Source organism: Oncorhynchus masou, chromosome 27, assembly GCF_036934945.1.
Source record: "Oncorhynchus masou masou isolate Uvic2021 chromosome 27, UVic_Omas_1.1, whole genome shotgun sequence".
Lineage (NCBI taxonomy): Eukaryota > Metazoa > Chordata > Actinopteri > Salmoniformes > Salmonidae > Oncorhynchus > Oncorhynchus masou.
Genome location: NC_088238.1, coordinates 14,744,687 through 15,032,070, shown reverse-complemented (window position 1 = coordinate 15,032,070; position 287,384 = coordinate 14,744,687). Strand labels below are relative to the sequence as shown.

Genomic DNA, 287,384 nt, shown 5'->3' with positions numbered 1-287,384 from the left:
GACATCTGTAAGTTGCCCCTCCAGACCCTGAGGTCTCGTCTGTCCATCATCCTCCAGGACCCGGTGTTGTTCAGCGGATCCATCCGGTACGTCGGCTACGTGTAGAACCTTAGAATGTTAGAACCCTTACCAGGACACTGTACGTGCAGTGAAGAACCAGGTGTGTGTCTGTGTGAGAGCCAGTCAGTGTGTGTGTGAGCCGGTGTGTACTTGCAGAAGGTTAGAACCACGATATTGGGTCAGGACCACGTGCTCTGGCTGTTGACAATCACAGACATGCACACAGGAACGTGCCCAGAAGCTGACATAAGAGACACATTATAATAAACAGTAACTTCGTCATGTCTCTCAGTGGAGAAATAGATCAGTAGATTATAATCAATGTATAATCATTAACACCTTTGTTTCCACACAGCGACTGCCATGAGGACTAGAGTGTTGTGGTTTAGGAAGTTGAACAGATAACCGTCTGCCTACGAGAAAACTACTTTAGTGTACTATGATATATTGTTCAGAAGACAATAACAGAACAGTAACAGTGGGCCTAATTCAGTTGACTTTATGAAGTAAAAATGAAGCTAAACAAATGTTTGTTTGGTTAAAATATGAAACTCCTCAGCAGACGTCATGAAAGTTCATCCCGCTCCCAGGACATTGGATAGTCTCTCTCTCTCTCTCTCTCTCTCTCTCTCTCTCTCTCTCTCTCTCTCTCTCTCTCTCTCTCTCTCTCTCTCTCTCTCTCTCTCTCTCTCTCTCTCTCTCTCTCTCTCTCTCTCTCTCTTCTCTCTCTCTCTCTCTCTCTCTCTCTCTCTCTCTCTCTCTCTCTCTCTCTCTCTCTCTCTCTCTCTCTGTAGTACCACAGCTTGAAGATGTTTGGAGTATTAGCAGATAACTGAGCTGCTGTGTTTGTTATAAAACACAAAGAGCATGTGGTGTTTATTTAGAAAGACATTCTCGTCCCGATAAGAAATAACGACCCATCCAATGTGGCAGTAAGTGAGAGGACTGTGCGTTGAGCCAGCCCGTTGTCATGGTGATGTTTACATGAACAGAGGCCTTGGGTGATTGGTCCTACAATAACACTGTGCCGATGGCAGTTAGAGAGAGTCAGCCAGAGCTACTATAGATGCCTCACCATGGTTAAGCATTGCCACATCATTAGACCCAGTGGAACAGTTGTAGTACGAGATAGTGTGGTAGTGAGTGAGGATCCCCTCTGGCTGTGTGCTGCGGGAGTTTTAGCTAAGTGGATGGGCCCCAGTCCAAACACTGGGCCATTGCCTGTTATGGTCATCCACAGACAGTAGTGGGTTCTCTCTCTCCTGCCTGGTCTCTCCCTGTCTGTTTGTCTCTCTCTGTCCCTCTCTCTGTCCCTCTCTCTGTCTCTCTGTATTTCAGATAGTACCTGTACTGATGTCATGTCTCCCTGGCAGGTTTAACCTGGACCTGATGTCAGTCTCCCTGGCAGGTTTACCTGGACCCAGTACCTGTACTGATGTCATGTCTCCCTGGCAGGTTTAACCTGGACCCAGAGCGTACCTGTACTGATGTCATGTCTCCCTGGCAGGTTTAACCTGGACCCAGAGCGTACCTGTACTGATGTCATGTCTCCCTGGCAGTTTAACCTTAACCTGGACAGGTTTAACCAGAGCGTACCTGTACTGATGTCATGTCTCCCTGGCAGGTTTAACCTGGACCCAGAGCGTACCTGTACTGATGTCATGTCTCCCTGGCAGGTTTAACCTGGACCCAGACCCAGACTGATGTATGTCCTGTAACAGATGTCATGAACTGGCAGGTTTAACCTGGACCCAGAGCGACCTGTACTGATGTCATGTCTCCCTGGCAGGTTTAACCTGGACCCAGAGCGTACCTGTACTGATGTCATGTCTCCCTGGCAGGTTTAACCTGGAAGGCAGTACCTGTACCTGATGTCATGTCTCCCTGGCAGGTTTAACCTGGACCCAGAGCGTACCTGTACTGATGTCATGTCTCCCTGGCAGGTTTAACCTGGACCCAGAGCGTACCTGTACTGATGTCATGTCTCCCTGGCAGGTTTAACCTGGACCCAGAGCGTACCTGTACTGATGTCATGTCTCCCTGGCAGGTTTAACCTGGACCCAGAGCGTACCTGTACTGATGTCATGTCTCCCTGGCAGGTTTAACCTGGACCCAGAGCGTACCTGTACTGATGTCATGTCTCCCTGGCAGGTTTAACCTGGACCCAGAGCTAGGTTTAACCTGGACCCAGAGTACCTGTACTGATGTCATGTCTCCCTGGCAGGTTTAACCTGGACCCAGAGCGTACCTGTACTGATGTCATGTCTCCCTGGCAGGTTTAACCTGGACCCAGAGCGTACCTGTACTGATGTCATGTCTCCCTGGCAGGTTTAACCTGGACCCAGAGCGTACCTGTACTGATGTCATGTCTCCCTGGCAGGTTTAACCTGGACCCAGAGCGTACCTGTACTGATGTCATGTCTCCCTGGCAGGTTTAACCTGGACCCAGAGCGTACCTGTACTGATGTCATGTCTCCCTGGCAGGTTTAACCTGGACCCAGACCCTGTACTGATGTCATGTCTCCCTGGCAGGTTTAACCTGGACCCAGAGCGTACCTGTACTGATGTCATGTCTCCCTGGCAGGTTTAACCTGGACCCAGAGCGTACCTGTACTGATGTCATGTCTCCCTGGCAGGTTTAACCTGGACCCAGAGCGTACCTGTACTGATGTCATGTCTCCCTGGTTATAATGTCTCCCTGGCAGGTTTAACCTGGACCCACCCAGAGCTGGCAGGTTTATACTGTACTGATGTCATGTCTCCCTGGCAGGTTTAACCTGGACCCAGAGCGACCTGTACTGATGTCATGTCTCCCTGGCAGGTTTAACCTGGACCCAGAGCGTACCTGTACTGATGTCATGTCTCCCTGGCAGGTTTAACCTGGACCCAGAGCGTACCTGTACTGATGTCATGTCTCCCTGGCAGGTTTAACCTGGACCCAGAGCCTGTACTGATGTCATGTCTCCCTGGCAGGTTTAACCTGGACCCAGAGCGTACCTGTACTGATGTCATGTCTCCCTGGCAGGTTTAACCTGGACCCAGAGCGTACCTGTACTGATGTCAGGTTTAACCTGGACCCAGAGCGTACCTGTACTGATGTCATGTCTCCCTGGCAGGTTTAACCTGGACCCAGAGCGTACCTGTACTGATGTCATGTCTCCCTGGCAGGTTTAACCTGGACCCAGAACCTGTACTGATGTCATGTCTCCCTGGCAGGTTTAACCTGGACCCAGAGCGTACCTGTACTGATGTCATGTCTCCCTGGCAGGTTTAACCTGTACCTGTACTGATGTCATGTCTCCCTGGTTTAACCTGGACCCAGAGCGTACCTGTACTGATGTCTGTCCCCTGGCAGGTTTAACCTGGTATTTTACCTGTACTGATGTCATGTCTCCCTGGCAGGTTTAACCTGGACCCAGAGCGTACCTGTACTGATGTCATGTCTCCCTGGCAGGTTTAACCTGGACCCAGAGCGTACCTGTACTGATGTCATGTCTCCCTGGCAGGTTTAACCTGGACCCAGAGCGTACCTGTACTGATGTCATGTCTCCCTGGCAGGTTTAACCTGGACCCAGAGCGTACCTGTACTGATGTCATGTCTCCCTGGCAGGTTTAACCTGGACCCAGAGCGTACCTGTACTGATGACAGACTGTGGGAGGCGCTAGAAATCGCCCAGCTGAAGAACATGGTCAAAGCCCTTTCTGGGGGACTAGGTATGTGTTTGTCTGTCTGTCTGCCTGCCTGCCTGCCTGCCTGCCTGCTGTTTGGAATCTGGCAATCTGTAATCACACAATCTGGCAACCTCCAACTACACAATCTGGCCACCTACAACAACCCAATCTGGCAGCCTGCAACCACACAATCTGGCAACCTCCAACTACACAATCTAGCCACCTACAACAACCCAATCTGGCAGCCTGCAACCACACAATCTGGCCACCTCCAACCACACAATCTGGCAACACGCAACAACACAATCTGGCAGCCTGCAACCACACAATCTGGCCACCTGCAACCACACAATCTGGCAACCTCAACAACACAATCTGGCAGCCTGCAACCACACAATCTGGCCACCTCTAACCACACAATCTGGCCACCTCTAACCACACAATCTGGCCACCTCTAACCACACAGTCTGGCCACCTCCAACCACACAATCTGGCCACCTCTAACCACACAATCTGGCCACCTGCAACCACACAATCTGGCCACCTCTAACCACACAATCTGGCCACCTCTAACCACACAATCTGGCCACCTCTAACCACACAATCTTTGGGAAAGCATATTGAAAGGAAAAACTAATCGGAGAATATGCTACTAAAATGTGAGATTTCAAAAAGACGATTGCCTTAATAACAACTGTGTGTGTGTGTGCGTGTGCGTGTGTGTGTGTGTTCCAGACGCGGTGGTGACAGAGGGAGGGGAGAACTTCAGTGTGGGTCAGAGGCAGTTGTTCTGTCTGGCCAGAGCCTTCGTCAGGAAGAGCTCCATCCTCATTATGGATGAAGCCACTGCATCTATCGACATGGCAACGGTGAGCTCACACACCCTAACAGCCATGTACCCTCCATCACTAGCTCTTTAGTGGCATTATAATCATGTTTCATTTTCTGCTCTTTTCATTGTTTACAGACACATCTATGACATTACTTTCACCTCATATGGGTACAAACATAAAGCACAAGTATAATCTCAGGTACATTATAAAAACACAAACCAGCCATCTTTATATTTGTCCTCCTATTACGAGTTTATTATTTGAGTTGCCAGGGTTACATATGACGTTCATTATTGAGCCCTGTACATAGAGGTTTGGTCAATAGCAGAACACACGGCCATGCATTTCAACCAGCCACATACTCTTCATTGGGCCCCCTGTTTGGAAATGAAGCACTGATTTCCATGAAAGCCTGAATCCTTAGTTGCTATATCCATTTTTGGACTTATAAATGAATGATGTGTACCCATTGATTCTTAAAGAACATAACTGATAAATGAGCTTAGTTCAACTGTCGATACCCCATCAGAACCCCAAATATAACCCTGTTTTACTCCAATGTTTGTAAACGATGTAAATGTAAACAAACACTGTAAAGCCTCAAAACATGTTTACAACTATAATGTTGATATCATTGGTTGGTCAGTCCTTGCATCCACAGCTCTGTCTATGTTTTTGAGAGTGATTCTACTCTTCAGCCCCATCCTGAGGCTGGGAGAACACGCTGTTATTGTTTCAATTAAGGATTCTATCTTGAGGGGCCGTTAAGTTTTGTTGCGATTGTTGCGCAACAGTGAGGACCGTCACTCTCCTCCAGCCTCTCAGGTTTCAGTCCGGTGGCATGCATAGTTCATAGCTCCAATCCCTGGCAGTTTATATATAAATTACTGGCAGTTTATATATAGAGTGTGCGACTCTCTGTTTGTTTTTTGTAGGGACAAGCAGGCCAGCATCAATATGAGGACATTATGATCACAGCCGTAGCATTAACCTTTGACCCTGACAGGTACACTCTATCAAACTACCATCGCACTGATGCAGACAGCGTAGAGGGGACAGCACTCACAATGCAGTGACATTGCTGTGGAGTGTGCATGGCTGTATCTAAGACTGTGCTCCAGAAGACACACTATTCCCTATTAAGTGCACTATTCCCTGTAAAGTGCACTAAGAGCCATAGGGCCCTTGTCAAAAGTTGTGCACTATGCAAGGAATAGGGTGCCATTTGGTCCACGACCAAAAGAGCTGACCTACCTGTCATTTCTCACCCTTATAGGAGAATGTCTTACAGAAGGTGGTGATGACAGCCTTCGCCGACCGAACCGTCGTCACTATTGCAGTAAGTCTGTTGCAGCCTGTAGGTCATTAGGTGGAAAGGTCAGATCTGGAAGGTATTCTCTGTATAGATGTGGAGACTCCTCTTGGTCTGCTCTCTCTCTCTCTCTATGGATCAATCCTTGGAGAAAGCATAGAGACTAGGACTAGCTGATTTCTCCTAGCTTTTAGATTTCCTCCTCTCCTTCATCCTATCTTTCCAATGTCTCCTGTTTCATCATACTGTACCTCTGCTTCTCATATCTCCAGATGCTTCTCATATCTCCAGATGCTTCTCATATCTCCAGATGCTTCTCACGCCTCCAAATGCATTTACGGACCGATTCAGAGTTGAGATAAGGCGCAACTCGAACATTCCTGTAAATAATTGATTGATGTCAGTGGGAGATTGATGGATATTTAAGTTAAGCGTGCTGCAGATCTCAACTCTGAATCGACACGTTAGCCTCTCGAGACTCAAACAGCTTGTCTGCTGTCCTTCCTTCACCTGTCTTCTTTTCCTTGTTTTCCCTGTCTGTCTGTCCTTGCTCCTCTCCTTCTGTCTTCCCATCTATCCTTGGTTCCTTCTCTCCGTTCTGCCACCCAGCACCTGGTGTCCTCCATCTTGGAGGCTGAACAGGTGCTGGTGTTCTCCGCGGGGCAGCTAGTGGAGTGTGACTCTGCAGTCAACCTGCTAGCACAGCAGGACAGCCTCTTCAGTGTCTTAGTGAGGACTCACAAGTAGGCCCTGTCCCACCCTGCCTTCCAGGCCTCTACAGCCTCCCGGGTTGGTACTGCATGCTGTCTGAGACCACTGTCAGGGGGTTAAAGAGGGGTACTACATCTAATCTGTCTGGGGGTTAAAGAGGGGTACTACATCTAATCTGTCTGGGGGTTAAAGAGATACTATATCTAATCTGTCTGGGGGTTAAAGAGATACTATATCTAATCTGTCTGGGGGTTAAAGAGATACTATATCTAATCTGTCTGGGGTTAAAGAGATTCTACATCTAATCTGTCTGGGGATAAAGATATTCTACATCTAATCTGTCTGGGGGTTAAAGAGATTCTACATCTAATCTGTCTGGGGGTTAAAGAAATACTATATCTAATCTGTCTGGGGGTTAAAGAGATTCTACATGTAATCTGTCTGGGGGTTAAAGAGATTCTACATCTAATCTGTCTGGGGATATTCTACATCTAATCTGTCTGGGGGTTAAAGAGATTCTACATCTAATCTGTCTGGGGTTAAAGAGATTCTACATCTAATCTGTCTGGGGTTAAAGAGATTCTACATCTAATCTGTCTGGGGGTTAAAGAGATTCTACATCTAATCTGTCTGGGGGTTAAAGAGATTCTACATGTAATCTGTCTGGGGGTTAAAGAGATTCTATATCTAATCTGTCTGGGGATAAAGAGATTCTACATCTAATCTGTCTGGGGGTTAAAGAGATTCTACATGTAATCTGTCTGGGGGTTAAAGAGATTCTACATCTAATCTGTCTGGGGATGAAGAGATTCTACATGTAATCTGTCTGGGGTTAAAGAGAGGGATACTACATGTAATCTGTCTGGGGGTTAAAGAGAGGGATACTACATCTAATCTGTCTGGGGGTTAAAGAGATTCTACATGTAATCTGTCTGGGGGTTAAAGAGAGGGATACTACATCTAATCTGTCTGGGGATTAAAGAGATACTACATCTAATCTGTCTGATTCTACATGTAATCTGTCTGGGGGTTAAAGAGATTCTACATCTAATCTGTCTGGGGGTTAAAGAGATTCTACATCTAATCTGTCTGGGGGTTAAAGAGATTCTACATGTAATCTGTCTGGGGGTTAAAGAGATTCTACATCTAATCTGTCTGGGGGTTAAAGAGATTCTACATGTAATCTGTCTGGGGGTTAAAGAGATTCTACATCTAATCTGTCTGGGGATTAAAGAGATACTACATCTAATCTGTCTGGGGTTAAAGAGATTCTACATGTAATCTGTCTGGGGGTTAAAGAGATTCTACATGTAATCTGTCTGGGGTTAAAGAGATTCTACATGTAATCTGTCTGGGGGTTAAAGAGATTCTACATCTAATCTGTCTGTCTACATGTAATCTGTCTGGGGTTAAAGAGATACTACATCTAATCTGTCTGGGGTTAAAGAGATTCTACATCTAATCTGTCTGGGGTTAAAGAGATTCTACATCTAATCTGTCTGGGGGTTAAAGAGATTCTACATCTAATCTGTCTGGGGTTAAAGAGATTCTACATCTAATCTGTCTGGGGGTTAAAGAGATTCTACATCTAATCTGTCTGTTAAAGGGGGTTAAAAAGATCTGTCTGGGGGATTCTACATCTAATCTGTCTGGGGTTAAAGAGATACTACATCTAATCTGTCTGGGGTTAAAGAGATTCTACATCTAATCTGTCTGGGGGTTAAAGAGATTCTACATCTAACTGTCTGGGGGTTAAAGAGATTCTAATCTAATCTGTCTGGGGGTTAAAGAGATACTACATATAATCTGTCTGGGGGTTAAAGAGGGATACTGCATCTAATCTGTCTGGGGTGAAAGAGATACTATATCTAATCTGTCTGGGGTGAAAGAGGGGTACTACATCTAATCTGTCTGGGGGTTAAAGAGATTCTACATCTAATCTGTCTGGGGTTAAAGAGATACTATATCTAATCTGTCTGGGGTTAAAGAGATTCTACATCTAATCTGTCTGGGGGTTAAAGAGGGGTACTACATCTAATCTGTCTGGGGGTTAAAGAGGGATACTACATCTAATCTGTCTGGGGTTAAAGAGATTCTACATGTAATCTGTCTGGGGGTTAAAGAGATACTACATCTAATCTGTCTGGGGGTTAAAGAGGGATACTACATCTAATCTGTCTGGGGGTTAAAGAGAGGGATACTACATCTAATCTGTCTGGGGGTTAAAGAGAGGGATACTACATCTAATCTGTCTGGGGTTAAAGAGAGGGATACTACATCTAATCTGTCTGGGGTTAAAGATGGTTACTACATCTAATTTGTCTGGGGGTTAAAGAGAGGGGTACTACATCTAATTTGTCTGGGGGTTAAAGAGAGGGCTACAACATCTAATCTGTCTGGGGGTTAAGGAGGGCTACAACATTTAATCTGTCTGGGGGTTAAGGAGAGGGGTACTACATCTAATCTGTCTGGGGGTTAAAGAGAGGGATACTACATCTAATCTGTCTGGGGTTAAAGAGAGGGATACTACATCTAATCTGTCTGGGGTTAAAGAGAGGGATACTACATCTAATCTGTCTGGGGTTAAAGAGAGGGATACTACATCTAATTTGTCTGGGGTTAAAGAGAGGGATACTACATCTAATCTGTCTGGGGGTTAAGGAGGGGTACTACATCTAATCTGGCTGGGGGTTAAGGAGGGGTACTACATCTAATCTTAGCAGTTGGCTCTTGGAGGATGACTCTTGGGGTTGTGAGATAAGACTAAATGAAAACACATTCAGGTATGTGTTATTTTTTCTCAGCACAGTTTATCTCTGTCTGTCTGGAACCATTACAAATCAAAGCTGCATTGCATCCCTTCCTCTTTGTTTGTGTAATTAAACACTCAATCAAATGTAATGTAATGTCTGTGTGCGTGCGTCTGTGTGTTCTTCATGCAGCATCGTGTCCACACCATCCTGGAAGCTGACCTGGTGATCGTGATGAAGCGAGGGAACATCTTAGAGATCGACAAACCAGAGACCCTTCTGGAGAACGAGGACGGCATGTTCGCTTCCTTCGTCAGGGCTGACATGTAGGCTCACACACTGCAGCCAGCACACCATCAGTCTATCAATGAATCAGCCTCCTCAGTGTTTCCCACAATGCTTAGGTGGGGCGCAGAGTTCCAGATATTATTACCATTATTGACTGAAGCTCATAGTGTAGGTTTTCGACAGGGGAAATGGAGCCAGGCCAGTTGACCACCTCCACTTGGTAATGGTAGGGGAAACACTGCTTCCCAAAACACCACTGATGGCCTTCTTGTGTTGATTATTGGTAATATATTAGTTATTGAGTTATTGATTGAATGAGTGACCTATTAACTTGGTCGTGGAAGGATCACAATCGGTTGTTAAATATGATTACAATTTTACAAAGCTTTACTGAAATGTTTTATGTTTAAATTATATATTTAGTTACTTATTACTATATGATGTATGTATATATTTTACACCATTATTCATAGGTAAGCAATAAGCAGGTATACTGTAGTATTACTACATTGGTACAAACACTGTAGGGTATATCGCTGGAGCATTTTTAGCCCGGGGACCCTTTGTCTGTCTGATTAGATGCGATGCTGACTGAACCATGGGACTGTGGTCACTGACTCCTCTTTGAAAAAGGACAGCTTTCACCCAATGGGTGTTCTCTAAAGGACTGAATCTTAATGTGAGATGTGCCTAACTTCAACTCATACAGAACTTGTGTACTGTAAACCACACATCCATGTCAAGATGTATGTCAAAACTTTGAGTTACGCATGTTGGTGTTAAGTTAAGATCCAGCCCTAAATGATAAGGGAAGATTCCGCTTTCTTCTACCTGCCATAAGCCAGGCCAGCGTTAGTTTCTACCATACATGGTGCTGGCTGGTGTAATTGGTAAGGAAAGTGGTTTTATTTTCAGTATTAAACCTGGTGTCTGGGGAGCTGTGCCACTGTCCCACTGTAGTACCTGAATATTTATAGTTATTTTGCATATCGAACAATGATCATTTTATATTGACTTCTTTGTATTGTATTATAGCCTGAATGCCAAACTGATTATTGTAAGCTACACTTTGAAGAATGTCAGTATCTGTTTTTACCGATATACTGCTGTGTTGTTTTGTTTGTCAGTGTAAAGCGGTTTCTCATCTCAAGAAATTCGTTTTTTAAATCATTCTTCATTCTTATTCAATCCCAAACTCACAACCCAGAATTCCTGCCCTACTTTCCTTACACACGTGTGGTCTGTTTTCCCACTCGTGTTTTCAACTCAAGACTCCCTCTCTATAATCTAAGAATGGGTAGGCGTCTTCTAGCCTGGTTGAACAAGACTGAACCCTTGTTTCGTTTAGCTTGGATTCCAGGCTACGTATCTCCCCTCAACCTCCATACTCTCCATTGTATACATTATAAGTGAGTAGCAGCTAAGTATATTTAATGTAGCTTCTGCTGTGGCGGGGGGTCCATGTAAAGGTCAAAGGTCAACAACATGACCCCTATAGTGTGGCTGCTATCCTTCACCAGAGTTGTCTTTTTATGGGCAAGCAGCACTTTGGAGTCAGTCTGTCAGAAAGTGTGGACACACAACACTCACCCCTCTCTAGAACGATGACATCATGAGAGCAGAATGACTATAGATATAGAGCACTGATATACAGTTGAAGTCGGAAGTTTACATAAACCTTAGCCAAATACATTTAAACTCAGTTTTTCACAATTCCTGACATTTAATCCTAGTAAAAATTCACTGTTTTAGGTTAGTTAGGATCACCACTTTATTTTAAGAATGTGAAATGTCAGAACAATAGTAGAGAGAATTATTTATTTCAGCTTTAATTTCTTTCATCACATTCCTAGTGGGTCAGAAGTTTACATACACTCAATTAGTATTTGGTAGCATTGCCTTTAAATTGTTTAACTTGGGTCAAACGTTTCAGGTAGCCTTCCACAAGCTTCCCACAATAAGTTGGGTGAATTTTGGCCCATTCCTCCTGACAGAGCTGGTGTAACTGAGTCAGGTTTGTAGGCCTCCTTGCTCACACACGCTTTTTCAGGTCTGCCCACAAATTTTCTATGGGATTGAAGTCAGGGCTTTGTGATGGCCACTCCAATACCTTGACTTTGTTTTCCTTAAGCCATTTTGCCACAACTTTGGAAGTATGCTTGGGGTCATTGTCCATTTGGAAGACCCATTTGCGACCAAGCTTTAAATTCCTGACTGATGTCTTGAGATGTTGCTTCAATATATCCACATCATGTTCTTTCCTCATGATGCCATCTCTTTTGTGAAGTGCACCAGTCCCACCTGCAGCAAAGCACCACCACAACATGATGCTGCCACCCCCGTTCTTCACGGTTGGGATGGTGTTCTTCGACTTCCCCCTTTTTCCTCCAAACATAACGATGGTCATTCTGGCCAAACAGTTCTAATTTTGTTTCATCAGACCAGAGGACATTTCTCCAAAAAGTACAATCTTTGTCCCCATGTGCAGTTGCAAACCGTTGTCTGGCTTTTTTATGGCGGTTTTGGAGCAGTGGCTTCTTCCTTGATGAGCGGCCTTCCAGGTTATGTTGATATAGGACTCGTTTTACTGCGGATATAGATACTTTTGTACCTGTTTCCTCCAGCATCTTCACAAGGTTTTTTGCTGTTGTTCTGGGATTGATTTGCACTTTTCAAACCAAAATATGTTCATCTCTAGAAGACAGAATGCGTCTCCTTCCTGAACGGTATGACGGCAGGGTGGTCCCATGGTGTTTATACTTGCATACTATTGTTTGTACAGATGAATGTGGTACCTTCAGGCATTTGGAAATTGCTCTCAAGGATGAACCAGACTTGTGTAGGTCTACATTTTTTTTTCTGAGGTCTTGGCTGATTTCTTTTGATTTGCCCATGATGTTAAGCAAAGAGGCACTGAGTTTGAAGGAAGGCCTTGAAATACATCCACAGGTGCACCTCCAATTGACTCAAATGATGTCAATTTGCCTTTCAGAAGCTTCTAAAGCCATGACATCATTTTCTGAAATGTTCTAAGTTGTTTAAAGGCACAGTCAACTTAGTGTATGTAAACTTCTGACCCACTGTAAATGTGAAACAGTGAAATAATCTGTTAACAAAATTACTTTTGTCATGCATGAAGTAGATGTCCTAACCGACTTGCCAAAACTATAGTTTGTTAATTAACAAGACATTTGTGGAGTGGTTGAAAAACGAGTTTTAATGACTCCAACCTAAGTGTATGTAAACTTCTGACTTCAACTGTATAGTCTAGGAGAATGACATTGGAGATGAGTGGCAGGCTATTGTGGCTGTGGTGTGTACGGCTATGACTGTCTGTTAATCCTACACTTCTAAAGAACGGTCCCAGAAGGGTTCTTTGGCTGTTCCCATAGGAGAACCCTTTTTTTGCCTGCTAGAAGCCCAAACAGATATAATGTTTAACTAAAACATGATCATATTCAACCTTGCTTACATTTTTATACGATCACGTGTCTCTATTACAGTATATGTAATAGAGAGGAATAGATTTCTTAAATTGGGAATAGATGGGAATAGATCTATTTAAATAAATAACTTGGAGCTGATTTCCTGTTTTGCTTTGTAGGGGGGGTGCTCAGAAAGCTTGGGGGGGCAAATAAAACCACCCGCTGGCCAAATTCGGGCCTGCGGGCCGCCAGTTGGAGAATCCTGTTCTATGGGGACAGCCGAAAAAAAACTTTTTAGGTTCTAAATATAAAAACACAGCAGCATTGCAGTTCTTGACACTCAAACCGGTGCGTCTGGCACCTACTACCATACCCCATTCAAAGGCTTAAATATTCTGTCTTGCCCATTCACCCTCTGAATGGCACACACACACACACAATCCATGTCTCAGTTGTCTCAAGGCTTAAAAATCCTTATTTAACCGGGTCTCCTCCCCTTCATCTACACTGATTGATGTTTATTTAACAAGTGACATAAATAAGCAATTATAGCTTTCACCTGGATTCATCTGGTCAGTCTATATCATGGAAAGAGCCGGTACACTCTACTTATAGATATATAGATCTATGGTAATTCAGACTGCATATATCCTTGATCCATATCACAGAGATTATATCATCTTCCCTGCTTTTACTATTTATATTTTCAATCTTGGGAATGTGCACAGAAATATATGTTCAAATATTATCAATAATAATCTATATAATTCCGAGACTACAGGTTGTCTTTTTCCATTTTATTGTGGGCTTGTGTCTGTCTCATATGTACATTGTGTATAATTAACAGATGTTTTAAATATAGACATAGTTGATCATTACACTGTGTGCCTACCTTTTTTTACACTTGAACTGATAATAAAAATGTGCTTTGAGTTGAAAGTGCTTTTTGGGTTTAAAACGCTCACACACTCACTCTCATTCTCACACACAACACACCACACACCTCCTCGCTTACTAAATGGCGCCATCTCTTGGTTATCAATGGGAATCGGACTTATCCTAATAATCATCCCTATACTAATGTAATAACACAGCAATAATTTGCTTACTGTTGGGAGTCATTTTTCTATCACACTTGCCTTGTTTAAAAATAAAACATCAATGATATTTTAATTTGGACCCAGTAATGGGATGGTTTAACCATTACCTCAAATACCGGTATTGATTAATTAACCAAACATACGGTCCAACGGGCACACATATATTGTTTTGCTTTTAAATCAATAAAACAAAAACACAATTTAGTAGTTATTGGTTTTCCTCTTTGTTGAACAAAGCCAGAAGTGCATTGCATCCCGCCCATAGAGCGGAGCAGCTACGTCAAGAGAATTTGGGATGCGCCCTGGGTCTGTGACTGCCTGGAAACTCTCACCCGTCAGTACAACTTTTTGGAAGTGGCGCTGGAGCTACCAACCTTAATGTGATAGAAGTTAATTGAAATCAAATCGATGAAAAACTTTGCAAAATAATACGAATTTATCCAACTTTGAATCATGTTTTACGCAAGCTGACAGGATAATTACGCACGACTAAAAACACTTCGGTTTACTGAAACCATCCGACTTTTTCCCTCTTATTGCAAATGCAGTAAGGATGTTGGCGAGGAAAAGCATCATCCCGGAGGAGTTCTCCCTACCGGGGCTTGCTTCGAGGATCCACCGCAAACCAGTGTTCAGGGACCGGGTGAACAAAGCCCGCTTCATCGCCAAGAGCGGATCCTGCAACTTGGCGCACAAGAACATCCGAGAACAGGGAAGATTCTTGCAAGACGTCTTCACCACTCTGGTGGACCTGAAATGGCGCTTCACCCTGGTCATCTTCACCATGACTTTTCTGTGTAGTTGGCTCCTCTTCGCCATGTGCTGGTGGCTCGTGGCCTTTGCCCATGGAGACCTTGTACCCAACCGCACGTCTGGCATTGAGCAGTGCGTCACCAACGTCAAGTGAGTAGTATAGTATAGACTCTATAGATATTTTAAACTGTTGATGTTTGGAGATTTAGCTTGTATATACTTCTGTATTTTGTGTGTAAATTGCGTAATTTAAGGGCGGGATTAAATTATATGGATTTATTGGGGACTTTTAGTGAAGTAATTACTTAAACTCAGTTTCAGAATAACTGCTATTTTCTGTGATAACACTGTTACAGTTATATGATTGAGCTCCTTGCCATAGAAAAAAAGGATTTTCCTTCAAATTATAAGGAACTTAAAGGGATACTTTGGGATTTTGGCAATGAAGACAAAACTGTATGCAAGACATACAAATAGTATCCAGGAGTTCATCTGACTCTGGGGAAGTAGATAAAGGGCTTCATAGCCAAAATCCTGAAGTATCCCTTTAAAGGGCCAATCTGCAGTTGCTGCATTCATAAATTAATAACATGTACCAATGGATTCTTGAAGAATATTAGTATAATTTATAGTTCAACTCTCATACCCCAGCAGAATGCAAAATATAAGCTTGTTTTATTCCAATGTTTGTACACAAAGTCAATGTAAACAAACACTATAAAGCCTCAAAACGTGGAAGTAAAGTATGTAGCTTTGCACGAGCATTGGCATGTGTGAGCAGGAAGCATGAGGCAGCTTGATGTACAAGTACAGGACACTAGTCTATCACAAGGCCTTACCCCCAATCTCCCGAATGCTGAGTTCTCAGCAGAGATGCATCAGGTCCCATTGTTACAGTATTTGGTATAGGGCTCCCAACCTTCCATCTCAGGGTGGACACTCTAACCACAAGGCCACTGAGACATGGTTAAAACTACACTTTTGATATCATGGATGGTCAGTCCTTGCATCCATAGCTCTGTGTATGAATTGGAGAGTGGTTCCGTTTCTCAGGCCCCATCCCTCAGCTTTTACCCAAACAGGGGAGTGTAGCACGCTTTGTTATTGTTTCAACTGCTGATTGCCCCTTTAACGTCTCCAACGTTTTGCTCTCATTATTTAGTCCTCTGAGATCAGTGGTTGTAGGGGACGCAGATGAGGACAGGAAGCCATAGGAAACCACACTGCCTGTCCAGTAGCTTCCTGCTCCTCTGACCCCTGTGACCTCTCTACCCTCACCACAGATGTAAGATCAGGTCTCTATCCTCACTGCAGATGTAGGATCAGGTCTCTATCCTCACTGCAGATGTAGGATCAGGTCTCTAAACTGCTATTACAGATGTAGGATCAGGTCTCTACACCACTATTACAGATGTAGGATCAGGTCTCTAGACCACTATTACAGATGTAGGATCAGGTCTCTACACCACTATTACAGCTGTAGGATCAGGCCTCTACCCTCCCCACAGATGTAGGATTAGGTCTCTACACCGCTATTACAGATGTAGGATCAGGTCTCTACACCACTATTACAGATGTAGGATCAGGCCTCTACCCTCCCCACAGATGTAGGATCAGGTCTCTACCCTCCCCACAGATGTAGGATCAGGTCTCTACCCTCCCCACAGATGTAGGATCAGGTCTCTACACCGCTATTACAGATGTTTTTATAAGGTCTCTACATAGCTATTATAGATGTAGGATCAGGCCTCTACACCACTATTACAGATGTAGGATCAGGCCTCTACCCTCCCCACAGATGTAGGATCAGGCCTCTACCCTCTCCACAGATGTAGGATCAGGTCTCTACCCTCCCCACAGATGTAGGATCAGGTCTCTACACCGCTATTACAGATGTAGGATAAGGTCTCTACACCACTATTACAGATGTAGGATAAGGTCTCTACACCACTATTACAGATGTAGGATCAGGTCTCTACACCACTATTACAGATGTAGGATAAGGTCTCTACACCACTATTACAGATGTAGGATCAGGTCTCTACACCGCTATTACAGCTGTAGGATCAGGCCTCTACCCTCCCCACAGATGTAGGATCAGGTCTCTACACCTCTATTACAAATGTAGGATCAGGTCTCTACATCGCTATTACAAATGTAGGATCAGGTCTCTACATCGCTATTACAGATGTAGGATCAGGTCTCTACACCTCTATTACAAATGTAGGATCAGATGTCTACAACAAACATCTGACCCGTGACCAATATTTACGTCCAACGTCTCCCTCCTCTTTAACTTTAATTTCCTCTGACCCCTGACCTTTGACCCTCTCTCTCTGCTCTACAGGTCATTCACCTCAGCCTTCCTGTTCTCCATCGAGGTCCAGGTGACCATCGGCTTTGGCCACCGTATGATCACAGAGCAGTGCCCCACGGCCATCGCCGTCCTCATCTTCCAGAACATCGCTGGCCTCATCATCAATGCCATTATGCTGGGGTGCATCTTCATGAAGACAGCCCAGTCGCACCGCCGCGCCGAGACGCTCATCTTCAGGTAGGATGGTAGCCTACAGGTCAGATTAGGTTGGAGAGGTGGGCCAGCAACAGTGTAGGGTGAAGGTGCCCCTAGATGCTGATCTTGGGTCAGTTTAGCATTTACCCCACTAATGGTAAAGGTTAGGATTGGGGGAGCAGAAGCTGATCCTAGTTCTGTACCTAGGACAAACTTCACCCTGGAGAGGTAGAGGATAAAGAGAGATGGGCCAGCATCCGAAGGGTTGCCGCTTCGAATCCGAAGTCCCAACTGGAAAAATCTGGTGCATGGTATGGCTGCACAATTAATCGAATTTGCATCAAAATCGCAATATCCATATCACAAGAGATCCATATTTCATGCAATATATGAGATGCCACTAAACCCTGTGTAAAGCCTGTTTTTATAGTTTACTTTGTTTGCAGTCTCTCCCTCTCCTCTTGTGGCTGTTTCCCACAGACACTTAGCCCCACCCCTTGTCAATCACAGCGCAGTTCCTCCTCCACGCTGTTTGATTCTCTATAAGGTTGCATGCTAGATTAGATTGTTAGATTATTTGCTCATATCACACAGACCTTGTATATCCATATAACACAGCCCTAGTATATCCATATAACACAGACCTAGTATATCCATATCATACAGACCTAGTATATCCATATAACACAGACCTAGTATATCCATATAACACAGACCTAGTATATCCATATCATACAGACCTAGTATATCCATATCACACAGACCTAGTATATCCATATCATGCAGACCTAGTATATCCATATCACACAGACCTAGTATGTCCATATCATACAGACCTAGTATATCCATATCATACAGACCTAGTATATCCATATCATACAGACTTAGTATATCCATATCATACGTACCTAGTATATCCATATAACACAGACCTAGTATATCCATATAACACAGACCTAGTATATCCATATCACACAGACCTAGTATATCCATATAACACAGACCTAGTATATCCATATCACACAGACCTAGTATATCCATATCACACAGACCTAGTATATCCATATAACACAGACCTAGTATATCCATATCATACAGACCTAGTATATCCATATCACACAGACCTAGTATATCCATATCACACAGACCTAGTATATCCATATCACACAGACCTAGTATATCCATATCACACAGACCTAGTATATCCATATCACACAGACCTAGTATATCCATATCACACAGACCTAGTATATCCATATCACACAGACCTAGTATATCCATATCACACAGACCTAGTATATCCATATCATACAGACCTAGTATATCCATATAACACAGACCTAGTATATCCATATAACACAGACCTAGTATATCCATATCATGCAGACCTAGTATATCCATATCACACAGACCTAGTATATCCATATAACACAGACCTAGTATATCCATATCATGCAGACCTAGTATATCCATATAACACAGACCTAGTATATCCATATCACACAGACCTAGTATATCCATATCATACAGACCTAGTATATCCATATCACAGACCTAGTATATCCATATCATACAGACCTAGTATATCCATATCACACAGACCTAGTATATCCATATAACACAGACCTAGTATATCCATATAACACAGACCTAGTATATCCATATCATGCAGACCTAGTATATCCATATAACACAGACCTAGTATATCCATATCACATAGACCTAGTATATCCATATAACTCACACAGACCTAGTATATCCATATAACACAGACCTAGTATATCCATATCATACAGACCTAGTATATCCATATAACACACAGACCTAGTATATCCATATCATGCAGACCTAGTATATCCATATAACACAGACCTAGTATATCCATATAACACAGACCTAGTATATCCATATCATACAGACCAAGTATATCCATATAACACAGACCTAGTATATCCATATAACACAGACCTAGTATATCCATATCATACAGACCTAGTATATCCATATAACACAGACCTAGTATATCCATATCACACAGACCTAGTATATCCATATCATACAGACCTAGTATATCCATATAACACAGACCTAGTATATCCATATCATGCAGACCTAGTATATCCATATAACACAGACCTAGTATATCCATATCACACAGACCTAGTATATCCATATAACATGCAGACCTAGTATATCCATATCACACAGACCTAGTATATCCATATCATGCAGACCTAGTATATCCATATAACACAGACCTAGTATATCCATATCACACAGACCTAGTATATCCATATAACACAGACCTAGTATATCCATATCACACAGACCTAGTATATCCATATCACACAGACCTAGTATATCCATATAACACAGACCTAGTATATCCATATCATGCAGACCTAGTATATCCATATAACACAGACCTAGTATATCCATATCATGCAGACCTAGTATATCCATATAACACAGACCTAGTATATCCATATAACTAACACAGACCTAGTATATCCATATCATACAGACCGAGTATATCCATATAACACAGACCTAGTATATCCATATCACACAGACCTAGTATATCCATATAACACAGACCTAGTATATCCATATCACAGACCTAGTATATCCATATAACACAGACCTAGTATATCCATATAACTAACACAGACCTAGTATATCCATATCATGCAGACCTAGTATATCCATATAACACAGACCTAGTATATCCATATAACACAGACCTAGTATATCCATATAACACAGACCTAGTATATCCATATAACTAACACAGACCTAGTATATCCATATCATGCAGACCTTGTATATCCATATAACACAGACCTAGTATATCCATATCATACAGACCTAGTATATCCATATCATACAGACCTAGTATATCCATATAACACAGACCTAGTATATCCATATAACACAGACCTAGTATATCCATATAACACAGACCTAGTATATCCATATCACACAGACCTAGTATATCCATATCATGCAGACCTAGTATATCCATATAACACAGACCTAGTATATCCATATCATACAGACCTAGTATATCCATATCATACAGACCTAGTATATCCATATAACACAGACCTAGTATATCCATATCATACAGACCTAGTATATCCATATAACACAGACCTAGTATATCCATATCATGCAGACCTAGTATATCCATATCATACAGACCTAGTATATCCATATAACACAGACCTAGTATATCCATATCATACAGCCCTAGTATATCCATATCATTATCCTAGATACTGAAAAAGAGTTGTAAAGTTTGTGTCTCTATGCCCCAGATTCAGAGAGCGGGTTTTGAATGGTCAATGTTTGAGGGTTTTGTACACATGCCATCTCCAGCTGTTGTGCCCTTGAGCAAGCCCTCAGATCTGATCCAGGGGGTACACTCTGGCTGACAAATCTGATCCAGGGGGTACACTCTGGCTGATAAATCTGATCCAGGGGGTACACTCTGGCTGACAAATCTGATCCAGGGGGGGGTACATCTGATCTGGCTGACAAATCTGATCCAGGGGGTACACTCTGGCTGACAAATCTGATCCAGGGGGTACACTCTGGCTGACAAATCTGATCCAGGGGGTGACAAATCTGATCCTCTGGCTGACAAATCTGATCCAGGGGGTACACTCTGGCTGACAAATCTGATCCAGGGGGTACACTCTGGCTGATAAATCTGATCCAGGGGGTACACTCTGGCTGACAAATCTGATCCAGGGGGTACACTCTGGCTGACAAATCTGATCCAGGGGGTACACTCTGGCTGACAGATAAATCTGTAAAGAAAATGTGATCGGTAAAGAAAATGGACAATAAAGTTATCTTTTCTTGTCATATCTTATTTTCAGCCGCAATGCCGTCATCGCCGTGCGCAACAACCGCCTCTGCTTCATGACCCGTGTGGGCGACCTCCGCAAGTCCATGATCATTGGCGCTGCCGTCCGCCTCCAGGTGGTACGCAAGACCACCACCCCCGAAGGCGAGGTCATCCCTATCCACCAGATCGACGTGCAAACGGAGAGCGCCGCGGCGAGTAACTCCATCTTCCTCTTGGCGCCACTCATTATCTGTCATACCATCAATAAGGACAGTCCGCTGTACGACCTGTCGGCCATGGAGCTGCAGTGCAGCGACCTGGAGGTGATTGTGATCTTGGAGGGTGTGGTGGAGACCACGGGCATCACCACCCAGGCCCGGACCTCCTACGTCACCGAGGAGATCCAGTGGGGTCACCGCTTCGTGCCCATCGTGACCGAGGAGGACGGGGTGTACTCGGTGGACTACTCCAAGTTTGGGAACACGGTCAAGGTGGCGACGCCGAGGTGTTCGGCCCGCGAGCTGGACGAGAAGCCCTCCATACTCATCCAGACGCTGCAGAAGAGCGAACTGAGCCACCAGAACTCACTGAGGAAGAGGAACTCAATGAGGCGGAACAACTCCATGAGGAACGGTGGCGGGAGCTCCGGCACCATGCGGAGGAACAACTCGGCCCTCACCGTGCCCAAAGTGCAGTTCCTCACCCCTGAGGCGGTGGGCCAGAACATGGCCGTCACATGACACGAGGCCTGTCTCCCATTGGCTGTCCTGCTCTTCCTGGGTGGGACCTCCCATGTTTATCCTCTGGCTCAGTTAGAGCTGACTCTGGTCCTGTTCCCCACACTCTGCCACATATACAGTAGTCAATGCTATACCTGACACACACAATGCCCTGTTATAACTATTGTTGTGAGGATGGATTTAACCGGTTTTAGTTACTGATTAGTGTCTCATTTTCAGTCTGGTTCTTTCCAAGTGCCTTTGCCTTTGTCTGGTTCTAAGCTGTAATAGGCATCCACAAGTTGTACTTTATGATGTAAATGCCTTTAAACATGTAATAACTCTTTATATTGCTTTGTATTGAATTCTGTACTCATCACTGAATCCATGTGATGATTTAATTTGCTCTTTAAATGTTACCGTGACCAAAGAACATATTATTACAGATGATAATGGCCAACTCTTTTCTAATAGTAGACGAAAATGATGTTTTGATATCAGCTGCAACGTATTACACACCAACCGGGTTCCTCATTCTTATCAGAACCTTTAATAAAGCATTTACTTCAGTACTGTATGAACATTGTGCTGTTTCTGGAAACTGTCACAGTAAATAGATCCCCTATAAAACTGATTGTTTTGGGTTCGTTTGGAACATTTTCCCCTCAAATTGCATCTAAATTATTGGACAAATGTGTATTTTCTCTGTGATGATTCGATAGCACTTGGAAATCAAAGTGTGGGAAATCTGTATAAATGTATTCTGTTCACAAGCAATTGGTCTCTTGATGAAATATTTTTTTAAAGTGACAATCAAGTTAATTAATCAAATAATAATTTGGATCACAGGTTATATAAAAAAAGCTAAGTGTAGCTGTTTTGTGGTTGCGTCATCGCATTAACAATCGAGCGGGCGTCATTGTTACCAGGGCCACAAAGTCATAAACACCACCTTTCTACAATTTCGCTTCTTAAATGTTGATTTTATAAGTAACCTTATGCATTGGCTTAAATTACGTTCATTAAATTAAGCTCATTTTTGCTTTAAGGAAGTTTTACAATAAAGCCAATTTTGACTTTGTGACTGTGGTAACTAGTGGAAACCTAAAACGTGCAACAAAGTTCCGACTAGTTGCGGACAGGTTTAGAAACTGATGTACAGTAACGTTACTCTCTGCTTGTTGTGGGTGGAGACAAAGATGGTGGACCAGAAATAATTAGGGAGTGGGATATCTCGCCTTCTTTACTGTCTACGGGGGACATTCTACAACACTTGATTTTGCAGAGATTGGAGTGATGCATGCTAAATGTGTGGTTAGCGTATACATATAAAACCTGCAATATATCATAATTGAAAACGTGAGCTGAGAAGCCCCAGCCGATTCCAGGTGTGTATTGCGCAAAAATAAAAATTTAAAAAATATTTCTTCAGTTTCGTAACATCAGTTAGCTAGCCAGACAGTGACTAGAAGAGTGCGCGACAAAATGAAGTGGCCGAAGCCCAGAGAAAATCTTTGGCCTGTCCTACACTTGCCTGGAAACCCGACATACAATTCTGGGTCGGGCAGAAATGTGAGATGCAGAGGAAACTTTCCTGATTCAAACGCTACTTTCTGGTTTCCAGGCAAGTCCGAAGGCAATATAGGCAACACCTGAGGGCTGCAAGAATAATGTGTTCATCGGAAATACTTTATTTTAAAGATGCACTATGTACACTGAACAAAAATATAAATGCAACATGCAACAATTTCAAAGATTTTACTGAGTTACAGTTCATCTAAGGAAATCAGTCAATTAAAATAAATTCATTCGGCCCTAATCTATGGATTTCATATGACTGGGAATACAGATTTGCATCTGTTGGTCCCAGATACCTTAACAAAAAAAGTTGGGATGTGAATCAGTCAGTATCTGGTGTGACCACTATTTGCTCTTGCAGCTCAACAAATCTCCTTCGCATAGAGTTGATCAGGCTAGGCTGTTGATTGTGGCCTGTGGAATGTTGTCCCGCTGTGGGAAGTTGCTTGATATTGGCTGGAACTGTAATCGATGTGTGCGCTGTCGTACACATCGACCCAGAGCATCCCAAACATGCTCAATGTGTGGCATGTCTGGTGAGTATGCAGGCCATGGAAGAACTGGGACATTTTCAGCTTCCAGGAATTGTGTACAGATCCTTGCGACATGGGGCCGTGCATTATCATGCTGAAACATGAGGTGATGGCGGCGGATAAATGGTACGACAATGGGCCTCAGGATCTCATCACGGTATCTCTGTGTATTTAAATTACCATCAATAAAATGCAGTTTCTCGACCGTGTAAATTGGGGCCATGTCTTTGCAGATGTAAGTTGTAACGGCAGCTGTTACCTCCTTCCATCGTCGTGATTATTTGCCATATGCTGTGCCGCGGGCAAAAGCCTCTTGCAACGTCTGAGTCAGGGGTTTGTTTTGAGCATCCGACTTTTTGGGGTCTCATCCGTAGACTCTCTCCATACTGTTCCACATGATTATTGTGTAGGTGGTAAGAGGTTAGGGGTGTTTGAGCCTGTTGTCTGGACCGGCCTGTTTCACATGATTATTGTGTAGGTGGTAAGAGGTTAGGGGTGTTTGAGCCTGTTGTCTGGACCGGCCTGTTCCACATGATTATTGTGTAGGTGGTAAGAGGTTAGGGGTGTCTGAGCCTGTTGTCTGGACCGGCCTGTTTCACATGATTATTGTGTAGGTGGTAAGAGGTTAGGGGTGTTTGAGCCTGTTGTCTGGACCGGCCTGTTTCACATGATTATTGTGTAGGTGGTAAGAGGTTAGGGGTGTTTGAGCCTGTTGTCTGGACCGGCCTGTTTCACATGATTATTGTGTAGGTGGTGTAGGTGTCTGAGCCTGGTAAGAGAGGTTAGGGGTAGGGGTGTCTGAGCCTGTTGTCTGGACCGGCCTGTTCCACATGATTATTGTGTAGGTGGTAAGAGAGTTAGGGGTGTTGTCTGGACCGGCCTGTTCCACATGATTATTGTGTAGGTGGTAAGAGAGGTTAGGGGTGTCTGAGCCTGTTGTCTGGACCGGCCTGTTCCACATGATTATTGTGTAGGTGGTAAGAGGTTAGGGGTGTTTGAGCCTGTTGTCTGGACCGACCTGTTCCACATGATTATTGTGTAGGTGGTAAGAGGTTAGTGGTGTTTGAGCCTGTTGTCTGGACCGGCCTGTTCCACATGATTATTGTGTAGGTGGTAAGAGGTTAGGGGTGTTTGAGCCTGTTGTCTGGACCGGCCTGTTCCACATGATTATTGTGTAGGTGGTAAGAGGTTAGGGGTGTTTGGTGTTCTGAGCCTGTTGTCTGTTTGAGCCTGTTGTCTGGACCGGCCTGTTTCACATGATTATTGTGTAGGTGGTAAGAGGTTAGGGGTGTTTGAGCCTGTTGTCTGGACCGGCCTGTTTCACATGATTATTGTGTAGGTGGTAAGAGGTCCAGGGGTGTTTGAGCCTGTTGTCTGGACCGGCCTCAGACTTGTCATCCAGTTTCCTGGTCCGTGTCATGCTTGTCATACCCAAACCACGTCCATATGACAGAAGTAGCCCTCTTGTAGGTACGAGCTCCGTGTCAGACTTGACATACCCAAACCACGTCCATGTGACAGAAGTAGTGTCAGACTTGTCATACCCAAACCACGTCCATCTGACAGAAGTAGCCCTCTTGTAGGTACGAGCTCCGTGTCATGCTTGTCATACCCAAACCACGTCCATCTGACAGAAGTAGCCCTCTTGTAGGTACGAGCTCCGTGTCAGACTTGAAGTAGCCCCTCTTGTAGGTACGAGCTCCGTGTCATACTTGTCATACCCAAACCACGTCCATGTGACAGAAGCAGCCCCTCACAGCTCCGTGTCTTGTACCCAAACCACGTCCATGTGACAGAAGTAGCCCCTCTTGTAGGTACGAGCTCCGTGTCAGACTTGTCATACCCAAACCACGTCCATGTGACAGAAGTAGCCCCTCTTGTAGGTACGAGCTCCGTGTCATGCTTGTCATACCCAAACCACGTCCATGTGACAGAAGTAGCCCCTCTTGTAGGTACGAGCTCCGTGTCTCCGTGCTCTGGGCCACGTTCACTCCATGTTTGTGGAGCAAATTTTGCAAAGTGTTGTCCAATTGACAAAATATTGGCGTAAGGAGTGTGATTTGCGACACAACGAAATAAACAGAGCATAATATGAAACGATAGACATTTTCTATCGTCACACAATATATATCGTCATATTGCCCAGCCCTATTTGCAACTACAGTTGAAGTGTTTTCTATTTACCTTTTAAGATTTTATCCATTCATATTTTGTTACATGCTTAATTGAACATTCTAAATAAAAGGAGAAATTATCAAATATGAGTAGTACATTTTATTTGTTGAGTATAATTTAAAATGTAATAAGAAATAGGCCTTCACGTGGTCATTTTATATAAACTATTTATTCATTGAATTTACAGAAAATTTGCTATATCGGGACATGTATCGTTATCTGGATATGAAATGACCTATATTGGGATATGAGATTTTGGCCATATCGCCCAGCCCTAGTCTGGGTTTGTGAGGTTGGTTGGATGTACTGCCAAATTCTCTAAAATGACATTGGATGCGGCTTATGGTAGAGAAATTACATTAAATTCTCTGGCAATAGATCTGGTGGACATTTCTGCAGTAGGCATGCCAATTTAATTGCATGCTTGTGTTGTGTGACAATACTGCACATTATAGAGTGGCCTTTTATTGCCACCGGCACAAGGTGTGCCTGTGTAAAGATCACACTGTTTCATCAGCTTGTTGATATGCAACACCGGCAGGTGGATGATCTTGGCAAAGTGTAGCGGCAGTGTAGCCTAGTGGTTAGAGCATTGGACTAGTAACCGAAAGGTTGCAAGTTCAAATCCCCGAGCTGACAAGGTACAAAATCTGTCGTTCTACCCCTGAACAGGCACTTAACCCACTGTTCCTAGGCCGTCATTGAAAATAAGAATTTGTTCTTAACTGACTTGCCTAGTAAAATAAAGGTAAAAAAAAAGGAGAAATGCTCACTAACAGGGATGTAAACAAATTTGTGCACAACATGTTTCAGAAATATGCTTTTTGTGCGTATGGAAAATGTATTGGATCCTTTATTTCAGCACATGAAACATGGGGCCAACACTTTACATGTTGCATTCATATTTTTGTTCAGTATAGAAATTTCTCCGCCATTTCCTGGTTGCCAAAATTCTAACAGTTTATGTGACAAAACAAGCAAGTATAGTGTAGAAAATCATTTTACCATCTAAACCGCTGTGAAATATATTTTCCATAACCCTAAATATTGTATTTTCAGCTGTTTGAAGCTGTTGTACAAAACAAAGTGAAAGACACCAAATGAAATGTAGGCGTGGGTAGCATAGAAATAGTGCACATAGAACAGATATACCGCTTCTTAGACTTGCTTTCAATGATGTATCTATAACTCACATTTCTATGTGAATTTGGTTGGGTCACCCAAAAGTTACATATTGCAGCTTTAATGCATTTATCCTGATTAACTAACATGTTTTCTTACCTATGCTGCTAAATAGCTAGCTAGCTAGGTTTGTTTGCCAATTTGAGGTTTAAGTTAGCCTAGCTAGCTAACTAGTAAAAATGGGACCCTGAAGACTATTCCCAAGTTATCTCAACAAAATAATAGGCAGAGAAAACCCTTGGTAGCTATTAGTACTACACTTTACATGGTTCTTAATGAATTATCTTCATATACAACAGTGTCCTTGTGTCTTTACCACCGAATGACAACTGTATTAGACTAGTTTTTTTATCTCAAACAGCTCACAGTCTCACTGTCAGAATTAGACGTCCATGTTTCTGCAACGTCACATTTCTAAGTTGTTCCAAACGTCACATTTCAAAGTGTTTAAGGTTAAGCTTAGACATTAACTCTGAATGGTAACGGTTTGGAATAGGCTTCAAACAAAAATATCAAAAACAATTTGCAACCTTTGGCTCTTTGGAATCAGAGAATGATGCTTAAGCCCATCTGCCATCCCCGTCCACAATGCCCAAGCAAAACCAAAACCTACGTGAAGGTAACAGTGCTCACTGTTGCCTCTAGTGGCCGGGTACCACGTCATCTCCCGACATCAGACCTGGACGGTTGAACTGGTAGATTTTACTACAGTGGGCCTAATGCCTAATGAACATTCAAGGCAAATGCCTCCATCTGGTGGTGCAAAGTGACACATCTCCCTGGTCCATACAGCTCCCCGGTACAGATATTGGTATGTGTAGTAAGGCTGTGTAGAAATTTAAAATATTCCTATGGAATAATGGCACTAATCTCTGACTGCAAATATTCAAAAGTTGGAATATTGTCATCGTACTGTTGTCATCGTACTGATATCTGATTTTGCCATCGTACATATACAATTATCTACGACTGTTCAAAACATTTCCACATCTTGTTAGGATCCGTCCGGACGGGATACTGCCTGCAGATCAGTGCAATCCTATATTTACATAAGAATTGGTCAGTTCTATCCACAATCCTTGGGACGTCCCTACCTTCAACGTCTAACCCTTAACCCGTTTAAATTTCAACTTCAATGGGGCAGGGACGTCCTAAGGATCTGAGAAGCACGAACCCGTGAGAATTGTATGTTTCACATCCCATCGTGCATTGCGGTGTCATGTGCGACATTATTATTTTTAAAATACAAACTATGCACACCTCGGGTTATCGAAACGTTTTGAACACATTTCAATCATAATATATTACTATTGCACACAAATTAGCACCACACTGTACCGCGGCGTTATTATAAACCGTCTCCGTGAATTGTATCTTCTGTGGTGGCTACCTTGCCTTTTTCAAGATTTGAATCAGCTTTGCGCAGTGGCAGTATCGTAGCCTATGAGGTCTATCCGAGGCGCGATTATTGCTAGTTGAAAACTTTACCCAATACCCCGCCGTGACGACTTGAAATATAGTCGGCATTGGCAATTTTTGACGGTCTCTAAGGAGACTGATATTCTTGTTGAAAGTGAAGAAGTTAGGAGTTCTCGCAGTAGTGGTAATCTCTGTCTGGAGTTTATTGAATGTGCCGTTATTTGCAGATGTATTAATAAGTGCGTATTTGCAAAATGAGATTAGTGTTATCTCTGTACTTCCATGAAAATACGAATTGAACGTTTGAATTATATGCAGCGTGTAGGTCTAGCGTCCCAGTTATGCTACATACATCAGAGTGATTTCTATCTAGTGGGATATTGTTCATATTGTCTGTTTTTCCCCCGCTGTTTACCGGTAGTTGGTTTTATGTTGCTACTACTGAGTGAGAGCAGGAAAAATAAAATTACCCCAATAGAAAATGACTCAAGTAAAGTGAAAGTCACCCACTAAAATACTACTTGAGTAAAAGTATTTGGTTTTTAAAAAATACATGCCATTTTCTAAAATATACTTAAGTATCAAAAGTACAACTACAAATAATTTCAAATTACTTATATTATGCAAACATTTTCTGTATTTACGGAAAGCCAGGTGCAAATTCCCAACGCTCAGACATTTTACAAACGAAGCATGTGTGTTTAGGGAGTCCGCCAGATCAGAGGCAATAGGGATGACCAGGGATGTTCTCTTTAATAAGCATGTGAATTCGACAATTTTCCTGTCCTGCTAAGCGTTCAAAATGTAACGAGTACTTTTGGGTGTTAAGGAATATATATGTATGGAGTAAAAAGCACAATATTTTCTTATGGAATGTAGTAAAGTAAAAGTAGCCAAAAATATAAATAGTAAAGTACAGACCCCCCAAAACTACTAGTACTTTAAAGTTTTTTGAATGTATTCTACAGTGGTAGATTAAAATCTGTAGAATAATGAACCAGATATTTCACCGGATGTATAAAATTTAATGTGAAGTATCCGTTTGGCGTTTCCACTCACTACCAAATATGGTGATGCGAGGAAGCCCAGTGCCCCGCAGTGGGTGTAGAAATATTTTTGCAGAAATTCTGCACATTTACTAATCGATGAAGCTCGTGATGGGGAAACGAAGCTTCCTGAAGCATTCAGCATTTCCATACAATTGTGTCGAACATAGGTTAATTACACGAGGCTTTAATCAACATAGTGTACACTAGTGGCACCTGCTGATCAAAATAAGCCTTTTCATATTCTACTGAAACGAATACCAAACCAATCAGGTGGTTTTATTCGACAAACTTGAAAATAAAAGAGCCGCACACTCTAGGAGCTCAGACGCAAACATTTAATTACCAACGTTTCGACAGTGGTTATTCGACAAAACACATCTTTGGAGGTCATTGATAACGTGTTTCCGATAAAGCGATACAAATATCGGCACACTGCTTAACGATTTCGATGCATGACTCCGAGCTCCCGGTATCAGACGTATCATCTTATCGCCATACATTTTTATGTTTCCAAAACTACAATCAGTAAAATAGTAGACTTTACCCTTTGCCAACGTTTCTAAAAATTATAAAAAAGTTATTGCACACGCGCACTGCACAGAGTCGTTCCAGCTTGAAGTAGTAAATACTTTACCGTAAGTACTGCTGTTTGGTTGGCTAGCGCAATTGAATTGTTGTCTATGATGAGTACATTTACATTATTTTGTGCAATATTGAAACCTGGAGTTCTGTGATTGAGAAAATAGACATTGGACATGCGTCTACCATTTTGCACCGTAGGTATCCTCGTGTCGATAATATTGATCGCCATCATAGTTTTTAACGCATTGACCTCAATCATTACGGTACAATTCTATGGCGACGTTCTTTCTGATTTCGTAGCCACAATGAAATATCATAATACGCCACTTTTTCTGTTTATAAATGTAGTATTTGTAGGATTAATAGGCCGTCCTTCAGTGTATACTACTGACAGTGTAGTCAGTAGTATATATTGTAACCTAAATACCTAGCTAGCTACAGTGAACTAGAACACAAGACGTAGCTAGCAAGATTCATCAGCCGACTGCTACACATAGCTACCGCTAACGTTATTGGTTAGTTAGTTAGCTAGCTAAGTTACAGTGATACCGCCACGTCTTCTTAACCTCCCACTGGGCTACCGAGTGACCCTTTACAATGGCCGCTGCAAGAAAACGAACGCGATCCGGCATCGGAGATGTGAGAGACAGAAAAGCAAAGGTTATCAAAGACAGCGGTGAGAAGAGACACATCGCAGCCCTGATCCTGGCGAGGGGAGGCAGTAAGGGGATCCCCCTGAAGAATATCAAAATGCTCGCCGGTGTCCCCCTCATCGGATGGGTTCTGAGAGCTGCAGTGGACTCCAAACAGTTTGACAGGTAATTCAGTTCAATCTCATAGTCAAATGTCTTTCAATCTAACTACTGTATACGGAGTTGCTTTGATAGAAGCTTGGCTAGCTACATGACAACCCACATAAAACATGCTAGTATACTATGATATTAATACTATAATATTCACTGTAGTGTTTTTGCGGACTTTACTGTATTATTCACTGTAGTGTAGTGTATTATTTACAGTTAACTATAGTATACATATTGTAGTAAAATAACTAGTATATACTATAGTATCATGTAGTGTTTTGCGGACTGTAGTATTTACTATAGTGTTTTTGTTTTTATATCTTTGACATAGAAGTGGAGGCTTTTTCTCCTTACTAGATACATAGTAAAAGAGCTAATTTTCCATAACCTGTAGGTAGATAGGACTGGGGTGTGAACAGATAGGTCAGCACTTTACTCTTCGAACTGTAGGGAACACAATACGTGGGCTATACTTGGCATGTGGGTTTCTCACTTATGGGGTTATGGAGGAGGAGAATGGGCAGGGTATATGCAAATTACTGTAGTATTTACTATAGTTAAAATGGGTAGTGTTTTTGGGCACATTACTGTAGCATTTACTAGTGTTTTTTGCAGATACTACTGTAGTATTTACTATAGTATACTACAGCATTCTCTACTAAGTACTACACATGAGCAAGGGATATACTACAGTTTATTACAGAATTCTATTTTAAGTACTGTAGTATTCTATACTAAACTAGTATTTTTAAATTTGAGAAAGCATGTTGACATTCTTGTTTTGGGTGCATGGATAATATTGTTATTTGAAAGTTAGTGTACAGTCTCTGAATGAACCCCCTGGTTTGGGCTTGGCCACACAAGACTGGATTGCACTGATGCAGCCTACTTGTTACAAAGCCTGAGGAATCAACTTGTTCCGTTCTTTCTCCCAGTGTGTGGGTATCAACTGACCATGATGACATTGAGAAGGTAGCCAAGGCATGGGGAGCTCAGGTTCACCGCAGGAGCCCAGAGGTGTCCAAAGACTCCTCCAGCTCTCTTGACACCATCCAGGAATTCGCCCGATTAAACCCAGGTAGGGGGTGAATGTCAATTGTATTTCCTTGATTCCTTGTGTCCTCTCTCCTTGTCTCCTTTTCAAAACTCATTTGTGGAGGAGATCTGAGTGGAGGATCTGAGGTTCCTCCACTTAGATCTAATGCGTATTGAGATCAGATCTTCTGCTCCAATGTGCTGTGAGAAGGAGACAAGGAGGGAGGCGTGAGGAAGATTCTCTGTGGCAACAGTGTCAACGTTGGTTACATTTTATTGTGACAGAACCACACCCTTTGTGACACTTCAACTATCTTTGTAATTACTGTTTGGCAGCGCTTTGTTATAGATGTCAGCTGATAATGTAATATATGCAGAACTTGTTTAGCCACTAGCTTGACTAAGGCTCTGGGACGGCATGTATCAAGTATCTCAGAGTAGGAATACTGATCTAGGATCAGGTCCCCCCGTCCATGTAGTCTTATTCATTGTGATCTATGAGGCAACATTTGGGTTTATCCCAATAAAGTGGGACCCACTCCATAGCTTCAATTGACAACAGTGGCAGCATATACAAGATTATTCAAATCTCATACTGTTTCTCATAGTCTTCTGGTATCTCATAGTCTGCTGTGTGTTGTCCACCTCCAGTGGTGGATGTGATCTGTCACATCCAGGCCACGTCTCCCTGCCTGCACCCCTTCCACCTGAAGGAGGCCCTGGAGATGATCACCAAGCAGGGCTTCACGTCCGTCTTCTCCGTGGTCCGACGACACCACTTCCGCTGGCAGGAGGTGAAGAAAGGAGGTACAGGACAGCCATGTGTTATGTTTAGGACCTTACACTTAGGCATGGTTTCCAGGATACAGATTAACCCTAATGCTGGATTAAAAAGCAAGATCAATGGAGAATCTCCATAGAAAATGATTTGTTGTCCAGGATTAGGCTTAATCTCTGTGGGGGGAAAACACCCCTAAGCTACTTTATAATTCCATCCCTCTAGAGTTGTGTGTATAAGGTAGTTGTTGTGGAATTGTTAGATTACTTGTTAGATATTACTGCACTGTCAGAACTAGAAGCACAAGCATTTCGCTACACTCGCATTAACATCTGCTAACCATGTGTATGTGACCAATACAATGTGATTTGAAGTAGGGTCAGGAGTTTTTCCTGTCCACGTGACTGTATCACAATAGAGAGATGTGGGTGTGATTAAACAAGTGAGTTTGTCTCCTGACCAGGTTATAACCAGAAACCAGACTATTTCCTATCAAGTCATAATGATGATGTGTTCTCTCTCCTGTTCAGGTAGTGTAGCCACCCAGCCTCTCAACCTGGATCCATCCAACAGGCCCCGGAGACAGGACTGGGATGGAGAGCTGTGTGAGAACGGATCTTTCTATTTTTCCACCAGAGCCCTTATAGAGGAAGGTGTTTTGCAGGTAATTTTCACCACGCCCCTAAAGGGACCCATATTCACAAAGCGCCTCAGGAAGGAGTGCTGGTCCAGGATCAGTTTTCCCTTTTCGATTGAAAGAATAGTGAGGAGACCATCTGAACTTCAACTTCTTTAATACCATGATGTACGCAGGACAATACACACAGGGATGATAATGAGAGAATTATAAACCTGTTGATTTAATATAATAACTTATGCCATTTAGCAGATATGTCATTTGTATCCACAGCGACGTAGTCATGCTTGCAGACATAAGTATGGTGGTCCCAGGAGTAGAACCCACTACCCTGTAGTGGACCGCAGGAGAGTTCCTCCTTTAATTGTCACACAAGACTGCTACTTGATTGGTTAATATACACTGTGGGGAGGCTGTATGTAAAATATAAGTGACGTTTGTACATACAGGAGAAGATGAATCATATCAAGAAAAGGTATTATAGAAACAGTGGTCTGGTAATAGGCAGAGTAAACCATGGGGTTTGTCGAATAAGACCCAAACTAGTGTTCAGCTGCTTGATGAGGAACGAGTGTTCTACATGATCTTCAACACCAGTCTGTAGACTCTGGAAGTATATGTGAAGTAATTGGTCGTCAGGTTTATATTGCAGTCTGGCCAGTCCAGCCAGCCAGCTCTTCTGTCTCGACATACATGTTGTTTTGGCCAATAAGGGTTTTCACTATTCTGCTGTTTTTAAAGTTTAAACAAGGATCGGTTCTGAAGGCCTCATCAGCCTGGTTATTAGTTGGTCACAGTCAATAGTTACTCAATTCATTTTTGCATGTTCAGCATAGGAGAGCCTGTAGTGTGTGTGTGTGTCTAGTCCATCCAACCTTAATCCTTGTGTGTGTGTGTGTGAGAGAGAAATTCCTCTTCATTAGTTTATTAGTAACATTCCCCAACAATAACACTCTGTATGCTGTAGTGGCTATGAGATGAACAAATATCCACTTCTAACACAACCACAATGACTAAGATGATGTGGACAGGGAGGACCTGATCCTAGATACAGGCCCAGATGTTTATCTCTGCTGCTGCTGGTGACAAAGCAGATTTCCTTATTTCCATATTTCCAACATACACACTGAGAGATGGACTGATCTGTGATACTACTAGATATTCGAAACAACTGGTGTTGTTTTGAATACTAATAGAAATGCCCTTTGTGTTGTTGTCTTTCTCAGGGGGGGAAGTGGGCTTACTATGAGATGCTGCCAGAGTACAGTGTGGATATTGATGTGGATATCGACTGGCCCGTGGCAGAACAGAGAGTACTGAGGTAGTCTGAAATCACTGACCTAGAATTTCAAGTTCACTCTCTGTTGAAGTCATTCACTCCGAACCACCTCTGTCTCACTGTCTGTCTCTGTGTCTCTGTCTGTCTCTCTCTCTGTCTCTGTCTCTGTCTGTCTCTCTCTCTCTCTCTGTCTCTCTCTGTCTCTCTCTCTGTCTCTCTCTCTCTGTCTCTCTCTCTGTCTGTCTCTCTGTCTCTGTCTGTCTCTGTCTGTCTGTCTCTGTCTCTCTGTCTGTCTCTGTCTCTCTGTCTCTCTCTGTCTCTCTCTGTCTCTGTCTCTGTCTCTCTCTCTCTCTCACTGTCTGTCTCTCTCTCTCTCTCTCTCTCTGAAAGTGTTTATTTGAATGCACTTTAAATATAATTAGATTTTGTGGTAAAGCAACACAATGAACAATGCTGTAACACAGGGGAGTGGTTGTCCAAATGTATTTCTCTATGTGTGTTGTTCCTGTCCAGGTTTGGTTACTTTGGCCTGGACAAGCCTGAGGTGGTGCGTCTGCTGCTGTGTAACGTCTCCGGCTGTCTGACTGACGGCCGCGTCCTCATCTCTGTCTCTGGAGAGGAGATGGTCTCAGTCAACACCAGAGATACTATGGGTATCCGCATGCTGCAGAGAGAGGGGGTGGAGGTACAGATACTGTATATATAGAACACACACACTGCAGAGAGAGGGGGTGGAGGGATATAGAACACACACACTGGAGGGGGTCCAGATACAGAACATATAGAACACACACACTGCAGAGAGAGGGGGTGGAGGTACAGATACTGTAGATATAGAACACACACACTGCAGAGAGAGGGGTGGAGGTACAGATATAGAACACACACACTGCAGAGAGAGGGGTGGAGGTCTACTGCATATAGAACACACACACTGCAGAGAGAGGGGTGGAGGTACAGATATAGATACACTGCAGATAGGGGGTGGAACATATAGAACACACACACTGCAGAGAGAGGGGGTGGAGTACAGATACAGAACATATAGAACACACACACTGCAGAGAGAGGGGTGGAGGTACAGATACAGAACATATAGAACAAACACACACTGCAGAGAGAGGGGGTGGAGGTACAGAACATATAGAACACACACACTGCAGAGAGAGGGGTGGAGGTACAGATACAGAACATATAGAACAAACACACACTGCAGAGAGAGGGGGTGGAGGTACAGATACTGCAGATAGGGGTAGAAGATATAGAACAAACACACACTGCAGAGAGAGGGGTGGAGGTACAGATACAGAACATATAGAACAAACACACACTGCAGAGAGGGGGTGGAGGTACAGATACTGTAGATACAGAACATATAGAACACACACACTGCAGAGAGAGGGGTGGAGGTACAGATACAGAACATATAGAACAAACACACACTGCAGAGAGAGGGGTGGAGGTACAGATACAGAACATATAGAACACACACACTGCAGAGAGGGGGTGGAGGTACAGATACAGAACATATAGAACAAACACACACTGCAGAGAGGGTGGGGTGGAGATACAGAACAGATACTGTAGATATAGAACATATAGAACACACACACTGCAGAGAGAGGGGTGGAGGTACAGATACTGTAGATATAGAACATATAGAACACACACACTGCAGAGAGAGGGGGTGGAGGTACAGATACAGAACATATAGAACAAACACACACTGCAGAGAGAGGGGGTGGAGGTACAGATACAGAACATATAGAACAAACACACACTGCAGAGAGAGGGGGTGGAGGTACAGATACAGAACATATAGAACACACACACTGCAGAGAGAGGGAGTGGAGGTACAGATACAGAACATATAGAACAAACACACACTGCAGAGAGAGGGGGTGGAGGTACAGATACTGTAGATATAGAACATATAGAACAAACACACACTGCAGAGAGAGGGGGTGGAGGTACAGATACTGTAGATATAGAACATATAGAACAAACACACACTGCAGAGAGAGGGGGTGGAGGTACAGATACTGTAGATATAGAACATATAGAACACACACACTGCAGAGACAGGGGGTGGAGGTACAGATACAGAACATATAGAACAAACACACACTGCAGAGAGAGGGGGTGGAGGTACAGATACAGAACATGTAGAGCACACACACTGCAGAGAGGGGGGGTGGAGGTACAGATACAGAACATATAGAACAAACACACACTGCAGAGAGAGGGGGTGGAGGTACAGATACTGTAGATATAGAACATATAGAACAAACACACACTGCAGAGAGAGGGGGTGGAGGTACAGATACTGTAGATATAGAACATATAGAACACACACACTGCAGAGAGGGGGTGGAGGTACAGATACTGTAGATACAGAACATATAGAACAAACACACACTGCAGAGAGAGGGGGTGGAGGTACAGATACTGTAGATATAGAACATATAGAACACACACACTGCAGAGAGAGGGGGTGGAGGTACAGATATAGAACAAACACACACTGCAGAGAGAGGGGGTGGAGGTACAGATACAGAACATATAGAACACACACACTGCAGAGAGGGGGTGGAGGTACAGATACAGAACATATAGAACAAACACACACACCAGAGAGAGGGGGTGGAGGTACAGATATAGAACAAACACACACTGCAGAGAGCGGGGGTGGAGGTTCAGATATAGAACATATAGAACAAACACACACACCAGAGAGAGGGGGTGGAGGTACAGATATAGAACACACACACTGCAGAGAGCGGGGGTGGAGGTTCAGATATAGAACATATAGAACAAACACACACACCAGAGAGAGGGGGTGGAGGTACAGATATAGAACACACACACACACCAGAGAGATGTTTAATTTAATCAATTTGAGAAAAAGGCTGTAACATAACAACATGTGGGAGAAGGGAAGGGACTGAATGCTTTCTGAATGCCTGGAAATCCACTCCACCTTCTGCTGTTTTAATAACCAAAAGAAAAACAATCTACCTCAAGGTGTCTTGTCATAGCTGACACCATTCTTTCTGGGCAGTGACAGTTAACCTCTCTTAACATGTTCAACTTGAAGCAACATTAAGCTACTATAAAATAAACAAAAAACAATCCTATCATTTTACATTTTAGTCATTTAGCTGACAATCAGCCAGAGCGACTTACATGAGCAAGTAGGGTTAAGTGCCTTGGTCAAGGGCACATTGACAGCCTTTTCACCTAGTAATCATCGGGTTGGGTTACTGGCCCAACGCTGTAACCCGCTAGGCTACCCGGTGTCCCTTGTTTGGCTTTGTGGCCAATATTAAAGATACAGGAAGTTAGGTAGAACCAGTTCGGTTTGCTTTGCTAAGCTCTTACCAGAACAGGATGTTTCACACCGGCTGCTCCTAGATTTAGGCCACAGTTTATGACTGAAACCACCGCCCATTAAACACACACATAGGATACTATTTACTCCGTCATGTGACTTTATTAGTTTGAGTTTCATCATACCCTCTAAGAGAACACTTCTCAAATGACATCCTTCTACACATTATTGGCCCAACCGTGCTGTGCTGGCCAGGCTGTTTTCTTCTCTCACTGTCCTTTCCAACAGGCTTCCAGAAACCATGGTGGATGTCGAACCAGGCCATCCCAGAACAGATCGGTTTGTCTCAGTATGAAAATGTTTTCTACTATTATTGTCTTTCTTCCAGGTGATCTTGATCTCGTCCGGTGAGGACCCTGTGACCAAGGCCCTGGCTGACAATCTATCCCAGAGGACAGGCTGCGAGGTCAGGCAGCTGGGCAAGGACATCCAGGGTGAGGTCAAAGCCATGATGGACGACAAGGATCTGGACTGGAAGGAGGTTGCCTATATGGGTAAACTCACTGTTATTTTCAATTAACAATTTACTGCTACTACTGCTGCTACTACTACTACTACTACTGCTACTACGACTACTACTAGTAGTTAGTTATATAGCACAGTTTGAATGTGACCGTAGCAGCGGTGTTTGATAACCACGTATCAATGAAACTATCAGACAGTAAATGTCAACAGTAAAGTTTGAACCAGTTGAACTTGATTGTGATTGTCATGGTGACCACACTATACCCTGTTATGGAACAGTATCTCCTCATTCCCTGTTTCACTCCTCCTTATCTCTCTCTTTATCTTCTCAACCCTTCATCTCTCTCCTCTCATCCCTCTGTTCTCTCTTGCCAGGAAGTGATTGTAAGTTCTTCACTCATAAATAACTTGTCTGATTAAATAGAGTATCTATTAGTAAGGGGAGACAGGGGGAAACTGTCTGATTAAATAGCTCCTCTATTAGTAAGGAGAGACAGGGGGAAGCTGTCTGATTAAATAGCTCCTCTATTAGTAAGGAGAGACAGGGGGAAGCTGTCTGATTTAAAAAGAGTATCTATTGGTAAGGGGAGACGGGGGGAAACTGTCTGATTAAATAGAGTATCTATTAGTAAGGGGAGACAGGGGGAAACTGTCTGATTAAATAGCTCCTCTATTAGTAAGGGGAGACAGGGGGAAACTGTCTGATTAAATAGCTCCTCTATTGGTAAGGGGAGACAGGGGGAAACTGTCTGATTAAATAGAGTATCTATTGGTAAGGGGAGACAGGGGGAAACTGTCTGATTAAATAGAGTATCTATTAGTAAGGGGAGACAGGGGGAAACTGTCTGATTAAATAGAGTATCTATTAGTAAGGAGAGACAGGGGGAAGCTGTCTGATTTAAAAAGAGTATCTGTTGGTAAGGGGAGATGGGGGGAAACTGTCTGATTAAATAGAGTATCTATTAGTAAGGGGAGACAGGGAAACTGGATTAAAAACTGTCTGATTAAATAGAGTATCTATTAGTAAGGAGAGACAGGGGGAAGCTGTCTGATTTAAAAAGAGTATCTGTTGGTAAGGGGAGATGGGGGGGAAACTGTCTGATTAAATAGAGTATCTATTAGTAAGGGGAGACAGGGGGAAACTGTCTGATTAAATAGCTCCTCTATTAGTAAGGGGAGACGGGGGGAAACTGTCTGATTAAATAGAGTATCTATTAGTAAGGGGAGACAGGGGGAAACTGTCTGATTAAATAGAGTATCTATTGGTAAGGGGAGACGGGGGGAAACTGTCTGATTAAATAGAGTATCTATTAGTAAGGGGAGACAGGGGGAAACTGTCTGATTAAATAGAGTATCTATTAGTAAGGGGAGACAGGGGGAAGCTGTCTGATTAAATAGAGTATCTATTAGTAAGGGGAGACAGGGGGAAACTGTCTGATTAAATAGAGTATCTATTAGTAAGGGGAGACAGGGGGAAACTGTCTGATTAAATAGAGTATCTATTAGTAAGGGGAGACAGGGGGAAACTGTCTGATTAAATAGAGTATTAGTAAGGGGAGACAGGGGGAAACTGTCTGATTAAATAGAGTATCTATTAGTAAGGGGACACGGGGGGAAACTGATTAAATAGAGTATCTATTAGTAAGGGGAGACGGGGGGGAAACTGTCTGATTAAATAGAGTATCTATTAGTAAGGGGAGACAGGGGGAAACTGTCTGATTAAATAGAGTATCTATTAGTAAGGGGAGACGGGGGGGAAACTATTTAGTATATTTGATTCAGAGTCCAGTTTTGGTTCAGTGATCATGTGTATTTCCCCTCTGCGTGTATGCTAGACTACCACTGCAGAAAACTTCATTTGCATGCCACTGCCAGTCACTGAATATTTACAACCAAGGTGAGAAGGGAGGTGCCAGCAGTCAAATCTTGGAGAATTTGGGATTCAATTTCAATTGAATCAAATTTAGTTGATTTCTGTAATTCAAATTCTATGATATCCCTAAGCCCAAAATCAGAAACTATATCAAAATAAATATGATTATCTTAAATCATGTCATATTTTTGCATGTTTTTGTTATGTTTTTGCAACATACTAATTAATCATCCTAAGAATACTTCAAGAACCACCTTATGGACACTTTTAATAGAAACATTTCATCCCTCCATCTCTCCCTCCTACAGGTAATGATGCACCAGATGTTGACTGTCTGAACCTGGCTGGGCTGAGTGCAGTACCCCGGGACGCCCCAGTGGTGGCGATCAACGCTGCTAAATACTCCTGCCACAGTGCTGCAGGCCTGGGGGCTGTGAGGGAGTTTTCTGAACACATCCTGCTGCTCAAGAAGAAGGCCAAGTCTCAGATGGAACAGGACCGCATCCACAGAAATACATTCTAAACTCTAGAATGTGTTCTAAAGTCACAGAAATACATTCTGAACTCTAGAATGTGTTCTAAAGTCACAGAGATCCATTCTAAACTCTAGAATGTGTTCTAAAGTCACAGAGATCCATTCTAAACTCTAGAATGTGTTCTAAAGTAGGGATAGGCATTAGAAATAATATCATGACATTTTATCTCGATAGTTTTAATCATGGACACTTGTTTGCTGCGCAGCCTGCAGGACTCGGGGGATACTGTGGGGACAGGGACCAGGGGTGTGAGACAAAGGAGGGAGAGAAAAAGTAGCCACTGACTCGCGCTAGTTAGACACTTGTAAATGCCATAGGTTATCTAGCATCCAATATGGCAGTGCATGTCTTTACTGTCCTGATCCACAACAACCCTGTTCAGATTAAACAGCCTATACTGAAGGTTGCTCATTGTAGGCTACTCCTCATTTAGTTTACTTAATTCTGTCATTTTAATTCAACTTTTCTTTCATTGCTTAGAGATCTCCCACTTCACGTTGCTACACATGGAGCCTCTGGCTGTAGTGTCAACAACAGCAAGCTAAGTGAAACCTGTGTAGGCTAATACCGTATGTATTTTTTTAACTATATTCACATTTGTGACGTTTTATTAAATGAAGAATTCCAAATGTCATGAGTGTAGAAATGTCCCATAGATCATTTTATTCCGTTAAGATGAAGCCTTGATTTTGTTGAAATAGGCCTGTGATTTAATTGTGTTAATACTCTCGCAAGTATACGAATACTAATGTCTGTTTGAATAACTGTGCCCATTGCTAGTTTTTACAGGTTGTCAGATCACGGTAGTTTGGGTTTTATATCGCTACAGGTTGTGTTGACAAAAATGAATGTCTTTATTTTAAATTAAGTAGTATACAGGAGGCCTTTCATTTACTTGAGATTGATTGATTGTTTTTCTCTACACTTTTTAAGGTTATGACTTAATTTTGGGGGGAAAGTATTAGGACATTAACATGGAGTTGCACTGAGATTCTTGTTGTTTGGGGTGTTTACTTTTGTATTTTGCCTGCAATTTGTTTGTCAAATTATATATGATCATAAACGTAAGAAACACTTTCTTATTCCCCTGCTTTAATCTGAACTATTCTAGAAATGACTTTAGCCTTACACCTTCAAGATTGTGGTATGGAGTTATATCTGATGGGGTGGTTCACATACATCTTGCCACCAGATGGCAGTGTAGTGCCTCATCAAACTTCAGTTGGGGGAAAGAACAGGATGACAACATTAACCTTGTACAACCATCAAGAAGTTTCACATGCTTTCCTGTTCAGGCTTTCACTCAGTTGTAGCAAGATCCAACCAAATACTTGTAAAACAACACACGTGATCATACAGTATAAGAGATCTTCATTTATAGCATTGTGTGGCGATTTCCATCTATCCATGTTGCAGAGATCAGGACAACCAGCAAACGTGTGGCGAGTTGGCATTTGTCCAAGAACTATTGATTTGGTTACATAGATTAGTGAGAGAATTGACAGGGCTACTCAGTGCTTGGAGAGGAAACATCCAAGTGGATGAGAGGGCATATGAAACATGGCTTCAGTTCATCAGAAGAGTTGACACTGGTAGTGGAGTGGTCATCCCCTCTTAATCAGGGAACAGGAGGGGACTTGGCTGTAAATACAAATAGCAGATACATTCCATTACAGCAGCTCCATCATAGGTTTGGGAAACAAGTTTCTCCATGAAGTTAAACTCGGACATCTCAGAATTCACAACGTGAAACACGGGCTGCGCATCTCACCCACTTGACTCATCAAAGTAGACCATGAAACATTCCTGAATAAAGCCCTGATCATCAATGTACCTGACAATAACTAACAACTGCGAGTCACAGTTTGTCTGTGGTTTCATCCATTTACCATGCAAAACAATGTGGCGTATCAACCTATTTTAATGGATGATGCGATGGACGCTATGAAATCATTCTGAATGGCTCTGCAAGTAAAGCATCGTACAGTGTAATTACCTCTGCTAGCTCAATGAAACTCACTGGATGTATAAATATGAAGCTTGGTATTTAAACTCACTACCAAATATGGTAGTGAGAGAAGATGGAACGAGGTGGATTTTGGCCTACATTCTGAAAAATGTCTCATCGATTAAACATTTTCTCAATACAGTTTTATGTTCCCAAAACTAGAATCTGTTACGAACAGAGTGGAATAAGTTTGGTAGACTTTAGCCTTTGCCAAAGTTTTTTTATATTGCGTTTCTTTAGAAGAAGTGCAGATATGCAGATGTATGCTAGAACGGGCCAATAGGATCTCGCTTGCTCGTGCTTGGCTCTGCCCACCTCCTTGCCTGTTTTGCCCACTATGACTAATCTGTTCCCATTAGACCACAGCTTGTCATTTCCATCTTAGTTTAGTTATTAACAATGTTTGCTGGTACTGTAGGTAGCTAGCTACTTGCTAACCCAACGGAAAAATAATTTTCTAAAAGCAAGTAAACAATATATAATCTACCTCTGTGTCCCGTAGTTTGAAAAAACACATTTCAGTTGAATAATATGAGCTCTCACTATTCACAATCTATCCAACAATGTCACCAACACATCAAGCTTCTAAGTGAAACATGCATAGTACTAGGTTCATTCTCTAATCTTTTGATGGGATGGACAACAGGTCAGCTCATACTGCAAAAGCTTTGATTGGTTGGAGGACATCCTCTGGAAGTTGTCATAATTACCATGTAGATCTATGGAAGGGGGTGAGGAGCACGAGCCTACTAGATTTTGTATTGAAGTCAATGTAGCCAGAGGAGGACACAAAATAACTGTCTCCTGGCTACACTGTGGTGCTATCCTAGTGGGTTATGTACTATTGTAGTCTAATCTACTAATGTAGACCATTGCAAAACAGTGCATTTTAATCAGGTATTTGGTGACATTTGAATACATGTAAGTACAGTTTTATCTAAAAATACTAACTTTTTTGTTTGATTTGTATTATTTATCTGAAATTCACTGAGTAGGATGGTCCTCCTCTTCCTCATCTGATAATCATCCACTTCTTATGAAGGGGAATATCAACTAAGAGTTTTTAGTTGTGATGGTTGTTTAGCAACAAAACCGATGTGTGTGCAATTATGGGGCAAAACAGACAGGTACATTTAGATTGTTGACAACATGTAAACTATATTTAGTCTCGAATATTTATTGAAAACATAAATACATTTGCAAAACGAGGACTTGTCTCTCAAATACATTGTTACAGTTGTGGGTTGGTTAGCTAGGTTGCGAATTTGAGCCATATTAGCATAATTGTATTTTGCTTTTGGAAAGGTTTTTATTATTGCATTTCCTTTAAAAGCAGGTCATACATATTTTTGTACATCATGTTATACACATAAGAACGGCATAAAACACAGAATTTGAATATTACATTTAAATTAGTTGAAAAGTACATATTGGTAAAAACAATATAAACAACCACGAATAAAAGTACTTTTTCTTGTGAAACATCCAATCCGTAAAAAACATTTAAAACGTGTATAAATTATTTAACAAAAGTAAAACATTTTTAAGACATGAAAACATGTTTAAAAAAGTCACTATGTTAAAAAGCTGTCTTCTTTGTACTGGAACGTCGTGAGTCCTTGTCAAACTCGTCTCCTCCTGCTCTTCCGAATCAATAACCATCATGTCTTTCGGGGCCCAGAGGAGATCCCTCCCCGAGGAACATCGCCCTCGGCGCCGCAGCGCTGTCAATGAGCCAGATATTTCACGGCATGTATAAACATTTGATCCCAATAATGGTTTTATGTTCCCAAAACGAATATATGTTATGAACAGAGTGGACTACGTTTTGTAGATGTTACCCTTTGCCAAAGTTGTACAACACTGCGTTGTTTAGGAGTGCATGGGCGAACTGAGTTATTGCACACCTCAGAGTAGGCGTTCTCTAAAGGAAATATGCAAATGTGGGCTAGAATGCGCCAATAGGCTCTCGCTAGCTCGTGCTTGACTCAGCCCCCCTTCTTACCTGTTTTGCCTACTGTGACTCATTTGTTTCCATTAGAAAGGACAGGCTGTGGTCTATCTTGGGTTAGTTATACAAATCTTTGATAATTAAGACCCTGCGATACTTCCACCGAACCAGCAATGCTGCCAGCTTCAAAGCGAAGTGGAATCCCATGTGTTATTTTTTAGTGTGCACAATTTCACACAAAATAATGGAGAGGCGTGCCTAATAAAATGCCACGTGGATTTGTTTGTCGGATTTAGAGACTTGACACATGTAAAAGATGACCTCCTAAATTAAATGGTTAACTGTTATTTAGGATTATATATTGTAAAACGACAGGGGAAATTTGTTCTTTAGAATTTCATGCTCGTTTTACTTTTTCAAATTGGAACATGAATTGACTCATTGAAGTAATGAGTGTGCCCCAAAATGGATGGGTTTATAGAGCCCCATAGTGTGGCGGCAGGTAGCCTAGTGCTTAGAGCGTTGGGCCAGTAACCGAAAAGTTGCTAGATTGAATCCCTGAGCTAACAAAGTAAACTTTTGCCGTTCTGACCCTGAACAAGGCAGTTAACCCACTGTTCCTAAGCCATCATTGAAAATAAGCATTTGTTCTTAACTGACTTGCCTAGTTAAATAAAATTCATACACCCATAAAACCTAGCGGTCAAACAGGGACATTTCCCACCATTCATTTTTCTCATAGAGCATTTTTGAAAGACTTAAAATAAGCGCTGTGTTTCGTGTAGGCTTACCCTGGCATGACGTTTGGTTGATAACCATGCAAATCTCTCTCGGTCAAGGTGACTTTGGTCAATATATTTGTCTCTTTTTACTCTCTGATTCAGAAATGATCATTAGCATCAAAGTAGACATGATGCAAGACTACAAATCCCTGCAGTATTGTTTCAATTTAAAAATTGCACAAGACAGTTGTTAGAGTTGCGTAAATTCAAATCTGGTATCAGGATAAATATAACAATGAGTCACCGATTTTATACTATGCATTTTTTATTAGCTAAGTAATAAATGGCAAATGCAACTTTCGTATATACGGGCTCTCTGTAATACCACGCAGGGCAGAACAGAGAACTGACAAGACGTATGTAAAACAGTATTCTTTATACTGTGATAGACTGTTCCAACCCGTCTGTTGGCCTATCACAGTATAGACTGGGCGTGGTTTAAACTTGTCCAGTCTATTGCAGGCGCTCAGGCGGGCCCCGCCTCTTGGCGCTTCTGTTGATAGATGTGAAGAACATCCAGGCTCTCATGCTCCATACCGTTATCTCGCACCTGGCTCCTGTTATCTAACAAAAGACCGCTTGTTCTCGCAACACCCCGCTCTGAATGTGCCCCCCTCCCAACTCATTGAACAGTTCCTGTCTTCATGCTTCTCTGTATTTTTCCATCATGAGAAAGTCCCATGGCCCTGATACTTTTAACAATGTTTCAAGTCAGCTATGTTGCATAACTCATACATACATCCACACATCCACACAAGCCAACAGCAGATAATATTCAATCATATATATGGTAATGGCTATAATGTAAAATACAGGATCCAACACAGTTCACAGCAGGACCGTCACCAGAGTTTCATAAAATTCGGGGCTGAGGGGTTTGTGGGTCCGAGAAAAAACTAGCCTTTTCTAAAATCCTTTCCTGCATTTTTACATGACTGGAGACATTACAATACAATATTTCTTTATACCACACAAATGATCGAAATGACAAACTACTCTGACATTTACAGACTGAGATCCACAAAACGAACGACCCATGCAACCAATAGCATAGGCCAATGAAAAGAGTGACAGATTTTACAACTATAATATGAGTAGGAAATTATAGTCCACCAACGTTCCAGTGGCACTCACCTATTCAAACAGATTTTTCCCGCGATTGTATTTTGAAATATTGCGAAATACCTTCTAGCTGCTGCATGCTGTTCATTAACAGCCACAACTCAACTATCAGCTGTTTTATATTTTCCGAGCGAGATGCCCAATTGCAGGATTCCTGACTGTAGACTCGGCCTATGCGCTCATAATGTGACAAACAAAACACAATCTAAAGCAATAAGCTTTTGATCCTCTGTGGCTAAATTATGATGGTGCAGTATTTGCAATGATTGAAATTATTTATAGAGGAGTAATTATTTAATTTGGCAAATGTATTTCAATTTATCTGCAGCACTTCCAGCATCCCTTCCTGCAGCGCTATGTTTTCTTCCAGCCTTTCTTCCAAGGCCAAATAAATTAATCAACACTTCTTATTATTCATTCAATCGATTGTGGTCAGTAACCCTATATGAGATTATTGTGTGTTAGGCCTACTGTTAAAATAATATTTACGATAATAATCTATCAACAAGTAGCCTACAATTACGATAATAAATTCAGTAAGTCAATGAAGCCAATAGCTATATTGTTATTGAAACGATGTAGGCCGTATGAGCTTTTAAAACAATAAAAACATACGTCAAATGACTCGAATAGCCTATGGGAAAAGTGTACAAATGTCTATTCTCATCAGTAGCCTAAGTGACTGAAATGCATCAGGAAAGTTGAGGAAAACATAAGGGAAGCTTATCAGGTATGCTATGGGCCTAATGTGTGTGTAGAGAAGATCGGCATTGCTTTAAATTGCGAGACTAATGATCATGAGCACTCACATCAACTTAGCTAACCTTTCCAAGCCTAATTATAACCACATATCCAAACGGAGATTCAGTGGACACTCAAATCTGACATTGATTGATTTATCAAGATGAGTTCCCATGCTTGTCTCAAAGCAGCGAAATGACTGTCCCAATCAAAACGGTGCTGGAACGATCAGTTGACCACACTTCTTGACATTTATTATAACCAGAGGTGTCGTGGTGTTTTGTTAGGCCCCCTATTATCTATGAATGAAAGTTTGTACCGAAATTAAGCCTATTGGTTAATAAGAATATGCATACAATGCATCATCCAAATTGCATGATTGTCTATGCCTACACATACTGTATGTGGCGAAAGGAACATTTGATATATTTTCAATCCTAAAACACTAAATTAGGCCTAACCTATCATAAATTAGGCCATCATCAGTGTCAATCGTGAATCATAATTCTTCACATTTTACAGGTGAAACGGCCATGCTGCATGCAGCCAACCATTTGATCCCAATCAGTTTAATGGGTATATGCATTTAGAATTTCTGAATGATGTAAGGGTGGCTAACCTGCCTAACTAATTGAATTTTAGAGCAGATGGAGTTAAACACAACCACAGCATCAGAAAAAAAAAACATTTCAGCACAATCATCCTACATTGTCATATGACATTATCCTGCTATTATATTCGGTTTGTTATGTAAAATACTAATTAATCATTAAGTGATCTTGGAGACATAGTACCATTTTGAAAAACATGCGCACCAGCGCCCCTGATTATAATGGTTGGATGACTTTGGAAGCTTCACCTAATCAAAGCTCTATGAACTAAGTGGTACAATTTATTTTACACCTTTGCAGCAGCAGAGCAAAGTATTTGGGACTGACCCAAAATCATTCTGGGCTAAAGGTCCTGGTGATGTCCATGGTTCACAGAATTGTCAATTTAAAGATATTTAGCCAATTTATTCATCACTACATTTAGCTAACATTAGATAGTTAATTGATTTGGCAGTCTCGTCCAGATCATCATGGTATTTGTACACATTCCCAGCTAGTATTACCATTTCATTTTGGGGAGGTAAATACAGGTGAATATATTGATCAAAGTCACCTTGTCCTAGAGAGATTTACACGTTATCAAAATGTCATGCCAGGGTAAGCCTACATGAAACACAGGCCTTATTTTAAGTGTTTCTTAAATCCCCTATGGGAAAGATGAATGGGAGAAAAACCATTGGAACCGTTTCCTTGTTTGACCGCTAGGTTTTATAGGTATTATTACTCATACTGTGGTACTCTATTGATCCCCGAGTCACTCTCTGGGAGTTTAGTCAGCAACACGTGACAGTGGAGTGCCCACTGAGAGAGTTGGTCGGGGGAGGGCATGGTTTGGGATTCAAATGCACATCAAAGGCATGTCAACAAGGTAGCATGATGCATCTTCCAGAAACATACATCTCTTTTCCATAAAATATATGTTCCAATTTTCGAACCAGTTTTCATTGGGAAGGCAGATAAAGCATTTTTCAAATGTATTTTTAATAAAAAAGCAATGACTTTTTGCATGTGAAAACACAGAATCCTCCTCATTCCCCCACGTGCTTTATCTAGCCTGTCACTGGTTTTGAGCGGATTTTGCCGCATTCACATACTAATCGGAACAAGGAAACTCTGACATTTCCGACTTGCTACTGGTTGTAGTTTTACACCTGCCACGTTCAACCATTTTGCAAGTCGGACATTTCAGAGTTTCATAGTTCCGACTGGCACATGAACACGGCATTTGAACCTGGCTCACGCCCGGGAGGTAGCCCGGTTCCAAAATGAATGCAATCACGTTTTACCCGCTATAACTCCTCCGACCCGGGATACCCGGATCAGATAATCGAATCCCCTCATTGAAGCGCGATCATCGTTTTCTTGACTTTGCCAGTTAACCCGTTACCAGAGTAAATTCAGTAAATAGTTCAACTGAAATTGTTACTATGGCATCAAAATGAATCGTTGTTGAAATTACCTCCGAGTAAAGCTAGCAGGTCTACGCCTTTTTTTTTTACTGTGCACATGTAACATTTGTAGGATTTCCTTCACACAGTTTAAGCCGTAGTAGGTCATGTAAACTAAGTACGTAGCTAGCTAGTTACAGTGAGTTAGAAAGCAAGGTGCTAGATACTTCAGACGACTGCTATCCATCGCTACCGCTACAAGACTATTGCCTGCCCACCCGGCTATTGATCCTTTCAATGGCTGCTGCAAACAAACGTACGCTGTCAGGCATCGAAGATGTGAGAGACAGAAAAGCAAAGGTTATTAAAGACAGCGGTGAGAAGAGACACATCGCAGCCCTGATCCTGGCGAGGGGAGGCAGTAAGGGGATCCCCCTGAAGAACATCAAAGTTCTCTCCGGTGTCCCCCTCATCGGATGGGTTCTGAGAGCTGCAGTGGACTCCAAACAGTTTGACAGGTAACGTTAATTCAGTTAACATTTTGGTCAAATGTATTTCTAATCTGGCTACTGTATATGGACTTGCTCTGACTCCTTTGTTAATAGTAACGTTAGTTAGCTGCACCAAATGCATGTAAATATGGTTTATTAGTGATAGTCGATGCTGCCTATGATGCACCTGTCATAACCAGGGGAGAAAGTACACTAAGACTTGCCAAATGTCAATACACTTGTTGGTGTTTGGTGTAACAGATGTCTCTCTTTCCATTCACCACTGTTTGGAGGATGGAAATATGTTGCGGGTGGATGAACGTGCGCAGGTAGCCTTGTAAAGGAGTCATTTGAATATAATTGTTTGACAATCAGATGAAAACATCATGACTGGTTGTGTTTATGCCACAATAAAAGGTAATACATTTTAAAAGTCAAATGACAAATCTTTTTGACTAGGCCCACAGAGATGTTATTGAATTAATAGGGATTCTAAGTAGAACTATATGATTAGGACCCACAGCGGGTGTTGTGCCGAAAATCTCCCCCTGTCAGGATCCCCCCACCCCTCTAATGTCATTACTTTTGTGGCTGGAGTCAAATACTTTCTGTGGTACACATCAGAGTCAAATACTTTCTGTGGTACACATCAGAGTCAAATACTTTCTGTGGTACACATCAGAGTCAAATACTTTCTGTGGTACACATCAGAGTCAAATACTTTCTGTGGTACACATCAGAGTCAAATACTTTCTGTGGTACACATCAGAGTCAAATACTTTCTGTGGTACACATCAGAGTCAAATACTTTCTGTGGTACACATCAGAGTCAAATACTTTCTGTGGTACACATCAGAGTCAAATACTTTCTGTGGTACACATCAGAGTCAAATACTTTCTGTGGTACACATCAGAGTCAAATACATTCTGTGGTACACATCAGAGTCAAATACTTTCTGTGGTACACATCAGAGTCAAATACTTTCTGTGGTACACATCAGAGTCAAATACTTTCTGTGGTACACATCAGAGTCAAATACTTTCTGTGGTACACATCAGAGTCAAATACTTTCTGTGGTACACATCAGAGTCAAATACATTCTGTGGTACACATCAGAGTCAAATACATTCTGTGGTACACATCAGAGTCAAATACATTCTGTGGTACACATCAGAGTCAAATACATTCTGTGGTACACATCAGAGTCAAATACATTCTGTGGTACACATCAGAGTCAAATACATTCTGTGGTACACATCAGAGTCAAATACATTCTGTGGTACACATCAGAGTCAAATACATTCTGTGGTACACATCAGAGTCAAATACATTCTGTGGTACACATCAGAGTCAAATACTTTCTGTGGTACACATCAGAGTCAAATACATTCTGTGGTACACATCAGAGTCAAATACATTCTGTGGTACACATCAGAGTCAAATACATTCTGTGGTACACATCAGAGTCAAATACTTTCTGTGGCACACATCAGAGTCAAATACATTCTGTGGTACACATCAGAGTCAAATACATTCTGTGGTACACATCAGAGTCAAATACATTCTGTGGTACACATCAGAGTCAAATACATTCTGTGGTACACATCAGAGTCAAATACATTCTGTGGTACACATCAGAGTCAAATACATTCTGTGGTACACATCAGAGTCAAATACATTCTGTGGTACACATCAGAGTCAAATACATTCTGTGGTACACATCAGAGTCAAATACATTCTGTGGTACACATCAGAGTCAAATACATTCTGTGGTACACATCAGAGTCAAATACATTCTGTGGTACACATCAGAGTCAAATACATTCTGTGGTACACATCAGAGTCAAATACATTCTGTGGTACACATCAGAGTCAAATACTTTCTGTGGTACACATCAGAGTCAAATACTTTCTGTGGTACACAGAGTCAAATACTTTCTGTGGTACACAGAGTCAAATACTTTCTGTGGTACACATCAGAGTCAAATACTTTCTGTGGTACACATCAGAGTCAAATACTTTCTGTGGTACACATCAGAGTCAAATACTTTCTATAGAATAAACTTCAAATCAGGATAGGCAAACACAATTAATAATGAATGTATGTGTGTTATATTAAACATAGAGAGAGTAAAATGTTGGCAAGCAATAAACATTTCAGAACAACTATGGCTGAATTATTATCCTTACACTTGAAAAAATACTAGTAGAATAAGACATGGGAGAGATGACGAATTTTGACAAAGAGATTTATTTATAGACTAATACAAAATAAACTGCAGACAAATGATTTCTGCTACTAAAGTCAGTGAAATGTAGGCTAAACTGACAACGGGGTGAAGAGCAAAAATCTCAACTAGCAAGTAGGTCGCAGGGGGGGAGAATTCTGTCAGAGGGGAGATTTTCGGTACAACACCGGCACACCTAGAGCGGTGTTTTGACCAGGACGGCATTTCCCGAACTAAACTGACCAAGACGCACATCCAACAAAACCTAACACCTCACATTATTCTGCCCCAAAACAATGATACTTGGCTAATCTATCCCTATTAATTGAGCTTTTCACTTTCTGAAAATAGTATATGTTTAAACCCAGGCAGCTTTTAGGGAAGCAATTATGTTGTTGAGTTAAGCAACGGATGAGTAGCCAGCAGTTAAAGGGTACATTTTTCTACTTCGTCGAGCCTCTGTCTGGGTGGAAAGGTAACTTTTGAAACTACCATGCTTAGATTCATAATGTCTAATATTTAATGATTTGCAAACAGTAACCGTTTCGTTGCACACATTACACTCTGGTTTGATATAGGAGAAATATGGTAAGAAAACCTATTCCTCTGTCCATTCTTCCCTGACACCTCCATTTGCATTTCCACCTTTCTTTTGAAACTTTTTCTGAGTGACATTTTGTCTTGATTGCAAGCTGTTTTACCCCAATCAAGGCACAAAGGAAAATAACCAAATAATTTAATAGAGACATTAGTGATTTTAGCAGTGTAATCAGATTGAAAATATTAGGATATGTTATTGACATTATATAGCCTAGTAACCAGATGTGTTAAAATGTGTTTAATTTGTAGTTTAATTATGAATGGGACCTCTATAATGTTCTGTTCTACAACTATTAGCTGAGAAAAAAACTGGCCTAAGGCCAAACCTATTGCCAACCCCTGCATTACACTATTCTAGGTTAGGGGGATAGTGGCCATTGTTTTTGTCTTGCCAAGGGCAGCAGAACGTCCAGAACCGGTCCTGTTAGGCCCATGCATTGTTTTAGTACACGTATGTTCACACATAGTAGGTTCCATACTGGGAAGAAACCTAATTTAACTCCTGGTCATAACTATACGTTAGTAACTGTTTGTTGTATAAATATGTATGTATGTATAGCCATGTCAGATTCTTATTTTGTTTGTCTGAAAGTTAGTGTACAGTCTCTGAATGAACCCCTGGTTTGGGCTTGGCCACACAAGACTGGATTGCACTGATGCAGCCTACTTGTTACAAAGCCTGAGGAATCAACTTGTTCCGTTCTTTCTCCCAGTGTGTGGGTATCAACTGACCATGATGACATTGAGAAGGTAGCCAAGGCATGGGGAGCTCAGGTTCACCGCAGGAGCCCAGAGGTGTCCAAAGACTCCTCCAGCTCTCTTGACACCATCCAGGAATTCGCCCGATTAAACCCAGGTAGGGGGTGAATGTCAAGTGTATTTCCTTGATTCCTCATGTCCTCTCTCCTTGCCTCCTTCTCAAAATGCATTAGAGGAGGAGATCTGAGTGGAGGAAACTCAGATCTTCTGCTCCAATGTGCTTTGAGAAGGAGCCAAGTAGGGAGGCGTGAGGAATCAAGCTTGCTTGGCTAAGGCTCTGGGACGGCATGCATCAAGCATCTCAGAATAGGAATACTGACCTGGGATCAGGTCCCCCCTGTCCATGTAGTCTTATTTGTTGTGATCTATGTGCTAAATCAGCACTCCAACTCTGAGACACTTGAAACATACGACCTTCAGGGCCGCAGAGCCTGCTGCTGTTTTTCCTTCCTGATTTTTAATCAGAACCTGAGAACACCAGTCTGGGAAACCAGGTGTGTGGTCTGACTCATCCCTCTCCAGCCAATCAGTGACAGTTATTGTGCCCCCTGCACAGTTGCTCACATGATAATGCTCATATGCTGTTTTCTTTTAATTCAACTTCTAATAACATAACCCTAATCCCAACCCTAGAAAAGTGTTGCATATCAATCAATCAATCAATCAATCACATTTCTTTATAAAGCCCTTTTTTAGTCAGCAGAAGTCACAAAGTGCTTGTCCAGAAATCCAGCCTAAAACCCAAAAGACTAAGCAATGCAGATGTAGAAGCACGCCTGGTATTAAGAGTTTCAGGTGGTAGATTGTTGATAGTGTGAGAGCGGCTATAGACAACCCATGAATAGGGTGCTATCCAAATGAAGTGGGACCTACTCCATAGACACAGATGTCAACAGTAACCATGTAGATGTATTCATGTGTCATATCATAGGTGGCTACCTGATTAAATAATGGATAAATCAAATATCTGTTGTGTTGTCCTCCTCCAGAGGTGGAGGTGATCTGTCACATCCAGGCCACGTCTCCCTGCCTGCACCCCTTCCACCTGAAGGAGGCCCTGGAGATGATCACCAAGCAGGGCTTCACGTCCGTCTTCTCCGTGGTCCGACGACACCACTTCCGCTGGCAGGAGGTGAAGAAAGGAGGTACAGGACAGCCATGTGTTATGTTTAGGACCTTACACTTATTATCAGTTAACTGGAGAGGTTCCAACCAACTTAATGTTCATGTCTGTCAGGACATCTGAGGGTCAGTCCCTTCACTTGTCCTTTATACCGCGGCACAAACAAGTCTCCTCAGCACGACTAAGCAGACACAGATACAAGGAATGAGTATCAGGGTGGGAGAGTGAGGGAGGTTATTATCTTGTATCTAGGTCCTCTTCTGCTTGACTCACACCCTGTGAACAAACCATAAGCACATCGCAACTTAATAACACAAAACAACAATTCTCCTTGTCAGACAGTTTACAGAACAGACCAACCTTGAGAAAGAACACAATGTGTACAGCATATAACATTCTCCACTACACTGTGCCTGAGGAAAAACTGTCCCTCACTTTATAAGTAGGGTCAGGAGTTTGTCCTGACCATGTGACCAGAGCCAGGAAAAACTCTACTGCCCTAGATGTTTAGTGTTTGAAAACAGCTACACATCATATCTTGATGTAAGATGCTAATGCTAAATGATAATGGATTGTGTTTATAAGAGCATCTGCTAAATGACTAACATGTTGTCACGCCCTGACCTTAGAGAGCCATTTTATTTCTCTATTTGGTTAGGTCAGGGTGTAATGTGGGGTGTGCATTCAATGTTTTGTTTTCTATGTTTCTTTATTTCTATGTTTTGGCCGGGTATGGTTCTCAATCAGGGACAGCTGTCTATTGTTGTCTCTGATTGGGAATGATACTTAGGTAGCCCTTTTCCCCTCCTTTCAGTGTGGGTAGTTAACTTTGTTAGAGGCAACATAGCCCTGTAAGCGTCACAGTTGTTTTGTTGGTTGACATTTTAAATAAAAAGGAACATTTACGCGCACCACGCTGCACTTTGGTTCACCTCTTTCGACGGCCGTGACATATGTACAGTTGAAGTCGGAAGTTTACATACACTTAGGTTGGAGTCATTAAAACTCGTTTTTCAACCACTCCACAAATTTCTTGTTAATAAACTATAGTTTTGGCAAGTAATTTTTCCAACAATTGTTTACACACAGAGTGAATTAATCTATCACAATTCCACTAGGTCAGAAGTTTACATACACTAAGTTGACTGTGCCTTTAAACAGCTTGTAAAACTCCAGAAAATGATGTCATGGCTTTAGAAGCTTCTGCTAATTGACATCATTTGAGTCAGTTGGAGATGTACCTGTGGATGTATTTCAAGGCCTTCCTTCAAACTCAGTGCCTCTTTGCTTGACATCATGGGAAAATCTAAAGAAATCAGCCATGACCTCAGAAAAGAAGTTGTAGACCTCCACAAGTCTGGTTCATTCTTGGGAGCAATTTCCAAAATGCCTGAAGGTACCATGTTCATCTGTACAAACAATAGTGCGCAAGTATAAACACCATGGGACCACTCTGCCGTCATACCGCATAGGAAGGAGACGCGTTCTGTCTCCTAGAGATGAACGTACTATGGTGCGAAAAGTACAAATCAATCCCAGAACAACAGCAAAGGACCGTATGAAGATGCTGGAGGAAACAGGTACAAAAGTATCTGTATCCACAGTAAAACAAGTCCTATATTGACATAAGCTGAAAGGCTCAGAAAGGAAGAAGCCACTGCTCCAAAACCACCAAAAGCCAGACTATGGTTTGCAACTGCACATGGGGACAAAGCTCGTATTTTTTTGGAGAAATGTCCTCTGGTCTGATGAAACAAAAATAGAACTGTTTGGCCATAATGACCATCGTTATGTTTGGAGGAAAAAGGGGGAGGCTTACAAGCCGAAGAACACCATCCCAACCGTGAAGCACGGGGGTGGCAGCATCATGTTGTGGGGGTTGCTTTGCTGCAGGAGGGACTGGTGCACTTCACAAAATAGATGGCTTCATGAGGGAGGAAAATTATTTGGATATATTGAAGCAACATCTCAAGACATCATTCAGGAAGTTAAAGCTTGGCCGTAAATGGGTCTTCCAAATGGACAATGACCCCAAGCATACTTCCAAAGTTGTGGCAAAATGGCTTAAGGACAACAAAGTCAAGGTATTGGAGTGGCCACCACAAAGCCCTGACCTCAATCCCATAGAAAATTTGTGGGCAGAACTGAAAAAGCTTGTGCGAGCAAGGAGGCCTACAAACCTGACTCAGTTACACCAGCTCTGTCAGGAGGAATGGGCCAATATTCACCCAAATTATTGTGGGAAGCTTGTGGAAGGCTACCTGAAACGTTTGACCCAAGTTAAACCATTTAAAGGCAATGCTACCAGATACTAATTGAGTGTATGTAAACTTCTGTGCCACTGGGAATGTGATGAAAGAAATTAAAGCTGAAATAAATAATTCTCTCTACTATTGTTCTGACATTTCACATTCTTAAAATAAAGTGGTGATCCTAACTAACCTAAAACAGTGAATTTTTACTAGGATTAAATGTCAGGAATTGTGAAAAACTGAGTTTAAATGTATTTGGCTGAGGTTTATGTAAACTTCCGACTTCAACTGTAAGTATAGTATCTTTCACAAGCACATTACATTGAAGTAACTCCATCCATCACTAATCACTGTGTATCACAATAGGGGTGTTTAGACAAATGAGTTTTTCTCCTGACCAGGAAGTAGTCTGGTTTCTAGTTATAACATATAACATTGACTATGTGTTCTCTCTCCTGTTCAGGTAGTGTAGCCACCCAGCCTCTGAACTTAGACCCGTGTAACAGGCCCCGGAGACAGGACTGGGATGGAGAGCTGTGTGAGAACGGATCTTTCTACATTTATACCAGAGCGACGATAGAGAGAGGCCTGCAGGTAACTGGCACTATACCCCATCAGGGCCCATAGTCACAAAGCGTTTCAGGATAGGAGTGCTGGTCTAGGATCAGTTTTCTTTTTCCAATCATTATGAATACGTCTATATGGACAGGGAGGACCTGATCCTAGATCAGCAGCCCTACTCAGATGCTTTATGAATACAGGCCCTGATGTGTATGTCTGCTGCTGGTGGTGAACCCTATTCACCTCAGGGGATCAATAACGTTTATTCATTCAGTGGATGTGAGCCTGACTAGAAACAACATACACACTGAGAGATGGACTGATCTGTGATACGACTAGATATTCTATTGTTAACTGGTGTTTTGAATGCTAATAGAAATGCCCTTTGTGTTGTCTTTCTCAGGGGGGGAAGTGGGCTTACTATGAGATGCTGCCAGAGTACAGTGTGGATATTGATGTGGATATCGACTGGCCTGTGGCAGAACAGAGAGTACTGAGGTAGTCTGAAATCACTGACCTAGAATTTCAAGTTCACTCTCTGTTGAAGTCATTCACTCCGAACCACCTCTCTCTGTCTGTCTCTCTCTCTCTCTGTCTCTCTCTGTCTGTCTCTGTCTCTGTCTGTCTCTGTCTCTCTCTGTGTCTGTCTCTCTCTCTCTCTGTCTGTCTCTCTCTGTGTCTGTCTCTCTGTGTCTGTCTGTCTCTCTGTCTCTCTCTCTGTCTGTCTGTCTCTCTCTCTCTCTCTCTCTCTGTCTCTGTCTCTCTCTGTCTCTCTCTGTCTGTCTCTGTCTCTCTCTGTCTCTCTCTGTCTCGCTCTCTCTGTCTCTGTCTCTCGCTCTCTCTGTCTCTGTCTCTGTCTCTCTCTCTGTCTCTGTCTCTGTCTCTGCTCTCTCTCTGTCTCTGTCTGTCTGTCTGTCTCTCTGAAAGTGTTTATTTGAATGCACTTTAAATATAATTAGATTTTGTGGTAAAGCAACACAATGAACAATGCTGTAACACAGGGAGTGGTTGTCCAAATGTATTTCTCTGTGTGTGTTGTTCCTGTCCAGGTTTGGTTACTTTGGCCTGGACAAGCCTGAGGTGGTGCGTCTGCTGCTGTGTAACGTCTCCGGCTGTCTGACTGACGGTCCTCATCTCTGTCTCTGGAGAGGAGATGGTCTCATCTCTGTCTCTGGAGAGGAGATGGTCTCAGTCAACACCAGAGAACATAGAGAACACACACTAGGGGTGGAGGTACAGATATACAGAACATATAGAACACACACACTGCAGAGAGAGGGGGTGGAGGTACAGATACAGAACATATAGAACACACACACTGCAGAGAGAGGGAGTGGAGGTACAGATACAGAACATGTAGAACACACACACTGCAGAGAGAGGGGGTGGAGGTACAGATACAGAACATATAGAACACACACACTGCAGAGAGAGGGAGTGGAGGTACAGATACAGAACATGTAGAACACACACACTGCAGAGAGAGGGAGTGGAGGTACAGATACAGAACATATAGAACACACACACTGCAGAGAGAGGGAGTGGAGGTACAGATACAGAACATGTAGAACACACACACTGCAGAGAGAGGGGGTGGAGGTACAGATACATGTAGAACACACACACTGCAGAGAGAGGGGGTGGAGGTACAGATACAGAACATATAGAACACACACACTGCAGAGAGAGGGAGTGGAGGTACAGATACAGAACATATAGAACACACACACTGCAGAGAGAGGGGGTGGAGGTACAGATACAGAACATATAGAACACACACACTGCAGAGAGAGGGGGTGGAGGTACAGATACTGTACATATAGAACATATAGAACACACACACTGCAGAGAGAGGGAGTGGAGGTACAGATACAGAACATATAGAACACACACACTGCAGAGAGAGGGAGTGGAGGTACAGATACTGTACATATAGAACACACACACACTGCAGAGAGAGGGAGTGGAGGTACAGATACTATACATATAGAACATATAGAACACACACACTGCAGAGAGAGGGAGTGGAGGTACAGATACAGAACATATAGAACACACACACTGCAGAGAGAGGGAGTGGAGGTACAGATAGAACATATAGAACACACACACACTGCAGAGAGAGGGAGTGGAGGTACAGATACTGTACATATAGAACATATAGAACACACACACTGCAGAGAGAGGGAGTGGAGGTACAGATACTGAACATATAGAACACACACACTGCAGAGAGAGGGGGTGGAGGTACAGATACTGTACATATAGAACATATAGAACACACACTGCAGAGAGAGGGAGTGGAGGTACAGATACAGAACATATAGAACACACACACTGCAGAGAGAGGGTGGAGGTACAGATACTGTACATACTGAAATGTAATTGTTCCTTTCAAATGCTGACCTACTGTTTTCTCTCAATCACGTTTGTTACTGTTACTATGATAATTGTTGTAATGTCTATGTTGTAATGTCTATGTTGTATTGTCTATATTGTAATGTCTATGTTGTAATATGAATATCCAGGTGAACAAAAAGGAGAGCAGTCAATCAAAAATCATTCTGGTGTATTACAAGTTGCAACAGGGAGACAGACCCTTTATATACTAGTCAGACAGCACCAAATGTTCTGTAAACACCAGACTCTTGGAGACAGACCCTTTATATCCTAATCAGACAGCACCAAATGTTCTGTAAACACCAGCCTCTTGGAGACAGACCCTTTATATCCTAATCAGACAGCACCAAATGTTCTGTAAACACCAGACTCTTGGAGACAGACCCTTTATATCCTAATCAGACAGCACCAAATGTTCTGTAAACACCAGCCTCTTGGAGACAGACCCTTTATATCCTAATCAGACAGCACCAAATGTTCTGTAAACACCAGCCTCTTGGAGACAGACCCTTTATATCCTAATCAGACAGCACCAAATGTTCTGTAAACACCAGCCTCTTGGAGACAGACCCTTTATATCCTAATCAGACAGCACCAAATGTTCTGTAAACACCCCTCTTGGAGACAGGCCCTTTATATCCTAATCAGACAGCACCAAATGTTCTGTAAAACACCAGCCTCTTGGAGACAGACCCTTTATATCCTAATCAGACAGCACCAAATGTTCTGTAAACACCAGCCTCTTGGAGACAGACCCTTTATATCCTAATCAGACAGCACCAAATGTTCTGTAAACACCAGCCTCTTGGAGACAGGCCCTTTATATCCTAATCAGACAGCACCAAATGTTCTGTAAACACCAGCCTCTTGGAGACAGACCCTTTTTATATCAGACAGCACCAAATGTTCTGTAATCAGACAGCACACCAAATGTTCTGTAAACACCAGCCTCTTGGAGACAGACCCTTTATATCCTAATCAGACAGCACCAAATGTTCTGTAAACACCAGCCTCTTGGAGACAGACCCTTTATATCCTAATCAGACAGCACCAAATGTTCTGTAAACACCAGCCCAGAGGCTTGTAGGAAGACAAAACAAAAGGCCGTGACTTGTCCAGCTGCTACAGAATCAACCGAGTTCACACACAATGTCAATACAATACAACAGTGAATAATCAGTGTGTCCTCAGACCTTGTACATCCAGTCTGGTGTCAATCACTATCAACAGATAAGACAATAATCCATAACATTCACTATCAAGTCTCGTGACCATCAACCTGCACCTTCAATGTCACAAACAGAACACTGGGAATGATTTGTATTACAGAACTCTAAATACTGTATGTTAAACATTGTGTTAATCACTCTATACTGAATATGAACTGATATTTCCTCCTTACACTCAGTCTGTACAATACATAGAACAGAGCTTCCATACAGAACAGAGCTTCCATACAGAACAGAGCTTCCATACAAAACAGAGCTTCCATACAAAACAGAGCTTCCATACAAAACAGAGCTCCCATACCAAACAGAGCTCACATTCAAAACACAGAGCATAGACATTTAGTTTTTTTCTGTCTCCTCCAGGTGATCCTGATCTCATCCAGTGAGGACCTCCTGACCAAGGCCCTGGCTGACAATCTATCCCAGAGGACAGGCTGCGAGGTCAGGCAGCTGGGCAAGGACATCCAGGGTGAGGTCAAAGCCATGATGGACGACAGGGATCTGGACTGGAAGGAGGTTGCCTATATGGGTAAACTCACTGTTCTTTTCATTTAACAATTTACTGCTACTACTACTACTACTACTACTACTGCTACAACTGCTACTACTACAAATAGTACCACTATTACTAATTCATTTTAGTTTTATAGTACAGTTTGTAATATAGTGGAATCTTAACATTCTATTTTGAGTAATACTTGTGCGTTCATGTCAATCAAAACGTATGAAGGTATTTATTTGGAGCCCTTCTGAGATGGAAATCAAATCAAATGTTATTTTGTCACATGCGCTGAATACAACAGGTGTAACCTTACAGTGAAATTATTACATACAAGCCCTTAACCAACTATGCAGTTATAATAAATAAAAGTAAGAACAATAAATAAAAGTAACAAATACTTAAAGAGCAGCAGTAAAATAACAATAGCGAGGCTATATACAGGGGGTAACGGAACAGAGTCAATGTGCAGGAACACTGGTTAGTCGAGGTGATATATAGATGTAGGTAGATATTAAAGTGACTATGCATAGATAATATCAGAGAGTAGCAGCAGTGTAAAAGAGAGGGGGGCAATGCAAATAGTCTGGGTAGCCATTTGATTAGATGTTCAGGAGTCTTATGGCTTGGGGGTAGAAGCTGTTCAGAAGCCTCTTGGACCTAGAGTTGGCACTCCGGTACCGCTTGCCATGCGGTAGCAGAGAGAACAGTCTATGACTAGGGTGGCTGGGGTCTTTGACAATGTTTAGGGCCTTCCTCTGACACCACCTGGTATATTGGGGCCTAGTGGTATTGGTAGCCTAGTGGTTAGAGCGTTGGACTTGTAACTGAAAGGTTGCAAGATTGAATCCCCGAACTGACAAGGTCCAAATCTGTCGTTCTTCCCCCGAACAACCCACTGTTGCTAGGCCGTCATTGAAAATGAGAATTTGTTCTTAACTGACTTGCCTAGTTAAATAAAGGTACAATAAAAAATAGAGGTCCTGGATGGCAGGAAGCTTGGCCCCAGTGATGTACTGGGCTGTACACACTAGTAGAGCCTTGCGGTCGGAGGCCGCCAGGCACGACTCCAACACCATCATTAAGTTTGCCGATGACACAACAGTGACCCCTTTTGCAGACCAGGCTCTAGACTCCAACGGTTTATTACCAGAGGTAATAGCCTTGTTATTCCATAGGAGATGCCATTTCCAGTTACCATCTACGCCCATCTCAACCTTCCTAAAATTCTCTATTGTATTAGAAATGATCGGACCAAAATACAACATGCATTTCTTATTAGATATACCAGAGAATAACTCATCTTGCAATATAGTAGGTGAAACCAGTTCTTTCTCAATAGTTCTCCAAGAGACTGATGTAGACTGATCAAACCATGATCTAAGTGGGCGTAACTGGAGAGACTGATGTAGACTGATAAACCCATGATCTAAGTGGGCGTAACTGGAAAGACTGATGTAGACTGATCAACCCATGATCTAAGTGGGCGTAACTGGAAAGACTGATGTAGACTGATCAACCCATGATCTAAGTGGGCGTAACTGGAGAGACTGATGTAGACTGATCAACCCATGATCTAAGTGGGCGTAACTGGAGAGACTGATGTAGACTGATCAACCCATGATCTAAGTGGGCGTAACTGGAGAGACTGATGTAGACTGATCAACCCATGATCTAAGTGGGCGTAACTGGAGAGACTGATGTAGACTGATCAACCCATGATCTAAGTGGGCGTGACTGGAGAGACTGATGTAGACTGATCAACCCATGATCTAAGTGGGCGTGACTGGAGAGACTGATGTAGACTGATCAACCCATGATCTAAGTGGGCGTAACTGGAGAGACTGGTGGTAAATACAAACATTTGGTAATGCAAGTCCACCATGACACTTCTGTCATTGTTACACCTCAAACCTAATCTTTGGATGTTTGCCATTCCAATGGTATTTACGTATATGTTTATCAATCCTTCCCCAATATCCTACAGGTGGAGGGAGTGGGATCATCATGCTCAGGAAACTAATACGGAGAAACACATTCATCTTTATGGAAGCTGCCCTAGTTTGTAAAGAAGCAGATAACTTCTCCCAAACTGTTAAATCCTGTTCAACTTCCTTCCTTCCTTCTCGTTCATCTTGTCATAATTAAACTTCACCAGACCATGCAGAGATGTTTGTATACTAATACCCAAATACATGAGCTGTGTTTTCATAGGAATTGTTGAGGGAAGTGAAACTTTTTTGTCCGCTTCATTCAGTAACATTAATGCTGATTTTGTCCAATTTATTTCATACCCGGACAGCAATTTGAATTCTTCAAATGTGGATAATAAAGAGGAGATTGAATTTTTGATAGAGAATATCATCTGCATATAGTGATATGGTATGAGAGGAGGATGTAATCAGTATAGGAGAAGCCCCACCACATTCTGCCTTAGATGTTGTGCTAAAGGCTCTAGCGACTAAATGAATAACGTAGGGGATAGGCCATCTCCTTGTCTACATCCCTGAAAAATAGGGAATGGACTTGAGTGTACGCCATTAGTAGAAACCATAGCAACAGTGTTAGTATATAACACACAAACCATATCAATAAAATTCTTTCCCAAACCAAATTTCTCCAAAACAGCCAACAAGTACTGCCAATCGAGCCTGTCAAAGCCTTCTCAGCATCTAGAGACAGCACAGCACACGGCGTGTCCAGCTGTTGTGCTTCATGTATTACATGCATTCATCGTCTGACATTGTCAGCTGCAAGGAGACCTTTCACAAAACCTGACTGGTCCATGTGAATCAACTTATCCAAATACTTTTAATACTTTTCAATACAATTTTTGGTCCGAATTAATGAAATATATCGGATGATAATTTGCACAGTCTGTGTGATCGTTCCCTTTCCTTGGCAGTAGAGAGATTAATGCAGAGTTAATATGCTCATGAAAAAAAACCTGTCGATGGCCTAATGGATTTACTCCAATAATACTGGTCCTAAAATTCCTCCAAAATGTAGTAACAGTTCAGGTGGAATGCCATCCGGGACAGGTGATTTGTAGTAACAGCTCAGGTGGAATGCCATCCGGGCCAGGTGATTTGTAGTAACAGCTCAGGTGGAATGCCATCCGGGACAGGTGATTTGTAGTAACAGCTCAGGTGGAATGCCATCCGGGCCAGGTGATTTGTAGTAACAGCTCAGGTGATTTGAAGTAACAGCTCAGGTGGCCATGCCATCAGGTGGAATGCCGGGACAAGCTCAGGTGGAATGCCATCCGGGACAGGTGATTTGTAGTAAGGTGGAAGCCATCAGGTGGAATGCCATCCGGGCCAGGTGATTTGATAGTAACAGCTCAGGTGGAATGCCATCCGGGCCAGGTGATTTGAAGTAACAGCTCAGGTGGAATGCCATCCGGGACAGGTGATTTGTAGTAACAGCTCAGGTGGAATGCCATCAGGTGGGTAACAGCTCAGGTGATGCCATCGGGCCAGGTGATTTGTAGTAACAGCAGGTCAGGTGGTAACAGCTCAGGTGGAATGCCATCCAGGTGGTAACAGCTCAGGTGGAATGCCATCCGGGACAGGTGATTTGTAGTAACAGCTCAGGTGGAATGCCATCCGGGTGTTTGTAATAACAGCTCAGGTGGAATGCCATCCGGGACAGGTAATTTGTAGTAACAGCTCAGGTGGAATGCCATCTGGGCCAGGTGATTTGGAGTAACAGCTCAGGTGGAATGCCATCCGGGCCAGGTGTAGTAACAGCTCAGGTGGAATGCCATCCGGGACAGGTGATTTGTAGTAACAGCTCAGGTGGAATGCCATCCGGGTGTTTGTAATAACAGCTCAGGTGGAATGCCATCCGGGACAGGTGTGTTGTATCAACAGCTCAGGTGGAATCCCATCCAGGTGGGTAACAGCTCAGGTGGTCCGCGACAGGTGGTTTGTAGTAACAGCTCAGGTGGAATGCCATCAGGTGGTTTGTAGCTCAGGTGGAATGCCATCCGGGACAGGTGGTAATTTGTAGAATGCCACAGCTCAGGTGGAATGCCATCCGGGACAGGTAATTTGGTAACAGTAACAGCTCAGGTGAATGCCATCCGGGACAGGTGGGTTGTAGTAACAGTTCAGGTGGAATGCCATCCGGGACAGGTGTGTTGTAGTAACAGCTCAGGTGGAATGCCATCCGGGACAGGTGTATTGTAGTAACAGCTCAGGTGGAATGCCATCCGGGACAGGTGTATTGTAGTAACAGCTCAGGTGGAATGCCATCCGGGACAGGTGTATTGTAGTAACAGCTCAGGTGGAATGCCATCCGGGACAGGTGTATTGTAGTAACAGCTCAGGTGGAATGCCATCCGGGACAGGTGTATTGTAGTAACAGCTCAGGTGGAATGCCATCCGGGACAGGTGTATTGTAGTAACAGCTCAGGTGGAATGCCATCCGGGACAGGTGATTTGTAGTAACAGCTCAGGTGGAATGCCATCCGGGACAGGTGATTTGTAGTAACAGCTCAGGTGGAATGCCATCCGGGACAGGTGATTTGTAGTAACAGCTCAGGTGGAATGCCATCCGGGACATTGTACTAACAGCTCAGGTGGAATGCCATCCGGGACAGGTGTATTGTAGTAACAGCTCAGGTGGAATGCCATCCGGGACAGGTGTATTGTAGTAACAGCTCAGGTGGAATGCCATCCGGGACAGGTGTATTGTAGTAACAGCTCAGGTGGAATGCCATCCGGGACAGGTGTATTGTAGTAACAGCTCAGGTGGAATGCCATCCGGGACAGGTGATTTGTAGTAACAGCTCAGGTGGAATGCCATCCGGGACAGGTGATTTGTAGTAACAGCTCAGGTGGAATGCCATCCGGGACAGGTGTATTGTAGTAACAGCTCAGGTGGAATGCCATCCGGGACAGGTGTATTGTAGTAACAGCTCAGGTGGAATGCCATCCGGGACAGGTGTATTGTAGTAACAGCTCAGGTGGAATGCCATCCGGGACAGGTGTATTGTAGTAACAGCTCAGGTGGAATGCCATCCGGGACAGGTGTGGTGTAGTAACAGCTCAGGTGGAATGCCATCCGGGACAGGTGTATTGTAGTAACAGCTCAGGTGGAATGCCATCCGGGACAGGTGTATTGTAGTAACAGCTCAGGTGGAATGCCATCCGGGACAGGTGTGGTGTAGTAACAGCTCAGGTGGAATGCCATCCGGGACAGGTGTATTGTAGTAACAGCTCAGGTGGAATGCCATCCGGGACAGGTGTGGTGTAGTAACAGCTCAGGTGGAATGCCATCCGGGACAGGTGTATTGTAGTAACAGCTCAGGTGGAATGCCATCCGGGACAGGTGTATTGTAATAACAGCTCAGGTGATTTCCCCTTTTTAGCACCTTTCAGTGCTGACTCCAGTTCCTCTAATGAGATGGGTCGGCCCAGATCCGCAGATCGCTTCTCCTCCAATACGAGCAAATCAAGATGATCTAAAAACTGCATTTGTCTGGTTCAACCTGGATAGAAGATGTATAGAACTCCTGGTAAAAAGACTGAAATGTTGCATTCCTTTCCTGTGGGTCAGAAGGTAAGCCTTTAAACAGGTGTTACGAATCCCTTCTGGCCCGACAGTCTAGGGGGATGGTAATGAGACCCGTAACATAACTCATGCAAATTATTATTGTGACAAAGTAAGTGTGAACGAAATAACCACGACAACAGAAATCTACCGTCAAACTCCAGGTTTATTTATAAACACACGGTAATGGGGGGAGCAGGAAAAGGGGCTGAGCTGGACCCAAGGAAAGAAACAATAAGTATTGAAAAACACCCCTAAGCTAGACTAGCCTACTTTAACAACAGCTAACTAACTAACCAAAAATACAGTGGGTGGTCCGCCCAGTTCTAACTAGTGTATTTAACAAAGTTCACCTACGGGTAGTGTATGCCCATGGGCGACTTGTCTTGGTTTCCCCCTTTTCCCATCAGCAACAAACAAACACCATAACCAAAAACAATACTCACAGGTGATGACAAAGTGCTATGAGGTGCTTAAACAAAAGAGAGGTTAAGACACAAAGCGAGAGTGAAACACAGAGACCTACAGACATGGCATTTACAGAGAGATTGAGCTCTAGAACAAACAAATGATGGGGTTTTTAAACCATGGGGAAGGAACTGTGATAGGTTAGGAAATAGGAGGAGGTGTGTCTTCTGATTGATGATTGATTGTTGACTGATTGGGGGTGATGATTTTCACCTGTGAGGGGAGAAGGAGAGAAAAGAAACACACACACAGGATAACTGTATCCGTAACAACAGGGAATGAATAGATTTTATAGAAGTACAAGATTCACTTTGTTTGAATGTTAATGCTAGAAGCCTGCTTGGTTTGCTCCCTTTAAAATGATAGTTCTGCCTCACTCTATGCATGATGAACTCTGCTCTCCTCCTTAATAAACCATTCAGGTCCAGTTTAAAAACCCTCAAATCATTGCTGACATTTTTGAGTAATTCCTTTTCAGGTTTTGTTGAAGTGATTTTAAATGTTTTCTCCAATAACTTGATTCTGTGATTCCTGGCTTTATTGAGGTCAGATGTAAAGTCTGTGATAAACCCTGTAGTAGCCATCCATGTAAACCTGGGGTCCTCTAGAGTCCTTGTGTTTTTTCTAAAAATGCAAATTGAAATTCAGCCACAAACAATTAGTTTTGAAGAAGGGTCATATTAAAATGCCAACGTTTTGTTTTATTTACCTTAAAGCTCACATCCACTTGGGTAACCAGGGGATCATGATCTGAAAGCATCGCAGGCAATATGTATATTGGCATGACACACATACTTAGAGAATAGAAAACAATCAATTCTAGAGTATGATTTGTGATATGCAGAAGAACAGGTATAACCTTTGATGCCCGGATTCTGAACTCGCCACACAGAGATACTGAGATGTTCCATCATTCCATTCAACACTAGTGATGCTTTAGTCATCCACACTAATGTGTGGATCTATCAAGGTTGAGATCAAAAGCTGCATTCATATCTGCCCCTATGACCAATTCATACTCTGAAGTGATAACAATTCTTTGGTAAGCCCAGGGAAAAAGCTGTCCTCATAAACAGCGGGTGCATAGATAGACACAAATGCTACTTTCTTGCCATAGACGTGTAAATGGAAGCTAAGCGGCCTGAAGTATCCTTGCTAGTCTTTTCGATAAATAAAGTTATATTTGTTTTAATCAAAATAACAACGCCTTTGGACTTAGAGGCTCCACTAGTCGAAGCAGCAACGTTATACACCTTATCCTGTAAGCGATGAATATTCCCTACTCGCAAATGAGATTCATGGGTAAATGCAATATCAATATTTTTATGAAGTCTAAACATTGAATTCTCTTAATTTTTGCGTACATTCAGGCATAAAAGAGTTGAACTGAAAGTGGTTCAGATTTACCTTCGATAAGTACTGTCCCCCACCCGCCGACCCCCCCCCCCCCCTCTGTTACTGAGAAGCGTGACATCCACACAACGCAGCTCTGTAGGTCTCTAGAACTCAGGCCTATTCCTCCTAAATAAAATGTATTCCAATCAGGTTATCAAAAAATAAAAAGTTGAAAGTAGACAAATTAATTGCGAAATGACACTTGTGAAACAAAACCTGGCAACAGTGGTCATTTCTCTCTCTTCTCAACCCTTCATCTCTCTCCTCTCATCCCTCCGTTATCTCTTGCCAGGAAGTGATTGTAAGTTCTTCACTGATTAAATAACTTGCCTGCTCTCCCTCTCGGGCGCCAGACTGCCTTCATTTTGCACACCTGTCACCATCGTTACACACACCTGCGCTTCACCACCGGTCACCATCACACGCAGCAGCGCATCATTGGACTCACCTGGACTCCTTTCATTTGTTGATTGCCTTCCCTATTTCTGTCTACTTCCCTGTGTGTTCCCTGTATCAGTATTGATGTTGTTTGGGGTGTCAATGTAAATAGATTAATTGTTCATCAGTCTTATTGCTTTGGGGTGGAAGCTGTTAAGGAGCCTTTTGGTCCTAGACTTGGCGCTCCGGTACCACTTGCAGTGCGGTAGCAGAGAGAACAGTCTATGACTTGGGTAACTGGAGTCATTGGCAATTTTTTGGCCATTCCTCTTTCCTCTAGTATATAGGTCCTGGATGGCAGGAAGCTTGGGCCCAGTCATGTACTGGGCCGTACGCACTACCCTCTGTAGCTCTTTATGTTCAGATGCCGAGCAGGTGCCATACCAGGCGGTGATTAACCGGTCACAATGCTCTCGATGGTGCAGCTGTAGAACTTTTTGAGGATCTGGGGACCCATGCTAAATCTTCTTAATGGGGGCCTGTTTGGCCCGCCTTTTCCTGTAGTCCAAGATCAGCTCATTCTTAAAATACTTCCATAACCACCGTATGGACACTTAAATAGATTTAAAATAAAATACAAATGAATCTCACACCTCCATTTCATCCCTCCATCTCTCCCTCCTACAGGTAATGATGCACCAGATGTTGACTGTCTGAACCTGGCTGGGCTGAGTGCAGTACCCCGGGACGCCCCAGTGGTGGCGATCAACGCTGCTAAATACTCCTGCCACAGTGCTGCAGGCCTGGGGGCTGTGAGGGAGTTTTCTGAACACATCCTGCTGCTCAAGAAGAAGGCCAAGTCTCAGATGGAACAGGACCGCATCCACAGAAATACATTCTAAACTCTAGAATTTGTTCTAAAGTCACAGAGATCCATTCTAAACTCTAGAATGTGTTCTAAAGTCACAGAGATCCATTCTAAACTATAGAATGTGTTCTAAAGTCACAGAGATCCATTCTAAACTCTAGAATGTGTTCTAAAGTCACAGAAATACATTCTAAACTCTAGAATGTGTTCTAAAGTCACAGAGATCCATTCTAAACTCTAGAATGTGTTCTAAAGTCACAGATTTCCATTCTAAACTCTAGAATGTGTTCTAAAGTCACAGAGATCCATTCTGAACTGTAGAATGTGTTCTAAAGCAGGAATGGGCAAACTTTTTTGCTTGAGGGCCAAACAGATTTTTTGTGGATCGATTTGTTTGTCCAAATCAATTTCTGGGCCAGAAAAAGTGCAGATATTTTAAAGTCCATTATAATGTATATAAATATATAGGTCCATTATAATGTATATAAATATATAGAACCATTATAATGTATATAAATATATAGGTCCATTATAATGTATATAAATATATAGAACCATTATAATGTATATAAATATATAGGTCCATTATAATGTATATAAATATATAGGTCCATTATAATGTATATAAATATATAGGTCCATTATAATGTATATAAATGTATAGGTCCATTATAATGTGTATAAATATATAGGTCCATTATAATTTCTACATCCTTTCTATCTAGTTTTAGACATTCATGACCTGGAGTGTTTTTTTAATCCAGAATAATAATTTTCAGCCAAAAAACACTCATTCTAAACGTCACATGTAAACTGGAAGAGTTGCATTCTCAATTGCATACTCCTCGCACCCACTCTCCCTGTTTCCTTCTCTTCCCTCTGACCCTCTCCTTCAATGGTTTTTGAGAAGGAGACGAGGACTCGAGGAATATGCAATTGAGAACATCCCCTTGTCATTCATTGTCATGTAAAAAAAGGAGTTGACAAGAAAGCAGTAACAGACTGACACTCAGGATATTGTATTGTAAACTGCATTCTATCAATCAGACAAAGCCTCTGAACTCATGCCTGGGCCAAACATTAGGCAAAGTGACAATACAGGTTATCGACATCTCTCTACTTTCTCTGGCGTTCTAGAAAGAAGCATATTTACTCACTTTCATGCACTTAGCTCAGACTGAAATGTTTTTACAGGTTGTCAGGTCAGTGTAGTTTGGGTTTTTATATTACTACAGGTTGTGTTGACAAATACAGTCATTACTTTCTAATTGTCTTAGTTTTAATGAAATGAAGTATATACACTGAGTGTACAAAACATTATGAACACCTGCTCTCTCTTTGACATGGATCATAGCTTTCACCTGGTCAGTCTCTTATTGATGTCACTTGTTAAATCCATCAGTGTAGATGAAAGGGAAGAAATAGGTTCAAAAGTGTTTAAGCCTTGGACATGGATTGTGTGTGTGTGCCTTTCAGAGGGTGAATGGGTAAGATAAAATATTTACATGCCCTTGAACAGGCTCTGGTAGTAGCTGCCAAGAGGACTGGTTTGTATTGAGAACTGCAACGCTGCTGGGTTTTTCACACTCAACCATGTACTGTGTGTATCAAGAATGGTCCATGAACACAACTGTAGGAAGCATTAGAGTCAAACTGGGCCAGCACCCCTGTGGAACGCCTTTGACTCCTTGTAGAGTCCATGTCCTGACAAATTGAGGGTAAGGGGTTTTATATACTCAGTATATATGAGGTCTTTAAACAGATTTTGATTGTTTTTTAATGTATGTTCTTTATCTGTCTTAGAATGAAGTAGGACATTGGTTTGAGTTGCTTTGACGTTCTTGTTGGTTTTATTGTTTACTATTGTACTGTATTTTCCTGCAGTTTGTTTGTTAAATGTTATATGATCTCATAAATTAAAAGAACTAGATTAATATATTGTGTCATGGAGTCATTATCTAATGGGACAGTTGACATACACCTTTTTTTACCACCAGGGGGTAGCCTAACGTCTCAGTTGAAGGAAACCCATTGGACAGCCTAACGCCTCAGTTGAAGGAAACCCATTAGACAGCCTAACGCCTCAGTTGAAGGAAACCCATTGGACAGCCTAACGTCTCAGTTGAAGGAAACCCATTGGACAGCCTAACGTCTCAGTTGAAGGAAACCCATTAGACAGCCTAACGCCTCAGTTGAAGGAAACCCATTGGACAGCCTAACGTCTCAGTTGAAGGAAACCCATTGGACAGCCTAACGCCTCAGTTGAAGGAAACCCATTAGACAGCCTAACGCCTCAGTTGAAGAAACCCATTGGACAGCCTAACGCCTCAGTTGAAGGAAACCCATTGGACAACCTAACGCCTCAGTTGAAGGAAACCCATTGGACAGCCTAACGTCTCAGTTGAAGGAAACCCATTAGACAGCCTAACGCCTCAGTTGAAGGAAACCCATTAGACAGCCTAACGCCTCAGTTGAAGGAAACCCATTAGACAGCCTAACGTCTCAGTTGAAGGAAACCCATTAGACAGCCTAACGCCTCAGTTGAAGGAAACCCATTAGACAGCCTAACGTCTCAGTTGAAGGAAACCCATTAGACAGCCTAACGCCTCAGTTGAAGGAAACCCATTAGACAGCCTAACGTCTCAGTTGAAGGAAACCCATTAGACAGCCTAACGTCTCAGTTGAAGGAAACCCATTGGACAGCCTAACGCCTCAGTTGAAGGAAACCCATTGGACAGCCTAACGCCTCAGTTGAAGGAAACCCATTGGACAGCCTAACGTCTCAGTTGAAGGAAACCCATTGGACAGCCTAACGTCTCAGTTGAAGGAAACCCATTGGACAGCCTAACGCCTCAGTTGAAGGAAACCCATTGGACAGCCTAACGTCTCAGTTGAAGGAAACCCATTGGACAGCCTAACTCCTCAGTTGAAGGAAACCCATTGGACAGCCTAACTCCTCAGTTGAAGGAAACCCATTGGACAGCCTAACGTCTCAGTTGAAGGAAACCCATTAGACAGCCTAACGCCATAAAGATATGCTTCAGTTTGACTTTGGGGTCCTTAGCGATAATTTCCACGACATAGCCTCCCTGGCTGGCATGAAAATGGACCATGGAAAAGCGTCCTCCAGTCACTATTTAATGGAATAGTATATTTTCCCACTGTCCCTGTTTCGATACAGGTGTATGATAATGGTCCCATTCTAAATCCAAACCAATTTCACACACCATCATAGCAAAGTCCTGTGTGTGAAAGGGTGACACGGAAGGTTGCAAGTTCAAACCCCCGAGCTGACAAGGTACAAATCTGTCGTTCTGCCCCTGAACAGGCAGTTAACCCACTGTTCCTAGGCCGTCATTGAAAATAAGAATTTGTTCTTAACTGACTTGCCTAGTTAAATAAAGGTAAAATAAAATAAAGACTATACAGTCTACTGTCAATCTATATAGAACTCTTGACAGACTGTTGAATATACCACAGTACAAGAACATGTAAATAAGTATTGTTCCATCCTAGATGTATCAATTACTATCAATCTTCTGTTTCAAATCAAATCAAATTTATTTGTCACATACACATGGTTAGCAGATGTTAATGCGAGTGTAGCGAAATGCTTGTGCTTCTAGTTCCGACAATGCAGTAATAACCAACAAGTAATCTAACTAACAATTCCTAAACTACTGTCTTATACACAGTGTAAGGGGATAAAGAATATGTACATAAGGATATATGAATGAGTGATGGTACAGAGCAGCATAGGCAAGATACAGTAGATGGTATCGAGTACAGTATATACATAAGAGATGAGTATGTAAACAAAGTGGCATAGTTAAAGTGGCTAGTGATACATGTATTACATAAGGATGCAGTCGATGATATAGAGTACAGTATATACGTATGCATATGAGAAGAATAATGTAGGGTAAGTAACATTATATAAGGTAGCATTGTTTAAAGTGGCTAGTGATATATTTACATAATTTCCCATCAATTCCCATTATTAAAGTGGCTGGAGTTGAGTCAGTGTCAGTGTGTTGGCAGCAGCCACTCAATGTTAGTGGTGGCTGTTTAACAGTCTGATGGCCTTGAGATAGAAGCTGTTTTTCAGTCTCTCGGTCCCAGCTTTGATGCACCTGTACTGACCTCGCCTTCTGGATGATAGCGGGGTGAACAGGCAGTGGCTCGGGTGGTTGATGTCCTTGATGATCTTTATGGCCTTCCTGTAACATCGGGTGGTGTAGGTGTCCTGGAGGGCAGGTAGTTTGCCCCCGGTGATGCGTTGTGCAGACCTCACTACCCTCTGGAGAGCCTTACGGTTGAGGGCGGAGCAGTTGCCGTACCAGGCGGTTATACAGCCCGCCAGGATGCTCTCGATTGTGCATCTGTAGAAGTTTGTGAGTGCTTTTGGTGACAAGCCGAATTTCTTCAGCCTCCTGAGGTTGAAGAGGCGCTGCTGCCAGTCGCCATACTGATTGATATATAGAGCTGAATATGCGCTTTACCAAAACAATGCTGTGCGCAACATGGGTTGCTCCTTCCGGTATGAATCGTCAATGGCGAATGAACCTCTTTACGCCGGAGTTTACTACATGGGTTGGTCTTCCAACACATAAACATTACATATTGCCGTTTACCTCAGCTCATTGGCTATCTACCCAGCTAGATTTCAAGACGATCAGTGGTCATTGGGTTAAAATACAGTCAATCAACGAAACAGCGGGCAAATCATTGGTGCACAATGATGTCATTACTTGTTGTCTTCAAATCTGTTTCTTACAGTCAATACGTCCTGCGAAATGACCCATCAGGATTGGTTGTGTTACAAACAAACCAGTTGATTGCAATGAAACCAAACATGACTGGAAAAGTCACGTTCTGTGTGTGTATTTACCTCGAATGTGTCGTTGAAAATGGAATGAGACGGAATTCACGACACAAGCGGCTCACAAAATGTTTCGTGTTAGGCTATAAAAATGGATTTTATCAAAAATAATTAATTGTGTAACAATGAGCATTGGGATTGCAAACAGAGGAAGATTGTCAATGGTAAACTATTTATTTTATTGCAGTTTGTGATTTTGTTACGCCTGTGCTGGTTGAATTTTTTTTTTATGGGGCTCTATCCTCAGATAATCGAAACGTATTCTTTCGCAGTAAATCCTTTTTTAAATCTGACAACGCAGTTGGATTAGCAAGATTCTATGCTTTCGAAACATGTGAGACACTTATATTTTCATTCATGTTTAATATGACTATTTATGTAGTGATCACCATATGTTGTCGAATTTCAGCCCGCTACCGTGTTCCGTGCGCAGAGAGGTTAACTGTAATTTCTCTTCATATGACAAGGATTGTAAAGGATTTGCCAGTAGATTGTTGACTTGATTTATGATGATGACTGCTAGCTTGCTAGCTAAGATTTTGAAAGTTTTGAACAGTCCAATCAAAGCTACTGTAGATATAACGTGATTTGACGTAATTTTATCTGTGGCCAATGACCTTGAACCTTCTTGGATGAGCACTCTATGCAGCACCCAAGGGGCTTCAATTTTTCAAGCTCTCCCCATAGATTTTGCGGTGATTTAGTGTCCCCATGAGTGACAGAACACTGAGCCATTCACAGAATTTTGGAGCTGCCTTACTCAATATAATAATATGTGACACATATTAATGCCAAAATAACTTCCAAAACAAGTGCGCCCCACCTGCCCTGAACAACAGGTCGCCACTGGCCATTCTACAGCCAATGTTTGTCTATGGAAATTGCATGGATGTGTGCTGGATTTTAAACACCTGTCAGGAACAGGTGTGACTGAAATAGCCGAATCCACTACTTTGAAGGGGTGTCCACATACTTTTGTATATTTGGTGTACTTCTGTACATTTTCATTAAGTTCAATGCTTTTTAGATTCAGAAAGATGTTTCTTACCACCAGTGTCATAGTACTCCAGACAGTCCGGTCTCAAGACCACATGTTGAGTGTCTCGGTCTTGTCTTGGTGTCAGATACATTTTTTCTCGGTCTTGGGCAATGAGGACTCCAAATTTCTTCCTGAGACCAGTGGAGTGAAACATGTATAATTATCAGCTTATATTCAGTCACACTCCTTTCATGAAACATGGATATATTATCACCTATTGAAACCCGGGATTCCTACTTTACTCATAACATTATCGTCCTTTACATTCATTAAAAAATATATTGACTCGCTAGTAGGGAAGAGTGTGGGAAATTGTTGGAAAGTTGCCGCGCTCACTATTAGTAAAGGAGAGACGGGGGGAATTGAAACAGTCTTTAGGTATATTATAGACATGTTTGCGCAGTACAAACCTATTGGATTTAGACCTTCAGTGTGTGACAGGCTCGTGATGGTGAAAGGACAGCAACCCGTAATACCAGCACACTGATGTAGGAAAATGCACTTTTGTAAAACACAAAGGTGTCATGGAGGCTATACGCAGGTATACGCCCTATACCCACTTTCTTTCAGTGGGCATTGTCTATACTCACTTCTTAATCTCTTATGTTGTGTATCAAAATTAGTGGAGGTATACGACTTATTAATATTGTAACACAATAGAGAATTATTGCACAACGTAGCCTACACAATCGCAAAGCACGTGAAATATATTCACATACACGCAGCACACAGCCTAGTTTCAGCTATATATCATCTACAGGCGGCAGGTAAGGTAGGTAGGAAAGACGTTTCAACTCATGACATCTACCAGTAAATGTTAACTAAGGCAACAATGGGTATGCAAACCAGGTATTGAACAAGTTTGGTCCTTAGTCTTGGTTAGTAAGCTATTTGCAATGTCCAATCCAGTCATAATGCGCATTTGCATTAACATTTCTAAAGGCTTTCCCAACAGACTAAATTTAAATGTTGACTACAATGTAGGCCTACCTGACAGAATGATATATAATGTTGATTTGTATCAAGGGCATTTGTTTTACTCAATTAAAATAAAGGGCAACGACACCCTCTATTTTTCCCAGACCTGAAAAATGGTGTCCTGGTGTGGTTTAAGCATTGTTGAGGACTTAGAACATCATTTTTTTGTAGTTTTGAGAGAGGAAATCTGAAAAATCTATAGGAAAACATTTTTTTTTACACAGGGTGCCTTTCCTTCACACAGGACCCACTTCTCCACTACACCACTGCTTAGGGCCGATGGAAATACAGCAGTCCATTCACTTGGACATAATAAGCCTGTAGGTCCCAATCATAAGAATATAAAAACACAACCATTAGGCTCAGCATTCCACAATCTAAATGTACTATTTCCTATTATTTCCAATTGCAAAAAAAAAATCATTTTTTCATCATTCTGAATGTGTAAATAATCCAAATGTTTTTCTGAAATATGAACACAGTATACTGAACATTTTGAACTCTCATTATGGTGACGATTTGACAATATTACAGTCATGGTCTTGAACTGGACCTTCATTTTTCTGGTCTCGTCTTGACTCTGTCTCACAGTTAGGGTTAACTTTAGGAGTTAGGTTAAGGTTAGCGGGAAGGGTTAGCAAAAATGCTAAGTAGTTGCAAAGTAGCTAAAATGTGGTAAGTATTTGTAAGGTTGCTAGTTAGCTAAAATGCTAAAGTTGTCTGTGATGAGACTGCTAGACATCCATGTCATACGCCCACCCATCCACCCTGACCTCCAATTGTTCTGCCTTAAGTAACCTTTAGTCCCATGTAACCATATCAAACGTAACAAATCTTACTAATTTGGTTGTCCCGGATTTCCGTTTACTATGATACGTCTAGTCTATGAGACCAGGATGTCTTGCCAGGCAGTCATTGTCAATCGGAATGTGTTCTTAATTGGCCTGCGGGGTAAAATAAAGGTAAAAATAAATACAATAAAATAAAAATCAGCTGAAAAGCTAATCAGATCCCCAACATAAAGCAGTATAGCATCAACTGACTCATCAACCACACTACAAAACTACCTCTAGGGGGTCACATTTACCTTACAAAGTCCTCTGAGCTAATAGCTGCATCTAATCCTGTTGTTCACCATTTTCTATTGGTGAATACATTCTTCATGTTTGCTTTCCCTGCCCTGTAAAGTTACCATGGTGCATTTAATTTTCATAGTGAAAATATTGCCTATTAGCTTTAAATGATGCTGCTATACATTCTCATTAACATGTCATAAATCGTCAGGACATCCATTTCAAAAGCATTTTTTAAACATTTGTTTTGTATAAATTATCAATACTGAAACAAAGACTCCACTGACTGAATATGTTGCTATCGAAGATTTTAATATGATCAAGTGTCATACACATTATTTGCATGTCTGCTTCACACACCGTAACATAAAAAATGTTTTCATGTGATAACAACATGTAACAACATGTAAAGCAACATGTGATAGCATGAAACTACCCATGTGAAAACGTGATCATGTGAAGTGTTCCAAAAATAGTTGAAAAAAAAGTGAAATCGTTTTTTAATGTGAGGGACATAAGAGATTTCGGGACAGTGTCACTGTTTCCTCTGGCTCACCATGAAACGTCATATTTACAATGAATGTCAGCATTTTATTTCCTTCTCTAACAAATGTGGCTAATTCTTGTGTATTTTATCAGCAGGGCAGGAATGTAAGTCATTGGTGAGTATCTTGTTGTTTCCACTATCAACATTGACTTATTGATTACAGTAATCATGGATTCCTAGAGCACAATAATGTGGTTTTCTTACACCAAAAACATAATTTCAGATAAAAAAACAAACAAGAGCAATCAAAGTCACAATGTGAACATTTCAGGTCAAATAAGAAAACTAAGCATACATCTCAATATCTGTCAGGGGCTATATACAGTGAAAACAACAGGAATCTAGAAAAAAATCACATTCATATAACTGGAAAATTAAATGACACAAGTTTTACGAAAGAAGTTTAGTCCATTTACAATCAGTTTACACAATAAATCAATTCATAACATTTTAGATTTTTTTTTTTTTTTCATACAATGATCTTCTTTTTAAGACACAATAATCCAGTAACCTAAAACATTCATTGGTAGCACTCTCATATTTTCCATAAATCTTAAGTCATTGTGCACTTATATTGAGCATTGCTTGTTTCCCTCTGAGGTATCCACGGTATCCACTTCTGTATAGCAGTGAGCCACCCCTTCGAATCAGGGAACATTTCATCAATGCCCGGCAATCCAGAAATCTTCCCCATCAGCCCCATCACCTGATGACGGTCTGGGTCAGTGTTTCTGAACACATGGTACCTGTTCCCACAGAGCTCAACTATCTGTTTAAGATGAGGGTCTGACTGGATAAACATGTCTATGTTCATGTTTTTCAGGTCCTCTCCATGAGTAAAGAGGACAATAGTTTTATCTTTGCCTTTAATCTGAAAGGCTTTTTCCAATTCATTTAAAGTCCCTCTCTGGCCCTCTGTGAATCGGCCAATTTTAATCACCAACAAGTACACAGAAATCCCAGTCTCACAGTAATTACTGCAACGTGTCAGCTGTTCATCTTTTTTAACATATTCATCAAAGAAGTCAGGGGTATCAATGACTCTAACCTTTGCTCTTGAAAACGGCTTATTTTCTACCTGGCACTCTCTGGTGACTGGTACAGAGCTTCGACGTGATTTAAAAAGGTCTTTCCCCAGGATTGTGTTGCCACTTGCACTCTTTCCGGTGCCTGCCTGTCCCAGTAAGACAATGTTCAAAATCTTGTTGGGGCTGCTTTTACTGTTCTCTGGTCCTGGTCCTCCTACTTCTGCTCCACTACCTGGCACCTCACTATCCTGTTGACTTTGACCTGATAAAACAGTAATAGGTACAATGTACTTGGATAGAAACGGGCATTTGATGACAGTATTAACTTGAGTTATGTTAGGGGGAAAACATCTATGAAAGGCATTAACCTGACGTGTCATTTATTTTCGATAAATATGGCAATAAATTGACATTACATTGTATATGACTTAATCATTTAGAAAAAGTAATACTTACATTGTGACATGTTCCTCCTCTTCCTCCACCTTTGTAGAAAGCCTGAAAATAAAAAAGGGGCAACCTTGAGGAAAAAATTGGCCTCGGTTTCAGTTAGCAGTGACTTTTTCCGTTGGTAGTTGTATTAATAACGGTGTCAGTTCATCGAAACGTTAGTCCTCCATGCAACACATCCGATTTCTATGACGATTGCCTGGATTTCAAACGATCATGGTGACCCACAGGGAGGTCTCCAACATACGGTCGGTGCAAATCTGGAAGGAACCGTTTTGCATCTTCCTTATTGTAGAGACATGAAGCAGGTGGGAGGTTCTAAGAGAGCTTGGTGAATAAATGGTAAGACAACACTGTTTCTCCACATTCACCTTTCATTATCAAGACAATATGGGTAATTCTATGCCTGCAGGTGAGTGTTGAATGATTTCTGTTACTTTTCAGTTGAGTATGTTTTTCAAGCCTGGACATTTGTTTACTGGTTTTGAGGGATTTGATAACTTACAATGTATTATCTTTTGCAGGTCGTGACATTAGAATTGTGATGATTGGAAAAACTGGAGCGGGTAAAAGTGCCACGGGAAACACCATTCTGGGCCAACAAATGTTTACATCGATGGAAGACGCTAAATCGGTGACTGAGAGTTGTGTTAAAGAAAGAGTTCATGATAAAAGATGGATATATGTGGTGGACACACCAGGACTGTTAGACACAGGGAAGACTGAAGAACTTGTCAAAAAGGAGATAGTGAGGTGTCTTCAAAAGTCAGCCCCTGGTCCTCATGTCTTCTTGCTGGTGGTGGAGGCAACGACATGGAGAAAGGAGGATCAGAATACTGTGGATGATCTGGAGAGGCTCTTTGGACCAGAGGTCTTCAAGTTCATGATTGTGCTCTTTACTCATGGTGATAAACTTGTGGGTCAAACAATAAACAACTTCATATCTGATGGCCATGAGTGTGTTCGAGCAATTATAAAACGCTGTTTTGGCAGATTCCATGTTTTTGACAATACAAGTGGAAGTAGAGGTCAAGTTGTTGAGCTGGTCAAGAAGATTGATGAGATGGTGGCAGTAGCTGGAGGAGGGTACTTCACACATAGAAGATAAAGCTTGTGTTTTTAGACCATATCCTTAATAGTCCTTAATTATGGAGAAAGGGTCGGTGGAAAGTGCTGTGTCATGTTAGTGGAAAAGTACTGTAGAATATATTGCATATGTAGCAGGGCACGTTAACAGGAATCCTGTTCTCTAACTATGTCACTTGATTTCATGAGAAAAAGTTTCTGCAGTGAGGGTGTGTAATGAAAGTCAAGGTGTCCTTGGATGAGTGTGAAAAAGATGCATAACTAGCATTGTTAAAATAACTGTTTTAATGAAATCTGACCAGACCAGTTCAAACCCTAAAAGAAGACAATGTTCAGCTGTACAATTACAAACTGCAGTAACAACACATTTGATCAAAATGCTGCCCGAAATCAGGCTCTGTAGTATCAGTTTTATCTTTTGACCAAGTGTCCTGGTTCAATTTTCTTCTGTTTCAGTGAAAATGTAATGTCAAATTTGAGAACTACAAAATCCAAGTAAAAACCAAGGCAAACAGCAGTAAGTGAAGTTAGATCACTCTGGCTGTCTTCCACTGTGTCTGGACTGCAGTTATTGAAGTTTTCGCTGATATTCTATCAGGTTCTGAGTTCAGGCCATGCTGATTATGACACACACCTTCACACGCACCATGAGAGCCAGTGATCCAGTAATCACCACAATAAACAGGGCACAATCACTAAATGCAATAAAAGTATAAACATTGGCCATGATGAAATAGTTCTTACCTTATGGTGCACAAATGCTTAAGGGTTACTACAATACAACGTTCAGAACATGAAAATATAACTACAGTGCATTCGGAAAGTATTCAGTATTGTTCCAAAATTGATAAAATAAATGTTTTCCCTCGTTAGTCTACACACAATACTCCATATATGAAAAAGCAAAAACAAGTTTTTAGACATATTTACAAACGTATAAAAAAACAAAACAGATACCTTATTTACCTTATTTAGTATTCTGACCCTTTGCTATGAGACTCGAAATTGAGCTCAGGTGCATCCTGTTTCCATTGATCATCCTTGAGATGTTTCTACAACTTGATTGGACATGATTTGGAAAGGCAAACACATGTCTATATAAGGTCCCACAGTTAACAGTGCATGTCAGAGCAAAAACCAATCCATGAGATAGAAGGAATTGTCTGTAGAGCTCCGAGACATGATTTTGTCGAGGCACAGATCTGGGGAAAAGTACCAAAACATTTCTGCAGCATTGAAGTAACCCAAAAACACAATGGCCTCCATCATTCTTAAATGGAAGAAGTTTGGAACCATCAAGACTCTTCCTAGAGCTGGCCGCCCAGCCAAACAGAGCAATCGGGGGAGAAGAGCCTTGGTCAGGGAGGTGACCAAGAACCCGATAGTCAATCTGACAGAGCTCCAGTGTTCCTCTGTGGAGATGGGAGAACCTTCCAGAAGGACAACCATCTCTGCAGCACTCCACCAATCAGGCCTTTATGGTAGTGTGGTCAGACAGAAGCCACTACTCAGTAAATGGCATATGACAGCTTGCTTGGAGTTTGTCTCGCAGACCATGAGAAACAAGATTTTCTGTTCTGATGAAATCAAGATTGAACTCTTTGATCTGAATGCCAAGCGTCATGTCTGAAAAAAACCTGGCACCATCCCTACGGTGAAGCATGGTGATGGCAGCATCATGCTGTGGGGATGTTTTTTAGTGGCAGGGACTGGAAGACTAGTCAGGATCGAGGGAAAGATGAACAGAGCAAAGTACTGAGAGATCCTTGATGAAAACCTGCTCCAAAGCGCTCAGGACCTCAGACAGGGGCAAAGGTTCACCTTCAAACAGGACAATGACCCTAAGCACACAGCCAAGTGTCGTGACGTTGTATTAGTTAATGTGTTGACTGTTGCTCATCGAATGATTAAAGGTTTCTCATTGCGTGATTAACTGAATCAAGCAATTATTAACTCATCAATCTGGGGCACCATGGGAAAATTAGTTTTATTGAGTTTCTATTTCCCAAATGAACTCAAATAATATGAGAATATCGATTTTACAACAGCCGCAAATTAATCAGTTACCTCTAGTCTTGTTCTGAACGTCGCATAATCCGTGAATCTGCACGGACCCGGGTCTCACCAATGAGTTCGCACCACACCAATCTTAGTTGAGTATGTATTTACTAGAAAGCTAAAATGATGATAAAAGATACACATATACAAAAACACATTATAGGCTATTGATTAGAACTTAGTATGACGGGCCAACACACTATGTTGCGCGTTACCCAAAATGGGGATTTAAAAGAGAGAGAAAAAGAGAAAGTACACGAGAGAAATATTCATTTGGGTGAATTTGTCAGCTATGCTTATTCTAACTCTAGCCTTGCCCCAAACTGCTGCTCTTATTGGTCAGAATATAATGATGTAATTACGTGGGGAAGGTCTCCTTGGATGCTCCGCGTGGACTGTTCAGGCTGCTCAATGACGCACTTCCAAGTTAAGGGCAAGGTCTAGATTTTAATCATATCCAGTTTTAGACAACGAACTTCACATTTCATCTTTACCAAAACATTCTCTTTGATTTGGACATTTTCCATACAACGTACAATGTATAAACATCAAACATATACTAGGTAAACTGTTGACGTTACAATGTTTTTGTAATAACATCATCTATTAACCTTTAATAACAAAACAAAAATGACATACATTTTCATAAACCATCTATCGTCATGACCACCATTGTGGCTGACGGAAACCATTGTTCCAAAGTCCCTTTATTTAATGTTTAATGTTCTGAGGCTGGTTCTCCATAGTGACAGGACAAAAGGAATTTGTCTGTGGCCTAAGATTTTCCATTGGCGTGAGGGGTCATAAAACCCCCACATCTTCAGACCCCTAGATCTCTCCTCCTCTGTTGGGGTTGAGAGATAATCTGTAGGGTTGTGGTCTCCTGTAACCTGACCTGATCAGGACAGTCATGACACAAGACAACGCAGCAGTGGCTTGGGGACAAGTCTGTGAATGTTCTTGAGTGGCCCAGCCAGAGCCCAGACTTGAACCCAATCGAACATCTATGGAGAGACCTGAAAATAGCTGTGCAGAGACACTCCCCATCCAACCTGACAGAGCTTGAGAGGAAATGCAAAGAAGAATGTGAGAAACTCCCCAAATACAGGTGTGCCAAGCTTGTAGCGTAATACCCCAAAAGACTTGAGTCTGTAATCGCTGCTAAAGGTGCTTCAACAAAGTACTGAGTAAAGGGTCTGAATACTTATGTAAATGTGATATTTTCTGTTTTTTAATATATATATATACATTTGATTTGTCATTATGGGATATTGTGTTATGGGATATTGTGTATTGATGAGGGAAAAATATAATTTAATACATTTTAGAATAAGGCTGTTGTCACGCCTTGGTCTTAGTATTTTGTGTTTAGTTGTTTAGTTGGTCAGGCCAGGGTGTGACATGGGTTTATTGTTTGTTGTAATTCTTAGTGGCGTTTTTTAGTTATTGGGATTGTAGCTGATTAGGGGGGTGTGTTACATAGGTTTGGCTGCCTGAGGCGGTTCTCAATCAGAGTCAGGTGATTCTCGTTGTCTCTGATTGGGAACCGTATTTAGGTAGCCTGGGTTTCACTTTGTATTTCGTGGGTGATTGTTCCTGTCTCTGTGTAGTGTTCACCAGATAGGCTGTAATAGGTTTCACATTCCGTTTTGTTGTTTTGTATTTATTAGTTATTTCATGTATAGTTCCGTTATTTGTTTCATTAATAAACATGAGTAACCAACACGCTGCATTTCGGTCCGAATCTCTTTCGACAAACGAAGAACGTCGTTACAGCTGTAATGTAACAAAATGTGAAAAAAGTCAAGGGGTCTGAATAAGTTCCGAATGCCCTGTATGTTGGACTCACAAGTATTATTATTATTAATAACAATATTAGTATTGTTTTCACCTTCTTAACATACCATACTTAAAATAGGACATTTGTGGTTGACGAGAGCCCATTTAAGTCTGGCCAAGACTATATATTTTTCTCTATGAATTGCATAGAGACATAGTCACTGACCAATAGCCTTCATTAAGGAATGACCACTACGGAGAAAATATCTAGAAAATCAGTACAACAGGGTTTATAACAATGTACAGAACTAAACAGATTAAACCCATTAGTGTCCCCAATTTTCCAAAAGTTGTCAAGACAGGACAATTATTACACCCATGACTTTAATATCAAAGTTCCTCTTCCTTCAGTAAGGTCAAGAACAAGCCTTATTTCTCCTGTTTTTAGGTTCCTAGCCATGATAAAGTATTACTTTATTTATTTATCAATCAATGTTTCACACTTGATATCTCGTCTTGATCTTCTATTCTATGTCTCTGTGCTGCCACAACATTAACAGTGGATCTGATTGTCAAGAAGTACTGCTATTACATCTCTTAAAAGTTTTTTTTTTGTTAAGTGTAAAAAACTTTTAAACCTTAAACCTGAAACCTGCAGAAATGTCCACCAGAGCTGTTGCCAGGGAATTTAATGTACATTTCTCTACCATAAGCCGCCTCCAACATTGTTTTAGAGAATTTGACAGTACATCCAACCGGCCTCACAATCGCAGACTACGTGTATGGCGTTGTGTGGGTGAGCGGTTTGTTGATGTCAACGTTGTGAACAGAGTGGCGGTGGGGTTATGGTATGGGCAGGCGTAAGCTACGGACAACGAAAATGATTGCATTTATGTGACGAGATCCTGAGGCCCATTGTGAGGCCTATTTTTTTAATAGTATCTTTGACAAACAGATGCATATCTGTATTCCCAGTCATGTGAAATCCATAGATTAGGACCTAATGAACTCAATTGACTGATTTCTTCATATATTTATTACATATATTTTTTATTTATTTAACTAGGCAAGTCAGTTAAGAACAAATTCTTATTTTCAATGACGGCCTAGGAACAGTGGGTTAACTGCCTGTTCAGGGGCAGAACGACAGATTAGTACCTTGTCAGCTCAGGGGTTGGAACTTGCAACCTTCCAGTTCCTAGTCCAACTCTCTAACCACTAGGCTACCCTAGCCTAATCTCCATATAACTGTTTCTCTTAATATGATGGACCCAATTGTCGAAAATGTACTGTGGCTTGTATTCGAAAGTACACTACTGTATTATAGACTGAGTGTACATTATGAACACCTGCTCTTTCCATGACATAGACTGACTAGGTGAATCTAGGTGAATGCTATGATCCCTTATTGATGTCCCTTGTTAAATTAACTTCAATCAGTGTAGATCAGTGGTTGTGAAGTACTTAAGTAAAAATAGTTTAAAGTACTACGTAAGTAGTTATTTGGAGTATCTGTACTTTACTTTACTATTTATATATTTGACAACTATTACTTTTACTCCAATACATTCCTAAAGAAAAAAAATGTACTTTTTACACCATACATTTTCCCTGGAACCTAAAATACTCATTACATTTAGAATGATCAACCGGGACAGAATTATGGCACCTATCAATATAACACTTTGTCATCCCTACTGCCTCTGATCTGGCGGACTCACGAAAACAAATACTGTGTTTGCAAAATTCTGTCTGAGTGTTGGAGTTTGCCCCTGTCTATCCGTAATTAAAAATAATAAGAAAATTGTGCTGTCTGGTTTGCTTAATGTAAGGAATTTGATGTATAGCATTTATTCTTACTTTGTACTTTTACTCAAGTATGATGATTGAGTACTTTTTCTACGACTGTCCTTAAATACATTTAAAAACAGATACTTTTAAACTTTTACTCAAGTAGCATTTTACTGGGTAACTTTTACGTGAGTCATTTTCTGTTAAGGTATCTTTACTTTTATTCAAGTATGACATTTGAGTACATTTTCCATCATGAGCAAATGGGCTCCCTCATTTTTCAGCATGTTTTAATAAAAAGTTAGATTTAGAGTTAGATAAACTTAGATTTTTCTGCAAGGACATATACAGGATACTACCCTCCACAACATAACCTTCACTCCAAATCAAAATTCCAAACCTACAACCTGATGTTGGACAAAATTACCTGGAAGGATTAATACTACCAAAGATTATTATTTCCAAACGCTCCAAATGCTCTGGCAAACCATTGACCAGCAAAAGAAGCACAAGAAACCTGAAAACACCATCCAACCTGGAACTGAGTGAGTAATGTTGGTCTGAAGCTACTTTTAAAGCCAAGAAGAAAAATACATTACAAAGCTATATTTTACTTTATAAGGACTGAATGCTAATTTAAGGCTACCAAGCTTGCTAGGACAGCACAGAACTTTCTGCAACTTCAATTAGCACGGAGGTGTGAATTGAGAGGCGTCAAAGCCCTTGAGCCCTACAATGGCAGGAGTTTCACAGCCTACCCAAATCAAATCAGAGGCCTTTGAATGCAAAAAAAAAATCAACACTGCAGAGCTCTCCCTGTCCTCTGCCGTCCCCTGATTGTATTACTGCTGATGATATCTGGAAATGTGCATGTACACCCTGGCCCATCTACTGTTGTTAACCCTAATTCTGACTTGTGCTTTGATATTTGCTTCACTGATTTCTGCTCTCATAAAAGCCTGGTTTTTTTGCATGTTAACACTAGAAGCTTATTAACTAAAATACAGATGTATGGTTCATTACTGAGACGTGGTTGAGAAAGAGTGTTTTGAACACTGATGTTAACCTTTCTGGTTATAACCTTTGTCGGCAAGACAGACCTTCCGAAGGTGGTGGAGTGGCAATCTTTACCAAGGAACACCTCCAGTACTCGGTTGTCTCCACCAAGTCTGTCCCCAAACAATTTGATTTGCTGGTTTTAAGCATTAAACTTTACAATAGCTCTTTGTTGACTATTGCTGGGTGTTACCGTCCACCATCAGCACCATCCCGTATACTAAATGCCCTAAGTTCTCTCCTGGCCCCTTACACCAAATCTGAATTTGTCCTGTTCGATGACCTAAACTGGGACATGCTTAAACCACCAAACCACAAAGCAACGGGATTCCCTAAATCTTTCTCAGATTATTACCAATCCCACAAGGTATGACTCCAAACACACAGAAAAGGCTACTCTCCTTGATGTTATCCTCACAAATAATCCTGAGAAGTATGAGTCTGGTGTTTTCTGTAATGACCTTAGTGATCACTGTTTTACATCCTGGGTTCGTAATGGCTGCTCAGTGAAACAACCTGTCCTGATTTGTCATAGATGCTTGCTAAAAAACTTTAATGAGCAAGCCTTCCTTCATGACCTGGCCTCTGTAAATTGGTATAGAATCAGCTTGATCCCCTCTGTCGAAGACGCTTGGACCTTCTTTTTTAAATAATTGTTGCGGTATTGCTAACAAACACACCCCCATTACAGGAAATGAGAATTAATCTGGCTGTGATCTGGCAGAGTTACTCCACCTCTAGAATTGCATTTGGCGAAAGGCTTGGCACACGCATACTCAGGCTGACTGGCTCTCATTCAGGCAAATGAGAAATAAGTGCACTCAGGCTATCCAGAAGGCCAAAGTTAGTTACTTTAAGGAGCAGTTCTCTCTCTGTGGGTCTAATGCCAAGAAGTTCTGGAAAAGGTTAAAGACCTGGAGAATAAACCCTCCTCCTCACAGCTGCCCATGTCCCTTAATGTTGATGATGTGGTTGTTACTGACAAGAAGCACATGGCTGAGCTTTTTAATCACCACATCATTAAGTCAGGATTGCTATTTGACTCAGCCATGCCTCCTTGCCCATCCAACATCTCCCTCTCTTTTCCCCCTGCCCAGCTACAAATTTCTCCCTCCAGGCGGTCACTGAGTCTGAGGTGCCAAAGAAGCTCCTTAAAGTTGACCCCAATAAACCATCTGGGTCAGATGGTTCAGACCCTTTATTCTTTAAGGTTGCTCCCCCTATCATCGCCAAGCCTATTTCTGACCTTTTTAACCTCTCTCCTCTCTGGGGAGGTTCCCTTTGCTTTGAAGGCAGCCACGATGCAATCTTTATTTAAAGGGGAGTTCAAGCTGACACTAACTGTTATAGGCCAATTTCTATTTTGCCCTGTTTATCAAAAGTGTTAGAGAAACTTGTCAATAATCAACTGACTGGCTTTCTTGATGTCTATAGTATTCTCTCTGGTATGCAATCTGGTTTCCCCTCAGGTTATGGATGTGTCACTGCAACTTTAAAGGTCCTAAATGATGTCACCATTGCCCTTGATTCTACACAATGTTGTGCTGCTATTTTTATTGACTTAGCCAAAGCTTTTGATACGGTAGACCATTCCATTCTTGTGGGCTGGCTAAGGAGTATTGGTGTCTTTGGCCTGGTTTGCTAACTACGTCTCTCAAAGAGTGCAGTGTATAAAGTCAAAACATCTGTTGTCCCACTGCCTGTCACCAAGGGAGTACCCCAAGGCTCAATCCTAGGCCCCATGCTCTTCCCAATTTACTTCAACAACATAGCTCAGGCAGTAGGAAGCTCTCTCATCCATTTATATGCAGTTGATACAGTCTTATACTCAGCTGGCCCCTCCCCGGGTTTTGTGCTAAATGCTCTTCAACAAAGCTTTCTTAGTGTCCAACAAGCTTTCTGTACCCATAACCTTGTTCTGAACACCTCCAAACAAAGGTCATGTGGTTTGGTAAGAAGAATCCTCCTCTCCCCACCGGTGTGATTACTATCTCTGAGAGTTTAGAGCTTGAGGTAGTCACCGGATAGAAGTACTTGGGAGTATGGCTAGACGGTGCATTGTCCTTCTCTTAGCACATATAAAAGCTGCAGGCTTAGGTTAAATCTAGACTTGGTTTCCTCTATCGTAATCGCTCCTCTTTTACCCCAGCTGCCAAACTAACCCTGATTGAGATGGCCATCCTACCCATGCTAGATTACGGAGATGTAATTTATAGATCGGCAGGTCAGGGTGCTCTCGAGCGGTTAGATGTTCTTTGCCATTCGGCCATCAGACTTGCCACCAATGCTCCTTATAGGACACATCACTGCACTCTATACTCCTCTGTAAACTGGTCATCTTTGTATCCCTGTCGCAAGACTCACTGGTTAATGCTTATTGATAAAACCCTCTTAGGCCGCACTCCCCCCTGTCTGAGAAACCTACTGCAGCCCGCATCCTCCACATACAACACCCGTTCTGCCAGTCACATACTGTTTAAGGTCCCCAAAGCATCCATGGGTCGCTCCTTTTTTCAGTTTGCTGCAGCTAGAGACTGGAACGAGCTGCAAAAAACCCTCAAACTGGACAGTTTTATCTCTATCTCTTCATGCAAAGACTCAATCATGTACACTTACTGACAGTTGTGGGTGCTTCACGTGATGTATTGTTGTCTCTACTTTCCTGCCCTTTATGCTGTTGTCTGTGCCCAATAATGTTTGTACCATGTTTTGTGCTGCTCCCATGATGTGCTGCTGCCATGTTGTGTTGCTACCATGTTGTTGTCATGTGTTGCTGCCATGTTATGTGGTTGTCTTAGGTCTCTATTTATGTAGTTCTATCGTGTTGTGTGTTTTGTTCTATATTTTCTTATATTATTTATTTATTTTTAATCCCATGCCCCCGTTCCTGCAGGAGGCCTTTTGCCTTTTGGTAGGCCGTCATTGTAAATAAGAATTGGTCTTAACTAACCTGCACAGTTAAATAAAGGTTAAATAAAATACAATAAAAAGTGGAGAGAGGTTAAAGAAAGATATGGGCGAGGGGACGGTTTAAAATTATACTGTTACATATGCAACTCAGTGGGTGAATGACCAAGACAAAATATTGAAGTGCCTTTGAACAGGGTATGGTGGTAGATGCCAGGAGAACCGGTTTGTGTCGAGAACTGCAACGCTGCTGGGGTTTTCATGCTCAACAGTTCCCTGTGTGCATCAAGAATGGTCCACGACCCAAAAGACATCCAGCCAACTTGACACAACTGCGGAAAGCATGTAGGTCTAGGGTTGTCAACATCACACCCCAGCCTTCCTTGTTCCTCTAAAGGTCATCACCCTCTCTCAACCCCAGCCCCCATTTATCTTCTCTGCCTCAGTGGCCAGCTGCCTGTCTCTGGCTCTCTGCCTTACACAACGTCATCCAGCCCTGACCTGCTGCACCTCATTGATGCTCCTATTTACAGTGCATGTACTAGATTTCTACCACCCTGTGCCACCACTGTCAATCGACAATAATAGTAATAGCTTAATACGGACACAGGGTGGAGCTATAATGTCAGAATTAATCGTCATCATCATTATGAGGGCTTTCAAAAGAATTGTATGAAAATTGTATGAAGGATGTAATAATGACAATTTCCATTTACATGACCTTTAAACATACACACTTGTCCTACTACATATGGGCTTTGCATGAGCTATTCTTACATTTTTTCATCAACTTTTTAAATGAATTGTCTAATAAATATAATGTAGCGGTAGTATGAACACGCCCATTAAAATACAGAACAAAGGCATAGCAGTAGGTAGTCGTTTGAGATGTAATAAGTGATTAGGAAAGCACTATCTGAGTTTTATTTTGAAAAACAAGAAAACCCGGAAACTGATGGAAACAACTTCCGTTTATCACTGCCTGAATGGTATGTGGAGAGAACGGCAACTCAAGACCGGGAAGTGGGGCATCGAAATCAAATCTAGCTAGCTAACTTTTTTCAAGTATACCTTAGCTTCCTGTTGACTATTGTATGAGGCCGAGATGCAAAGTCAGGATCCATGCGAAAATTGTAAGTTAACGATAGAAATTGTTAACAAATTTGATAACGTAGCTAACGTGAGCTAGGTTTGGTGTGCGTTCGATGTTCAACATGGCGTATGCCGTATCTTGCCCTATGATCCCGCCCTGCCTGAAATGTAGTCCAGGCTAGCTGAAATGGTGGCACTGGCAAGTCCACGTATCTGCAATATCGATATGTCTGGACCGTTTCGAAATCGTCCATGACTTTATTTCACGCTATATCGTCAAATCAGCAGTTGCTTCATCCATTGTTGTACTTATTAATGATATGTACCCATTGTTTCTTGAAAAATACAACTTGTATGCCTCATGAGCTAAGTTCTACTGTCGTACACAATGATGTATATAAACCATTGGTCGTACTCTTATAACCCAAAATATAAGCCTGCTTTATTACAATGTTTGTCAACAATGTAATTGTAAACAAACACTACATAGCCTCAAAACATGACTAAAACTATAATTTTGATATCATGGATAGCTATTTCTATTTGAGTGGTTACATTTTTCCAGCCCCGTCCCTTAACTTTCTACCTTAACATGGGTGGAGAGTCGGGACTCCGCTTTTCATGGTTTCTACTGCTGGTGGTTACGTTAAATATCCCATTAACATAACATGTATTTTTACTAACGTTGGTCTAAAGTGTATTCACTTTTTAGCTAGAGCTTGCTAACTTGGTCCTATGAGTGCGTGCGCCTAGTCAGGGTAACCATGTGTCGGTTAACAACTTATTTTACGAATTTTAGGTCCCCCTCTTCTTCTTCCCTCTCTGCGTCTCTTCATTCCACCACTGCGGCTTGTCTCTGCAGCCATGTGGCAAGTGGTTCAACGAGGAGACGTTCAAGATTATGGGATGCTGGAGGAGTTTGTCACCATGGTTACAGAGATTGTGCCAGAGCTTTTGAGTTGCAGTCAGAGGGCCCAACTCATTCTGGGACTGAGAGCAAGGGTAAGAGATTGAGTGCAGAATGGGGAAAATAAACATGCGACAAGATGATGATGGTAGTCCTAGCCTTTAGCCCAAACATACACCTAGAACTCCTACATAGGCCTACATAGACCTAGAACTCCATACATAGACCTAGAACTACATAGACCTAGAATTCCTACACAGACCTAGTATTCCTACATAGACCAAGAACTCCTACATAGATCTAGAACTCCTAGCTATCTATTTGAGGTCTGAGCAGAACTTCTTCCATGTACAGTATGAATTTATATGCCTATCTATAATCAGAAGGCAGTTATTTTGCATCCTTTAGATCACTGAGCAGTCTACAAGAGCATGTTTCCTCCACCTTTAGATGCAGATATTTATAGTTATCATAGTAAACACCACAACGCACCCTGGGGCTACCCTAGCCTTTAGCTCTGACAAAACAGTGTAGACAGTTGACTCTGGCCTTAGACAACAGTCTGGTAATGGTAATTGACTGAGATGAAGACCCCGAAGCTGATTATCTCAATTGAATACTGACATTGGGCCTTATCTAGGCTATCTTTCATTTTCTCAAAATGTGTCCCAATGAGAACAGAGCAGTGCCTAGGAAGTGTGGGGTTGACCTTTGACCGACTACTGACTGGCCATTTGTCATTTCAGCTGGTTCTGGAGTTATGTCGCACTGAGCAGACATTAGACCTCACGAATATTCAAAAACACCTGGACAGGATCCGATCCCTCACATCCACTGAGGAAGCAGAGGTGAGTATCTTTCAAAGAGGGATTGGAGGTGAAGAATACATGCCTATGTCAGTGGGCACACTCACTGATGGGTAAATCCATTTGAATTCAATCACCTTTTGACAGAACCCCTTTTAATTTGAACAAAACCTTCCATACATATTTGTCCATTGTAGAAGTGCTCAGAAAGTGACTTTTTGGACCTGAATGCCAAAACATTCAAGAGATAAAGGTGCTTAAAGTTGACCTATTTTACATACTCGACCATACCATCATGTCTTCATCACTAAAAAAGATAACCAGTTGAGATTGATATAATTGAAAAACTTGCAAACAGGTTATTACTATTTTATAGTTACTTTAAAAAAAAGTTTTTTAATAATCATTGGCATTTTTTAACCATAAATGTAAATGATCTAAAAACACTTAAACTCAGATTCTTTTCATATTCACATATGTTGTAGGTCAGACCCTATTTTTACATCAACTGAAGTGTTTGTGTTAACCCCGCAATCGGTTGAGACATAACGTACTCTTAAATACAGGGTGCCATGTTGTGGCTGATAAATGTACTAAAATGGGAATCAAATTGAAATGTCTACTTTCAAATGGTACCACAAAAATTGTTGGAGGTCCACACATCAGAGAATGTTGACTGGATCGGAATATCTGTTGTTTTAAATGATGCTATCAATCCTCCATAGGAAACCTATTGTAATCATAGAAATATGGAAAATAGACATGGCCATTTTAAGTTGACATTTGACGGTGGGTGGTCCGGCGGTCATCTTTGTGGTAGAAAATTAAAGTAAACATTTCCATTCAATTAAAATAATTGAATGGAGGGGGGTGATTGGTACATTCAATACATTCTATTTCTATGATTGAAATGACACACACAAGAGCATGTTGTGTCTCAACCGATGGCGGGCTCAACACAAAAACCTCAGATGATGTCGTGACGGCAGGTAGCCTAGTGGTTAAAGGGTTGGGCCAGTAACTGAAAGGTTGCTAGACCGAATACCCGAGCTGACAAGGTAAAAATCTGTCGTTCTGCCCCTGAACAAGCAACCTAAGCCGTCATTGTAAATAAGAATTTGTTCTCAACTGACTTGCCATGTTAAATAAAAAATGTAAAGGTTTAAGCTACAACATAATTTGTTTATATATATATATATATATATATATATATATATTAATTTAAAAAATGTAAATATTTTTTTTTTTAAATTGACAACCTTTCTTGTAAGCTTTTAAATTATATCAAACTCAACCGTTTATCTTTTCCAGTGATGAAGACATGGATGGGGTATGCAAAATGGGTCAACTTTAAGCACCTTTACCTCCTGAATGTTTTGGCATTCAGGTACAATAAGTAACTTTCTGACCACTTCTTCCATATGTTAATATGTATGGATTTTTTTTATTTAAATCAAAACAGATGCTGTCAAAAAGTAATTGAATTCAAAAGGATTTAACCTGATGTCTGACTGGCTGGAGAGTCATTTTTAGGACCAATGGAAAATGATCTATAATGTGCTAACTCCACCCACCCGTGTCACCAGGCGATACCAAACCAATAGGCCCAACCAGACAGTATTGTGTGATTGAGTTGTCAGCTTCAGTGATGTAGTAGTTGTGCATGTTTTGTTGCAGTCAAGTGATGCAAGTGATGCATTTTTCATTGGTCCTCCATGTAGGTGGAATTATCTGAATCAAAGTTTGTGGAGCTGGTTAAATCTCTGCTGAAAGACCCAAGTGAAAGGGAGAACTTCTACCAGGTTTGTTTCTCCATTTACAGTTGAAGTCGGATGTTTACAAACACTTACATTGGAGTCATTAAACCAATTTTTCAACCACTCCACACATTTCTAGTTAAGAAAATATAGTTTTGGCAAGTCGGTTAGGACATCTACTTTGTGCACGACACAACTAATGTTTCCAACAATTGTTTACAGAAAGATTATTTCACTCAGAATTCACTGTATCACAATTCCAGTGGGTCAGAAGTTTACATACACTAAATTGACTGTGCCTTTAAACAGCTTGTAAAATTCCAGAAAATGATGTCATGGCTTTAGAAGCTTCTGACAGGCTAATTGACATCATTTGAGTCAATTGGAGGTGTACCTTAGGCCTTGAAATACATCCAATCTTCAAACTCAGTGCATCTTTGCTTGACATCGTGGTAAAATCTAAATAAATCAGCCAAGACCTCAGGTTCATCCTTGGGAGCAATTTCCAAACGCCTGAAGGTACCATGTTCATCTGTACAAACAATAGTATGCAAGTATAAACACCACGGGACCACGCAGCCGTCATACCGCTCAGGAAGGAGATGCGTTCTGTCTCCTAGAGATGAAAGTACTTTGGTGTGAAAAGTGCAAATCAATCCCAGAACAACAGCATAAGACCTTGTGAAGATGCTGGAGGAAACATGTACAAAAGTATCTATATCCACAGGAAAACGAGTCCTATATCTACATAACCTGAAAGGCCGCTCAGCAAGGAAGTAGCCACTGCTCCAAAACCGTCATATAAAAGCCAGACTATGGTTTGCAACTGCACATGGGGACAAAGATCATACTTTTTGGAGAAATGTCCTCTGGTCTAATGAAACAAAACTAGAACTGTTTGGCCATAACGACCATCGTAATGTTTGGAGGAAAATGGGGGAGGCTTGCAAGTCTCGAACACCATCCCAACCCTGAAGCACAGGGGTGGCAGCATCATGTTGCAGGGCTGCTTTTCTGCAGGAGGGACTGGTGCACTTCACAAAATAGATGGCATCATGAGGATGGGAAATGATCTGGATTTATTGAAGCAACATCTCAAGACATCAGTCAGGAAGTTAAAGCTTGGTCGCAAATGGGTCTTCAAAATGGACAATGACCCCAAGCATACTTTCAAAGTTGTTGCAAAATGGCTTAAGGACAACAAAGTCAAGATATTGGAGTAGCCATCACAAAGCCTTGACCTCAATCCCATAGAAATTTTGTGGGCAGAACTGAAAAAGAGTGCACGAGAAAGGAGGCCTACAAACCTGACTCAGTTACACCAGCTCTGTCAGGAGCAATGGGCGAAAATTCACCCAACTTATTGTGGGAAGCTTGTGGAAGGCTACCCAACATTTTGGACCCAGGTTCAACTATTTAAAGGCAATGCTACCAGATACTAATTGAGTGTATGTCAACTTCTGACCCACTGGGAATGTGATGAAAGAAATAAAAGCTGAAATAGATAATTCTCTCTACTATTATTCTGACTTTTCACATTCTTCAAATAAAGTGGTGATCTAACTCACTTAAGACAAGGATTTTTTACTATATTTAAATGTCAGGAATTGTGAAAAACTGAGTTTAAATGTATTTGGCTTCCGACTTCAATTGCAGTCTTTGCTCCATTTAGCCTTCACTACAGTTAGAACGTAGCCTGGTAGCAGATCTGCTTGTGATTTTACCTACTCCATTGTCAATGTTTGGCCTCACAATTCCATAAGGATTTGGCAAGAAAGCAGAAACAGACTGGCACCCAGCCTAGTTAGAACTCTGAGGGGCTGAGTTTTTATATTCTGAATGTTACATCCATGTACAGGACTGCATCTCCAATAACTGAAAGTACAATATTTAAATGTTCGAGTCCTTCTCATTCATACGTGCTGTATCTCCACCTCCAGGTGTTTGGTTTAGTTATGATTTCTTTGTTGATCAAACAAAAGGCTAAAACCTTCTGCTTTAGGATGTTGAAGTGGCTGTATGATGCTCTAAGACCAAAGGTAATATCAGTACACATTTTAGCCTAATTATTGACGTTAATTATTACATTAATTTATTCTCTCCTAGGACGTGTTCCCTGTGGAATTTGGGCCCAAGTATGACACTGCAATACAGATGCTGATGTTAGAATTCCTTTCCAGACTGGAGAAGTTACTTCCCATCCCAGACCTTGAACAGGTAATAAGAATGAATAACACCTTTATCTATTTAGCTTGGGGAATTAGAAGTCAAGAATACCAATCAGTAATCAATCATATTTTCATGTTTAAAAAACTGTGTTGGACATGAGCATGTAGTTGTTAATGCTTTTAAACCATGTTCCTCTTTCTCAAGACTGCCAACTTGTTAAATGCTGTCCCCTCTGCCCTGGAGAAATGTGTACAGTTTGTACCTGACCCCAAACAATTGAGGACCCTGCTCCAGTACCACAGAAAATGTGGACATTTGGACTCCATCCGTAAGTATCATACATATTTATAGAGGATCCATGGCTTGGATTGGTTCTGCAAAAAATGTCAAATGATGAGTGTCAGGTAGAGTAATTATGTATAGGAAATATATTATTGGTTATGTTTGTCTGGTAACAGTTTATATTTGAGACATTGATATAATTATCATATATGCTGTTCAATTTAACCTTCATTTTTTTCATTGTCCCCCTCTTTTGCATAAAAAGGAACTCCATCGTCCTTTGGTGACTTCATCCTCTCCTCTCTGTCTCTTCCTCCATATGTGCGAGTGGTGACTGCCCCACATGTAGACTCAGATACACAATCAGAAGGCATGAATTTGGAGGGAATGAAAGCAAGGGAGTTGTTGGAGAATCGAACAAAGGAAATCGATGTACTAGTCCCAGCAGATGAAGTTAGAAGATACATAATTACTGAGCCAGATTACGGTATGGACATGGAGTCTGCCGTTGGGGGAAATGACAATCAAGCTGTCACTGGCTTGAATTTACTCAGACCATCACAATTAAAACGAAGCAAAAGGCTGCAGATTAAGAATATGTTTTCAAAACGACGGAAACCTCGAAAGACCGATTCTTCCGGGCGTGCAAACAGACAGCCATCATCCTCCAAGGGTCGGCCCTCCCCAAAGAAGTCATGCAGAAGAGGCCCATTCAGTAAGACATGTGAAGTGTGTGGGAAGACTTTCACTCGAGTCACAGCCATGAAAAGGCATCAGCTAACCCACACTGGAGATCTCAAGTTTAAGTGCCTCATGTGTGAAAAAAGCTTCAGGGATGGTCATAATCTGAAGAGACACCAGAGGCGAGTTTGTGAAAAGGAGACAAACATGTTGGATGAAGATAAAAATGAGGAAGAGATCCCACAACCCTCAACTAGCAAACCTCAGATCCCATCACTCCTCAAGACTCCCTGTCCACCAGGGCCATCTCATCAAGGAACTCTGGACACTATCACAGCCACAAACACATGCTCTGTGTGTGGGCGGTATTTTGCTCGTACTTCCAGCTTGGTGAGGCACATGAGCTCCCACTCAAAAGAGCGTCCATTTGGGTGTGTCAATTGTGATAAGAGATTCAAGTATTCGTACGATTTGAAAAAACACCAGAGAGAATTGTGTCAGAAAGTGACCCAGGGAGATTTGTGTCAGGATGTTGATCAGAACATGGCACAACAAAAGAGTGGCCTGCAACCAGAGAAGGTTTTTCTTGCCACTGCAGAGAATCGAACCCAGGTAGATTCCAAAACCTGTTATGTCTGTGGTAAGATTTTGACTTGTACCTCACAGATGGAAAGGCACTTGAAATCTCACTCAAAGGCACGTCCCTTTAATTGTGCTATTTGTGAGAGAAGTTTTAAGTACAAAGATACCTTGAAGAAACATCAGGAAATCCTTGGCCACGAGGGCATCCTAGAAGACTTGGGTCAGAGTGTGGACCAGCAAGAAGTGGAAGTTAACACAGAGAGTTGCAGCAGTCCTCTCACTACCAAGGAAAACAACACTGAGCCCCTCATCACGGCTGCTACTTCAGTGCCGACTCTCAAAGAACCCAAACCATGCACTGTGTGTGGGAAGATTTTTAACCGTGCTTCAGTTATGGCTATTCATATGAGGTCCCATTCAGATGAGCGTCCTTATCAATGTGGCAATTGTGAACAGCGCTTTAAGTACATGCACAATCTGAATCAACACCAGAGATATATCTGTAAGGTGAACCGAGAAGAGTCCTCTCAGATGGTAGACCAGCACCAAGAGGAGGAGTCTAGTGAACTGGTGGCTGTTAATGCTGATACCCCAGAGACATCTACCAGTCGACTACAACTGGTTCACTGGTGTAAAAAATGTGGAAAGTGTTTCGATGACATCTGTAATTTGAAGCAACACCAGGAAAGTTCATGCAAAGAGGAAAAAATAAAGGTGGTCTTCCAATGTGAAAAAAGAAAGGTGGTCTTCAAATGTGATGATTGTGGGAAGGACTTCAAAGGTTCATCATCCCTAAGGACACACAAGCGAATTCACAACCCATTCTATTGCTCTGATTGTGGAAGGGTCCTCCCAAACTCCATTGCCTTTGACAGACACAAGTTGATGCAGCACAAGGAAATCCAGTGTACCATGTGTGAGAAGACCTTTACCCTGTTGGGGCGTCTGAGAGATCACTATCTGCATCAACATAAATTCACAGGCCCATACCCCTGCTCTCAATGTGAGAAAACTTTTACCCAGTTAAGATACCTTGTTGAACATGAGAGGGTTCATTCAGGAGAGTACCCTTACCAGTGCTCTGTTTGTCATGCAAAGTTCAATAAAGCTAATTCTTTAACAATACACAGTAGGAAGCACACAGGAGAAAAGCCGTTCCTGTGCTGGCAGTGTGGAAAGAGTTACAAGGATCGTGGAAACCTGTCAATGCATATGGGGACTCACTCAGAGGAGAGACCATTTTCTTGTTCGCAGTGTGACATGACTTATCGGACAAAGATTCAGCTGAATACACACATTGAACAAGTTCACGAGGGGGTGAGATACACCTGTGCAGTCTGTGGAAAGCAGTTTTTGAAAGCTGTGTCATTGATAAGACATGAACTCACTCACACAGGAGAAAGACCATGGCCATGCTCCTATTGCACAAAAACCTTCATCACTGCCAATGAAAGGAGATTGCATGAAAGATACCATACTGGTGAGAGACCATACAAATGCCAAGACTGTGGAAAGTCCTTCGTACAGTTATGTTTTCTGAAAGCACACCAACGACTTCACACAGGAGAGAAGCCATTTGCATGCAGTGTTTGTGACAAACGTTTCAGATTAAATTACCATAGGCAAAGACACGAGCAAACCCATACAGGAAAACAGAAGCCACATGTTTGTGCGGAATGTGGGTTGGCTTTCGCTCAAAGAAAGCGCTTGACTGAACACCAATGCACTCACTCCTTGAATTAAATTGTTCTTTTTTTTAAAGTCTAATGTTCCTTTGCATTGTTATTCATTTTAAGACTGTACAGTGGGGAAAGAAGTGAGGGAGACAAATTAGGGGCACAGACAGAAAGAAGGGCAGAGAAGGGTCTTGAACCCTCGTCACCAAGCATTACCACTCCGTTAGACTCTGGCATTTGAGTTCTTGTTGTGTACTATAAATAAAAAACAGGTTTAACACCTCAGGTTTGAATTAATATTCTATTTTTCAGCTTTGTTTTATCATTCCGTCGATAATTTCAATTGCTAATTTGTAGTATGTACAGAAAAGGATGAAACGTGTAAACTGTTGTTCTCAAATAACCACAACATTGCATTTTATGATCATGGCAATAATAAAGGAGGACATGAACATATCCATGTGTGTGTTTTCACATTTGTAACTTTTGAAAATATACACTTCATAGAGAAGTCAACCAATGCTTGCAAAAATATCTCTTTTATTAGGATCATTCAGGATCCTTACCGGTTAAACTGGAACAAAATGATTAATGACGTTTGATTTTTACTGCAAATTAGGCTATGGAATTAGGCTTCCCATCCATGGAAAGGATGGGAAGGGTATTCGGCATAAAGGCTATTGACATTTTTATTTTACAGTTTCGTTATATTTACTCCACGGTGGGTTATCTTAATTGTAATAATTATCGAAGGGTATGGCAAACCTATAGTAAGAGTTCTAATATGGCAAACCAAGTCAGTAACTGAATTTGCTGGAAAATATGTATTTCTAATAATGTACAACTTCACGGGGATTTGTTATTCAGAAATTTGTGGGCGGTAAACGCAACCGGAAATTGAACGGACTAAATTCACGGTCACACTGCTATTGAAGATAAGGTTTCAAACTTGCAAGCCTTTTAACGTAGAAATCATAGCTGTCACACTTAGCAACATTTCATGTTTTTGGGGTGAATATGGTATGAGGACGAGATGGACGAGAATCCTGACGAAAATGGTATTGTGAATTTTGTTAACTAGGCTTGGTGTGCTTGATGTTCAACATGGCGTATCCTTGCTAAATTTGCATTTGTCGTTCTTTTAGCATGGGAGGACTAGTATTTCAGAATCATCCACTGTTATGTTTTGTAAGGGATAGCCTGTTTAATAATAATTGATTGGATTTATGTAGTTATTCAGCGCGCTTTGCATTGTAGGAGAACATATAGGCCTAACGTTAACTTGACAAGAATGCATTGTTTTTACCACCCCAAAATAGTATTTTTAAACATATTCGAAATCGGGTGCGCGTTGTTGGCTTGTGCATGCAGTTCGCACGTTTGGGGCATCACCATAGGTTTCTTTGTTATTTGAAATCTGCTAAATTTTTAGTAAATATTTTAAATATGTATTTGAAGCAGCACTGTTTTATGTTAAATTCAACTTTGAATCTGTTCAGTATTCAATCAGGGTTGCGGCTCATATCAATTTCTTTAGCCCCGCACTGTATGTAGATGCTGAGATTGGGCTCCTTGGGACGTCCTTACCCTTACTTTATTACGTTTCAATTTAAATGGGGTGACGTCAGAGTTGGACGTCCAAAGGGATAATCTGTCCCCATTACAGGTGAGGCATATCAAGAAGCTGATTAAACAGCATGATCATTACACAGGTGCCCCTTGTGCTGAGGACAATAAAAGGCCACTCCAAAATGTTCAGTTTTGTCACACAACACAATGCCACAGATGTCTCAAGTTGAGAGGGAGTGTGCAATTGACATGCTGACTCCAGGGATGTCCACCAGAGCTGTTGCCAGACAATTGAATGTTCATATCTCTACCATAAGCCACCGCCAAAGACATCTGATGATGTCCCTGGAGGGGATGGCTGATGTCTTATCAGGTCTTAACCAACCATGCAAAAACATTTTTTTTGCATTCTTCATAACTTGTTTTGTACATAATATTGCTGCTACTGTCTCTTATGACCGAAAAGAGCTTCTGGACATCAGAACTGTGATTACTCACCTCAGATTAGACAGAGTTTTTCTAAAATGAGTCAGATTAGAGGGATATACTACAGACACCAGACCTAGATCCCCGCCACTCTCTGGAAAATATCAGGGTGTATTGTGAGGATCAGGCGACAAGTGGCTAATTTGCCTTTGCCTTCCGTCCTGCGAGCTAACGTTCAATTGCTGGAAAATAAATGGGAAGAACTGAAAGCGCGTATATCCTGCCAACGGGACATTAAAAACTGTAATATCTTATGTTTCACTGACTCGTGGCTGAATGACGACATTAAGAACATACAGCTGGTGGGTTATGCACTCTATTGGCAGGTTAGAACAGCAGCCTCTGGTAAGACACGGGGCGGGGCCAATGCATATATGTAAACAGCTGATGCATGATATCTGACCTGCTCACCTGAGGAAGAGTATCTCATGATAAGCTGTAGACCACACTATCTACCTAGAGAGTTTTTATCTGTATTTTTGTAGCTGTCTACGTACCACCATAGACGCTGGCACTAACAGCACACTCAATGAGCTGTATACCGCCATAAGCAAACAGGAAAATGCTCATCCAGATGCGGTGCTCCTATTGGCCGGGGGCTTTAATGCAGGGAAAGAAATTAGGTAAAACTGATTTGTTTCCCTACAGCACGTTAAATGTGCAACCAGAGGGGGGGACCACCTTTACTCCACACACAGAGATTTGTACAAACCTCTCCCTCGCCCTCCATTTGACAAATATGACCATAATTCTATCCTCCTGATTCCTGATTACCAGCAAAAATTAAAGCAGGAAGCACCAGTGACTTGGTCTATAAAACAGTGGTCAGGTGAAGCAGATGCCAAGCTACAGGACTGTTTTGCTAACACAGACTGGAATATGTTCTGGTATTCTTCTGATGACATTGAGGAGTACACCACATCCATCACTGGCTTTATCAATAAGTGAATCGAGGATGTCGTACCCACAGTGATTGCACGTACATACCCCAACCAGAAGCCATGGATTACAGGCAACATACGGCACTGAGATAAAGGGTAGAGCTGCCTCTTTCAAGGAGCGAGACTCTAACCCGGAAGCTTATGAGAAATCCCGCTATGCCCTCCGAACCATCAAACAGGCAAAGCTTCAATACAGGACTAAGATCAAATTGTACTACACCAGCTCCGACGCTCGTCGGATGTGTCAGGGCTTGCCAACTATTACAGACTACAAAGGGAAGCACAGCCGAGAGCAGCCAGATGAGCTAAATAACTTCTATGCTCGCTTCGAGGCAAGTAACACTGAAACATGCATGAGCGCATCAGCTGTTCTGGATGACTGTGTGATCACGCTCTCCGCAGCCGATGTAATACCTTTAAACAGGTTAACATTCACAAGGCCGCAGGGCCAGACGGATTATCAGGACGTGTACTCCGAGCATGCGTTGACCAACTGGCAAGTGTCTTCACTGACATTTTTCAACCTCTCAAGCAGACCACCATAGTCCCTGTGCCCAAGATCACTAAGGTAAACTGCCTAAATGACTACCAACCCGTAGCACTCATGTCTGTAGCCATGAAATGCTTTGAAAGGCTGGTCATGGCTCAATTCAAAACCATAATCCAAGAAATCCTAGACCTATTCCAATTTGCATACCGCACCAATATATCCACAGATGATGCAATCTCTATTGCACGCCACGCTGCCCGTTCACACCTAGATAAAAGGAACACCTATGTGAGAGTGCTATTCATTGACGACAGCTCAGCGTTCAACACCATAGTGCCTTCCAAGGTCATCACTAAACTAAGGACCCTGGGACTAAACACCTCCCTCTGCAACTGGATCCTGGACTTCCTTACGCCCCCCCCCAGGTGGTATGGGTAGGTAACAACACATCCGCCACGCTGATCCTCAACACGGGGGCCCCTCAGGGGTGCGTGCTCAGTCCCCTCCTGTACTCCCTGTTCACTCTTGACTGCATGGCTAGGCACAACTCCAACGCTGTCATTATGATTGCTGATGACACAACAGTGGTAGGCCTGATTACCGACAAAGATCAGACAGCCTATGGAGAGGAGGTCAGTGACCTGACCGTATGGCGCAAAGACAACAACCTCTCCCTCAACATGATCAAGACAAAAGAGATGATTGTGGACTACAGGAAAAGGAGGACCAAGCACGCCTCCATTCTCAGCGACAGGGTTGTAGTGGAGCAGGTTAGGCGCTTCAAGTTTCTTGGAATCCACGTAACCAACTCACTAACATGGTCCAAGCACATCAAGACAGTCGTGAAGAGGGCACGACAAAACCTATTCCCCCTCAGGAGACTGAAAAGATTTGGCATGGGTCCTCACATCCTCAATGTTTTACAGCGGCACCACCGAGAGCATCTTGATGGGTTGAATCACTGCCTGAAATGGCAACTATTCAGCCTTCAACCGCAAGGCACTACAGAGTAGTGCGTACGGCCCAGTACATCACCGTGGGCAAAGCTTCCTGCCATCCAGGACCTATATACAAGGCGTAGTCAGAGGAAGGCCCTAAAAATTGTCAGACTCCAGCCACCCTAGTCATAAACTTTTTTTCTCTGCTACTGCACGGCTTCTTCACCTGCAGGATCGACTGAGACCAGCCACCCAGACAGCTGATGAAACAGAAGTTTTTATGTCTGTAATAAAGCCCCTTTGTGGAGAGAAACGAATTCTGTTTGGCTGGAAATGACTTCCAATTGGGTGGGCCTACGCCCACCCATGGCTGCGACCCTGCCCAGTCATGTGAAATCCATAAATTAGAACCTAATGAATTTATTTAAATCTACTAATTTTCTTAAATGAATTGTAACTCAGTGAAATCGTTGAAATGGTATGTTTTTATATTTTTGTTCAGTATAGCATTTAGACCTCCCCTTCTAACTATACCTAGGATCTATGAATGTATACATCTGGTAAAGGTGACTGTACAGTGCAGTGTGATAACTTCTTAGCTAGCAAGACATCTGGGTGGCTTTATTTACAAATTATTTTCCTTTTTTTTTTTAGGTCCCCCTCTTCTTCTTCCCTCTCTGCGTCTCTTCATTCCACCACTGCGGCTTGTCTCTGCAGCCATGTGGCAAGTGGTTCAGCGAGGAGACGTTCAAGATTATGGGATGCTGGAGGAGTTTGTCACCACTTTGACCGACATTGTGCCAGAGCTTTTGAGTTGCAGTCAGAGGGCCCAACTCATTCTGGGGCTTCGAGCAAGGGTAAGAGATTGGGTTCAGAATGGGGAAAATAAACATGCAACACGATCATTGAGGTTAGTCTCTGACAACAATATTGTTGACTCTAGCATAAACCACCCAGCTGTTAAACATTGGCTGAGATGAAGACCCTGACACTGGTTTCTCAAATACTGCCGTTGGCCCTTAGCTAGGCTAGCTAACATTTTCTCCAAATGTGTCCCAATGAGAGCAGAGCAATGCCTACGAAGCGTGTGGTTGACCTTTGCTCTACTCCTGACTGGTCATCTGTAATTTTAGATGGTTCTGGAGTTGTGTCGCACTGAGCAGACAGCAGACCAAGACATTCAGCAACACCTGGACAGGATCCGAAGCCTCATATCCACTGGAGAAGCAGAGGTGAGTCTTTCTGGGAGGGAGCAGAGGCCTATGTCACTCTAAATGTTGTGTCATTGAGTTGTTAAATGTGATTATTTAATTGTTGTATGTGTTTTGTTGCAGTCAAGTGATGCAGAGGTGGAATTCTCTGAATCAAACTTTGTAGAGCTGGTTGAATCTCTGCTGAAAGACCCAAGTGAAAGGGAGAACTTCTACCAGGTTTGTGTTGCTCTTATACGGTGGGAAAGTATAAAAGCTTTGCTGGTCTAGGTTTTAGTGGCCTAGTTTTATATTGTTTCAAACCAATATAAATATAGGTATTATTGGCATTTTAGGTTCATTTATTCTCTCCTAGGATGTGTTCCCTGTGGAATTTGGGCCCAAGTATGACACTGCAATACAGATGCTGATGTTAGAATTCCTTTCCAGACTGGAGAAGTTACTTCCCATACCAGACCTTGAACAGGTAATAAGAATGAATAACACCTTTATCTATTTAGCTTGGGGAATTAGAAGTCAAGAATACCAAGTAATAATCAATAATATTTTCATGTTTAATAAACTGTGAGTCGGACATGAGTTTGTAGTGGGTTAATGATTTCAAACATGCTCCTCTCTCTCAAGACTGCCTCCTTGTTAAGTGCTGTCCCCTCTGCCCTGGAGAAATGTGTACAGTTTGTACCTGACCCCATACAATTGAGGACCCTGCTCCAGTACCACAGAAAACTTGGACATTTGGACTCCATCCGTAAGTATCATACAGTGTTCTAGATTGGTTGTGCCAAAATTGCAATTATAAATGGGGTAGTTTGGGTCTTGGATGCTGATTGGTTGATACCGAATTTCAGCCATGTGTATATCAAACAATTTGCCACAGGTATGATGTATAAATACTTGTTTACTGCTCTAATTACGTTGGTAACCAGTTTATATTAGCAATAAGGCACCTTTTTTGGGGTGTATGGCCAATATACTACTGCTAAGGGCTGTATACAGGCACTCCACATTGCGTCGTGCTTAGGGACAGCCCTTAGCCGTGGTATATTGGCCATATACCACACCCCCTCGGCCTTATGCTTAAATGTACCACACGCCCTCGGCCTTATTACTTGAATGATGTGTCAAGTAGAACAAATGTGACTTTTATCGGTAAAAGTTTATATTTGAGGCATTTACATAATTTGCATGTATGATGTTAGTCAACTACTGTTGCAAAAAAAGTGAATTCACAGTGGAACTTTTTTGTCATTGTCTCCCTCTTTTGCATAAAAAGGAACTCCATCGTCCTTTGGTGACTTCATCCTCTCCTCTCTGTCTCTTCCTCCATATGTGCGAGTGGTGACTGCCCCAGATGTAGATTCAGATACACAATCAGAAGGCATGAATTTGGAGGGAATGGAAGCAAGAGAGTTGTTGGAGAATCGGACAAAGGAAATCGATGTCCCAGCAGATGAAGTTAGAAGATACATAATTACTGAGCCAGATTACGGTATGGACATGGAGTCTGCCGTTGGGGGAAATGACAATCAAGCTGTCACTGGCTTGAATTTACTCAGACCATCACAATTAAAACGAAGCAAAAGGCTGCAGATTAAGGAAATGTGTTCAAAAGGGAGAAAACCTAAAAAAACTGGGCTTGCAAACGGACAGCCATCATCCTCCAAGGTGTGTCCTTCCCCAAAGAATTCATGCAGAAGAGGCCCATTCAATAAGGCATGTGAAGTATGTGGAAAGACATTCACTCGGGTTGCAGCCATGAAAAGGCATCAGCTAACCCACACTGAAAATCTCAAGTTTAAGTGCCACATATGTGAAAAATTCTTCTCGGATGGTCAAAGTCTGAAGAGACACCAGAGGCGAGTTTGTGAAAAGGAGCTAAACATGTTGGATGAAGATAAAAATGAGGAAGAGATCCCACAACCCTCAACTAGCAAATCTCAGATCCCATCACTCCTCAAGACTCCCTGTCCACCAGGGCCATCTCATCAAGGAACTCTGGACACTATCACAGCCACGAACACATGCTCTGTGTGTGGGAGGTTTTTTACTCGTACATCAAGCTTGGTGAGGCACATGAGCTCCCACTCAAAAGAGCGTCCATTTAGGTGTGTCAATTGTGGTAAGAGATTCAAGTATTCATACGATTTTAGAAAACATCAGGGAGAATTGTGTCAGAAAGTGACCCAGGGAGATTTGTGTCAGGATGTTGATCAGAACATGGCACAACAAAAGAGTGGCCTGCAACCAGAGAAGGTTTTTCTTGCCACTGCAGAGAATCGAACCCAGGTAGATTCCAAAACCTGTTGTGTCTGTGGTAAGATTTTGACTTGTACCTCACAGATGGAAAGGCACTTGAAATCTCACTCAAAGGCACGTCCCTTTCATTGTGCTATTTGTGAGAGAAGCTTTAAGTACAAAGACTCTTTGAAGAAACATCAGGAAATCCTTGGACACGAGGGCATCCTAGAAGACTTTGATCTGAGTGTGGACCATCAACAAGTGGAAGTTAACACAGAGAGTTGCAGCAGCCCTCTCACTACCAAGGAAAACGACACTGAGCTCCTTATCAAGGCTTTTACTCCAGCACCAACTGCCAAAGAACACGCATGCACTGTGTGTGGGAAGATTTTGGACTGTGCTTCTCATTTAGCTACTCATATGAGATCCCATTCAGAAGAGCGTCCTTACCAATGTGTCAACTGTGAGCAGCGTTTTAAGTACAAGCAAAGTTTGAATCAACACCAGAGATATATTTGTAAGGTGAACCGAGAAGAGTCCTCTCAGATGGTAGACCAGCACCAAGAGGAGGAGTCTAGTGAACTGGTGGCTGTTAATGCTGATACCCCAGAGACATCTACCAGTCGACTACAACTGGTTCACTGGTGTAAAAAATGTGGAAAGTGTTTCGATGACATCTGTAATTTGAAGCAACACCAGGAAAGTTCATGCAAAGAGGAAAAAATAAAGGTGGTCTTCCAATGTGAAAAAAGAAAGGTGGTCTTCAAATGTGATGATTGTGGGAAGGACTTCAAAGGTTCATCATCCCTAAGGACACACAAGCGAATTCACAACCCATTCTATTGCTCTGATTGTGGAAGGGTCCTCCCAAACTCCATTGCCCTTGACAGACACAAGCTGATGCAGCATAAGGAATTCCAGTGTACCATGTGTGAGAAGACCTTTACCCTGTTGGGTCGTCTGAGAGATCACTATCTGCATCAACATAAATTCACAGGCCCATACCCCTGCTCTCAATGTGAGAAAACCTTCACTCAGTTATCATACCTTGTCATCCACGAGAGGGTTCATTCAGGAGAGTACCTGTACCAGTGCTCTGTTTGTCATGCAAAGTTTAATTCAGCAAATTCTCTAACTATACACAGTAGGAAGCACACAGGAGAAAAGCCGTTCCTGTGCTGGCAGTGTGGAAAGAGCTTCAAGGCTGCTGGAGAACTGTCGGTGCATATGGGGACCCACTCAGAGGAGAGACCATTTTCCTGTTCGCAGTGTGACATGTCCTACAGAACAAAACTTCAGATGAATTCACACATTGAACAAGTTCATGAGGGGGTGAGATACCCTTGTACAATCTGTGGAAAGCAGTTTTACAAAGCAGTGTCATTAAAAAGACACGAACTCACTCACACAGGAGAAAGACCATTTCCATGCTCCTATTGCACAAAAACCTTCATCACTGCCAATGAAAAAAGGCTGCATGAAAGATACCATACTGGTGAGAGACCATACAAATGTCAAGACTGTGGAAAGTCTTTCATTCAGTCAGGTTACCTGAAATCTCACCGACGTCTTCACACAGGAGAGAAGCCATTTGCATGTAGCTTTTGTGATAAAAGTTTCAGATTGTCTTATCATAGGTTAAAACACGAGCGAACCCATACAAGAAAAAATAAGCCACATGTGTGTGGAGAATGTGGGTTAGCTTTCGCTCAAAAAAAGCGCCTGACTGAACACCTATGCACTCACCCTGGGAATTAAAATAGATTTATTTATTTTTTGAACTCTGATGTTCCTTTTTATTGTTATTAATTTTAAGACGGTACAGCAGGGAAAGTAGTGAGGTAGAAGGAAAGTAGGGGCACAGACAGAAGGGCAGAGAAGGAGTTTGAACCCTCGTCACCAGGTATATGTGGACCGGAGTCAAAAGCATTACCACTCTGGCATTTCAGTTCTTGTTGTGTACTGTAATATATATATATATATAAAACACTGGTTTAACACCTTTTGCTTTTAATAGTTTTTTTGTTTGTTGTTCATTTAATCTTTTTTTCATAATTCCCTATATAATTTCAATAGCTAAATTGTAATGTAAACTGTTATTCTCAAATAACTACAACATTGCATTTTCTGACAATAGCAATAATAAAGGAGGACATGAACATATCTGATTTAAAAACGTGTGTATTCACATTCATATCTTGCACAGATTCACTTCATACATTTCTGCAAGCGTTGGTTGAATTTTGTATCAGTCATATTTGTATCATTCAGGTCAGCATCGCTGGTCCTCAAATGTCCCAGTGACACTGGAACAAAAGTATGAATGACTTTTGATTTAACTGAAAGGAAGGCTAATCCATAGAAAGGTCCTTTTGGAAGAAGGGTATTTTTTTCGGGCATATTGGCTTTTTTACATTTTTATCCAAAAGGGTAATGGAGAAATAATTCATCCAAGTTTGGAATATTTGTGACCTGTTGGCCTTACTCAGGCCTTCTTTAAACCACTAAAACTGTCTCCGCATGGCAATTATTTTGGGCACGTGAGTCAGCAACATGACAGCATACACGAACAGCACAAATTATATACTCATAACCAAGTGCAACACCATGGATGCTCGAGTGGATCACGTTTGTTAAATCAGTGACCAACCTTTCAAACTTGCATTGTGGGGATAAACATGTTCCGACATGCGTCTACATGTGGACTGCATGAACTTTACAACAACATGTGATCAAAAGTCACGAAGTTTTGACTGCAGTCGACTTCCAATGTTCTGCAGTTGCTCCTCACCAGCTCCTCATCGCCTGCGTTGTGGGAGGCACTCATTTCCTTAAATGTACTATCAGTTTTTCCCCCCACCAGTACCACGATATTTTCCTGCCAAAAAACGTGATAAAAAAATGTACTAGCTACCATGGTACAAAAATGAACAATGGTAATACAATTTTAAAAATACCATTGGTTTTGTACTAGTAGCATGTTGTAAAACAAAAGCATGGTTGTTGTTTACAGTGAATTATGATGGTCTGTGCCCCACCGTTTTCCGGGTAATATGACCAAAATCGAAGTAATTTATGATACTCGCATAATGCAACATTGACTACTATAGTAGCTCTGAAATGGCTAAGCGTAAACCTAGTACCCTCTTAAACCCCTTTAGCTCATAGTGAAAAACCACAACACACATGGTCTAGTAGTGTACCCTCTAAAACCTTGGGAGCTGGATAGAGCATGTTGAGAAGAATGACAGGAGTCGGAAACCGTAAACTAATTTATCTCTTCAATGCATTTTTCAGTTTGCTCTCATTCAACTGAATTGGCTAGTCTTATACTATTCTAAATAGCCAACATAATAAAAAAAACATGTTTTTAAAAGGTATTAATTATCATATTATTTAATAGATTCTCAACATATCCCTAAAACAGCCATTTACAATGTATCATTTTGTTACTCCGCAAGAACGTTCGTTGATCCTGTCGCCATGACTACGACAGGCTAGCTGGACTGGAGCGAACTTTAGCCGAATTCTATGTTAACGGGCTTTTATAAATGTATTAAACTATCAAAAAATAAAATAACAACAGTTATATCACTACACTCCGTTTAACTTGTGGTTTCCTATCCTATGGTTTACAACTTGCTCACCGTGATGATAACGTTAAAAATATTTAGTTTATCTGGTGCCTCATCAGTTTTAACTAGTCATGCCAGCGCGGAGAGCCTCTGTGGGAGAGCGCGTGAAGCAACCAGTAGAGCGAGCGGCTCCCTCTGCGGGCTGAAACAAGCACAACGCCCATTGCAAAATGCCCAGCTATCATATATCTCACTTTCTCCCACATTTCAGAGAACCCAAACGCAAAATAGCGTATTACCCCTTTTTCCACAGCAACTATTTTCCTTTTTCTTTGATGTTTCAGAAAACTAGGACCAACATGTAACCTGCCTCTGACTTTATCAGAAACTTGCCCATACTGGTATATCAATTAATCAATTTAAAGGCCAACCAACCGCTTTTCACATTGGGGGGTTTATTTATTTGATGCGATCATTAGAGTACCATATATCATTTTTGTACCATTCATCATTTTGCATTACCATTTGACGAAGAGCCATAAATGAGGCAAACATGGAGAATATGGGAATGGTCATTGATTATGGTGTGGGCTTTTTTCCAGTTTGCTGTTTGTGGAAGGAGCATGACAGGGGTAAATCCATCTAGTAGGTTACACATGAGGAGATGGAGAAAGAGGGCAATCTTGATTTCAATGCACATAATGTGATCCACATAGTTTATGGTGTACTGTACATTGTTTCAAAGTCATCTTTTTAGGCTGTGTTTTATTGTTGCACATTGTTGACCCTCACATTTAAGGACACATTATTGAGCCATGCCAGACTCTGGGATTTACACACTTGCAGGTGAGTTTTTAAATACGTTTTATTATTATACAAGGGAATTGCTAACTATTGTAAGAATTATTTTTAGTTGGCACACCAAGTCAATAACCGTACTTGCTGACAAAGATGACTTTCTTAAAAAATCTATTCCGAATTTTAACTCAATTCACGAGGACTTTTATTCTGGGGGTGTAAACGCAACCGGAAATTGAACGGGCTACGTTCAGTGTCACAATGCTACCGACGGTTAGGTTTTAAAACTGTTGTAAGCATTTTAACTTTGGAAACCATCTTTATAACAAACACTAAACTAATTTTCAAGCTTCGTGCGTGACTACTTTTGTATGAGGACGAGATGCAATGTCAAAATCCCAGCGAAAATGGTATTGCGGATTTGTTTTCACTAGACTTGGTGTGCTTGATGTTCAACATGGCGTATCCTCGCTAAATTTCCGTATGTTTCGATCTTTTAAGTATGTTAGAAGCGGGAGGACTAATACTTCTGAATCATCCACTGTTATATTTTTTAAGGGATAGCCTATTTAGATGTACAATTACCTTGGCAAGCATGTTATATTTTTTTTCCCTTTAACCAAATGAGTTGCTAGATAGGGACCTCAATATTTGGAACTAATCTGGTGCGCTTGATTAGTTCGTATGAATGCAGTTTCCACGTTTGGGGCAATTCCATTGGTTTCATTTTGTCTTACAAGTTAAATAATGAACATTGAGGAAATATTTGAAAGGTTTTTGAACCATCTCTAACTTTCAATATCAGTTCAGTATTATTTCAATCATTATTACGGCTCATTTCCTTATTTTTAGGTCCCCCTCTTCTTCTTCCCTCTCTGCGTCTCTTCATTCCACCACTGCGGCTTGTCTCTGCAGCCATGTGGCAAGTGGTTCAGCGAGGAGACGTTCAAGATTATGGGATGCTGGAGGAGTTTGTCACCACGGTGACAGAGATTGTGCCAGAGCTTTTGAGTTGCAGTCAGAGGGCCCAACTCATTCTGGGGCTTCGAGCAAGGGTAAGAGATTGGGTTCAGAATGGGGAAAAAGAAACATGCAACAAGATCATGTGAGGTTACTCTCTGACAACAGTATTGTTGACTCTAGCCTAAAACAGCCAGCTGTTAAACATTGATTGAGATAAAGACCCTGGTTTCTCAAACACTGCCCTTGGCCCTTATCTTCAAATTTTAGATGGTTCTGGAGTTGTGTCGCACTGAGCAGACAGCAGACCAAGACATTCAGCAACACCTGGACAGGATCCAAAGCCTCATATCCACTGGGGAAGCAAAGGTGAGTATCTTTCTGGGAGGGAGCAAAGACCTGTGCCACTCTAAATGTTCTGTCATTTTTTAAATGTATTTTACCCTTATTTAACTATGCAAGTCAGTTAAGAACAAATTCTTATTTTCAATGACAACCTAGGAACAGTGTGTTAACTGCCTGTTCAGGGGCAGAACAACTGATTTTTACCTTGTCAGGATGGGGATTTGAACTTGCAACCTTTCAGTTACTAGTCCAACGCTCTAACCACTAGGCTATCCTGCCGCCCCATTGAGTTGTAAAATGTGATTATTTAATTGTTGTGTGCGTTTTGTTGCAGTCAAGTGATGCAGAGGTGGAATTATCTGAATCAAACTTTGTGGAGCTGGTTGAATCTCTGCTGAAAGACCCAAGTGAAAGGGAGACCTTTTACCAGGTTTGTGTTGCTCTTACGTATATGGTAGGAAAGTGACCACCTCTTTCTGCTTGACTTCCCTATCCAGTTCCATGATTATTTTGGATAAAAAAATAACTCCAGGCTACATTTTAACACATAAAACCAAATAAAAAGTATGTAGAAATAATAATGGACCTATATAATTTCAGATAACTGCAGATAACTTGAAAAACAAAAGCTGTGTGGCCCTCGGAATTTTGAAACCCTGATGTGGTCCTTGAGCCAAAAAGTTTGCTGGTATAGGTTACAAAAGGCAAATACTAGGCTAATTATTGACATTAATTGTTAAATTAATGTATTCTCTCCTAGGATGTGTTCCCTGTGGAATTTGGGCCCAAGTATGACACTGCAATACAGATGCTGATGTTAGAATTCCTTTCCAGACTGGAGAAGTTACTTCCCATCCCAGACCTTGAACAGGTAATAAGAATGAATAACACCTTTATCTATTTAGCTTGGGGAATTAGAAGTCAAGAATACCAATCAATAATAATCAATCCTATTTTCATGTTTAATAAACTGTGAGTCGAACATGAGTTTGTAGTGGGTTAATGATTTCAAACATGCTCCTCTCTCTCAAGACTGCCTCCTTGTTAAGTGCTGTCCCCTCTGCCCTTGAGAAATGTGTACAGTTTGTACCTGACCCCATACAATTGAGGACCCTGCTCCAGTACCACAGAAAACGTGGACATTTGGACTCCATCGGTGAGTATCGTACAGACTTAGAGAATCCATAACAGGTAGCCTAGAGCGTTGGGCCAGTAACCAAGAGGTTGCTGGTTCGAATATCTGAGCCGATATGGTAAAAATCTGTCTTTGCACTTGAGCAAGGCACTCAACCCTAATTTTCTCCAGGAGTGCCGTATTACTATGGCTGACCATGTAAAACAACACATTTCACTACACCTGTCTCGTGTATGTAACAATTTTTTAATTTTTTGTTGTTGCTTGGATTGGCTGTGCCAAAATTGCTAATATTTGAAGTATAAGCCAGTTGTACATGATGCAAATATGAATTGTGCATCTAAAGTGTCAAATGTCATTTTGTTTTGTGTTGTTTTGCACAAGTGCTTGATGAATAGTGTCTTGTAAGTCATGGGTTGGGCACCAAATGGAATATGAAACTGAAATTAAATAACAATTATAGAAGATTGTGGAAATGTAATTGACATGTATGACGTTGGTCAAACACTGTTGCAGAAAATATATTAATTCAGTTTAACCTGTCTTTTGTCTCCCCCTTGCACAAAAAGAAACTCCATCGTCCTTTGGTGACTACATCCTCTCCTCTCTGTCTCTCCCTCCCCATGTACGTGTGGTGACTGCCACAGAAGTAGATTCACTATCAGAATGTTTGGCAAGAGTGGAAGGAAAAGGGTTGGTGGAGGGTACAATAGAGGAAAATGGACGACTACTTGCACCAGATGAAGATCAAAGAGACGCATTTACTGAGATGGAGCATGCTATGAATAGGAAGCCTGTAAGTGTGGAAACGGACAATCAAGCTGTCACCGGAATTCACGTTCAAACCTCAAAACAAAGCAAAAGGCTGCAGATTAGGAAAATACGGTCAAAAGTACAAAAACCATGTGAAACGGATTCTTCCGAGCAGGCAATCCAACAGCCATCCTCCTCCAAGGTGCACACCTCCCTGAGGAAGTCATGCAAAAGAGGCCCATTCAGGAAGACATGCCCCGACTGTGGGAGGACTTTTGCTCGAGCCACGTCCTTTAGAAGGCACCAGCAAAGCCACACTCAAGATCATGATCATAGGTTTAAGTGCCTCAAATGTGCAATTGGCTTCAAGGATCTTTATGATCTGAAGAGACACCAGCAAGCAGTTTGTGAAAAGAACCTCTCAACTTTCGTTGATTGGGAAAATGAAGAAGAGATCCCACAACCCTCAACTAGCAAATCTCCGAACACATCACCCCTTAAGATGCTCTCTCCATCAGGGCTAACACAGAAAAGACCTCTGGACACCAAAACATGCTCTTTGTGTAGGAGGTTTTTCACTCGTACTTCAGACATGGCAAGGCACATGAGATCCCACTCAAAAGAGCATCCATTTTGGTGTGTAAATTGTGATAAGAGATTCAAGTATTCATATGATTTGAAGAGGCACCAAAGAGATTTGTGTAAGAAAGTGAACCAGGAAGATTTAGGTCAGGTTGGTCAAAATTTGTTACAACAGAAGGGGGAACCGCAGCCAGAGAAAGATGAATCCCAATCAATGGGTAGCACTGGATCTCTTGGCACTGATGAAAACCCGCAACCATCTCACAAAGGGCTGTCTGACTCAAAAACCTGTTGTGTCTGTGGTAGGATTTTGACTCGTACCTCAGACATGGAAAGGCACTTGAAATCTCACTCAAAGGAGCGTCCCTTTCATTGTGCTATTTGTGAGAGAAGTTTTAAGTACAAAGATACCTTGAAGAAACATCAGGAAATCCTTGGCCACGAGGGCATCCTAGAAGACTTGGGTCAGAGTGTGGACCAGCAACAACCGGAAGTTAAAACCGAAGGTTGCAGCAGTCCTCTCACTACCAAGGAAAACGACACTGGGACCCTCATCACAGCTGCTACTTCAGTGCCGACTCTCAAAGAACCCAAACCATGCACTGTGTGTGGGAAGACTTTTAACCGTGCTTCAGGAATGGCTATTCATATGAGATCCCATTCAGATGAGCGTCCTTATCAATGTGGCAATTGTGAACAGCGCTTCAAGTACATGCATGGTTTAAAGAAACACCAGAGGGATATCTGTCTGAAGGTGAACCAAGAAGAAGCATCTAAGTTGGTGGACCAGCAACAAGAGGATGCTACTCCAGATGAGGCTGGTGAACTGCTAGCCACTGATGACACAAGGGCAGAATGCAAGGAGGAAGAAAGAAAGGTGGTATTCAAATGTGATGAATGCGACAAGGAATTCAAAGGCTCATCCTCCCTAAGAACACACAAACGAATTCACAATCCATTCTATTGCTCTGATTGTGGAAGGATATACCCAAACTCCATTGCCTTTGACAGACACAAGCTGATGCACAAGGAAATCCAGTGTACCATGTGTGAGAAGACCTTTACCCTGTTGGGGCGTCTGAGAGAACACTATCTGCATCAACATAAATTCACAGGCCCATACCCCTGCTCTCAATGTGAGAAAACCTTCACTCAGTTATCATACCTTGTCATCCACGAGAGGGTTCACTCGGGAGAGTACCTGTACCAGTGTTCTGTTTGTCCAGAGAAATTCAGAACAGCCAATTCTCTAACTATACACAGTAGGAAGCACACAGGAGAAAAGCCGTTCCTGTGCTGGCAGTGTGGAAAGAGTTACAGGGCCGCTTCTGAACTGTCGGTGCATATGGGGACTCACTCAGAGGAGAAACCTTTTTCTTGTTCGCAGTGTGACATGACTTATCGGACAAAGATTCAGCTGAATACACACATTGAACAAGTTCACGAGGGGGTGAGATTTACCTGTACAGTCTGTGGAAAGCAGTTTTACAAAGCAGTGTCATTGAAAAGACATGAACTTACTCACACAGGAGAAAGACCATTTCCATGCTCTTATTGCGAAAAAACCTTCATCACAGCAAATGAAAGGAGGCTGCATGAAAGATACCATACTGGTGAGCGACCATACAAATGCCAAGACTGTGGAAAGTCCTTCATCCAGTCGGGTTACCTGAAATCACACCAACGACTTCACACAGGAGAGAAGCCATTTTCATGCAGCGTTTGTGACAAACGTTTCAGATTTTCTCATCATATGAAAAGGCACCAGAAAACCCATACAGAGAAGCATGTATGTGGGGAATGTGGGGAAACCTTCACCCAAATTCGATGCCTCAAGGCTCACCAACTCACTCACTCCCTCAATGAAAATTGAGTTATTGTTGTACATTTGCATATAAGTTGTTTTTTAGATTTTTCTTTTTGATAGATTTAATAACTAGGTCCGTCAGATAGTTATGTGGATATTTTGAATAGATCATCTAAAATGTTGTGTAGAGTCGGTTGCAAGTTCTGATTGTAAGTCATTTGTAAAGAGAATCTAAATGACCAATGGGCAACTGAATTTACTTGATGGACAAATCCACCCTAAAACATATATTTTGGTATTTGTTTCATTAGTCCATTGTTGATGTACAGTGCATTTGAAAAGTATTTAGACCCCTTGACATTACAGCTTTATTAAAAAAATAATAATTCCCCCCTCAATCTAAACACAATGCCCCATAATGACAAAGCAAAGAACAGGTTTTTAGAAATGTTGTAAAATATATATTTTTTTTAAACAAAAAAAATGATATCATATTTACATAATTATTCAGACCCTGTACTCAGTACTTTGTTGAAGCACCTTTAGTAGTGATTACAGCCTCAAGTCTTCTTGGGTTTGATGCTACAAGCTTGACACGCCTGTATTTGGGGAGTTTCTCCCGTTCTTCTCTGCAGATCCTCTCAAGCTCTGTCAGGTTGGATGGGCAGCGTCGCTGCACAGCTATTTTCAGGATACTCCAAAAATGATGTATCTGGTTCAAGTCTGGGTTCTGGCTGGACCACCCAAGGACTTTCAGAAACTTATCCCGAAGCCACTCCTGCATTGTCTTGGCTGTGTGCTTAGGGTCGTTGTCCTGTTGGAAGGTGAATCTTTTCCCAGTCTGAGGTCCTGAGCAGGTTTTCATCAAGGATCTCTCTGTACTTTGCTCTAAACATATTTTTCCTTGATCCTGACTAGTCTCCCAGTCCCTGCCGCTGAAAAACATCCCAACAGCATGATGCTGCCACCATGCTTCACTGTAGGGATGGTGCTAGGTTTTTTCCAGACGTGACGCTTGGGATTCAGGCCAAAGAATTCAATCTTGGTTTCATCAGACCAGAAAATCTTGTTTCTCATGGTTTGAGAGTCCTTTAGATCGCCTGCGTCCAGCACGGACCCGCTCAATGGCGAGCTGGGATCTGGATGTGGTCTTGGCACACATCCAATTCTGCCTTTCAAACCGTTGGAGTCTGCCTACCTGAAACACCGCTCTATGAAGGAGGCTTCTTGGTAGCGATTACTACCATGAAGAGTGTGGGTGAGCTCCATGCTCTTTCAGTAAGTTCTAAGTGGTACCGGATGGACCCAGGGGGAGGAGTACATCTCTCCGCCCCAACCCTTTATTCCTCCCGAAGGTTCTGTCAGACAGGCATGTGAACATAACTTTTATCCTGTCTGCTTACGACCCCCGGCAGTGGCGGGGGATTCTGGGCCTCCATCCGGCATGTTGTGCCCTGAGGGGGTACTGGCTGCCTATGTGGAGCGGACACGGTCAGTTAGAACAACAGACCAGCTCTTTGTCTGCTTTGTCCTCATGCACTTTTTGCTAGGTACTATCAGGTAAATGTGGCACCTCCCTCTGCGGTTGGTTCAGCAGTCCTGGCCTCCCCTTCCACATTGACGGCCCCTGCGTCTCGGTCCCGCACTGGGATTTCGCCGCAGGCTGGTCAGGTATACCAATATATTGGAGTGATCCAAAATAGTAAAATATAACGAAAGTTATGTATGTAACCACCGTTATGTGAGCTATTTGGATCACTCCAATCCTCTACGGTGCTAGAGTCGCCGCAAAAATGATGTAGAGAACGCATTTCGCGGCCAAGGGTTTGAATATATATATATAAGGGGGACTCCAGCCGTGACACGGGTGTACACGGGAGTAAATCTGTTAATCCTCACCTCGGATGTATCCCTCCGCCGCGGAGTGATACCAATATATTGGAGTGATCCATATAGCTCACATAACCGTGGTTACCTGTGGAAAAAGTCAAGGGCTCTGAATACTTTCCGAATGCACTTTAAAAGTTACATATCTTAAAATCTTGATTCCTGACAAGCGAAACATCATCAATGGACTAATTTTTTTGTAATTTTCCTTTAAGCTACTTATCATAGTGGGTATATCCAGTCCAATACTTCAAGTATTGTTTTTTCTGTGATAGCTGAACTTTTCATTAAGAATGCACTCTTTATTTTTATGGTTACATTTCTTTTATTAACCTTTATTTTAATATTTTAATATTGAAACGTGCTGTATATGATTTTGTCATTTGAATTAAATTCACTTTTTTGGCAACATCAGAAGAGTTTATTGCATTATATTAGCATCTGTGAGATGATTCACTGATTACTCGAGACGATATAGCCAGAGATTTGTATAACTAAACCAAGATAGACCACAGCCTGTAGTTTCCAATGGGAACAGATGAGTTTTCGTAGGTAGAACAAGCAAGGAGGTGGGCAGAGCCAAGCACGAGAGAGCGAGATCCTATTGGCCCGTTCTAGCAAACATCTGCATATATCCGTTAGGGAATGCCCACTCTGAAATGCACGAGTGCAATAACTCAATTCGACTTTTCACTCCTAAATAACGCACTTAAAAAAACTTTGACAAAACTTAGACCACTCTATTCATAACATATTTTAGTTTTGGGAACAGAAAACGGTATTGAGATCAAATGTTTCATAAATGAGAAAATGTTCAGAATGTAGGCCAAAATCCATCTCGTTCCATCTTCTCCCATTGCTCGTCAGTGGGCTTCCGAGTGGAAAGGCCAAGCGGATGCTTCATATTTATACATCCAGTACCTGTCTCATTGTTCAATCTGTGATATAGCGTTTCCCATGATCGTAACTTTTATTCTGAAGGCGAATATAAACCGGAACTAATGTTTTTTTAAGCGACTTCCTGCAAAATGAAAAAAAATCATAATAACTTCCAGGTAAACAGATTTTTCAGCCAAATGAATCAATGATTGCTTGGGTTTAGTTTAGGACGTCTCTGTGACTGATAATAATGGATTATAGGAATTTAACGGAGCCGGTGGTGAATACGGGTAAGTTTATAGTTGTCGCAGGGAACTGATTGGAAGCTTCCACCAGACAGAAGCAGAGCAGGCAGGGGTTCCAGCTAGCAAGCCAACTTTCCAATTGTAGCCCTGTAGCTAGCTACTTATGGTGTAACTGTATGGAATCAATGCATATTTCCATTTGTGATCGCTTTTATGCGATCTGCATTCAGACATAATCTATTTAAAATACAATGCGTAGTTAGCTATAGCAAGTAGTATCAATGTTTTCCTCTTCTAGTCATAGCCTAGCAATGTGTGCTCTTGTTTAGCCCAGTCGGTTGCAGCTGCTTACTGCCTGCGATATGTTCATTCATAGGGTTATCTTTTCCTCTACCTGCCCTGCGCCTGTTCATCCCACCGCTGCGGCTGTTTTCTGCAGCGATGTGGCAAGTGGCCCAACGAGGGGATATAATGGGCTACGGGAAGCTGGAAGAGTTTGTGACATTTGTTACAGAGACGGTTCCAGAGCTGCTCAGTTTCAGACAGAGAACCCAGCTCATGTTGGGCTTACGAGCAAAGGTGAGAGAGCAAGGTGATGATTATTTGACTCTGTCGTAGCGCCCACACGCACACATTTTTCACTGTCCAAAAGGACCAGGAATGAAAACCACAAAATCTATATATCCGGATTTGTCCTGTGACTTGAAAAGAACATGGTTCATTTAGTAATGAGTTGCAAGGAATTTATTTTATTCATGAAACAACAGGTAATGGAATATTTGAAGAGAAAGGTTAGTTCACCCAACAGTGTTCTTGTAGGATTAATCTGTTTTTTCCCCCCAGTTGGTTTTGGAGTTGTGCCGCACAGAGCAGACAGCAGGACTTCAGGGCCATCTGGACAGGATCCACGCTGCAAGATCACATCCGGAGGATCCAGACGTGAGTCTTAAGATATTCCTCAAACCTCTGTAATGATGTTCTCTCACTCGATCTTGTCAGAATTACAGTACATTTATTCAAGAGGTTATTTCCCCAGTTTTGTTGTGCAGAAGCGGAAGCCTCTAAATCAAATTTCCTTGCACTGGTACAAACTCTTATCCAAGACCCAGTTGAGAGGGAACATTTCTTCCAGGTCAGTATGTTTTTTTTTAAACACCAAAGTTTGAACATTTGTATGGTCCGTCAACATTGGTATAACAAAACAGATGAAACCAGTAGTATCTAGGCTACATTTTCAATGTTTTATGTTTTTTTGTGATAATAAACCTACCGCTTCATGGTCTTAGGCTACATTTAATCTTTGAAAGAAAAATTCTATGTGAAAAGTAGCCAGCCAAATAATTGACCCCCCTGTCTTTTTCATCTCTCCCATTAGGAAGTGTTTCCTGTAGACTATGGACCCAAGTATGACTCTGCCCTGCAAGGATTAATGTGGGAGTTTCTCTCCAGGCTGGAGCAGCTCCTTCCAGTACCAGACCTCAAACAGGTACTCAGGCAGAACCTCGTCAATAGACCACTCCTCAGACCTCCGTTATCAAGCATGAGCTTGTGAATAAAGTTGTCTTATTTGAATCTTTGCAGTGCTCCACCTCTTCACAAAACATTGCATTGGTTACTCAGTATATGTTTTAGACATGATGAGACATCTTGGAGCATTTTATTTAAGATAATGGGCATTTAGAATATTTTATTTAAGAACAACTGGACCGATTTTGATTGATTGCATATTATATTAATGTGTGCTCCCCATCTCGTAGACAGTGTCTTGGCTCAATGCTGGACCCTCTGTCTTGGAAGAGTGTGTCAACTGTCTATCTCAGCCTCTGCAGTTGAAGACTCTACTGCAACATCATAGAGAACTAGGATATTTGGACACCAATGGTAAACCACTTAAAAAAAACAAAAATCCAGAATTAGTAAAGGAGGTATGCAAATTGTTACATTTGAATGATTTCAAGGAAATGCTTTTAGGATTGTAACATTCCCCCTTTATTCATATCCCAGCAGTTTATTAAAATAAATAACATCTCACTGTTAATTGTCTCCTTTCACCTCTCAATCAGCAACTTCTTCCTCCTCTGCTGGCGACTGCATCTTCTCCTCTCTGTCTCTCACTCCGGTAGTGGTGGCGGCCACTAGAAAGACAGAAACAGAGATCCAATCAGAGTTGATGGATGGTTGTATGGACCCAGCCTTATATGGTGAAGAGATGGAAACAGAGTCTGTAGTAGTGACTGAGTATGCAGAAGTGGAGCTGGGGACCTGTACATACACCAGAGAGGAAAGGGAGTTTAGTATAGAGAAGACTGAGTCACAGAACCAAAGAGACAGTCAGGCTGAATTGAATGGGGAAGAGCGGGAGATGGTAGCCAATGCAAGCGAGGAAGAACGTCAAGAGGGAGAAGTGGAGGTTATTTGTGAGGAAGTGGGGCATCTGAACGGAGACGATGAGCTTGTTTCAGAGAAAACCAGTGCCATGAACATAGAGGAAGCCGTTTTTGCGCAGAGGTGGGGGATGTGTGTGTGGATCTGGAGTCAATGAATAGAGAGGTGGAAATTATTTATGAGGAGGTGGAGCATGTTGAACATCCGGAGTTAGTTGGGCCTATATGTGCAGAGAATACAATTGACAGACCGTCCAACCACAATGAGAACCTACATGAAGAAAAGGATTTCACAGAGGAGGGGCTTGAGAAGGATGAGCAGGAGAGAAATGAAGCTGGTTATGTCCCCCAAACTGTCACGGATCAAGGAAGTTCCCAATGTACGCCACAAGAAGTAATGAACCAGCCAGAACTGGTCCCATCCTGTCTGCACCAAAAACCCACATTAGGGTTCCAGAGACTGGACATCAGTGTCCTGCCTCTCCAAATGTCCTCCCCCTCTCAACCATTGAGAAGAAACTCAAGACTCCAGATGAAGACCGTGGAATCAAGAGTTCCCAATGGAGGGCAGCTCAAGGCATTGGAGGAGGCTAATGGGACCTGGGGTGTCCCTTTATACCTGTCTCCAGACCCAAGGTAAGAATAAGGGGTGGGAGGGGACTTAAGGTTTTAAAGCAATTTCACCATTTACTTTAAAAGGATCACAATGGAAATGCGTCATTGACTTCATTGTGTTATCCCTGTCACGTTTTAAAAGTGTTTGTACTTTCTATGGCTTTGTTAAACTGTCAAATAAAATCAATCAAGTGCAGTGTCATTGGACATCAATTGTGCTTTATCGCTATCTTTAGGGAAGACTCTGAAGACCTCAGCGCCACTTCTGACAGCTCCACAATGAATGGAAATAAAGGTTTGCAATGTTATATCAACACAAGGTTTCTATGGTACTATAGGTACACTTGGATATCGTTAGAATTCTCTGAATGTTTCATCATTTAAATTAACAGATTTGGCAATGTTGAATATGATCCAGATGCCTGGTTTAGAATAAGTTGGATTATAATTTTTGATAACTTTCTAAATATACAGTATGCTCCTTTCTCTGTTCCCTTGCAGGTGGGACGGTGGAGGCTCCCTCTCTTGTCTTCGCCTGCTCTCAGTGCTCTTTTAACCATGCCGACGAGGTGAACCTCCGGCAACACCTTAAAGCGCTTCACCCAGAGGAGTACAGAAGGATGCTTGCTGCTGGAGAAAATGAGACAGAAACCCCTCCAGGGTCTTCCAGCAGCACCCCTCTGAACCCATGTCTCTCAGACATTCCACACACACTGGGGAAGTCTGGCAGGCATACATCACACTCCAAAACATGCTCTGTGTGTGGAAAGACCTTCTCTCGAGCGACAGATATGAGGAGACACCAAAGATCCCACACTGGGGAGCGGCCTTACAGGTGCACCCAATGTAGGAAGACTTTCCAGTACTCCTTTGACTTGAAAAGACACCAGCGAAAGGGCCTCGGGTCAAGGCCGTTCCAGTGCTGCGCGTGTGGAGAGGGCTTCAATCGGGAGGAAGATCTGAAGACACACTGCAGTGTGGCTCATTTAGCAGAGTCGCCAGTCTCTGATGACTTTGGGATCAAGTTAAACCTCCCAGCAGGCCTTGAGAGTGAGCAGTGTCCCAGCGAAGAGGGTGAACACAAATGTCCAGAATGTGACATGTCTTTCAGTCAGATATCCCAAATGAAGCGACACCAGCTGATTCACTCCGGTGGTGACCCGCTGCAGTGCAACCAGTGTTTGAAGAAATGTCAAAACTCTGATGCCCTCACAAAACACATGCAAATGCACAATGGCGCGCGACCATTTCAGTGTTCAATATGCAAAATTAACTTTACGCAACTAGTTTGTCTTAGGCAACACTATTTGAATGCTCATAAGGAAGAGGGTTCATTTCTGTGTTCCCATTGTCCTAAACATTTCTCAAGGCTATCGAACTTGATCAAACACCAGAGAACTCATACAGGTGAGCGGCCTTACCAGTGCTCTCATTGTCCAAAGAGATTCACACAACTACAGATCTTGACTAGACATGAGAGAATTCACACAGGAGACAGACCATTTCTTTGCCCTGACTGTGGAAAAAGATTTCTGTCCTCTGGTGAATTGTCAAAACACCTTCAGTGTCACTCAGAGGAGAGACCCTTCCCTTGTCTGGAGTGTGGAAAGACTTTCAAGGCCAATCGGTTTTTAAAGAAACACTTGCAGACTCATACAGGGGAGCGTCCTTTCCCCTGCTCACAGTGTGGGAAGAGATTTTCCAAGTCGACTGATCTGACCAGGCATAATCGCATGCATACGGGGGAGAGGCCACATATGTGCTCTCAGTGCGGTAAAAGTTTCTTAACTTACTCCGAAGTGGTGAAACATCAACGTTACCACACTGGAGAACGACCATTCAAATGTGAGCAGTGTGGGAAAAGTTTTACCCAGTCCTGCTATCTTACAGTACATAAGCGTATACACACAGGAGAGAAGCCCTACTCCTGCAGCGTGTGTGGAAATCGCTATAACAGCACCACTCCACTGAAGAGACACATGCTCAGCCACACGGGAGAGAAGCCATACGTGTGTACTGAATGTGGGAAGGCTTACAACAGATTGCATCTTCTGCGTACACACGAGCGAACTCATGCAGCAGTTGAGGCTGTTTGTTGAGGATATTGGTGTGTCATTGCTATTCATATGTTGTTTTTTGGAATGTAAAGTAAGACAGGCCATTTGTATTAGAGGCCTGTAACAACAAGAGTTGAGCCTCATACTGTGAATTGTTAATTCTGTCACAGCTTGGAACTTGATTGTATATTTGAGATGTGTATTTTGCTGCCAGGAATCATACATCAAAGGGCATATTCTTTTATTTAGATTACTCACTTTGTTTTGACATTAAAAGAGAGAAGTATTGCACACCTTCCTTTGCAGAATGAAGAGGACAGTTGCTACCGGTACACAGGCTGGTTGTTGAGAGGCGAGTGCAGGCCTCTACTCTTATGTTCAAAAATTAGGGAAAATATGTATTCTCAAATGTAGGCTCGAGTGTTGTCTTTATGGCTATCTCGGGTCAATAGACGATACAGTATCTCCTTTTCTAATGGACACATTTTGGCTCATCAGCACCCCCAGAGGCAAAACTTCTGTATCTTTAACGGAGTATTCATTAGGTAATAAAGGTAATAAAAGTAACGTTGCTTTTTTTTGTCTTGCAGTAGGCTACAATATTTTTCAAAAGGAAATCAACTAAAATCTAACAGAGCCATGTTAGTAGTAATGTAGGCCGGCAGCTTGGAGAGCTTATTCTTTTCTATGACTTCTATTTTGGAAAAGGTACAGGCGGAACGAAAATTGAGTCCAGTCTTGGGTACCGGAAGTTTTGGAAGTAGATCGATGTTACTTCGCTCGTTGGGGAGCAGTCAAATAATTTTGTTCTCAAATTATTCTGCGCTTTTACATACGTATATTTATAGCCATGGATGCATGTGGACTATCTAAAGACGTCAATGGTGTGTAATTAAATAACTTCTAGATAACGTTACCATTCTAGCTAATATCTGCAGAACTAATATCAAAAGCCCCATGTAAAAAGTGGCATAGTTAGCTATCAGTTGATCCCCGGCTAAAATCGGTTGTTATGACTGCATTATTAAGCCAAGTGTGCTTGTAATCCTATCTAACTAGCTATCAAATTAAAGTAAAGACAATTTGAATGGTAAAGTTATTGCTTAATGCAAATTAATCCTGACAAAGGCTAATGTCTGATGCTTCTATTCTATGGAGCCCCATCCTGTAACGACGAGATGAGAAATTATTGTCCGCATCATTAGCTGACAGACATAATGATATATTACTACTGTATATATTTTGAACAGTGTTCTGACTTCTGATTGAATGTTTGTCAATTTGTACACCTCCATTTCAGATCCAGTTCTCAGTCTTTCTTCTCTGCACCTCCTGGTTCCACCCTTGCGGCTCCTGTCTGCTGCCATGTGGCAGGTGGCTCATCAAAGAGATGTGAGGCACTATGAGAAGTTGGAGGAGTTTGTGACACTGGTGACAGAGGCCATTCCAGAGCTGCTGAGCCACAGACATAGAGCTCAGCTCATTCTAGGTCTGAGAGCACGGGTGAGAGACGAGTCAGGGGGCATAGGGTTATTCAGTTGGCTGGAGAGCCCTGAAAAGCGCAAATGAAATATATTGAACAGAAGAGAGAGAATTTCCTATGATGATGAGTAGAGAATTGGGTCTGTTCTATACATTATGTAACTGTCTGCAATCCTATGAATGGGTACTCCCCACCTGAGTTGATTGAGATATGACAATGACATGGTTTCTCCAGCTACAGGTTTGTACCACAGTTAATACTTGTTTCTACTGTGTGATTCAGTTGGTTCTGGAGCTGTGCCGAGGCCCTGCCGACCCTCAAACCATCCAACCTTACCTGGACAGCATGCCCACTGTTACTCCAGGATGCACAGGAGTAAGTGGGCTATAGTTCTTTTATCCAATCAAATCAAAATCAAATCAAATTTTATTTGTCACATACACATGGTTAGCAGATGTTAATGCGAGTGTAGCGAAATGCTTGTGCTTCTAGTTCCGACAATGCAGTAATAACCAACAAGTAATCTAACTAACAATTCCAAAACTACTGTCTTATACACACAAGTGTAAGGGGATAAAGAATATGTACATAAAGATATATGAATGAGTGATGGTACAGAGCGGCATAGGCAAGATGCAGTAGATGGTATCGAGTACAGTATATACATATGAGATGAGTATGTAAACAAAGTGGCATAGTTAAAGTGGCTAGTGGTACATGTATTACATAAAGATGCAGTAGATGATATAGAGTACAGTATATACGTATACATATGAGATGAATAATGTAGGGTATGTAAACATTATATTAGGTAGCATTGTTTAAAGTGGCTAGTGATATATTTTACATAATTTCCCATCAATTCCCATTATTAAAGTGGCTGGAGTTGAGTCAGTGTGTTGGCAGCAGCCACTCAATGTTAGTGGTTGCTGTTTAACAGTCTGATGGCCTTGAGATAGAAGCAGTTTTTCAGTCTCTCGGTCCCAGCTTTGATGCACCTGTACTGACCTCGCCTTCTGGATGATAGCGGGGTGAACAGGCAGTGGCTCGGGTGGTTGTTGTCCTTGATGATCTTTATGGCCTTCCTGTAACATCGGGTGGTGTAGGTGTCCTGGAGGGCAGGTAGTTTGCCCCCGGTGATGCGTTGTGCAGACCTCACTACCCTCTGGAGAGCCTTACGGTTGTGGGCGGAGCAGTTGCCGTACCAGGCGGTGATACAGCCCGCCAGGATGCTCTCGATTGTGCATCTGTAGAAGTTTGTGAGTGCTTTTGGTGACAAGCCGAATTTCTTCAGCCTCCTGAGGTTGAAGAGGCGCTGCCTCTTAGAACAGAACTTGGTTGTTTTCCAAGTGGATTTGAGTGCACACAGCCACTATGTGATGTGATGAGATGATTGTATCTGTTTACTGTCTTGCAGTACAGAGACGCAGAGGTGGAAGCATCTGAATCAAATTTTGTGGTGCTTGTCCAATCACTGCTGAAGGACCCAATCGAGAGGGAGTGCTTCTTTCAGGTAATTTTACACTCGGTGCTGTGAGCCTCTTGCAGGACCGCGCTGCTTACACCAAGGTTTTACTGGAAACAATGGGAGTGTCACGCCCGGGAAAAGTTACAATCCATCGCCTTGCCTCCATTTAAATAATGTTCCCCCAACAGGAGGTGTTCCCGGAGCAATATGGCCGACATTATGACACAGCGGTGCAGACGTTAACATGGGAGTTCCTCTCCAGACTGGAACAACTGTTTCCAGTACCAGACCTCAAGCAGGTATTGAGCATTGTGGCATGCATAGCTTCTGGCAATTTAGCCTTTCTGATATTGGATGTAGCAGAAATCTAGCACAGGTTAGGAATAGTACATTTTGGGAAGACAAACACAATTCTTTAGGCTACGGTGATTGAATATAAAATGCATTTCTAAAATGCATTCCCTTTCAGACCGCGACATGGCTCAGCTCTGCCCCTTCAGTCCTGGAGGAGTGTATGCAATCTACCCCAGAGAATCTGAACCTCATTCTCCAGCACCATAACAGTTTTGGACATTTAAAAGAACCTTGTAAGTCTCCTGTAATGATTACCAAATCATGATGCAACGTTTTGTAGCACAGTACTGTTTAAAACTCAGGTCTTTTTACGACACAGTTCTTGTCTTCTCTCGTTCAGCTGCTCTCTCCTCCTCCATGGGCGACAGCATCCTCTCCTCTCTGTCCACCCCAAAAATGGTGGTCACCACTGAGCCGACCACTTTTGTCATCCGGTCAGAGTCGTCACATAACTCTGCAGACGTGCTGGGCCCCATGTCTTTAGAGGACACTGATGCGGTAGTAGTAACAGTTTACACTGAAGTGGAGGTTGGAACAGAGGTGGAAGAAGAGATTGTAGAGACGATGAACGAGGAATACGTACCGTCAAACGCCTCTCCACTGTTGGAGGAGGTGGTTGAGCTTAAAGCTGAGGATATGAATCTGGAGATGACAGTCGTTGAAGAATATGGCTACGTGGGGGAGGAGATGAGTGCAGCCGAGGAAGAGATGGACACAGTGAGTGTTCCGGTGGAGCAAGCAGATGAAGCCGTTAATATCAGTGAAGACATTGGAACTGGGACAGAGACTGTAGCAGTCAAAAAAGATGTCCAAGATGAGGTGGTGGCAGATCAGGACGGCCAATCAGAGACTGTGATTGTATGTGGGAACCAGGAAGGGAAGGACACGTCCCATGTGGTCCACTTTCAAACCCAACAACCTGCGACGTCAAATGTGAGGCGGTCTACACGGCTGCAGTCGAAGACGCCAAGAACTTGGAGGAGGAAAAAGAACACTGAGAACAAGTATGAGTGATGATTAGAGAATAGGAGTACTGTCATTTAAAAAGGAATCTGACATTTTGTCATGAAATTAGTAATATTTTTGTTTTTGTTTTTAATCACAGGAACAACGGTGAGGCCTCAAGCATGGTTTATGTCATCTCACCCAGGGGAAGAGAAGCCGGTAATAATGGTCTCTCCAACTATTCTGATGGTGACTATTCTGACAGTCATCAGGGAAATGGTTATATACAGTGAAGTCAGAAGTTTACACACACTTAGGTTGGAGTCATTTAAAACTCTTTTTTCAACCACTCCACAAATGTCCTGTTAGCAAACTATAGTTTTGGCAAGTCGGTTAGGACATCTACTATGTGCATGACACAAGTAATTTTTCCAACAATTGTTTACAGACAGATTATTTCACTTCTAATTCAGTGTATCACAATTCCAGTGGGTCAGAAGTTTACATACACTAAATTGACTGTGCCTTTAAACAGCTTGGAAAATTCCAGAAAATGATATCACAGCTTTTGAAGCTTCTGATAGGCTAATTGACATAATTTGAGTCAATTGGAGGTGTACCTGTGGATGTATTTCAAGGCCTACCTTCAAACGCAGTGTCTCTTTACTTGACATCATGGGAAAATCCAAAGAAATCAGCCCAGCCAAAAATTCTAGATCTCCACAAGTCTGGTTCATCCTTGGGAGAAATTTCCAAATGCCTGAAGGTACCACGTTCGTCTGTACAAATAGTACGCAAGTATAAACACCATGAGACCACGCAGCCGTCATACCGCTCAGGAAGGAGACGCGTTCTGTCTCCTTGAGATGAATTTACTTTGGTGTGAGAAGTGCAAATCAATCCCAGAACAACAGCAAAGGACCTTGTGAAGATGCTGGAGGAAACGGGTACAAAAGTATCTATATCCACAGTAAAACAAGTCCTATAACGATATAACCTGAAAGGCCGCTCAGCAAGGAAGAAGCCACTGCTCCAAAACCTCCATAAAAAAAGCCAGACTACGGTTTGAAACTACACATGGGGACAAAGATCGTACTTTTTGGAGAAATGTCCTCTGATCTGATGACACAAAAAATAGAACTGTTTGGCCATAATGACCATCGTTATGTTTGGAGGAAAAAGGGAGAGGCTGCAAGCTGAAGAACACCATCCCAACCGTGAAACACAGGGGTGGCAGCATCATGTTGTGGGGGTGCTTTGCTGCAGGAGGAACTGGTACACTTGACAAAATAGATGGCATCATGAAGTAGGACAATTGTGTGGTTATATTGAAGCAACATCTCAAGACATCAGTCAGGAATTTAAAGCTTGGTCGCAAATGGGTCTTCCAAATGGACAATGACCCCAAGCATACTTCCAAAGTTGTGGCAAAATGGCTTAAGGACAACAAATCAAGGTATTGGAGTGGCCATCACAAAGCCCTGACCTCAATCCTATAGAAAATGTGTGGGCAGAACTGAAAAGGCTTGTGCGAGCAAGGATGCCTACAAACCTGACTCAGTTACACCAGCTCTGTCAGGAGGAATGGTCCAAAATTCACCCAACTTATTGTGGAAGGCTGGCTACCCAAAATGTTTGATCCAACTTAAACAATTTTAAAGGCAATGCCTTATGTAAACTTCTGACCCACTGGGACTGTCATTCTCTACTATTATTCTGACATTTCACATTCTTAAAATGAAGTGGTGATCCTAACTGACCTAAGACAGGGAATTTTTACTCGGATTAAATGTCAGGAATTGTGAAACCTGAGTTTTAATGTATTTGGCTAAGGTGTATGTAAACTTCTGACTTCAACTGTACATATTTACAGTAGCAACAACTGAGGGACCAAAATTTGGAAAAAATATGAATGTTTGGAAGATGTATGTCTTTCATTGTGTGGTCTCAAGATATTTTTCAATGAGCATGCCCTTTATTTAATTCCCAAGCCATGCAAATAAAACATGCCTTGTCTGACTTCTGTCTCCCAGGTGGATCTGACAAGGTGACCCCCTTTACCTGCCCGAAGTGTGCCTACCACAGTCTGGAGGAAAAGAGCCTTCACCTCCACATGCAAAGCATTCACACAGAGGAGTACAACAAGCCCAATGTGTCTGGGAAAAACAGAGCAGCGGTTTCACCATGTCCTGACAACACTGGCCAGATATTCACATCAATCAAACCTCTCCTTTCTTCAAAAACTTTAACCGAAAACTCTGAGAATCAAACCGGTAATGCTGGGATTCCCACGAAAGCAAAAGGCTACCATAAGTCCCACACATGCGCCACGTGCGGTAGGCTCTTCACTCGCTCCTCCGATGTGAGGAGACACCAGCTCACCCACACGGGTGAGAGACCTTTCCACTGCTCTCAATGCGACAGGACCTTCCAGCATTCGTGGGACCTGACCAAGCATGAGAAGAAACATGGTGGGACATCCATCTCTTTCCCCTGCCAGCAGTGCGGGAGCTCCTTTGCCAACCTCCGCTCTCTGACAGCCCACCACAGAAATTCCCACCTGGGCGAGAGCGACCTGCCCCACCTCTGCTCCATCTGTGGCAAGAGCTTCCCCTCCTCCTCTGAGTTGCTGGAGCACAGGAAGAGCCACGGGACCAGCCTCCAGTACATCTGCCAGCAGTGTGGCGAAAGCTTCCACTCCCTGCTGGCTCGCTCCCAACACCGGCAGACCCACCTGGTCAAGCGGCAGTTCAAGTGCCCGCACTGCGACAAGAGCTATACACGCAAAGCTGATGTGAAGAGGCACATGTTCTCCCACAGCGGCGAGCGACCGCACCAGTGCAACCAGTGTGGGAGATGCTTTTCCTTCCTCTTCCTGCTCAAGAAACACCAAATAGTTCACACGGGCGAGAGGCCTTTCCAGTGCTCCTACTGTCCCAAGAGGTTCACATTGATATCCATCCTGAGCAGACATGAGAGAATGCACACCGGGGAGAGACCCTTCCTCTGCTCTCAGTGTGGGAAGAGCTTTCTGTCCCAGGGGGAGCTGTCCAAGCACCACCGCTCCCACACTGATGAGAGACCGTACGCTTGCAATCAGTGTGACAAGAGGTTTAAGAGCAAAAAATCCCAACAAGAACATATCATCTCCCACACCGGCGTGCGCCCTTACCCTTGCTCTTACTGTGGGAAAGGATTCACCAAACCATACGCTCTGACCAGGCACCATCTCATACACACAGGGGAAAGACCATTCCCCTGCGTCCACTGTGGGAAGACATTTCTCACCCCCGCAGAGGTACAACTACACATCCGCATTCACACCGGGGAACGCCCTTACCCCTGCCCTGATTGTCAGCTGAAGTTTAGGAGTTCGTCAGACTTGGCACGACACAAACGCTTTCATACAGGGGTGCAGACATTTGTCTGTAACCAGTGTATGAAAAACTTTCCCACCTCGTCCAAACTGAAGAAACACATGGAGAACCACTCGGGGTCAGAGGCAGTCCAGAGCTCAGACTTTGGAGAAAATTCCAACCAAGCGTGAAGTAAGGGCAGCAGCTCAATTGGCAAAAATGGCAGACACAATTAAAGTAAATTTACCTTCACAGCTATTATATTCTACAATGTCTCTGTCAAGGAAGGTCTTTCAACACCATTAGATCTCTAAAATAAGTTATCTTGTCAGTCTGGCTCGTGGCCATTGAAATATAGCTGTCAATTATTATTTTGTCTGATCAAATGGAGTTGCAACTCAATCATGTCCTGGACTTTATTTTATTGTAAAACTAAATCAGTGCTATGATCATCCAATTAGTCAATCAGTAGCTGGTCTATTAGAAGAGCTGGTAAAATAAAATGTTTGTCAATAACTTTTGAAGAATGTCAAAGATGAGTAAAATGTTCTGTTACGGTAATGAACCAGCCTTAGGTGGAAGCCAACTTGTCTCCTTGTCTTTACTGTTCCCAGCACAATACATGTATTTTGTTCCACATTGTAGCCCTCTGTCTTTCTGACACACATACCAGTAATTAAAATGAAATCAATTGGGCGGGGGGAACAGGTTAGGCCCATGTAGTGAAAACAATAGGCTTTGGGTAGCTTTGTGCAGAAGATCTGTTGGATGCCGGTTAAATAATTCCTAGATGAACTATCCGATGCATTTCCGATGACAGGTCCTTTGTGACGCGCAGTAATTCCAGGATCACTTCCGGATTGCTTGTCGTTCGTGGCTACAAGCATGTTATTAACTGGTTTACTATTAGTAAAACATTCGTAGACAAAGCAAACGTAGTGTTCACAACATTATTTGCTACAATCTGTAGCGTTCGGGAAGGAACCGATGCATTAAATCCCGTCGTCTAACGGGATCCTCCATCTAACTTTTGTAACAGTCAGCAGTTGGCCCACGCGACAAAATGGACTCGGAATTTTCGGCAGCGGACAATGCAGGTAGGTTGTATCTAATAAATGACCATGCAAATATGCCAGCAGCTGCATATACTATTTGCTACTTCAGTTATTTTGGGGTATGTTCAGCAAGACACCATGTTCACTGCCTGTTTGCAGTCAAAAATGAAGTCCACAGGACACAAGCAGTACTCACGTATTTCTACAACAATTATGAACATTTGCTCCACTGAATATGCCCCAGTACCCATAATTAAGATGCATAAGCTACATTCAATTACACAAGACTGTTGTGAAACGTTATTTAACCATTTCAGATAATGCACTAGCTATGTTGCAGATTGATTTTAAAATTGTTTACAATGTTCTTTTGAAATACTCTTTCCAAGCCAATGAAGGTACAACACATGACAAAGTTTGTGGACACCTGCTCCTCGAACATCTCATCAAACATACTCGTCGAACATTGAAAAGTCATGGATATTAATATGGGGTTGGTCCCCCTTTTTTGCTGCTATAACAGCCTCCACTAGACATCCTGAAAATTGCTGCGGGGACTGGCTTCCATTCGGCCACGAGCATTAGTGAGGTTGGGCACTGATGTTGGGCGATTAGGCCTGGCTCACAGTCGGCGTTCCAATTCGTCCCAGAGGTGTTCGTTGAGGTCAGGGCTCAGTGCAGGCTAGTCAAGTTCTTTACAGACCGATCTGGACAAACCATTTCTCTATGGATCGCGCTATGTGCACGGGGGCATTGTCATGCTGAAACAGGAAAGGTCCTTCCCCAAACTTTTGCCACAAAGTTGAAAGGACAGAATCGTCTAGAATGTCATTGTATGCTGTAGTGTTAAGATGTCCTTCACTGGAATTAAGGGGCCTAGCTTGAACCATGAAAAACAACCCCAGATCATTATTCCTCCACCACCAAACTTTATAGTTGGCACTATGCATTCGGACAGGTAGCGTTCTCCTGGCATACGCCAAACCCAGATTTGCCCATCGGACTGCCAGATGGTGAAGCGTGATTCATCATTCCAGAGAACGCTCCAGAGTCCAATGGCGGCAAGCGTTACACCACTCCAGCTGAAGCTTGGCATTGCACATGGTGACCTTAGGCTTGTGTGTGGCTGCTCGGCCATGGAAACCCATTTCACGAAGCTCCCGACAAACAGCTCTTATGCTGACATTGCTTCCAGAGGCAGTTTGGAACTCTATAGTGAGTGTTGCAACCGAGGACCGACAAATTGTACGAGCTATGCGCTTCAGCACTTGGTGATCTCGTTCTGTGAGCTTGTGTGGCCTACCACTTTGTGGCTGAGCTGTTGTTGCTCCTAGAGTTTCCACTTCACAATAACAACACTTACAGTTGACTGGGGCAGCTCTAGCAGGGCAGAAATTTGACGAACTGACTTGTTGGAATGTTGCCATCCTATGACGGTACCACGTTGATAGTCACTGAGCTCTTTAGTAAGGCTATTCTACTGAAAAAGTTTGTCTATGAAGATTGCATGGCTGTGTCCTAGGTTTTATACATCTGTCAGCAACTGGTTTAGCTGAAATACCCAAATCCACTAATTTGAAGGGGTGTCCACATACTTTTGTATATACAGTGTATACTTTTGACGTTCTGATTGCACCCTTATTATTCATTTTCCCATGCTGTTTTAGGTCTCCCTCTCCTCTCCCTCTGCCTCTTGGTTCCACCCATTCAGCTTATGTCCGCGTCCATATGGCAGGTGGTGCAACAGCGAGATGCCATGAATTATGCAATGCTGGCAGAGTTTGTCTCCCTGGTGACAGAGACGGTCCCTGAGTTGCTGATCTATAGGCACAGGGCCCAACTTATTTTGGGATTGCGAGCAAGGGTGAGTGTTACAACCCTAATGAGTGAGTGTAGAGGCATAGATCGAGCCCTTATGTATTCTTTTGAGAATCCGAGAGTGGAAGATGTAGTTTCGTGTAGACACACTCATTTCAAAACAGTCCTTTGAGAATCAGAGAGTGGAAGATGTAGTTTCGTGTAGGCACACTCATTTCAAAACAGTCCTTTTAGAGTCCAAGAGTGGAAGATGTAGTTTTGTGTAGACACACTCATTTCAAAACAGTCCTTTGAGAATCCGAGAGTGGGAGATGTAGTTTCGTGTAGGCACACTCATTTCAAAACAGTCCTTTTACAAGTCGGAATGTTGAATAAACTTCATTTAGACAAACTTTACCTGTTGTCTGCTGATTTTTATCCTTATGTCGGAGGTAATCGGTGACAACACATCCACAGGGAAGTGTTATTAGCCGACTTTCAGTACACTGCTCTGTATACTGATGCATTATGGGACGTAAACACGTGCACAATATCTAAACAATGGCCAAGCGTGACCAAACGTTGACAACTTTTCATTTGTAGTATATCACATGCGCTTCCAGCTGATTGCGAAGGGGACATGCTTCGGTTGACAACGTTTGGTTACGTTCGGCTATTGTTTGCATATTGTGCATCATCTGCAATGCGTCAGGAGATAGAAAATACAAACCGTGGAAATATTATCTTTTATTTTCTACTGCCAAAAGGACAACAGCACAGACAACAGGTAAATTGAGTGTAAGTGTAATTGAATTCAACATTCTGGCTTGTAGAGACTACTGCACATTTTGTAGGGAGACTTTTTCAGACTGAAAGGCCATGGGGTGACCATGGTAACAGTCTGACGTACTATACCTATATAACTAATGAATAACGGTGCATGGGGTATGTGTTATTGCAGCACATTCTGGAGTTGTGTCGCAGTGAGCATCCTGTAGAACCTCAGGTCATCTTAACCCAGCTGTACATGATTCAACCACTTACCCACTTCAGTAATGATGTAAGTTGATCGTCAATGAATACCTTCTTCCTGGAGGAGTAGACTGGAGTGAAATGCACTGCGAAAGATACACTGTATGTTGGACAAACGTGTCCTTATTTGATGTATCCTACAGGTAAGTGACACAGAGGTGGAGTCGTCAGAGACTCATTTTCTGGAGCTGGTCCAGACCCTGCTTAAAGACCCTGATGAGAGAGAGCATTTTTTCACAGTGAGACTTCACAGAACACATGTCCTCTTGCATTGGATTTACAGGTCAATGAAGTAAAGTGTTTTGCATTGCATTTACCTGTATATTAAATCATGTGGAGGGGTTTTCTTCCTCATCTGTGTCCCTCAGGAGATATTCCCAGTGGAGTATGGACCACAATATGACATTGAGCTGCAAACTCTACTGTGGGAGTTCCTGTCCAGATTGGTTCAACTGTTACCGACCCCTGACCTCGCACAAGTGAGGGAAAGAATACCTTCTATTCACACCTACTGTTTAATAATCATTTTGCTGTACCAGATTAATTAAACTGTGCAAGGAACCATGTGAAGTGGAATATTCAGTAGATAAATATCTATTATTTGATCTATCCCCCAGACAATGGCATGGCTCGGTACTGCCCCCTCAGTCTTGGATGATTGTGCCCATGTTATATCTCATCCAGCAGATCTGAAGAGTCTTCTCCAGCACCATAAACGTCTTGGACATTTGGAGCAACATGGTGGGTGACACATAGCAAATGTATCCGTGCAGTTTTAAAACTGAACATGGCATTCATCCAAATGGATTGACTTTAATTGTAGCATCCTCTCTTTGAACAGTACCCCCCTGCGCCATGGGCGACTGCATCCTGTCCTCTCTCTCCATCCCGCCACACAGTAGAAGCATGATCAGCACTGAGCAGACCACCTGTGACAACCAGTCAGAACCCTTGGAGGAGTTTGTGGATGACTTTGAGGTGGAAATTGTAACTCTGACCGATTATGAAGATGTTGAATTAGGTTTGAGTCAGGAGGAGGTGGAGGATGGGAACGATGATGAAGGACAGACCATGGAGGACAAGGAAGAAGAGCCTAAAGAAACGCCCGCTGAAGAAGTGGAGGAAGAGGAGAAAGTGATGGAGGACCATGAAGAGGGGGACTTGGAGAGCAACTTGCATCTAGAAGAAGCCGAGAATGAGCCAGCATCCTCCCATCACCAAACATCCTCTGGGCCCCACATCTGCTCAGTCTGTGAGAAGAGCTTCAAGTTTGCCTCTGCACTAATAGCCCATCAGGTCATCCATACAGGAGAGCGCCCGTATGTGTGTCATCTGTGCGGACGGTGTTTCTCCTTCAGGCAGTCTCTGGACAGGCACAAACAGACACATAAGGATGGGCGCGTTTATGATTGTTTAATCTGTGGGGAGACCTTTCAGTCCTTGTCAGCCCGCACAGAGCACAAGAAGAGCCATATGGAGCAAGGTGCTTACCAGTGCTCACAGTGCCACAGGAAGTTCAACTGGGCGTCGGCCATGGTGAGACACCTGAAGGCTCATACAGAGGGCACTGAGGTCAAAATGCAGGAACTTACAAAAAGCCTGAAGTCTGAGAAAGAGGATATAGGGATTAAAGAGATTGTAGGAGAGGTGGCTATTGAACCCCCTGAAACAGACCCGGTGTTGGAGGATGGAGGGAAATCCTGTCACAATCCACAGGAAGGAGCGGGTCAGTCCACTTCATCTGAGCCTGCAGTGTTGGTGCCTGGACTTCTGGACAAGGTTGTAACACTTGTCAAGGTCCGTACCAGTGGTAGGAAAACAAAACCGACCTTGAAGGTGCAGATGGTGAACCTGCAGAAGCTCAAGGGAAAGGTTGCCACCCCAAAGAGGAGGACGGATGGAAGCTTGATGAGCCCCCAGGGTTTCACACCATTGCATTTTAAGAGGTAAAGTAGATCGATGCAGACATTTGAAGGTTAAATAACAAGTTTGGTATTTTAAGTGAAAAATAAGATGTAACTCAACTGTCTTGTCATGGCATTAATGCTCTAGGCGGGCAATTCCACGGTGACAGAGTGACACTGAGACTCCAATGTTTTTACTTTAAACTGTATGTCAAACAAAAAACAAAGTCTATTAACAGACATCACAAACTGCCATTCTGTTACCAAACTACTGTTTTTCAAGTAAATGTATCCTTGTAAAATTCTCTGTGGAAATTGTTCAATGTTGTCCTTGTGCATAGTTGTATGGTTTGTTTAACTTTGCAATCATTGGTGTTTGTTTGACATACATTTTAAAGTGAAAAATCTGAGTCTGTGTCACTCTGTTACCTTGGAATTGCCCTCTACCTGTTTATCTTCAACAGTGAGGAACACTCCTATGGCTCCCCAGTGGTCTCAACAAAGGAAGGAGATACAGGTGCATGTGTTACCGTATTAGTTTTGCATAAGTGTGTAATTGTTTGGTCTGTTGAGTGGTTACCTACATACATTGCTTAAACAATTGTTTGTATCCTGCCCTTATTGAATCCATCAGGTTTTCACTTCTACTTTGTTGGTCCTTCAGGGTGGTGTCCATTCTCCTGTCCCGAGGGCTCATTCGTCAACTCAGACGAGGCGTCCGTCCAGCAGCACATTGAGACGAACCACTCGGGGGAAGCGCAGGAAGACGCTCCGTCTGCTCCGCACCAAACAGGCCAAGCTGGACACTATGATTGCCCAGACTGTAACAGCAGCTACAAGTTTCAGTCCTTACTGAAATACCATCGGCGCGTCCACACCGGCGAGCGCCCATACGTGTGCCCTCAGTGTGGACGCCGCTTCTCCTTCAAGCAGTCACTGGAGAGGCACGGACAGACGCACAAGGATGGGCGCAAGCATGACTGTCTGATCTGTGGGCAGAACTTCAAGTCCTTGTCAGCGTACACAGAGCACAAGAAGAACCACATGGAGAACGGTGTGTATCGGTGTTCGGAATGCGACCGGCGGTTCTCCTGGAAGTCTGCGCTGGTCAGACACCTCCGGACTCACACGGAGAACGCCACCGAGGCTGAGCTCTCTTACAAATGCCCAAGGTGTGACTTGGGATTCAGCAGTAGTACGTACCTTAACAGGCACCTGCTCACACACCAAGAGGAGAGGTTGCATGTCTGCAGCTGTGGCAAGAACTTTGCCTACAAGGCTGCTCTGACCGCACACCAGCGCACCCACCTGAAAGAGAGGCCACACCAGTGCAAGCAGTGTGGAAAGGGTTTCCTCTACAAGGGAGGGCTGGTAAGTCACATGAAGATCCACTCCGAAGAAATGCCTTTCATGTGCTCATTCTGTGGGAAGAGCTTCAAGAGGGAGAGGAACATGAAGAAACACGAACGCTGCCACACCAGGGAGAACGTGTTCAGCTGCTCGCAGTGCGACAAGACCTTTGTGTACAAGGCCACACTGACCAGGCACGAGCTAACCCACTCGGGGGAGAGACCGTTCCTGTGCTCCGATTGTGGCAAAGGGTTTTTCTCCCATGCGGAGCTTCTAAAGCATGAGCGTTTCCACACGGGCCACAAGCCGTTCCAGTGCTCCCACTGCGGGAAGCAGTTCACCCAGTCCTGCTACCTGACCATTCACCTGCGCTACCACACAGGGGTACGGCCTTACTCCTGCACCCATTGTGACAAGAGCTTTCTCAGCGCCAACCGTCTAAAGAGACACCTGAGAACCCACACAGGAGAGAAACCCTACCTGTGTTCAGAGTGTGGCAAAGGATTCAAACAGTCATATCACCTCAAGATGCACCAGCAGACTCATGCCACCAAGATTTACTGAGGCATGATTGTGTGTCTGTCCAGATTTCAGTCAAATGATTTGGTAGAATGTAATGGTGAGTTAGCTGTCGACTGTAGACAACCAGGAGTGTTAAAATATAAATACTGAATAATAATATAAATTCAATATGCAACAAATTCAAAGATTTTAGTGAGTTACAGTTCATATAAGGAAATCATTCAATTGAAATAAATTCATTAGGCCCCAATCTATGGATTTCACATGACTGGGCAGCGGTGCAGCTGTGGGTGGGCCTGGGAGGGCTTAGGACCACCCACTGGGGAGCGGTGCAGCTGTGGGTGGGCCTGGGAGGGCTTAGGACCACCCACTGGGGAGCCAGGACCAGCCAGTCAGAATGAGTTTATCCTCTCAAAAGGGCTTTATTACAGACAGAAATACTCCTGTTTCATTAGCTGTCTGGGTGGCTGGTCTCAAATGATCCCGCAGGTGAAGAAGCTGGATGTGGAGGTCCTGGGCTGGCGTGGTCTGTGGTTGTGAGACCGCCAACAGCTCTGCCAACAGCTCTGGTGGGCATTCCTGCAGTCAGCATACCAATTGCACGTTCCCCCAAAACTTGACGCCTCATCTGTGGCATTGTGTTGTGACAAAACTGCACATTTTAAAGTGACCTTTTATGGTCCCCAGCACCTGTGATCTCCCATCAGATCCTTGGGCTCCCGAGTGGCACAGTGGTCTAAGGCATTGCATCTCAGTGCTAGAGGCGTCACTACAGACCCTGATTCGATCCCAGGCTGTATCATAACCGGCCGTGATCGGGAGTCCCATAAGGTGGCGGACAATTGGGCCAGTGTCTTCTGGGTTAGGAGAGTTTGGCTATCATTGTAAAATAAGAATTTGGTCTTAACTGACTTGCCTAGTTAAATAATGATCTTTCACAGACCCCCAGGAAGCACAGCAGGCCTACAACCATGCCCATGCCAGGACCAGGGCCAGAGTTGAAATGATGCTGTTTAATCAGCTTCTTGATATGTCACACCTGTCAGGTGGATGTATTCTTTTGGCAAGGTAGAAATGCTCCCTAACACAGACAAACATTTTTGTGCATGAAAATTGAGCGAAATAAGCTTTTTGTGAGTATGAAACATACCTGGGATTTTTTTATTTCAGCACATGATTACACACTTATATTTTTGTTCAGTATATTAGTGATAATTCCTAATCTATAGATTCATGAAATGCTTTTGAATTCTTTCTGGCTTTCCTCAGCTGAACTACTGTCATTGTTACTCATCAAGGCACATACAGCTCTTCTGTGAGCTGAATCACTCGTGACAGAACTTTGGCCTGGATTTAATCTGTAGAGACCTGGCTGCAATTAATCCCGGACAAAATGTTGTTTTTGGTTGATTATCACAATGTAGAAGTACTAAAAGAATTGTGCCTCGTGTCTGTCTGCAAAAATGCATTTTATGTGTATAGTACATTGTATTTTCATAGTTGTAGCTCAAATGAGTTTAATGAAGAGACTTCAATGAACAATACAAAAATTGTTACTGTCTTTTGTAATGAAAACCTCAACTTAACCTAATAAAAAAAGGAAACTCAAGCATACTTAAAACTAAACTTTATTAGATGCATGGGTACATTTACCATCTATAAACTCAAGCTATGGTTTGGGATTTTATTTTTTTTTTTACAAAACAGGCATGTCTTAGAAACTTTGCTCCGGACATTGGCAGTAAGGGGTGAGATACCACTGACATTGGTCTCATATCAGCTCTGCAGAGGTTGAACCATTTGACAATCTTAATACTGGCCATCAATCTGGGTCTGAATGTTTGCATGCTAATTAATCTGTACCATGATTTAATTTATCAATATTCACTCAATGGTAATGACTTCATTACCATTATATATAATATTAATTAACAAAATAGGACTCACATTCCCTTCAAAGGAGCAATGTTTCAATGACAGACTAGCAGTTATTTAGCACCAACATCAGTTTCACATGTTTAAAGAACACAGTGCCTCAGAGGACTTGCAGGGATTATGCAGTTTGTTACCAGATGTCACTTAGGAGTGCATTGTGTGAAGCACAGTGTTGAATAGTCACTTCAAATGGGTGACAGGACAATTGTGACTACGGTAGTTTATACAATTTAAGATTTGAGGTTCAAGTAAACTCATTTGAGAATCCCAGTTTCAGTAGAAACGTGTTTCCAGGTTCTGATGTTTCACTCATGTTGAGTGTGCACACCGGCATACAGATTAGTTTCAGTAGTTGGGAATGCCATGACTTCATCTGAGGTCCGCCACCTAGGTCACATTTAACATGAGAAAACAATGCATGGCCACACTGCCAAAACTATTGAACTGGGAAACAATTGATCCAGCACTTTGGCCAGACTGATCTACACAACCATGTGTAGAGTGATGGGGCAGTGGTCACTGCCCATAGCTTGGTTGCGGATCTTGCTATCACAAAGGCCTGGCAGTAGAGCAGAGGACAGCACAAAGTAGTCCAGACGCCAGCCTACGTTCTTAGAGCGAGAGTTCATCATGTAGGTCCAGAAGGTGTACGCGTTGGCCTGCTCGGGGTACAGCTCGCGGAAGCTGTCGGTGAAGCCTGCAGCCAGCAGCTGATTGAAGCCCTCACGCTCCTCTGCTGTGAAGCCTGCGTTTTTTTTATTGCCTTTGGAGTTCTTCAGGTCGATCTCCTCATGGGCCACGTTCAGATCGCCACACAGCACCAGGGGCTTGCGCTTGTCCAGGTCGCTCAGGTAGGCCTTGAACTCCACGTCCCAGGTCTTGCGATAGTCCAGGCGCACCAGGCCTCGGCCAGAGTTGGGCACGTAGGCGGTGACCAGGAAGAAGGTGGGGAACTCAGCAGTGATAACACGGCCCTCCTTATCATGCTCCTCTTTACCTGCAGACAGATTAGGGATAGGCAGGTTAACTAGGACACCTGGAGAGAACAGTCAATGGGTAAAGATAAGACACTCACAGCCAACTCGAGTAACCAGAATCAGCCATTCACTCACCTATGCCATAGGTAACTTTGAGGGGCTCAGTCTTGCACAGCATAGCTACCCCGCTATAGCCCTCCTTCTCATCGGAGCCAGCCCAGTACTTGTGGGGGAACTCAGGCATGGAGGTGATTTCATCAGGAAGGGACTTCTCAGCGCACTTCGTCTCCTGCAGGCACAGCACATCTGGGGCCTCGTCACGCACCCACTGGGCAAGAGAGGGAAAATAACCAGTCAGCTCCTTCACATTGCACTGCCATTTATCAGTGTTTAAAAGGTGCAGCCACTGTGCAGATTAATGAACCAGACAATAGTATTTAACAGAAGTTCATAGACACTCAATGTTTAAATCTCATGCATTGCATAACTATAGTGTGTGGACTATAGCTCAACTAAACAGTGCCTCTGCACATTGACTCTACCAGTACCCCTGTATATAGTCTCGCTATTTTTTTTTTAACCTTTATTTAACCAGGCAAGTCAGTTAAGAACACATTCTTATTTTCAATGACGGCCTGGGAACAGTGGGTTAACTGCCTGTTCAGGGGCAGAACGACAGATTTGTACCTTGTCAGCTCGAGGGTTTGAACTCGCAACCTTCCGGTTACTAGTCCAACGCTCTAACCACTAGGCTACCCTGCCTGTTTTACTGCTGCTCTTTAACTACTTGTTAGTTTTATTTATTATTCTTATTCATATTTTTAAAACTGCATTGTTGGTAAGGGGCTTGTAAGTAAACATTTCACTGTAAGGTCTATACCTGTGATATTCGGCGCACGTGACAAATACAATTTGATTTTATTTATAGCTCAATGCCAAGTCGTATTGCAGCTTTGGACTCTGTGGTTCCCAAACTCACATCAAGGCCCTTCTTCTTGACCCAAGCTCTGAGCCCATCCACATTCCAGGAGGTGATCTTCATGTTAGCAGCACGACCATCTTTGCTGTTCATCTTATCAGGAGGGTCACTGTACAGAATGGGGGCCTCTGGTTCCTTGACCTTCTTTCCTTTCTTGGCAGCGGGAGCTGTAAGGTGACAGAGAAAACAGGAGGGGTAATGAGACTGGTGTAACAGTATTTGTTTGTTTTCTGTTCTGCTTCAGACATAATGTACGTGTAAGATACATATCGCAAAAAACAGGACACATCAATTGTCTCACCTGTGCCGTTGTCATGGTCACCATCTCCAGCCTCCTGCTCATTTTTCTTCGCTCTTTTCGACATACTTTCACTCGTTCTTATCCCACACACGCCCCGAAGACACACAACACGCACACACGAGTACACACGCGTCGCCGCTGGGAAAAGAAAAACAGATGATCTAGTCATTAGCTTAATTTATAGGAGCCACTTTAGCAAATACAACAGCGACGCTGAGCTCATCAGCTACTGCCACAATAGCTACTAGTTTGTACGCCAGATATGTGATAAAGATGTTTACATTACAGTATCACATATCCATTTAACAATTCTGTAACTACTTCAAAAACAGGCGAATCTTTGATAATAAGCTAGTTAGCTTGGTCATATACATAACTTTATGTGCGGCCTATGGCTCAATCCATGTCGAATGAAGATCGTGTCTGAATAAATGGGCAAAATGTGCACGAGCAATCTGGCAGAAAATGAATGCTACTACTACTGCTACTACTACTTCTTTGCAAATTAAGAATTGAACTAGAGAGAACCCAAAGTATTCTTACTTTGCGTTTTCACAATAAAGGATTCAACCGTGTCACAGTCGCACAGTCACTCCTCCAAAACAAAGCAGTGAGGTTTGAGGAACATGGTCACACACACGCATGTGGTGAAGGCTGCCCTATATTATGCCTGATGTGATTTTTACCCTGAATCCGTGAACGCACCAGGTATCAGCTTTTTGTGCATGTTATGTATTTGTTTACGTCAAACATTAAATGTCTACAATTAGCTTCCAATTGTTTTGGTTAATACAATACATTGAAAGATACAATTCTGTAAGGAAATCATCAAACGACCTCTTGTTATGGGTCCTCACAGCCTAGAGTACTGTCTGAAACCCGAAATACTCAGCAACTGGAAGGTTCGTATTCAACTTTTTGCTTTCTCATCTGAAATTATGTTTTTCATTTAAAACACGTGAAATTGGCTCTTAATGTGCCTTCGTTTTTGGCATTTGAACTGAATAATTGATTGTAGATCTAGATCGCCACCTGGTGTGCAACCCGAGTGTTAGCTAACTAATCATGCTTCTAATAGTTTTAACCAAACATGACACTGTTTTTGGTATCTATATTCTAGTGCTTATGTTCTACTTTTCGTATTGCTTTTGGAGAATAAATAAAAGAACACTTGTACTTTTTAGTCGTTGACATTGCACTGTTTATTCTTGTATGAACTGATGTATGCAACTGTTTCTGGTATTTGTAGCAATGTCATCGCACTCTGAACATATTTTTTTCAGATGCACACAAGACCAATAGCTATGACATTCTTTCAATGTGCTCAAGTTTTTATTTTATTAAAAAAAAAATATTCATTATAATTCTCCATCTCCCTCAAACTCTCTAGCTGACATGACTGTAGTGATTGGATTTGAGGGTAGTGCCAACAAGATTGGTGTGGGCATTGTGAGGGATGGGGAGGTACTCTCAAACCCCAGACGCACCTACATTACACCCCCTGGTCAAGGCAAGTTGGTTGAATTCAAAGTAGACTCAAATGACAACTGAAGGCTTGCGTTTGTCCTAATGCTCATGTGTGTAGTTGCAGTAACAGACGAACTCTCCATCCCAGGGTTCCTTCCTCGTGAGACAGCCAGACATCACCACAGTGTCATCCTAACAGTTCTGAAGGAGGCGCTGGAGGAGGCAGGGCTGAAGCCTGCTGACGTTGATTGCGTGGCATACACAAAGGGTCAGGAACTCCTATGTCACTGATTCCTACAAAGCTGAAATGGCCTTTCCTGACCTGTAGTACCATTCAGTTTTCACCAACATGATATTATTTACCCCAGGACCAGGGATGGGTGCCCCTTTGGTGACAGTGGCTCTGGTGGCTCGCACAGTGGCCCAGCTGTGGGGGAAGCCTCTCCTGGGTGTCAACCACTGTATTGGCCACATTGAGATGGGCCGCCTCATCACTCAAGCCAATAACCCCACTGTGCTCTATGTCAGTGGGGGTAACACACAGGTCAGTCACCCATACATATATACTAAGACAGACTTGGGATGTCCCGCACAACTTGAGAGTTCTTAGGGTTTTCCCTTAGTTAGCACTCATACCTGTCTCAACTGAGGTTTCTGGGTTTAGTTGTGCTCTAATGCAATGTTTCCTCATGAAGGTGATTGCATACTCCGAGCGGCGCTACAGGATATTTGGTGAGACCATCGACATTGCAGTGGGCAACTGCCTGGACAGGTTTGCCAGGGTGATAAAGGTGAGTTCTGCATGGCTCTTCAGGGGACTAAACTGAAACAAACCGGATTAAGTAATGCTCCTATAAAGGCTACATGCTGAAACATGTAGTCCACTTCCATCGTCTTACAAGAGTTGCTGAATATCATTTTCAATTTGCTCCTCTTTTCATGCATCTTGTTTTTAAAGCGAGATAGCAACATCCTTTTTTCTCCTCTTTAAGATTTATTGTGGACTCGGACTATACCTTGTATAAATTGTTTTACCATTCTCATGAATCAAAATGGTTTGTACTCAGATTTCCAATGATCCCAGCCCTGGGTACAACATTGAGCAGATGGCCAAGAAGTGAGTACATGTGTTTTCTTTGGAATTGCTGTCGGCCAGTAGATGTTTTCATATGTGTATATTTCCACCATTGATTTCCTGTTTGTTTTGTCAGGGGTACACAGTATGTGGAGCTTCCGTACACGGTGAAGGGGATGGACGTGTCATTCTCTGGGATTCTATCCTATATCGAGGTAAGATGCAGAGCCTTTAAGTGGGAATTAAGTTCTGCATTGAGTTGCATTGCATTTGGTTGCATAGCATTGTCGGGGAGAGACAGGGTTTTTGTGATAGTTAGATGGACTGTGGTTATAATAAGGGGGCGTGTTTGATGTGTTCATATTTGTCCCTTTTCTTTCAGGAAGCAGCTGGGAAGATGTTGAAATGTAATCAGTGTACAGCAGAAGACCTGTGCTTCTCCCTACAGGTCAGAACAAAAGCAATAAACTGCCCCAGTGCATTGTTGTACGGCACGGCAACACCCTTCACGGCAACACCCTTCCCTTTCAGAATGATGGCAGCTACATGGTGGCATCACTCACTGTCTGAGAGGTGTCAGAGCACACCACTGTGTAATGATCCTTCACTACTTGTGTGCCCTGTAGGAGACCCTGTTTTCCATGCTGGTGGAGATCACAGAGAGGGCCATGGCTCACTGCAGCTCCCAGGAAGTGCTCATCGTTGGAGGCGTTGGCTGTAAGTCAATTGTACTTCATTGTGGGGGTTGTGGGCTTTCCAATGTAATTAATTAAAACACATAAGATGTAATATCATGTAAATCTGTCTGATCTCATTATGGACAGGCACAACTCAAACACAGCCCTTCAGGAATGCTGATGACGGTTTTGCTCTGTAGGTAATCTGCGTCTGCAGGAGATGATGGGAGTCATGTGCAAGGAGAGGGGTGCAAAGCTCTTTGCTACAGATGAGAGGTAAGGTTCAACATACTATGTTTTCAATACAAGGGATCTGACAAGTGTATCTAAGACATTCAATGCTTACCTTTATTATTTATGAACTAATACAAGTAAACAGGCTTAAGTTGATGCTAATTTCATAATGTACTTTAACTTTGTACATCCTGTTATTAAAATGTGATATTCTGTTTCGTTGTGTCACAGCTTTTGTATCGATAATGGAGCAATGATTGCACAGGCTGGCTGGGAGATGTTCCGATCCGGTCAGACAACTGAGCTGTCAGACTCATGGATCACTCAAAGGTAATTCCACTATACCTGCAACTCAAATGATTCCCTTTCATTATATTCTATTGTACAGTGCAGTGATTCCCTTTGATCATATTCTATTATACAGTACAATGATTTATCATATTTATATTGTACAGTACAATGATTCCCTTTCATTCTATTGTACAGTGATTCCCTTTACATAAACATTTTAGCTAAAATGTTACAGGAAGTTCTTGTCTATTTCACGAACGTGTATTGAGATGTTAACTGGATATTTTTTGACAACAGGTCTACCATATTGTGCTGTCATCCAGTGACAAGATAAACATTGTTGTTGGCAGGTACAGAACAGATGAAGTGGAGGTGACCTGGAGAGATTGACAGCTCACTACCCAAAAGGCTGCAACTTGCACCCACCCACCTTCCCTTTACCTGGATTGTATGTGTTGTGTCATGATGGAGGGAAAGAATGTAGAAATATTATATGCCTCACTTCTATTGTTCTGAACTCAACACAACAGTTTTTAGCCACACTCATTAGTATTTTAGGCCTAGACTAAATCCGGACTGCAGAGAATCTGCGCTATAGTGCGATTGAAATGTAAAGGCAATGTTCCCGCATTTGGAGAAAACACCTTTATCTTTTGATCTTTTTTGTCTTTCTCTAGCGCTGGATTCAATCTGTATCGCAGAAGATCCGCATTAAAGTAATTTCTGATTGAGCCAACATATGCAGCGTTTACCGTGAATGAAGTCTCCACGAACGCAGGAACTATGCCTTTAAATTTCAATATAATGCAGATCTTCCGCGATACGGATTTAATCCAGCCCCTAGTCCACAATATAGTCACGTTTATACCTGGTGTTAACGTGTCCTGATCTTGTCAACATTCTGATTGTGCAAATATATTTAAGTGTATACGATTAAAAGTACCACCTCTGGAGATAGTCAGTGATGCATTGTAATGTAGCTAGATTTCTTACAACTGTAAACAGATCTGGATTATCAAACCATTTAAATCATTCCTTCTAAAATCATTGACAGGTGGCAATATTGGCTTAACATTAAATAAAAATTTGCTTTACACTGAAAGCTGAAATGTACCTTTTGAGGATGGGGATCAGCAAGATTAGAACCTGTGATCTTATGGTCCCTAGCCCAGTGCATTGCACCAGCAGAGTTGAGGGCACTATGCCTTTTCCCCACATATTTAAAGCTGTTCAGGCAGAAAGGTAGGTCAATTTGGAACTCAAGACCCAACAGATTTCCCCTCCACCTCCTGTAACTCTGCATTTATCCAATCAAGTCGTCCAAGGATCAATCAATTATTTTGGGGCTTTATTCAGTCCGTATCGCCATAGACATTGTGTTAGCAGCACTGCATTCACGGTAAACACTGCATGTCGGCTAAATTGGAAATAACCTTTACATTTCAATCATGCTGAACTTCAGCGACAAGGATAGTCAAGCCCTCAGTTTACTTTAAAGAAAGGTTAATACTTTAAACTTGTCCGTATTAAAGCAAATAACGCTGTGGGTTTTATGTATCATATGTAAAAATGATAAAACAATGAAGTATGAGTATTACCAGTAAGACCATGGGGCATGTCAAGTTCATTCAATTTTATTATGCAATACTGTTCACTTATCCTCCAGTGTATTTTTTATATATTTCAAATCATAAAACTGAGCAAGTGTGATCATGAGTAACATTCACCCAATCAGGGTACAAAATAAAACAGCATTAGGATCAGACAGGGGAAGGGTGCCTTCTTATTGTGCTGTCTGCACCCCTGTAAACTGGAGACATGATTACACATCTGTCCCGTGTAAAATACGGTCAAATGAAGTAGGGATAACACATTTTCAAATTTGTGAAAAAAATAAACACCTGGTAGGGTAGGCGTACCAAGGATTGGTCACAACAGATTAGAAAGTGCTTGACGGATCCCTCACAACAGAGGACAAAACAGAAAATGTCTGATAAAACTGCAGTTCCTCACAATAAAATGACAGCTCTTAAGATTGTTAAAAAAGACCAGCTCAACACGACATTAAAACGAATCATTTTGAGCCGATAGGAACTCCAGGTCCAATTCATTAAGGCAGGCCTTTGAAGGCGTTAGAACAGTCCCTAGTTGTGGATCTCATCAAGGAGTTAGTCCAAAGTGTCTCAGTGTGGCTTTGTGTAAAGACATCGACCTGAGTGCGTGTGGGGGTGTGTGTGTGGGGGTGTGTGTTGTGGCAGACAGGTCCATGCGTCACTAGGCTGGCTGGTCCAGGGAGTTCTTATACCAAACTACCTTATTGGGATCTGAAACAGAAAATAAGACAGCATTTAGTGACAGGCAGCATTGTCAAACCTCTCATACAATCCAGCCCTTGGGGGCTGCAGCAAGGACTTCTGAAACAGGAAACCCACTAGATAAAAAAAATAATAATAATCTCAAGTTGTATCCTTCTTTAGAACCATTAGGGTGCATATACAAATGTTTTTGCAGACAAGATACAGCAAGTTTAAATGATGTCACTAGCAGGATCTCACCTAGAGCCAATACAATTTGCCTACTGGTCATGCTGAATAACCACAAACGCTTAGAGCATGCAAATTGCCTAGTGAAAATTGTGTTCAGTAGCGCTTTCAACACCATCTACTTATTGAGAAGCTGGTAAACTGTAGTCAGGTGAGATTTAACCCTGCCATCTCTTCATCTAGAAAAGGTTAACAAGGGAGCCATGTGAGGTTGCGTATAATTGCCAAGTCTCTGGCCCAGCCCATGGATTCTTTAAATATGGGGACGACACTCGGCTGGTGGGATTCCTTAAAATCATATCAAGCCTCACCTGAAGGTCTTGACAGAGAAACATCCAAATTCATCCAGTGATGCCAAGACAACTTCCTTAAAAAATAAACATTAAGAAAAATGGAGATGGAAATTGCTTTAAAAAATGACCCCCCCCCGAAGAGCACCGGGAATCAGTTGATAATGATAACATAAGTACCTTGGAATTGAGAGACAACGTGAAATTCAATGATTGTGCCCTCACAAAGACAGATTGTTCTTCACTGCACTTATTCTTCTACGCGTTTAAACCAAAGATTTTTAGAATTTAAAACTTAACCAAGAGATCACAGCCAGTTGTTTCAAATTGGAACAAATGAGTCAATAGTCCAAGTGGATCCTTCACATTTATATATCAGTCTCATCGTTCCATCTGTATTTAAACCGTCTTGTATTATTGGGTGTTTTTACATATTATGGTGGGATAATAAAATATATCAACGTTTAACAAATCAAACCATTAAGGAGACCATTTAATTTTTTAAGTAACGTTTGTCCGTTTTTTCCCCCAACCTCGAAAGTAATGTCAAGATGAAACCATGTCCCACGACAGTGGTTGTGTGTATCCAGCTATACGCCACAACTCCAAATGAATGGAAAAGATGAGCACCGTTTCATTTCCTGGTTTTATTGGGCGACCGTATTTTCTATTATTTTGGGGTGGAGGCATATAGCTAAACTGAATTTACACCACTGATGTTGTGGGATGTGATTTTCTCTTGACATTAGACTACTTTAGAGGTCTGAAAACATCTTAAAATCCTTTAAAATGATGAGCCCTGCTTCAGAGATTCTAATGCCCCAGCGTGGAGAATGGAGAATCCGGTCCAAATTCTAATAATGGACCTTGCTGATGAACATCTCACCTTCTTTCTGTTTGTTGCAGGTGACATTCCATTCTAAAAATGAACAAGGTATAGTTAGGATTCATAATATGATGCATACAACTTTATGACAGATGCCACAGAAAAATAACATTTATAATACATTAATGTATTATTGAGGTCTCAATCACGTCAGCCCTTACCTATTGTGTGATAGTGCAGAGCCTCCTTTAGATGGTGACAGGTGAGAAGCAGCTTCCCATTGATCTTTGCTTCCTCTTCTCTGTACTGGTCAATGGAGATTGAGGTAGTGACAGGAACTGGGATTTCACCACTGGCCTGGACTGTGTGATGCCTCTCTTGTGTTGGGTTGGCGGTTTCACCTCCAAATGTGAGCTGAGGTGCTGCTATGGGGGCAGGAGAGGGAACTGAACCCTCTGTGGCTTGGAGGACCTCACTGATGAAACTAAGTCCCCACTGGTTCTGCAGCAGGACACCGATGGCTGGGCGGCCCTCCTCCTCCAGCACTCCACCCACCGCCCCTGACTTCACTTTTGAGGCATAGCTGATGGTTGGCTGCAGCTTGGCAGGGCTGTCCTGCACTGGAAAAGCAGGTGGGTGCTTGAGTAGGGACAGGCTGTCCTCCACCCACCTCTCCTTCTGGCTCTGCTTCGGGGGCCTATCTGCTACACGCCCTGCCCCCCTGGGCCCCTCTCTGCGAGGGCCACGGCCTTTGTGCTGGCCTCTACGATCTCTGTCTCTACGGTAAGTGAAGGCATGTACATGGGCGGGTCCGTTCAGGTTGCTCTCGAGAGCCTGGGGTGAAGCCTGGCAGGGCTGCTGGTCAACCCCAGTTGGGCAGCCTCCACCTCCTCCACCACAGTTGCCAGACCCAGGTGATAGGCGGCGGTTGCCAATGTGAGCCTCTGGGTTGGTGGAGGACACAAGGCCAGCAGGATCACACAGAGTGTCAGACTCGCACACTGTGTTGGCCTCCCATGTACCTAAAGTTAGATATAAGGCAAAGGAAGATCGTTAGAATCCCCTAATAATTTAAGAAATATAAAAAAAATGGAACAGTTTAAACTACACATTTATGTTATGGTTTATTAGTGAAATTATGAACTAGCTAACTATCAAAGTACCCATCTTAACTTGTTAGGTTTTGTTGGGGCTTTAGGTTCACTGGCTAGCTAACGTTAGCTACGCAGAGCTAGAATGCACGCCACGTTTGGCCTAGCTAGCTACCGATTAAGCTGAATCCAGAAAAAAAAATATCCAGTAGCAAATTTTATAATGACACCTAATTGACTTTACAATGTTATGCAAGTTGTATGTCATATGAGCAAAAAGCTATGTAACTAACGTTATAACCTTATCGAACTGCCTTGCCAACCAACCACTTGCTAACTAGCTAGCTAGTCTGCTAAGAAACAGAAAAGCAACGTGTATGTAACGTTAACAGTAGCCAACGTCAGCCAACCTGAAACGTAATTTATTTAAAATAGTAACTTATAACTAAGCAGGAGGTACTATAATACGTCCATACCGTTGGTCTTCAAGTATGCATTGGAACAATAAACAATTTCCTGGCTAACTAGCTAACATTACGTTAGATAAGTTTCATAACACCCCGGCTCCAACCGGGAGTGTTCATTTCAGAACGTTTTACGAACGTTGGCAAAGTAGAAAGTCAAAGTAATGTGCTAATAGCTACCGGTACCCAAAACTCACCTGTTTTGATATGCATATCTTTTTGTTTAAATGTATTTCTTCCGGAATTAAACCGTTACTGAAAGTTTGTTTACAGCGGTTGTCTTGATTGTGGCCACACGGAAACTGTCGGAGGTGGAAATGACCGTCACCGTTCAACTTTGCCGGATATTGAAGCGAGAATAGAAGGATATTAATCAAATAGTTTTCCCGCCCACAAACCCTTTGCAGAAAGGGAAAAATAACACACGTTGTCTCAGTGATTAATAATATTAATAGATTCCATTTTGTCTGAATCATGTGCCTGGATTTACCGATAACTTCTATAATCCAATTTCTGATATCTGAAATAATATTTATTTAACACACATCAATGTATTTCTTTCCTTGAGCTCTTTTCCCTCTTCAGAGGCCTCTCACCTCTCTGCCTATCCATCCTACTCTCAACATGTTTCTCAGGCACCTCTTTCTCCCTGCTCCTCCAGTCACAGCTGCTCTCTGATGGATGAGAGTCATTCCAGTTGCTGTGCTTTTGCCTAGAAAAAAGCAGCAACTGGTTTCCTCTCTGTCTAGCTCTTCTACTTCTACTCCTACCAACTCCACCCCTCTCTGTCTCTCCATTCCATTGCTCCCTGCCATTTCCCCCCTGGTCTCGCCATGTCTGGCCCACTCTGTCCTTCTCCTCTCTGTCTTTCTCCTTGTGGACTCTTTTCTCCTTTCTCCAGAAGCCTGCAACATCACCCAACACACCCGGACTTCTGTGTTTCTGTGCCTGACACCCAGGGAAATTGACTTGTCTTCCACCCTCAAGCATTTCACCCTTTGAATTGATCTCCTCTTGAAGTCCTTCCGTTCTCTTGTATGGAAGGCTATGTTGTTGCTTTCCTTTGCCCTTCAATGGAGTCTGGGAGTCTGTCATAGGCCTAGCATTGCCTTGGTTCTCCAGAACCATGATGGACATTTCATCACAGGAGGTACAGATTTTTGTAACCTCTACCTCCACTTCCTTTCTTTTACCAATCTCTCTCATTTTCACATATCCATCACTGTTTCGTATCTCCTCACGGTCTCTGGCCTTCTGATGCTCTAACATTCTTCCTGTAGGACCTTCCTCTCCATCTATGACCTCTGAAAGTACAACAAAAAAAATCAGTTCACTCATAATTCACAAACAGGACAAACATTTATATCAACATCAGTTATGGTGGCCGGTGACTTTAATGCAGGGAAACTTTAATCAGTTTTACCTCATTTCTATCAGCATGTTAAATGTGCAACCAGAGGGGAAAGAATTCTAGACCACCTTTACACCACACACAGAGACGTGTACAAAGCTCTCCCTCGCCCACCATTTGGCAAATCTGATCAGAACTCTATCCTCCTGATTCCTGCTTACAAGCAAAAATTAAAGCAGGAAGCACCAGTGACTCTGTCTATAAAACAGTGGTCAGATGAAGCAGATGCTAAACTACAGGACTGTTTTGCTGGCAGAGACTGAAATATGTTCCGGGATTCTTCCAATGGCATTGAGGAGTACACCACATCAGTTACTGGCTTTATCAATAAGTGCATCGAGGACGTTGTCCCCACAGTACATACCCCAATCAGAAACCATGGATTACAGGCAACATTCGCACCGAGCTAAAGGGCAGAGCTGCCGCTTTCAAGGAGCGGGACTCTAACCCAGAAGCTTATAAGAAATCCCGCTATGACCTCCGACGATCCATCAAACAGCCTAAGCGTCAATACAGGACGAAGATCTAATCATATTACACTGGCTCTGACGCTTGTTGGATGTGGCAGGGCTTGAAAACTATTACAGACGACAAAGGGAAGCACAACCGAGAGCTGCCCAGTGACACGAGCCTACCAGACAAGCTAAATAACTTCTATGCTCGCTTCGAGGCAAGTAACACTGACTGTGTGGTCACGCTCTCCGCAACCAATGTGAGTAAGACCTTTAAACATGTCAACATTCACAAGGCCGCAGGGCCAGATGGATTACCAGGACGTGTACTCCGAGCATGCGCTAACCAACTGGCAAGTGTCTTCACTGATATTTTCAACCTGTCCCTGACTGAGTCTGTAATACCAACATGTTTCAAGCAGACCACCCTAGTCCCTGTGCCCAAGAACACGAAGGTAACCTACCTAAATGACTACTGACCCACGTCTGTAGTCATGAAATGCTTTGAAAGGCTGGTCATGGCTCACATCAACACCATTATCCCAGAAACTGAAGACCCACTCCAATTTGCATACCGCACCAACAGATCCACAGATGATGCAATCTCTATTGCATTCCACACTGCCCTTTCCCACATGGACAAAAGGAACACCTATGTGAGAATGCTATTCGTTGACTACAGCTCAGCATTCAACACCATAGTGTCCTCAAAGCTCATCACTAAGCTATGGACCCTGGGACTAGACACCTGCAACTGGATCCTAGACTTCCTGATGGGCCGCTCCCAGGTGGTAAGGGTAGGTAACAACACATCCGCCACGCTGATCCTCAATACGGGGGCCCATCAGGGGTGCGTGCTCAGTCCCCTCCTGTACTCCCTGTTCACTCATGACTGCACGGCCAGGCACAACTCCAACACCATCATTGCTGATGACAATGTCATCACCTGATCACAACAATGTCATCACCTGATCACCGAAAATGATGAGACAGGTCAGAGACCTGACCGTGTGGTGCAAGGACAACAACCTCTCCCTCAACGTGATCAAGACAAAGGAGATGATTGTGGACTACAGGAAAAGGAGGACTGAGCACGGCCCCATTCTCAGCGACAGGGTTGTAGTGGAGCAGGTTGAGAGCTTCAAGTCCCTTGGTGTCCACATCACCAACAAACTAACATGGTCCAAGCACATCAAGACAGTCGTGAAGAGGACACATCACCAACAAACTAACATGGTTCAAGCACATCAAGACAGTCATGAAGAGGGCACGACAAAACCTATTCCCCCTCAGGAGACTGAAAAGATTTGGCATGGGTCCTCAGATCCTCAAAAGGTTTTACAGCTGCACCATCGAGAGCATCCTGACGGGTTGCATCACTGCCTGGTATGGCAACTGCTCGGCCTCCAACCGCAAGGCACTACAGAGGGTAGTGCGTATGGCCCAGTACATCACTGGGGCCAAGCTTCCTGCCATCCAGGACCTCTATATCAGGCGGTGTCAGAGGAAGGCCCTAAAAATTGCCACTCTAGTCATAGACTGTTCTCTCTGCTACCTCACGACAAGCGGTACCGGAGCGACATGTCTAGGTCCAAGAGGCTTCTAAACAGCTTTTACCCCCAAGCTATAAGACTCCTGAACAGCTAATCAAATGGCTACCTAGATTATCCCCCCCCCACTCCCCCTATGCTGCTGCTACTCTCTGTTATTATCTATGCATAGCCATTTTAATAACCCTACCTGCATGTACATAATTATCCCAATTACCATGACACCGGTGCCCCCGCATGTTGACACATTGACTCTGAACTGGTACACCCTGTATATATGTTCCTTAAATATTTGTTTTTATTATCTCTTATCTTTTTTTGTGTTGGTATTTTCTTAAAACTGCACTGTTGGTTAAGAGCTTGTAAGTAAGCATGTCACTGTAAGGTGAACACCTGTTGTGACAAATAAAATGTGATTTATGACACATTATACTTGTACATTAACTTGAATGTTATGCTCTTACCCTGGACTTTTAAGCTCTCTTGAAATGTCTTAGCATTCTCCTCTCCAGCCTCTTCTCTTTCCCATGATGCTTTGCTCATCACTCCCTCATCAGTATGTACATTTGTTCTGTTAGTCTTTTCTTTAATCTGTTTTCTATCATATTTTTCTCCCTCATTTGTCTCTACACAACAGTTGTTAGAAATATTTTCCTCAGAGATCTTCCTAATCGTCTCATCCGCTTTATGTCCATCTATTTTTTCTATGTCCATTCTTGCTAATTCGTCTGAGATCAAATCTGTTTCCTTACTACATCTTTGTCTCTCTCGTTCCTCTCTTCGCTTGTCCTTACTTCTCTGCCCTGTCCGTACTTTGGTTCTCTTCTCTTTATTCCTGTCATCTGTCTCCACAATTTCCTCCAGACCTAATTTGGCCCAGTCACTACCTTCCCCTCCTCCACTCTCTTTGCCCTTTGACCCCTTGCCCTTTGAGGCCTTCTTACTTTGCCCTGTAATGTCCATCACTGTCTCTCCGTCACCCCCATCCTCAGGCCCTCCACCTCCCTCAGTCAGTGTCAACCCCTCAGCAGCCACTTTCCGGCGTTGCAGGCACTTGATATTGTAGGCAATGCGGCTCCTTTGCAGGATCATCTCCCTAACCTCTATCGTTCTGGCGTCGGTGCGGCTGAAGCTGCTTCTGGCTAAGACTGGTTCTCTGAGCAGTGGCCGGGACGGAGGCCTGGGATGGAGTCCTATAATGGAACTTTCCATTCCGGACCGGGAGGGCATCCATGTGGTCAAATCACAGTTCCTCTCCCGCTCTCGCTCCCTCCTCCTTGCCCTCTTTCTCTCTGCCCTTCGATCTTTGGCACTGTTAAAGTTCCTCATGTCTTTCTTCTTCATCTCATCTTTAATTCTCTCGTTTTCTCTCATTAATTTATTGATCCCCTCTCTCAATGACCTCAAAAAAGCTGTGTCCTTCTTAACTTCATTGAGAGCCCTTGAGAGAGAGGAGAGGACCAGCTGATTTCCCACTCTCTCCTCGTTTAGCTGGTTGAATCCATCGTACATAACTAAGTCTCTCATGTACGGCTTGGGAAGGATTTCTTCAGTGTCTGCCTCTACTGCTCTGGCTATCCTCCACTGTCCATTATGCTCTAAAGAGCGAGAGGGAACATTTAAATCCAATCAATACATACCTGTAATCTAAATTTACACCAAGAATCACAATAATTACCTTGTAGTAACATGGAAACATAGGCTACCCTTTCCTGTGGTCAAAATATGTATAGAAATATAATCAACTACATAATTATCACAATACTCACCAATCAGAGAGTTCCTGTCACACTGTGAGGAGCACTTCTCCCATTCCTTTTCTCCATACTTCTTCTCTCCCTCCATCCTTTTGGTCACACTCTCCCCTCTCGTCAGAATGTAGTGTGGCACAGAAACCCAGGCAGACTTTAGGTCCCAGCTGTATTTGAATTTGTATTCCATCATGTTGTGGTCTTGAGCATAGGGACGGCAGTCATCAGTCTCATAAGAGGGTGACCAAGTATGTACACTGAGTTGGACTTGACCTTTGGGCCTCATGACTGACTCGCACAGATGATGGCTATGACTGGTGTGAGACAAAGGATCAACCATGTCATCCTCACTGTCTGACTCCAAAAACTGGTCATCATGACAGGTGATAACACTGCCTAAGTGCATTCTAGATATAAATATTTCAATCTCATGTGATCCTACATGGTCTGTAGCGAACGGAGTTCTGTCATCAGGGGCTGAGATAATGTTATCTTCCAGGATTTCATTGATGAGAGGTTGAATGGACTCTGACACCAAAGTGGGGTTAATTAGATTTTCAGTGGTCTGAGACTTCGCTACAGGCTGGTCAATAGGGTTATCTTTGCCTTGGTCCAACATATTGGAAAACAACAGAGCCTTATTGAAAGAGTCAATAGTGACTATTGATCCAAGAGCAGTGGCAACAAGGGACAAAGATTGGTCAGACGAGCTCACAGAATCTCTGCTAAAGTCTACTGCAGGTCGGTTATCATGGTCTTTAATGTTGAGGGAGATTTCCTTGTCAGAGTTCAAAGAGTCCTCAAACGGTACAGCATAGTGCTTCTCTGTGGTCACACAGTCTGCACAGGGCCTCTTTTGCAGCTGGTCAGTGCTTTGTAAGTCATCCTCTGCCCTCTGCTGCCCTCTGGAGTCAACAGTTGAGTCCACCACTGGCAGGTTGTCAGTGATCAGAGACACTTCACTGGAGTCAGACACAGTCAGGTCAGAGTCATTGCCAGGATTCACCAAGGTCTCCATCAGTACCAGGGCAGTGTGCCACCCAGGGTCCAGCCCTTCTACCAATGCCAGGTCACAGTCTGGAGTCAGAGAACCCACCACAGCATGGTCAGCAACATCTCCATTACCTTCAGTGCCCAGAAGCACTTCACTGGAAAGTGCCTCGGGTTGGTTAGCATAGACCACTGTGGCCTTAGTAACCACCGAGTGGATTTCAGTGTTCATAGATGCCTTGATGGTGTCAACTTGGTCAGCATGAGGTTCAGAAATCAGGGAGTCCTCACAGGATCCTGATTTCAAGCTGTCGTCACTGTCTTTGGGCAGCTGAATGGACTCCAAGGTTGATTGGGCTTTAGGTGTCTTAGACATATCAATGCATTTCAGCTCCATTATTCTTAGGCTTGAAAACTCCCCATGGCGTCCATCTGTCAGAACTGTGTGCACAGCTTCCCTAATGGCTTTCTCTGCCAGCTGGAAGGAAAAATGTATGGTTCAGTATTGACTGTGTTTTCTACACATTAACATCACCTGAATAGTTGTCAAAGAATTATTTTATTTTTTTAAATAGCATGCTGCATTGTCAGCAACTAACGTCAGTTAAGTTACGTAGCTAGATAAATTAGCAACGCAGTTGTTGTGGAAAATGTATTTCATTAAAAGAATAGCAAACTCATAACTCAAGACAATTTACCTAATTTTGTCAAAATCAATCACAGCGTCCCTCAAACAAACGACGAAACGCTAGAGTTTAATGATATCAAGCAAACATCGGGAGCTAGCAAGCTACTATTTATTTTAGCAAGCAACAAGTTGATGATTGTTTGTGTTCAAGTATTCGAAGCGTTAGTAGAAGACTTTAGCTAGCTACGTCAGATACCAAATGTCCAAATCAAAACATTTTGACGACAGCGCGTTTACGTTTTCAGCACTAGGCGCTGTCCACTGACTCATATGTACTAGGCCATACCAGGCTCCATGTGCAACAGTGTTGCAATTGCGACTTTACATTTACATTTAAGTCATTTAGCAGACGCTCTTATCCAGAGCGACTTACGACTTTGATGTTATTTCCCTGTATGTGTTTGTGTGCATACATATTGTAGCCTATTTGCTCCGCATACATGGCTTTAATGTGTGTGTGTGGGGGGGGGGGACTTTAAATACCTGTACCTGTTGATTATATACAGGGAAATATTACACATTGTGTCAGCTGAACCGGGACCTTTCAAGTGTTAGCATCTTGACATGTATCTTGACATGTATTTCATGTAATTTCGGTTCCAATGCACAGCTTACTCCCCACCATTGGTCTAAAGGAAAGGAATATGCAACTCCTGAATATTGAAAATCCCAAACCCATATTGAGAAACTCAGGCATGTAACTTCTACATCTTTTTCTTTTTTAAGGTTCATATTTTTTTATTAGACTATCTGAGCTTTCATACAGTGTTGCTTGCTATAATCAATGCTATTATTATAGAGTAGAACGCCATCTGGTGACCTGAATGTATTCTTGGATGCAGTCTTGTTAAACATTCTTTTGTTGTTGGAAAATATCATTATATCTGCACTGCCATTTCACATTCAGTACTTGACTCTATAACTGACATTCATCGTTTAACACAACGTTCTGTGTTAAATCCCTTCATAATGCTTTCATTAAAAATTAAAACAGTTGTACATTTGACTTTATTTCATGTTTTTGTTGCCGTAGAAACAAACTGCTGACTCACCTTTTAACAACATATTTGTTTAATTAATGCTTTTATGAATTGGCTTCACATGTTTGTTTTCTGCATCACCTCCATAAAAAGGGGGCATCCAGTCTACCGGGTGCAGCTTGGCAGAAGTCCATGCCTGGATAAATCCGCAACTGACCGTAGAATGGTTTCAATCACTAGAGACGTGATCTCCTCCCCTGGATTCTGCTGCCTTTCGGAGAGTCTCTGAACTCCTTCTGTTGATTGTCTTGGCTTCCTGACTTGTGAGGACCCTGAGTCAGTGGATCTGGGACTGGCTGAGCTCACCTTTGAGACAGGTGTGGGAACAGTGGATGTTGGCAAGGCATTTTGGGGGGATGCTGGTTGACTCGGCCCAGAGGAGAGATTGCTCAGTGGTCTCTGAAAGAGAGGAACTCCTCCAACTGTGAACTGACTGAAATCATTACTCGTGGCGTTTGCTGCACATTCTGCTACTTCACGTATGATCTTCACCATTTCCATGGTGAGCCCCAGTTCTTCTAAGAATGAACTGTGTGTGGGGTCCGTCCTGCAACTCTCCATAACACTATCCAACATGGTGATAATTACAGTCCCTGTCAGTCGGATAATTATCAGTTCACAGTCTTCCTCAGTGCAGTCCTGCCATCTTTTTTCCATTTTCCGATTGTCTCCATTTGAAGCTACAGGCAAGAGATTTACTGGGATCACCGCATCAGACAACACCCCCGCCCCATACAAATACTTGTTCAGGATGCTTGAGACCCCTCCGCACACTTTCTGGAGAAGGCCCTCTACAGTCTTCCCCAAGATGTTATGTAGGCCTATACCGGAAACATCTTCCTGAGAGAGAGCAGTGGTTGACTGGGCAATGTAGTCCTACAGGTAAATGCAAGATGTATGTTTAAGATGATGCAGGTTCATTAATACAAAGTCAAGGCAAATGTTTATACAGTGAAACCACATACATAGAGCAAAGGTATCGTTCACAATTGATGGCTCACCACAATTTTTCCTGCGTAACGGCGTATCGAGTCATGTGCCGTCTCATTGTTCCTGCAGATATTTGACCATATATGTATTAGTCAGCTATGTGTTAGCTGACTAAACTCCCCTCCATGGTGAAGGACATTTCTGATGAACAGGCTTTGTGGAGAACAGTCTTTGTGGAATTCAGCTCTGACAACATCGATTCGCCCAAGTTCAATTCTTCAAAAAATGTAAATAATGAAATGCTTACCTTGTACCTATGTTTGTCCTCTGTAGTTGCGTGCCTTTATTTGATGAAATCCATACCTTTTCAATAAATGTTAATCAAATACAACCACTGACTGTATGCTCATTGCTGTTGCTCTAAGATGGCAACTCAGTGAAAATGAGCATGTGCCAATTGAATCTTAAGGAAACAGCAGGTGGTTGTATTTGATTAAGGTTTTTTGAAAAAGTATGGATTTCAGCAAACAAAGAAAGGCACGCAACTACTGAGGACGAACATAGGTACAAGGTAAGCATTTCATAATATATACAGTATGTTTTTTTACAAGTATTGACTTTTGGCAAATCAATGTAGTCCTAGCTGAATTCCACAAAGACTGACTTGTCTCTGCTTCACTCTGTTGGTGGAGTTCATTAGAAACTTCCTTTACCATAGCTGGGGTTTCATGTGACATGAATGATACTATTAGATAATTCATTAGATTATTTTCTGTGGGAAAAAAATGTATATAGGCCTAAATATAGAATTACATATGATAATTAAATAGGATCTATGTGGGCCTCAATTGTCTAATGTAAATTCACCTGGCGTTCTCGATGGTTACTGGGATTGACCTCTTCTTCTAGTTCCATGTTAAAATAAACAAATACACACACACTCAAGTTAAACACCGTTTGAAACACGACTTCTACTGTAATTTATCCGGTAATAAATTATTGTTTTGTAGCCTTTAAAAATATAGTCTATCAATCGACATACCTTTCTCCCTCTCTTCGGCATTGTTGCAGTTGCTTAGATTCAAAACAAATGGAACACAGTTAACCAGGCAAATGTCGCGTCATAACATGTGGTTTCATTGTATTCCTGGGCTGCACGTTTCGTTATACAATATTGTTTTGAACATTCGTTTGATTCGACTGATGCCCAGCTGAGCATTCTATTTAATGTGGTCTTGATGAAGATATTGTATGAAGTTCATTACCGTGGCTTGGAAACACAATGACATTTTAAAAAGGAGGAAAATAATTAGTAGGACAAGCTTTTGTCATCATTGTAATGTCGCCAGATTGACTTTATATGCAGTATAACTTTAGCTAGCTACGATTGAGCATCGACATTTTAGTTCGCTTAACGTTAGCATTGCTAGCTTTTTCTGCCGAACTTTGCTAGCTCATGATGACAACACTGCCATTTCTCAAGTAAACTTGACATTATAATGATGCCAATTTTGTTTTCTAGAAATGTTGTTTACTTTAGCAATGTCATTAGCCCCAGTTCAGAAAGACTGAGCATCAGTTGGACATCAATATGATGCGGCATCTGTGCAACCCATGAATAGCTAGCTACATTATGTTTTGACAGAATCATAAAAGAAAGGGATTTTGTAGAACCTTGTTTTGTAAACTTTACAGGCGAGATGTTAATCGTCACCTGAATGTTGTCGCCAGACACGACTCGATCTCCACCAGTAGGTGTCAGTAGCTCGTTAGACTCCAGGGGTGTGTTCAGTTAGGTTAAACGTTTACGCTGCGTGACGGGTGTAGTGGACGACACGATAACCCCCCGCCGATAATAAATAATAAAATGGTCGACTTTATTAAAAAAAGTTCAGTTGTAATAAAATACTTCATAATGAACCATAGTATTTTCTCATATTAAAAGACAGATGACCTAAGCATTCTAAATAAAATGTTTAAATACATGTCCAGCCTTGATATGGTTTATTACATTACATTTAAGTCATTTAGCAGACGCTCTTATCCAGAGCGACTTACAAATGGGTGAATTCACCTTCTGACATCCAGTGGAACAGCCACTTTACAATAGTGCATCTAAATCATTAAGGGGGGGGGGTGGTGAGAAGGATTACTTATCCTATCCTAGGTATTCCTTGAAGAGGTGGGGTTTCAGGTGTCTCCGGAAGGTGGTGATTGACTCCGCTGTCCTGGCGTCGTGAGGGAGTTTGTTCCACCATTGGGGGGCCAGAGCAGCGAACAGTTTTGACTGGGCTGGGCGGGAACTGTACTTCCTCAATGGTAGGGAGGCGAGCAGGCCAGAGGTGGATGAACGCAGTGCCCTTGCTTGGGTGTAGGGCCTGATCAGAGCCTGGAGGTACTGCGGTGCCGTTCCCCTCACAGCTCCGTAGGCAAGCACCATGGTCTTGTAGCGGATGCGAGCTTCAACTGGAAGCCAGTGGAGAGAGCGGAGGAGCGGGGTGACGTGAGAGAACTTGGGAAGGTTGAACACCAGACGGGCTGCGGCGTTCTGGATGAGTTGTAGGGGTTTAATGGCACAGGCAGGGAGCCCAGCCAACAGCTAGTTGCAGTAATCCAGACGGGAGATGACAAGTGCCTGGATTAGGACCTGCGCCGCTTCCTGTGTGAGGCAGGGTTGTACTCTGCGGATGTTGTAGAGCATGAACCTACAGGAACGGGCCACCGCCATGATGTTGGTTGAGAACGACAGGGTGTTGTCCAGGATCACGCCAAGGTTCTTAGCGCTCTGGGAGGAGGACACAATGGAGTTGTCAACCGTGATGGCGAGATCATGGAACGGGCAGTCCTTCCCCGGGAGGAAGAGCAGCTCCGTCTTGCCGAGGTTCAGCTTGAGGTGGTGATCCGTCATCCACACTGATATGTCTGCCAGACATGCAGAGATGCGATTCGCCACCTGGTCATCAGAATGCCATTAACAGAAAAAGCCTTAGTATATCAGAAAGATATACACATATTTGTGTAGTTAGAATTTAATTTTGACAACTCAACCTCAAATTATAATTACCAAACCTTACCATTGTGCCCAATGATAATTTAAATCATTGGTTGCTTATTTCAACATTTCACACATGACTGTTGCTTTAACCTCAAAGGGGTATCTTTCCACTTCTAATTATTTCACACCAATCTTGCTTGGTGCAGTACTTCATAACGAAACAGAAAAGTCATCTGATCAGGGAGGGCGCACCATATTGTTTTTCAGTTGACTAGTTTATGGGCAGTGGGCTGATCGAACAGGTCTACTGTTGGAAAATGTGATTGTACAACATTTGTGTTGAAATGTTAACAGGGAAATACAAGAGATGAGCCAAGAAAAATTCCACATCAAGTGTTAAAAATGTTTAATGTGAATTCAAGGCATAATTGTATTTTTTAATAGAGCATGTTGTAAGGCTGAGTTTTAGTAAAATGCATATATTTTGTGTCCTCATACTATTCAGTAATGCAGTCCGTAAACATGATTTGGAAAATAAATTAATATACATGACAATATTTTCGAAGGTTCTTGCCATGATTACACACCTTTCCCTATGTGAGTGCGCAGGTGCCTTTTGAGACGCGTTGAGGTGGAGAAGCACTTTTTACACAACATACAGGAGTATGGGCGCTCTCCTGTGTGTGTCCGCAGATGCATGGTCAGGTCTGACGAACACCGAAACCTCCGTTCACAGACCGAGCACGGGTATGGCCGCTCCCCTGTGTGTATTCGCCTGTGGAGGAGCAGCTCCCCAGAGGTAAGGAAGGTCTTGCCACACTGAGCGCACTGATGCGGTCTCTCCCCTGTGTGCATCAGGTTGTGTCTTATGAGGGAAGTAGACTTGGCAAACTCCTTCCCACAGTGTGCGCAAGAGAACGGTCGCTCCCCTGTGTGGGTATTCATGTGTTCACTCTGTGCACGCTTGGTTTTGAAGCTCTTGGGACACTGAGAGCAAGAGAACGGTCTGAAGTCGCTGTGGCTGCGTTGGTGTCTTACCAGCTCCCCATGTGTTAAGAAGGTCTTCTGACAGACGGTGCAGAGGTATGGCCTCTCCCCTGTATGAATCCTCTCGTGTCTCGTCAGGCCCGCGAGCTGAGTAAAACTTTTCTCGCAGAAGGAGCACTGGAAAGGCCTCTGCCCGTTGTGAATCAGTTGGTGTCTGTTCAGTATCTGTAACTGGGTGAAACTCTTGCCACACTCCGGGCACGGGTACGGCCGCTCCTTGGTGTGGATTTGCCGGTGCTTGTTCAGCAGCCACACGTGAGTGAAGCCCTTGCCGCACTCTGCGCAGGGGAAGGGTCTCTCTCCGGTGTGCTTCATCTGATGTCTCCTCAGGTCAGACGGGCGGCCGTAGATCTTCTCGCACTGGGAACACTTGTAATGGCGATTCACCACGTGGGTTTGCCTATGCTTCAGCCGCTCTAGTACGGTGTCAAAGCTTGCCCCACATTTCTGACACTTGTACTGACCACTCCCTTTGTCGTTTGGCTCCTCCTGTTGCTCTGTGGACTGTAGTGGGGGATCAGCACTCTGGCCACAAGGCGTTCTGGTGAAGTGCAGGGACAGTAGGCCCAGTTGGGTGAACCCCTTGCCACATTGAGGGCAGATATATGGGCGTTCCCCGGTGTGAATCCGCTGATGCCTCGTCAGATCCCAGGAGTTTTTGAAACCCTTGTCGCACTCCTTGCAGGTGTACGGACGCTCCCCTGTGTGAATGCGCTGGTGCCTGGTCACGTCTGACGAGCGAGTGAAAGTCTTTCCACACTCGTGGCATGTGTGAGCACCGGGTTCAGAGCTTGCGTGGATGGGGAAAGGCTTGGGGAATTCAGGACGGGGGAACTTTTTCCTGGGAAGCTCTGGGTTCTCTTCAGTTTTCTGGAGCTTGCTGTACTCCTCTGGGTGATTTCGCTCAATGTGCTGGAGGAGGTAGGATTCCTGCATGTGAAAGAATGGGCACTGGGAACAGGCAAAGACCTGGGAAGACATCTCAACGGTGTGACCTGAAGGAATACAATGGGAAAAGGAGAGTAATGATGTGACAGAGGCAGCACAAGCATTAGGTGGTTGTTTTTACAGGGCATACCACAGTCTCCACATTTTATTATATGTAGTAACAGAGAAAGACATTCAATATTTCCTCCTTACTCTGAGTGCCCAAGTTCTCAAGACATGTGTGGTGTTGCAGCAGGGATTTCAGGTCCTCCGGTTGAGAGAGGGCCTGCAAACACTCTTCCAGGACAGAGGGAGCAGAACTGAGCCATGACACAGTCTATAGGAGCAGAGATGCAAACAAGTAAGTGACAATATGCTGGAAAGTTTACATGTTTTTTTTCACACCGGGGAACATTTTAAAATGCTAGGCCCATTTCAAGAAAACCAGAGAAGCCGGTGGCTAGCACCTCAGCTAACAGCGTGGCCCCAGAGTGGCTATAAGGCAGAGGTGTAGAAAGTGCAGAAAGTGACAGTACAGCTTGGATATCTTCTCCTAATAAGATGCAGAAGATATTACCCACCTATAACTTAACCAGTCTAAATGTTGCCATCATGGTCAGCACTGCAGGATTTTCCCAATACAATAACAGAAGGGGACTTGAACCTAGCTGAAAATGACCTAGTGAGGTGTTACTTTGTGCTACCTGTCCAAGGTCTGGTACTGGCAATATCTTCTCCAGTTTAGAAAGGAATTCCCACACAAGTAGTTGCATATCTGTGTCATAGCTGGCGCCGTACTCCGTCGGAAACACCTCCTGGAATCAAGATAGATGGGGATATAATTGGTGTAGGGTGAAGTTTACCCTAGATGCTAATCTTGGGTCAGTTCTGCATTTACCCCACTGATGGTCAAGGTTAGATTGGGGGTGGGGAAGCTGGTCCTACATCTGTACCTATGGAAAACTTCCCTCCGGGGCAATAATTACAAGGACTGTAAATAGTCTTTGGTAACTAAACAGAACCAGGAAGCTAGAGAGAGAGACCTTAACATATGATGGAGGCAGACTAACCTGGAAGAAGTGTTCTCTCTCCGCTGGGTCTTTCAGCAAAGTCTGGATGAGCTCCAGGAAGATGGCCTCTTCTGCATCCACCTCAGCATCTCCACTCTGTGAAATAGAACTTATCAGTGATAAGGAAACCGTAAACCACCGTCACCCACCACTGACAATAAGAGGGAGCAACACTGCAGTCCTTGATGGCCTTGACATATAGGAACAAGCACTGGACATTAGTGCAAGCTAATTGGTGCAAAGGATCTGACGGTTGCTTATTCATTTTGTCAATGTTTTAATTCTATCATATCCTAGGCAAATACGTGATTTAAATAAGCACATTTCAAATGATAGGAATGGCCATATACATCAAGCATCTCAAAGTAAGCCGATTTAGGATCAGTTAAGCATTTTATATCACAATGAAAAGGATTACAAGGACAGGGGGACCTGATCCTAGATCAGCAATCCTCCTCCGAGAAGTTTGATACATATGGCCCCATGCCAAATTGAAGTTGTCCTCCACAGAGTATCATTACTTACCCCTGTGTGTCCAGGGGGGCGAATTCTGTCCAGGTGGGGTTGGATGATCTGGATATCAGCTGTATGATCAGTGGAACACAACTCTAGTATCACCTGAAATAATAACAGTATTCAAGGAAGTAGACAACAGCACCCAACAAATGATGACCACTGACAGAACATGAGCAATCAGGACAATAGACAGAACCCAACTGATCAGGACCATGGACAACCCCCATGCAATCAGGAAAATGGACAGAACCTAACTAATCAGCAGCTACATAAACCGCAAGATAAAGAAAGACCGTTTTAATCAGAGATGGCTCTAAAGACACTGTCCAAACTACTGCCGTTAGGGGTTCCAGTTTACAAAAACAACATCCTTAACTGTATTCGGCACTAACCCTTGTTCGCAGCCGCAGAAGAAGCTTGGCCCTCTGTTTCTCATTCAACAGGTCTGGAACTGTCGCTGTCACAAGGCCGACGAACTCCTCTAGTTTCTCATAATCCATGACGTCTCTTCGTTGCGCTACTTGCCACATGGCTGCAGAGAGCAGCCTCAGAGGTGGTATCAACAGGCGCAAAGAGGATAACGGGAGGAAGATATCTACGGGCAAAAATTGGTAATTGAGTTTGGTGAGAGAGACGAGACAATCTTGGGACAATAATTATTGGTAGTGCGGGTTAGGAGGCATAACGTTACATTGCCGCATAACTTGAGTAGACGCTAGCAAATAAATATGTAACTAAAATGTGAATCAGTGGCCCAATTTTATCTATTCGATCCATCTTCTAGCAGCTAGTCTACCCCAATGGTTGGTCCACCCTAGACAGCCTGTATCTTTGCTATAACTAACAGTAGCCGCAAGTTGCTAGCCAACGTTAGCTGGGTACTTATTTTAAACGAACCTGCATTCTCCACTGGTTTTGTCGTGACACAGATTTCCATCATTATGGATAATTGAGTTGTGACTTATTTAACTTTAATGAACTAGTTTGGTTTATATTAAACCCAGAAAGACATTTGGGAGTATAATAGTTTAGCGTATCCACTATCTGGCAGGCTAGCGTCCTTCCTCTTCTTTTTTATCTTCCGGGAAAGTTTTCTTCCTCTCTGGTCCATCAATGGGAAAAGGCGCTTATACTGCCACCTACCGACCATACATTGGCACGACTCTGGTGTAAACTTCCAGCTGTCTTTATTTACTGTGCTACTACAAAAACAGATACAAAAACAAACTATATATTTGTATAAAACATGTCAAAAGTATTAGTAAATATGATTCCCCTATGCACATCTCAGAATGTGACAGAAAAAAACATGTTTATTTAGGGATTTACATAGGTTTATCTCATAGTGTACATCCCTTTTAATCCAGACAACATGGAATTACAGATCTCTGGTTTATGCCGATGTAGTTTCAGTAGGATCTTTGTTCAAGAGACCGGGAATACATCTCTTTCCCCTTATTGCCGTAATCTTGTTCCAGTCATCATCGTTAGGTGACTCAATCAAGTCACATTCTCTCAATTCTCCTATCCAAATTAGACATACACATTTTAGAGAGAGCACACTTTAATCCACTAGCTACATCATGTTAACCTGCAGTTCTTGTGACATTGCAGTCATTTAGCAGCCACTTTTATCCAGAATGAGGTGTTGTCTTGAAGTTGAGTTTCACATTTTAAATAGTCAGACTGCCACAAATCATTGTCTTGATTTCAACAACAGGCATATTCAGATGTTATGGTCTCACAATTTTGCTATTTTCTGGACATACTGGTAAATATTCCATATAATACCAAAATGTGGGCAGTTAAAAACTAATCATAGGCCTAACAAAGGAAGACATCCAATATAATTTGAACACCAATCTGGTCGAGGGGTGTAAACCTTATACCTCAGTGGCGTAAACACTCATTTTTAAAGATCGATCATTTCAGCCAACAGGGGGTCATGGTTAAAGGGGGCAGCACTTCAAGTGTAGAATTCCAAGTCACTCCTGCAAGGGATACAATTCAACAATTTATTAATAACCTTGAAAACACATGTTCAGGTGCGCAACCAGATACAAAAAGTGGTATTTGTATATATATATTTTTTATATGATAAATTAGCTAACTTTAAAATACACAGGGTGTGCCCAAACACAACTAACTTAACTGGCACTCTCACTTCCTTAGCCACCATAGCTAGCAAGTCTAATTTGTAGCTAGCTATCTGGGGTTTTGCAGTTGTACTCAAACTTACCATTTTAGCTAGGGAACTATGAAATACATAACGAGGAAAAATGCGATGTCAAACATCACAAACAGCCAAAAGTCAAACCAGTATGAGTGTTTTGGTAAAGATACCAAAGCGCCTTTCGTGTCCAAACTCTCTTCCGAGCCCATTTTCAGGAAGTGTGTGCACGAAGAGCACCGCCCCAATGCTATCGTAGCCCTGTCTATTTCTTACTCTTTGCCTCCACCTAGTGGCTTCTTCGAGGTTTAACGGCGGTTGGCATCCAATTTGTTGCATTACCGCCACCAACTAGACTGGAGTACAACTCCCTTCTACTTTGCTTGGAAAAATAAAAATGTACTAAATAGATACCCTACCATTCGAACATTACACTCACACATAAAAAAAATCTAATAAATTAACACCCCCCTACTCCACTAATTAAATGTATTTATTCCTACCTCATTCCATCATCCTGAAAGGATGGGACATCACCACTTAACACACCCTGTAACTCTTCTGATGTCAAGTCTCACACACCCACATACCTCTCTGCAGCTGCCACCCACATACCTCTCTGCTGCTGCCACCCACATACCTCTCTGCAGCTGCCACCCACATACCTCTCTGCTGCTGCCACCCACATACCTCTCTGCTGCTGCCACCCACATACCTCTCTGCAGCTGCCACCCACACACCTCTCTGCTGCTGCCACCCACATACCTCCTGCAGCTGCCACCCACAGCTGCCACCCACATACATACCTCTCTGCTGCTGCCACCCACATCCTCTCTGCAGCTGCCACCCACATACCCCCTCTGCTGCTGCACCCCACCTGCCACCCACATACCTCTCTGCAGCTGCCACCCACATACCTCTCTGCTGCCTGCAGCTGCCACCCACATACCCTCTGCAGCTGCAGCTGCCACCCACATACCTCTCTGCTGCTGCCACCCACATACCTCTCTGCAGCTGCAGCTGCCACCCACATACCTCTCTGCAGCTGCCACCCCATCCCCTAAGCAGCTGCCACCCCACATCTGCAGCTGCCACCCTGCAGCTGCCACCCACATCCCTCTAAGCAGCTGCCACCCACATACCTCTCTGCAGCTGCCACCCACATACCTCTCTGCAGCTGCCACCCACATCCCTCTAAGCAGCTGCCACCCACATACCTCTCTGCAGCTGCCACCCACATACCTCTCTGCAGCTGCCACCCACATACCTCTCTGCAGCTGCCACCCACATACAGTGCCTTGCGAAAGTATTCGGCCCCCTTGAACTTTGCGACCTTTTGCCACATTTCAGGCTTCAAACATAAAGATATAAAACTGTATTTTTTTGTGAAGAATCAACAACAAGTGGGACACAATCATGAAGTGGAACGACATTTATTGGATATTTCAAACTTTTTTAACAAATCAAAAACTGAAAAATTGGGCGTGCAAAATTATTCAGCCCCTTTACTTTCTGTGCAGCAAACTCTCTTTTTCCATAAACTTCAATCCTACTGTCACAGACTCATCTTTCTCCTGATCCTCGGTGCCTACCTCTGTCCCCGATAACTTCCCCACACCTCCCACCTCCGATACTTCACCCTCATTCACTTCCATTTCTCCTCCTGTCTTCAGCTCCCTCTGCTTACACTTTCTACCATTCTTTAACAAATCATCCCTTTTCCCCACAATTTTTATCTGACTCAAGTTCACCCTCTTCTTCCCTCTCTCTCTTAGACCTCCTCTCCCTCTCTTTTCCCCTCCATTCCTCCTACGTTTTCCAAGAATACGTCTCCTTATGATAATACTGCACTACTCCTGACAACCATCTTGTTCTTGCTTCCTCTAGGGACTCCATTTCCCCCGAGGCGTCTGCCCTCCTCCCCCTCCCCCTCCACCTAGTGGAGCTTATAGTAGTTTCTTCTTCTTCTTCTTCTTCTTCTTCTTTCTTCTTCTTTCTTCTTCTTCTTCTTCTATGATATCATGGCAGTCCGCAAACAAACGTTTAAAGTGCATGCCGCCACCTACTGTGCTGGAATGTACGATCAATCATGATCTGCCTAAGTCTGTACTACCATGAAAATAAAATTCAAAACAAAAAAATCACTCACTTCTACCACACCCTCCCCAACCCCATTAAACTTTATATCATGCTGAATCACTCCACCCTTAGGACTGTTCAGCATGTCAACAACCATTTCAACATCTATTACCCCCAATATCTCTTTTGCCGTCTCCACAATAACCTTCAACCTGGCATTTCTGCTTTCCACAACCCGAGTCGTATTGATAACCTTACCAATAAAAACTTTGAAGTCAACTTTATTCATTATCAAAGTGTCCTTTGACACCACACATTCATGAGCACAAGATTTCTGAACAAGCTTCCAAACCATCATGACTGCTCCTCCTTTCTCTGTACCTGGCATCCACCAAATGCTGCACTGTGTTCTCCCCCACAGTTACAGTACTCAACCTTCACATTGTTTTCACGGTAATCATGTGCCCCTCCACACTTGGCACATCTTTTCTTTCCTTTACAATGAGCAGCTACATGTCCCATTCTTTGGCATTTAAAACACTGCAGTGCATATGGGACAAATTCTCTGACATTGAAACTAAGGAATCGTATCTGTACTTTTCCTGGCAAGACATCATTGATAATCTTTCACTTCTTTGACCCTCTTTCCTACTGAACAACCTTTTGGCCTCAATCACTCTGCCTGCCTTCACATTGTCATCTGTGGACATAGATATTGGGACCCCAGTGATAACTCCCATAAATCGAGCATAAACATCAGGGACATGGCTTTTAATCTTATTTCCATTAAGCTTTTCCATTTCCAGTATCTTCTCTTGCTGAGCCTGACTACCACACAATATTAATAATCTACCATTTCAAATGAACTGAGCTAATTTGACTTCACCTTCCTCTTTCTCTACAGCGTTAGCTCGTCAGATAGGGTGTAAGTGAGGCCCTGTGGTCTCATCAAACACCATCACAATTTCCACTCCAACACTTCATTCCTCTTGGTTCCTACCTCGGCCCTCTTTATGCTTTCCTTACTAGACAATCCACTATTTTCTGTATCATGATCTCTCTTCTTCCTATGTCTTTCCACTACTGCCCATTCTGGTCCTTGACCCTCATCCTCCCGCTCCATAGCATCAGAACTGACACCCATATTGTCCTCATTTCAGCATAGCTGTTATTTCACCAACCTTTTCTCAATTTCCTCCATTTCGTCTGCAATACTCGCCGCCATTTCCGACCTCCAACCCTCACTCACACTCCCATTCTTCCCCAATCCTTCCAATCAATTTCCTATGAATCGTTAGATTTCCCCATGTAACTACTGGCAGTTATAACTCAAGGGTCTTTTCTCAATTGCATTCTCCCCGTGTCCTCTCTCATTGCCCCCTTCTCAAAACCCAATGGAAGAAAGGGTCAGAGGGGCGGGACCTCTGGCTTTCTCATCCAATGGGTTTTGAGGAGGCGGCAAGGAGAGAGGACGCAAGAAGGATACAATTGAGAATCAGCCATTATCAATGTTACCGCTGAATGATACTTGTGGTATTATAGCCATTACTCATCCAGTAGCTCATGACACGGACAGGTAAGCCAAAGCTGAATGATAGACAAACACTTGTGGTCAGAGTTCTGGAGTGGCTAGGGTTGGCCATTACTCATCCAGTAGCTCACTGACACGGACAGGTAAGCCAAAGCTGAATGATAGACAAACACTTGTGGTCAGAGTTCTGGAGTGGCTCACAGGGTTGGCCATTACTCATCCAGTAGCTCACTGACACGGACAGGTAAGCCAAAGCTGAATGATAGACAAACACTTGTTGGCAAAGCTCTGGAGTGGCACAGTAATCGGTTATAGTGGCATAATCTATTGGGCACAATAATGTTACCCAGCCAGCACCTTCCATCCCCAACATGATTCTCTATGAGGGAAAGGTTCATGTTAAGTTTAGACATAGTGGTAGAACTAAGTGGAAACCCTGTCCACGACTGTACTGTATGTCCAGATACAGGTGCTGGTTCTGGCAGGAACAACGTTCAATCCCAAACAAATGTATGTTTAAATAAAACTGCACAATAGCAAAGAGCGACCGTAAATAAAGGTAAGAGCAGTTGTGTGTGTTAACATTTGTTTGGGATATCTCCTAGTCTGTACCAGAGGAAAGATATGGAGGAGAACAAATGATCAGAGACATGAGATAGAACAGGACACATTGTTTGCTCATGTGACACCAAATACCATTTATTAGGGCTTTACAAAGACTACAAAATCCCTCCAGATGATTTAAATCGCTGTCTCTGTCTATTTACACGATATGTTACATACAAATGTACAAAATATAAAACATTTAAGGACAAATGTTTCAACAAAAAAAAGAAACTCTTCTCTCAAAGCAGTAAATGCAATGTTTAACTAAAAGATGTCATTGAGATTGTATGGTGTCACCATGACATAATGGTACACTGTTTGTGTTGTGAAAACGTCTGGTTAACTAGGCAACTGATTGTGTCCTAGGGGAGCAGGGAGGAGTGACTAGATGTCTGCTGTGTTGGAGGGGAGCTATGTCTTACCGACTGTGTGTGTGTGTGTGTGTCAGGCTCTATGTTTAGATGCAGGCTGATGGGGTAGACCAACAATGATGCGTGCAAAAACAAAATAAAAAATACATTTGTCACAGCCAAGTGATGACAACAAGAGCTTGTCCTGAGGTTGTGACAACATTTTCTGCAGAAAATGGAATCTGGTAGATTTAGTTGACCAGTAGCACCTGTTATTTGGAATTGTAAATAGCACAACAGCAGGAAAAGAGTACCTCAGAATGGGATGACAAAAAAATCAGATTCTACTAAAACCGAATACAAGACTGAATGAAAGTATATTCAGAAATGTTACAGTGTAATGCTTTGTGAATTTTAGCCTGTTGAATAGGGGGATGAGTCACCAAATGCTAGTTCCAGAGAATATACAAAAGGAAAATCTGTGACAATGACCAGATTTTCTTTTCTTGATAAATTGAATGGTTTGCTCCTCAAATCAGTGATTTAGTGAACATTTAATATACAGCGTTTAAAAATAATAATATCATACTGTACATCGTATGCCTCCTGCAGCAAGACAGCCAATCACCACAAGACATACACCTGTTTCTGACAGCTTGTTGGTTTTTTGCATTTCTATTTTGTATTTTTTTTGCAACGTACAATAATTCTCAGCGAGTTAAAGCGTAATATAACATCAACAGGAAAGAATGCATCTCTGATTCACTGTGCAATACTTTATTATTTACACCCCCACTTTAACTGTGCAAAACCAACCCACTCATTAATGGAGGAAGGACAATCAAAATCCAAAATGGCTTCTGTCCCTACCACACGCTGTTATGTAAAAGTAAAAGTCTCCTTCAAATGTTCCCCCCTAGAAAGCTTAAAACATGCTCCTTAGGCTATAAAATCAAAAGGGTCGGGTTGTGCTCATGACAGTTCAAGTGAACCCAGCTCAACTGGGTAAAAGCAACAACTAAAAAAATGCCCACCCCTTTGAACTTTTATACAATTGGTCAGTTCCACTTGCAAATACAGTATAACAGCCATTTTGCTTGTACAATATTACTGTCAGAAACAAAAGTGGATGGTTTTGGGCAACATACTTTTTGACGGGATTTGTGAGATATTTTGGCCTAAAAGTAGTTATAAAACTCTCCTTTACTGTACTGAAATTAAAGCACCCACTGAGACGATACGGGACCACTTTATTTGAATGGTTGTGTGTCAGGAAGTGTGTGTTCCTGTCAATCTCCTATCCACTCGGGATGGTCAGCAGGGAGCCAAAGGCTGAAGTAATACACCCCTGTCTCAGAGCTTTGCATTGAGAAAGCACCAATATCAGGCTTGTACTGTTCTTGACCTGGCCCTTGGATTGAAGGAGCCACCCCTCCCTTCAGCACCCATCTGTTGGTATAGTGCTGTCCATCTTTTAAGGAAAGGGTGAACAACTGGTCTGCTAGTGTGAAAAGCCTAAAAGGACTCTGTGGATGTGGACGGACACGTCGCAGTGCCCTTGGCAGTATATCAAACGGTAACACGGGCACTTGTCCATTGTTTCACAGTAGCAGTTGGTTGGACGACACACAGTGCTCTTTTTGTGCTTGTTGGCGAGGGGTGTACGGAGGGTCTTGGCGTTGCCTGTAAACTAGGGACAGGTTTAAGCACGGGACCAGCACCATGTGGCTCGTCTGAGGTCAGGGTTTGACGGGACGGATACGTGCCTTTTTTGTTCAGCACCTTAGTAAACAAAACCAGAATTTGGCCCTTGTAAACATCCGTAGTTAATACAACAACTGTGAATCAACATAAATAAAACTATAATGTCAATTCCAGTTGTATGGTGTAGAACCGCAGACATAATTGTCTCTCACTGTGTACGTGCAGCCTGCATTTTGGGATGCCACATCCAGTGGAGAAATGGAGGACTGTGTCTCAACCACCATACACAAAAATCTACTCCATTTTGTCAGAGGGCTTACTCCCCCCGACCCCGCTAACAGACATCTCCTGACTACACACATCTCTCTGTGTTATGTGTGGGGTGCCTGGAAGTGTTCAAGCCGCCACGTCTCGCTGACGCCACGCTGAAAAGCGCTCCGCTACGTCACTCCATCTGAGGTCTCCTCTCCGAGCTCTCGTCTAGAGCGCCGACTCCAGCGACGAGTCCAGCTGGTCGTCATGGTGACTGGCGCTGTCGCTGTCGCAGCTCTGCGCGCTGGAGTAGTTGGCCGCCTCCTGCAGCCTCATTAGCATGTTCATCTGGACAACACAGAAAACAAACAACCAATAAAAAGACTGGCAAACAAAAAGAGAGCCAACACCACATTGCTATTCAGAGTTCACTATCACAACTACAAGGTCTTAGACTGGGTATTATCATTAAGGTGAAATTGCAGTGGTCCTATATCAGAGATAGACACCAGGGGGCCCGAGTGGCAGCTGCTTTTTCCACTTGCATCGTGCTTAATTGCACACTAGTGCACACACCTGGTTCCTCAGGTCTACATCAGACGTGCTTTTAAAGGAAAGATGAAAAACCAGCCGATCCTCAAGGCCCTGAGGGACGGAGTGGCCCATTCCTACCATATATGGAAAGCACCTGGCACAGCGGTCTTCATTTTCCCTGTAATGGTCCTGTTGGGCCTATAGGGAGGCGAGCGGCCAGGGCTGGAAAGCTCTGTGCAGGCCTCCTCTGATGATTACACAGTAATGTGTTGAGGATTAAGTGGCCAACAGAGAAAGCCCATTCCTATTCAACTCCCCAGGAATCGCCTGCCACGCGGTTTATCACGCACAAAGTGGAATTAAAGTGTAGTCATCCGAATAACGAGCTGCTGACATTTCAGAGCTTAATGGGTTGTGTGTGTGTGTGTGTGTGTGTTTATCGGGGGGGGGTGGTTTTGTGTTTAAATCCCCCTTTGTCTTTTCTTCTTTCAAAAGACAAGGTCATCTGCTGTCACGTTTGTTATTGGTATCCTTGGAAACTAGCTTCCACCTTTACTCGCTGATGTGTCTTTTTGTATAGTTTATTATTTCTTATTATTATGTCCACCAACATGGACTCCTTCATGTTACTTCCCTTAGCTTCAGTAAACGTAAAACTCTCTTAGCAAACTCTTTTCATATGACTCCATTTTACATATCACTGTACAAATAAAACGGCCATTCAAATGAGCATTAGAATCGTCTATCAGAGTTAGAACATGCCTTCAGTCTTCATCATGTTTAGATTTTTTTTATTTGACCTTTATTTAACTAGGCAAGTCAGTTGAGAACAATGATGGCCTAGGAACAGTGGGTTAACTGCCATGTTCAGGGGCAGAACGACAGATTTTCACCTTATCAGCTGGGATTCGATCTAGCAACCTTTTGGTTACTGGCCCAACTCTCTAACCACTAGGCTACCTGCCTCCCTGAATCATTGTGTTGTGCTGGCTCTCTAACCACTAGGCTACCTGCCTCCCTGAATCATTGTGTTGTGCTGGCTCTCTAACCACTAGGCTACCTGCCGCCCTGAATCATTGTGTTGTGCTGGCTCTCTAACCACTAGGCTACCTGCCTCCCTGAATCATTGTGTTGTGCTGGCTCTCTAACCACTAGGCTACCTGCCTCCCTGAATCATTGTGTTGTGCTGGCTCTCTAACCACTAGGCTACCTGCCTCCCTGAATCATTGTGTTGTGCTGGCTCTCTAACCACTAGGCTACCTGCCTCCCTGAATCATTGTGTTGTGCTGGCTCTCTAACCACTAGGCTACCTGCCTCCCTGAATCATTGTGTTGTGCTGGCTCTCTAACCACTAGGCTACCTGCCTCCCTGAATCATTGTGTTGTGCTGGCTCTCTAACCACTAGGCTACCTGCCTCCCTGAATCATTGTGTTGTGCTGGCTCTTTAACCACTAGGCTACCTGCCTCCCTGAATCATTGTGTTGTGCTGGCTCTTTAACCACTAGGCTACCTGCCTCCCTGAATCATTGTGTTGTGCTGGCTCTCCAACCACTAGGCTACCTGCCTCCCTGAATCATTGTGTTGTGCTGGCTCTCTAACCACTAGGCTACCTGCCTCCCTGAATCATTGTGTTGTGCTGGCTCTCTAACCACTAGGCTACCTGCCTCCCTGAATCATTGTGTTGTGCTGGCTCTTTAACCACTAGGCTACCTGCCTCCCTGAATCATTGTGTTGTGCTGGCTCTCTAACCACTAGGCTACCTGCCTCCCTGAATCATTGTGTTGTGCTGGCTCTTTAACCACTAGGCTACCTGCCTCCCTGAATCATTGTGTTGTGCTGGCTCTCTAACACCTAGGCTACCTGCCTCCCTGAATCATTGTGTTGTGCTGGCTCTCTAACCACTAGGCTACCTGCCTCCCTGAATCATTGTGTTGTGCTGGCTCTCTAACCACTAGGCTACCTGCCTCCCTGAATCATTGTGTTGTGCTGGCTCTTTAACCACTAGGCTACCTGCCTCCCTGAATCATTGTGTTGTGCTGGCTCTTTAACCACTAGGCTACCTGCCTCCCTGAATCATTGTGTTGTGCTGGCTCTCCAACCACTAGGCTACCTGCCTCCCTGAATCATTGTGTTGTGCTGGCTCTCTAACCACTAGGCTACCTGCCTTCCTGAATCATTGTGTTGTGCTGGCTCTCTAACCACTAGGCTACCTGCCTCCCTGAATCATTGTGTTGTGCTGTCTCTTTAACCACTAGGCTACCTGCCTCCCTGAATCATTGTGTTGTGCTGGCTCTTTAACCACTAGGCTACCTGCCTCCCTGAATCATTGTGTTGTGCTGGCTCTTTAACCACTAGGCTACCTGCCTCCCTGAATCATTGTGTTGTGCTGGCTCTTTAACCACTAGGCTACCTGCCTCCCTGAATCATTGTGTTGTGCTGGCTCTCCAACCACTAGGCTACCTGCCTCCCTGAATCATTGTGTTGTGCTGGCTCTCTAACCACTAGGCTACCTGCCTCCCTGAATCATTGTGTTGTGCTGGCTCTCTAACCACTAGGCTACCTGCCTCCCTGAATCATTGTGTTGTGCTGTCTCTTTAACCACTAGGCTACCTGCCTCCCTGAATCATTGTGCTGTGCTGGCTCTTTAACCACTAGGCTACCTGCCTCCCTGAATCATTGTGTTGTGCTGGCTCTTTAACCACTAGGCTACCTGCCTCCCTGAATCATTGTGTTGTGCTGGCTCTTTAACCACTAGGCTACCTGCCTCCCTGAATCATTGTCTTGTGCTGGCTCTCTAACCACTAGGCTACCTGCCTCCCTGAATCATTGTGTTGTGCTGGCTCTTTAACCACTAGGCTACCTGCCTCCCTGAATCATTGTGTTGTGCTGGCTCTTTAACCAATAGGCTACCTGCCTCTCTGAATCATTGTGTTGTACTGGCTCTTTAACCACTAGGCTACCTGCCTCCCTGAATCATTGTGTTGTGCTGGCTCTTTAACCACTAGACTACCTGCCTCCCTGAATCATTGTGTTGTGCTGGCTCTTTAACCACTAGACTACCTGCCTCCCTGAATCATTGTGTTGTGCTGGCTCTTTAACCACTAGACTACCTGCCTCCCTGAATCATTGTGTTGTGCTGGCTCTCTAACCAATATGTCTATATTTTCTGGACCACTGAAGTGGTGCTCAGTCCTCGGACGGTAAAACTGAAGTGCTGAAAGAAGGGTTCAGGGTGGAAACTTAATTCAATAATGTTTAACGATGCTCCAAAACATATTTGAAGGAAATTAAATAATGGGACAGGAAAAGGTGCAACACTCGCTCACCATTAAAGACACATAGTTTTATTAGACAAGCTTAAAAGACTGACGTTTCGACAGTCAATGGTCTTCTTCAGAAATGAGAAATCCCCGTACTGGACCTTCTTTCAGCATTTCAGGGCTTTGTTTTAATTTGTCCTTACCAGTGGGTCTCCTTCCGTGTCACTCTGTGACACTTGTTTGGAGGAGGCGCCCTCTTTGGAGGAGCTGTAGCCGTCATAGCCCACGTCCTCTGGCCGTAACTGGAGCAGGGCCTGGCTGTCATGCTGCAAGGAGGCAGATCTCCAGGGGTAGGTGTCCTTCACCCACTTGGACGGGTCCTCCCACGCCGCCCTCTTGCCGTACAGCTGTAATGGTGGCCACAAAACGAGAAATGAGTTAAGCGAAAGGAGAAATCATTGATGCTGATGACAGGGGCAACTTCACCCTACACCAGTACCCCTCTACGTTGTGTCCTTTGACCTCCGTCTGTACCTACCTGGAGCCCTTCTCTGACGGCTTCCAGCAGGTAAGGCACCAGGGAGTAGTTCCATAGGTCAGTGAACCACACCCGCGAGCCATCTGCATCCATGGGGCAGGACAGGAAGAGCCTGGGACCTGAAGACAGAACACAACACATTCCGTGTGTTTTGTGGCGTCAGAGACAATTCATGCTTGATTGGAAAATGTGGTCGGAGGCGCAGTACGGATGGTGTGACGCAGAGGCTAAATTGATCTCTGTACCGCATCGCCGTGCGCCTCTCTAATGTTGTAATAATCCGGAGGGCTCTGTATAGGGCTCTGTATAGCTCCGCATTGACATGATTGGTCGACGGTACATGGGGACGGCAGGTCCTGCATAAACACAAACTCACTTCCTGGACAACAGCTCTGTGCTGCTCAGTGAAGAGCAAGAAGTATGAATGCCCTGACTTCTGCAGAGGCCATATCACTGTAAATGCTGCACTGCCAATGCAGACGTCTGACTGACCATGTAGCAGCTTTCAGTTTGAGCAAGGCATTACCTCACATAGCCAAAGTCACAACACCAAAATACACTTATAAGTGTCTGTTAAGGGAATTTTTATCAATGATGACTAATTATGTATACATTTCAATCAGGACTGACTAGTCCAAATGCTATTATGTACTGTACATATATTCATTTTCTCTCTTGCTTCCATTCCCAATTGTATATAATATAGTCAGGAGTTTAGAACAGTGCCTTGGTACAAATGGATGAACTATCTCTAGACTGTCTAGAATGCTATCTACACAAACTGACCTTGGCTACAGGCGAGGAGGGAAGGCTCGAGAACTATAGGGCCTCTCTACCGGTGTCATGAAGAGATAGAACATTTAGAAAACGCTGACGTCATTTTCAGTTTATAACCTGTGGAAAACGTGTATATACCCAGTACTCTCTTGAATTAAACGCTGTTACCTGACTTTTAAGACCGGGGCTCTGTCCATTCTTATAAAAATATTGGGTCTTACAAACCCTTCGAATGCATTGACAGAGTATTTAATTCTGATTGGGAAACAATACAGAGGAATTTAGAATTCCTTTAACAGTGTCATGTGTGCAATGTTCACAATATCATTAGAAATATGTGAACTCAAAGTGTGTGTGTGTGTGTGTGTGTGTGTGTGTGTGTGTGTGTGTGTGTGTGTGTGTGTGTGTGTGTGTGTGTGTGTGTGTGTGTGTGTGTGTGTGTGTGGGGGGGGGGTGCATTGTCTAACCGATGGTGACGTCTGAGGAGCTGTGGGCCTCCAGGAAGCCGTTGAGGTGCTGCCACGTCTTGGGAATCCAGTCGATGACCTTGATGAGGTCATTGCTGCGCATGTTCCTGTTGATCTCCGTCTCGATCAGCTTCCTGCGCAGAAATCGGCCCAGGAAACCCTTGACCGGCTCTGTGTGGTTGGCACACAGCACCCACCTGGAGACAGGAGAAGAGGATGACGAGACAACATGTATGACATCACACTCTATGGAGCAGCTGTGATGGAATTGGAGGCTACATGATTCCGGTAGACCTGAAATGATTGGATGTGGTGGTTATTCCAATCAGCCTATAGAAAGAAAAGATGGAGCATCAAGTTTCTTATACCTAGATCCAATTCTTTCAGATCAGTGATTAGAGAATGGCACTAGAGGTCGATTTGGAATTCAGCATTAGGGAAATTCCATGCAAGTTTGGCCCAAAGATAAGGGCCGTTTGGGGGATGGATGTTTGGCATATATTTGAAATCTGTATCCCAAATAAAGCCCCATTGGTGATGACTGCTCTGTTGTCAGTTGTCATAATAAAGATAACTGCTCTGTTGTCAGTTGTCATAATAAAGATGACTGCTCTGTTGTCAGTTGTCATAATGAAGATGACTGCTCTGTTGTCAGTTGTCATAATAAAGATGACTGCTCTGTTGTCAGTTGTCATAATAAAGATGACTGCTCTGTTGTCAGTTGTCATAATAAAGATGACTGCTCTGTTGTCAGTTGTCATAATAAAGATGACTGCTCTGTTGTCAGTTGTCATAATAAAGATGACTGCTCTGTTGTCAGTTGTCATAATAAAGATGACTGCTCTGTTGTCAGTTGTCATAATAAAGATGACTGCTCTGTTGTCAGTTGTCATAATAAAGATGACTGCTCTGTTGTCAGTTGTCATAATAAAGATGACTGCTCTGTTGTCAGTTGTCATAATAAAGATGACTGCTCTGTTGTCAGTTGTCATAATGAAGATGACTGCTCTGTTGTCAGTTGTCATAATGAAGATGACTGCTCTGTTGTCAGTTGTCATAATAAAGATGACTGCTCTGTTGTCAGTTGTCATAATAAAGATGACTGCTCTGTTGTCAGTTGTCATAATAAAGATGACTGCTCTGTTGTCAGTTGTCATAATAAAGATGACTGCTCTGTTGTCAGTTGTCATAATAAAGATGACTGCTCTGTTGTCAGTTGTCATAATAAAGATGACTGCTCTGTTGTCAGTTGTCATAATAAAGATGACTGCTCTGTTGTCAGTTGTCATAATAAAGATGACTGCTCTGTTGTCAGTTGTCATAATAAAGATGACTGCTCTGTTGTCAGTTGTCATAATAAAGATGACTGCTCTGTTGTCAGTTGTCATAATAAAGATGACTGCTCTGTTGTCAGTTGTCATAATAAAGATGACTGCTCTGTTGTCAGTTGTCATAATAAAGATGACTGCTCTGTTGTCAGTTGTCATAATAAAGATGACTGCTCTGTTGTCAGTTGTCATAATAATAAAGATAGTTGTCATAATAAAGATGACTGCTCTGTTGTCAGTTGTCATAATAAAGATGACTGCTCTGTTGTCAGTTGTCATAATAAAGATGACTGCTCTGTTGTCAGTTGTCATAATAAAGATGACTGCTCTGTTGTCAGTTGTCATAATAAAGATGACTGCTCTGTTGTCAGTTGTCATAATAAAGATGACTGCTCTGTTGTCAGTTGTCATAATAAAGATGACTGCTCTGTTGTCAGTTGTCATAATAAAGATGACTGCTCTGTTGTCAGTTGTCATAATAAAGATGACTGCTCTGTTGTCAGTTGTCATAATAAAGATGACTGCTTGTTCTGAGGCTTGCACTCTGGTTTGATCATTCCATATTGTAATTCCGTCTCATAGTCAGGAAGGCCAGTATCAGCGTGGAGGTTGTGCCACATTTGGCCTCATGGCATTTTATGAAATGCTGGGCTGTTTCCTGTACCTTCCATGGTGACAGTGTGATGAAAATGTTAATCAATGAATGTCAGTGTGATTATGCATGCACCCAATGACAAATATATTTGTCGCCACATTAGTCATGTAATTATCTTCTCAAATATGTCACGTATAAAATGAGGTCAGGTGTGTAAGGCCTAAAATGATATCAGGTAAAAAATTAGCAAAGCAAATTAGCCAAGTTTAAGATGCACTATGCATGAATCTCTCCGCCATTGCCTGTTTAGAACAATTCTAATAGTTAACCTAATTTCAGTTTATGTAACAAAACCAGCAAGTATAGTGTAGAGAATCATTGTATCATCTAAACCGCTGTGAAATATTTTCCATAACCAAAAATATTGTATTGTCAGCTGTTTGAAGCTGGTGGACAAAACCAAATTTAAAGACGCAAGAACTAAACTTAACAGGAAGCATAGAAATGGCTCATATAGAACTTACTTTCAATTAGAATGACAGATCTATTGAAATATTTAATATGTGAATTTGTCAGGTCGCCCAAAAAGTGACATATTTCAGCTTAATTACTGTGTCATGGTTTGAAAGACATCCACACAACTATTTTGTGGCAGTAGGCCTGGTGGTGGTATTATTGTTTCTACTAGTGGAAGCAGGAATGAAATGCTGATGAAATACTGTACATAATCACAATGTTCTTATTGGTAGTTTTACTATTGACTATTGATACATTTTTAATTGAGTTACAATTGTTTATATTTTTTATAGTCACCCTTTCAAAAAGACTACAGCGCATCTTATTGTTGAAAAAGGCTCCAAGCCAAACTGGGAAGAATATTCTCAGATTCTGATCCTACCTGTGTCCGATGTAAAACAGAACCAGCCACACTGTATCATATGTTTTGGGGCTGTCACAAACTGTCAGGTTTCTGGAATTAATATTTAAATGTTTCTTTGATATATATGACACTGTTAAAGATCTGTCTCCCCTTACAGCCCTGTTTGGAGTACTGCCCATAGGTACCCCCCTGTCAAGAATCCAGTCTGACACTGTTGCTTAAACAACTCTTTTAGCTAGACGGCTAATACTACAGAACTGGAAGATGGCAGCTCCCCCATCTTATAAATATTGGGTGAGAGATGTGTTGTGCTCTCTGAAAATAGAAAACATTAAATACAATACACGTGGGAACCCCAAACTGTTTAATGAGGCTTGGGCTCCATTCCGGTCTTTAAACAGTCCATCCTCTGATGGCATTCATATTATAACTAAAATAAGTCTGTATTTCACCCCCCTGTGAATTAAGGGATTGATGAGCAATTCTTTGGGGTGGTTTTGTTTGGGGGGGGGGAATTAAGGTTGATGTGCCTATTGATTCTTATTGAATGTGACCTGCATTGTTCATCTTGCCCTGTCAGATACTAAAATGTGAGTTTGTTTTGCCCTGTTTTTTAAATGTTTTATTTTGTTCACGCTTACATAAAATGATTATATATTTTTAAAGCATTGTAAACTTTATTTTTGGTCCAGTGGATGGTTGGGTGATTTCTCCTCCCTATCCCTTGTCTGTTTACAGGAACAATGGTGAGGTGTGTGTTCTGTCCCTGTACTACAGATGGCCCTTTAACCTTGATAGCCTGGTGTGTTTAACTTGTCCAAAGTACGGTATCTTTAAAGCTATTCTTCTTTTTCTTTTTTCTAGTTGAGTATGTTATTTATATTGTTTTGTGTGTGTGTAAAACTGAATAAACAGAGTTTTCAAAAAAAGAAAAAGGCCCCAAAATAATGTTAGTTAGCAAAAATCTGCTTGAATATGTTGTCTCTACAGGAAAAACAATATGTTCAAAGAAAAGAGCAAATGAAGCTTTTGAATCGTGGTTTGAGTGTTGGTGAAGGTACACATACCTGAAATTGTGGTGAAGCTCAAGGTTGGGAGAGGAAGACACTCCCTGGTTCATGGTTCCAATCACATAAGGGCTGCAGACAAGACAGAACAATTATACTGAGGACAGTGCAGTTACGTACCAGGGCCAGGCAATAGGGATATTTACCTTTCACAACAGTGATTGTGCTTATCAGGGAATAGTAGGTAAGCTGTCTTCAATAGAATACGAATTGCATTATCTTGTAATGAGTAAAGCTAGAAATGGTTGTTGGTATAGAATCCCAGTGTTCACATTAACTCTAACTGTTGCATTTGAGTTAAACACAATCATCATCATCATCCCCACCACCACCACAATCACCACCACCCCCATCATCATCACCCCCATCATCATCATAATCATCACCCCCACCACCACCATCACCACCACCCCCATCATCATCACCCCCATCATCATCATCACCACCACCACCACCTTCACCACCACCCCCATCACCACCACCCCCACCACCACCATCAACACCACCCCCATCATCATCATCACCACCATCGCCACCATCCCCATTATCAACATCACCACCACCATCACCACCACCACCATCAACACCACCTCCATCATCATCATCACCACCATCGCCACCATCCCCATTATCATCATCACCACCACCATCCTATAGCGGCTAGACTTCCTTCCTGTGCCGGTGGAGCTATACTCACCATTTGTGGTACTTGTAGTTGAGGAATCCGTTGAAGATGTCGCTGAGTGAGCCGATGTGGTGGAGGTTGTCCAGTATGACCACGGTGGGCAGCTCCGTCTCGCTCTCCTCAGTGTTGCACTGCTCTGCCAGGCTGGATAGGTACTGACGCAGGTCCTGCACAGAAACAACACACAGTGAGCTTAAAGATGTGGCCATTATTCATAAAGTGAGTGTAACTTTGTCTTTGAAATAGGACCACTGTCCTTGATACAGTACAGTGCCAAACGAGGCGATTTATAGACAAATATGCCGACTTCTTAGCGACTAGTTCCTTAATACTCTTGGCTAAGCATTTTCTTACCTTGCTGGATTTCTGGTCCACGTTGAAGCTCGCCAAGTTGCTCTCCGTGACCTTTCGACCAGACTTGGTGACAATGAACTCTGCCAGCTTGCTGGCCAGGAAGGACTTCCCGGTGCCGCTGGGCCCAGAGAGGATGATGCGGCGATGCTCCATGAGCAGGTTGAGGTATCTCTGGACGATGGGCTTGGGGATGAGGGTGTCAAATACCAGGCTGTCTATGCTGTTCTCCTTCACACCTGCAGGCAGGAGAGACGTGATTGTCTGATGATACTAGGTGCTAATCATACAGGATATTATCATGTTAACGGTATATAACAGTACATAGCCTCTCACAACCTGTGTTAGACTGAATACAATTCATGCCATTCTAAAACGAATGGAATGAATTGAGTTCATTCACTCAGGTAATAGCCCATAAAATATCATAATTAAATGCAGTGCGACTGTGCGATGGCTAACAAATGATGTTAACATAAAATAAATCATGAGAAATGGGAAGAGTTGATTATTGTTTATGGTGCAACTCTTTGGGACGTCAGGTGGCGTATGTGTCAAGCGTCTCAGAGTAGGACCGCTGATTTAGGATCAGCAGAGTAACTATAATTCAGCTTCAAGAGACTGCAGAGTAACTATAATTCAGCTTCAAGAGACTGCAGAGTAACTATAGTTCAGCTTCAAGAGACTGCAGAGCAACTATAATTCAGCTTCAAGAGACTGCAGAGTAACTATAATTCAGCTTCAATGACTGCAGAGTAACTATAATACAGCTTCAATAACTGCAGAGTAACTATAATTCAGCTTCAATAACTGCAGAGTAACTATAATTCAGCTTCAATAACTGCAGAGTAACTATAATTCAGCTTCAATAACTGCAGAGTAACTATAAATCATCTTCAAGAGACTGCAGAGTAACTATAATTCAGCTTTAATGACTGCAGAGTAACTATAATTCAGCTTCAATGACTGCAGAGTAACTATAATTCAGCTTCAATAACTGCAGAGTAACTATAATTCAGCTTCAATGACTGCAGAGTAACTATAATTCAGCTTTAATGACTGCAGAGTAACTATAATTCAGCTTCAATGACTGCAGAGTAACTATAAATCAGCTTCAAGAGACTGCAGAGTATAAGCTTTAATATAAATAAATCAGCTTCAAGAGACTGCAGAGTAACTATAATTCAGCTTTAATGACTGCAGAGTAACTATAATTCAGCTTTAATGACTGCAGAGTAACTATAAATCAGCTTCAATGACTGCAGAGTAACTATAAATCATCTTCAAGAGACTGCAGAGTAACTATAATTCAGCTTTAATGACTGCAGAGTAACTATAATTCAGCTTCAATGACTTCAGAGTAACTATAATTCAGCTTCAATGACTTCAGAGTAACTATAATTCAGCTTTAATGACTGCAGAGTAACTATAAATCAGCTTCAATGACTGCAGAGTAACTATAATTCAGCTTCAATGACTGCAGAGTAACTATAATTCAGCTTCAATGACTTCAGAGTAACTATAATTCAGCTTTAATAACTGCAGAGTAACTATAATTGACTGTTGATGGGAGCTTGGACACTACTCCTCCAGTGAAAACACAACTGTAATGCAGAGTGCTGACACAGGATTCAATGGCACCTAGTTCAGGCCTGGCCCACTACATTTTCCTGCTGATGGCCACTGTTGTGACTATGGGAGAGAAGCGGCCATTACGACCACATAGCAGCCAGCATGTGAGTGAAATAAAGGAAGTGTTGTCTACTTTTTTTTAGCTCTAGTGAATAAAAATGGAAGCCGATGTTAGTCCATTTAATTAAAACACCTCCTTTGCCCCTTCAGGAGCAGTACATTGACTGAAGTGTCCGAAGTGCTTTTCAAAGTGCATGAGAGTATTGTCATGTCAGGATTAAGAAGCTTTTGGACATTGTATTTAAACCTTCTGGGGTTCCATTTTGTCATGTTTGGAAATGTTCCATCCTATAGGTATAGGTGGGTTGTTCCTGCTCAGGTCTCATGGTCGAGACTCAAGGCCCTTCCTCTATATCTGTGCTATTTTGACTTAATAAACGTTATTATCCCACCAGAGGGAAATGTGTTTGGTCATGTCCTTAAAAGGATGTAGGACGTACAGTAATACATAAAACACACAACAATAGAAACAGTGAAATGCATCATGCCGTTAGTCTGGGCCATCCTAGTACCTTTGAGGTTGACACTGATGACGTTGTTGTCCCCCACCAGGTAGCCACAGGGCAGCATTTCAGGCAGTTCAGAGGCGTGGGCCCGCACCACATCCCCCATCCTATAGCTGACTATACTGTCTGAGTTCAGCCCCAGACTGGTCAGTGGGTCCACCCGGAACACGTACTCCTGGAGGGGAAATGGACAAATTGAATTCTAAGATAAAGACACATTCTATCTAATATCTCAGTGTTTATCCATATGTTTCCACAGCAAAGAAATAGTCTGTCAATCATACAGACGAAGATCCATATATCATGAGCTTTTTCTGACACAAAAAATGTAGTGCTTCATATTTGGTTTTTTGTCTGTCGGGTTCAGTCAGTGACTGATCCTATGGTGAGCAGGGGGAAGGAGGTTTTACCTTGAATAATCGTCTGATTACTCCATCTAGCACATCCCACTTGGTCTTTCCGCTCACGCCGATGGAACCAATGAGGTGCTCCTGGCTTTGCATACCCTGAGTGTACGATAGGGAATTAGAAAATGTAGCGTGTCACAGACATGAATGAAAATAAGTGACAAAATTGTTGTACCGAACAGTAACTTGGACTGAAATAGGTGCCAGTGTTTATTTTGGTTGCCGCTACTGTTTATATTAAGGTAAAGGAGCTCCAAAATTCTTTTGATATAATATTTTATAAGAGGAACAGAAAAACTAAGGTCCTGGTACTCGGCTCCGGTGAGCTCCTGCCCAAGTCAAGCGCTGGTACCGAAGCATCTGATTATACGACAGCATAAGATTCTCACATTGTTATTCTAGGCACCATATCTTATTAGCTTCCTTGGTCTTATTGGAGCCACTGTTGATTCTAGGCACCATATCTCATTAGCTACCTTGGTCTTATTGGAGCCACTGTTGATTCTAGGCACCATATCTCATTAGCTACATTGGTCTTATTGGAGCCACTGTTGATTCTAGGCACCATATCTCATTAGCTTCCTTGGTCTTATTGGAGCCACTGTTGATTCTAGGCACCATATCTCATTAGCTACCTTGGTCTTATTGGAGCCACTGTTGATTCTAGGCACCATATCTCATTAGCTACCTTGGTCTTATTGGAGCCACTGTTGATTCTAGGCACCATATCTCATTAGCTACATTGGTCTTATTGGAGCCACTGTTGATTCTAGGCACCATATCTCATTAGCTTCCTTGGTCTTATTGGAGCCACTGTTGATTCTAGGCACCATATCTCATTAGCTTCCTTGGTCTTATTGGAGCCACTGTTGATTCTAGGCACCATATCTCATTAGCTACCTTGGTCTTATTGGAGCCACTGTTGATTCTAGGCACCATATCTCATTAGCTACATTGGTCTTATTGGAGCCACTGTTGATTCTAGGCACCATATCTCATTAGCTTCCTTGGTCTTATTGGAGCCACTGTTGATTCTAGGCACCATATCTCATTAGCTACCTTGGTCTTATTGGAGCCACTGTTGATTCTAGGCACCATATCTTATTAGCTACCTTGGTCTTATTGGAGCCACTGTTGATTCTAGGCACCATATCTCATTAGCTACCTTGGTCTTATTGGAGCCACTGTTGATTCTAGGCACCATATCTCATTAGCTTCCTTGGTCTTATTGGAGCCACTGTTGATTCTAGGCACCATATCTCATTAGCTACCTTGGTCTTATTGGAGCCACTGTTGATTCTAGGTACCATATCTCATTAGCTACCTTGGTCTTATTGGAGCCACTGTTGATTCTAGGCACCATATCTCATTAGCTACCTTGGTCTTATTGGAGCCACTGTTGATTCTAGGCACCATATCTCATTAGCTACCTTGGTCTTATTGGAGCCACTGTTGATTCTAGGCACCATATCTTATTAGCTTCCTTGGTCTTATTGGAGCCACTGTTGATTCTAGGCACCATATCTCATTAGCTTCCTTGGTCTTATTGGAGCCACTGTTGATTCTAGGCACCATATCTTATTAGCTTCCTTGGTCTTATTGGAGCCACTGTTGATTCTAGGCACCATATCTCATTAGCTTCCTTGGTCTTATTGGAGCCACTGTTGATTCTAGGCACCATATCTCATTAGCTACCTTGGTCTTATTGGAGCCACTGTTGATTCTAGGCACCATATCTCATTAGCTACCTTGGTCTTATTGGAGCCACTGTTGATTCTAGGCACCATATCTCATTAGCTACCTTGGTCTTATTGGAGCCACTGTTGATTCTAGGCACCATATCTCATTAGCTACCTTGGTCTTATTGGAGCCACTGTTGATTCTATGCACCATATCTTATTAGCTTCCTTGGTCTTATTGGAGCCACTGTTGATTCTAGGCACCATATCTCATTAGCTTCCTTGGTCTTATTGGAGCCACTGTTGATTCTAGGCACCATATCTTATTAGCTTCCTTGGTCTTATTGGAGCCACTGTTGATTCTAGGCACCATATCTCATTAGCTTCCTTGGTCTTATTGGAGCCACTGTTGATTCTAGGCACCATATCTCATTAGCTACATTGGTCTTATTGGAGCCACTGTTGATTCTAGGCACCATATCTCATTAGCTTCCTTGGTCTTATTGGAGCCACTGTTGATTCTAGGCACCATATCTCATTAGCTACCTTGGTCTTATTGGAGCCACTGTTGATTCTAGGCACCATATCTTATTAGCTTCCTTGGTCTTATTGGAGCCACTGTTGATTCTAGGCACCATATCTCATTAGCTTCCTTGGTCTTATTGGAGCCACTGTTGATTCTAGGCACCATATCTCATTAGCTTCCTTGGTCTTATTGGAGCCACTGTTGATTCTAGGCACCATATCTCATTAGCTACCTTGGTCTTATTGGAGCCACTGTTGATTCTAGGCACCATATCTCATTAGCTTCCTTGATCTTATTGGAGCCACTGTTGATTCTAGGCACCATATCTCATTAGCTACATTGGTCTTATTGGAGCCACTGTTGATTCTAGGCACCATATCTCATTAGCTACCTTGGTCTTATTGGAGCCACTGTTGATTGTGACCACAATGCGGACACTGCGCCCCTCTTTGCGTAGATTGCCCTCATAACCATCGTCCAGGAGAATATCTGTGGGCACAAACACAACTATCTATCAAGGGAAGAAACAATCTTTGGGAAAAACAAAGCGTCTGAAAAATAGAAAAGTAAAAACAAGAGCCTAAATTGAATATAGAGCGGTCCTTCTGCCTGTTTGAAAGACACGGTTGTCAGGCTAAAAAAGTCACATTGCTAGGAGCTCCAGATATTAATTATAAACATTCTATTTTCCTCTCTCTCGGCTTTCTTTACATTGAACTGGGGAGGAAGGGGAACTACTTTGTATTCGGCTGGCTTGCTGGCACAGGCTCTGTGCAGGGGTGATAAGGGCCCTCTGCCACTCGTCTTCCCACGCGCTGCTGCTCCCAACTCACCCCCCCATCAATTAAACAGCCATAAGGTCCCCCGAGAGTGTTCTATTTTAATTACAGGACAGACGAGGAGACCAAAGGAGGACCGAACAGCACTCCACTCATCGACGAGGACAAGGCCGGATTCGGAGAAGAGGAGCATACAAGGTTTAATTAGTCTCTTACTCACATACACACACACACACACACACACACACACACACACACACACACACACACACACACACACACACACACACACACACACACACACACACGCACACACACACACACCTCTCCGAGGAGTTCTGTTCTGACGTCTGCTTGATTGATGCAGATGTTATTTCAACTTGAGGAACTCTACTTGGACAAATGTGCTGTGGTGACTCACTTTCATCCAAAAGGACTAGCACATTGTCTTCAAACTGGCCGAACAGCGTGTTGGGTAACAGTAAAGATAGGACAAAGCAGCGTGTTGGGTAACAGTAAAGATAGGACAACGCAGCGTGTTGGGTAACAGTAAAGATAGGACAACGCAGCGTGTTGGGTAACAGTAAAGATAGGACAACGCAGCGTGTTGGGTAACAGTAAAGATAGGACAACGCAGCGTGTTGGGTAACAGTAAAGATAGGACAAAGCAGCGTGTTGGGTAACAGTAAAGATAGGACAACGCAGCGTGTTGGGTAACAGTAAAGATAGGACAACGCAGCGTGTTGGGTAACAGTAAAGATAGGACAACGCAGCGTGTTGGGTAACAGTAAAGATAGGACAACGCAGCGTGTTGGGTAACAGTAAAGATAGGACAACGCAGCGTGTTGGGTAACAGTAAAGATAGGACAACGCAGCGTGTTGGGTAACAGTAAAGATAGGACAACGCAGCGTGTTGGGTAACAGTAAAGATAGGACAACGCAGCGTGTTGGGTAACAGTAAAGATAGGACAGCGCAGCGTGTTGGGTAACAGTAAAGATAGGACAACGCAGCGTGTTGGGTAACAGTAAAGATAGGACAACGCAGCGTGTTGGGTAACAGTAAAGATAGGACAACGCAGCGTGTTGGGTAACAGTAAAGATAGGACAACACGGCGTGTTGGGTAACAGTAAAGATAGGACAACGCAGCGTGTTGGGTAACAGTAAAGATAGGACAACGCAGCGTGTTGGGTAACAGTAAAGATCGGACAATGCAGCGTGTTGGGTAACAGTAAAGATAGGACAACGCAGCGTGTTGGGTAACAGTAAAACGACAGCGTGTTGGGTAACAGTAAAGATAGGACAACGCAGCGTGTTGGGTAACAGTAAAGATAGGACAGCGCAGCGTGTTGGGTAACAGTAAAGATAGGACAACGCAGCGTGTTGGGTAACAGTAAAGATAGGACAGCGCAGCATGTTGGGTAACAGTAAAGATAGGACAACGCAGCGTGTTGGGTAACAGTAAAGATAGGACAACGCAGCGTGTTGGGTAACAGTAAAGATAGGACAAAGCAGCGTGTTGGGTAACAGTAAAGATAGGACAACGCAGCGTGTTGGGTAACAGTAAAGATAGGACAACGCAGCGTGTTGGGTAACAGTAAAGATAGGACAACGCAGCGTGTTGGGTAACAGTAAAGATAGGACAACGCAGCGTGTTGGGTAACAGTAAAGATAGGACAACGCAGCGTGTTGGGTAACAGTAAAGACTTTAATACAGTGAGTGTATCAAAGCTATTGGAGCCCCCATCCACAGAGAAGCAGTCTCAAACAATCCCCTGTGTGACACACTCCAGCTCAACTCCCTAAGAACAACTCCCTATCCTAAATGACTGGTCTCAAATGACAATGTAAACTGTTCTACGAAATCATCATCCAGGAGAATATAATGTAAACTGTTCTACTAAATCATCATCCAGGAGAATATAATGTAAACTGTTCTACTAAATCATCCAGGAGAATATAATGTAAACTGTTCTACTAAATCATCCAGGAGAATATAATGTAAACTGTTCTACTAAATCATCATCCAGGAGAATATAATGTAAACTGTTCTACTAAATCATCATCCAGGAGAATATAATGTAAACTGTTCTACTAAATCATCATCCAGGAGAATATAATGTAAACTGTTCTACTAAATCATCACCCAGGAGAATATAATGTAAACTGTTCTACTAAATCATCATCCAGGAGAATATAATGTAAACTGTTCTACTAAATCATCATCCAGGAGAATATAATGTAAACTGTTCTACTGAGTTGTAGAGTCAAGGGGCTGTGGTGGATCACCTGATATGATGGTGTCTGTCATGTAGAGTCATGGGGCTGTGGTGGATCACCTGATATGATGGTGTCTGTCATGTAGAGTCATGGGGCTGTGGTGGATCACCTGATATGATGGTGTCTGTCATGTAGAGTCATGGGACTGTGGTGGATCACCTGACATGATGGTGTCTGTCATGTAGAGTCATGGGGCTGTGGTGGATCACCTGACATGATGGTGTCTGTCATGTAGAGTCATGGGACTGTGGTGGACCACCTGATATGATGGTGTCTGTCATGTAGAGTCATGGGGCTGTGGTGGATCACCTGACATGATGGTGTCTGTCATGTAGAGTCATGGGGCTGTGGTGGATCACCTGACATGATGGTGTCTGTCATGTAGAGTCATGGGGCTGTGGTGGATCACCTGACATGATGGTGTCTGTCATGTAGAGTCATGGGGCTGTGGTGGATCACCTGACATGATGGTGTCTGTCATGTAGAGTCATGGGACTGTGGTGGATCACCTGACATGATGGTGTCTGTCATGTAGAGTCATGGGACTGTGGTGGACCACCTGATATGATGGTGTCTGTCATGTAGAGTCATGGGGCTGTGGTGGATCACCTGACATGATGGTGTCTGTCATGTAGAGTCATGGGGCTGTGGTGGATCACCTGACATGATGGTGTCTGTCATGTAGAGTCATGGGGCTGTGGTGGACCACCTGACATGATGGTGTCTGTCATGTAGAGTCATGGGGCTGTGGTGGATCACCTGACATGATGGTGTCTGTCATGTTGTAGAGTCACGGGGTTATGGTGGGTTACCACAGTTGATGTTGAGGTTGTTGACGGACAGGCTCAAAACTGTGGCTCACCTGACATGATGGTGTCTGTGATATTGAGGTTGTTGAGGGACAGGCCCAGAGATTGGCGCGAGGAGGACGAGGATGTGCTGGAGGTCTCAGAGGGCGGCCGGCCCATCTTGGCTGGCGTGGCGGCAGGCGTGGTGCCTCCCGTCTTGAGCCGGTCATTTTCCGCTTTCAGCAGCTCGATCTCATTCTGCCCAATGACAGAGAATAAGCATCAGGAGGATACTCTAAATGACACGGTCGTTGTTTCCTGACAGATGCTTTTCTAAACCATAGAAACAGAATTATCAGAATGAACATTCCCATTCATGTCAATGTTCTGTGATGGGTGGACCAGCAACCGTATTGAGTGTCCTGTCTAGTAATTTATCTTTCTATGGTTATAACTCATCATGTAGGCCTATGCCACCTGTTGGGAGACAATGACGTCACCACAAATGGACGCTTTTAGAGAGCAATCCAGAAACTGAGCCCAACCCGATGTAAAATAAAGTCATTCTACTGAGAGGTAAGCCGATTAGAAGAATATGGAAATGTCCTTGCATTCAGACTGCCCATAGTTATCATTGTGGATCAGTATTAGCGTCATTGTTGGCTGTGAGAGCCCCTTTAATCTCAACAGAGCTCTTTGTACTGGGCTTTTCACAAACCTAAATTCCAGATTAAGGGCTTGGGTAGATTATCTACACATCTGAGGAGAGAGCGCTGACTTCTCCAGTTGTTGCCATTTTGTCATGGGAGGTGGCATCAACGGCCAAGCCACTGTCCCCCCCAGTCTTTGCTCTACCAGAAAGGTGATTGGGTGTATGGCACGACCAGCCCCACCGACAGATAAACCTAATTAGTGGTCTGAGTGGTTATATTGTAAGTTGACCACGGTGCCATCGCGGCTTGTTGGCTTCCCCCTGAACCCCCTGACCACCCCAGTCACTCCTGGCATGGCATCAAAGAGCCAGAACAATCCCCAAACGCTGCTTTAGCTCCCTAACTGCACAGTGTCACGGCCCACTGGCCCCTGGGAAACAGGTCTCTCTGGGTGCAACCCAATAATGTCTCCTCCTGAAGTATTCATTTTTTTACAGCATAAACAATATACATACAGATAAAACAACAGATAAGAAATTGACTGGATTAGTGTTAAACAACAATATAAGGCTATATGTACAATTAGTGATTTGATATATACGTCAGTGCTAATTCACATTGGTGGGTCCCCCATGGTTTGGGTTGTGCATTCGTTTAGCAGGCTACCTGGTTCCTCACCTGCATACGGTTCATGGCCTCTCGGATCTGGTCCAGGTGGTGTGCGGAGCTAAGAGCCTCCAGGCGGATGTCTGTCAGCTTCAGTTCCTTCTCCCTCAGCTCGTTCTTCAGCTGCAGGATGATCTCTGCCTCCGCCTCCGTGCACTCACACAGCCTGCAAGGGGTCACACAGGGGTCACAGGGCTAGAAATACTACAAACAGGGGTAGTTACACATACAGGCTAGAAATACTACAAACAGGGATAGTTACACATACAGGCTAGAAATACTACAAACTGGGATAGTTACACATACAGGCTAGAAATACTACAAACTGGGATAGTTACACATACAGGCTGGAAATACTACAAACAGGGATAGTTACACATACAGTACAGTACAGGCATGGGGAGCGTCCACCGAGGGAACCTCAACCCCCGAGGGAGAGAGCTCGGCTGAACAGTCAAAGAGGATCCATTGGAGTCAGTAGGAAACCGTTATGGCAGACGTACTTAGAAAACACACATACACAAAGGTGGTACGGGGTCACACAGGGATCAGGTGAGCATTGGGGATGAGTGAATCCTCCATCATAGGAATTGTCCATCTGGCATGCCAAGCAAAGACAAAGATGGTGTCTGTCACAGTTCCAGTGTTGCTACTACTGCTACCATGTAAGTCATTCACTACTATCAAACTCTGCAGGTCACAGCTGAGTTTACGATCTGAAATGGGGAAATTGACTTCAAAACCCACACCATGAGCATCACCCTCCGCGGCTAGGAAAGCCTGTCAGGGACCCTCCAAAGTAGTGAGGGCAAACCAACTAGCCAGCTGGCCCACACACAGCAGATGTGAATGAAACTAGCATGCTTCTGGCAAATGCATGGCCAGCCGAGGATATTAGCAAGATGGAGGAGCCTTCTGTACATGGCCAATTCACCAGCAGTATCAGCACGGAAATATAATATAATCTCCCATGACTGCTACAAGCGATTTTAATATTTGTGTACGTGGCTCACATTCTGGTGCATTATATTTTTGCGTCGTGGCCTGATTGGGGCCCTTTGTGAGAGAAAGGTTACGTCCCAAAGATCACCCTATTCCCTACATAGTGCACTATGTTTGACCAGAGCCCTATGGGTCCTAGAGTGTACAATATAGGGACTAACGTGCCATTTGGGAGCCACCCAAAGATAAAAGCAGGCTGAGTTAAGATGATGAAAGCACTTCACACCCCCAACAGCGTGCCAGCCACACACTGCCTGTTACCGAGATCTGTGCTTGTAGACCACATGACCGTTTAGCCTTCTCTTTGACATCCAAATGGGGAGGGGCTTGCTATCACAAACGCACTTGTTACTGGACAGATAGACATATGAAATGGAGAAACAAGGTGAATAAGAAGAGACATACAAAAAAGACTGGGTGAATTCAGAAGAAAAACAACATTTGCGCCAAGAAATGGACGCTGAAGTATGTGTTGTATGTCGATTGGGATGTAGCCTGTGTGTAATAATAATCATGAGGTGGGTGATTATATTTGTCCTGTTTCACACATGTACATGTGTGTATTCATACATGTGTTAATGAGAAATGTGTTTTTTGCATATCCCAACTCCCCCTGAGATATCATCGGGGGGGGTCACATCCAGGGTCACATCCAGGGTCAGCCATTATCAACAGTAACCCTGGGGCAATTAGGGTTAAGTGCCTTGCACAAGGGACAATCGACAGGTTCTTCACCTTGTCGGCTCGCGGATTCGAACTAGCGACCTTTCGGTTACTGGCCCAACGCTCTTACCGCTAGGCTATCTGCCATGTGTGTTTATTACAGTATACTCACTCTGTGGTAGAGGCTGAGGAGAGTAGTGTTGGGAAGCTGTCCTGTCTGTTAGCATGCTGTAGCTTGGGCGAGGACGGCAGCGATGAGTCCGTCATCTCTTCGATGTCGTCGTGGGGAGACTGAGGTTTGTTGCCCTTCTTCTTACTGAAGGCCTGCTTGAACGAGCTCCGCAACTGCAAGAGAAACACTAAAACGTCAACATCGCCCATCTCTCCAACTGAACGGAGATAATTTCCTGTCGGGTCAGTGCTGTTCTTAGGCAACAGTCACCATCAGAGAGAGGGAACGCAAGGCAACTCAATCAAGGGCGAGTGGGGGATCCAATCAAGGGCGACTGTATGGAGGAGAAATGAGGAATGCAGGGAGGAGCCAGACTGTATGGAGGAGGAATGAGGAATGCAGGGGAGGAGCCAGACTGGAGGAATGAGGAATGCAGGGAGGAGCCAGACTGTATGGAGGAGGAATGAGGAATGCAGGGGAGGAGCCAGACTTTTTAAGGTCCTGGAACTAGAAACAAACAGGCAGTCAAAATGGAGGAAGAGGAGAGGGGGGCTGTTTCCATGCCAAACAGTTGTAGAAGGGGAAAACGTTGAAGAACTGAGGAGGAAAGGAGAGGAGGAAGAGGAGGAGGTCACCACAGCATACGGACAGTAGACGCCTCAGTACAACTAACCTGTGCTGGGATGGAATCAGCCACCTGAGGATAGAACAATCACTACTGTTACCACAAGGACACGCCGCTCCACTGCCCCACACATCATCACTACTGTATTACCGCTAGGCACACCATTATCTTTAAAGGGGCAATCTGAGATTGGTACATCCATTTTTACACTTTCAAATGAATGATATATATATTGATGTTTGAAGAATATAGCTTATAAATACCTAATGAGCTTTGTTCAACTGTCATACCGCAAAAGACCTCCCTTGCCACTTTAAAACTCCATTTAACTGGCAACTAGTTCCTGAGGTCTGAGGCATTTGCATTGTGGCACTCAGAGCTGAGCTGCCTCATATCTCTCCCTTGTTTGGAGGAGGAGCCCAAGCACAATCACATCATTTTCAGTGGAGCCCCCCCCCCCCCCCCCCATGTCAAAGAACATCTGGAGCCACAATAGAGCCGGCAGAAGGAGACATTTTGTTTCCTGTACAAGTTAAAGAATGGATCCAGGGAGGGGAAACTGCACTTGTGTGTGTGTGTGTGTGTGTGTGTGTGCCCATGTCCCGCTCCCTGCTGTTAGTGATGCCCTCTTCAGCTAGATCACAGGCACTTCATTAACCTCTGAGCCACACACTCCCAGTGTTTCAGGACACAGTGGCACAGAGGCAGATTTTATATGAAAATTAATATGAATAGCTGCATAAATAAGAAGCAGATTTTTATTTATGAGCGTAGGTTGAGCTTTTCTCTGGCTCAGAGTCTGGGAAGGATTGGGAAAGAGAATTGAGCAGTTGTAAAGATGCTGGTAGTACTCCTTGACGAACATTTAGCCGTTCATCATGGTCTGTTTCCCAGAAGAGATAGTATGGAGGTCAGATTGTATACTCCTGAAGTGGGGTTGTCTTCTGTACTGAATCTTATTATAAGAATGTATGAGTAATTATTGAATGTAACGAAAAATTATTCAGGAGGGTCCCCCAAAATAGTAGTCATTAACCAGCAGGAAACTGTATTACCGGCAGAAAAACACAGGCTAGAGGGAGGATTTTGAATGAATACGTTTCTCAAATAGGGTGTGTAATATTTTCTCCATGGGAGGCAGAAGTGTAACTGCACACAGAAGGAGTGGGGAAAGAAGCGTAATATTACCAGGAGAGATGGACTGTAGGCTTCATCAAGTGGTACACTGACTGGGGGACTAAAGGCAACAACGTGGGACAGCACTGATTCATTCTTAGATAAGCATCTGTCCCTTTCGGGTATATGGATCACATTAGGCACTATTTGAAATAGTGAATTAAGCCTTTATTTGGTATTATTAACACATTTTATTAGGCTTTTATTTAGTGTTTTCTTCTTTACACATGAATGAGTACAGGAAACACTGAATGAAGGACTAACAACTGGCTAATACCATAGAATAAAGGTCCTATTATCTACTTATATACACAATTATACACTTAGGAGATTAGTGCCCATTATGTGATCCTTGTACAAAAGTGTTATCCCTCTTTATCCCAGTCATTCACTCTGTCATAGACATGCGAGAGGATGGGGGGTTTCATATTCACCTTGTTGCCCCTCTCTTTTCCCTGGCAGAGGGTTAGGGTTAGGGAGAGCGTGAGAAAAGGGAGTGGAATTACAAGTCACAGTTATGACAATGTATGACTTCTCAGTAGAAAGGAGTGTGAGACTGGCATGGTTTAGATGGTTCAGAGGTTAAAGTGAAGTGCACTGCATGGAGACGTCTATACGAGCCAAGAAACCCTCCTCCTCTCCTTCTCCCGTGGGATTTCTTCACTCACTAACTTACCCAGCTCTTCTTCTTCTTCTTCTTGTCCTCTAGGTCTTTGGCGCTGCCCAGGGACGAGTGACTGGCTGCACTGTTGATGCTGGACATGCTCTCCGACGAGTGTTGCCGCCTAATCCGCAGGTCTGGAAGCACAAGACAACCCGCTTTTTTACTACCTACCCAGTCTAACTCCCAAGCGCCAGGTGTTTGAGATCAACTTTCAAAGAGGGTGAACTTTCTAGAGTGGTGTATGGCTGCTCTGAACATTCTAGAGTGGTGTATGGCTGCTCGGAACATTCTAGAGGGGTGTATGGCTGCTCTGAACATTCTAGAGTGGTGTATGGCAGCTCTGAACATTCTAGAGGGTGTATGGCTGCTCTGAACATTCTAGAGTGGTGTATGGCTGCTCTGAACATTCTAGAGTGGTGTATGGCTGCTCTGAACATTCTAGAGTGGTGTATGGCTGCTCTGAACATTCTAGAGTGGTGTATGGCTGCTCTGAACATTCTAGAGTGGTGTATGGCTGCTCTGAACATTCTAGAGGGGTGTATGGCTGCTCTGAACATTCTAGAGGGGTGTATGGCTGCTCTGAACATTCTAGAGGGGTGTATGGCTACTCTAAACATTCTAGAGGGGTGTATGGCTGCTCTGAACATTCTAGAGTGGTGTATGGCTGCTCTGAACATTCTAGAGTGGTGTATGGCTGCTCTGAACATTCTAGAGGGTGTATGGCTGCTCTGAACATTCTAGAGTGGTGTATGGCTGCTCTGAACATTCTAGAGTGGTGTATGGCTGCTCTGAACATTCTAGAGGGGTGTATGGCTGCTCTGAACATTCTAGAGTGGTGTATGGCTGCTCTGAACATTGTAGAGTGGTGTATGGCTGCTCTGAACATTCTAGAGGGGTGTATGGCTGCTCTGAACATTCTAGAGTGGTGTATGGCTGCTCTGAACATTGTAGAGTGGTGTATGGCTGCTCTGAACATTCTAGAGGGGTGTATGGCTGCTCTGAACAATCTAGAGTGGTGTATGGCTGCTCTGAACATTCTAGAGTGGTGTATGGCTGCTCTGAACATTCTAGAGTGGTGTATGGCTGCTCTCATGAGTAAAGAGGGACAGAGTTTGAAATGTGTGGGTCGATCAAGAGGAAGAGGTGCGGTTCTTGCCCACACTAAAGCGCATATGGAGTGTTCTCCTCTGGCGGCGCTACCTTTGTGTAGGTGGTCGGGGCCGTTGAGGGCCACTTGGATGGCTGTCTGGGCGTCTGTGTTCTGGGCTTTCAGCGCCTCAATGGTCTCTCTCAGCTCAGCCAGCTCCGACTCCTGAGGGAAGAGAAACAGCGCCACAGATCAACCTCCACAGCACCACCACACCACAGACCATACCAACCTCCACAGCACCACCACACCACAGACCATACCAACCTCCACAGCACCACCACACCACAGACCATACCAACCTCCACAGCACCACCACACCACAGACAATACCAACCTGCACAGCACCACCACACCACAGACAATACCAACCTGCACAGCACCACCACACCACAGACAATACCAACCTGCACAGCACCACCACACCACAGACAATACCAACCTGCACAGCACCACCACACCACAGACAATACCAACCTGCACAGCACCACCACACCACAGACAATACCAACCTGCACAGCACCACCACACCACAGACAATACCAACCTGCACAGCACCACCACACCACAGACAATACCAACCTGCACAGCACCACCACACCACAGACAATACCAACCTGCACAGCACCACCACACCACAGACAATACCAACCTGCACAGCACCACCACACCACAGACAATACCAACCTGCACAGCACCACCACACCACAGACAATACCAACCTGCACAGCACCACCACACCACAGACAATACCAACCTCCACAGCACCACCACACCACAGACCATACTAATCTCCACAGCACCACAGACCATACCAATCTCCACAGCACCACCACACCACAGACCATACCAATCTCCACAGCACCACAGACCATACCAATCTCCACAGCACCACCACACCACAGACCATACCAATCTTCACAGCACCACCACACCATACCAACCTCAACAGCACCACCACACCACAGACCATACCAATCTCCACAGCACCACCACACCACAGACAATACCAAACTGCACAATTGAAAACAATTTGATAGCTTGATTATAGATATACTGCAGAAACACCATTTGGAGTCCCCCAAAAATAACAAATGTGCTTTAGGTGGATCTTGAATAGACCTTTTTGTTCACTAATCCTTTTGAAAGAGAAACATCTTGATTTCTGCCTCTAAATCTCTAACGGTCTACCCTTCATTTCGGCCAAGGGCACTATTCTCTCAATTGTCAATCCAAAACTCAATGACAGTTCGTACGATAACTCAGTCAAATATTCCTGCCTCAAAAGCACACAGAGATCGGCCATAAGCAGGTTTAAGAAGATAAGGTTTGGCAATAGAGTTTTACCCTCCGCCCCACCTGCTTGGATAAAACCTCCACGGCTCCTCTATTAAACCCACATGATTAGATATGAGGCAACAGCGCTCCAATTCCCCCTAAACCACTGTGGGCTTGTGATAGGGTTTCAGTCTTAATTCAAAGTTGGGAGGGCGCAGGTGGCTTGCTTAACAAAGACGTCCCTCTAGAATCTCTGGTTGAATTTATCCAGGATTAGGGCTGCCACAGCTCGTCACTGTTATGAGTAGGGTTTCCACGAGCGGGCGGACAGGAGGAAACGCTCACGTTTCATCACAAGGACGGCTTTACATTTACAACACATGCACCATTCTTTGACTGATCCTGGTTTTAGAGCTGGATGACGTTACCCTATCTGGGTTCTTCTCCCAGACCCTAATCCCACTCAAGCGCTGCCAATTACGAACCGTAACAAACACTTCTGTCATCTGTAATGTGGTCTGACATCTGTCTATGAGTATAGCATCATTCAGTACACGCCCCTGAAGAAATAACTCTGCAGAGGATGGAGCGAAACCAATGTCCTGGATTAGGATACATGTGTGACAAGTTACATCTTCAAGTAAGAGGGGAAAAGGTCCCACACTAAACTTAAAGGAAAACCACCCAAAAACTATCTTTTGGTATTTGTTTCATTAGTCCATTGTTGACATAGTCCCAAAATGTTTTGCTTGTCAGCAATAAAGTTGTGAGGATAGTTAACTTAAAAAATACAGAAATCATCCCCGCATCATGAGTTTTGCATCATGACAATGGACTAATGAAACAAATACCAAAAGACAGTTTTTTGGGTGGAATTGTCCTTTAACATAGCGTCTAACGTAATGAAGCCTTCAACAAGAGGTCTATACAGAAATCGGTCATAAGAAAATGTCATGCTGTATAAAGCGTGGTAAATGTGCCATGGGCACGACACAGGATGATTCTAAATGACTTAGGGTACGTTATGTAGTGCTTATGAAGACCTTATGAATGCTCTAACGCTTCTATAAGTTACTGTTATTGTAAAGTGTAAAGGACCATGGATTAACAGTGATGTGCACAAACAGGCAGACTTCTCAGAGACGATGAAACACTAAAGCCGCGACTTCATACATGAGAAGGTATCTGGTAGCGGTGGGACGCAGCAACAGAAAGAGGCACGTACCTTTTGCTCAGCTGTCATGGTGAGGCTCGTTAGGCGACAGGTCATGTTCCCCAGGCTCTTCTCAAAGGCTGCCACCAGGTGAGCCTGCCAACACAGAGGTCAGAGTTCAACATCGACAACAAAAGCACTGGACGGGTATTAAAGTAGGCATGAAGAGACAACGTTACATTTGCACATTTTCTGTCACATTTTCCTGAAGTCCTATAAATATACCATTCTCTGTAGGTGGAACAACCTTCTCACCAGGTGGATTCAAGATGATCCACAAACACACATTGAGCACACAGTGTGGAAAATCCATTGTTAGATAGCCACTTAAACATATAGGAGAAGAATCGATGCGACCTGAGGGTGTAGGCTATTTTTCTCTCTCGCCCTCTTCATGTTCCCTCGTGTTTCTCATGAGTCTCCCCTCTCCCCAGGGACCCTCAGCTCTGATAAACTGAGTCAAGTCATCCCTCTGTTGAACCACCAGCGCTGACTGACTGGCTGGACGATCATGTTTATTTCTGTATCTGAACCAACACACTAGGAACATTCCCACTAGTTACAGCTTGCACTTTACCACGGCAACGCGGAGCCTGCTGCATGCTGCCCACTCCCCCACTGGTCCAGGGTGAGAGCTTTGAAGTGGGTTATGGACTGGAAGTTAAAACATGAGGTCCAAAGAAGACATGACGTACAGAACTTGTGCTACAGAAGAAGTGGGAGCTACACCACGTCTGCTCTTCTGAAAGCTGTGAACCTTCACTTTCTCTGAAGACAACAGCAGCAGCGACAACAACATCCATGATTAGGACTGATTTTCACAGCCAACTGGTGATTTGAACATGCACAAAAACACAGCTGAACCCAGACCTAAAGCAAAGTGAAAAGTGGGCATATCTTCTTGTACACAGGTCAGGGAAGGTTTAGCATTGCTTTAACGGCGCCTGAGTTATTTTTTCACCTGAAGAAACACCGGCGACAAACTGAAGGTGCCAAATGTTTAGCAGCATGACACCATCTGCTGCACTGAGCCTGATGGAAGTAAAGCTCCATGGAAATAGGATAGCACTGTGAGGGATAGTGTGTGTGTGTGGGGGTGTGTGTGTGTGTGTGTGTGTGTGTGTGTGTGTGTGTGTGTGTGTGTGTGTGTGTGGGGTGTGTGTGTGTGTGTGTGTGTGTGTGTGTGTGTGTGTGTGTGGGGGGGGGGGGTGATAAGTCCTCACCTAGAAAATACAAGAATAGTAATTGTGTGTGTGCATGTGTGTGACAGAGAGAGAAACAGACAGAACAGTGTGAGCTCACACCCACGCAACTCCACAGCATGGAGCCTCAGACACCTGTCAGGACCAGTGAGTCACATAGAGCCAGGCAGCGTGCCCACAGATAAGAAAATCTCAGCTCAACAGGGCAGAGGAGTAGCCACACAGTAATCACAGTCCTACAACAATAAGCCAACACCACCATAATGGTCCTCTTCTCTCCTCTCTGGCTGAATTGCATATAACCTTTGCAAAATGTCATCCATCCAATCCCATCAGCCCCCTCCATCATGTGACATACACCCACCGCGGCTGCCCACCTGTCCGCCCTGTGGGTAGGGCTGTAAAGCTGTCCACGCATCCCGTGGCTGGCCTTTGGCCTTGCGACCCCTGCCCTGGGGCCTCTGTTGGGAGCCGGGGTAGTGGTTGAGGGGTGGCCAGACCAGCGAACCGGCCAGAGAGCTGCCCCTACTACTACTGCTGCTGCCCAGTGTCGACGCCATCCTCAGAGCCCTCTCTGCTCTACCCATCCACACACACACAGCAGCATGACGACTGTAGATCAAGCCAGCACAGACGGCTAGATATACTAACTCCCAAATCCCCAAAGAGAAAGGGACAAAAAGAGGTAGAGGGGAGGGGATAAGAGCGAGAGGGAGGGCAATCTAGAGGGGAGAGAAAGGAGTGAGAGAGGGAAAGGAGTGAGAGAGGGAAAGGAAACAGAGAGAGTGACGGAAGGTGAAGGAAGGAGAATTAGGGTAAGGTGGGTAGGTAAGTAGAGCGCAGAGATATAAACCCACCTCTTAAACCCACTTTAATGACAGCCAAGGCAAGGAATGGAATCTCTTCTGAGGAGAAAATAAAAACCTCACAGTACAATACCAAGACGCTTCTACAACGTTCATTTTAATCCTTTTCCAGGATGCTGGTTTCTCTCATTCGGCTTTGTTCTAATCAAAGAAAACCCAAACAAACATGAAATAGATTGACGTGGACGTGGGAGAGCTTCTCTAACCATATGTGACTACACACATACAACTGTGTGCCTGATGTGGCGGCCATTTTAGCTACAAATCAGGCCAGACTGACCTGCTAGCACCATGCTGAAGGTGACACAACAAATAGTCCTTTATTAAAAATATTCCTTATTCCAAAAAGGTCAAAATATTAATCTCCATGTTAACATTTTACAAAGGCAGTGAGCAGATACAGTAAATGAGCGTCTTATACATACAGTCCATTAGTGTCCCGTATAGCTCAGCTGCTGGAGCACAGCGCCTGCAACTCTAGGGTTGTGGGTTTGATTCCCACAGGGGACAAGTACGAAAATGTATGCACACTACTGTAGGTCGCTCTGGATAAGAGCGTCTGCTAAATGACTCACTACTGTAAGTGGCTCTGGATAAGAGCATCTGCTAAATTACTCACAACTGTAAGTGGCTCTGGATAAGAGCATCTGCTAAATGACTCACTACTGTAAGTGGCTCTGGATAAGAGCATCTGCTAAATGACTCACTACTGTAAGTGGCTCTGGATAAGAGCGTCTGCTAAATGACTCACTACTGTAAGTGGCTCTGGATAAGAGCGTCTGCTAAATGACTCACTACTGTAAGTGGCTCTGGACTCACAACTGTAAGTGGCTCTGGATAAGAGCGTCTGCTAAATGACTCACTACTGTAAGTGGCTCTGGATAGCGTCTGCTAAATGACTCACTGGCTCTGGATAAGAGCGTCTGCTAAATGACTCACTACTGTAAGTGGCTCTGGATAAGAGCGTCTGCTAAATGACTCACTACTGTAAGTGGCTCTGGATAAGAGCGTCTGCTAAATGACTCACTACTGTAAGTGGCTCTGGATAAGAGCGTCTGCTAAATGACTCACTACTGTAAGTGGCTCTGGATAAGAGTGTCTGCTAAATGATAAGAGCGTCTGCTAAATGACTCACTACTGTAAGTGGCTCTGGATAAGAGCGTCTGCTAAATGACTCACTACTGTAAGTGGCTCTGGATAAGAGTGTCTGCTAAATGACTCACTACTGTAAGTGGCTCTGGATAAGAGCGTCTGCTAAATGACTCACTACTGTAAGTGGCTCTGGATAAGAGTGTCTGCTAAATGACTTGATTGTAACTGTGATTAGGGTCAATCTGCGATGACATCAATCAGCAGACACCACACTCACAGCTCTTCTCATTCGTTCAATGACAAAACAGTGCCTCTCTCTAAGTGGGATTTATATTTAATCAGCCATTCAGGAGAACATGACTGCAAACATACAGTGTGCACCTGCTGAAGATGCAGTATCTCTCCCAGACAAATCAGATTACAGCACCTGAAACGCTGCCTTCATCAATGCTGCAGTGCATGTTTCAACCACTGGAGTCTCCGGAGAGAAATGTTGTTCCAATGCACAGCATGAGCCATGAAGCTTGGGTACCAGACAGCATCCGGTACCAGAGAGAGTGTATGGGTCTGGTGGGGATGACGCTACTGGAACAGATTGGGATCAGGAGCCCAGGAAAGGCATGAGGTAATATATATATATATATATATTCAAGGGTTCTTTATTTGTACTATTTTCTACATTGTAGAATAATAGTGAAGATGTCAAAACTATGAAATAACACATATGGAATCATGTAGTAACCAGATTCTTCAAAGTAGCCACCCTTTGTCTTGATGACAGCTTTGTACACTCTTGGCATGGGTGGGCATGGGCCTACCCACTGGGGAACCAGGCCCAGCCAATCAGAATGAGTTTTACCCCAAAAAGGGCTTTATTACAGACAGAAATACTCCTCAGTTTCATCAGCTGTCCGGGTGGCTGGTTTCAGACGATTCCGCAGGTGAATAAGCCAGATGTGGAGGTCCTGGGTTGGCATGGTTACAGGTGGTCTGCAGTTGTGAGGACAGTTGGACGTGCTGCCAAATTCTCTACAACGACGTTGGAGGCGATGTATAGTAGATAAATGAACGTTAAATGCTCTGGCAACAGCTCTGGTGGATATCCACGTTTATCATTTTAAAAGGCTAAAAAGGTTTTCAGCTATGCTAACATAACAAAGGGTTTTCTAATGATCAATTAGCCTTTTAAAATGCTAAACTTGGATTAGCTAACACAACATGCCATTGGGACAAAGGAGTGATGGTTGCTGATAATGGGCCTCTGTACGCCTATGTAGATATTCCATTAAAAATCAGCCGTTTCCAGCTACAATAGTCATTTATAACATTAACAATGTCTACACTGTATTTCTGATCAATTTGATGTTATTTTAAAATTGACAAAAAAAATGTGTTTTTCTTTCAAAAACAAGGACATTTCCAAGTGACCCCAAACTTTTGAAAGGTAGTATACGTGGCATTGTATTGTGTGACAAAACTGCTCATTTTAGAGTGGCCTTTTATTGTCCCCAGCACAAGGTGCACCTGTGTAATGATTATGCTGTTTAATCAACTTCTTGATATGCCACACCTGTCAGGTGGATGGATTATCTTGGCAAAGTAGAAATGCTCACTAACAAGAATGCAAACAGATTTGTGCAATAAATTAGAGAGAAATAAGTTATTTGTGCGTGTGGAAAATGTCTGGGATCTTTTATTTCAGCTCATGAAACATGGGACCAACACCGATGCATTTATATTTTTGTTCAGTATATATACACAAAGGCATCTAAAAAAAGCTTTCTCATATATTAAACAATGCAACTTTTCTACAAAGACATCTGGGGTCTGTATGAGTCACACAGTGAACACAAAAGCTAGTTGGAAGTTACTTGGCAGTGTGGTGCCTTAGTGCCTGGAGATGTAGAACTCCTCGATCAAAGTCAGAGACCCTGGTGAAGACCCTGCCAGCCTCACACTTGATCAGACGCTTCACGCAGGGCCCAGCACTGAGAGAGAGACAGGAACGCCCATCTCTCCACAGAGACCTGATAGGCTTGGGGTTCTCAGGGTTCTCTCTCACTCTGTATAATACACTTCCTCCCTGCCAACTGGGCCCACAAGCCCCCTCTTCCCCCCTCTCTCTGTTCTGCTGAATCTGCATGTTCTTGCTAGGCTGCTCTATATTGCTGCCCCACAGGATGAGGTCTGCTTTGCAGGACAATTCCCGGTAAACAAGCAGCATATTCCAGCCGTGTTCGAAAAAAACAACAACCCAGACTTCAAAACATTTCATCAGAAGCTTAAGAAACCTTTGAGTCAGAGAGAGAAAGGGAATTAGTGGGTGTCTAGACTGATTTACATTCAAGGGTTTGGCAAAGGCAGAGTTTCCCCCCGAACCTCTCTGAAACGCTAGGATGCAAATGAACCACGAGGCAGACGTTTTGACTGCTCAGTGTTTGTTGAAGTAAGAGGCACTTACATTGGCAGACAGCTGAGATGTGAGGGTCGCAACCTTTTCCTGGGAGGCGTCCAGCTCTCGTCGCAGCTTCCTGATTTGCTGTTTGGGTGGGGGGGAAAAATAACAGATTACCATGACGATCATGTCTCTCCTAAAAAAACAAGACTGATTGAAAATACAACAGAGCATGCCTATCTTCCGATTCCATCCCTTCAAATGCAAATCCAAAATCTGGTGTACCAGCTGCCGAGTAAACATCCATTTGAAAACATTGATTTAAAGTGTCTCATTGCCACAGTATAAAACAATGGGGTGAATGTAAGTGTGAACGTAAGTGGGGGATTACCGTGGTATTTTGGCCTGTTTGACCCTTGATTGAAAAGAGAAGAATACAATTAACCCTATGATGCATGTTTAGTCCAAACAGAAGATATGGTGGGAGAGATATCTGTGACGATGATGACAAAGCAGTTTCCTCACGGTTATCACTTTAAACCATGAGCCAATAAGGCATAAGGCAATCTCTCACACATAAACAACAGTACAGTCTTGGACAAATTAGCCAATAAAAGGGGGAAAAGTGTACAAGCATCTAAACACATTAGGTTAGTTGTCACTTTGGTAACACTTTCCTTAAACCTGACTGGTATAATGCATTTTAAAAAGACTCCATGGTTTTAACAAGTAATAAAGCATTATACCTGTGGGCTTTAACTAACGTGTTCATGTAGGGTGCAAACAGAAGCAGGAAGTCATTGTAATGAAAGAAAAGCCAGTGATAACTGAATAGGGTGTGAAGTGAAACCACAGAGAAGGATATAGAGCAGGGTGTGTTAATGATGTTTGTCCATGACTGTCAGCATGACATGTGGGAAAGATCATGTCAAAGTGCTGTTTGGTTCTATTCAAATGCCTGGTTGTGTAACAGACTGGCCAATGACAAGCAATGCACCATAGGGTCAAAGAGATTTGACTTGGACACCAAGTCCAAGGTTATATAAACAAGTTTTATGCTCAGGTCTGCCACTGATAGACCAGAACCTGATTTTGGACAAAGTGGATACATATATCACTGCTCGTGCTTTGATTGTTATTTTTCATTATGGAGATCTGACCAGACCAAACCAGACAGACCAACAGAGAGACTGACAGACCAGACAGACCAGAGAGACCAGAGAGACAGACAAGACCAGACAGACCAGAGGGACAGACTATATAGACAGACAGAGAGACTGACCAGAGCGACCAGAGAGACAGACAGACCAAACCAGACAGACCAGACCAGACCAGGCAGACCAGACCAGGCAGACAAACAGAGACTGACCAGACAGACCAGATAGACCAGAGAGATAGACAGACCAAACCAGACAGACCAGAGAGACAGACCAGAGAGACAGACTATATAGACAAACAGAGAGACTGACCAGATAGACCAGAGAGACAGACAGACCAAACCAGACAGACCAGGCAGAAAAACAGAGAGACTGACCAGAGAGACAGACAGACCAAACCAGGCAGACCAGACCAGGCAGACCAGACCAGACCAGGCAGACCAGACCAGGCAGACAAACAGAGAGACTGACCAGACAGACCAGAGAGACAGACAGACAAGACCAGACCAGATAGACAGACAGACCAGACCACCCCAGATAGACCAGACCGACCAGATAGACAGACAGACAGACCAGACCAGATAGACAGACAGACCAGACCAGACCAGGCAGAAAAACAGAGAGACTGACCAGACAGACCAGACCAGGCAGACAAACAGAGAGACTGACCAGACAGACCAGAGAGACAGACAGACAAGACCAGACAGACCAGACAGACTGACAAACAGAGAGACTGACCTGATGGACCAGACAGACAGACTGACCTGATGGACCAGACAGACAGACAGACACTGACCAGACAGACAGACACAGACAGACGAGACAGACAGACCAGAGACCAGACAGATCAGACGACCAGACAGAGATTAGATAGACCAGACAGAGACCAGTCAGACAGACAGGAGACATTTTGTCCCTCACCAAGCCAAGCCACTTACCTCAGAATGTGCCTTTTCCTCTGTCTGTTTGGGAGAGAAGACATGTCGTTAAGATGTGCAGGAATAAGCCACGTTGTATGAACAATGATTCACTTCTGACAGCGTCTTTATGGATGCAATGAATGCCCATTGTCATAATGAGTAGATCATTGGGGTTGAGCTTTTGATGGAGTATGATGCAGGAGCCAGAAGGCCATAGATGACGCCCGGAAGTGAAAGCAAATGCTAAGGCAGCTCTTGATGCATCAAATTAAATCAAATCAAATGTTATTGGTCACATACACATATTTAGCAGATGTTATTGCATGTGTTGGGAATCGTTGACTGTGGTGTCATTTCAAGTCAGGTCAGACTGTACTAAGAACTTACACAACGTTTGATTTTGGCCAATCAAGTCATATGTAATCGATGTGGCAGGGATAATTAACATAATACATTGTATGTATGTATTGCAATATATACACACTGGTAACATTGCACACAAGTAGCATTGGTTGTTTTTTTTCACACACCAACCAAAAACCTGTGTGAACATCTGCCACATTCAACCAGCAGCAGAGCATGTGGTGGGCATACAAACATGTTGTCTGTGTGGTGTGGAGAGATCAGAGCTGACAGCATCATAGTCTTTACCTTGGCCAGAAAGGAAAGAACCTGGAAGTAAGAAAACGTGGGTTCAAGCTGCTGCAATGGGAAACCATGGCAACTCAACACTTTGCACTGCCCTGAAAACAGGGTGCCAAACTTTTGTGTAAGCCAAGCATTCTCATTGGTTATCATCTATGGCCTTTTGATTGACATCTATATGTTTTGTCCATCTTTATATTGTTGGGCTGAATGATTGGTGTTGTAATGACTTTGGGAAAATGTGTCATGATACTTTTATCATAGTGTTCTTCGTAGGAGATTTTAATAAAATTGCTCTTTGTCAGTCGTGTTTTTCAGGGTCGTGCTCATTAGGGCGCATCGCAGCAAAACGCTTTGCAACGGAAAACGAAAACAAACGTTTCTCATAGGACAGGCTGAAATAGTACCACCCCGTTTCACAACGTTTTCTGCCTACTGAACACGCCCCAGGTGTTGAGTGATAACAGATGAGATTAAACAAAACTGATGACTAGATAATGCCAAAGATGAGAAGAAATGATAAAATAGCAAACAGAAAAGTATGATGAAATTCAAATCATAACTGACATAAATATTATAGTAATGTAAACAAATAAACATTAAATTACAATTAAAATATTAAAATATGAACACAACCAAACATTGACACAATGAAATGAAGAATAAACAATAACTGCTTGCTGTCTTTCTGCCCCATAGGAATACTTTCAGAACAAGTCTCTGAAATCAGTGAAAGTCTAAACTCCTTTCCAGGCCTTTCTAGAACTTTCTGCTGGGGAGGAAAAAGGTGGAGAGCGCCAGTAATTGATTATCTTCCTCAACTGATCTGTCTTCTCATTGAGTTTGACTGCTGCTGGAGTGTTGCCTGTTGCCCCCAAAAATCCACACCTTCACCAAGCTTGAATTTGCCTATATCACCCTGGATGCACTTCCTAAATATAAACATGTATGATATATTTAAGTATTAAGGTCCGAGGAGGTGTGGTATATGGCCAATATACCACGGCTAAGGACTGTTCATAGGCAAGACGACATGCGGAGTGCCTGGACACAGCCCTTAGCCGTGGTATATTGGCAATATACCACAAACCCCCGAGGTGTCTTATTGCTATTATAAACTGGTTTCCAACATAATTAGAGCAGTAAAAATTAATGTTTTGTCATACCCGTGGTATACAGTCTCATATACCACAGCTGTCAGCCAATCAGCATTCAGGGCTTGAACCACCCAGTTTATAAAGCCATTCGTACACTTGTCTATTATTGAAGAATGTAACTTATAAAGTGCAACTGTTCTACCCCATTATAACCCCAAATATGTTTCAAAATATTACTCTGATTTCATGGACTCTGTCCTTGCATCCAAAACACAATCTTTGATTTTGAGAGTGGTTAAATTTCTCCAGCCTTATAGCAAAAAAGTGTCAGGGCTGTCGCTTGCTGACCGGGATCACACACAGCACCCATGGCTGCCATAAGCATGATTGTCTAAATGTTTGTTTGTGTGTTTGGAGAAAACAATGCAACTTACCGCAGAGTACAGGGACGAGGTGCTGGAGACCAGAGACAGTGAGGATCCATGGACTAGAGAGAGACAGAGAGAAAGACAGAGAGAGAGACAGAGAGAGAGACAGAGAGAGAGACAGAAAGAGAGAGCGAGAGAGAGAACGAGTGAGAGAACGAGAGAGCACGAGAGCGAGTGAGGAAGAGGAATTAAGAGAACATAACCTGTGGTCCTATAAATAGCACCATCTCATCTGCATGTAAAAGTAACATATTCTAATGGCATGTGTGTGGCTGTGTACGAATGAAGTACTTGTTTGGATAATTCAAAGGGCCTAGTCATTGACTAGTAACATTCCTTTCAAGTGGCACCGTCACGTCACCAAAATGTTAACTGAAACACCAATCTTCACTTTAATAAGAGAAGCAGAAAACGTCAGGTTCCTAGTCCAGTGCATTTTGAGCTTCAGTCTGAGAACTCAACCCTGACTATCACTTCTTCTTGGTCTAAGTAGCGTCCCACAGACAAGTTATTAATATATATACATATACAATACATATACAGGACCCCAGTCTGGGCCTACCTTCATCGGTGCTGTCCCTGAAGGAGCCAGAGCGGCTCATGCCCCGGGGTCTGTCCTCCAGAGAGGTGGCGCTGCCCCCCAGGTGGGCTTCTCCATACAGGTCAAAGGAGTCCTGGGCAGGGATGCTGTTGGAGCGACTCATACTGCTGGGTCCTGGCAGGTTGTAGGGTGACAGGTTGGTGGGGCTCACTGGGGGAGAAAACACACATGCACAAACAGGTTGGAGTAGTTGTATTTGGAGAAGTGGTATTTGGAGGAGTGGTATTTGGAGGAGTGCTTAAGCAGGTTGGAGTAGTGGTATTTGGAGTAGTGGTATTTGGAGGAGTGGTATTTGGAGTAGTGGTATTTGGAGTAGTGGTATTTGGAGTAGTGGTATTTGGAGTAGTGGTATTTGGAGGAGGGCTTAAGCAGGTTGGAGTAGTGGTATTTGGAGTAGTGGTATTTGGAGGAGGGCTTAAGCAGGTTGGAGTAGTGGTATTTGGAGTAGTGGTATTTGGAGTAGTGGTATTTGGAGTAGTGGTATTTGGAGGAGTGGTATTTGGAGGAGTGCTTAAGCAGGTTGGAGTAGTGGTATTTGGAGTAGTGGTATTTGGAGGAGTGGTATTTGGAGTAGTGGTATTTGGAGTAGTGGTATTTGGAGTAGTGGTATTTGGAGTAGTGGTATTTGGAGGAGGGCTTAAGCAGGTTGGAGTAGTGGTATTTGGAGTAGTGGTATTTGGAGTAGTGGTATTTGGAGGAGGGCTTAAGCAGGTTGGAGTAGTGGTATTTGGAGTAGGGCTTAAGCAGGTTGGAGTAGTGGTATTTGGAGTAGTGCTTACGCAGGTTGGAGTAGTGGTATTTGGAGTAGTGCTTACGCAGGAGGGAGTAGTGGTATTTGGAGTAGTGCTTACGCAGGAGGGAGTAGTGGTATTTGGAGTAGTGCTTACGCAGGAGGGAGTAGTGGTATTTGAAGTAGGGCTTACGCAGGTTGGAGTAGTGGTATTTGGAGTAGTGCTTACGCAGGTTGGAGTAGTGGTATTTGGAGTAGTGCTTACGCAGGTTGGAGTAGTGGTATTTGGAGTAGGGCTTACGCAGGAGGGAGTAGTGGTATTTGGAGTAGGGCTTACGCAGGAGGGAGTAGTGGTATTTGAAGTAGGGCTTACGCAGGTTGGAGTAGTGGTATTTGGAGTAGGGCTTACGCAGGTTGGAGTAGTGGTATTTGGAGTAGGGCTTACGCAGGTTGGAGTAGTGGTATTTGGAGTAGGGCTTACGCAGGAGGGAGTAGTGGTATTTGAAGTAGGGCTTACGCAGGTTGGAGTAGTGGTATTTGGAGTAGGGCTTACGCAGGTTGGAGTAGTGGTATTTGGAGTAGGGCTTACGCAGGTTGGAGTAGTGGTATTTGGAGTAGGGCTTACGCAGGTTGGAGTAGTGGTATTTGGAGTAGGGCTTACGCAGGTTGGAGTAGTGGTATTTGGAGTAGGGCTTACGCAGGTTGGAGTAGTGGTATTTGGAGTAGGGCTTACGCAGGTTGGAGTAGTGGTATTTGGAGTAGGGCTTACGCAGGTTGGAGTAGTGGTATTTGGAGTAGGGCTTACGCAGGTTGGAGTAGTGGTATTTGGTATTTGGAGTAGGGCTTACGCAGGTTGGAGTAGTGGTATTTGGAGGAGGCTTAAGCAGGTTGGAGTAGTGGTATTTGGAGTAGTGCTTACGCAGGTTGGAGTAGTGGTATTTGGAGTAGTGCTTACGCAGGTTGGAGTAGTGGTATTTGGAGTAGGGCTTACGCAGGTTGGAGTAGTGGTATTTGGAGGAGTGCTTAAGCAGGTTGGAGTAGTGGTATTTGGAGGAGTGCTTAAGCAGGTTGGAGTAGTGGTATTTGAAGTAGGGCTTACGCAGGTTGGAGTAGTGGTATTTGGAGTAGTGCTTACGCAGGTTGGAGTAGTGGTATTTGGAGTAGTGCTTACGCAGGAGGGAGTAGTGGTATTTGAAGTAGGGCTTACGCAGGTTGGAGTAGTGGTATTTGGAGTAGTGCTTACGCAGGTTGGAGTAATGGTATTTGGAGTAGTGCTTACGCAGGAGGGATTAATGGTATTTGAAGTAGGGCTTAAGCAGGTTGGAGTAGTGGTATTTGGAGTAGTGCTTACGCAGGTTGGAGTAGTGGTATTTGGAGTAGTGCTTACGCAGGAGGGAGTAGTGGTATTTGAAGTAGTGTTGGAGTAGTGGTATTTGGAGTAGTGGTATTTGGAGTTGTGCTTACGCAGGTTGGAGTAGTGGTATTTGGAGTAGGGCTTACGCAGGAGGGAGTAGTGGTATTTGAAGTAGTGTTACGCAGGAGGGAGTAATGGTATTTGGAGTAGGGCTTAAGCAGGTTGGAGTAGTGGTATTTGGAGTAGTGCTTACGCAGGTTGGAGTAGTGGTATTTGGAGTAGTGCTTACGCAGGAGGGAGTAGTGGTATTTGAAGTAGTGTTACGCAGGAGGGAGTAGTGGTATTTGGAGTAGTGGTATTTGGAGTTGTGCTTACGCAGGTTGGAGTAGTGGTATTTTCCAGTGCTTGTGCATGCAACTCCAGGGGGGGAGAGAGGGGACTGACTCCCCGTGTCCTGTAACCCTCCAGTGGAGTGAGAACGCAGCCACTCCTTCCCCTCCTCATGGGACGTCTGTCTGGACGAGGGAGGGTACCTAGAGAGGACGTGGTACACGTCAACTAGTGGCACCACTGATTCAACATGGCGTCTATTGAACCATGCAACTGTATTATCTACATATCACATGACTGGAGTGTGGTGACAAATATATTCACTAACTCATGCATAGTTATATACAGTGCTTGACTTTGACTAAAATAGGTGCCGGCACTCTGCTTATATATAAGTGCCGGGACTCTGTTTATATATAGATGCAGAAACATCACACTATAATTAAGTCAATATTCTAAAAGAGGTGCTAGACCTCAAGCAGTATAACGTTGGAGGGAGGTGGAAGAGTTCTGGTGTGTTCCGGCCCAAGTCAAGCACTGTGGACAGAGACACACACACATGCATCCACCCACACACAGGCACAGCCACCCATCCCACCAATGTGCAAGCATGCACACACACACACCAGTCAAAGACACTGACAGTCTTTACTCTCCTCATCTCTAGCGGTTCCTAGCAGGGGGAAGAGTTATCTAAATGATAGATAGGCAGCCATGTTTAATCCTTAAAGGAAGATAATAGAGTTCAAGCTCATCCTTTCAACACTGAAGCTCATAACAGACTGTCTGTCATACTAATACCCCACTCTGAATTCTTTCAGACGAAGAAAGGTACTCTGACATCTAATGACAGTAAAAGGTATTGAATGATATATCATGTGCACATGGCTGCATGTTCAACTTCAAATCAAATTGCTTATTTTGCACAGAATTGTCCATTGATTTTGAATTCCACTTGGAGTTCAGAGGAGAGAATGCCTCAATCAGAGTATGTTTTGAAGTCTGCTTAATGTGCATTTAAAACTGAGCATTGGACACATGAATATGATAATCATTTAGCTATTATCTGGCTTGAAAAAAGGCAATTTGTTGCTTTGAATCCCTCTGGGCTAGAAAAAAAGCCAGGGACAAGAAATACAACCCAGTCCTAAACTGCTGAGTGGCTTCTGAGATCAATAGAAATCAACTTCTGAAGGGAAAATGCCTCCACGCCTGCTGTGAAAGTACAGTTAAAAGGGAATCCGTGTTCTTTCTGTGGCAAACATCCCCTTTGCATTACATGCAGGGAATTATAAAACGGTTGCAGAACTCCTACTCAAGGTAGAGATTCACTCTCTACTGCAGTCTAATAAAGAGAAATATCAAACCCTGGGCAGGAGCCTGGACTTGTTGCAGTGCTTTTTGCAGACAGAGGAATTGGGTAGAAAAAGCCATTTGTTGCATGGTGGTGTGATAGGGGCTGAGTTCCAAATGGAACCATATTCCATAGTGCACTTCTTTTGAGCAGAGCCCTATGGACCCAGATCAAAAGTAGGGCACTATATATAGGGAATAGGGTGCCAATAGGGTGCCACACCTTCTAGTGTTGAGGGTCTGGACACGATTTCAGTCATTAGATAGGACAGGAGTAGTGGAAACTTGATTTAAAATGGATGCCCTGCCTTGCCCTACAGTCAACGAGGAGGAGAGATAGTACAGCAAGAGCCTGGATATAACTATTCAGAATCCACTCGACTACATGGGATCATTGACTTCAGGCACCTGTAATCTGTGAGGATCTGTGGAGTGTCCAGGGGAAAACACTGACTAATAGTCTACCTCTACAAGAGAATTCTTCAACAGGATTTGTACAGCAATTGAAGCCTTTTATGAGGTGAAACTAAATTGTCACTCCCATTAATATTTTCAATTTTCAATGTGCCAAACCCTCATCGGCTAAATCTCCTGAGACAAATGTCAAGCAAAATACTAACTTCATTATGTAACACTGCTTTCATACACCAACATGATATTAGACACAACATGAGATTTTGTCAGTTAGACAGATATGTATGAATAACTTGTGAGAATGAAAAGACAAAACATGGAAACACTAAAAGGACAACGCATGAGTGGTGAGTTACCTCAGTCCCTTTTTGGGGAGTGTGTTTCTGTCAAGAGGCATGCTGTTAAGACACAGAGAACGAAAAACATTAGAATTACCTACAGGTGTAGGATCTTAATTTGATCACCATGTTGTTGTGCAGCAGGAAATGCAATATTTTAGTGTACTGTACTTGAGGTTTAAAAAGGCTTCTGATGTCTGTAATTTCCACTTTGCTGGAATATTATTTTCCTGCTGTGAGAAACTGGTCAAATTAAGATTCTACATTTAAACGATCATGATGCCATGGATTCAATTCAATCTATTGACTGATAGAACACACAGACTGTCTAAAGTGAGAATGCTAAAGGACAATCACTACAATGGGCAACGTTACCCAAGAAACAGACATATGGAAAGCACACATTAAACCGAACATTTGGGTTAGTTTGATACTCTCAATTTAGACAACAATCTGTGGATGAAGGAAATATTACAAACCGCTATGACAACAGTGAGCTATACTGAAAGGACAAGATGAGCATGACGTTGTATTCCATACATACAGTCTACAAGTCCATTTTCAAAATGTCTGTACATTGAGGGCTGTGTGTCAGAGACGGCTGGTGTGATAAGATATAGGAGGACGGGCTCATTGTAATGGCTGGAATGGAATAAACGGAGCGGAGTGAAACACGTAGCTTCCCTGTGTTTGATATCGTTCCCTTCATTCCAACCATTACAATATCTTTTCCCATCAGCCACCACTGATGTACATGTCAAACCCGCTGCTCTGAAACAAACTACCCACAGGAACCTAATGGAGTTGTTCCACATTGGGACTCACCCCTCAGAAAGCGTGGACTTGACGCTGGCCGTGCGGGTGACTTTGGGGCCGTGGTGGTGCCCCAGCAGCAGGTCAATGGACTCGGAGCTGGTGTGCAGACTGGTCATGCTCTGGCAGCTCAGTGTGTCCTTACTGCCAGAGCATGCCGAGGAGCTGCTGAGGTTGGTGGGCCAGGGGCGGGCGTTGGAGGGCAGCGAGAGGCCTGACGCCGGGCTGGAGGCAGGTGAATCAGTGCCCAGGTCAGGGGCCTTGCCATAAAGTGGGCTGCTCGCCCCGCTCTGCCCGCCCGCGCTGCCCAGGCTCCCCGTGCCCGAGGAGGGAGAGTCCAGGCTGGCCTGGCGCGCCAATGTGCCATGAGGGCTGCCCAACGCAGAGGGGCACTTGCCTGAGTCAGGTGTGCCTGGGGTACTGGCCTTGCTGCTGGCTTTGGTGCCAAACAACCTGGGAGAGAGAGAAAGAAATAGATGGTTCCATTCATTCACAGACTATGGCAATCATGATCCCCTCATAGACAGAACAAACTCAGTCTCTAGGTTCAGAACCAGGTTGTTTGATATAGAATAGTATTACATTTATTTGATTACACCAAGGAAATAGGAGATTGGGGAAAGTTTGCATTCCGCTCAACACTGCCCCTCCCCTATCTTCATCACCTTTAGCAACTATCTCATAAGCCTACCATATTCTTCTTCATAGACACTATGAAGAAGTACACCTTCCCTACTGCCTCTGTTAGAGTATGTCTGCATCCCAAATTGCACCCTATTCCCTATCTTGCACTACTTAGTACACTACTTTAGACCAGAGCCCTATGGGAATAGGGTGACAGTTGAGACGACGGAGCTCCCAGTGATTTTAATTCAGACAGCTGTGGTTCAGACAGCTGTGGTCATAGCATTGCCCCATTTTTATTCCATGCATGTAATCAGCCAATCTGGTTACTCAGAAACACATGTGTTGTTCACAGGTCCTTCCTGTCGTGTCTGACGTGGGGCTGCCATCAAACAGGCTCCCAATTAATAGGTGCCTTTTTCTAAGAGGTATACGCACAAATCCAAAATGCACTCTGCGCCTCAACAGGTTGGACAGCGCGGCCGTGTCTGGACACATCTAATCAATGAGACTCGGGTTCGCGAACAGAATAGCTTTCTCACTGTCAGTGAATCAGTTTAGCCTGACCTGAATGGCAAATCATCTACCGTTCATCCTGAGAGAAATGCCATCAGTTTCTGTGATGACATCTACCGAACAGCAGGGGGCACCCTTTGCCTCCCCGACTCTAAAGCTCAACGAACAAACTCAGACCAATGTTTCTGTGCTGGGATTTGATTTAGTGTCTTATTACCTTATTACCTAAAAAAATATATATATGAGACTTTGGAATGCTAATTCTGCGTCGCTTCAGAGAAGAAGTGAACCTCTACCTGTAATTCTGACAGCACCAATGAACACTATCTATCAGTAGCATCTTGGAGCTGAGAAACAACATTGTACCTCATAAACAACACTTCATTATTCTGTGGTGGCCTCGAGCACGCAGTCGGTGAGAGTGCCTAGGGAACAACAAGCTCCCTCCACCTTTATAATAGAGATGAAAAATGGCAGCTGCTTGGCTAGGCTACCAAGCTCTTATATGAGTGCAGGGGAAACCAAGTGAGCAGTGTTGACTGACCTGCGGAAGGTGGGTGAGGCAATGTCCGGGTACTTGGACCCTGGTTGTCTGAGGCCAGACTGGCCCGTGGAGGTGGGGCTGGACTTGGGGGAGGTGGATAAACCTGCTGGGTCCTGGTCTGACACGGCCACTTTCTCCTTGTCCGTCTGGTTGATGGTGATGGGGATGGGGCTGGAGCGCCCCGAGCCCACCTTCCCAGCGTCCCTTCGCTTGGTCCCCGTTCCTCCGGCCGACTTGCAGCTGACATTGGAATCGATGCTGCTGGAACTGGAGCGGTGGCCGCTGCGCCCCACCACCCCCCCGCTGGAGGACTTGGCCGGCCGGGGCAGAGAGCGGTACTGGAGGGGCACCTTGGAGCCTCCGCAGCCCATCAGCACCCCATCGTCCTGGGGCTGGGAGCCATCCAGGCTGGTCTTACGGCCTCCGCTGATCCCTGTCCCCTTGCCGATAGCCGAAGACTTGGGCACCTTCCCCAGTGTGGCGGAGCCACTGGCCAGGGTGGCACCACTGGACGTGATGAGGGCACCGGAGGGGGGGCTGGCCATCTTTTTATAGCCGAACGACCCAGTGGTGGGGGGGCGGGCGATGCCCGAGGGGGGTTTCTTGCCCTCGTCGCCACTGCTCTTGCCGGCGTCGGAGGGCGAGCGCTGGATGCCAGCGGTCTTGGAGGGGGCCTTGCATTTCTCTGAGGCCTTGGCATCATCAGTTTGACCTGTCGATGCAAAGGCCAGTCATTAACAAGCTGGCAAACACCTTCCCCTCTGCAAACTGCTGGGGTACTGAATAATTTAGCTAGGATCGAGGGGAGGGGAGACGGACCTTGCAGCTTATTGGTAAATAACGGGACTCATCTTTGTCATCATCTGTAAGGCTACAGGGCAGGTGTGCCAAATGACTTTACACTTCGCTAACATTTTACAACTCTTTTCACAAAGCTCAGCTAAAATAGAAAGCTATACTAATCCAAACATGAGAAGACTTGCTGAGCAAACCAAAACACGACTGAGAAAAAGATAAAGTAGAACGGAGAAACGACAAACATTACCGAAGGCCTCGAAGGGCAACGACACAGGATTCCTAATGAATAATCTGATTGGCCTAAATCTTTGACCCTGTTATATAATCAATGTTTAACTGGAACACATCAACAAATTAAATTAACTTATAAATGAAGCTAGGATGGACATTTCCTGGTCCTAATATCAACCAGACAGGCAGTTTGATTGAATGAATGACCAGTCAGAGAATAATCTACACCACCATCCATCCTCAGTTAGACATGGGCCCTGTTCAAATAGGTCAGAAATCCATCCTTCCGACCTTCCTTGAAGTAATCACAGATCTGACTTGGTGAACGTAATAGGGCGGTAACCTTGGATACATCGATACAATCACTTATACTGTCGATCTGTGCTCACCTCAAGACAACAAGAAAGGAAGGAAGTTATTTCTACAGTTTTCCAACAGGGCCATGGTAGCAAGAAATAAGCAAGGTCTGAAGAAGGTCGAAGAAGGAGGGCGGGTCCTACCAGGGGTTTTTAGGGTGGCGCTGGTTCCTTTGGTCCGGGGGGGCGTGATGCCCACCTGGGCAGTCATACCCCTCCTCCAGGAGCCAGTCTGGGACATGGGTAGGCCCGTCTTCTGCCCGGGATCCTCACCACACTGCCCCGCTGGCGAGGAGGCAGAGGAGGAGGAAGGCTTCCACTTTGAGCCAGGCTCCATGCTGACATCCAGCTCCTCGTCCACCTTCTTCAGATCTTCAGCTCCGGCCCAGCTGCTGCTGACCTCCTGCTCCACATGCTGGTGTGTGTCCGCCTGGGACGGTCAGTAACCCACACACCTTTATTTTACTATGCTTGTGGTGACCAAAACATGTATTCCATTTCAAAATCCTATTTTCCCTCACCCCTAATTATAAACCTGCACTTAAACCCTAATTATAAACCTAAACTTAACCCCTAATTATAAACCTGAACTTAACCCCTAATTATAAACCTAAACTTAACCCCTAATTATAAACCTGAACTTAACCCCTAATTATAAACCTAAACTTAACCCCTAATTATAAACCTAAACTTAACCCCTAATTATAAACCTAAACTTAACCCCTAATTATAAACCTAAACCTAATTATAAACCTAAACTTAACCCCTAATTATAAACCTAAACTTAACCCCTAATTATAAACCTGAACTTAACCCCTAATTATAAACCTAAACTTAACCCCTAATTATAAACCTAAACTTAACCCCTAATTATAAACCTAAACTTAACCCCTAATTATAAACCTAAACTTAACCCCTAATTATAAACCTAAACTTAACCCCTAATTATAAACCTAAACTTAACCCCTAATTATAAACCTAAACTTAACCCCTAATTATAAACCTAAACTTAACCCCGAACACTAAAACAGGTTTTCCCTTGTTTTACTATCCTTATGAAGACTTCTGGTCCCCACAAGGAGAGTAAAACAAAACAAAACCACACACACACACACAATACAGTATGAGTAAGCCACCTGACAGATGGTGAACCCCCCCTTACTAACCACACCAACAGTCTCTTAAGAGATCAATCTGTTGAGGTTTCCACAAGGCACACATACTTGGCTATTTTTACCATGCTCCCTTAACACTGCACAAGGAATGGGTTCCGCTGTACATTTCCTTGGCTTTCTCTCTTGAAAGCCAATTAAAACAAAGTAAATAGCTTCATTTCCAGACTACAGTGATATACCTCATTGTTACACATACACATAAAAAGTATGATAGACAAGTCCCTGTTTTAATTGAAGCAAGTGCAAAGACAGTGATGCTTCAGTATCATTACTCACAGTTAGTTCAATGTCTGGAAGCATGGATATACTCTATTCGTGTTCATTTATAAGAGAGTAAACAGGATATAGGCTCTATGGGTTGTTCAGGCTCGGACAAGCCTACTGCCTTCATTTACATTCCATGGTGTACTGTACCTGGGCTGCCTTGTTCTTGCGTGGTGACGATGTGATGGCAGGGTAGGTGGGCGTGTTCAGATCGTCTGTGCTGATGTTATCTACAGTGTCACTGAGACCGCTGCTGACCGAACTGCTGTCATCCCAACTACCAGAGAGAGAGAGAGAGAGAGAGAGAGAGAGAGAGAGAGAGAGAGAGAGAGAGAGAGAGAGAGAGAGAGAGAGATTCCATTTTGTCATCCCTCCACAAATACCAATAATCCTCTCCTTCACCCTTCCAGTAACCCTTCAGGTAAACTCAGAAACGTGCATCTCTGCACCGTGCAAAAGAGAAACCCTTTCCAACCTGCAGGTAATGCACTCTGTGTACTGTGAAGTTGCCCCTAGACACTGATCTTGAGTCAGTTTTGCATTTCCCTGACTAATGGTTAACTTAATGATTGGTGGAGGGGAAGGTGATCCTGGATCTGTACCTAGGGGAAACTTCACCCCGAGGTGCACTATGCGTTGTACCTGCATCTGGCTTCCTATCACGCTGCCTTAATGAAACCTACCCAGTCCCCAGGGAGCCAGGAGATATGCCGGAAACAAGCAATCTCTGTCGTGGGTGAGGATTCGCTCAATTTCCAATCACCTCCTCCCATCTATCACTGTTGTTGATCATTCATCCTCTCTAATTAGTACATTGAGTGGCGGTGGCCCTCTTTAAATCTTCATTAGGCTATTGACATCTGGGTATTGTGTATCCTGCGATAATTTCTCAACAAATAAAATGTAGTTATGAAGCCCTTTTTACATCAGAAGATGTCACAAAGTGCTTATGCAGAAACCCAGGCTAAAACCCCAAACAGCAAGCAATGCAGATGTAGAAGCACGGTGGCAAGGAAAAACTCCCTAGAAAGGCAGGAACCTAGTGGAGGCCACATCACTCTTCAAAATGTTCAAACATTCATAGATCACCAGCAGGGTCAAAACATGACTATATACGTGATGTATGGATCAGGACTGTATATGGGATGTATGGATCAGGACTGTATATGTGATGTATGGATCAGGACTGTATATGGGATGTATGGATCAGGACTGTATACATGATGTATGGATCAGGACTGTATACATGATGTATGGATCAGGACTGTATTTGGGATGTATGGATCAGGACTGTATTTGGGATGTATGGATCAGGACTGTATATGTGATGTATGGATCAGGACTGTATATGTGATGTATGGATCAGGACTGTATATGGGATGTATGGATCAGGACTGTATATCGGGATGTATGGATCAGGACTGTATTTGGGATGTATGGATATGATGTATGGATCAGGACTGTATCAGGATGTATTTGGGATGTATGGATGATGTATGGATCAGGACTGTATTTGGGATGTATGGATCAGGACTGTATGGGATGTATGGATCAGGACTGTATATGGGATGTATGGATCAGGACTGTATATCAGGGATGGGATGGATCAGGACTGATGTATGGATCAGGACTGGATGTATGGATCAGGACTGTATAGGATGTATGGATCAGGACTGTATATGGGATGTATGGATCAGGACTGTATACGGGATGTATGGATCAGGACTGTATATGGGATGTATGGATCAGGACTGTATATGGGATGTATGGATCAGGATACATGATGTATGGATCAGGACTGGATGTATGGATCAGGACTGTATTTGGGATGTATGGATCAGGACTGTATTTGGGATGTATGGATCAGGACTGTATTTGGGATGTATGGATCAGGACTGTATATGGGATGTATGGATCAGGACTGTATTTGGGATGTATGGAACAGGACTGTATATGTGATGTATTGATCGGGACTGTATATGGGATGTATGGAACATGTTAGCATGACATCATTGGATGGTTTTGACTTTCTTATCAGGCCTGGGTTCAAATACTATTTAAAATCTTTCCAATACTTTGAGTGTTTGTTTGAGCCTGGCTGGAGTGTGGGTGGGTGGGTTTTTCAGTTTTGAAACTATTCTATCGGTTCCATTGCATCGGGCAAGCAGAATCATCAAGCCCAGATAAAGTATTTGAAATGATTTCAAATAGTATCTGAACACTGGTCTGGTTATTATGCAAGTGATGTACCCAGAACCCCTAAACAAAGGCCATATGGTTCAACTAGTGATCATTTCTGCACATGCTGTTTAATTACCACAGCTCCAGAGATTGGGATCTCCAGAAATATGTTTCAGTCATGTCCAATTCCATTTTCTCTTATCACACCTAATAAATCCCCCTCAATAATAATGTATTAGTTCTCTCTCCGTCTCAGGCTCATGCACACACACACACACACACACACACACACACACACACACACACACACACACACACACACACACACACACACACACACACACACACACACACACACACTGGATGGTTGCCATGACAATCTGTGTGTATGTATCTCTAGCATGAATTAACATTTGGAATCTGATCACCTCACTAAAGCTAGAAATTGAGCCTCAGAGGAAAATGCAGCCAATTTGATCCAGCATAGCTACAGTCATACATACAGGGAACTAAAGAAATATGACAAATTAACCAAGAACGTGTGGGAACCTTATCGACTGTCTAAGAGGGGAGAGAGGAGAGGATTTAACCTGCTCAAGGACATGAAACAATAAACCCTGAAGTATTGTTATCTCAATTCAATCATATGTGACTGAGCAACTGTCCTCTACCACATATGGGAGATGACATACCAGAGATGACAGATCAGAGATGACTTCCAATCCCTTAGAAAAGTGAATCAGTTGTCATTGCTTAAGATAGTTTGCTAATTCCATTTTAGTCGAGTGAACATTACTTCTCCTCTGACATCTATAACTCATCCAAGACAAAGCTGAAACCCAAAGACAGGCTCAAAAGGAGAAAATAATGAGTTGTATGAAAGGCCCACAATGGGTGTTGGGAGAGGTGTGTGGGTGTTCCTCTGAAAGATATAACAGTGTGTGGACATGCACGGGTGGGTTCTCCCTGCTCACTCTTTCCTACTTTTCAAAGGGATTGAAAGCTATTCATATCAGCATTGGATAACACCAGGAATTTAAATATCAAGTTCACAGTTGGTTATACAATAATAAAATCATTCTCTTCTGCAATGCTAACAGGGTGAGCCTGTTAAGAAAACAGAGCTGGAAAGGGCATGTTTTCTAACTGTACTGTATGTAGAGTTGGAAACTATTTCAATTGGAGCAAAAGTTTGATCTGTACAAATGGAATCCTTGACAGTTAAATGGGAATTCTCAGCTCCTCCATCTTTTTGGAATATAGGTCTCTGAACATCTCAATTCCATGAAATAAATGGAAACTATAAATTGCCTGTGGCCTGTCTGGCATGGATCCCATTTCACAATAGCCAATTTCTCATTGGCCATATGTCATTTATCATTTTGCCATTTAATTTGTCCCCAAACTCTATTATTAGGAGGCAGTCTCAGTGATGACCGTGCCCAGGGTGAGTGATTGAATCATCATGTGTGAAGATGCAGATCTTCACGAGAAACATTTATTCACTTCCTCATTGTTTTAATTGATGGTGGTATTGATTGTTTGCTTCAACGGGCCTAGATGCTATTTTCATTACATATTTTCTATGATATTAAAAGCATACTATCATCAACAGTTGATTAATTGTGTCTATGTTGAGAATGTTGTAGGTGGTAATTGGCCACACCGCTCGTTAAGTCCTGATTCAGGACAGGTGCTTAGTGTTGTAGGTGGTAATTGGCCACACCCCTCATTAAGTCCTGATTCAGGACAGGTGCTTAGAGTTGTAGGTGGTAATTGGCCACACCGCTCGTTAAGTCCTGATTCAGGACAGGTGCTTAGTGTTGTAGGTGTAATTGGCCACACCGCTCGTTAAGCCCTGATTCAGGACAGGTGCTTAGTGGCATTGATTAGATGGCATCAGTTGAGCCTTTGAGCCTTTCCATTGAGTATGTTTATATGCACACTAATAATTCAATAACAAACTGATTATGGTAATAGGTCAAGTATGCCTTAAACATCTTACTCTGATTATCTTAACCAGCTTAAGGTCATATTCCAAGTAAGCAGCATACTCCGATTAAATGATTGAATGATTAGCTATTCACAATCTGGGTATTTACAATAATCATAGTATTGTGTGCATGTAAACGTACCCATTGTCTGGGAGAGACATGTATGGGGCTTCTGTGTAGCTACGCTATCAGGCTAGTTTGAATCCCATTGCTTTTACACATTAAAAGCCTGGATGTATTTACATCCAATCAATCAGAGTGGTTACTTTGTGAACAAGCCATTTCAAAGATCAACAGCTACTCTAACATCAAACGTTTAATTGTCGTTTCACCGCAAGAGCTGCACTGATCTGATCTCAAACAGAGTCAGTTGGTGCTTAAAGTGAAAGGCACTATGCATCTTTTCTCCAATAGGATTCTACAAAGACGCGGAAATCGATAGCCTCGAAAAAAGCTGGCTTGTTTGCTGTAATCACTTCCTCTTATCTTAAGTGGCCGATGGCGACGCCGCGACTTTGCCTGGAAGTTGTTACGACGAGCTTCAGCATCCAAAGCACTTGTGGTGGCTGACAGTGACTTTCCCCTCCCAGAATGGAACATGGAGAGACTCGACGATGATGGTACTCAGGATCAAGATTGCACCCAGGGCTAACGCTTGAGTTTCCATAGTGACAGCAGCTTTTGTCAGGTCACATCATCTCTCTACTTAGATGTGCCCCTCTGAAAATAAAGAAACCGGTCCTGTTCTTCCAGGGCCGGCCCCAGGATGCTAATGGGCGCCCAACCCGTTTAGAAACTCAGTCGGGGTCTCAACTTACTGTTGAGAGTTAGAATAGAAAAATACACAAGGTGCAAGTTAGAAAGTTGGTTGTGCATCAACAATTTTTTTGTTGTTATCTCAGTCACTCAATAAGCCATGTCAGCTAACAATTTTTAGACTGGTAAATTAGTCTAGCCAGCTATCTAAACTAATAATCATGGCCGAATACTGACCGGTCATGCAGGGCACGTGCCCTAAAGCCCTGACCTCCAGGGGGCCAGCATTGATTTTGTTAGTCACTCTCACTCAGATATCATTAACATGGCATAAGTCATGGCTAAATGTGTAGAACTGCAGAAAATTAGCTGTAAAACTGAATAAATCTCACGTAGGGCCCCTAAAAGTCTAGAGCCGGTCCTGTGTTCTTCACAACTACAACACCAACAGGGGGGAATGTGATGTCCCTTTCCTAAACGTCTCCAGAGACCAGGTATCCTTGGGTAACAGACAAGAAGGGGGCAGACAGAGACACGTCTAAGACTTCGTCCAAAAAACTGTTATCATAGTAGTGCAGTACAAGGGAATAGGGTGCTGTTTGGAATGGATCTATCACCGTCTCAGAGGACTGGTAGCATACTAAAATCCCCGTTTTGGGAAGGGATGAGAGACCGGCCCTTAGATGACTCGTGTCTCCTTTCTGATGATCAATACCTTTGGATTACTGCGTACTGCGTAGGCAACCGGGCCAGAATAGTAAGACAAAATAGAGCTCCTAAACTTTCAAACATTTCATTAGATACAGTACATACTATGTTACTAATAATATAATAAATACATGAGATAAATACTAAACATTTCATGAGATAACTATACTACTGTCCAGCGCCAATAGTCCTTTATGCCCAATCTTACACATCAAACTCCTGATCAATCTATAAGGTGAGTCTTCTGTGAGAGAAGACCAGACAAAAAGGAAAGAGACTCTTATCTGATATACTTTCAATTCCCCCACCAAATCCATCACTTTTGATAACATCGACGGTAGCACTGTCTATTTGGGATGATTGAGTAGAGAGGGGAGGCTAATTTCCTGTGAAGAAGGGATGGCTTTTATATACCGTATCCCAAATTGAGTCTAAATCACAAAATTACAGGGATGGTTTTCAAGGAAATGGTATGAAAATCTTGTGTGAGAGTGTCAACCTTGACTAACAGCTAACAAGTGATGACTATCTATCCATATGATACTGTTTGGATATCCAAATAGCTACCTAGCCTGTGTTATTATTGGCTGCCACACTAATGAGCAGAAGTAAAACAGATGGCTGTTTACAATCTCCACTGCCTTCAAATTCTTTTCTAAAAGTGAGTAAATTGTCTCTCGCTCTCGGCTGTGACACATTGGGTACAATTCCCTCTTCCCTCCTGCGGTGGTCTTCTTAACACAATGCTGACAATCCAAAGTAATATTAATTAGTCTATAAAGTACTGGGAAATAAGATTATAATTCTCTGCTATTTTCCACCCCAATTTGTCCCAGTTAGAACGTGTTGACTGTCACAGACTTGGGGCGATCTGGATTGTTCTTGAAAAAAATAAGCCTATAATCGTAACGCTAACTAACCCTTTTGATTTCTCTGCCATCCTCTTTTGTGGTGGTAAGTCAATTGCTTTAATTAAGTGACTGACTCTAATGTACAATTCAGAATGGTTGTATTTGGCTAGAAGAAGGAGTAGTTAGGAAGACAAATAATACTTCACAAAAAGTGACCTACAAATCAAGCATCATGTTAGAAGGGACATTTATTGATAACACATCTCAGAATAAAGGCTTCCCGGGTTTGATTACATTGTCAATACATTGTTATGAAGCACTGGAGGACAGGGGCGAATTAATGACTTAATTATATTGATGAATGAATAAACCCACCCTTCGACAACATGCACTATAGATACACAATAGCGATAACTTGATTCATTTATTTTTAGTTCACCTTGATTTAACCAGGAAGACCAGTGGAAAACAAGTTCTCATTTACAACTGTGACCTGGCCAAGATAAAGCAAAGCAGTGCGACACAAACAACACAGAGTTACACATGGAATAAACAAACTTACAGTCAATAACACAATAGAAAAATCTATATACAATGTGTGCAAAAATGTAACTAATATACAGTACAGGTAAAGTAACCCTACACTACTACCTAAAGGTATTCAACTCCTCTCCCCCCTCAGCCTAGCTTAGTGCAGCCAAGGCCAGTTTACAGGAGGACCCATGAGGGCTGTCCTGAGAGCATGCCTGTATTGGCTGAATATTTAATAGCAGTGCATCCCAAGGCACCAGCCCCTGATGGAATCATCGGTGATTTCTCTGACAGGCAGCGAGTCCCTCAGAGCTGCGGATGGGCGACACACGCTAGGGGCCTCTCCATATCTCTAGGGGCCTGGCCCCAGACAGAGCTCACAGCTATGACCAATAACCATTTCATAGCCCTGAAGCTATGTCAACACTAACAGTATAGGTGTTTGAGTCACAAGCTCTTTAATAAACAACAACGTGTAAGTCCCGCTGTGTGTCTCGATATGTTGCTAGATGTAGAGCATGTTGATTCCCCCTTCTGTATATCATGTACAGTACCAGTCAAACATTTGGACACACCTACTCATTCTGTTTTTTTTATTCATTTTTACATTGTAGAAAACTAGATAAGACATCAAAACTATCAAATAAAACATATGGAATCATGTAGTAACCAAAAAAGTGTTAAACAAATCAAAATATATTTTATATTTGAGATTCTTCAAAGCCACCCTTGCCTTGATGACAACTTTGCACACTCTTGGCATTCTAAAAAAACAGATTCATGAGGTAGTCACCTGGAATGCATTTCAATTAACAGGTGTGCCTTCTTAAAAGTTAACAATGCGTTAAATTAACTTAATGCGTTTGAGCCAATGCAGAAGATAGCCCTATTTGGTAAAAGTCCATACTATGGACTATTTGCTCCAAGTCCGTATTATGGCAAGAACAGCTTAAATAAGCAAAGATAAACGACAGTCCATCATTACTTTAAGACATGAATGTCAGTCAATACGGAAAATGTCAAGAACTTTGAAAGTTTCTTCAACTGCAATCTCAAAAACCATCAAGCGCTATGATGAAACTGGCTCTCATGAGGACCGCCACAGGAAAGGGAGACCCAGAGTTACCTCTGCTGCAGAGGATATGTTCATTAGAGTTAACTGCACCTCAGATTGCAGCCCAAATAAATGCTTCACAGAGTTCAAGTAACAAACACATCAACATCAACTGTTCAGAGGAGACTGTGTGAATCAGTCCTTCATGGTCGAATTACTGCAAAGAAACCACAACTAAAGGACACCAATAATAAGAAGAGACTTGCTTGGGCCAAGAAACACGAGCAATGGACATTAGACCAGTGGAAATGTTGATTTGTTTAACACTTTTTGGTTACTACATGATTCCATATGTGTTACTTCATAGTTCTGATGTCTTCACTATTATTCTACAATGTAGAAAATATGACAAATAAAGAAAGTGTCCAAACTACTGACTGGTACTGTATACAATATATCATATCCAGAAAATAAACTTTAGGAAAGTCACAATACACACTGAAGACTCTGTTCAACTTCCTGTAAACCCAGAAGCCTTTTCTCTTGACGTGCTAGATTTCCCTCAGGTTTAATAACAACGGCAGTGTCTAGTATTGATGCTTGTGTTTCCTACTATGCATTGTGGCACGTACTTTCCAAACATAGATTGCAATGAAATGGCTCCTCTCATCCATGCAAACAGAGTCTCATGCAATATTCAATACTGTAAGTGTTGCTCGGCGAAGGGAGAAAAAACCCAGACGATTTCAATGCTATTTGCAGCATGTAGAACGGATGACTGTAAAGACTGTAATACAGAGACGAACAGAGGAATGGAGGAAGCGATGTCTTTTCAGAAGAGAACCTTGTGGTGTTGTGTGTGTGACCGGCATCGACAGTAGGATGTGACCCTTTCTCTGAGGACTTCTTGTGTAACAGCGACCCAAACTCTCACACATCACCCAGACTCTCACACATCACCCAGACATCACCCAGACTCCCACACATCACCCAGACTCTCACACATCACCCAGACATCACCCAGACTCACACATCACCCAGACTCTCACACATCACCCAGACATCACCCAGACTCTCACACATCACCCAGACTCTCACACATCACCCAGACTCTCACACATCACCCAGACTCCCACACATCACCCAGACTCTCACACATCACCCAGACTCTCACACATCACCCAGACATCACCCAGACTCCCACACATCACCCAGACTCCCACACATCACCCAGACTCTCACACATCACCCAGACTCTCACACATCACCCAGACTCTCACACACACATCACCCAGACTCTCACATCACCCAGACTCCCACACATCACCCAGACTCCCACACATCACCCAGACTCCCACACATCACCCAGACTCCCACACATCACCCAGACTCCCACACATCACCCAGACTCCCACACATCACCCAGACTCTCACACATCACCCAGACTCCCACACATCACCCAGACTCCCACACATCACCCAGACTCTCACACATCACCCAGACTCCCACACATCACCCAGACTCTCACACATCACCCAGACTCCCACAATAAGGAGCTACAGTGATGTGTTCCCTCCGCATTTCTCAACACAATGAGAAGCACATTCATCCATACAGTTCTTTCATTTGGCGCCTTTTGTAAAGAACTGTTTGTCTTCTAAATGCAGCCACAGAGACTCTGTTGGGAGGTGGAGTACGCCCTGAGGGGTTTTCAGAAACGGTTTGTCTTTAATACTAAATTGAAAGTGACCGTATGCATTCAATCAAGGACCTCATCACTGTTTCTTCAGAAGAATCATGAAAATGTTAAGACGATAAGTCCAAAGAGATAAACAGTCATTTTCGAGATGACACCCATTCGCTTAATACCATGAAATACCATGACACTCATTCGCTTAATACCATGAAATACACTCAGGATCAATCTGTGACACCCATTCCACCTCAAAACAAAGAGAATAAAAGGCTGAACACGGTTTAGAGCAGTGTAGGGTGAAGTGAATTGTGAGACACACGTCGACGCCATAATGGGGATGCTTTCAAAGAAACTGCTTTCAAAGTGCTCTAGGCGTGTTAGTCCGTCCTGTAATCCTAGCCTAATGCTATTGAGCCCCGAGGCTCTCGCAATTACACGTCAGAAAACATGCCGTGCTAAATGACCTTAATCAATGTTTTCCCTCTCTCTTAACCAGCAGGCTCATCCAGCTTAGCCAAAGCCAAACTGTAAACTGTCCCATCAGTATAAGTCATTCCCTACTGATCTGAGAGAGCACACCAAACAAACAGCAATCAATAGCGTGTGTGTGTGTGTGTGTGTGTGTGTGTGTGTGTGTGTGTGTGTGTGTGTGTGTGTGTGTGTGTGTGTGTGTGTGTGTGAAGGGGGGGGGGGTAAAGCGTTGGAGCCAGCTGACTCCCACTCACCTCTCTGGGAAGGATGGATGGATTATGGCTGTCTGTTGTTACAGGGACCGACTGGCTGGCTGAAGTTCTCCTTCCCTGCCTGGCTCCTTCCCTGGTTGGCTGACTGACTATAGCGCCCTAACTAGAGTCAGGAGCCCAGCCCACCTGCCCTGGCTGGCTGTACAGCTAGCTGTGACACGACTGCACTCGGATAGTTACAGAGAGTGGAGGGACACCTACCCCATCGCTCCGCAAAACCCCTCCTCCCCCCTATTCCCCTCCCTCCCGTTAGGATCCGCCCGCCACTCACTTAATCGCCAAGAGACGCCACGCAGACCAATAAGAGCCAGCGCTGGACCACGAGGGGTTAATTGCAGCAGGATGGAGAGAAAGGGGGATGAATCTAGTAGCCTCAGGATGAGAGACAACAACAGAACCCCTTCCTGGAAGAAGAGTGAGCAAACTGTGTGCTGTTTGTCTGAAAAGCCTTGAAAGGAAATGAGCTCATATATAATAGGTGAGGCAGGCAGGCTGTCTATATAGATGAATCTCTAGACATTATTCCCAAGGCTTGTTTCCTGACCACAGAATGAGTCTGATGGAGACTAAATGGAAGTCATTATGAGCATTGGCTTTAGAGGGCAATGTGATTGACATTGTTTCAATATGTCATTTTTTAGATTTGGCCTTGAAAACCAAGTATTTGATAAACATAATGGCTGTCACTGCCAGTAGAATCCAATTGAACAGTGTTCAACTCAATTAAATAGTTATTTTGCAGATGCTGGGAATGAGACATGCCTTGGGGAAATAGACAGTGGCACGTCAATGCTCCTCTGCTTGGCTTGGTTTGCACAAGACAGGGCTTGGTTTGCACAAGACAGGGCTTGGTTTGCACAAGACAGGGCTTGGTTTGCACAAGACAGGGCTTGGTCGTTGCTGCAGTGCAGATGGCTTTTACCAGCCAGCAGTGCCAGTCAGGGGCCAACCAAAACAACACCACATGAGCTCAGTCCAACAACACAAGCTGCAGACTACAGTACAACACAGCCAGTCCAGATGACAGCAGCATGCCGTGCACAGTTCTCACCCTTTCTCTGGTGTGGATTAGACAGACAGACTATTCTGTGTTCTGCTGCCTCAAGGCTGAAGATTACAACATGGCGGAGTCACAGTATGAATAAAATGGCTCTGCATCTCCAGAGGAACAAGACACCAGCTACTATATCACTTTGTCTCACTTCCCAAGAGCCAGAAAGACACTACTTTATGCTTCCCACAATTCTTGGCAGCCAGCCTGGCTCAAATGGGGTGGCTGGCACCGTCTGGCATCCTCAAGGGTCACCCAGCTGTCTGCCCCTGCCTTCTGTGGCACGCTTGCTGGCGCCACCACTACCACTGTAAGCCCCTCCCCCGAATCCAGATGGAGACCTCAGGCTCCTGCCACCAGCCCCCAGCCCCCAGCTCCCAGTCCCCAGCTCCCAGCTCCCAGCTCCCAGCTCCCAGCTCCCAGCTCCCAGCTCCCAGCCCCCAGCTCCCAGCTCCCAGCCCCCAGCTCCCAGCCCCAGCTCCCCACGCTGGGTCTGATCCCCTGTACTGGCACAGCACAACCTGAATCCTATCCTCTCTAGGATAATGGTATTCCACCTCTCTATGTGGGGCACCAGATTAAAGAGGTGTGTCTCTATTGTGTCTTACGCTTGTGACAAATCCAATTCTCCATTCATTCATTCATTCATTCATTCATTCATTCATTCATTCAAAAACCATATTTACTGTGGCCACCCAGGAAATATGTGTGAGGATTGGATCAGTCATAATTAGGTGTAAACTAGAGATCAATATTTCTATATGGACAAGTCTACCATGTATGCATTTTCTTCAACTGTGCTCCAGTATTCATGGTGAATGAGCTAGAGGTTAGGCATTACAATATGACAGCACACAATCTATCCATGATCATCCTCAAACTTCATCTCTAGTCTTCTGCAAATTCTGGATCTTGTTTACGGAATTCATGATTGTCGTCTTTGATCGAAACAACCGAGGCCCATGTAGACTCATAAAATTTTTATCGCTGTAATTATGCAATAGCATGCATCATTTAATATGATTACATTTGTATAATCCACAACAGAGCCAGGCAGCGCGGCAGTCAATTGAATTATTAATAATGTGACTTTCATTCATTCTTATAAAAAGATGAAATTCAATCATCCCAGGTAATGTTCCTTTCAGATCCATGATTTCACATCACACAGAACTTCCCAGAACAAGGCTGGCAACAACAAGCCTCTATTACCAGTCAACCACCACAACCCTCTGTGGTTGACTCTGGCCTACTTCTCTGAATCACCCGGCAATATAGTATCAACAAAAAGGAATCTCGAGCTTCAGAAACTCGGTCCGCCCTCCACTGCTTAACACACCAAACACATCAGCAGCTGATTATAATAGGGAATCTGTCGTTGGGCTAATGATCATTCTGTTTGTTTATCCCTGTGGTGGAGAAACACAGCCCTGTATGGTATCCATATTAGGACAGTCCCACATCCATGGAGGTTGTGTCTGAGTCACATCCATGGATGTGTGACTCTTTCCTAATATGGACACCTTTACCCTGCAAGAAAATCAATCCTCGTTGCCAGACAAACTCACTGGGACGATCCTTTGTCACCGCCCTGTGTTTGGCGGTGGCCATATTAGCCATCATTCATGACTCGGCATCGATCTGAGCTGAAGCATTTAGTCACAGAGTAGCTGCCTTCCTGTCAATACCCTGCCTTTCTAAATAATGAGGCGTGACAGCACTAGTCTGTGTTGATGTACTTTGTTTCAGTGGAGCTCGTTTGTCCTCAAACTTCGACCGTCTCTTGAGGTGTTGTGTCATCCTTGACAAGTATTTGGCTCGGTGTAGGGTGAAGTTGCCATAAGACGCTGATCTTGGGTCAGTTTGGAATTTCCCCCTACTTTTGAATAAGATTAAGATTGGGGAGCGGAATCTGATCCTAGTCACCCCGGAGCATTTGGCTCCAGCATTTATCCATTTGGAAATAACCAATGCCTTTGTATGCAGTGTCTCTCAGCTGTAACTCCCAGGATGTAAACTTTTTTTCCATGTTCTCGCTTGTACCGCATTCTCAAGGGCATCTCCCAGGCACCTGCACCTCAATCATTATAACTCTGGCAAGCTGCGACTCTCTCTTTCTTCCTTTCAGATTTTAGGCTCTGCATCGAGAAACAACAAACACCAGTTATTAATTACAACTTTCCAGTCTCCATAACATTACAAAACCGAGAAAGAGCAGCTGCTTCTGGTAATGGGGAAACTGCTACGCTACGTTATCTCACTGTACTGAACACAATTCACATGCATTGCTATTTCTGTTCCTTGTTGAGCACCTTTCCTCAGATGTAGATTGGATATACTAGATCTGGCATCCAAAATAAACAAGGGGTCGCCCCGTTCCCCCCTCGCTTTGTGTGTGTGTGTTTGTGAATGTGTGTGTTTGTGCGTGTGTGTTTGTGCGTGTGTGTGTGTTTGTCTGTGTTTGTATGTGTGTGTGTTAACTCGATGCTGATAACTAGAAGCTGTCATGGTACCATGTCGTATAGCTTATGGTCTCTGTTGCTGCTCTCTGTTGATGCTACCTGTTGATGCTACCTGTTGATGCTACCTGTTGATGCTACCTGTTGATGCTACCTGTTGATGCTACCTGTTGATACATCTGCCAAAAATGTCTTCACATATGACCTGATATACATTATGACAAGTATAAATAAATACATTAAGATGCTCTTATCTCAACCTTATTCCACTCTACTATGAATCCCTCCTATCACATGTTCCTCTTCCCATAACTCCAACACCCCCAGGAAACAGGACACACACACACCCAGCAGTGCAATCATTTGCGGTCATCCATCAGGGAAGCAGACAACCGTGTCTTGCCCCTCCCAGCATGTGTCTTTACCCACAACCTCCTTCACCCTCAGTCTCTGATCCGAGGGGTACAGGGTCCAGCCAGACACAGGGACAGGTGGATGGATGATACCTAGGATACGAAGCCCTCTGGGGGGGAACACTACCTGTCCACCCCCCCTCCCTGGTGCCAGACAAGGTTGACCGCACCACTGATCCTCTGATGTGTCTACTGGGAGAGAGGAGAGGACATATGGCCACAGAGAGGCTACCTGTCAGGGTTTTGCCTAGTGGATGAATCACATAAACACCGTCGGCCTACGTGAGGGGAAAGATAGTGGGCATAAACAACAAAATAACCTCGCGTCTACCATAAGTCCAATCACCTTGGTGGGGTCGGACAAATCCTTGACCTTCTAAACTGAGCCGAATACTGGCACTTAGCAGACGCTTTCATCCACAGTTACGTGTGCATACATGTTATATATGGGTGGGCCCAGCAGGATAAAACCCATGATCCTGGCAGGGCAAGCGCCGTGCTCAACTAACTGAGCCACACTTACCGACAAACTATTTAAACATTCATATTTTGCACAGGTTTTCTAATAGACCCCTATATCATACAGTAGAATGCCCTATACTGATGGGAGATGATACCCCATCCTGATGAGAGATGATACCCCATCCTGATGGGAGATGATACCCCATCCTGATGAGAGATGATACCCCATCCTGATGAGAGATGATACCCCATCCTGATGAGAGATGATACCCCATCCTGATGAGAGATGATACCCCATCCTGATGAGAGATGATACCCCATCCTGATGAGAGATGACACCCCATCCATCCATCCTGATGAGAGATGATACCCCATCCTGATGAGAGATGATACCCCATCCTGATGAGAGATGATACCCCATCCTGATGAGAGATGATACCCCATCCTGATGAGAGATGATACCCCATCCTGATGAGAGATGATACCCCATCCCATCCTGATGAGAGATGATACCCCATCCTGATGAGAGATGATACCCCATCCTGATGAGAGATGATCCTGATGAGAGATGATACCCCATCCTGATGAGAGATGATACCCCATCCTGATGAGAGATGATACCCCATCCTGATGAGAGATGATACCCCATCCTGATGAGAGATGATACCCCATCCTGATGAGAGATGATCCTGATGAGAGATGATACCCCATCCTGATGAGAGATGATACCCCATCCTGATGATGATACCCCATCCTGATGAGAGATGATACCCCATCCTGATGAGAGATGATACCCCATCCTGATGAGAGATGATACCCCATCCTGATGAGAGATGATACCCCATCCTGATGAGAGATGATACCCCATCCTGATGAGAGATGATACCCCATCCTGATGAGAGATGATACCCCATCCTGATGAGAGATGATACCCCATCCTGATGAGAGATGATACCCCATCCTGATGATACCCCATCCTGAGATGATACCCCATCCTGATGAGAGATGATACCCCATCCTGATGAGAGATGATACCCCATCCTGATGAGAGATGATACCCCATCCTGATGAGAGATGATACCCCATCCTGATGAGAGATGATACCCCATCCTGATGAGAGATGATACCCCATCCTGATGAGAGATGATACCCCATCCTGATGAGAGATGATACCCCCCATCCTGATGAGAGATGATACCCCATCCTGATGAGAGATGATCCTGATGAGAGATACCCCATCCTGATGAGAGATGATACCCCATCCTGATGAGAGATGATACCCCATCCTGATGAGAGATGATACCCCATCCTGATGAGAGATGATACCCCATCCTGATGAGAGATGATACCCCATCCTGATGAGAGATGATACCCCATCCTGATGAGAGATGATACCCCATCCCCCATCCTGATGAGATGATACCCCATCCTGATGAGAGATGATACCCCATCCTGATGAGAGATGATACCCCATCCTGATGAGAGATGATACCCCATCCTGATGAGAGATGATACCCCATCCTGATGAGAGATGATACCCCATCCTGATGAGAGATGATACCCCATCCCGATGAGAGATGATACCCCATCCTGATGAGAGATGATACCCCATCCTGATGAGAGATGATACCCCATCCTGATGAGAGATGATACCCCATCCTACAGTAGGACCAGAATACATATATGTGACAATCTGTGCCCATTCCTTACACCATTGACTCTACTAAATTATTTAGACTTTAATTAGTACGGTCAATGGGTTCATGACAGGCCCTTCCTCCCCAGGAGAATATTACTCTGGTTAATGATGAATACAGTTTTCTGAATGGGGAATGCCAGAGAAACTTGGACCAATACCATTGCATAAGAAATGCCAGAAACACTGAGCTTCAAAGTAAAACATTGTTTCACTCTGAACCATGGTAAACAAATAGATAATTAGTGTATGCAATTTCCATTTCTAAGAGACGGCACACACACAGCAGGACACCGATATCTACAATGAAACATCTTCCAACATTACTTGAAAGCACATTTTCTGACACAGCAGGTACTGTTTAGGACAATGCAGTAAAGAATTTTAGAACTGACTGCAAAAACAGAAAGTCCTACAAATAACAACTTCAGGTTGTGAGCAAGGACACTTTCCTTTCAAGTGGTCCCCTTAGTGGTTGCTTTAGTGCACACGAACTGTACCAGAAGCACAACCCTTATATAATAACTGGCTTTGTCAATGACTCTGCAAAAACCATCCCCTGTACTGCTTACGTCAGCACTGCAGAGCCATGAAGTGATACCACAACCGCTCCCTCCTGTCTGGATCAGTGTGTGTCTGCTGTTTCACAACAGCAGCCGCACACACACACACACACACACACACACACACACACACACACACACACACACACACACACACACACACACACACACACACACACACACACACACACACACACACACACACACACACACACACACACACACACACACACACCAATCCCCCAAAGCTTCCTTTTCAAACAGGAAAGTGCAGAGCCAGCTGCCATCACCAGTCCGGCCTTCTAGCTGGCTCCATGTAGGCAGCAGAGGGATAGACTTAGAGACACAGAGACGCTAAAAGCAGAGCCCTTTACTTATTCATGCCTGTGCTGAGAATCAGGGGCTGTCGTGTCAAAACACACCCGCTTGTGCCTCGATGGCCTCGCCTGACAGTAGAGCAATGAGCACACACTCATTTATGATGCATGAGTTGGGCTATTTTTAGATGGGTTTTTATCCAGAGTAGAAGTCACAACTGTTTCATAATGCCAGATCATGAGAGTGGATGTAGAAGAGCCACAGTTTGACTAGTTATTGTGTCTACTGCAGACACAATAACTAGGGGGAAATGCATCACTTGCTTAGGCATCTGTTCCTGGAGGTGGAATTTCAGATTGTAACAGCATGAGAACCAAATTTGTACCCATTCTTCCATTGCATTTTCCATAACAAATGCTGAAGGCCAGTACATAAAATGACCTTGTCAGAATCCAAAATTCTCCCCAGAGAAGGTGAGAAAGGCTTGGAATGATTCTCCTTCACTTTGGCTCAAGGATTGACTCAAGACCTTTCTCTTTCATGTGAATCACCTTGAAAGTAAGTAGAGGCTTTGTTCTGACGGTCTCCTTTGACGCAAGTTTTGCTGCAGCCTCAGGGCATAAACACAGCTAGCTGCTAACAAAGGTCTAAAGGGTGGCGGTGCAAGACGTCTCAATACTGGTGGATGAAACAGTGAAACAGGATGAGTCTTGTCTGGCGGTGCAAGACGTCTCAATACTGGTGAAACAGGAGGATGAGTCTTGTCTGGCGGTGCAAGACGTCTCAATACTGGTGAAACAGGAGGATGAGTCTTGTCTGGCGGTGCAAGACGTCTCAATACTGGTGAAACAGGAGGATGAGTCTTGTCTGGCGGTGCAAGACGTCTCAATACTGGTGAAACAGGAGGATGAGTCTTGTCTGGCGGTGCAAGACGTCTCAATACTGGTGAAACAGGAGGATGAGTCTTGTCTGGCGGTGCAAGACGTCTCAATACTGGTGAAACAGGAGGATGAGTCTTGTCTGGCGGTGCAAGACGTCTCAATACTGGTGAAACAGGAGGATGAGTCTTGACTGGCGGTGCAAGACGTCTCAATACTGGTGAAACAGGAGGATGAGTCTTGTCTGGCGGTGCAAGACGTCTCAATACGGTGAAACAGGAGGATGAGTCTTGACTGGCGGTGCAAGACGTCTCAATACTGGTGAAACAGGAGGATGAGTCTTGTCTGGCGGTGCAAGACGTCTCAATACTGGTGAAACAGGAGGATGAGTCTACTGGTGAAACAGGAGGATGAGTCTTGCGGTGCAAGACGTCTCAATACTGGTGAAACAGGAGGATGAGTCTTGACTGGCGGTGCAAGACGTCTCAATACTGGTGAAACAGGAGGATGAGTCTTGTCTGGCGGTGCAAGACGTCTCAATACTGGTGAAACAGGAGGATGAGTCTTGTCTGGCGGTGCAAGACGTCTCAATACTGGTGAAACAGGAGGATGAGTCTTGTCTGGCGGTGCAAGACGTCTCAATACTGGTGAAACAGGAGGATGAGTCTTGTCTGGCGGTGCAAGACGTCTCAATACTGGTGAAACAGGAGGATGAGTCTTGTCTGGCGGTGCAAGACGTCTCAATACTGGTGAAACAGGAGGATGAGTCTTGACTGGCGCTGCAAAAAATGTTGAACCAGGAACAGATACTGCCCTTGGTTCTCTCCAGATCTGACTGCCCTTGACCAGCAAAAAAACATCCCGTGGCGTTCTGCATTAGCATCGAATTGCCCCCGTGATATGCAACTTTTCAGGGAAGTTAGGAACCAATATACACAGTTAGGAAAGCTAAGGCTAGCTTTTTCAAGCAAAAATTTGAATCCTGTAGCACAACCTCAAAAAAGTTCTGGGACACTGTAAAGTCCATGGAGAATAAGAGCACCTCCTCCCAGCTGCCCACTGCACTGAGGCTAGGAAACACTGTCACCACCGATAAATCCACTATAATTGAGAATTTCAATAAGCATTATTTCTACGGCTGGCCATGCTTTCCATCTGGCTACCCCTACCCTGGTCAACAGCCCTGCACTCCCCACAGCAACTCGCCCAGGCCTCCCCCATTTCTCCTTCACCAAAATCCAGATAGCTGATGTTCTGAAAGAGCTGCAAAATCTGGACCCCTACAAATCAGCCAGGCTAAACAATCTGGACCCTCTCTTTCTAAAATGATCTGCCGAAATTGTTGCAACCCCTAATAATAGCCTGTCGATAAGAGGCATTACTGTGCAGCTGTATTCATTGATCTTGCCAAGGCTTTCGACTCTGTCAATCACCACATTCTTATTGGCAGACTCAACAGCCTTGGTTTCACAAATGATTCCCTTCCCTGGTTCACCAACTACTTCTCTGATAGAGTTCAGAGTGTCAAATCGGAGGTCCTGTTGTCCGGACCTCTGGCAGTCTCTATAGGGGTGCCACAGGGTTCAATTCTCGGGTCGACTCTCTTCTCTGTATACATCAATGATGTCGCTCTTCCTGCTGGTGATTCTCTGATCCACCTCTATGCAGACAACACCATTTTGTATACTTCTGGCCCTTCTTTGGACACTGTGTTAACTAACCTCCAGGCAAGCTTCAATGCCATACCACACTCCTTCCGTGGCCTCCAACTGCTCTTAAATGCATGTAAAACTAAATGCATGCTCTTCAACCGATCACTGCCTGCACCTGCCTGCCCGTCCAACATCACTACCCAGGACGGTTCTGACTTAGAATATGTGGACAACTACAAATACCTAGGTGTCTGTTTAGTCTGTAAACTCTCCTTCCAGACTCACATTAAGCATCTCCAATCCAAAATTAAATCTAGAATCGGCTTTCTATTTCACAACAAAGCATCCGTCACTCATGCTGCCAAACATACCCTCGTATAACTGACCATCCTACCGATCCTCGACGATGTCATTTATAAAATAGCCTCCAACACGCTACTCAACAAATTGGATGCAGTCTATCACAGTGCCATCCGTTTTGTCACCAAAGCCCCATATACTACCCACCACTGCGACCTGTACGCTCTCATATCCTGGCCCTCGCTTCATAGCCCATCTGTAAACAGCCCATCCCACTGGCTCCAGGTCCCATACAAGTTTCTTTATTTAAAGCTCCCCCCTTATATCATCTCACTGGTCACCATAGCAGCACATCCACCATTCCAGTGTTTAATTGCAATTGTATATTCACTGGTCGCCCCAAAGCCATTTCCTCCTTTGGCAGCCTTTCCTTCCAGTTCTTTGCTGACCTGTATATGACTGGTGCTTTACACCTGCATTATTGCTGTTTGGGGTTTTAGGTTGGGTTTCATGTACAGCACTTTGAGATATCAGCTGATGTAAGAAGGGCTATATAAATACATTTGATTTGATTTGCAGTTGTAAATGACTGAAAAATCACTGAAGCTGGAGACTTATAATAAAGGTTAAAGCACCAGCTATCAGAGCAGCTCAACAGATCACTGCACCTATAGAATAGCCCATCTGTAAACAGCCCATCCAACTAGGACTCATCCCATACTGTATTTATTTATCTTGCTCTTTGCACCCCAGTATCTCTACTTGCACATTCATCTTCTGCACATCTACCATTCCAGTGTTTAATTGCTATATTGTAATTACTTCGCCACCATGGCCTATTTATTGCCTTACCTCCCTTATCTTACCTTATTTGCACACACTGTATATAGATTTTCTTTCTACTGTATTATTGACTGTATGTTTGTTTATTCCATGTGTAACTCTGTCTTGTTGTATGGTTGAACTGCAGTGCTTGTGCCATCTCAATAGGACTCAGGTTCTTTAAATGAGAACTTGTTGTCAACTAGCCTACTGTTATCTCAAAGGTTAAATACTTCTTTTTAAGGCCATTGACTGGCAGTGCTACTGTGCCATCTCAATAGGACCCTTCTTTATGAGGCCATTGACTGGCAGTGCTACTGTGCCATCTCAATAGGACTCTTCTTTATGAGGCCATTGACTGGCAGTGCTACTGTGCCATCTCAATAGGACTCTTCTTTATGAGGCCATTGACTGGCAGTGCTACTGTGCCATCTCAATAGGACTCTTCTTTATGAGGCCATTGACTGGCAGTGCTACTGTGCCATCTCAATAGGACTCTTCTTTATGAGGCCATTGACTGGCAGTGCTACTGTGCCATCTCAATAGGACTCTTCTTTATGAGGCCATTGACTGGCAGTGCTACTGTGCCATCTCAATAGGACTCTTCTTTATGAGGCCATTGACTGGCAGTGCACTGTGTCATCTCAATAGGACTCTTCTTTATGAGGCCATTGACTGGCAGTGCTACTGTGCCATCTCAATAGGACTCTTCTTTATGAGGCCATTGACTGGCAGTGCTACTGTGCCATCTCAATAGGACTCTTCTTTATGAGGCCATTGACTGGCAGTGCTACTGTGCCATCTCAATAGGACTCTTCTTTATGAGGCCATTGACTGGCAGTGCTACTGTGCCATCTCAATAGGACTCTTCTTTATGAGGCCATTGACTGGCAGTGCTACTGTGCCATCTCAATAGGACTCTTCTTTATGAGGCCATTGACTGGCAGTGCTACTGTGCCATCTCAATAGGACTCATCTTTATGAGGCCATTGACTGGCAGTGCTACTGTGCCATCTCAATAGGACTCTTCTTTATGAGGCCATTGACTGGCAGTGCTACTGTGCCATCTCAATAGGACTCATCTTTATGAGGCCATTGACTGGCAGTGCTACTGTGCCATCTCAATAGGACTCTTCTTTATGAGGCCATTGGCATAGTTATGAGCCCTTTGTAAAGCAGTGTCCCCCTCTCCTGTTAGGGAGGGGGGGAGCAGTTTTACGACTTTCGTCGTAAATTCCTTGCAGAGACTCGTCTCCCTGACCATGCAATATGGGAGTGAGAGGGTCGCAGTAGAACAAAGGAACTCTCCCGCCAAATTCTACTACATCCCAGAATTTGAGAATGTGGAAACGGTCGGTGGAGAAGCCAGCTACGACCCGGTCCGTTTTGTTTCATCTTTGTGACCTCATGAAAGACAATACAGCACATTACCCTAACTCTGTTTATACAGGTTCCTCAGTTTTGAGGCTTGCATCTAATTCTTGTATACAATGAATGAGTGAAGATTAAACTATTTGATGTAAATGATGTAATGTGATATTTAGTCTAAATGAGAGAATTGTTTTCATAAGTAAACTGATGCTCAATCAGCGGCCACAGCCAAGTGAATAGACATTGGTTGGAAATGATGAACCAACCCTTTTTCTACATTTCAATAAAAGCCCCTGTGATGAAAAGTCACCTTAGGTCCAAATAACGGGAGGACTTGTCCCCCACGTTGAAAAGGGATAATTCTAATTTCAACTCTACAGACCAGGAAACGTGAGAGCTTGCTCCACACATGACATGGTATGAACTCTGAACTATTGATCTCCTAAAGATGAAGTGCATACTAAACTAGCATATATCAGACTGCAGCTGAAAATATGCTCAAATCTAGTACAAGAACACTGACCGACGCGGACAAATCTCCAGAGTGAGATGAACCTCTCAGACCACGTGACCCTCTCACACGATGACCCGGATGATTCTACAAAGGACGAGGGCATCATCGACTGAGCAAACCAGAGCCTCACATCACTAGCTCAACTATTGAAGCCAGCTACATGTAAATACAATGCATTGCTTTTTCGATTGAGCATTAGTGGCATATGTATTTATGACATCAGTATTGAATAGACTCAAGCACACATCCACTCCAACTGTTAGGCAGCCTACTGTAAAAAAACAACTAATAAAAACTCCTTAGCACCAAACACAAATCCACACTGTTTCCGCACCAGATGGTCTCTTCCTTCAAATGTTACTTACCATTCCCAATCAGTATTAATTTAGATGGATTTAGCTAGGTCGCCTCCGTAGTGTTGCGGATACCGCTGCCTTGAGAGCTGCCAGGGGACTCGTTGGTTAGCAGACATAACCATGAAAGGTAATGAGCCCCAACGGAGCTCTTTATGCAAAAAAAACTCTCTCTCTCCATCTCTCTGTCTCTGGCTGAGGATGGGCCTGTTTACCTTCTCAATTAGGCCTTGTAATTTGTCAGGGAGCTGTGACCAATGGAAAGGAAGACTAGTCCCAAGATAGAAGCTCATTTTGGGTGGAATAGTGCCGGTTTGTTTTCCTGGACCCAGATTAAGACAATTCCTGGACTTAAAAGCAATTTCAAAGGAGATTCCCTACAGAATATTTATATTGATTTATCCGGTACGAGGCTTTATCTGGGTCCAGGAAAACAGTCCATCAAGTTTAACAACCAAGCCCAAAAGTTTAAATTGAGAAATTAAATTGGTTTAACATGTTAAATTGATTTGGTTGGTTTAAAGCTGAATTTCAGGATGGAGTTTTTCACACAGTAAACTGCTAACTACCGGACCTTTGACTGTGAAAACACAGTGAGGAGGCAAGTGGGAATCCAGGTCAAAGGTCACCAGGCATCAAAGCAAGTCTTCATTGCTTCTAACAAGCCTATAGTCAACCATCTCCGTAAAGATGCTCCTGTTGGGGAGAGAGCACAGTTTCTCTACGTGAGAAGAGATACTGCAGCATGTCGGACCCGTTTGGATGCCGAGAGGACAGGAGAGAAAGTTAGGGCAAAGTTAGGCAGGGGCTTTAGGAAATATGGACTTCCGCATGTTCCAAGGTGTTCCAAAAGTTTTGGGATGAGAATGATTTGAGTGTATCCGTAACGGAGGAAGAGGAAGAGAAGAGAGAGAGAGAGAGAGAGAGAGAGAGAGAGAGAGAGAGAGGAGACTGCACAAGAGCCTAGCTCAGTTGAGCGGGAGGCTCCCAAATGAATTTCCTTCCCAGAGCCCATCAGATGTCAGTAGGACTGAGAAATGTCAGGCACTACAATCACACACTGACACACACTGGATGCATCTCAAATGGCACCCTATTCCCTATATAGTGTAGTATCTTTGACCAGAGCCCTATGAGGTCAATAGTAGTGTATTATATAGGGAATAGGGTGCCATTTAGGATGCAGATCCTGAGGCAGACAGGAAGGAAGCATTAGAGCAGGGGGATTTAGCCTCCCTCCTCCGGGCAAAAAGCAGCCTTCCGTAATTCACTCCTGAAAGATCCTTATCTCGGCTGCTATACCTGGCCTCCTTCCCACGTCTATGGGATCAGAGACTACATATCCCATTATCCCTGAGGTGCCAGACTATGCAACTACGTCCTGCAGTGAAAGTCACGCTGTCATCTTAAAGTTAGGTATGGATTAGTTAGGGGGTAGTGAATAGAGCGTAGTACATGCAGGAGGAGACGATCCTGGGTTCAGATAGTATTTGAAATCATTCAAAAACTTTGAGTGTTTGCTCTTGCCTGCCAGAATCAGGTTTATTATGTCAGGGCAAGCTCAATCAAGCTTAGATCAAATATTTTAAATGATTTCAAATAGTATATAAACCCAGGTCTGGAGGCGATATGAGTGAAAGTGGAGTATGAGGGAAGACAGCACAGTGGACAGTGTGGTCTGGACTTCTGACGCGTTTGATTAGCTTGGATCTATCAGTCAGTTCACCTCCAGATCAAAGCTGACAGGCTGACAGTGAGATGAGAGTTAACGTGACGAGCCTAGAGGTTATACTGTATTCAGACCGGCCGCTTTGACGGTTGGAAAGTCCCAGATATGATCTGACTCTCTCCTCTGACTGCTACAGAGAACCGCCAACCCTCCAGTATACAAAACAACCGTTTGATGATCAAGTCTAGGAGCACAAAGGAAGACACACCAAGCAAAATATTTGTCTTCCTATTTGATAAATCAACAAGACATTTACTCTGCTGAGACCCTTTCTCTTATTCTGTCCTCCTGTTCGCCTCAGTCAAATAATGACAGTTACCATTTTAGTCGGAACCACAACTGCATAAAAAATAATAATAATAGAACAGATAGGAAATTAAACATACTATCAAACCAAAGATTTTATTAGAAGCTTGAAAAGGTTCTGCCTCCAGATCCGTGGAGTCTGATAATTGAATGAATCTGGGGAGTCCACAGAGTAACCAGCAGAGTACTGCATCCAATGTACAGACGTTTCTCAAACTTCCAAGGACACATTCATTGAAGTCTTCTCAGAATCCCCATATCCCCGCTGTGACATCACCTCCTCACTTCTCTCCCCGCTTCTATGATAGCATGTCATCAAATCACAGCTGGACGGAATTAAATCAATGACACATTTCTCTTTCGCCCGGTTTGCGACGGCAGCTTTCTCTCTGTCTGGGAGACTGGAGAGCGTGTCATTTCTGGCGAAGGGCATTCTCGTCTTACATTTGCATCTTGGTAATTTAGCAGACGCTCTTATCCAGAGCGACTTACATTCAGTGCATTCAACAACCACATATCACAGTCACTGCTAGTAAAACCTTCCAGCTATCGTTAAAATCAGTGCTAATATGAAAAGCTATTAGAGAGAAACTGTGGTGTTTGATCTGCAACATACCATGTGGATGCAGCAGGCTTTCGCTTCAGCCCAAGCAGTAACACAAACTGGCTCAACTAATCATATTCTTCAATCAAGAAACCACAGTTTCTCCCATTGGTTTCAATGCAGTCTATAGGGTTGGAGAACAAGCTGTGGTCCAGAAACACACGTACCGCTCCATGTTAAAGTTTCCCAAAGGTACAGATCCAGGATCAGCTTCGCCTCCCCAATCCTAGCCTTAATCATTAGTGGAGAAAATGCAATAATGATCCAAGATCATCAGCTTGGGGAAATTGCACCCTCCTCCACCAGTAACCCAAATAGTTGTGATGAAGCCACGCCCTTACCTGTCTGCGTCCCCGTGCACCTCCTTGACCACCCTCTGGGTGACCTCTAGCGCTGTGTTCAGGTCAGGGGCGCGACCGACGTTCCGTGAGTATAGGTGAAGACCACCGTCTGTAAGGTACCTATGAAGAAGAAACTACATCACTAAGCTGGGTTGTTTTTGCGACTGTGTGTATCGGGAGTGTGAGTGTGTGTGTTTATTGGGAGTGTGTGTGTGTGTGTGTGTGTGCATGCCCACGTGTGTGCACACACATTTACAGGGTTGTAATCAGAGAAGGCTGATAGGACATGAAAGCACATTAGGTTTAAGCTAATTAGGATCATAATTCAGCTAATCACTTTTTCATCCCTCGGTGCTATACGTTTGGCCCCTACAGTAACTTAATCATAGTTAATGTGGATGGTTCGTTCGGGTGGTGTTCAATAAATCAATTTCATACATGAACAAATAGGATGGGAGAACTAATGCAGGTATGAGTTCCACATGGCACCCTATTCCTTTATAGTGCACTACTTTATACCAGAGCCCTATGAGGCCTGGTCAAATGTAGTGCACTAGGGAATATGCCATGGGAATAAGGTGCCATCTGGGACACAGATCATGTGGGTTTTGGGGAAGAGCACTTATCAGTGTTCACAGAGGAAGGTTAAGGGCTAACACAGTGATGTACAATAGATCTGGGGTATTTCTTTCTCACTGAGCGATGTGTCACTATTGAGAGTTGGTATGGAATGTACATGTATGGTGAATTCCTCCCGTCGCAGCTCAATAGCTGTGTGAAAGCCACAACTTCATCGCCCCTCATATGTTCTCCTGTCTCACCCTTCCATTTGGAAGAATCGCGAAGGCCTTGGCAATAACTGTGATTTTTTTCTTCAATAACAGGATTGACCCTGAATGTGTGTGTGTCTGGGGGTGTTGGGAAAAGCAGAAGACACATTTACCTTCTAACCAACGGACAATAAAGAATCTATTCTATTCTGTCGATGGCATAGTCGCTTACCCACTGGTGATGTCATCTGTCCTGACGTTCTTCCCCAGGATGTCTCCGTCGCTCATGTACCCTGCCACGTCCATCTCCAGCATCCCCTCCGGCCCTCCTCCCTTCTCCCCCTGCTCGGCCCCTCTCGCCCCTGCCGTCGCCGCTCGCCTCAGGGGGGCACTGTACACAAACCGGGAGGAGTCCGAGTGACCGTACCGCCCAGTGGCGCCACCTGTGCTGGCACCCGTCCGAGGTGGTGGGACTGTGGTGTAGGTACTGGGCATAGAAGGGGCGTCGCCTGCTTGTAGGCGGGGGCTTGGGGCTGATTGGCCGAGGCGCCAGGAGGTCATGGGGGCGGAGCGACTGGTGATGCTCCGCCCGTTGACCTCTGTGGTCACTGTGCTGTCGAAGGTCGTCTCCAAGGTGCTGAAGAGGGCAGAGAGTTGGAGAGAGCAGAAGAGGGAGAGAGAGAAAAGAGAGAGGAAAAGAGTGAGGGAGAGGGGAAAAGAGAGAGAGAGAGACAGAGGAAAAGAGAGAGAGGAGTGAGAGAGGGAGAGAGGGGGAGAGTGAGAAAGAGAGCATGATTAGGAAAGTTTAGGGACAGATCAGCTCAGCCCCCTGGCACAGCCACAGAGAGGATTTGAGCAGAGAGATCAATACTTTCAGCTCTGCTGACACTTTACAAATATTCCCAATCTTCCCACCAAGGTGAGCTCTGGGGTGAAGTGCAAAACTGATCCAAGATCAGCATCTAGGGTCAACTTCACCCCAAGGTGACAGGAGTTCAGTTTGGAGAGACCCTGTTGAATGACCATACGGTGAACCCATAGCCAGCTCAACACACAGACCCAAATGTCCACTCCCTAAAATATGTTCCTATTAGCATGTGCACTGTTGTATGAAGGATACATTTCTCAGGCAGAAAGATTGGTAGTGTTGTTGCAACGAAGCAGTTTCCCTAAAATGGATGCCACTGTTACCTCCACACACATCACCTACTGTTTGTGTGTGTATATGTGTGTGAGTGTGTCTAGCCTGCTATCTCGTAGCATGACCTTCCTAAAGTTCTATTTCTTTCATGGATAGTTCACTCAGAAACTATGCAAAACGCATAATCACATTTATGCAAAACACAATCTCAGTTTTTGCTCTGTACTGAAAGTGCTATATTTGCACGCACACACACACACACACACACACACACACACACACACACACACACACACACACACACACACACACACACACACACACACACACACACACACACACACACACACACACAGCTCGAGCTCTCTCTGGTGGAAAGATAACTACATTACACTCATGTCTGGGGGTCATCTCCATCATTGGTGTATAATCCACAAATATCAATGTCCTAAAATCTACATGTTCCAATACATTCCATCCTATTCACACTATGGGTGTTTATATCTAATGATTTATAAAACAGGATATAAAACTTGTTTTTGAAGAGATTCAAACTGTATCTAACAAGAGCCAAAGTAAAGATGCTGAGAGAAGCATAACAACAAGATGGATTGTGATGATCATTAGGGACAGATGACATCCATCTTAAACCACTGTCTAACACTGAGACTGATCCATCTCTAACTACTGTCTAACACTGAGACTGATCCATCTCTAACTACTGTCTAACACTGAGACTGATCCATCTTAAACCACTGTCTAACACTGAGACTGATCCATCTCTAACCACTGTCTAACACTGAGACTGATCCATCTCTAACCACTGTCTAACACTGAGACTGATCCATCTCTAACCACTGTCTAACACTGAGACTGATCCATCTCTAACCACTGTCTAACACTGAGACTGATCCATCTCTAACCACTGTCTAACACTGAGACTGATCCATCTCTAACTACTGTCTAACACTGAGACTGATCCATCTCTAACCACTGTCTAACACTGAGACTGATCCATCTCTAACCACTGTCTAACACTGAGACTGATCCATCTCTAACCACTGTCTAACACTGAGACTGATCCATCTCTAACCACTGTCTAACACTGAGACTGATCCATCTCTAACTACTGTCTAACACTGAGACTGATCCATCTCTAACCACTGTCTAACACTGAGACTGATCCATCTCTAACCACTGTCTAACACTGAGACTGATCCATCTCTAACCACTAACCACTGATCCATCTTAAACCACTGTCTGAGACTGATCCATCTCTAACCACTGTCTAACACTGAGACTGATCCATCTCTAACCACTGTCTAACACTGAGACTGATCCATCTCTAACCACTGTCTAACACTGAGACTGATCCATCTCTAACCACTGTCTAACACTGAGACTGATCCATCTCTAACCACTGTCTAACACTGAGACTGATCCATCTCTAACCACTGACTGAGATTGATGGATCAGTCTCACCCACTCAAATATGAACACACACACACACACACACACACACACACACACACACACACACACACACACACACACACACACACACACACACACACACACACACACACACACACACACACACACACACACACACACACACACACACACGTGTGTAACGTTACAGCAGTGTGTCTCTATGGAACAATATGTTTCTGCAGTATGTGGACAGAGAGAGAGATAGGGGGAAGTAATGTGTGTGTGTGTGTGTTTGGAGGAGAGAGGAGAGCTGTGACTGTAGCGTTCCAGACCTGGTTGCCAGATCCTGATCAAGTATCCATCAGGTTTCCCCCATAGTGTTTTAGATAACCTGCTGTGGCGTGCCACTGAGCAGGTGTGTTTGATTATTCCTGTGCCAGTGCTGTGTGCAGACAGGCAGGCAGGGTGTGGAAGCCCCATTGTCAGAATGTCACCACTGCCCCCTATGGCACATGTTGGTACCGCAGCTCCAATAATGTAGTCTGAAGCGATTCTCTAAAGCCCTGTTTACACTTGGAGCTAACATGGGTCATGTGACCTGATCTTATCCACATCCTGATTGTGCACACATTTTCAGAAATTTGTCGACACATGGTATTAAAATGTCTCTCTTATCTGTCCATTGTCTATGCATTGTGATAAGATTTCCTGGTGGCTCCTTGTAGGCAAATTATTTTACAGCTATTCTTTCAAAATAATATGTATTTATTTATTTTATGACACATATTGACGGCATTAGCCAATGGTGCCAGCTGTCAAGGAATTTAGGATCAGGATGATTTACATGGCTTCACTGTCCTGATCCATCTACTCTACAATAAGACACACTGCATGTCTGACTACTTCCTGAAGTGATCTATATCAGTGTCTAGGTGGAGTCTGACTACTTCCTGAAGTGATCTATATCAGTGTCTAGGTGGGGTCTGACTACTTCCTGAAGTGATCTATATCAGTGTCTAGGTGGGGTCTGACTACTTCCTGAAGTGATCTATATCAGTGTCTAGGTGGGGTCTGACTACCTCCTGAAGTGATCTATATCAGTGTCTAGATGGGGTCTGACTACTTCCTGAAGTGAGCTATATCAGTGTCTAGGTGGGGTCTGACTACTTCCTGAAGTGATCTATATCAGTGTCTAGGTGGGGTCTGACTACTTCCTGAAGTGAGCTATATCAGTGTCTAGGTGGAGAGGCTGGTGGGGGATGGGGGCCCAGGGCATGAGTCAGTCCACATACAGTAGTAGGTGACAGATCCCTCACAATTCCATGTATCTAACATACACACACACACACACACACACACACACACACACACACACACACACACACACACACACACACACACACACACACACACACACACACACACACACACACACACACACACACACACACACACACACACACACACACTCTCTCTCTCTCTCTCTCTCTCCTGTCTCCTGGTACCCTGCGGCCTCCAGGAAGGTGGAAGACTGATATGGTGTCATCACGGAGGCTAACCCACAGTATGGGAGCGGCCCTCTTCCTCTCCAAACCCGGAAATCAATAGTCAGGATGAAACGGGGTGGAAACAGCACAGGAAGAATGGGGGAGGGGTCACAACCTTGATGTGTGTATCCACATTTACAGAGAATATTGTTTTCCCATCGTTGACCTGGAGTGCACTGGTTAAGGTAATATGAAGGCCAGTAGAGTAATGATCCTGCCTGTCTGGAGTATGTACTGCATGGACATGGATGGGAGAGCTTCATTCAATAGGTCTGCGTTGGGCTGCCGCTGGTTGAAATGCATGGGGGTGTTGAGGTAGAGCTGTATGTGCGGTGGGCGCCCAGGTTGACAGGTGTTACAGATCAATTGGTTTCACCACTGATGGCGTGAAGGAAATGAGTTTAGCCTGTGCAAGTCTACGTCCCAAATGGCACCCTATTCCCTACAGTGTGCACAGGGCTCTGGTCAAAGTAGTGCACTACAGGGAACAGGGTGTCATTTGAGACACCGCCTAAGCCTGCATCTGTGAGAAATCACATGCTCTCCTCAGCACGGTGTATCTGCCCAGCAGATATCCAAACATCGTATCGCTGTGAATAACTGACTCTGCCTATAACGCTGTAAACACCAATTAAACAAACTAGACCGGGTAAAGCTAGTGCATTTAAAATGTCATCCGAGGAGTCAGAATCCCATGGGACTAATACACAGCCACAGTGGAAAGGGATTTTTGGGGGCAATTGTTCTTTTCTTGCAATACGGGGAATTGCCCTTGAAGAGCACAGCGTCTTTTCATATGCGGAAAACATATTTCTCTTCAAATGCCAATCAATACTATTTCTTTCATTCCGTCTGGGTGTAGGTTGGACAGAGCATCAAACATGGGCTTTGATCGATACAGATTATCTGTGGTGGTGTGGCAACGTCTGGGTCTTGGAGGAGTGTGGAGGGTTTCTGTGAGGAATGTTAGTGTTGTGGTGGATGGCGCTCTGTTTCAAGCAGAGTTCAATTACAAAGCGGGTGGGGGGCCATGGGGCTGGGATTCACACGTTAGAATCAGCCATAGAGAACAACCAGTACATGAGTTATAAACTACCACACAGATAGGTCCTTTAAATGGGTTATAACAGAGAAACTATCACACAGAGAGGTCCTTTTAAACAGGTTATAACAGAGAAACTATCACACAGAGAGGTCCTTTAAACAGGTTATAACAGAGAAACTATCACACAGAGAGGTCCTTTAAATGGGTTATAACAGAGAAACTATCACACAGAGAGGTCCTTTACATGGGTTATAACAGAGAAACTATCACACAGAGAGGTCCTTTAAACGGGTTATAACAGAGAAACTACCACACAGAGAGGTCCTTTAAACGGGTTATAACAGAGAAACCACCACACAGAGAGGTCCTTTAAACAGGTTATAACAGAGAAACTATCACACAGAGAGGTCCTTTACATGGGTTATAACAGAGAAACTATCACACAGAGAGGTCCTTTACATTTCCATGCAGAGAGGTCCTTTAAATGGGTTATAACAGAGAAACTATCACACAGAGAGGTCTTTTAAACAGGTTATAACAGAGAAACTACCACACAGAGAGGTCCTTTAAATGGGTTATAACAGAGAAACTACCACACAGAGAGGTCCTTTACATGGGTTATAACAGAGAAACTATCACACAGAGAGGTCCTTTAAATGGGTTATAACAGAGAAACCACCACACAGAGAGGTCCTTTACATGGGTTATAACAGAGAAACCACCACACAGAGAGGTCCTTTACATGGGTTATAACAGAGAAACCACCACACAGAGAGGTCCTTTACATGGGTTATAACAGAGAAACCACATTTCCATAGAGGTCCTTTAAACGGGTTATAACAGAGAAACTATCACACAGAGAGGTCTTTTAAACAGGTTATAACAGAGAAACTACCACACAGAGAGGTCCTTTACATGGGTTATAACAGAGAAACTACCACACAGAGAGGTCCTTTACATTTCCATGCAGAGAGGTCCTTTACATGGGTTATAACAGAGAAACCACCACACAGAGTGGTCCTTTACATGGGTTATAACAGAGAAATCACCACACAGAGTGGTCCTTTACATGGGTTATAACAGAGAAACTATCACACAGAGAGGTCCTTTACATGGGTTATAACAGAGAAACTACCACACAGAGAGGTCTTTTAAACAGGTTATAACAGAGAAACACCACACAGAGAGGTCTTTTAAATGGGTTATAACAGAGAAACACCACACAGAGAGGTCCTTTACATGGGTTATAACAGAGAAACTATCACACAGAGAGGACCTTTACATTTCCATGCAGAGAGGTCCTTTACATCAGATTGATGACAAACACAGCCTCTCTATCAGCTGGACCAGATGGTCATGAAGTACGCATGGAAATGAAGCTCCAGTCAGAAAAGAAAAAAGAAATCCCTCATATAAATAACGATCACACACTGTGGGCCGGTTCTTCATGCAGCAGTGATTCATTACAATGGAGGTGAAAAACCTTCGCCCTGATTACCTCTTCACGGCAATTTCTGTGTGTGAAAGACCTTTTAATGACTTGCCCATTCTCTAGTTACGAGCCCCATTGGAATTCCTGTCTGATACCCTCACTCTATTTACACTCATATATACTGTAGCAGACAGACTGACAGATGGGCAGACAGGCGGGCAGACAGGTGGGCAGGCAGACAGACAGGCGGGCAGACAAACAGGCGGACAGACAGACGGGCAGACAGGCAGGCAGACAGGGAGGCGAGCAGACAGGTTTCTACATGGCTGATGTTGAGGATTTGATAACATGTTCCATGCTGGGTGTCCTCTCCTCATTCCATCTCTAAGTGTCTCAATGGAATAACAGCAGTGGCCCCTGGGGGTCTAACTGGAGTCAATGTGCTAGAGAGTCAATGTGCTAGAGAGTCAATGTGCTAGAGAGTCAATGTGTTAGAGAAACAATGTGCTAGAGAGTCAACAGAGTCAATGTGCTAGAGAGTCAATGTGCTAGAGAAACAATGTGCTAGAGAAACAATGTGCTAGAGAAACAATGTGCTAGAGAGTCAATGTGCTAGAGAGTCAATGTGCTAGAGAGTCAATGTGCTAGAGAAACAATGTGCTCGAGAAACAATGTGCTCGAGAAACAATGTGCTAGAGAAACAATGTGCTAGAGAGTCAATGTAGTAGAGAAACAATGTGCTAGAGAGTCAATGTGCTAGAGAGTCAATGTGCTAGAGAAACAATGTGCTAGAGAGTCAATGTGCTAGAGAGTCAATGTGCTAGAGAGTCAATGTGCTAGAGAGTCAATGTGCTAGAGAAACAATGGTGCTTTATTGATCAGTAGCGCCGCGCTCCTTTCTAGTGGCGGTGAGGGAACACACGCCGCCATCTGTCACAGCTGTTCCGCCGCCTTGTCACCATTTTCCCCACAAATGGGTCAGAAATATCAGAATAATAATAATTGGAGAAGAGAAGAGTTACAGCCCAGAGCCATGACAAAAACCCATGATCATTGTTATGACTCGCCGGAGATCAGCCAAGACATTCCTTTAATGCCAACAGGCTGCTGTTGTGACGGACCAGACATGATAGGTTGTGGATTTCTGTCCCCCTCAAACACCATCAAAGTGTGCCAGTAGCGTGTAAGTACTTGATTAGAATATCTAGGAAATATCAAGATAGGGTAATTGGGGGAAAATCATAAAGAGCTTTGAGACTTCTGAAATACGGTATCTGTCCTTTATATTCTGATCAAATCAGAATGTTTCATCTTAAAATAGAATGCCAGACAGTTTAAAACCCTGAAAACATCAGGAATCCTAAATAATAACTGACCAGTGTTTTAGTTGAGGACCTGATATAATTATAATCATATCAACTTTAGATTGAGGAACTGCGGAGAATGAAAGACATGTAGTTGTACGAGGTCAACTATTTCAATTCCAGTCAATTCAGAGAGTAAACCAAATCCAATTCCAATTCAACATTGTTGCAATTGAAAGCATTGAAAATAATTGGAATTTCAGTGTACTTCCTGAATTGTCTTGAATTGAAATAGAATTGACCCCAACCCTGAGCCCCACGGTGGACGTTCCCGAGCCCCCTGCTCACCTGTGACTGATCTGCGTCCCCCGCAGACTGGACATGGTCTCCTCCAGGTTCTGCCGTAGGTCAGCAATGTTCTTCACTGTCCGCATGCGTCTCGTCTCGGGGTCTTCCCCTGTAATGCACAGAGAAGGGGTTTATGAGAGATGTTGGGCTCTGTGGTAAAGTTTCCCTTAAGTACAGATCTAGGATCAGCTTCCTCTGTCCCGATTCTAACCTTAACCATTAGTGGGGGGAAAAGCAAAACTGACCAAACATCAGCATCTAGGGGCAACTTCATGTTACACCAGATGTGGGCTCCTGTAACATTCTATTTCCTCAAGACGCATCATACATCAGCATCACCAACATCACCATGACAACGCACTCTGACGGGTAGCATGGGTACGCATTCCAAGATGCTGTGCCGACAGTTTGAACCCATCTCAGCTGTCAGGGTGGAATTGTCAACGAAACATGTTTTTAGTGGAAAAAGGACATTTCTGCAGTCCTGCCATTTTCAACGCGAACATAGAAACCCGCTGCCATGACACTGCATTCTCCATCTGTAAGCTACAACATATATTTTGCCTCAACAGCTAAATCTCAGATAGTCTTTCAATCTTAGTCAGTCCCATCGAAATGCATTTCATCTCAGTCCAGGACCTTTCCCTTGATTCCAGTTCAGCTCCGACTGTAACAACTTCATGTTTTATATACTATAGTTATATACAAGACTAATTCACAGTGAAGTGCCTGTTGCAGTACATTGAGCCCATTCTACTGAAGTATATAAAACCCATTCTACTGCAGTATATTAAATCCCTTCTACTGCAGTATATTAAACACATTCTACTGCAGTATATTAAACACATTCTACCTTTTGTACTTACAAGTCAGCTGGGGCCACTACTTTTACATATGGGTGGTCCCAGCGGGAAACCCACGACGCTTGGCGTTCTACTGCAGTATATTAAACATTCTACTGCATTATTAAACACATTCTACTGAAGTATATTAAATCCCTTCTACTGCAGTATATTAAACACATTCTACTGAAGTATATTCAACACATTCTACTGAAGTATATTAAACACATTCTACTGAAGTATATTAAACACATTCTACTGCAGTATATTAAACACATTCTACTGAAGTACATTAAACCCATTATATTTAAACCCATTCTATTGCAGTACATTAAACCCATTATTACATTAAGCCCATTCTATTGCAGTACATTAAGCCCATTCTATTGCAGTACATTAAACTCATTGTATTGCAGTATCGAAAGTCCATTCTACTGCATTATATTGCAATACATTAAGCCCATTCTAAAGGGGAGCTACTAACAAGCAGTAGAGTGCTACAGTACTTGTGGGTTGCGTTCCAAATGGCACCCTATTCCCTACATAGTGCACTAGTTTTGACCAGAGCCCTATAGGCCATGTTCAAAAGTAATGCAGTGTGCAGGGAAAAGGGTGCCATTTGTATTTTACCCGTGGCAGTGTCTTCCCACAAACACAGTCGTAGACACAACAGCTGTAGGAAGACACTACAGTGCAATAGTCCAAGGGCAAGGCCCCACATATCTGCCTGCCTCGTCCAATTAGGCCTGGCTATGCTCCAGCCATCCTCGCCTCTGTCAGCGGACACCATGGGCTGGTAATTAACATGAGTTGTGGGAGACCCAAAATGGATGCCAGTCACAGCAGTTTCCAGTTTCAAGGCACAACAAAAAAAGAACCCGTCTCCTCAAAGGAGCGTTGCAGAATGAGTCGGCACACGCGTCTAATGAGGGAACAACAGAATGTGTCAGCGGTGCTGATAAACTTTATGCTTTTTCTACTTCACATTGGAATGAACCACTCCAACACTGGGCCAAATGTGGTGAATGTGTGTGGGTTCTTAAATGGCTTGTCATGTTCCTTTGTTGAACTATAGTTTTCATTCACTGAACAGTCAACCAGCGCTTAACATTTAGAGAACGAATATACTCCACACAAGTTGAATATTAAGTTATTGTCTGGTGCATCACCCCAACATACAACGCAGAGTGAATGCTTTCATTGTGTTATACAGTACATACATAGCGAGTACAGAGTCCATCAAACTCTGTCAGCAACCTTCAAAGCTGACCTGATTTTGGAAGAGCTGGTGAGAGACACCTCTAAACTGTGTTCACGCATCACTGCTTCTGTCAAGAGGACTGATACAGCTTACGCACACGCGCACACACACACACACACACACACACACACACTCCGAGAGTGTCTCAGGGGGAGCTGGGATAGGCAAAAAACACATTTCCATTTCCCCCATACATATCAATACACACTGGTACATGTGTGAAACAGGACAAATATAATCACCCATCTAATTACTTATTATACACACACTCACACATAGCTATGTCTTACTATACCCCTAACCCTAAACCTAACCCTAACCTGAACCCTAAACCTTATCATAGCACCTAAACCTAACTCTAATTTGAACCCTAACCCCAAACCTCACCCCTGAGCCTAAAATAGCATTTTACAAGTGAGGACTGGAAAAATGTCCCCACTTCTCTGATTTTTGTTGATGTACTATTCTTGTGAGGAAACCTGGTACTCACAGGTACAGTAAAATGTGTCCACACACACAATTTTGGACTATTTTACCCTGACCCCATAGACGTGAGTCCGGTTCAGAATCAGTCCTTTCAGGGAGGCTGTTAAGATCAGAGGTGGGACCAAGCCCAGGCAGCATCCGTTAACCCCGAGCCACGGGGGTGGCCAATCAATGCCTCCCTATGCCGTCTACGGTTTCAGACTTAAAAGGGAACACAAAAGAGCTGGACAGTATAATGGACTCAATAGGACATTGAATGGCTTTAGAGCCCTTTAATTTGACTGTTGTGTGTCTCACTGTCAGCTGAAAGAGAGAGAGAGAGAGAGAGAGAGAGAGAGAGAGAGAGAGAGAGAGAGAGAGAGAGAGAGAGAGAGAGAGAGAGAGAGAGAGAGAGAGAGAGAGAGAGAGAGAGAGAGAGAGAGAGAGAGAGAGAGAGAGAGAGAGAGAGAGAGAGAGAGAGAGAGAGAGAGAGAGTCAGAGAGAGAGAGAGAGAGAGAGCGAGAGTCAGAGAGAGAGAGAGAGAGAGAGAGAGAGAGAGAGAGAGAGAGAGAGAGCAGAGAGAGAGAGAGAGAGAGAGAGAGAGAGAGAGAGCAGAGAGAAAGAGCAGAGAGAGAAGCAGAAAGAGAAAGAGAGAGAGAGCAGAGAGAGAGAGAGCAGAAAGAGCGAGAGAGAGAGCAGAGAGAGAGAGCAGAAAGAGCGAGAGAGAGAGAAGAGAGAGAGGGAGCAGAAAGAGCGAGAGAGGAGAGGGAGCAGAAAGAGCGAGAGAGGAGAGAGCAGAAAGAGAGAGAGAGAGAGAGAGCAGAAAGAAGAGAGAGAGAGAGAGCGAGAGAGAGAGAGAGAAAGAGAGAGAGAGAGAGAACAGAAAGAGAAGAGAGAGAGAGAGAGAGAGAGAGGAGCAGAAAGAGCAAGAGAGAGAGCGAGAGCAGAAAGAGAAGAGAGAGAGAGAGAGCAGAAAGAGAGAGAGAGAGAGAGCAGAAGAGAAAGAGAGAGAGAGAGAGAGAGAGCAGAAAGTGCGAGAGAGAGAGAGAGAGAGAGAGAGCAGAAAGAGAAAGAGAGAGGGAGAGGGAGAAAGAGAGAGAGAGAGAGAGAGCAGCAGAAAGAGAAAAAGAGAGAGAGAGAGCGAGAAAGAGAGAGCGAGAGAGAGCGAGAGAGAGGAAAGTGCGAGAGAGAGAGCAGAGAGAGAGAGAGAAGTGAGGAGGAATGCTCATATCATGTATGTGTGGGTGGGGTGTGGCAAGTTGGTCTGAGAGACAGTCTCAAAACTGCAATAAATCTTCAAAACCTTCCCCTACCTCCATCCCTCTCTCTATTCGTCTCCTCGCTTCACTCTATCCTCGCCGACAAAGATCCAATCACAGTCCAATTATTAAGGGACACAAACAGGGTTGGCCCTGGGGGGATCAGGGCTGGACACAGTGTGCATCCCAGCTGGCCCCCTATTGCCTATAGTGGTTTATGGGCCCTGGTTAAAAGTAGTGCACTACATAGGGAACTAAATAGGGAATAGGGTGCTATTTAGGATGCAGAGGCTCTCAGTGAGTTAGCCGCGGGGAGAGATTCATAGAGTGGTAATGGAGTGGAGCATTCACCTAAAGCAGAGTGCTGCTTACACCATCACTCACTATTGTCACTCATGACCATCACTCATTACCATCACTCACTACCATCACTCACTACCACCACTCACTATTATCACTCACTATCATCACTCACTATTATCACTCACTATTATCACTCACTACCATCACTCACTACCATCACTCACTATTATCACTCACTATTATCACTCACTATTATCACTCACTATTATCACTCACTACTATCACTCACTATTGTCACTCACTACCATCACTCACTACCATCACTCACTATTATCACTCACTACCATCACTCACTATTATCACTCACTACCATCACTCACTGTTATCACTCACTACCATCACTCCCTATTATCACACACTACCATCACTCACTATTATCAATCACTACCATCACTCACTATTATCACTCACTACCATCACTCACTATTATCACTCACTATTATCACTCACTACCATCACTCACTATTATCACTCACTATTATCACTCACTACCATCACTCACTACCATCACTCACTGTTATCATTCACTACCATCACTCACTATTATCACTCATTACCATCACTCACTATTATCACTCACACCCTTCACTCACTACCATCACTTCCTATTATCACTCACTACCATCACTCCATATTATCACTCACTACCATCACTCACTATTATCAATCACTACCATCACTCACTATGATCACTCACTACAATCAACCACTACTATCACTCACTATTATCACTCACTATTATCACTCATGGCCATCACTCACGGCCATCACTCACTACCATCACTCACTACCATCACTCACTATTATCAATCACTACCATCACTCACTACCATCACTCACTATTATCACTCACTACCATCACTCACTATTATCACTCACTACCATCACTCACTACCATCACTCACTATTATCACTCACTATTATCACTCATGGCCATCACTCATGGCCATCACTCACCACCAATCACATCACGGCCATCACCACCACCATCACTCACTGCCACTCACCACCACCCACCTCTATCACTCACCACCACCATCACTCACTACCATCACTCACCACCACCATCACTACCTCCATCACTCAACACCACCCACCCACCATCACTCACCACCACCCACTACCATCACTCACCACCTCCCACCACCATCACTCAACACAACCCACCACCATCACTCACAACCACCACCACCATCACTCAATCCCATCACTCACCCCCATCACCATCACTCACCACTACCACTCCCCATAGGCACAACCAACAGGTAATATGTACCATTCATTTTATACTCACAGGCGGTCAGATTAGATTTTTGGGAGCGAAAGGTAATACTATTGACGTTGAAATAAGTGTGAAGTATGTAAACATTAATATGTCAAATTAATCATTTGGTATTTGTCGCAAATAAAACTGTTAACAAAAATGTATACTATTGATTCCGTTATTAAACCACATTGTAAAAAAGGAAATAGGTGTTAAGAGATTATGAGGAAAGGTTTAGGTCTTAGATTCCTCCCGCACCGTGTTCACTGGAAATCTAGAGATCAATGACATTATTTGCATCTAAATGATATGAATGTTTGAGTAACAAAAGCCGTGAACCTCATTCTAGACTGTTTATGACGGGGAATATTGCTGCAAGCACCACATCACAACGTCGTACCGGGCAGGTGATCTCAGCCTCAGTCAGATGCATTGCTATTCAAGTCCCTGTGGAGCACAACAATCATGCTACGATGCAGCGGCAGCACCGCAAGCCACAGGTTGACCCACACAAATATGAACACACACACACACACACACACACACGCACGCACGCACGCACCAGCGCACACACAAAAACACACACGCACACACACACACGCACGCATGCACACACAAAAACACACACACACACACACACACACACACACACACACACACACACACACACACACACACACACAGCACACACACAAAAACACACAAACACCACCTCAGGCCACAGGTTCAGCAGCACCTAGTATCACTCTCCCTCTCTTCAATAATGCATGTTCTCTTTAGCTCGAGGCCCGCACCTCTCCTGGAGAGAGTGAATACCACTCCCTGCTCCACACATCCTAATGAGTCCAGCTAACACCGTGTCTCACAAAACACACCAGGGGCTTGGCAAGACTTGCTCGCATGCACCAAACTCTGAATACGCCTTCGTGCAGAGAATGTCAACTCAAATCATTCAAACCCATTTCTATTGTCACCCACAATCCTCTCTGTGTTAGATAGCATGTGTCAACTCTCTGCAGCTTGCTGCAGCCACACGCCTGAGAGGAAGGAAAAGCTGGATCCAGAGTGTTCTGACTTCCCCCAGCTACAACCTGTGCTGCTGAGTTCTGTCCTAACAGGCCGTACAGCACTGAGCTGCTTGTTAAACCACATCCAATACATCGTTCCCTGAGGCAAAACCCTGAGCTGCCATACTGTACTATACTGCAGCTGGGCAGGCTGGGCACTTTTACTGACAACTTTGTGTGGGAATGGGCTTTATGAGGTACTGTAACTATCTGGATAGATCACACAGACAGGGATAGTATGGATGGATCACTGTCACTGTTGTATTCACAGGCAGGGAGGGAGCGCGTTCGCTGCAGCTGGCAGCAGCACTAGTACCTTTTCAAGAACGGGAGAATTTGGGGCTGGGCTTGTTCAGTGCATTACGAGCTATTACTACTACAGTGATAACACAATGAGTATTTATGTTACTGCTATTACTACTACAATAATACCACAATGAGTATTTATGTTACTGCTATTACTACTACAATAATACCACAATGAGTATTTCTGTTACTGCTATTACTACTACAATAATACCACAATGAGTATTTCTGTTACTGCTATTACTACTACAATAATACAATAATGAGTATTTATGTTACTGCTATTACTACTACAATAATACCACAATGAGTATTTATGTAACTGCTATTACAACTACAATAATACCATAATGAGTATTTATGTTACTGCTATTACTACTACAATAATACCACAATGAGTATTTCTGTTACTGCTATTACTACTACAATAATAAAACAATGAGTATTTCTGTTACTGCTATTACTACTACAATAATAAAACAATGAGTATTTCTGTTACTGCTATTACTACTACAATAATAAAACAATGAGTATTTCTGTTACTGCTATTACTACTACAATAATAAAACAATGAGTATTTCTGTTACTGCTATTACTACTACAATAATAAAACAATGAGTATTTCTGTTACTGCTATTACTACTACAATAATAAAACAATGAGTATTTCTGTTACTGCTATTACTACTACAGTGATACCACAATGAGTATTTATGTTGCTACTTTTACTACTACAGTGATAGCACAGTTAGTGTTTATGTTACTGCTATTACTACCAGTGTTTCTACTATTACTAAAATGATTATTTCTGTTAGCGCTACTAATAACACAACCACTACCACACAGCAACTATGACTACCTTTACCTGACACTACTACCCAAGCTTCAGTCTACTACCACACAGTAACTATGACTACCTTTACCTGACACTACTACCCAAGCTTCAGTCTACTATCACACAGTAACTATGACTACCTTTACCTGACACTACTACCCAAGCTTCAGTCCACTACCACACAGTAACTATGACTACCTTTACCTGACACTACTACCCAAGCTTCAGTCCACTACCACACAGTAACTATGACTACCTTTACCTGACACTACTACCCAAGCTTCAGTCTACTATCACACAGTAACTAGTACCTTTACCTACACTACTACAAGCTTAGTCTACTATCACACAGTAACTATGACTACCTTTACCTGACACTACTACCCAAGCTTCAGTCTACTACCACACAGTAACTATGACAAACCTGACACTACTACCCAAGCTTCAGTCTACTACCACACAGTAACTATGACTACCTTTACCTGACACTACTACCCAAGCTTCAGTCTACTACCACACAGTAACTATGACTACCTTTACCTGACACTACTACCCAAGCTTCAACTACCACACAGTAACTATGACTACCTTTACCTGACACTACTACCCAAGCTTCAGTCTACTACCACACAGTAACTATGACTACCTTTACCTGATACTACTACCCAAGCTTCAGTCTACTACCACACAGTAACTATGATGACCTTTACCTGACACTACTACCCAAGCTTCAGTCTACTACCACACAGTAACTATGACTACCTTTACCTGACACTACTACCCAAGCTTCAGTCTACTACCACACAGTAACTATGACTACCTTTACCTGACACTACTACCCAAGCTTCAGTCTACTACCACACAGTAACTATGACTACCTTTACCTGACACTACTACCCAAGCTTCAGTCTACTATCACACAGTAACTATGACTACCTTTACCTGACACTACTACCCAAGCTTCAGTCTACTACCACACAGTAACTATGACGACCTTTACCTGACACTACTACCCAAGCTTCAGTCTACTACCACACAGTAACTATGACCTTTACCTGACACTACTACCTAAGCTTCAGTCTACTACAGTAACTATGACACAGTAACTATGACTACCTTTACCTGACATTACTACCCAAGCTTCAGTCCACTACCACACAGTAACTATGACTACCTTTACCTGACACTACTACCCAAGCTTCAGTCTACTACCACACAGTAACTATGACTACCTTTACCTGACACTACTACCCAAGCTTCAGTCTACTACCACACAGTAACTATGACTACCTTTACCTGACACTAGTCAGCAGCACTACCAGAACAGCAGCTCCACATCCAGCTGTACATACAACCATACAGATGGAGACCTGTGTACGCCCCTGGCTATGGTGTGTGATGCCTACGTTGTAGCTGTGTGTGTGACTCACAGCGTATGTGTGGTTTACAGAGTGTGTGACTAAGGGTGAGTGACTAAGGGTGTGTGTGTGGGTGTGTGTTTCGGTGTAAGTGTGTGGGTGTGTGTATTACGGCGAGAGAGTGTGACTATGCGTGTGTGTGTGTGTGTGTGTGTGTGTGTGTGACTTACAATGTGGGTGTGTGTGCAGCACCTGCTCCAGGTCACCTAGCATGGTGAGGATCACCTCCTTGTCCAGCTGAGCCGTGCCCTCGCGGGCGCCCCCCTCCGCCTCCTCCTCCGCCCAGTACCCCCTCTCCCTGCCACCCTGGTCCCCGACCCTGGTGCCCGCCACTGACACCACCTCGTCGTCCGAACGCCCACTGCTGCCCTCTTCATCCGTACCCTCCTCCCTGGGCTTCCCCAGCTGCCCACGTAGCGTCTCCCGAGGCGGTTGCTGTTGCCCGCCCAGCGATGCCCGCCCGACCGCCGTGCACCTCCATGGCACAGGGATGAGGGAGTGCTCCGACTGGGAGAGAACTTTGGTCAGGGAGAGGGACAGGGAGCGCGCCCTGGTGCCCCTCACACCTATGCCATCCCTGGCTGGCTCCTTCCTGGGGCTGCCCCTCGCGCTGGGGATGATGACAAGGATGAAGAGGATTTGGAAGGCGTGGGCGGGTCATCCAGCTCGAAGGAGTACACCCGCTGCTCGCCCTCGCTCAGCAGGGTCAGGTTGGTCAGAGAGCGCTGCTTGCGGAGGTTCAGATTGTCTGGGAGGGGTTGGGGGGTCGGCGAGGGGGCTTCCACCCTGGTACACAGAGAACTCGGCGCCTCTCTTCATCTTCACCTCCTTGCTCTCGTTCACTCTCTCTGTTCGTCAGTGGGTCTGTGCTGGTCCACCTGTTTGGCTCTGTTCCCGCTCACATTCTGGCAGTGGTGGCTGGTGAGCCGGAGGAGGGGAGAGGAGAAGAAGGTGGCGAGAGAGGTGAAGACGCCTCTATCTGTGGGGGGGGGGCTTAGGTGGCCCCGTGTCCAGCGCTCACCGAGGGTCCAGGCTTCATCCAGATGGAAGGAGTGAGGGATGGAGGGATGGAGAGCATGTTGCAGACGCCTGGATGAAGAACTCCCCCCTCACACACAGCAGAGTCCAGAGGCATCCTCCAGACATTGCATTCCCATGGTCACACAGCTAATAACTGGTGCCACAGACACACACCAACACAAAAAACAGACACTGCTTTACCTCCCCCTCCTCTTCTCTCTCTCTCCTCCACCTCAAAACAGCAAGAAGCGGTGAGGGGTGTGGATGAATGCGATTTTACATCTCTCTCTTTCTCACGCAATCTCTCTCTCTCCTCCGCTCTATTCTACTGTCTCTGCTTCTCTCTCTCTGCTTCTCTCTCTCTGCTTCTCCCTCTCTTTATCTTTCTCTATTAAGAGCAGAGGGGAGCATTTCATTCCTCTTTCCCTCTCTGCGCTCCTGTTAATTACCAGCTCAGCAGAGCCTTTGCTTCTCTCCCTCTCTCCTCTCCTCACACCAGAGAATGGAGCCAGCACTCAATCTCTCCGCTCTGTTCATTTTAGCATTCAGCCTGCAATTCTATCTTTCCTCTCCCTCTGCCGCTCTCTCTCTTACTCTCTGCCTCATCTGTTTCTCCCTCCTCTCTCTTCTCTCTCTGTCTCTCTTTTTCTCTTGTCTCACTGGTTTCCCTTTCCTCTGCTGCAGTAGTGGCAGCCTCTGCTGTGGCTACTGCCGACCATCAAAGCACGTGTCTTCAGTCTCCACGTCTGCCCACTTCAGTTCAGGAAACGCCTCACCACAAGTCGCAGGGTACTTGGGGAGTATGTGTGTGAGCGAAAGAGAGTCAAAGGATGAAAAAATGCATGTTCAACACTGCTGCCTCTCCTCCTCCTCTTCTCTCCTCCTCCTCCTCCTCTCCCTCTTCCCTCCTCCTCCCCCTCCTCTTCTCCTCCCCCTTCCTTCCTTCCCTCTTCTCCCTTCTCCCTTTGCTTCCTTCCCTTCTCCCTCTTCTCCTCCCCTCTTCCTTCCCTTCTCCTCTCCTCCTCCCCTTCGCCCTCTTATCCTCCCCTTCTCCAACTTATCCTCCCCCTCTTCTACTTTTCCTCCCCCTCTTCTCCTCCCCCTCTCCTCCTCTCCCTCTCTGCTTTCCCTGATAAAAACCAGAGTGACTGGGAGTTGTTTGGACAGCACACCTGCGAGTTGCGGCTCCCTGATAGCAGTGCTGCGCTGATGCACAGGCTAATTAAACGCTATAGGGTTAATGAGGTAAAGAGTAAAGCCCCGGCTCTCCTCTCGCCAAGACTGCAGACTGTCTGTCAACAGCTTCAACACTTCCTCTAGTATTAATAACCTCAACAGTACAGACACACACACCATAGACAAACAACAGCCTCCATGTGACCACACATGGTATAAGCTCGTGATGCAGAGAAACTCATGGTAGCAGTTGCCCTGAGCAACCATATCCAAGGTGACATTAACTGCCATGGACAGAGATGGCATTTACAGTTGTAGGATCGTAACTTGACCAGTTTCTCCCCAGACATTTTTGTAGGGGTTGATACATTTTTAGTTAGGGCAAATCAAGTCTGACATTTTAAAATGTGTGCCAAGAGTGTGCAAAGCTGTCATCAAGGCAAAAGGTGGCTACTTTGAAGAATCTCAAATATAAAATATATTTAGATTTGTTTAACACTTTTTGGGGTTACAACATTATTCCATATTTCATAGTTTTGATGTCTTCACTATTTTTCTAATTAAAGAAAAACCCTGGTATGAGAAGGCGTGTCCAAACTTTTGACTGGTACTGTAGGCCTACCTCTACATTGACGCTACACTGATCTTCTGTGAAATGACTGTACGTTGCTCTGTCCGTTAAACCACCAAAATGTAAATTAAATGTAAACTCAGTGCTGCAGGAAATGTAGCCCGACGATGATGACCCATAAGTGGTTTTTTGAAAGACTTCCTTCACTATAGAGGCTACCGCAGACTCACATTCCAGGCAACGAGCAGTTCAGGAGACAAAACTAAGAAAAAAAACAGTTTCCCCTAGGTACAGATCTAGGATCTGCTTTCCCTCCCCAAATCCTAACCTTATGAATAGTGAGGGAAAAACAAAACTGACCCAAGATCAGCGTCTGGAAGCAACACAATTGTCCTGATACAGAAGTGAACCACCATGGTTCCTCAGATTATCATCTACATACGTTCATAAAAAAACACAAAAAAACAGCAAAATCAGACTTTCTGAGTAGAACGCAACTGCAAACATTTTCATACATGAACAAATCAAAGCAGAAAGTTCAATGGAGTCTCGCTGACCGCGGCGCTCATTGTGCCGTGACCACAGTGTGTATATTACAGGTTTGGCGATGTAAAAACACAACATTCCAGACATGGTACTTCGGCTGTGGCTTTGTCAAGGCACACATTTAGAGGACTAAAGTAGCACTATGTCGGGACCGTTCCCTTTGTAGACAATTTGGGGAGTCATTTGTTTTGTGACAGAACAATCTGTTGTTTTCCCATACCCATAGAGCAAACCAGTTGATAGTAGAGCAAGGCCTAAGACGTGCAGTGTGTTTAGTTAACATGCAGACCCACTAGGCAGGAATACATAGCAATAGATGTACTATGACCTGGCAGATACCTGACCTGCAACACCAAAGCTACGTAATAACACGGCATCATTTCCAAAGGACATCATCCACATTACATTTCCATTGCATTGAAATTCTATCGGTCTCTGTGTAAATGCCAACGTGAGCTGCAGCCCAGCCCACCACCCAGATAATACAGATTCTATCTCTGTCTCCTGCAGCCTCAGGCCACTGTCTATCCGGATGAGCCGCCACGTCCCCACAGCTAGAACAAGACGCCGGGCGCCGGGGCGTAACCGATGGCCACGGCGTAAACAAAGGGCCACAGATGCCTCCAGTGTCCGCCAGTCGTTCCTGACCTTTTCCCTTTGCTGTATGAGGCGGGGATCAAGGGACCCCCATGCTACCTCAAACACAAACATGCACACACACGCATTCACCGGGAAACACACACACACACACACACACACACACACACACACACACACACACACACACACACACACACACACACACACACACACACACACACACACACACACACACACACACACACACACACACACACACACGTGTCAGCGAGTGTTGCCTACCTGAGATTTCTTCCAGGCACTGCTTGGCAGTCTTGCTGTAGACCAGGTCTCCCTTGGTGGGGCTGAGGCAGTGGTCTGTGGGGGCCACCGTGGTACAGTCGTTCTCGGAGTACGTCCTGGGAGAAACAAACGAAGCCATGGTTATTCAGGAGACACATTGCATAGAGCGTTTGTTTTCATGTGGTAAAAAAACGGGACCCGGACTGAAATGCTTCTATTCGTGCTTTTTCGTATTTTCAACAGATGAAGATGAATATCTCAGGAGGATCTCTTGGATGAAGCCATGGTGGCTCAGTCGGTAGAGCATGGCGCTTGCAACGCCAAGCGTCGTGGGTTCGATTCCCGCTGGGGCCACCCATATGTAAAAGTAGTGGCCCCAGCCGACTTGTAAGTCGCTTTGGACAAAAGCGTCTGCTAAATGGGATATATTATTATATATTATATTATTATATATTAAGTGAGGTTTTGTGGGTGAAGGGAAGTTTGTCTCTCTATCTGTGTGTGTGTGCATGCATGAACCTGCCTATGTGCAGCCAAAATCCACTTACTGGCATGCATTCCCTGTCTCCCTATAGCCCCTGGTCAAAAGTAGGGCACTCAAAAGGGAATAGGGTGCCATTTGGTAGGCAGCCTGTGTTTGTTCCCTTGCCTTGGGCAGAGATGTGAGAAACACAGCCAGACGTCCTGACGGCTGCTAGATAACTCTCCCTCACCGACACACCCCCAATAAAGCCTTTCCCCAGCCACCTGCACCGCCACAGATAAACTGGCAGCCACAGAATGCTGCATCAGCCAATGAGCTGAGCACTGTGAAACCTCGGCTTCTAACATCCGCCCTACAAACTACTTCTAGCTACATAGAATTTCACAGAGAGAGACATTCAGAAATATGGCAGCAATTTGACAGCCTGCAAAAAATGTCGGATGGGGTAAATTAAATGTTTACTGGGGGAGGGTATATATTCTGACTACTCAGTTTAGGAATGTTTGTTATAAAGATGTACAACAAGAATCTCAAATCAGTCTAAAAATACCCTGAGAAATGTACTGAGAACAAAACAAAGCACAGCACAGCCAATCATAAGTGAGAATCTCAGGTCCAATCAGGTCAGAGAGAGGACGCACATACAATGTTAACGTCACACAGCAGTGCCTTACAATCACCTCCCCGGCTGCTGTCAAAGGCGGAGGCAGGGGGACTGTAATCAACGAAACACAAACTGCAGCTAACTGCTGCTGCCTCTGCTCTTCTCAGCCTATGGCCCGGCTGCTCTGCTGTGGCACAGGAGAGGGAAGAAACCTAATTGGCCCTGAAATGACAGTAAATTGCGGCGCAGCGGGAGGCCCTAAGTGCGAGGCCGCTGACAGTTCCTCCTCTGTCAGGCAGGTCGGCGGGGGCACACCTCCCTCCGGGAGAGAGTGAGAGAAACAAAGGAAAGGGGGGAGGGAGGGAGACATGGGATACGATAGCCAGGATTGGACAAGCGAAGGGGAGAGGTAGGCAGGAGTGGGAGTGATCAGGTAGAACTGAGCATGTCAACCTGTTGGCTGCTGAGCCACAGAAGACCACGTGCTTTTCATTTTGGTTGATTGCATCCTGGTTAAGTAGCTGAGCCGCTCATGATTAGGACCTGACATGAATACAAAGTAGGAAAGCGATATGAAGAAAATCACTTTTTCATGGCATGACATTACAGTGTATGTTGTGTGTTGCTTGTCTCCCATTTAATTTAGATGGAGAACAGGTTGGAGAACAACAGCCGTCACCTGCATCTGCCTATGAATGATAATCAGGGATGCCTGTTAATGGCAAGGCGGCGAGGTGCATTGGACGGATTAAGACGAATTCTCAATGGTGAGTCAGCGAGCAGCAGAGTGCATTGTGTGCCAAGGTTGAACCCTTTTTGGAAATTATAGAGAAAGAAAAGAGAGGGAAAAGTTACTCGGAAGCCGATTATGGCTCGTTAATAGGACCCCATCCAGTCGACAGATTGAAAGGTGGGAAATTATCTTTGATGGGCGGCATCCGTCTGGAATCAAGGCTTCCACCTCTCTCCAGACACTCTAATAATAGGGGTTATTTGGGGCGCCATGGGATGCAGAGATTCAATTGGTTGTACGCACATCAAGATGGAGTGTGACTGGATGGGCCAGCCCTCGTGTGTCTGTGTGTGACTGTAGGGCACCACATGCAGTCCCGTGGGCACAATGACAGAATGCGGGATGCGGATGAAGGAGTGGAAGTATGGAGGGATGGAGGAGGGCCTCTATTCTCTGTCTCCCCATGAAACCTGTTCTAGATGGATCACGATGAGAGATCAGTCAAGACGCAGCCTGCGTCCCTAATAGCTCCCTATTTCCTATATAGTGCACTACCTTAGAGCAGAGACCTGTGGGCCTCGGTCAAAAACAGGCCTCTGGTCAAAAGTAATGCACAAGACAGGGATACAATTGGGATCAGATGCATTTGATAAGACGAGTAAAGTTAAAAGGCTGGAAATTCATCTTGGAGTATAACTGTCACTGTAGAAGAGGACATTTTAGACAAACATGCCCAATAATTCCCCCTCAATTCCACTAACAACGAGTCTCTAAACTGTCCAAATAAATCATTTTTTTGTATTGTTCTCAACAAAGTTGAACTCCTTCGCAGAAATCAGGTGGCAAACAAGGGACATTTGCTGCATATAAACACCCAAATGATGGACGGTTCAGCTGAACTACGTCAGGTGGAACAGAGGGCCTTGAGGTAATGCTGCAGGCATAGACATCAGGACATGGAGGTAGTGAGGTTAGTTTGGACTGTCATTCTAACAACCTGCTGAGGTGAGATCGGACTGTCATTCTAACAACCTGCTGAGGTTAGTTTGGACTGTCATTCTAACAACCTGCTGAGGTTAGTTTGGACTGTCATTCTAACAACCTGCTGAGGTTAGTTTGGACTGTCATTCTAACAACCTGCTGAGGTTAGTTTGGACTGTCATTCTAACAACCTGCTGAGGTTAGTTTGGACTGTCATTCTAACAACCTGCTGAGGTTAGTTTGGACTGTCATTCTAACAACCTGCTGAGGTGAGATCGGACTGTCATTCTAACAACCTGCTGAGGTGAGATCGGACTGTCATTCTAACAACCTGCTGAGGTTCGTTTGGACTGTCATTCTAACAACCTGCTGAGGTTAGTTTGGACTGTCATTCTAACAACCTGCTGAGGTTAGATTGGACTGTCATTCTAACAACCTGCTGAGGTTAGTTTGGACTGTCATTCTAACAACCTGCTGAGGTTAGCTGAGGTTGGACTGTCATTCTAACAACCTGCTGAGGTTAGTTTGGACTGTCATTCTAACAACCTGCTGAGGTTAGTTTGGACTGTCATTCTAACAACCTGCTGAGGTTCGTTTGGACTGTCATTCTAACAACCTGCTGAGGTTAGTTTGGACTGTCATTCTAACAACCTGCTGAGGTGAGATTGGACTGTCATTCTAACAACCTGCTGAGGTTAGTTTGGACTGTCATTCTAACAACCTGCTGAGGTTAGTTTGGACTGTCATTCTAACAACCTGCTGAGGCTAGTTTGGACTGTCATTCTAACAACCTGCTGAGGTTAGTTTGGACTGTCATTCTAACAACCTGCTGAGGTTAGTTTGGACTGTCATTCTAACAACCTGCTGAGGCTAGTTTGGACTGTCATTCTAACAACCTGCTGAGGTTAGTTTGGAGAGCTGAGGGGAAGGCTGTGCCTGAGGGGAAGGCTGTGCACCAGAGCAGAGCTGAGGGGAAGGCTGTGCACCAGAGCTGAGGGAAGGCTGTGCACAGAGCTGAGGGGAAGCTGAGGGGAAGGCTGTGCACCAGAGCTCATTTGGGTAATGAGGGGAAGGCTGTGATTTGATTGTGATTTATTTTTCTTTGTATTTTAAGTGAGCATCCTACAAAGCCTGTCTGTTAACAGTCTTGAAGACAAAGGCTGTCAGATGAGGATTCTTGGCTTGGTGGGATTACTCCCCCAGGTTACTCGTGGTATGGTGTAACTAGCTAATATAAAAACACTTCATAGCTTATGAACATACCAATCATTAGAGAGACCTTCGCCAGACCACTGCATTATACCCCAGCCCCATTGTCACACAAAACAATCGCATGCACATACACAGACACAGACACAGACACAGACAGTCTCACCTATACATGAAGGGGGCGACGGTGGCTGTGTTGGGGTGGTTGTGCTGCTGCTGCTGGGGGAGCTGCACCGCTCCGTTCCCCCCCATGGCCCCGGGGGGCTGGGACAGGGCAGAGGTGCTGGTGGAAGACACCATGTTGCTCCGCCGGCCCTCCAGGCCCCCCAGTGAGCGCTGCTGCATGTAGTAGCCCCCCTGGCCCCCTTTAACCACCTTGGCCTTGTCCCCTTCCCTGCCCCCTCCACTACCACCCTGGGTGGCCTGGGTCTGGGCTTGACCGCCGGCCGGCTTCCCCGTAGCCGAGGGGGCCTTGAGCCCAGGCTTGGGGATTCCACTGGAGGCAGGGGGGATGGCGCTGTCCTTCTTGCCCGCTGAAGGCTTGCCTCCCTTGGGGATGAGGCTGGCGATCTTAGAGGTCTTCTTGGATGGATCCACCATGGGTTCCCGTTGTTCGTCTTTGGGAGGGGTGCTGGCCTTGCCTCCTTTGCCCCTGCTCTTATCCTCCTTGTCTTTGGGCTGGGGCAGGGACTTATTGCTGCCGCCACTGGAGGGCGACGCGCCCTTCACACAGCCCTTATTGGCTGCTGCCAGGGAGGGGGGCGAGGCAGTCTTGGCCAGCTGCTTGGTGCTGTTGCTGCTGCTAGTACACATTGACGACATTGGCTCCGTTATGCTTAGCCCTTCCTCACCGTACTCCGACATGTCATCCTCCTCCTGCAAGGCCATCTCAGCCACCGACGGTGAAGTCCGCGAGGCCGAGCGAGGGTTGATCATCCGGAACTTGTCCAGCATGGATCTCTGGGAGGCGCCAGCGACAGAGCCCGACTTGGGCGCCTCAGTCATGGGGGGCCGTAGACGGTCGGAGGCGGGGGGTGGAGTAGGCGAGGGAGAGGGCGAGGTGGAGACCGAGAGCATGGAGGAGGTGGCACTGTGCTTCATGTTCATGGACTTGCTGCGCCAGGACTTGCCGGCGGTGGGGGAGGGGATGGCAGAGGCCAGCTGCTGCCCGCTGAGGCTGGTGGGCACTTGGGCACCTCCGTTCATGCTGCCAGGCAGAGGGATGCTCTTCGCCGATTCTGCAAAGGAGACAAATAAACAGACACACAGTTACATCAACCGTCTCAGGAACACAACTGGATCAATACATGCACATATGGTCTCATATAGTGAGAGAACCATTTGGATTGAAAATTAAATGGCAGGTACTTTCTATGTAGAGCCAAATATTCACCATCATTGAGTCATCTACAGCAGGGGTGTCAAACTCATTACATGGAGGTCCTAGTGCCTGCAGATGTACATTTTGTACATTCATTGAATCCCTAGACCACCAGGTGTGGGGAGTTCCTTACTAATGAGTGACCTTAATTCCTCAATCAAATACAAAGGAGGAGGGAAAACCCACAGACACTCGGCCCTCCGTGAAATGAGTCTGACACCTGTGATCTACAGCCTCTGGCACTTTGACAGAAGAACCATCATTGCAGTAAAAACACTCTCAAAAGTAGCACTCTATGATATAAAAGGACATAGGTTCTTCCCCAACGACAGGTATGACCAGAGTAGTCCATCACATGGGAGCTTTCCATTGGCGTCACACTGGTGTCTCAAAGATGTTGTTGAACCCGGCCCAGGATCCACTACACTGTCACATTCACGCTTCTATTACATGAGCACAAGCAGAGAGAAGAAGAGAGGGAGAGAGAAGGAGAGAGGGGGAGAGAAGGAGAGAGGGTGAGAAAAGGAGAGAGGGTGAGAGAGGGGGAGAGAAGGAGAGAGAGGGAGGGGGAGAGAGGGGGAGAGAGGGGGAGAGGGAGAGGGGGAGAGAAGGAGAGAGGGGAGAGAAGGAGAGAGGGGGAGAGAAGGGGAGAGGGGGAGAGAAGGAGAGAGGGGGAGAGAAGGAGAGAAGGAGAGAGAAGGAGAGAGAAGGAGAGAGGGGTAGAGAGAAGGAGAGAGAAGGAGAGAGGGGGAAGAAGGAGAGAGGGAGAGAGAAGGAGAGAGGGGGGAGAGAAGGAGAGAGAGAAAAGGAGAGAGGGGAGAGAGGGGGAGAGAAGGAGAGAGGGGGAGGGAGAGAGGGGGAGAGAGGGGGAGAGAGGAGAGAGGGGGAGAGAAGAGAAGGAGAGAGGGTGAGAGAAGGAGAGAGGGGAGAGAAGGAGAGAGGGGGAGAGAAGGAGAGAGAAGGAGAGAGGGGTAGAGAGAAGGAGAGAGGGATAGAGAGAAGGAGAGAGGGATAGAGAAGAGAGAGGGGAGAGAAGGAGAGAGAGGGGGAGAGAAGGGAGAGAGAGAGGGGAGAGAAGGAGAGAGGGGGAGAGAAGGAGAGAGAGGGAGGAAGGAGAGAGGGGGAGAGAATGAGAGAGGGGGAGAGAAGGAGAGAGGGGGAGAGAAGGAGAGAGAGAAGGAGAGAGGGGGAGAGAAGGAGAGAGAGGGGGAGAGGGGAGAGAAGGAGAGAGGGTGAGAGAAGGAGAGAGGGTGAGAGAGGAGGAGAGGGGGAGAGAAGGAGAGCAGGGGAGAGAAGGAGAGAGGGGAGAGAAGGAGAGAGGGGGAGAGAAGGATAGGGGGAGAGAAGGAGAGAGGGAGAGAGAAGGGGAGAGAAGGAGAGAGAAGGAGAGAGAGGGGAGAGAAGGAGAGAGGGGGAGAGAAGGAGAGAGGGTGAGAGAAGGAGAGAGGGGGAGAGAAGGAGAGAGGGGGAGAGAAGGAGAGAGAAGGAGAGAGGGGTAGAGAGAAGGAGAGAGGGATAGAGAGAAGGAGAGAGGGATAGAGAAGGAGAGAGAAGGAGAGAAGGAGAGAGAGGGGGAGAGAAGGAGAGAGAAGGAGAGAGGGGTAGAGAAGGAGAGAGGGGGAGAGAAGGAGAGAGAGGGAGAGAAGGAGAGAGGGGGAGAGAAGGAGAGAGGGGGAGAGAAGGAGAGAGGGGGAGAGAAGGAGAGAGAAGGAGAGAGGGGGAGAGAAGGAGAGAGGGAGAGGGAGAGAGGGAGAGAGGGTGAGAGAAGGAGAGAGGGTGAGAGAAGGAGAGAGGGGGAGAGAAGGAGAGCAGGGGAGAGAAGGAGAGCAGGGGAGAGAAGGAGAGAGGGGGAGAGAAGGATAGAGGGGGAGAGAAGGATAGAGAGGGAGAGAGAAGGGGAGAGAAGGAGAGAGAAGGAGAGAGAGGGGAGAGAAGGAGAGAGAGGGAGAGAAGGAGAGAGGGGGATAAAAGGAGAGAGGGGAGAGAGAGGGGGGTGAGAGAAATAGGGGTGAGAGAGAGGGGGGAGAAGGAGAGAGAGGGGGAGAGAGAGAGAGAGATGTTTGAATGGGTCAGCCGGCATTTTCTGCACCACAGGAGACAGACATAGGAAGGCTAGTCTTGCTCTCTCTGCTAGGCTGCAGGGGGGTTGGTTGGTAAGGATGGGGGGCATAGTCGGGTGGGAGGAACAAAAAAGAAACGGAGCAGATCGGCAGTGTGCTCTCCAAATCTTTCCCACTGCAAACAGAGAACCTAGTGCAGCAGTGCAGCCTGCTGCGCACTCAAGCAAAACATTGACTCAGCAATTGATTCTGCAAAACCTAAAACTGTTGCCGTTTCCCCTTGTGACAGTGGGATGCCAGGCAATTCACCCCTGGGCCAAAGCTGCCTGGTAACTTGGCAGGTGTCTAATGCCAACAGAAAAAAAAAACATTTACTAGTGTGGCATTGGAAAGCAAGAATAGGTTGATATATTAATAAAACAACTGTATACTCGCTTTCAAATGAACCGGGGTGTTTCAGAATGCACACACACACACACACACACACACACACACACACACACACACACACACACACACACACACACACACACACACACACACACACACACACACACACACACACACACACACACACACACACACACACACACACACACCCACCCACCCACCCACCCACCCACCCACCCACCCACCCACCCACACAGAGAGACACAGACACACATACTCTATGACGTGTCGGCGCTACACTAGACAGACACAACCACGCCCCACGCACACCCATCCGTCAGGAGCGTGAGACAACCAATGGTCCCGTTAGCTGCTCAGCAGTGGCTCTGACCTTCTGAAGGACCCCCATTTCTCCTCTCTAGTGGGTGTTCAGATCATCATCAATCCCTTAGCAGACGCCTCCCAGCCCCTACACTGTGCTTTCCATGGAGATACATTAATACTGTACTGCTACTTTCTACCAAGGGGAGAAGTTAGTGATAGGAAATGCATTGCAACCTTAAGGATTATACAATACACTGTATATACAAAAGTATGTGGACACCACTTCAAATTAGTGGATTCGGCTATATCAGCCACACCCGTTGCTGACAGGTGTATACAATCGAGCACACAGCCATGCAATCTCCATAGACAAACATTGGCAGTAGAATGGCCTTACTGAAGAGCTCAGTGGCTTTCAACGTGGCACTGTCAAGTCAGTTCGTCAAATTTCTGCCCTGCTAGAGCTCGCCCGGTCAACTGTAAGTTCTGTTATTGTGAAATGGAAACATTTACAAGCAACAATAGCTCAGCCACGAAGTGGTAGGATACACAAGCTCACAGAACGGAACCACAGAGTGTTGAAGCGCATTGCACGTAAATATCGTCTGTCCTCAGTTGCAACACTCACTACCGAGTTCCAAACTGCCTCTGGAAGCAACGTCAGCAGTCGGGAGCTTCATGAAATGGGTTTCCATGGCTAAGCATCCGCACACAAGCCTAAGATCACCGTGCGCAATGCCAAGTGTCAGCTGGAGTGGTGTAAAGCTCGCCACCATTAGACTCTGGAGCAGTGAAATCTCGTTCTCTGGAGTGATGAATCACGCTTCACCATCTGGCAGTCCGAAGGACTAACGTGGGTTTTTTGCGGATGCCAGGACAACACTACCTGCCCGAATGCATAGTGCCAACTGTAAAGTTTGGTGGAGGACGAATAATAGTCTGGGGCTGTTTTTCATGGTTTGGGCCCCTGAGTTCCAGTGAAGGGAAATCTGGTATTCTAGATGATGGAAGCAAGTCCCGCAGCAATGTTCCAATGTAGTGGAAAGCATGTCCAGAAGAGTGGGGGCTGTTATAACAGCAAAGGGGGACCAACTCCATATTAATGCTCAGAATTTGGAATGAGATGTTTGACGAGCCAGGGGTCCACATACATTTTGAGCATGTAGTGTATGTTTGCCTTCTACTGTTGATTGATGTAGTGTCAAACAGCAGGGACATGCTGGGATTCACATTCACAAAATAGAACTGCCTGTCCTCTCCATCTCCTCATTCAGCTCTACTCTCCATAGACGACAGTACTTCTCAAAGGATGCTAGACGGTTTATGGAACCACATTATTTTCAAACCTGCATGGTGGAATTCTATCTATGCTGAGTCATAAGCACAACAATATAGCTGAACTGGTGGCCTTTCCAGGGATGCAGCTTCAGCCTGAGAAACCGTGATTCTCCCTGACCGTGTAGTATTTTCCCCAGAGGCAAGGGAAGGGCTTTAGGTGCCGCCACGCGAGGCCTCGGAACACTTAATCAGCCTCTGATCTGGGCCACAGCCTTTAAAACCTTACGACGCCTGTAAACATGTCAGTCTGTGGGAGGAACATGTAAGCTGGCACACGTCAAGTCATCTCTTTAAAGACCAGCCTGTGTGTGTGTGTGTGTGTGTGTGTGTGTGTGTGTGTGTGTGTGTGTGTGTGTGTGTGTGTGTGTGTGTGTGTGTGTGTGTGAGCGTTTAAGAATCTCACCTAACCCTTACTAAGAAGCCCAGTCATTCTTGTGATAGGGTGACAGAACTTGCCCTCACACCATGGAAACAGCCGTGAAAGTTGGGCAACAGAAATTCCACGCTTGATTTTGATTTCTTTGTCGGAGTCGCGGGCAGCACTGTGATAAGATTGTGAATGATGGCCGAAGTGTTTGTGGATTCAGTATGTGTGGCCAGCGAATGAACCATGTCTTTAAAGATAACAGGGGCCCGAAGGATGCCATTTCATACCAATCGGCTGACGCCACCAACGCCCCAGAGAAGTAGAGACTTGGCGTTACCATAGCAACAATTTCTTTCACAACCGCTTACTTCATCGGCTGAGAGTGAAATGTCACTTCTGCTGGCTGGGAGCTGGACCCTCACATGTCTGCTGCTCAGTGCTCACACACCCATCGTGTGGCAGGCAAACACACATGACCCTTCCCACACACACACACCCCGCCCCGACACACACACA

The 287,384-nt window shown here is 43.8% G+C and overlaps 16 protein-coding genes, 2 long non-coding RNA genes and 1 other non-coding gene across 40 annotated transcripts in view; 13 read left to right on the top strand and 6 right to left on the bottom strand.

Annotated features, from left to right (window-relative positions):
• The window catches only part of abcc9 (ATP-binding cassette, sub-family C (CFTR/MRP), member 9), a 75,841-nt gene extending 61,851 nt beyond the window's left edge, over positions 1-13,990 (top strand). Inside the window, 5 exon segments of the mRNA XM_064939331.1 lie at positions 1-86; positions 3,671-3,774; positions 4,468-4,601; positions 5,842-5,904; positions 9,531-13,990. The exon segment at positions 1-86 is cut by the window's left edge and continues 23 nt beyond it. Of these exon segments, the coding sequence (XP_064795403.1) occupies positions 1-86; positions 3,671-3,774; positions 4,468-4,601; positions 5,842-5,904; positions 9,531-9,668 (525 nt within the window). The 3' untranslated portion in view covers positions 9,669-13,990.
• Positions 13,991-14,457: 467 nt separating this feature from the next.
• Positions 14,458-22,560, top strand: kcnj8 (potassium inwardly rectifying channel subfamily J member 8). Its single transcript, XM_064939330.1, has 3 exons — positions 14,458-15,054; positions 17,252-17,458; positions 21,304-22,560. Exons 1-3 carry the CDS (start codon positions 14,705-14,707, stop codon positions 22,010-22,012), a joined length of 1,266 nt encoding a protein of 421 aa, XP_064795402.1. The 5' UTR covers positions 14,458-14,704; the 3' UTR covers positions 22,013-22,560.
• A 6,313-nt stretch (positions 22,561-28,873) lies between these two features.
• LOC135516600 (U4 spliceosomal RNA) lies at positions 28,874-29,014 on the top strand. The gene has a single exon (XR_010451947.1). It is a non-coding gene; the product is annotated as a U4 spliceosomal RNA (small nuclear RNA).
• A 1,695-nt stretch (positions 29,015-30,709) lies between these two features.
• Positions 30,710-42,384, top strand: LOC135515659 (N-acylneuraminate cytidylyltransferase). 2 transcript variants are annotated; one of them, XM_064939328.1, is made up of 9 exons: positions 30,710-31,327; positions 32,248-32,390; positions 32,999-33,154; positions 33,656-33,789; positions 34,989-35,083; positions 35,555-35,726; positions 38,761-38,926; positions 40,733-40,794; positions 41,079-41,216. In XM_064939328.1, the coding sequence occupies exons 1-8, from the start codon at positions 31,107-31,109 to the stop codon at positions 40,777-40,779; spliced, it is 1,134 nt and encodes a 377-aa protein (XP_064795400.1). In that variant the 5' UTR covers positions 30,710-31,106; the 3' UTR covers positions 40,780-40,794; positions 41,079-41,216. The 2 variants fall into 2 exon arrangements, with proteins under 2 accessions (XP_064795400.1, XP_064795399.1); XM_064939327.1 differs by lacking the exon at positions 40,733-40,794 and having other exon boundaries at positions 30,750-31,327; positions 41,079-42,384.
• Positions 42,385-50,107: 7,723 nt separating this feature from the next.
• LOC135515660 (N-acylneuraminate cytidylyltransferase-like) lies at positions 50,108-71,059 on the top strand. Its single transcript, XM_064939329.1, has 8 exons — positions 50,108-50,427; positions 53,943-54,085; positions 54,978-55,133; positions 57,827-57,957; positions 58,328-58,422; positions 58,974-59,211; positions 61,917-62,082; positions 70,540-71,059. The coding sequence occupies exons 1-8, from the start codon at positions 50,207-50,209 to the stop codon at positions 70,752-70,754; spliced, it is 1,365 nt and encodes a 454-aa protein (XP_064795401.1). The 5' UTR covers positions 50,108-50,206; the 3' UTR covers positions 70,755-71,059.
• Positions 67,760-70,571, bottom strand: LOC135515661 (uncharacterized). The gene is made up of 2 exons (XR_010451837.1): positions 70,506-70,571; positions 67,760-68,829 (listed from the first exon to the last, which is right to left on the bottom strand). It is a non-coding gene; the product is annotated as an uncharacterized LOC135515661 (long non-coding RNA).
• A 9,902-nt stretch (positions 71,060-80,961) lies between the features above and the next one.
• On the top strand, positions 80,962-82,333 carry LOC135515658 (GTPase IMAP family member 9-like). The gene is made up of 2 exons (XM_064939326.1): positions 80,962-81,129; positions 81,242-82,333. Exons 1-2 carry the CDS (start codon positions 81,057-81,059, stop codon positions 81,823-81,825), a joined length of 657 nt encoding a protein of 218 aa, XP_064795398.1. The 5' UTR covers positions 80,962-81,056; the 3' UTR covers positions 81,826-82,333.
• Positions 82,334-92,357: 10,024 nt separating this feature from the next.
• Positions 92,358-101,802, top strand: LOC135515657 (zinc finger protein 420-like). 2 transcript variants are annotated; one of them, XM_064939324.1, is made up of 7 exons: positions 92,358-92,527; positions 93,286-93,488; positions 94,140-94,241; positions 95,921-96,001; positions 98,063-98,173; positions 98,369-98,453; positions 98,673-101,802. In XM_064939324.1, the coding sequence occupies exons 1-7, from the start codon at positions 92,500-92,502 to the stop codon at positions 101,411-101,413; spliced, it is 3,351 nt and encodes a 1,116-aa protein (XP_064795396.1). In that variant the 5' UTR covers positions 92,358-92,499; the 3' UTR covers positions 101,414-101,802. The 2 variants fall into 2 exon arrangements, with proteins under 2 accessions (XP_064795396.1, XP_064795395.1); XM_064939323.1 differs by having other exon boundaries at positions 98,330-98,453.
• A 435-nt stretch (positions 101,803-102,237) lies between these two features.
• Positions 102,238-111,409, top strand: LOC135515656 (zinc finger protein 585A-like). The gene is made up of 7 exons (XM_064939322.1): positions 102,238-102,404; positions 106,425-106,627; positions 106,904-107,002; positions 107,105-107,200; positions 107,337-107,447; positions 107,606-107,729; positions 108,255-111,409. Exons 1-7 carry the CDS (start codon positions 102,380-102,382, stop codon positions 110,975-110,977), a joined length of 3,381 nt encoding a protein of 1,126 aa, XP_064795394.1. The 5' UTR covers positions 102,238-102,379; the 3' UTR covers positions 110,978-111,409.
• A 2,419-nt stretch (positions 111,410-113,828) lies between these two features.
• LOC135515651 (zinc finger protein 585A-like) lies at positions 113,829-121,472 on the top strand. 4 transcript variants are annotated; one of them, XM_064939310.1, is made up of 7 exons: positions 113,829-114,002; positions 114,508-114,647; positions 114,823-114,921; positions 115,232-115,327; positions 115,658-115,768; positions 115,930-116,053; positions 116,602-121,472. In XM_064939310.1, the coding sequence occupies exons 1-7, from the start codon at positions 113,975-113,977 to the stop codon at positions 119,238-119,240; spliced, it is 3,237 nt and encodes a 1,078-aa protein (XP_064795382.1). In that variant the 5' UTR covers positions 113,829-113,974; the 3' UTR covers positions 119,241-121,472. The 4 variants fall into 4 exon arrangements, with proteins under 4 accessions (XP_064795382.1, XP_064795381.1, XP_064795380.1 ...); XM_064939309.1 differs by having other exon boundaries at positions 114,445-114,647; XM_064939308.1 differs by having other exon boundaries at positions 113,829-114,073; positions 114,445-114,647; positions 115,969-116,053.
• Positions 121,473-122,078: 606 nt separating this feature from the next.
• LOC135515655 (uncharacterized) lies at positions 122,079-125,053 on the top strand. Of its 3 annotated transcripts, none has more exons than XM_064939321.1 (7): positions 122,079-122,116; positions 122,562-122,764; positions 123,029-123,124; positions 123,222-123,317; positions 123,561-123,671; positions 123,943-124,066; positions 124,249-125,053. In XM_064939321.1, exons 2-7 carry the CDS (start codon positions 122,627-122,629, stop codon positions 124,725-124,727), a joined length of 1,044 nt encoding a protein of 347 aa, XP_064795393.1. In that variant the 5' UTR covers positions 122,079-122,116; positions 122,562-122,626; the 3' UTR covers positions 124,728-125,053. The 3 variants fall into 3 exon arrangements, with proteins under 3 accessions (XP_064795393.1, XP_064795392.1, XP_064795391.1); XM_064939320.1 differs by having other exon boundaries at positions 122,084-122,230; positions 122,625-122,764; XM_064939319.1 differs by having other exon boundaries at positions 122,084-122,230.
• Positions 125,054-127,284: 2,231 nt separating this feature from the next.
• LOC135515653 (zinc finger protein 540-like) lies at positions 127,285-135,433 on the top strand. Of its 4 annotated transcripts, none has more exons than XM_064939318.1 (9): positions 127,285-127,593; positions 128,542-128,744; positions 129,007-129,099; positions 130,142-130,237; positions 130,381-130,491; positions 130,662-130,779; positions 130,887-131,550; positions 131,652-131,740; positions 133,525-135,433. In XM_064939318.1, exons 2-9 carry the CDS (start codon positions 128,607-128,609, stop codon positions 135,036-135,038), a joined length of 2,823 nt encoding a protein of 940 aa, XP_064795390.1. In that variant the 5' UTR covers positions 127,285-127,593; positions 128,542-128,606; the 3' UTR covers positions 135,039-135,433. The 4 variants fall into 4 exon arrangements, with proteins under 4 accessions (XP_064795390.1, XP_064795387.1, XP_064795386.1 ...); XM_064939315.1 differs by lacking the exon at positions 127,285-127,593 and adding an exon at positions 127,957-128,125 and having other exon boundaries at positions 131,652-131,719; XM_064939314.1 differs by lacking the exon at positions 127,285-127,593 and adding an exon at positions 127,957-128,125.
• Positions 135,434-135,668: 235 nt separating this feature from the next.
• si:dkey-14k9.3 (C2H2-type zinc finger protein) lies at positions 135,669-142,757 on the top strand. Of its 3 annotated transcripts, XM_064939311.1 has the most exons (9): positions 135,669-135,944; positions 137,570-137,766; positions 138,661-138,759; positions 138,875-138,970; positions 139,100-139,210; positions 139,349-139,472; positions 139,573-140,677; positions 141,100-141,152; positions 141,300-142,757. In XM_064939311.1, exons 1-9 carry the CDS (start codon positions 135,911-135,913, stop codon positions 142,547-142,549), a joined length of 3,069 nt encoding a protein of 1,022 aa, XP_064795383.1. In that variant the 5' UTR covers positions 135,669-135,910; the 3' UTR covers positions 142,550-142,757. The 3 variants fall into 3 exon arrangements, with proteins under 3 accessions (XP_064795383.1, XP_064795384.1, XP_064795385.1); XM_064939312.1 differs by lacking the exon at positions 138,661-138,759; XM_064939313.1 differs by lacking the exons at positions 137,570-137,766; positions 138,661-138,759; positions 138,875-138,970.
• Positions 142,758-144,117: 1,360 nt separating this feature from the next.
• On the bottom strand, positions 144,118-147,341 carry apex1 (APEX nuclease (multifunctional DNA repair enzyme) 1). The gene is made up of 5 exons (XM_064939305.1): positions 147,243-147,341; positions 146,700-146,837; positions 146,399-146,565; positions 145,555-145,747; positions 144,118-145,439 (listed from the first exon to the last, which is right to left on the bottom strand). Exons 2-5 carry the CDS (start codon positions 146,761-146,763, stop codon positions 144,925-144,927), a joined length of 939 nt encoding a protein of 312 aa, XP_064795377.1. The 5' UTR covers positions 146,764-146,837; positions 147,243-147,341; the 3' UTR covers positions 144,118-144,924.
• A 186-nt stretch (positions 147,342-147,527) lies between these two features.
• On the top strand, positions 147,528-151,396 carry osgep (O-sialoglycoprotein endopeptidase). 2 transcript variants are annotated; one of them, XM_064939302.1, is made up of 12 exons: positions 147,528-147,601; positions 148,090-148,209; positions 148,315-148,434; positions 148,535-148,710; positions 148,862-148,957; positions 149,234-149,283; positions 149,378-149,456; positions 149,624-149,689; positions 149,868-149,958; positions 150,119-150,194; positions 150,384-150,482; positions 150,794-151,396. In XM_064939302.1, the coding sequence occupies exons 2-12, from the start codon at positions 148,095-148,097 to the stop codon at positions 150,831-150,833; spliced, it is 1,008 nt and encodes a 335-aa protein (XP_064795374.1). In that variant the 5' UTR covers positions 147,528-147,601; positions 148,090-148,094; the 3' UTR covers positions 150,834-151,396. The 2 variants fall into 2 exon arrangements, with proteins under 2 accessions (XP_064795374.1, XP_064795375.1); XM_064939303.1 differs by lacking the exons at positions 150,384-150,482; positions 150,794-151,396 and having other exon boundaries at positions 150,066-150,156.
• Positions 151,397-152,061: 665 nt separating this feature from the next.
• Positions 152,062-155,997, bottom strand: si:ch211-214j24.10 (uncharacterized protein LOC558894 homolog). Its single transcript, XM_064939304.1, has 4 exons — positions 155,855-155,997; positions 154,324-155,124; positions 154,163-154,195; positions 152,062-152,767 (listed from the first exon to the last, which is right to left on the bottom strand). The coding sequence occupies exons 1-4, from the start codon at positions 155,868-155,870 to the stop codon at positions 152,718-152,720; spliced, it is 900 nt and encodes a 299-aa protein (XP_064795376.1). The 5' UTR covers positions 155,871-155,997; the 3' UTR covers positions 152,062-152,717.
• Positions 155,998-163,559: 7,562 nt separating this feature from the next.
• On the bottom strand, positions 163,560-165,908 carry LOC135515271 (uncharacterized). Its single transcript, XR_010451773.1, has 4 exons — positions 165,512-165,908; positions 165,337-165,374; positions 164,541-164,592; positions 163,560-164,415 (listed from the first exon to the last, which is right to left on the bottom strand). It is a non-coding gene; the product is annotated as an uncharacterized LOC135515271 (long non-coding RNA).
• A 1,947-nt stretch (positions 165,909-167,855) lies between these two features.
• Positions 167,856-173,456, bottom strand: LOC135515647 (zinc finger protein ZFP2-like). 3 transcript variants are annotated; one of them, XM_064939300.1, is made up of 9 exons: positions 173,264-173,456; positions 172,914-173,015; positions 171,922-172,548; positions 171,417-171,619; positions 171,034-171,126; positions 170,509-170,604; positions 170,143-170,253; positions 169,652-169,775; positions 167,856-169,506 (listed from the first exon to the last, which is right to left on the bottom strand). In XM_064939300.1, exons 3-9 carry the CDS (start codon positions 171,962-171,964, stop codon positions 168,044-168,046), a joined length of 2,133 nt encoding a protein of 710 aa, XP_064795372.1. In that variant the 5' UTR covers positions 171,965-172,548; positions 172,914-173,015; positions 173,264-173,456; the 3' UTR covers positions 167,856-168,043. The 3 variants fall into 3 exon arrangements, with proteins under 3 accessions (XP_064795372.1, XP_064795373.1, XP_064795371.1); XM_064939301.1 differs by lacking the exon at positions 171,922-172,548; XM_064939299.1 differs by having other exon boundaries at positions 171,922-173,015; positions 173,264-173,453.
• A 4,031-nt stretch (positions 173,457-177,487) lies between these two features.
• On the bottom strand, positions 177,488-282,837 carry nav3 (neuron navigator 3). Of its 7 annotated transcripts, none has more exons than XM_064939291.1 (35): positions 281,175-282,837; positions 276,998-277,113; positions 263,724-263,832; positions 255,705-256,109; positions 254,703-254,822; positions 228,506-228,632; positions 227,061-227,346; positions 225,532-226,243; positions 223,860-224,300; positions 223,053-223,094; positions 220,975-221,132; positions 218,477-218,665; positions 217,921-217,973; positions 216,396-216,416; positions 215,763-215,786; positions 214,059-214,082; positions 213,734-213,811; positions 208,125-208,208; positions 205,675-205,786; positions 204,487-204,608; positions 204,245-204,265; positions 202,683-202,706; positions 202,010-202,182; positions 200,173-200,338; positions 198,928-199,111; positions 195,400-195,497; positions 192,807-192,902; positions 192,403-192,571; positions 190,202-190,437; positions 189,860-190,014; positions 189,163-189,234; positions 185,293-185,489; positions 184,049-184,167; positions 183,714-183,917; positions 177,488-180,064 (listed from the first exon to the last, which is right to left on the bottom strand). In XM_064939291.1, exons 1-35 carry the CDS (start codon positions 282,212-282,214, stop codon positions 179,945-179,947), a joined length of 6,297 nt encoding a protein of 2,098 aa, XP_064795363.1. In that variant the 5' UTR covers positions 282,215-282,837; the 3' UTR covers positions 177,488-179,944. The 7 variants fall into 7 exon arrangements, with proteins under 7 accessions (XP_064795363.1, XP_064795364.1, XP_064795365.1 ...); XM_064939292.1 differs by having other exon boundaries at positions 200,185-200,338; XM_064939293.1 differs by lacking the exon at positions 204,245-204,265.
• Positions 282,838-287,384: the final 4,547 nt, after the last annotated feature.

What these genes read in the sequence shown, in the direction of transcription:
- kcnj8 (XM_064939330.1), top strand. Translation starts at nt 14,705, where the DNA reads ATGTTGGCGAGGAAAAGCATCATCCCGGAGGAGTTCTCCCTACCGGGG. An exon ending in CAGTGCGTCACCAACGTCAA is followed by an intron (nt 15,055 to 17,251) that starts GTGAGTAGTATA and finishes TCTGCTCTACAG; the next exon opens with GTCATTCACCTCAGCCTTCC. An exon ending in GCCGAGACGCTCATCTTCAG is followed by an intron (nt 17,459 to 21,303) that starts GTAGGATGGTAG and finishes TCTTATTTTCAG; the next exon opens with CCGCAATGCCGTCATCGCCG.
- LOC135515653 (XM_064939314.1), top strand. Translation starts at nt 128,092, where the DNA reads ATGGATGCATGTGGACTATCTAAAGACGTCAATG. An exon ending in TTCTAGGTCTGAGAGCACGG is followed by an intron (nt 128,745 to 129,006) that starts GTGAGAGACGAG and finishes TGTGTGATTCAG; the next exon opens with TTGGTTCTGGAGCTGTGCCG. An exon ending in TGGACATTTAAAAGAACCTT is followed by an intron (nt 130,780 to 130,886) that starts GTAAGTCTCCTG and finishes TCTCTCGTTCAG; the next exon opens with CTGCTCTCTCCTCCTCCATG.
- apex1 (XM_064939305.1), bottom strand. Translation starts at nt 146,763, where the DNA reads ATGTCGAAAAGAGCGAAGAAAAATGAGCAGGAGGCTGGAGATGGTGAC. An exon ending in TGACCATGACAACGGCACAG is followed by an intron (nt 146,566 to 146,699) that starts GTGAGACAATTG and finishes GTCACCTTACAG; the next exon opens with CTCCCGCTGCCAAGAAAGGA. An exon ending in CAAAGTTACCTATGGCATAG is followed by an intron (nt 145,440 to 145,554) that starts GTGAGTGAATGG and finishes ATCTGTCTGCAG; the next exon opens with GTAAAGAGGAGCATGATAAG.
- LOC135515647 (XM_064939300.1), bottom strand. Translation starts at nt 171,964, where the DNA reads ATGATGGAAATCTGTGTCACGACAAAACCAGTGGAGAATGCAG. An exon ending in GCCCCCCTGGACACACAGGG is followed by an intron (nt 170,605 to 171,033) that starts GTAAGTAATGAT and finishes TCTATTTCACAG; the next exon opens with AGTGGAGATGCTGAGGTGGA. An exon ending in CAGTACCAGACCTTGGACAG is followed by an intron (nt 169,776 to 170,142) that starts GTAGCACAAAGT and finishes CTGCTCCTATAG; the next exon opens with ACTGTGTCATGGCTCAGTTC.
- LOC135515655 (XM_064939319.1), top strand. Translation starts at nt 122,191, where the DNA reads ATGGATTATAGGAATTTAACGGAGCCGGTGGTGAATACGG. An exon ending in CACATCCGGAGGATCCAGAC is followed by an intron (nt 123,125 to 123,221) that starts GTGAGTCTTAAG and finishes TTATTTCCCCAG; the next exon opens with TTTTGTTGTGCAGAAGCGGA. An exon ending in AGGATATTTGGACACCAATG is followed by an intron (nt 124,067 to 124,248) that starts GTAAACCACTTA and finishes CCTCTCAATCAG; the next exon opens with CAACTTCTTCCTCCTCTGCT.
- osgep (XM_064939302.1), top strand. Translation starts at nt 148,095, where the DNA reads ATGACTGTAGTGATTGGATTTGAGGGTAGTGCCAACAAGATTGGTGTG. An exon ending in TCAGTGGGGGTAACACACAG is followed by an intron (nt 148,711 to 148,861) that starts GTCAGTCACCCA and finishes TTCCTCATGAAG; the next exon opens with GTGATTGCATACTCCGAGCG. An exon ending in GGATTCTATCCTATATCGAG is followed by an intron (nt 149,457 to 149,623) that starts GTAAGATGCAGA and finishes CTTTTCTTTCAG; the next exon opens with GAAGCAGCTGGGAAGATGTT.
- si:ch211-214j24.10 (XM_064939304.1), bottom strand. An exon ending in TCTGCACTATCACACAATAG is followed by an intron (nt 154,196 to 154,323) that starts GTAAGGGCTGAC and finishes GTTCATTTTTAG; the next exon opens with AATGGAATGTCACCTGCAAC. An exon ending in CTGCAACAAACAGAAAGAAG is followed by an intron (nt 152,768 to 154,162) that starts GTGAGATGTTCA and finishes TTTCTGTTTCAG; the next exon opens with ATCCCAATAAGGTAGTTTGG.
- LOC135515658 (XM_064939326.1), top strand. Translation starts at nt 81,057, where the DNA reads ATGGTAAGACAACACTGTTTCTCCACATTCACCTTTCATTATCAAGAC. An exon ending in GGGTAATTCTATGCCTGCAG is followed by an intron (nt 81,130 to 81,241) that starts GTGAGTGTTGAA and finishes TATCTTTTGCAG; the next exon opens with GTCGTGACATTAGAATTGTG.
- LOC135515651 (XM_064939307.1), top strand. Translation starts at nt 113,980, where the DNA reads ATGTCAAAATCCCAGCGAAAATGGTATTGCGGATTTGTTTTCACTAGA. An exon ending in TATCCACTGGGGAAGCAAAG is followed by an intron (nt 114,922 to 115,231) that starts GTGAGTATCTTT and finishes GTTTTGTTGCAG; the next exon opens with TCAAGTGATGCAGAGGTGGA. An exon ending in CCATCCCAGACCTTGAACAG is followed by an intron (nt 115,769 to 115,929) that starts GTAATAAGAATG and finishes CTCTCTCTCAAG; the next exon opens with ACTGCCTCCTTGTTAAGTGC.
- LOC135515660 (XM_064939329.1), top strand. Translation starts at nt 50,207, where the DNA reads ATGGCTGCTGCAAACAAACGTACGCTGTCAGGCATCGAAGATGTGAGA. An exon ending in ATTCGCCCGATTAAACCCAG is followed by an intron (nt 54,086 to 54,977) that starts GTAGGGGGTGAA and finishes GTCCTCCTCCAG; the next exon opens with AGGTGGAGGTGATCTGTCAC. An exon ending in GCAGGAGGTGAAGAAAGGAG is followed by an intron (nt 55,134 to 57,826) that starts GTACAGGACAGC and finishes TCTCCTGTTCAG; the next exon opens with GTAGTGTAGCCACCCAGCCT.
- LOC135515657 (XM_064939323.1), top strand. Translation starts at nt 92,500, where the DNA reads ATGCAAAGTCAGGATCCATGCGAAAATT. An exon ending in AAAGGGAGAACTTCTACCAG is followed by an intron (nt 96,002 to 98,062) that starts GTTTGTTTCTCC and finishes ATTCTCTCCTAG; the next exon opens with GACGTGTTCCCTGTGGAATT. An exon ending in CCATCCCAGACCTTGAACAG is followed by an intron (nt 98,174 to 98,329) that starts GTAATAAGAATG and finishes CTCTTTCTCAAG; the next exon opens with ACTGCCAACTTGTTAAATGC.
- nav3 (XM_064939291.1), bottom strand. Translation starts at nt 282,214, where the DNA reads ATGAACGGAGGTGCCCAAGTGCCCACCAGCCTCAGCGGGCAGCAGCTG. An exon ending in GCAAGAACAAGGCAGCCCAG is followed by an intron (nt 227,347 to 228,505) that starts GTACAGTACACC and finishes TGACCGTCCCAG; the next exon opens with GCGGACACACACCAGCATGT. An exon ending in GTGGCTCCAATAAGACCAAG is followed by an intron (nt 192,903 to 195,399) that starts GTAGCTAATGAG and finishes TCGTACACTCAG; the next exon opens with GGTATGCAAAGCCAGGAGCA.
- si:dkey-14k9.3 (XM_064939311.1), top strand. Translation starts at nt 135,911, where the DNA reads ATGGACTCGGAATTTTCGGCAGCGGACAATGCAG. An exon ending in AGAGAGAGCATTTTTTCACA is followed by an intron (nt 138,971 to 139,099) that starts GTGAGACTTCAC and finishes TGTGTCCCTCAG; the next exon opens with GAGATATTCCCAGTGGAGTA. An exon ending in ACACCATTGCATTTTAAGAG is followed by an intron (nt 140,678 to 141,099) that starts GTAAAGTAGATC and finishes TATCTTCAACAG; the next exon opens with TGAGGAACACTCCTATGGCT.
- LOC135515659 (XM_064939327.1), top strand. Translation starts at nt 31,107, where the DNA reads ATGGCCGCTGCAAGAAAACGAACGCGATCCGGCATCGGAGATGTGAGA. An exon ending in GCAGGAGGTGAAGAAAGGAG is followed by an intron (nt 33,155 to 33,655) that starts GTACAGGACAGC and finishes TCTCCTGTTCAG; the next exon opens with GTAGTGTAGCCACCCAGCCT. An exon ending in GCAGAACAGAGAGTACTGAG is followed by an intron (nt 35,084 to 35,554) that starts GTAGTCTGAAAT and finishes GTTCCTGTCCAG; the next exon opens with GTTTGGTTACTTTGGCCTGG.
- LOC135515656 (XM_064939322.1), top strand. Translation starts at nt 102,380, where the DNA reads ATGGACGAGAATCCTGACGAAAATG. An exon ending in AAAGGGAGAACTTCTACCAG is followed by an intron (nt 107,201 to 107,336) that starts GTTTGTGTTGCT and finishes ATTCTCTCCTAG; the next exon opens with GATGTGTTCCCTGTGGAATT. An exon ending in CCATACCAGACCTTGAACAG is followed by an intron (nt 107,448 to 107,605) that starts GTAATAAGAATG and finishes CTCTCTCTCAAG; the next exon opens with ACTGCCTCCTTGTTAAGTGC.